General features: G+C 48.2%; 9 protein-coding genes and 3 long non-coding RNA genes across 27 annotated transcripts; 6 read left to right on the top strand and 6 right to left on the bottom strand.

The window, feature by feature from the left end:
* Positions 1-42,532: 42,532 nt before the first annotated feature.
* MLYCD (malonyl-CoA decarboxylase) lies at positions 42,533-58,309 on the top strand. Its single transcript, XM_019743709.3, has 5 exons — positions 42,533-43,321; positions 50,785-50,897; positions 51,900-52,056; positions 54,868-55,017; positions 57,082-58,309. Exons 1-5 carry the CDS (start codon positions 42,782-42,784, stop codon positions 57,613-57,615), a joined length of 1,494 nt encoding a protein of 497 aa, XP_019599268.2. The 5' UTR covers positions 42,533-42,781; the 3' UTR covers positions 57,616-58,309.
* A 5,383-nt stretch (positions 58,310-63,692) lies between these two features.
* On the bottom strand, positions 63,693-68,580 carry LOC141567479 (uncharacterized). The gene is made up of 2 exons (XR_012490119.2): positions 65,543-68,580; positions 63,693-63,993 (listed from the first exon to the last, which is right to left on the bottom strand). It is a non-coding gene; the product is annotated as an uncharacterized LOC141567479 (long non-coding RNA).
* An 11,216-nt stretch (positions 68,581-79,796) lies between these two features.
* Positions 79,797-83,251, bottom strand: LOC141567478 (uncharacterized). Its single transcript, XR_012490118.2, has 2 exons — positions 81,003-83,251; positions 79,797-80,453 (listed from the first exon to the last, which is right to left on the bottom strand). It is a non-coding gene; the product is annotated as an uncharacterized LOC141567478 (long non-coding RNA).
* Positions 83,252-83,458: 207 nt separating this feature from the next.
* Positions 83,459-96,337, top strand: OSGIN1 (oxidative stress induced growth inhibitor 1). Of its 2 annotated transcripts, none has more exons than XM_088800212.1 (6): positions 83,459-83,544; positions 89,806-89,913; positions 91,164-91,300; positions 92,173-92,364; positions 92,537-92,628; positions 95,013-96,337. In XM_088800212.1, the coding sequence occupies exons 2-6, from the start codon at positions 89,844-89,846 to the stop codon at positions 95,959-95,961; spliced, it is 1,440 nt and encodes a 479-aa protein (XP_088656338.1). In that variant the 5' UTR covers positions 83,459-83,544; positions 89,806-89,843; the 3' UTR covers positions 95,962-96,337. The 2 variants fall into 2 exon arrangements, with proteins under 2 accessions (XP_088656338.1, XP_019599269.3); XM_019743710.3 differs by lacking the exon at positions 83,459-83,544 and adding an exon at positions 85,553-85,706.
* Positions 96,338-97,259: 922 nt separating this feature from the next.
* NECAB2 (N-terminal EF-hand calcium binding protein 2) lies at positions 97,260-129,372 on the top strand. 5 transcript variants are annotated; one of them, XM_019743715.3, is made up of 13 exons: positions 97,260-97,403; positions 100,540-100,564; positions 106,553-106,661; positions 108,869-108,894; positions 109,035-109,132; positions 116,506-116,642; positions 119,146-119,264; positions 119,475-119,554; positions 123,280-123,333; positions 124,375-124,487; positions 127,280-127,357; positions 127,994-128,085; positions 128,790-129,372. In XM_019743715.3, the coding sequence occupies exons 1-13, from the start codon at positions 97,275-97,277 to the stop codon at positions 128,816-128,818; spliced, it is 1,089 nt and encodes a 362-aa protein (XP_019599274.2). In that variant the 5' UTR covers positions 97,260-97,274; the 3' UTR covers positions 128,819-129,372. The 5 variants fall into 5 exon arrangements, with proteins under 5 accessions (XP_019599274.2, XP_074170621.1, XP_074170620.1 ...); XM_074314520.2 differs by lacking the exon at positions 97,260-97,403 and adding an exon at positions 97,753-98,055; XM_074314519.2 differs by lacking the exon at positions 97,260-97,403 and adding an exon at positions 97,757-98,055 and having other exon boundaries at positions 119,484-119,554; positions 123,301-123,333; positions 128,790-128,951.
* A 5,101-nt stretch (positions 129,373-134,473) lies between these two features.
* Positions 134,474-154,099, bottom strand: SLC38A8 (solute carrier family 38 member 8). Its single transcript, XM_019743705.3, has 10 exons — positions 153,911-154,099; positions 150,069-150,267; positions 146,759-146,900; positions 145,988-146,089; positions 144,587-144,644; positions 140,429-140,543; positions 138,974-139,121; positions 138,361-138,569; positions 137,052-137,103; positions 134,474-135,563 (listed from the first exon to the last, which is right to left on the bottom strand). The coding sequence occupies exons 1-10, from the start codon at positions 154,091-154,093 to the stop codon at positions 135,470-135,472; spliced, it is 1,302 nt and encodes a 433-aa protein (XP_019599264.3). The 5' UTR covers positions 154,094-154,099; the 3' UTR covers positions 134,474-135,469.
* A 10,252-nt stretch (positions 154,100-164,351) lies between these two features.
* Positions 164,352-219,323, bottom strand: MBTPS1 (membrane bound transcription factor peptidase, site 1). 2 transcript variants are annotated; one of them, XM_019743717.3, is made up of 23 exons: positions 219,161-219,323; positions 204,362-204,847; positions 203,355-203,612; positions 200,252-200,455; positions 198,370-198,480; positions 197,802-197,911; positions 196,384-196,500; positions 195,840-195,907; positions 191,944-192,046; positions 190,042-190,193; positions 187,314-187,475; positions 183,052-183,196; positions 180,162-180,350; positions 179,419-179,591; positions 177,902-178,017; positions 177,033-177,189; positions 176,132-176,256; positions 175,366-175,443; positions 173,139-173,279; positions 171,067-171,198; positions 169,696-169,822; positions 166,613-166,743; positions 164,352-165,231 (listed from the first exon to the last, which is right to left on the bottom strand). In XM_019743717.3, exons 2-23 carry the CDS (start codon positions 204,528-204,530, stop codon positions 165,035-165,037), a joined length of 3,165 nt encoding a protein of 1,054 aa, XP_019599276.1. In that variant the 5' UTR covers positions 204,531-204,847; positions 219,161-219,323; the 3' UTR covers positions 164,352-165,034. The 2 variants fall into 2 exon arrangements, with proteins under 2 accessions (XP_019599276.1, XP_074170611.1); XM_074314510.2 differs by lacking the exon at positions 219,161-219,323 and adding an exon at positions 218,974-219,089.
* On the top strand, positions 169,755-172,203 carry LOC141567477 (uncharacterized). Its single transcript, XR_012490117.2, has 2 exons — positions 169,755-169,875; positions 170,237-172,203. It is a non-coding gene; the product is annotated as an uncharacterized LOC141567477 (long non-coding RNA).
* Positions 219,324-220,918: 1,595 nt separating the features above from the next.
* On the bottom strand, positions 220,919-242,113 carry HSDL1 (hydroxysteroid dehydrogenase like 1). Of its 5 annotated transcripts, none has more exons than XM_074314512.2 (7): positions 241,993-242,098; positions 237,780-237,899; positions 233,642-233,692; positions 230,533-230,758; positions 229,417-229,862; positions 228,978-229,205; positions 220,919-223,661 (listed from the first exon to the last, which is right to left on the bottom strand). In XM_074314512.2, the coding sequence occupies exons 4-7, from the start codon at positions 230,750-230,752 to the stop codon at positions 223,563-223,565; spliced, it is 993 nt and encodes a 330-aa protein (XP_074170613.1). In that variant the 5' UTR covers positions 230,753-230,758; positions 233,642-233,692; positions 237,780-237,899; positions 241,993-242,098; the 3' UTR covers positions 220,919-223,562. The 5 variants fall into 5 exon arrangements, with proteins under 5 accessions (XP_074170613.1, XP_074170614.1, XP_074170612.1 ...); XM_074314513.2 differs by lacking the exon at positions 241,993-242,098 and adding an exon at positions 238,447-238,539; XM_074314511.2 differs by lacking the exon at positions 237,780-237,899 and having other exon boundaries at positions 241,993-242,099.
* A 90-nt stretch (positions 242,114-242,203) lies between these two features.
* Positions 242,204-262,025, top strand: DNAAF1 (dynein axonemal assembly factor 1). The gene is made up of 12 exons (XM_019743734.3): positions 242,204-242,496; positions 244,350-244,485; positions 244,869-244,960; positions 246,561-246,782; positions 246,928-247,094; positions 249,836-249,957; positions 251,617-251,783; positions 255,010-255,273; positions 257,342-257,445; positions 259,550-259,606; positions 260,499-260,865; positions 261,686-262,025. The coding sequence occupies exons 1-12, from the start codon at positions 242,361-242,363 to the stop codon at positions 261,769-261,771; spliced, it is 1,920 nt and encodes a 639-aa protein (XP_019599293.3). The 5' UTR covers positions 242,204-242,360; the 3' UTR covers positions 261,772-262,025.
* Positions 262,026-262,305: 280 nt separating this feature from the next.
* Positions 262,306-271,806, bottom strand: TAF1C (TATA-box binding protein associated factor, RNA polymerase I subunit C). 6 transcript variants are annotated; one of them, XM_019743733.3, is made up of 15 exons: positions 271,651-271,806; positions 268,806-268,944; positions 267,602-267,683; positions 267,312-267,409; positions 267,142-267,231; positions 266,976-267,049; positions 266,093-266,331; positions 265,840-265,956; positions 265,645-265,762; positions 265,487-265,558; positions 265,221-265,356; positions 264,958-265,101; positions 264,179-264,353; positions 263,952-264,089; positions 262,306-263,872 (listed from the first exon to the last, which is right to left on the bottom strand). In XM_019743733.3, the coding sequence occupies exons 2-15, from the start codon at positions 268,941-268,943 to the stop codon at positions 262,881-262,883; spliced, it is 2,613 nt and encodes an 870-aa protein (XP_019599292.3). In that variant the 5' UTR covers position 268,944; positions 271,651-271,806; the 3' UTR covers positions 262,306-262,880. The 6 variants fall into 6 exon arrangements, with proteins under 6 accessions (XP_019599292.3, XP_088656336.1, XP_088656337.1 ...); XM_088800210.1 differs by lacking the exon at positions 271,651-271,806 and adding exons at positions 271,144-271,218; positions 271,333-271,498 and having other exon boundaries at positions 265,645-265,956; XM_088800211.1 differs by lacking the exon at positions 271,651-271,806 and adding an exon at positions 271,333-271,498 and having other exon boundaries at positions 265,645-265,956.
* A 4,454-nt stretch (positions 271,807-276,260) lies between these two features.
* Positions 276,261-282,261, top strand: ADAD2 (adenosine deaminase domain containing 2). The gene is made up of 10 exons (XM_019743706.3): positions 276,261-276,723; positions 279,663-279,803; positions 280,177-280,224; positions 280,318-280,443; positions 280,532-280,682; positions 280,769-280,936; positions 281,061-281,278; positions 281,382-281,625; positions 281,921-282,041; positions 282,129-282,261. The coding sequence occupies exons 1-10, from the start codon at positions 276,261-276,263 to the stop codon at positions 282,231-282,233; spliced, it is 1,785 nt and encodes a 594-aa protein (XP_019599265.3). The 3' UTR covers positions 282,234-282,261.
* The last annotated feature ends 1,266 nt before the right edge of the window (positions 282,262-283,527 follow it).

Raw genomic sequence — 283,527 nt, 5'->3', positions numbered from 1 at the left:
ATATTTTGCCTTTTAAAATAAATGTTTTAAATGCAAGGAAGCAGAATTCCTAAGCAAAAAGGTTGGAAGTGGAGAATTTGCATATGTTACTTCCTCCTGTGGGGCAGCCATTTGGCCTGCTCATTCATGCGGGCCACAAATATTCTCTGAGCAGTGACTGTGCTTGGCGTTGTTCTGGACCCTGGGGAAACAGTTAGCAAAGCTCCTGCCCTCATGGCCATTGCATTCTGGCAGCAGGAGAAGGACAACAAAGAAATGAGTCAGTATATAGGATGCAGGTGATAATGTGAGATAGAAAGGCAGGGAGGGGAGAGGGAGAGGGCATTGGTGGGGAGTTAGAATGCACCTTGCTTGTATTTTTTCACAGGGTTCTCAAGAAAGTCCCTAAGGAGACAGTGACATTTGAGCTGAGACCTCAAAGAGATGGGGGAGCCAGCCACGGAGATACCTGGGGCAGGGGGAAGTGTTTTAGGCAGAAGGAACTGTCAGTGCAAAGATCCTGTGGCAGAAGGGAAGCTGGTGTGCTCCAGGAGAGCAGGGAGGCCAGCAGGCTGGGGCCAAGTGACCAAGAAGGAAGATGGGAGGAGGTGAAGCCAGAGAGGCCATGCAGAGCCAAGCAGAGTAGGGCTCAGCGCACCGCTGTAAGGACAGGGTGAGGCCACCAAAGACCTGGCAGGGGGCCAAGAGCAGAATGTATGCTCTTCCCTACATAGCTGTTCGATTTGAATTTCAAATGCAAAGTGTCACTGTTAACGGAAAACTCCCTTTAACCACTATTTTTCCGGTCTTTATGGAAAAGGGACATTGAATCATTTTTAACTTTCTCTGCTTCGATTATTAATGCTTTTAAACGTTTCTCTTATTTAGTGATAAATTATATTAAGAACAAAACTAATTTGGTCTGGGTGACTTTTCTCTAATGAGTTGTTTTATGCTGGTTGGTAAAATTGTATCAAGGACTTATGCATCTATCATTACAGTGCTATTGATCTGTAATATTTTTCAGAAGTAGAATTTTTTCATGGCTCTAGAACATTCCATTATAAGAGGGTACTATAATCATTTACATTTCTGGAATTGAATATTAGAGAAAGGTTTGATTTAATGATTCCTTTCCTCCCTCCTCTTCCTCCTCCCTCTTCCTGTTCTGCCCCACCGCACACACACCCACCACACACACACACAGAAACACACACACACATATCTGTACTGTATCTTACTAACAGAGGTTTTCCAGAAGGGACATTTTTTTTTTTTTCAGAAGGGACATTTTCTGGGAAGGCAGAGGGCACGTGTGCTGGCATGCTCAAAGGAGAGTTCTGGAATTTTGATGAGGAGTTCTATATGTACTTATTCTGGAACACTGTCCTTGGTGTGGTGAAGAAAGCCATACGAGCGAAAGTCAACCAAGCCACCTTCTCTCCAAGCCACCTGGAAGAACCTGCCAGCCCTGAGCAGGTCCCACTATTTCCTACCCCATGCTTTCACCCCAGATGCGCCCTCCGTCTGGAATTGGCCCCCATTCTTGGGCCCCCAACCTTCCAGTTTGTAGCCCAGCTGAAGCAAGATCTCTCCCCTGCCCTTTCCCTGCCAGGCGTAGCCACTCACTCTGCTTTGCCCATTAGCGCTGGTGTCCATCCTTTCTAGGGCATTCCTCCTTCTAGGTTGGCAGTGGGCCCAGTGATCACAGCATGGGCTCTGGAGATACACAGTCAGGGTCAAATCCAGCTCTTGTTGTTATATACTTGGTTCACATTGAGAAAACACACACACACCACACAGTATGCCCACCGCACGTAAACACACACATATAACACACATAAACATGTACTATACACACACGCACAAAGGGAAGGAGGATGGTGAAGTTCAGTATTATTTTTAGTCCCTGCTGGGTCCTCTTCCCCAGGCGCAGCTCCCTTGGGCAGCCTGTCTATCCTGCTCCCTCCCCTTGCCCGTTCAGGCCTAGGTGTGCCATGGCTCCCTGCCCCTGTTGGCTTTAGGCCCTGCACTACCCCTCACTGCCTTCTCTAGGCCCCGCCCACATCTTCGCCAAGTTCTCAGATTGGAAGGGTTATCTGTTACCTGCTAGGAGCCTGCCGGATACTCAGAGCCTTTCCTTGTATTCTCACTGCAGCACCACCTTCACCCTGATACAGCCAGGACCACCTGAGATGCAGCCCCCCTCCAGATCCTAAACAGGAGCCAGGACAGAAGCCCTCTACCCTCAGGTGCCCAAAAGTCCCTAACAGGGGTCTCCTCTGAAGAACCTATGCCTCTGCTCCCTCCATGTGTCCTGTTTTCCTTGCAAACTTGCCGCGTCATCAGGAGAGGGCTGTCCTCAGGGAGGAGCTATACAGTGTCTTTGTGCAACTTAGAGGTGCCCCTTCCTCAGGAGATTTTACTTCCATCTGGCAGAAAAGCACTTTAATGCACTCATTTGGGATCTAGAAAACTGTCGGGATAAATATTCAAATCTACAGTGTCTCTGCCATGAATGGCAGGCTCCCCTTAGAGGATGTCTTTCTGCAGTGCGCAACCTGTACTCCCAGACCCTGCCTTCCTGGCTTTTCTATATATTATATCATCTATGTGTTCTCCCCAGTTCTGCTCTCATAACTAAGCTTTAGGCATCTCTGCATCTTGGGAGCAACCCTGGGGTCAAATGGTCAAAAACAACATCTCGCTAGAAAGGTCAAGTACTACCCACTCTGTCTTGTCATATCTTGTCCTCTCCGGAGGTGATAAATTCTTATTTAGCCGTAGCAGGTGGACTGTTTCAAGGGGAATACGTTAAAAGGGGAAAGTTAAAAAGTGTCAACCCAAATATTGGCAAATTGTTTTCTCCTCTACATGTGATGGAGACTTGGCCTACCTTATCTCAATCCTCACTAGCTTGTGAATTCATCCTTTCCCCCATTTCACAGATAGAGAAATTGAGGGTCCCCACAGCTAAGCAACCCTTCCAGGGTCACCTTGTGAAATGATCTACTGTGTGATTCTTCCCACCTTGAAATCCCTAACCGCTCAGTAAACTGGAATAAGAGACCAAAGAACTTGGGAGTTGTGTCCGCTAGGACTCGCTGCTCCCCACCCCTCCTGCTTTTCATGTGGCAGCTGGGCACTTGGGGCCACCCAAATAAGTCGAGTTGTGAGCTGGATGTCAGTTTTCACTTAAGGAAAATTTTTACCCTGCAGTCAAAAGCCATTTAAGAAATAAACGCCAGCAAGTTAGTAATGGAAGTGCTGGTAACCTTTAATGACAGCAGTGCTTGCAAAATGTACAGTTCAGGAAGGGCTGACGCTTGATCCAAAAAGCTCTTGTTAAAATGCAATCATCTTCAGCGATGAGCATTAGCAGGAAATGCCTTCGATGAACAAAAACACGGGAAAGGTTAATGGCCTTCTTTGCTAAAACGATTCGGGGTTTTATCTCACGTTCCAACTCATCCTCAGCGCTTGCATACGCTGAAGATTATTATTTTTTCCTTTCTGGTAATCAGGAGAAAAATTGATTACCAAAATTATAATTAAGAGCTGGGAAAATATGCAACAATTTGGCTGCTTCATTTAGCACATATTTCAGGTTAATTGCATGATTTTACTAATGAAGATATTTGCATGAATATTTGCAGTGGCTACATTCAACTTATTGTGTAATTAATACTCTGCCTGGCAGACCACTTCACTTTTTCTGGGATTTAGAACAGGACAAAAGCTGAAACTCTCAGACATCCAGAGAGACTCCCTCGCAGAATGTGTCAGGATGTTGATTAGTAATTCGTTAAACAACCCTGACAAAATGTATGCTGTCTGCATACACAACAGTCCTTTTCTAATTCTGAAAAAGGCTAGAAGTTTCCAAAGAAAGTGGAAAAACCGCTTTTATGACCACTTTCTGAAAAAATGTATTAAAAAGAAGTATTTCACCCGTTCCTATTCAATTCCGTTCCCCACAAGTAATCGCCACTTATTTCCATTTTGTAAAAGTAAATGTGATTCCTATAAAATTATAGAGAAATTAGAAAAAAAGCAAAAGCAGATAAAATTTATTCATACTTCTACAACTCACCGATAACTGCTGTTGAAGTTTAGGGGTGTACTATTCTAAATATTTTTTCCTTTGCATAAATGCATTTTTCATTTTTTACCAAAATGGATTATACAACTATAGATGCAGTTTTTTATTTAAACTATTTTTTCCACCAAACAAGAAAGTGTGAACACTTTTTATATCAGTAAACACTTTGTCTACCACTGTGTAAAGGCACGAAGTGTTTCACATAGTGTGGATGTGCATTAATTTATGTAAATGACCCCCTTTTGTTAGACATTTGGGTTGAATCCAGTTGGTCACTATTATAAGCCGCAGGCAGTGAACATTTGAAGCTTTTTCTGCGCTTCTATCATTATTTCCTTAAGATACATTAATAGGTAACTGAATCATTGGAAAGCCTTGATAGATGTTGCTACTTTGACCCTAAACTGATATAAATTTAAAATCCTACCAGCAGTAGGGGAAAAGGCACATTTCCCTGCAATACCGCCAACATTGGGGCCCAATGCTATAAAATGATAGCTAAAAATGTATCTCTTGATTTAAGGTACATTTCTTTAGTTACCAGTGGAACGCATGATTATTTATCTGCCATTGTATGGTTCCTTGTGAATTGGCAGCGTAAGGGCTTTGTCCATTTATTTAGCTCTTAAAAGTTGGGTTGTTAATTTTTCTTTGTTCTGTAAGATCTTTCTGTTTTAAGGATATGACCGTTAATCTGTGTCTATGGTAGAAAGCTTTTTCCGTGGACGAATATTTGTTTAATTAGTGCAAAAGATAACATGACTACATGTTGCTTAAAAACCACAGTCACTCTGTGTGAGAGATCCAGGCCCAGACGCTGGAGCCATTCCTGTAAGGACTGGCGGGTCAGTGTAGTAACGCCAGCTACTAGCGGGGTTGCCAGGCCCTCAGACACTGTCAAGGTCATTCCTGCATTAGTTCACTTAATTCTCATAAGATTATCTGCATTTTTATAGATAAGGAAATGGGGGCTCATACTACTTCAGTACTTGTCCCAGGTCACTTAGGGACAGAGCCAGGATTTGAACCCCAGCAGCCTGTCTCCAGGGCCAGAACCTGACTGCAAAGCGTTGCTAGTAGCAACAGATGATAGCATAAGCGCCCGCTGCTGTGAAATTCGGGCTCCAGCCAGCCGTACCTGTAGGAACTTGCATCAATTAGGAATGCTTGGCACATGTAACAAAAAATCCAACTATAGTTGCTTGAACAAATAGGGATTTTCATAAAGGGATTTTAATTATTGTTACACGTGACATGTCAATGGTGACTTGGGCATGAAGCATCTCTGATGGCATCTATGACCGTGAGTTTTATAGATGTTGGAGCATGTTTTGTGCTGCTTCTGGGTAAAAGCTTGCGAGAGAAGGCAGTAGCTGAGCTGAACAATCGTGAAGTCGAAGGCCTGGTTGATAGCAGAAGATGCCTAGGGCACCAGCTGATGGTGCAAGCTTGATACAAATGTCAGCGCCTTCAGCACTTGGTACCAGTTCCAGTGGGCATGCCAGGGACACCCTGTGGGGCTGGAAACAATGAGAGTAGCTACATGGATTTAGAAGCATCACTACCCAGCTCTGGTCAACCTAAGGTACACGTTCCTCCAACCCAGAAGCCCTACTCAGGTGCAAGTGGCTGGGAACCCCTGGTGAGGCCAGAACCTCACTTTCCTGCTTGCTGTGGAGAAACACAGCAAGGCTCTGGAGCCACAGGCCAAGGGACCCCCTCCGCCCCATCACCATTAGTGTCCCAGGGATGGTACAGACAGGAGAGTTAGATGGAGAGAGAGGTTTGGGCTTGGACCCTCCTACACTGGGTTAAGTTAAGGGAAGGAGGAAACAGCTTCTCTTTCCAAGCTGAGACTCCCCATGAGTTGAAGCTGGAGAATGTCAGGAAACCTCAAAACACAAACATTGTTCCTTTAAGACGCTATGTAGCATGACTCTCAGATACAATGAATGAGCCTAGATTGGAGCCTGGATTGGGGGGAAAGTTTCTGCCCGGCACAGTGTTGATAATGGGTTTCAATTATTATTTAGAGAATAGCGTTGGCTCAGTAGGAAGCTTCCTGAACTAGATCACTGTGCTCTGGTTGTAGAAAAGGAGGTCCTTGTTCCTGGGGAAACCTGCTGACGATGGACGGATCACGTGTCATGATGGCTCCAACTTCTTCTGCCTCAGAGGCTGCAGAAGGCTTCCTTCCGGAGAGAATACAGGAAGAGGACATGATGGGTTAAGGGGGTCCGTTAACAAGCGATGAGTCGAGGTAAGGGGCATAAGCTTGTGAGCATTCCTGGTTCTGTTCTTGCAACTTCTCTGTAGGTTTGAAGTTTTTCAGATTAAGTTTTTAAATGTTATTTAAAATTCTAGGTGTAGCTTTCATGTGTGCTCAAGGTGTTGAAAGAACCAAATCCAGATTCCCTGAGTCCTTCATGAGTCTGCCCCAAATGATCTGTGGTGACAGGTGACCTGTGGGGCTACCCAGACCCCCTCAATGAGGACATGCCCCAACCCCTGGTGGTGCTGTCAGCAGACGGCTCAGCGGTCACCCCTCAGGGTCAGCCACACACAGCGTCAGGCCCTTCCTGGGTGGCCTGCCCTCAGTGACCCATTGATGCTGGTGCATGGAGGCCCTGCCATCTTGGCCCCGCTGGGGACAACTTTGAGGGCCACTCCAGCTCCCGAACTCCCAGGGGGCTGGCCAAGGCTGCCTGGCCGCTTGATGCCCCCTGCCCAGCCTGCTTCCCTTCCCCACACAGTGCTGAGCCCAGGACACCCTCAACAAATGACCACATGTCAGCTTCCTCCCAAGTCAGTGTGCCAGGGGTTCCAACCTGCCACAGGCTCCCCCGTCCCCGTCACCTCCCCTCGCACACCCACACTTCCACCACCACCCCTTATCCTCCTCACACACATCACACACCACGGACATGTCTTCCTTTAAAGCAATTTTATCTGAAATATTTCCAACATACAGACAAAAAGAGAGAACAAGATGATGAATGGCTATGTGTCCCTACACAAGCTTTATCAAATCTTAGCTGAATGTCACATTTGTTCAAATCTCTCTCTGTTTCTTAAGGAATAAAACATCACCAATTCGGTGGAGGCCTCCCAAGTGCCCCCCCTCCAGGCCCTTTCCTTCCCCTCTCTCTCTCACGAGGTCTTTCCATCATCAGCTTGGGGTTTCTCCTTCATGCATGTTTTTATACTTTTAGTGCATATTTATGCATCCATAAACAATATGTGGTATTGGTTTTCAGGTTTTAATTTTATATAAACATTATCACCCAGACCACATCATTTCACAAGTTGCTGTTTTCAGCTCCTCCTTGTTTATGAAATGCATCCAGGTGGATATACATGGGTCTAGCGCACTCAATTTGCTTTATGTTTCATATTCTATTGAATTTTAATATACCTCATAGATGTTGTCCTTTCTCCTGTGGATGGACATTTAAGTTGTATCCTGTTGTTCCCTCTTTACAAACAGTTGCAATTACAGACCTCAGCCACGGCTCCATGAGCACCAGTGACAGTGTCACGGTGGTGTATTTACCTCCCCCTGAGAAACACACCTTGGATGGGGGCATTTAGCAGGCAGCTCCCATGGGCCCCATGGGGCAGATCCCCATTCTCACTCCTTTCTCCACTTCTTGCTTCCCATCCCCAGCTCCTGATACAGCTACTTGCCCGGTCAGAGGTTGGTGCACTAATGCTGTATAACAAACAGTCCCAGCTCCCAGGGCCTTCCCACAGGTATTTATTCCTCACTCATGTATCAGTGAGTGAGCTAGGCTCAGCTCTGTTCTAGCCATGGGCTGGGTTCCTGTCTGTTTCATGGGTCTTTTATTCCTGGAGGGCCAATGGCTTTCTGGGACATGTTCTTCTCAAAGCGAAAGTTGGGGGCACAAGAGGTCAAGCCAAATCACAAAAGCACATATAAATACTGCAGTGCAGTGTGGCATATATTACGTCTGCTCATAGTCCATTGGCCAAAGTAAGTCACGTGGCTAAGCCTTAAGTCAGAGGAGGGGAGTTGACTCCACCCACAGTGACATCTTGGCAAGGGCAAAGGGAAAGAAAAGTCACGTAGAAATAATTGGATCTACCACAGGTACTGACCTTCTTCCACTTCCTATGTTCTTCCTACCAAACACACATACTCGTGTACATACCACACACATGTGTGTGCACAAACACACACACACACACACACACAGTTTCAATCACAGTCTCTTCTCACCCTTCCTCCCCAGTTACCTCCCACCCACTCCCCCCATTCCTGCCAGTTGTTTCCAGGTCTGAATTGAGCCAGGTTCCTGATGCACTGATAAATAAGGGAAGCAGAGGCAGATCAGAATGTCAGGTATTAGTCAGAGTTCTCCAGAGAAGCACAACCAACAGCAGAGACAAATATATACATCGTTATCATGAGGACGTGGCTTGTGCAAGTCTGGAGGCTGAGAAGTTCTGTGAGCTATCGTCCACAAGCTGGAGACCCAGGACAGCCTGAGGTGTAATTCATTCTGAGTCCACAGGCCTAAGAACCAGGAGAGCCGATGGTATAAGTCCCAGAAGGAGGGCAGGAGAGGATGTGGGATGTCCCAGTTCAGTCAGGAATAAAAAGGGGGCAAATTTCTCTTTCCTCCTCCTTTTCTATTCAGGCCCTCAAGGGATCCCATGATGCCTCCCCACGTTGGGGAGGCCCATCTACTGCACCAAACTCACCAAGTCAAATTCTAACTTTATCTGGAAACACAAATCACAGACACACCCAGAAATAATGTGGAATCTGGGTACCCTGTGGCCAGTCCAATGGACCCCAAATTAATCATTCCATATTCTTCTTGCCCAGTGATACGGAGCAAAGGTTATTCACTGAGGATTTGAATGGAGTTGGTCTCCTGCAGGAAGTGGAACACGAGCTCTAAATTCCACTCACTGTCCAGGTACCACGGGCTCCCACGCACCCAGAGCTGTGACCAGCGTGTGATAGCTCATCTGTCGTCCCATTTAGCTTGTTAATAAGTAAGAGGCTGGGTGGCCAGCACACACTCAGGGACCGCGGTTCGTTTAATTAAACGATAAGAGAGTGGCATAGAAATCAATACTTAATTCCCGTCTCAAAAACCAGAGACCCAAACTCCGTGTAGGTCACTCGTGCTTTGGATTAACATGCTCCCAAATCATAAGCCAAGGAGCCATCTTTCATCATCCTCCCGCCTCTTCATCTAGCCCTGGCGGGGAAGACCGGGAGCCATTAGCTGAATTATTCAGGGTTAGGACATCGATGACAGGCCAATCATTGATAGACACACATGGCTAAGCAGCCTGGAAAAATTACACGAGGGCTGGAGGAGAACGATGGCAGTGCTCTTTAGAGCCATGGCCGTACAATGTGAGCTTTCCATTTCCTGTAACATAGTCACCAGGATTTATGAGGCTTTTGAAATATCTAATTGGGATTGGTAACAAGACACTCACTTTCACTCTGGAATGCTTTAAGCATTCATCCAATCGAGAGGAGAAGGAAAGAAGAGATAAAACAGCGCCCCATCTTAGAAATTAGAGGGCAGGACCTCAGAGTAATTGAAGGCCGACCTTGTCCTACACAGAAATTGTTTCCTTTCATCCTACCATAGTGTCATCGCCACCTCACAGGTGATGGAACTGAGGTTCAGAAAGGTGAACTGACTTGACCAATGTCACTCAGCTAAACAGCAGAGATTCAAAAAGACAACTGAATAGGAGGCTACTCCCCTGCCCCTGGGATTTATCCCAGGTTCTTTCAAAGCCCTGATACTTTAGTGTTGTCAATCAGATCCTCATACAGTGGGAGGAGCAGTGATAATGGGGAAGGTCAGGGGACTCAGTAATAGTAAGAGTAAGATTTGCAAGTCAGGAACAACTGCCTCTCCAGTATGACAATCCCCTCCCTGCCTCTGGGCCCAATACCTTTTCTAATAGAGCCAATGTAGCATTTACTTTATGGCCACCACATCCCATTGCTGGCGTGGAGATACCTAAACCTCCTAGGGATTCTTCTCTTAAGCTAGGTCTCCTTTATTCTATATTTGTAGGATTGGTGGGTATATAAGACTAATTCTTAGCATTCACACTCATTTGATTGATTCTAGTTGTTCTCCCACCATCCTTCCAACTTGTTAAGATTTTTTCAAATCTTAATTCTATTATTCAATAGAAAAGCTATCTCTTTTTGTTCTCATCTCCAAATCTGATGAATATGCCTTCTATTTCCACTGAGATGGGCAGACAGATGAGGATACACATGAACGTGACCTGTCAGGATTATCTCCTATGCAATACACCAACACTCTGGCAAGAGGTGCAAAGTCCTGCCAAAGTTCTAGAACTCCTCTCCCAGCACGTTCTAACTAGTAGTGGTGCAAAGCTTCTATCCATGTAAATATCCAAGACCCTCGCTACTGCCTGAGTTATCACCCTGGCAAGGATGCCCCACGAAAGCAGGGACTGGGTCAGGTTTTGCTCGCCCCTGGGTCCCCAACACCCAGCCCATGCAAGCATACACACAACTATTGACTGAATGCAGGGATGAAGCAATGACGCTGTACATCCCAGCAGGTCAGTCTCTTTGGATCTAGCCACTTCTGTTGGGTTTCTAGAGTGGTGGCTCTTGAATGGGGCCGTTTTCGCCCCCCCCAGGGGGTGCTCTGGAAGTTTGTGGGGTGTTTTTGGGTTGTCACAATGCCTGGTGTGGGCAGTGGCCTTCAAAGGGATGCTAGATATCCTGCAATGCATGGGACAGTCAGTCAAGAAAAGTCGTCCCCGTCCTTCAAGACCTTCTGTTCTCTCGATGGGCATTCACGATGGTGGGTGCTTCCGTTGACACATAAACACAAGGCATCTTTTACAGTTGTAAGATGCATAAAATATACTGTTTTCCATTCCTGTGCGGATGAGTACCAAGGTGAGCAGTAAAGATGCCACAGAGGCCATCGGCTTAACTTTCAGTCGGGTTAAGGAACTGAGTGTGTGACGACAGTGCATGAGAGGAACTGTGACCTCTGTCCTGGGGAAGGAAGTGAGGATGGAATAAGGAAGGATGAGTAGGAGTTTACTAGGTGAGAGCAGAAAGACAGAGTGAACCAGGCAGCGGAAACAGCACGTGTCAGGGCCCTGTGGCAAGTAGGACATGACGTTTAAAGGACACATTTTGTTTTCCGTCCTGTCTTACGTTGCTAATTTCATATCCGACTCCCATATTGGACTAAACATTTCTTGAAGGCCAAGACCAGGTCTTACCCATCATTCCATCCTGCAAACGCCTTACACCGAAGCCCAGTCCACACCTCCAAAAATGTTAGTTTCGTTGATGTGAAGTCAGTAGGTAGTATAAAGACCAGTCCATACTTTGAGAGTAGTTCCTGGGTCCCATTCCATAACTTACTGCCTCTCTGGTCTGATGAATCATTTCCTTTCTTTGGGCCTCAGTTTCCTCTCATTACATACCAGCATGAGATCAACTGATCAGGAAGGTCTTTCCTGCAGTGGCAAGTAGAACCTCAATGCCTACAGCTACCTGAAACATGCAAATCTGTGCCCTCATTAAGAGTAAACACAACTTTCAATGACAGATTTTAATGCAAATTAGAATACTCAACATGAGACACAGCACTCTGTTTTGAAATGGAACCAACCATCTGAGAGGTAGAGGCAGGGACAGGAGTTATAACCACTACTCAGGCCACTCTGCTGGAGGTTAGTTCTTGAGCTTTGGAGAAGAGGTCTTCATCCTGTTTCTTAGTCCCTTGTGGAAACTTAAGTGCTATTTCAGACTCAGAAAGAACCGCAAAGGGACCAAGAAAACGTTCTGGGGGTTCTTTGTGCCACCCCACAAGCTTTCCAATGATCGTCATAACCTAATCATAAAGAGAATGCTTTCCCGGAGATCTCTGCATTAATTACCATCACTGGAGAGACATTATCTATATTTACATAATAGCTTCCCAGGTTTTGCTGGTTCTGAGTCAAGCTAACAAATTTGTAGCTATTAAGGAACACAAATTGCTCTAGTATGTTTTAAATTCTACAAATGGAAGAAACTGTGTTTGGAGAGGTGGCTAGAACCCAGAGCAATTAGTGTCTAATAATTTGTTAATGTTTGAGATGTACAAAGATACTGTTTAAAATGTCTGCCTTAATGTCTTAAGCGAAAAGAAAAGGCATTTGAAGAAACCATAATCAGGTTAGGCATATTAATATAATAGCATATTTTTACAAAACGTAAAAGGCTCCTGTTATATCGTTAAAATGCACAACTAACACTGCATCCTTATTTTTACCGCTTAATCACCCTGTCTGGGATACTGATGATCAGAGGATCATGATTTAATTATGGAGGGATGGGGATGGAAAGGCTCTCTGGATTGGGGTCAAGGGTTGAAAGACACCTGGTTGGAAATGCACCTGGGGAAGGCTGACATCCGACCACACTGTCCTGGTGATACCGTCACACCCCAAGGCCTGGGCTCTTGCAAGCTCCCAGACATAATTTTATCAAAACATTGTGAAAACTCATGCTAACTGTTTTAGGGAGGCTGGTGTGGTGATGGGTAACAATTTACTGATTTCTGCCCAGAACCCTTCTCTTCCTCTAGAAAGAGCAGCTCCCTTTCATGTAGAGCAGTGGTCCTCACGGCTGAGCATGCGTCAGAATGGGGGGTGAGGGGGCTTGTTAAACTAGATTCCAATTCAGTGCCTCTGAGGCAACCCTTGAATTCCCTTAGGTGCTGCCACAGCCACCCCAAGGAGCACACTTTGGAGGACCAGTGATGTGGGGAATTGCTTCCCTGTGACCTAAGGCTTTCCTGAGGATTGTTCTCCCATCAGAGTAAAAGAAGACACACCCTCGTTTGCTCATGAGAAAAGGTGAGGCTGGGAGCTGGGAGCAGTATGGTCTCTTTCTGTAAGAGGTGGTGGAACAGTAACGTGGAAAGAGGACGAGTTTAGGATAGGGTTGCCAGATGAAATTCAGGAAGCACGGCTAAATTTGAATTTCAGCTAAATAATGAATGATTTTTAGGATAAGTATGTCCCAAATATTGTATGAGACATATCCTAAAAAAATAAAAAATCATTCGTTGTTTATCTGAAATTCAGTTATATGGCCTGTATTTTTATTCAGCAAACCTGGCAACCTGAACTTAGGAGCGAGGCAAACCTGGGTCACTGACCTTTTGACATTGGCAGTATCCGTATCTGACTCCTGCGGGCTGTATTTCTGGGCTCTTGTGCAAGCTGGTCTGGGCCATGGGACACGGGCAGTGATTGGAGGGCAGCAGGAAGCGAAAAGCCAGAGTGTTTCTGGACCCATCTCTGGCAGTGGCTGCCTTTCCTCCAGGGTCCCGGCTTCTGGCTACCGTGGATCTGGAGCTGCCCAGATACATGTCCATATTTTTACACCCTAGATCAGTTTGTCCAAGAAACCCTATATCTCAGTCATAACACGACACACTTGTTGGGCCTGGCCTCGTTCACTCAGCATAGTATTTTTGAGATTCGTCCATGTTGCTGTGTTTATCAGGAGTTCATTCCTTCCCCCTCCCCAGCCTCACTGAGATATAATTGACATATAACATTGTGTAAGTTTAAGGTACAGGAAGTATTGATTTGATACACTTACATATTGCAAAATGATTACCCCCATAGCTAACACCTGCATCACGTCACATAGTTACCATTCCTTTTTGGTGAGGAGAACATTTAAGATGTATTCTCTTAGTAACTTTCAAGTATATAATACAGTTTTGTTACCTACAGTCACCATGCTGTACCTTAGATCCCCAGAACTTACTCATTTTACAAGTAATCCCTAAACAACATCTCCCCTTTTCCTCCCGCCCCTGGTAACCACCATTCTAGTCTCTGTTTCTATGAGTTTAACTTTTTAAATTCCACATGTGAGATCATGCAGTTTTGTCTTTCTCTGACTGGCTTATTTCACTTAGCATAATATCCTCAAGTTCCATGCATGTTGTCACAAATGGCAGGATTTCCTTCTTCCTTATGGCCGAATGATATGCTATTGTATGTAATACATATACCACATCTTCTTTACCCATTCATCGATTGATGGAAACTTAGGTCGTTTTTATATCTTGGCTATTGTGAATAATGCTGCAGTGAACATGGGAGTGCAGGTATCTCTTTGAGATCCTGTTTTCATTTCCTTTGGATAAATATCTAGAAGTGGGATTGCTGGATCATATGTCTTTAATTTTTGAGGAACCTCCATACTGTTTTCCATAGAGGCTGCACCAATTTACATTCCTACCAACACTGCACCATGATTGCCTTTTCTCCACATGTTGCGGAAAAATGACAAGGACCGAGAGACTCAAGCGGCACGCAGCGATCAGGGAGAACACAGCTTTATTACGCCAGTGGGCTCAGCAGGATTGTTCCCAAAGAACTGAGCACTTACTAGGGTCGGGCACTTTGTTTTATAGGGTTAGGCCTCCGGGTTGGGGGGAAATCTGGCTGGGGTGCCGGGGAGGTCCGTCCCTAGCAGCTGTGATCGCTCAACATTGTTTTGACAGGGAGGCTTCTAACCATAGTGCCCGCGGAGACATCTCCGATAATAAGGTATCGGAGGAGGAGGGGGATGGAGCTCTGAGCGGGGCCTGCTGGACCTACTGGAGACAGTTCCGATAAGGGGATGGAGCTCTTAGCGGGGGCCTGCAGGAAAAAACCGTCCCGACACACAGCCTCACCAACACTTGTTATTTCTTGTCTTTTTGATAATAGCCATTCTAACAGGTGTTAGGTGATCTCTCATGGTGGTTTTGATTTGCATTTCCCTGATGATTAGTGATGTTGAACATCTTTTCATGTGCCTGTTGACCATTCGTATATCTTCTTTGGAAAAATGTCTTTTCAGTTCCTCTGCCCATTTTTTAATTGGATTGTTTGTTTAGTAGTTCATTCTTTTCAATTGCTGAGTGGTATTTCATTGTCTGAGTATATATCACTTAAAAAAAAATTCATTCTCCTGTTGGACATTTGGGTTGTTTCCAGTTTGGGACTATTATGAATAAAGCTATGGAGAACATTTGTATGCATGTCTTTGTGTAAACACGTGTTTTCATTTCTCTTGAGTAGAATTCTAGGAGTGGAATTGTGTGGTTGTAGGGTAGGCGAATGTTTTGTTTTAAAAGAAACTTCCAGACCTTTTTCTAAAGAGTTTTGCCATGAAATTCTAGGATGAGCACTGAATTTCTGTTAGGATGACACAAGTCCTCAGATCATAAGGCTGCAAATCAGAATCTCTAAGATCCTTTCCAGTCTGGGATTCAGTGCTGCTTTTGTAGTAATGCCTTGTCACTGTTTTCTAACACGAAATTCTCCCGGGTAATTAGGTACACAGAAGGTTGCTGATTTGGCACATCCTCCCTTTTTCCAAAACATCTGCAAAGATCAGAAATAAAAGGCAAAGACTTTCACCGCATGGTTACACATTTTTTTCAGCTTTCCTGAGGTATAACTGACACATAGAAAGTGTATATATAGGAGGTATACAACTTGACGTTTTGATCTATGTATACATTGTGAAATGGATCACCACAATCAAGTGAATTAGCATATCCGTCACCTCCCATAGTTACCATTTCCTTTCTTTATGTGTGTGGGGAGTAAGAACACAAGATCTACCCTCTTAGCAAATTTCAAGTGTGCAATACAATGTTGTTAACTATTAACACACTTAGTTAGCATAGTTTGGAGGTGGGCATGAAGCTGGGGAACTCCTGGTTGATGCCATCAGCTCAAGCTTAGAGAGTGGAATAAGGAGAAGGGCCTTTCCATTCAAGCCACCTGGAAGCCTACAAGTAACATAAGCCTCGAATGACACAGTCACTCTGCCCTGTGTCTCTTCGAGAGACTTTTATAAACAGGAAAATAGCCTTGAAGATAAAGAACAGGCATAGTGGTTCCATAGATTTTCTTTAGTTTGAAAATGACCATAAACAGCCCAAATAGCCATAAGCAAAACAACAGGGAGCATTTTTGGGCTCCCATCGTGGCGGGTTGGCAAGGCTGAAGAAGGGACTCAAGCTACACAATCAAGCCTCTTACATTTTCAGGCACCCTGTCTTCCCTGGTGGTGCAGGCTTACATCTCAAGTCTCGCAACCTCAGTGGAAAGGGAGCTAGCTTCTCTTTCCTAATATTCCAACAAAACCCTAGAATTGAATCTCATTGGCCTGGCTTGGGTCATGTGTCCATCTGTGAGCCAATCACGGCCAAAAGGATGGATGGAATAGGCTGATTGGCTGGGCCTGGGTCATGTGCCCACCTCTGGATCACATGTGTCAGTTGCACACACTCCACTGCTGAGAGTAAAAAGGGGTGATTACACCTACTCAAATCAAAGTGCTGATGATGGGAAGGAAGAGTGGACAGTGGACCAGGAAAGCACTCTCCTTTCTCAGCCTGCCCGATGTTATGCCAGTAGCTGTTAGCTAATGAGAGTCAGAACTGTCGAGATTAACAAGACCTTGAAAAACTAAACATCAGGACATGAAGACAAACCTCCACATTTTTCTTTCAGTCATATGTAAAATCAGACAATACTCAGTCTAGTACTTTATAACGTTTTACTGAATATAATTACAAATATACAAAAGTCTCTTTTGAGATTTCTTAATAAAAGGCAAAAGAGACACATGCCATTGGGGAAATGCTTGTTCTTCCCGCTACAGTAAAAAGGGGTAAAATAATACAAAGAAAAATGCAAAAAGTAAAACCCATCCCTTTGTCAGCATTGCCATTGGAAAAGGCACAGAAAACACTGAGGATTTGAACAAACTAGAATTAGAAGAAAGTGCGTTGTGTGGGAGTTGCTAGATTTTGTTTCAATAAAGGAATACACAAAAGGCCACTTTTTGTGAGCCATTAAATGAAAAATGTACCAGGGAATACATATTCTCAGTAGTATATTACTAGTTATAAAATAATATTTTATGGAGAAGCTAAGTATAACTCATGATGGAGTAAAACAGAGCTCATATCCATGTGTGTGTCAAAGAACTTAATATACAATAAAGGTAGCACCACAGATTAGTGGGGAAAAGGTAGATTGTTTAATAGATGGTATAAGAAAAACTCACTAAGACAAGGTCCCCACATAACATCTTACATAAAAGTGGCCTCCAGTGAATTAAGGAGTTAAAAGTGAGAGATGAAACTATAAAGCTAATAGGAGAAATTTAGGAAAATACCTTTGTGAGCCAGGGCAGAGGAAGAAATTCTCAAAACACATTTCGAAGAATCACCCATAAGGCAAATCAGTGAATTTGACTACATCAAAATTAAGGCTTTTTCCGAAATAAAGGACACCAGGAATAAAGTTGATAAAAAGGGGACAGAATGAGAGAAGACACTTGCAGTATCTAAAGTGGACAAAAGCTTAATATCTAGCCCCAGTACTTTTCACTAGAAATACAATGGGAGCCACTTAATGCAATTTAAAATTTCCTAGTAGCCGCAGTTAAAAAAAATAAACAAATGAATTTGATAATTTATTTAACCCGATATATCCAGAATATTACCATTTCAACATGCAATCCGCATAAAAAATTATCAACAAGAATTTTGCTTTCTCTTTTTCATACTGAGCCTTCCAAACCCTAAATGTATTTTACACTATTCAGCACATCTCAGCTCAGACCAGCCACACTTCAAGCACTCAGTAGCTGCCCAGGGTTAGAAGCCACCGTACTGGACAGCACACTGGACAGGAGACTAGTCACAGAAGTCCTGAAAATCAGTAAGGACAAGAGAGTAACCCCATTAGAACAATGGACAAAAGACACCAACAGGCAACTTATACAAGAGGAAAACCCAAAAAGCTCACAGGCATCTGTAAAGATGCTGAAATTCAGGAGTAATCATGGAAACTAAAACAATGACATCGCACTTTATACCTATTAGACTGACAACAATTAGAAAGCTGAGTAATGCCAAGTTTGGCAAGGATGTGGGTACGTGGGCTCCTCATGGCCCATGGGCAGGAGAATAGAATGGCAGAGCTCTTCTGGGGGCGAAAAACTGGCACTCAGTCAGGTAGAAGCAGCACATGCCCAGTAGTCCAGCAGTGCTACTCTTGGGTCTGTATTTCAAAGAAGGGCTCACACAGCGTTATAAAGGGGCAGGTACAAGGGTGTCCAGTGTATTATTTTTTTATGGTGTTAAGCAGTCAGAGGCAAGCCGGATGCCCCTCCCAGAAGAGAAAGAAATAAAATGGGGAGTTGCATGCCAATACAAGGAGTCAGAAGGAACGGTTTAGATGCACATGCCACAGTGTGAATGAGTTTAAAACAGATGCTCAGTGGAAAAAGTAGTGAGCTATAATACCATTTATATACGTTAAAAATACATCACACAAAACAGCAATATATATTTTTATGGGCACATACCCCCAAACCCCACATTAAATACAGGAGAAGACTTTCTTGGTGGACTAGACAAGTAGGAATGACCTATGGGGATACAAGGGAGTAAATTTATTTTTTTTTTTAATGAGAGATCTTGGGTGAAGCAATGATAATGGTCTGTTACCGTGTTTCCCTGAAAATAAGACCAGGTCTTACATTAATTTTTGCTCCAAAAGACGCATTAGGACATATTTTCAGGGATGTCTTAGTTTTTCATGTACAACAATCTGCATTTATTCAAATACAGTCATGTCATCTTCTTCTGGAACATTGTCATAACGTACTAAATGCGTCTGTCTGGCTGCCTATCTTAACTGGGTCTTATTTTCAGGGTAGGTCTTATTTTCAGGGTAGGTCTTATTTTCGGGGTAGGTCTTATTTTCGGGGCAACGGTAGGAACTGAGGGGTATGTTTAATCCACCAACTCTATCCAAGGTCAAAAAACGGAAAAGAGGAGGTGTGGCTGGTTAGCTCAGTTGGTTAGAGTTCAGTGCTCTTAACAACAAGGTTGCTGGTTCGATCCCCGCGTAGGCTACTGTGAGCTGTGCCCTCCACTAGATTGAGACAATTACTTGACTTGGAGCTGATGGGTCCTGGAAAAACACACTTAAATAAATAGGAAAGTTTTTTAAAAAGGAGAAGAGGAGAAGGAAGAAGAGAGGGCAAAGAAAAGGAAAGAAAAGTTGAAGTCAGAAGTACACCGTACACACATCTGCCACTAGATGTCCTCAGTGCAGTTACCCTAGGAAATCCAGAGCTCAATGAATGACACAGGAAGAAACCTCACAGACTATTGAGTACCTGAAGGCAGAGGCCACAGAAGAGTTTTTGAGCTTAAAGGTATTACATTTTTTTAAGACAAAATGACGAATGTTGAAATTTGCTGACATTTCCAGTAATGATAGATAGCTCTGAGGAATATATAACACAGCAAATACTTTCAAAAGAATAGATACATCAATCTGTCACATATAGATGTCATTCTTAATACAAATGAGAAAGGGGTTGCTTTTCTAAAGAAATTCATACTATGGAGAGAGCATTTTGGGGAAATTTTTCATTATGTCACTTTTTTCGCAAAAAAAAAAAAAATCCAAAAAAATCCCACGTAAATGTATCATCTATAAAAGTGCTCAGAGCTGCGTGCCTAAAATCTCTGAAATAAATCATTCTATTTACAAAAATCTCTCAAGACGTTTTAGTGGGTTTTGAACCCACTTGTTAAAAATATCGAGGGAAAAAAAGTACCTATCAGTTAGTTTTCAAGAACAACATCACGATCAAGAAACTTGGAAATTTACTAGCCCAATATCAACAAAAATCTTTGCATAATTGGCAGTTGATGTTGAAAAATAAGCATCAATATATCCTTACACATAGAGTCACAAATCTTTGTATGGAATATTTTTCAGTTATGAGAGTCTTTTAAACCCTGTGTTAAAAACTACTAAGAAAAACAGACACATAGACCAATGGAATAGAATTGAGAACCCAGAAATAAAACCACATAAATATGGACAGATAATTTTTGACAAAGAAGCTAAAAACATACAATGGAGGAAAGACAGCCTCTTCAATAAATGGTGCTGGGAGAATTGGATAGCTACATGCAAAAGAATGAAACTGGACTGCTATCTGTCACCATGTACCAAAATTAATTCAAAATGGATCAAAGACTTAAGCATAAGACCTGACACAATAAACTGCATAGAAGAAAACATAGGTACAAAACTTATGGACCTTGGGTTCAAAGAGCATTTTATGAATTTGACTCCAAAGGCAATGGAAGTAAAAGCTAAAATAAACAAATGGGACTATATGAAACTTAAAAGCTTCTGCACAGCGAAAGAAACCATCGACAAAATAAAGAGGCAGCCAACTGAATGGGAGAAGATTTTTGCAAACAGTGCCTCCGATAAGGGGCTAATATCCAAAATATACAAGGAACTCGTGAAACTCAACAACAAAAAAACAAACAACCCAATTGAAAAATGGGCAGAGGACCTGAAGAGACATTTCTCCAAAGAGGACATACAAATGGCAAATAGACATGAAAAAATGCTCAACATTACTAATCATCAGAGAAAAGCAAATAAAAACCACAATGAGATATCACCTCACCCCAGTCAGAATGTCGATCATCAACAAGACAAATAGTAACAAATGTTGGAGAGGCTGTGGAGATAAAGGAACCCTCATACACTGTTGGTGGGAATGCAGACTGGTGCAGCCGTTATGGAAGGCAGTGTGGAGGTTCCTCAAAAAATTACAAATAGAATTACCTTATGACCCAGCAATCCCTCTCCTGGGTATCTACCCCAAAAATCTGATAACATTTATACATAAAGACACGTGTGCTCCAATGTTCATTGCAGCTTTGTTTACTGTGGCCAAGACATGGACAACCAAAATGTCCTTCAATAGATGAATGGCTAAAGAAGTTGTGGTATATATACACAATAGAATACTATTCGGCGGTAAGAAAAGATGAAATAGGAACATTTGTGACAACATGGATGGATCTTGAGAGTGTAATGCTGAGCGAAATAAGTCAGATAGAAAAAACAGAGAACCATGTGATTTCACTGATATGTGGTATATAAACCAAAAACAACAAAAGAACAAGACAAACAAATGAGAAACAAAAACTCATAGACAGACAATAGTTTAGTTTAGTGGTTACCAGAAGGTAAGGGGGGTGGGGGATGGGAGATGAGGGTAAAGGAGATCAAATATACGGTGATGGAAGGAGAACTGACTCTGGGTGGTGAACACACAATGGGATTTATAGATGATGTAATACAGAATTGTACACCTGAAATCTATGTAATTTTACTAACAGTTGTCACCCCAATAAATTTAAAAAAAAAACTACTAAACCTTAAAATCAGGTCCTTAAATTGTGGTATCAAAAAGTGATATAGAGTTTTAAATGTCATGAAGCCTATTCAATCCTTCAATCTGATTAAAAATATCAATATTATAATAGAAATAATTTTAATGATAACCAAAAGAGTTTTTGTACTGTTTGTCCATTTAAATTTAAAAACGCATCTTGAAATATTTCTTATGTCCTCTTTATTTTATCCTTTTTAATGTCTGTGTTTTTGTTTGCCTAATATGTGATGTATCTGTGCAATACAATTTTTTTTTTTTACTACTGAGTATGTGTGATAAAAAACATTGGGAGGCTATGTCAGTTTCCCACGGCTGCTGTAACAAATTACGATAACCTTAGTGGCTTAAAACAACATATTGTTATTGTTTTATAATTCTGGAGCTCAGAAGTCCAATGGGTCTCACTGGGCTAAAATCAAAGTGTCAGCAGGGCTGTGTTCCTTCTGGAGGCTCCAGGGGAGAATTCCTTCCTTTCCCTTTTCAGCTTCTAGAGGTGCCTGCATCCTTGGCTCCTGACCCTGCTTCCATCATCACATCTCCTTTTCTGACTCTGACCCTCCTTCCTCGCTTGTACATGGACTCTGTGATGACATTGGACCCAGCCAGATAATCCAGAATAATCTCCCCCCTTTCAAGGTCCTTAATTCAACCACATCTGCAAAGTCCCCTTTGCCAAGTAAGGAAACAGTCACAGGTTCTGGGGATTAGCATGTGAACATCTTTAGAAGCCATCATACTGCCTGCCACAAAGACCTTGGATAGAAACGCTAACAGTGACCTAAGAAAGACAGAAACTGTGATGGTCAGGGACAGACTGGGTGTGAAAACTCCCCAGCAGGGCAGTCCCTGGAGCTTACTTTCTGGGATAGGCTTTGAAGGGGACTGGACCTCGTCTTCAGCTAATGCACGTACGTAGTATTTCTTTTGTCACATTTCCGTCCTTTTGGCTAAAAGTAATACACCCCCCTCTTGTTTAGGTAACAGGAAGTTGCAATGATGATTTCTTCTGCTTTCTACTGAGTTCGCTAGACCAAGGTTCACATCTTGATTCAGACACTTGCGCACTGCCCGAATGATCTGGACAGTATTCCTAGCCCCTTTGATTTTGGGCTACCCTCTTTAAAACTCAGAAACTAATCCAGGCTTTACAGAGCTTCTGGGAGGACTAAGCCTGTGATGTATAAATTGTAGGCCCAGGGCAGCTACTGCCAATATGTCAGTTTCTCTCCCTCCTCCAGTTAGAATTTCCATCTGTGCAATTGTTCATGCAGGGAGTAAGCCTCTCAGGTAAAGCTGCAGAAACATGAGCGCAATCTGAGTCCAAGAGTGAACACCACTTTGCAACGATCTCTCACTTGAATTTAAATTGATATAGGAATTTAAAAACATACAGCTTCATTCACAGCTTCCTGAAAACAGTGCCAGGCATGACAATGAAAGTCAACCAACTTAAAATGAAACGCACACGTGACATGGCAATGGTTGTCAAAATAATTGCCTTAAAAACAAAGATCTTACTAATTTAACAGCGGTGTGGTTTGACAATTTCCTGAATTCTCAGAACGTGAACAAAATCAGCAGTGTTTGTCCTACAAAGTGCCTCGGTTATCCTCTGAGATCTCTTAAGAGGGTGGGTGGTGGAGAAACCCATTCACAGGTGGACATCCCTTCAAAGGAAATGTCTTCATTTTCTTGCTCTGCAAAGTGGGACTTGTGAAATCCCATTTTCCTGCCAAAGACCTTTTCTTTCATGTAGTAACATCCCCCTCTGCTGGAACTTGTAGATTGTGCAACAATATTTATTAAAAAATAAAAATTGAATTCAGGATGAATTTTGCATCCAAACGGTGGTTCTTAAACTTTCACATAAGAATATTCCGAGGTGCTGTTTGTTTGTTTTTAATGGAGATTGTTATATCCTGTACCCATCTCCTAAGATTTAGAATGAGTAAATCTAAAGTGGGACCCAGATCTACCTTTAAAGCCCCCTCAGCCCTCACTGTTTCCCCCTACCCCCACGTGTTCCACAGTCCCTGGGAGTCTGATACCCACGGCCCCAGGAGAATTTCGCTGACTTCTAAACGAAGCAGGGTGGGTGGTGGGAAATGGAGGTGTGCAGGCATGGGAGTTCTCCCGTCTAAGAAGATTCAGCAGAAAAAGGGGGAGATTTTCAGGCTCAAGAAATCTGCATCTTCTTTTTTCCCCCCAGTTTTATTGAGGTATAATTGCTATATTTAAAAAACTACATATTGAATGCATACAAGCTGATGCGTTTCGACTTATGCATACACCAATGAAACCATCACTACAATCACGGCAGTAAATGTATCCATCGCCTCAAATGCTTCCTTGTGTCCGGTGTTTTTTTGGGGTTTTTTTTTTTTTGCTTGCTTGTTTTTGTTTTGTTTCTCATCATTTGCTTTTTGTGATAAGCAGAATTAACCTGAGGTCTACCCTCTTAAGAAATTTCAAAGTGCACGATCCAGCAGATCTCCACAACTTACTCTCTCGCAAGTCAGCTCCCCATTTCTACCTCCGCTCAGCCCCTGGTGACCATCAGGCTGTTATCTGCTTCTATGAGTTGGATGGTTTTAAATACTTCATATAGTGGAATCACGAAGTATTTGTTCTTCTGTGTGTCTGGTTTAACTTAGCATAATGTCATTCAGGCCCTTTCCTGTTGTCACACAGGGCAGGAATGCCTTCTCTTTTAAGGTGGAGAAATACTCCATTGTATGCATATACCACATTTTCTTTATCCATTCATCTGTCCATGGGCATTTGGGTTGGTTCCATCTCTTGGCTATTGTGAATAATGCTGCAATTAACGTAGGAGTGCAAATATCTCTTTGAGATCCTAATTTCAATTCTTTTGGAAATATACCCAGAATTGAAATCGTATGGTAGTTCTATTTTTTATTTTTTGAGGAAATTTCCATCCTGCTTTCCATAGTGGCTGCATTCCCACCAACAGTGCGAAAAGTTTCCAATTTCTCCACGTTCTCCCCAATGCTCATCTCGCGTCTTTTTGATCATAGGCATCCTAATTGATGTGAGGTGATATCTCATTGTGCTTTTGATTTGAATGTCCCTGATGATCAGTGATGTGAAGCACATTTTCATATATGTGTTGGCCTTTTGTATGACTTTGGAGAAATGTGTATTCAAGTCCTTTAACTATTTTTTAATCAGGTTATTTGGGATTTTTTTGTGCTATTGAGTTGTAGGAGTTTCTTATATATTTTGGATGTTAACCCCTTACCAGATATATGGTTTGCAAATATTTTCTCCCATTCGTATATAGGCTAAGTTTTCACACTATTGATTGTTCCTTTGCTGTGCAGCAGCTTTTTAGTTTGATGTAGTCCCATTTGTCCATTTTTGCTTTTGTTGCCTATGGTTTTGTTATATCCAAGAAATCATTGCCAAGATCAATGTCAAGAAGCTTTTCCCATATGTTTTTTTCTGGGAGATTACAGTTTCAGGTCTTACATTCAAGTGTTTAATCCATTTTTAGTTGATTTTTGTGTGCAGATATCTTCTTGAAGGCAGCCAGAAAAAAAGGGAAGGAAGAGATATGGAAAATAGTAACAGGAATAATCATAATAATCGTATTAGTTTCCTATGGCTGCTATAACAAATTACTACAAGCTTAGTGATTTAAAACAGCCGCAGTTTACTCTCTTATAGTTCCAGAAGTCATAAACCACAGGGAGTGTTTGGGGAGCTGAAAGTGACAGAATTGTGGAAGTAAAGGGGCCAGATCACACGGGGCTTTGTGACGAGCCACTGTTGTTTTCCTAGATTGAGGATTCCAACTGTTTAAAAGAGGGATGGACAGTATTTCCTTCGTTGAGAGCACAGCCTCCATGGACACTCCACTTGTGTGCAATTCCAAACACATTAAGTTCACCCCTCTTATCCCCCCAACAGTTTTTCACAATTCAGCTGAGTGTGATGTGATGGTTACCATGTGGATAACTTCAAACCCACTGTTTTTATGGGGCAACAGTGCACAAATCTTAAGGGTACAATTCTATGATTGTTACATAGACATACTTAGTAATCCACTCAGCTAAAAGTACAGAATTTTCCTGATACCCCAGGAGGGCCCCTTCCCAGTGAATGCACACAGCCCCCACAGATGTAACTCCTGTTCTGACTTTTGTTGCCGCTGATTGGTTTTCCCTGGTCTGTCATTTAATACATATGGAACATACAGTGCACAGTCATCGTGTCTGAGTTCCTTTGCTTTTTATTTATGAGATTCCTCCATGCTATCGTGTATCTCAGTAACTTGTTCATTTTTAAGGCTGAATAGTATTCCATTGTGTGACTATACCACAATTTATGAATCATTCTGTTGGTGTGGACATTTGGGCTGTTTACAGTTTATGCTATTATAAATATATATATGTCTAATTTAAAAAATTATAAGTCATCTGCAAGCAGCCACATTTTAACTTTTAAGAGTACCAAGTTATTTGGGACATAACTCACAATGGCTCCAAACCCAGAATGCTGTAGCTTCAAACCACCTGAAAAATCTGTTCTGGGTGACAGGGGGTGTTGACAAGCTCCCAGGAAGAGAGTGAGTGATATAGTGGTTTAGAATTTCAGAACGGTCTCTCCGGTGGCCGAACACCACCATTTGTGCGACTGACCTGATGCCCTTGTTTAAGGCCGCCCTGTGCTTGGCAGTTGAAAATGCAGAGGGTGTAATCAAGAAAACAGAATGCCCACTATGGTGCGTTTGCTTGTTTAGCTCTTTACTCCTGCCATTTCTCACTCCATTTTGGAAAAGCCTACAGCCTTCAGCTCAAGGAGCCCATCTGTTTCTCCCTACCCCGTGTCTGTCAGAAATGACATCGATTCAGCTGTCTATTATCTCGTCCTGTGGTGACAGCACTTCCCCTCCATCTTTACAGCCGGGCTCTGGAGAGAGCATGGAGCAGAGAGCTCTTGTGGCCTGCAGCCTGTGCAAAGGACTTGGGGACCGGCCACCTGTCACCGCCTCCTGGGAAGAAAATAACTACAGAACAGTGTTGGTTTCACCAAAGAAATGCAGCGTGAAGAGGTAGGCAAGGAGTTGGGTAGGCTGGCAGGATGAAGAAATGTGTAACAGGAACTTGTGGAGGATGTTACTGGAGTCATTTCTACAGCCCCTCCCACCGCGTTCAGGAGGAACTGCCTCCGAGCTCAGCTCCACTGGCCGTCGCTGGTCAGATCCGGGCTACACAGCTACTTCAGAATCTGAAAACGGTTCAGAGAGGCTTCTCAGCCCCCCGCTGGTCCCTCTGTTGCAGGACATGTGAACTGGGAGATGTAACAGGACAAGCTGTCCACCCAATGAATACCACGGGCGGGGCACTGCTGTAGACCCTGGGATAGGATGGAGAGCAAGGCACGTGGGGTCCCCGCTTTCCTGGAGCTTACACCTTAGTAGGGAAGAAAGAAGCCAATCAAATGTAAAGTAAATCAATAAAATAATTACTTATTTCTGATAGGTGCTATGATGGAAATGAAGGGCTTGGACAGAGGAAAGAAGGAACCAGCAAGGAAGTGGTTGGTGAGGGTAAGAGAGAGAGTTTGGGGAAGGCTTGACCTCTCTGAGAGGTAACAACGTGATGGAGCTGGCCAGCTGAAGAATGTGGTGAACACGTGTTCCAACCAGAGAGAGCAGCATGTGCAAATGCCCGAGGTGGAAAAGAGCCTGGCACACTAGAGGAACTGAAAGACGCCAGGTGTGACGGGGCCTCAGAGCAATAAGGGAGTAGCAGGAGACCAGATGGCGAAACTAGATGGGTTGGAACACAAAGGGCCATGTGGGCCATGGCTTGGAGTGCAAATTTAATTTTGAGTGCAGTGCAAAACTATCAGCTAGCGTTAAGCTGGGGGAAGAATTATGGGTCTCATGATGATTTTGGTAGAACTGAGTCATACACGTGTGTGACTCAGTCCAAGGTGCCCTTGGGGGGGGGGGGCGCGTACCATTACGGAACAGTCTTAGCTCCTTCATTATTTCAATGTCATCTATGGTTATTCAGGTTTCCCACTTCTTCTTGGTCCATTTTTTTTCAACTTTTGATGCATAACATACATACATACATACATACAGAGAAGTGAAGTTATCCTGATGAGTTTTTGGTAAATGAACACACCCCTCTAGCCAGCATCCAGATCAAGAAACACAACACGACTACCGCCCCTAAACCCCCCTCGGCTCTTATCCCCCATCCGAGTAACCACCAACCTGACTTCTAACAGCAGAGGTTGGTTTGGACAATTATTGAACTTGATGTAACGGAATCACACGGCATGAACTCGTTTGTGTCTGGCTTCGTTCACGTCCTACTGTTTGGAGATGCGACCATATTGTTGCCCAAGGTTGAGATTGCTCGTTCTCATTACTGCAGAGCAGTCCGCTGTGTGATACTCCACACCTCATTTATCCATTCCACTGTCGACGGGTGTGGTGGGCGGACGCTCAGGTGGCCGTGACGATGCCCACCTCCTGGTGATTATGCCTCTGTGTGGTCCCACCCTGTGACAGACAGTGTGCAGGTGTGTGACTTGATTCTAAATAACAGAATACAGCAAGGGGGATGGAATTCACTTCTGTGATTATGTTTTCAGAGGATGAAGACCTCCATCTTGCAAGCAGCTTTCCCCCTTGCTGGCTTTGAGGAGGTCCAGGTGACAAGGAACTGAGGGCAGCCCCTAGGAGCTGACAACACCTCCAGCTGACATCCAGCAAGCAACCGAGGCCCTGAGTGTTACAGCCGCAGAGATCTAAATTCTGCCAGCAACCACAGAGCTTGGAGGTGGAGCCTTCCCCAGGTGAGATTTGAAATGAGACCGCTGCCCGGCCGGCCGACACCTGGATTGCAGCTTTTGGAGATTCTGAAGCAAAGTCAATGCCCAAAGTCCCAGCTCACAGAAACTGGGATTAAAAATGTGTTGTTTGAAGCCGCTAACTTCGTGGCAATTTGTTGTGCAACAATAGAAAAACTGATGTAATGGACATTTAGGTACTATCCAGATCTGGGTTTTTAAACCCCTGGGCTGGTTTGAACATTCTAGTTCATGCCTTGTGACGAACATGTGTAAGCACTTCTGTTTGGTCTGTACCCAGGAGGGAACTGCTGGGTCTTGGGGAATGCATATATTCTGCTTTAATACATTCTGCCAGTAGTTTTTCCAACCAAGGTACATTTACCTTGGTAGAGATGGGATTCAAACCCAGGTACGCCCAGCTCAAACATTTTTGTTTCAATTATTATATTTACTTCCTAAGCTATACAATAAGTGACCCTTAACAATAAAAAAAGAAATGCTTCTTCTTAATCATTTTAAATTAGCAAAGCTTCCATGGGTAAAGTACCTTAAGGCAATAAAACTCTCTCATATACATAGCTCATTGAATTCCCACAACAATCCACTAAGGGGGGTGCTATCATTAGTATTCCCCATTTATAGATTAGAAAACTGAGCTCAGCAAAGAGACAACCCACAAGTGTCTGAGACTGGCTGCATATCAGGTCTCATTGCTGGGCCCCAAACTTTCTACTGCACCGTGCCTCTTTTTCTCTCTTCCTTTTTTTTCTCTTTCTTTTTGTCCCTTCCTTTTTAAGGACATCATAGCCTGTGTCAAGATTTGGGGTGGGCCAAGGAGATGAAAGGACAACTTTTCTTTCCTTACTACCAATTGCGTGCATCTTTCTAGCTATGTAAGACATTGATTAGGAGCCAATGCCTCATGATAGCCATTTCTACATATTTGACATTGGGAGTTTCATAATTTTGAGGTTCATAGCTCATAATGTTAATCCCATGTCTCAGAAGCACCTTCTGTTTCTCTAATCAACAAATATTTGAAGGGTATCTTAGAATGGCTCCTCATCAGAATGTAATGAAGAAATGTTTTTAATCGTACGCATTTATTTCTAGGCAGTTCCGAACTGGTCCCTATTTATAATCTTACTGAGCATACAAAGCAGTTATTGGACACCTACTATGTGCCAAGCTCTCAGAAAGCAGCAATGATGCTTTAACATTGTGAAGAATGACAGGCCCCAGGCTCATATGCTTCTCTGTCCACAGAGGAGCAGTGCTACGTATCTATTGCTGAGTAACACGGCAGCCCAAAACTGTGTGACTTGAAACAACCAACAAAAATTTGTCTCTCACAGTCTCAGTGAGGCAGGAATTGGGGCAGTTCTGGCTTAGGGTCCTTCACGTGGTTTCAGTCCAATGATGGCTGGAACTGGAGCAGCAAGGGATTGGAGTAGGTGGTGGCTGACCTAGCATCTCTCTCTCTCTCTCTCTCTCTCTCTCTCTCTCTCTCTCTCTCTCTTCCTCTTCCTCTTCCTCACTCCCTCCCTCCTCCCCCTCCTTTTATGTGGTCTCAGGACCTTTCCATGTGGGCTAGTTTGGGCTTCCTCACAACATGGCTGCCCCAGGGGTATTGATCTGTTTACCTGGCAGCTGAAGGCTTCAAGAGCAAGTATTCCAGTGAAAAATGTAGACGCTGCTTCACCTTTTATGCCCCAGCCTCGGAAGTCATGTAGTGACACTTCCACTTCGTTCTGTTGATTACAAGGCAGCAGTAGGCTGTGTCAGCTGAGTCCCTGGGAAGCAGATGCTGAAACAGAGTTAGGAGTACAAGAGGTTTATTAGGGGTAATACCTGAGAGAGGACAGTGGGAGGAAGCCGGATGGTGCAGGAAAAGCCTTCGACCACAATGTGGCTCTGACACCTGTGAAGGGAAAGGAGGGGGTGCAGGAAGGGGCAGAAAGAGCCTCAGATGGCAATGCAGGTTGGATAGTTGTGGCCAACCCAACCTCACCTTCTGGAACAAAGATTGTGCACTAGAGGATTCCCATATTGGACAGAAATAGCCCGGCCTTAGACCCCTGCCCTGCTGAGTTATTGGGGGGCTGCCCAGGAAGGGCATAGCCTTGGGCTTGAGAGCTGAGGTGCATGCCGCAGGTACTCACAGTTGCTGGCAGCAGCTAACCGCATTCCTTGCAGCTAACAGTTCTTTCTAGAAGGGAGATCTGAGCAGCAAACTCCCTGGCTGCTACACAAGCCCACTCAGATACAAGAGGAGGAGAATTAGGCTTTACTCCTTGATGGAGAATCAGTGAGATTCCACAAGAACATGGGGGACAGGAGTTATTGTAGCCATCTTTGGAACATACAGTCTGCTGCAGCCCATAAAACATGTCATGCACATAGGAAAGTGGTATGGTCTAGGGATGAGCATCCAATGCCTTGAAATCAGCCCGAAATGGGTTCAAATCTTGGCACTTTACTGACTGTGTGACCTTGGGCAGATTACATAGTCTTTCTGAGCCTCGGTTTTCTCATCTGTAAAGTGGGGATATAATAAAGACCCTCCTTTGTGGGGTTATCTGAGAATTAAGTGGTGCCAAACACGTGGAAGGCTTAGCACATTTCCTAGCATGTGGTCGGTGCTCAGAAGTTACAAATACCATCATTCTTATTACTGAGTGGCAAGAAAATCCTAACAGTCTAAGGCCACTTCGTCCAAAGAGTAAGTAACCCTTTGTGTTGCAGAAACCCCCAACAACGTGATGAAAATGCCATAAAACAAAATGAATCTATTCTCAAAAAGTATTTCACAATAACTTGCGTCTTGGTGAGAACACTGAATTATCAAGAAGAGATTGAATTATATTTATTATAGTTATTATGGCAGAAAACGTGAGCTATTTACCCACACCAGAAGTGATGGTTTGGGCACTCTGCATTTTCTGGAAGCAGGAGTTGTGCTTTCTTCGTCTTTGTCACGCCGTGGCCCAGAGCTGGCACAAAGTAGATGCTCTCCAAATGTTCACGGCATCGCATCGTATCAAGTAGGATGCAGCGTCGCTTTCTGGAGGAGGCACAGATTATGAAGCTAGATAAATATAGGTTCTCTTTTGCCATCCAAAATGGAAATGGGGGAAATACAGCTTTTTCTAATTATTAAAAGTCACGCATACTCATTTTAATTTAAAAAAATCAGACAACTCAAAAATATACCTAAAAGGCAGTTTTTTTAAAAAAATAAATACCATCACTCAGAAATAACTATTAACATTTTGGTGAACTTTTTTCCAGAATGCTTTTTAAAAAAATAAAACCAGAATCATGGCATAATAGTGTTTTGTACCTGGATATATTTCACACGGTAACATATGACCACCAGATGAGTGAGGGCTGCCATATGTACCCACAGGGAGTTGAAGCCGGGGGGACAGGACCAGAGAGGGGGCTCTGAGCAGGCACCCTTCTCTCACCCTTTGCACACCCACCACTGTGTAAGCCGTGCAAGGTCCTTGCAGGCTTGGCCGGAGCTCTGTCCTTAGAAATGCCTGGTTGGCTGGCCCCAGGCCCACCCCTGTCCCACCCAGCGCTTCCCTCTGGGTTCCTGTCAGCGTTGCTTCTCACAGGGTCTCTTTTTGCCCCTCCATACCTGCCAGCATCGCAGGCCTTTGTCCCTTCCTCAGCTGAAGGGTGCCTTCAAATTGGGGCTCCTCCTCCCTCCTCAGGCAAACAGAAGGACTGACACCCCCGAGTTCCTTGAGTCCCCAGCACTGTGCCAAGTACTTTGCACACAATATCCCAGTCTGCTCTATGAGGGACCTGTCACCACCACACCCGTTTTACAAATGGTGAAGTTGAGGCTGGAGAGGTTGTCACTTGCCTACCACAACAGTAAGCAAGTCGTGGCTCTAGGATTTGAACACAGGAACTAAGACTCAGTGTCTCTCTCTCTCTCTCAACCACTTACCTACCATCCTGCATTATAGCACCAGGTAGAGGCAAGAAATGGAAATACATTTATTCAGCGCTTTCTCATACTTTCCCTCATGTCACTGAAATGCCAACCCTTGAAAGTAGAGGCGTGTTGCTTTGTTTCCGGTGAGGAAACTAAAGCTCAGAGAAGTTAAGTCACTTTCCTGGAGTCTCGCAGCTAATAGGCCACAGAACCATCATTTGAACCCTCACTTGCCTGATGCAGAAAGTTGCTTGCTCCACGGTAAACACAAGCTTGCTCCTCTCAACACGGCTGCCCCACGGCTATGCTTCACCTCATAACTAGAAAGAAACTGACCTTTGGAGTAACCAGTCACAAGCATGCCCGTGTGTTATGTATGTGGACTCTGGAGCCAGATTGCCTCGGCAACCTTGGACAGTTTTTTTCTTAACCTTTCTGTGCCTCAGTTTACCTTACCAGTAAAAATGCCGATAAAAATAGAACCTGTTTTAAGGGTTAAATTGATGCGTTTATGTGACGTGTATAGGATAATGTCCGGTGCCTAACAAGTTCAATATCAAGCATTAGCTGTTGTTACTATTAACGGAGGTCAGAGGTTGATACAAAACATACTTTTCCCAGTGCATTTCCTTTTGGAGCAAGCAAAGCAAACCTTGGAAGGTATATAAGTGTCCTGTGGCTGCTGTAACAAATGACCACACATTTAGTGGCTTAAAACAACACAGATTTATTCTCTTATGCTCCAGAGGTAGAAGTCCACCCCAAGTCTCACTGGGCTAAAATCAGTGTCGACACTAAAGCTCCAAGGGAGAATCTGTTTCCTTGTGTTTTCCAGCATCTAGAGGTACCTGCATTCCTCAGCCTGTGGCCCCTTCCTCCACCTTCCTCAGCAGCACAGCATCTCAGTCTCTCTCTGATTCTCACTCTTCTGCCTCCCTGTTTCACCCAGATAATCCACGATGATCACCCCATCTAAAGGTCAGCCGACTGACAACCTTCATTCTTCCTGCAAACTTAACTCTACTTTGCCATGTAACCTAACATGTCACAGGTTCTGGGGATCACCCCAAATACATAGTGGGGGGACCTCATTCTGCCGTCCACAGAATGGTACCTAGGAGGCCCTTCACCCTGGTCTCTATTGGACTTCTCTTTGCTCGGGCCTCCCCATCACAGCCCCGACTCCTTTCTCCCAGCACTCCCATGGCCCCTCATTCCTGGCACCCCCTTCCGACAGCAGGGAGGCCCTTGATGGCTGTGTACAGTTCTTAGAGGCATCAGGATGAAGCATCTCTGAGTCCTCACACTTGCTGATATTGACACTTGTTAAAGACCGCATGGGGGTGCTGACCCCTACCTCTGGTCACTGTGATTCTCCGTCTCTTCCTACTGGCTCCAACAACAAGGAGTTTTTCAATTGCAGCAATATTATAACCCACTGCCAATCATTCCACAACAAATATACACTAGGCAGATACTACGTACTAACTACTGGGTTAGGCAACAGGAAACTCAAGATAAATGAAGCCGACCCTGGCTTCCTGGCGCTCAGTGTTGGAAGATGGATGGAAGAGGCAGGCAGACATGAGTGAAAGACAAAGTGATGGGGAACAGTTTGCCATTACTTAGTAAAGTGGAGCCCTGCAGCCCAGCAATTCTGCTCACAGGCAGTGACTACACATTAGACTCACCCAAGGCTTTGCTTTGAAAAATCCCAGTGCCCGGACCCCACTCCACATCAGTCATATCAGAACCTCTGTGTGTGTGGCCTGGACATCATTGTTTTTTTAAAGCTTCCAGGTGATTCCAATATGCAGGCAATGTGAGAACCAGTGCTACCGTGTTTCCCCGAAAATAAGACCTAACCAGAAAATAAGCCCTAGCATGATTTTTCAGGAGGACATCCCCTGAACATAAGCCCTAATGCGTCTTTTGGAGCAAAAATTAATGTGAGACCCGGTCTTATTTTCGGAGAAACACCGTAGCAGTGTGTGCCAGGGGCTCTGATTTAATTGGACTGGGTGTAGTCTGGGCATGGAATATTTTTAAAGCTCCCCCATGTGATTCTAAAGTGCAGCAAAGCTCAAGAAACACCAGTCTAGAGCAGTGGTTCTGAACAGTGGGAGGGCAGTTTTGTCCCCAGGACTTGGCAATGTCCAGAGACATTTTTGGTTGTTGCAAGTGGGATATGTTACTGGCATCTAGTGGGTCGGGGCCGGGGATGCTGCTAAACATCCCATGATGCACAGAACGGTCCCACCACAAACAGTGATCCACCCCAAAATGTCTAGTGTGTCAAGGTCGAGAAACTGGTCTAGAGAAACCCTTGCCTGTGTGCCCTAGGACTGGGAGGCATGTCTAAGGATGTTCCGAGGCGCGTTGTAACAGCCAAAACAAACCAACCTGGATGGGACCCTGCTGAAGAGAGAAATTCATATTCATATATATTCGTATATATTCATAGCACTTCAGGGAACTATTGGTGGGGAGCGAGGCATAAACACACCAGTGAGAATAGAGGCTTCCCTGAGGGGAGGAGAGAGTCTCCAGGACTTGTGACTGCATTCCCAGCTGGCTCAGTAAGTTTACAAGCCTCCTTTCTTGCTAGGCTTCTTGGTTAGTTTGACATTTCATGGGCAAATTTATCCTATTTGGTCTTTTTAAGTAATTGGGGCAACTGCAGTAAAGAAAAAGACTCAGCATACACGAAAGTATTTCCTGCACTATGATATATATATATATATATATATATATATATATATATATATCTCCAAAAAATTAGAAACCATGTAAATATCCAGATATGGCAAAGTGATTAAGAGATTATGGTACATCAGCTCAATTGAATGTTATGCAGCCATTAAAAAGGATAATTATGAAGGTGATTTAGAAACATGGGAAATGTTTGTGAGATGATGGGAAGTGAGGAAAACAGGAAATAAACAGCACAAACACAGTGATTACAACTTGGAAAAATAAGTTGGCCTGTGGACAAATACTAGAAAGATTTGCAGAAATAAAAATTGTCGTAATTAAGATGCTAGAATTATGGGTGATTTTTTTTCCCCCAAGATTTTCTTTAACGCTATTTTTTTATACTTAAAGTAGACATCTTTCGGAACAACTGCCCAGCCTATACCCCTTTCCTCTGAACATTATGTCCCCACCCAAAAGGGTGACTCCCCCTCAGCCCTGCGGGGTCCACATGACCCTGTACCCCATGCTGGCACCTGACCCAAGCTGAATCAATTGGATTTTCTCTACTGAATGGCTAGAGAGATGCTAATCCCTCTAGTGCAGTCTCTCTCTCTCTCTCTCTCTCTCTCTCTCTCTCTCTCTTTGAGATAATATTCACATAACATAAAATTCACCATTTAAAAGTGTGCAATTCAGCAGTTTTTAGCACATTCACAGTGGTGTGCAATCTTTACCACTATCTAATTCCAGAACATTTTTATCACTGAAAAGAAGCGCTATAGCCCATATCAGTCACTCCCAGTTCTCCTCTCCCCGGGTGGTAGGCAACCATTAATCTATTTTCTGTCTCTATAGATTTGCCTTTTATGGATATTGCATACAAATGGAATCGTACAGTATGTGGACTTTTGTATCTGGCTTATTTCACTTAGTATAATGTTTTCAAGGTTCATTCATGTTGTAACATGTATCAGTATTTCACTCTTTTTATGGCTGAGTAATATTCCATTGTATACATATGCAGCATTTGGTTTATCCCGTTCGTCAGTTCATGGACATTTGGGTCCATTCTTGGCTATTGTGAGTAATGCTGCTATGAAAATTCATGTACAAGTTTTTCTGTAAATACATGTTTACAGTTCTCTTGAGTATCTAGGAGTGGAATTGCTGGGCCTTATGGTAACTTTATACTTAACCTTTTGGGGTACAGCTAAACTGATTTCCAGAATGGCTGCACCATTTTACATGCCCACCAACAGTGTGTGAGAGTTACAATTTCTCAACATCCTTGCCCACATTTATTTATCCCTTTTCAGAAATTATTATTTTTTTATTATTATTGCCCTACTAGTAGATGTGAAGTGATATCTCAGTGTGGCCTTGGTTTGCATTTCCCTAATGATTAATGATGCTGAGAATCTTTTCATGTATTTATTGGTTATTTGCATATCTTCTTTGGAGATGTGTTTATTCAAATTACTTGGCCTATTTTTTAAGTGGGTAGTTTGTCTTTTTATTGTTGAGCTGTCGGAATTCCTTTTTTTTTTAAGATCTGTATTAAAATATAGCTAACATCAGAATTCTTTGTATATACTGGATACTATATCTTTATCAGGTATATGATTTGCAAATATTTCTCCCATTCTGTGAGTGGTCTTTTCACATTCTTAACAGTGTCCTTTGATACATGAAAGTTTTTAATTTTGATTTTTCTTTTGTTGTTTGTGCTTTTGATGTCATATTTGAGAAGCCATTGCCTAATCCAACCTAATCAGGAAGACTTACACCTATTTTCCCTCCTAAGAGTTTTATAATTCCGTATTTCCCTGAAAATAAGACCTAACCAGAAAATAAGCCCTAGCATGATTTTTCAGGATGACATCCCCTGAACATAAGCCCTCATGCGTCTTTTGGAGCAAAACTTAATATAAGACCCAGTCTTATTTTGGGGGAAACACGATCTTAGCTTTTACATTTGGGTTTTTTGATCCATTTTGAGTTCCTTTTTGCATATGGTGTGAGGTAGATGTCCAAATGCATTATTTTGCATGTGGCTATCCCATTGTTCCAGCACCATTTGTTGAAAAGTCTATTCTTTCCCCTATTGGATGATTTTAGAGCCCTTATTGACCATGGATGAAGGGGTTTATTACTAGATCTCAATTTTATTCCATTGATCTATATATCTACCTTTTTGCCAGTATCACATTGTTTTGTTTACTGTAGCTTTGTAGTAAGTTTGGGAGTCAGGAAGCGTTAGTCCTCCAAGTTTGTTCTTATTCTTAAAGACTGTTTTGCCTATTCAGGGCCCTGGCATTTCCATGTGAGTTTTAGGTTAAGCTTTCCCATTTCTGCAAATTGGAATTTTGATCGGGATTGTGTTGAATCTGTAGATTAATTTGGAGAAGTGTTGCCATTTTAATAATATTAGATCTTCCAATCTGTGAACGAGGGATGTCTTTCCATTTCCTTAGAGCTTCTTGAATGTCAGTGCTGAGTCGTTTTCAGTGTCCTAGTCTTAAACGTCCTTGATTAAATTTATTTCTAAGTATTGTTTTCATTTTGATACTATTGTAAGTGGAATTGTTTTCTTAATTTCATTTTTGGATTAGGGCAGTTGAACCAAGGGTGTGAGCAGGGAGAAGCAGAGAATAGCATTTGACACCTAGAGGAAAACGAATATGAACACACAGAAAAGGCAAGAACAGAAATTATGTGAGGGAGTTGGAACAGAGCTTGAGAACTGTCCTTGGAGCAAATGCTTAAGCAAAATAGGCAAGGTTCCTGCAGGAACGCAGGAGTACCCTGGGGTAGATAAGAGCAGGTGGGACAAGGAAAATGTGCACGACCACTAAAGGAGCCCGTCAGGACCAGACTGACTCCTTCCTCCAGCAGGCGATGAGTTTTCACTCCATCCTTAGTAGAGAGAAACTGGAGCTTGCTCAGAAGCCACTGTCAAGCCTTCAGAACGCTTTGGGTGTCTGTGTCTTTGCAGAATGAGCCAGATCTCGTTCCCTCATGCCCTGTGAGATCAGACATGCTCAACAAAGGCTGGCCTTGTCAAGAAATACCTCTCAGTATTTTCCTGCTGCAATACTCGGACCAGAGGGTTCTACCTATAGAAATTCTGGCCGCTAGAGATAGTCATCAGCCAGGTCCACACCCTTGAACTCTCACCCTTGAATACATGAAACCTACCATAGTTCCATCTGAGTGGCACAAAATCCCTCTGTGTTCCTAATGCCTCCTTCAGTTTTGCTCTGTGGGAGATCTGCTTGGTGTGTGATATTCTCTTCCACAAATGGAGTGGATTGGGGGAGAGGGGAAGGAGGGGGAAATGGAGGGGAGTTTAGAGCCTATCTTCCTAGAGGATAAAACAAATATTACTTGATAATTAACTATTTGAAAACCGTTTCAAACAAAAAATCTCTTTTTGTCATCCAGGCAATTGCTCCAGGATATGGCTTGCCATCAGAGTGCGTCTCCAGCACTAGCCCCTCTCTCCACTCTCTTTTCTCATCCGCAGCTGCCTCTTACCTCCCGGTTTCAGAACTCCAGGAAGACGCTGCACATGAATCACAGTGTCTCAGAGCAATGTGGAAATAATCCTGCCCGGGGTCAACAGGCTGCTTCGTTTTGGATGCTTACAAATATATGCACACCCCAAAATATTTCCATTTTATGACACAGTAATTTAGCTAAGATGTCATGAAATCTTTGCTCCTTGCCATGTGCTGTACGCAAACCATTTCATTTCATCCTCACAAGCCCGTGAGATAGATACTACCATCATTGACATTTCCCAGATGTGGAAACAGCCTTTAAAAAATGGTGAAACCTACTCAAGGTCATTGAACTGGTAAGTGGCAGGTCCAGGATGCATCCTTGGGGCCCTCTGCTGACTTTGGAGCCGAGGGCGTTTATTAGGATGCTATCCTGCCTCCCTGTGCTTGCCCCTGCAGATGTAGCTTGCCCAAGCAAGTCGCTTTCCCCTCCGTTTTCTGTTTCTTGTTGCCCGAGAGACTCCAAAGGATTTTTGAACCTGAGTCCTGGTCATCACCAAAGGTAGCTGTTCCACCCTCACCTGCATCTCCTTGTAAGGACCCTCCTGTTATCCTGCTCTCTGTGCCTGACTTCCGGTCCTCCTGATGGAGTGCCGTAGGTCTGATACAACCAGCCGTTAACCCACTCAGCAGATTGAGTATGTATCTGTAAAACTTGCTGGGCCAATGTGTAATCTTGACAGATTTTGCAAAAGCGTCCCGCATGGGGATTGTTCCAACTTATACTCCCACCAGCAATGTAAGAAGGTGCTTGTTTCCCTACAGACTCACACGCACAGGGTGTCATCCGACTTTTTGATCCTTACAACCCAATAAACGAAAACTGATAATTCCTTGGAGTTTTAATTTGCATTTTCTTACTATGAGTGAAGTGAAGCACTTTTCATATTTTTAAGAGCCATTTCGATTTCCTATTCTATGAACTCTCTGGTCATATCCTTTCTCTATTTTTCTTTGGAGTGACAGTCTTTTCCTATATTGCTTTGTAGTTCTTTATATACAGAGGGTGCCAAAAAAAAAATGTATACACATTTTAAGAAAGGAAAAAACTGTATTAAAATTGTAATACTCAATATATACTGATAACAAGATGAATACAAGTCATGTGTATACATTTTTTTTTGCCCTTTCCCCCCAGAATTAAGGAAATTAGCCATTTGGATGTGATATAATTTGCAAATATTTCCCCAAGGTAGTTTTGTCTCTCGATTTTTTATGTGCTTAAATTTACCAATCTTCTCTTTACGGATTCTGAGTTTGTGCTATACTTCAAAAGACCCGTCTTGCCCTGAGATCATTTTCTTTTGATATTTTTGATTCATTTTGTGTAAAAATTTAAATGCTTTAGCCATCTAGAATTTATTTTGTACAGTCTGAGGTTAGGACCCCCCCTTTGCTCTTTTTCCTGAGAACCTCTCTAAGTTAGCCATTGTTTCCCCAGGCAACAGGGAATGCTACATGTATCACATAGAAATTCCCAAGCACTTCTGTGGCCCTCTCAGGACTTCCTGTGATGTTTCATAGATGTTTCTTTAGTCATTCAGTTTTAATTATTGGTGCTTCATAAATTTTAGTATCTCTTAGGGCTGGCCTCCCTTTGAGTCCTGCCCTCCCCATAATAAAATAATTACCTGTTTGTTTCCATCATCACTGGGACTGAACTGGGGAGCAAATGGATGATTACTGTATGTCCTCTGAGGAAGGAAAACCTTTCTAGAAACCTAACTCAGAAGAGAACAAAAAGCAAAAAAAAGAAAGATTAATCCAAAAAAAAAAAAAAAGTAGGAAAAGGAAAAGCTTTGCAGTTGGTTGACAAGGGTCAAACCTGGGCTTTGCCTCTCACTAACAGGATGACCTTGGTAAGTCATGTGACCTCTCAAGCCTGGGACTTATCTGTAGTTGGGGACAACTAACTGACAGAGGGACATGAGGATTAACTATAGTAAACTACCTGCCATGTGGGAGGGATTTGGTATTGATTTCTGTCTCTTCTGTATTTTTCTCAACATTTCAGCACCAAAATAAACTCAACTGTAGATAACATAGGAATCCTCGTTTTAGCAAGGACAGGATGCTAGAGTAGAAAGAGCATAGACTTTGGAGTAAGGCCAGCCTGTGTCCAAATAGTTCTTGCACACTCCAGTCTCGGAGAGAGCTAGGAACCACCACTGCTATTTACTAGTTGCAAGGCTTTGTACAAGTCCCTATATCTTTCTGTGCCTCATGTCCACCTTTATGAAATGGGAATAATAGTTCTTGCCCTACAGGGTTATTATAAGGATTAAATGAGATAATGCATTTAAGGGCTAATAACAGTGGATGGCATTTTGTAAGTGCTAAATCAAGTGTTGGTAATGTTAGAGGTGGGTACAGGACTTAGCTAGTGCCTGCACACGTCTCTCTCCTCACAGTCCTGTCAGGGGGATGTCTGAGGGACTTGCATGGGAATCAGTTACCAGCATAAGATAAAGAAAGGGAGGGGTTCACCCTCCGGTACCCACTGATTGTCAGGTGCCCTGTACATCCCCAAATAAATAAGAAAGCCCCTGCCCCAGAGCCCACTTGGGCACACTGTCCACCATCTGTCCTCAGCAGACTCTTTGATCCTCTCTTTCATCCTTTGTATCTAGATGAGGCTTCTCTTTTTCAAATTGGGCTGCTGGCTGAGTTTTCTTTTGGACATCAAGCCCTGCCAACTCCCTCTGCTCTCTCACTAACCATGATAGAAATCTCACTCCTGTAAGGAGAGACTCTCTGAAACCGGTGTGTGTTTGGAGGCGACAGACTGAGTGCGATTCCAGCCACCGTTAACACCCACACCACCACCAACCACCACCTCTCTCTACTGCCGCCCAGTTCTGTTTCCGTCCTCCCAGTGTTTTAAAAATGGATCCCCAAATCTAAACGTCTGGGAATCACCAGGCCAAAGAGTAAGGGACATGAGGTGGGAAGAGACAGAAGACCAGGCTAGACATGGGAGCAGAGATCGTTGGTGCAGGGCTCTGCCTGTTATGCGAAAGCATTTGGTTGTTGAGCAAGTGAATGACATGGTTAGATGGATAATTTAGAAAGTTCACTTAGCTGATGCAGAATGGATTGGAAGGATCAAGCCTGGAGGCAAAGAGGTTACTGCAGTGGTGAGAAGTGACATGGGCCATTTGGAGCAGTAGGCCAGAGAGAAGAGATGAATTCAGGAGACCTTTTAAAGTAGAAATCAATAAAATTTAGATCTTAGGACAAAGGGCAGGGCAGAGGTTATAAAAACTGTGCTTTTGAACTTGGAAGAATGGATAGGTCAGTTTCTCCCCGCTTCCTCCCCCCATTCCCCAACCCCATGACTAGCTTCTGGTCTCAACTTCAGTGTCACTTCCTCAGATAGGCCTTCCCTGATGACCCTGCCCACAGTGAAAAGTCCAACCTGGCCCTGCTGTATTATAGCATTCCATCCTGTTTATTCCTTTTATGGCACTTGTCACAATTTGTAGTTGTGTTATCCTCTGCCTCCTGCATTAGACTGTAAATTCCATGGGGCAGGATCATGTCTGTCTGGTTCATTATCTTATCCCCGGACCTGGCACGTACTAGGCGGTTAGTAAACACTGTTGAATGAATGAATGAATGAATGAATGAATGAATGAATGAATGAATACCAACCAAGGAGGGACAGGTTGGGAACAAGGCGCTCAGGAGAGCCCTGTGTGCCCCATCCATGAAAAGCTCTCCAGCAGGCATCTGGAAGCTGGGTCTGGAGCTCAGGAGAGAGAAGGGCTGCAGCTCTGGGAGTCACGTGTATAATCAGACCCAGACAAGGAATTGAGAGCACTTAGGCTACTCGGCCAGAGAGTAACCACCACAAAACTTAGTAAGCACGCGGATTCCTTTGCTCCTCCCCAAACATACCGAGTCAGAATCTCTGGGAAAGGGGCCCAGGAATCTGCATGCGTAACACGTTCCCCAGGTGACTTTGAATCACCTTGAGCTTGGAGAGTTCGGCTCTAGGGATTAAGAGGCGCGTACGCGGTGGGGAGAGGGGCTGAGACGGTGACTTTGGGTGGCTAGGTGACAGGGCAGGGGCGGGCGTGACGCCACCGGCGGGGACCTTTGGCGCACTTGGCCTCAGGCCACGCTCCGCCCCGTCCCCACCCCGCACCAGTCCCGCGGCCGCGCCCTCCCATTGGCCTCCGCCCCGCCAGTCCCCCTGCCTCGGCCAATGGGGCGGGCGCACGCCGGAAGTCGGAAGCACAGCGGTGGTGGCGTTTTCTAGGCAGCTGTCCCCTGGCGCCATGCGAGGCCTCGGGCCGAGTCTGACGGTGCGGTGCTTCCTCCCGCTGCGGCTACTTCGGCGGCCGCAGCGGCCGCCCGGACCCCGGCTGTCGAGTGGGCCGGCAGCGGCGGGCGCCCTGGAGCGGGCCATGGACGAGCTGCTGCGCCGCTCCGTGCCCGCGATGCCGGCCTACGAGCTGCGCGAGAAGTCTCCGGCGGCGGTCGAGAGCCAGTGCGCGGACTTCGTGAGCTTCTACGGCGGCTTGGCCGAGGTGGCCGAGCGCGCCGAGCTGCTGGGTCGCCTGGCGGGGGGCTTCGGCGTGGACCACAGCCAGGTGGCGGAGCAGAGCGCTGGCGTGCTTCAGCTGCGCCAGGAGCCGCGGGAGACGGCCGTGCTGCTGCAGGCGGAGGACCGGCTGCGCTACGCCCTGGTGCCGCGCTACCGCGGCCTCTTCCACCACATCAGCAAGTTGGACGGCGGCGTGCGCTTCCTCGTGCAGCTGCGGGCCGACCTGCTCGAGGCGCAGGCCCTCAAGCTGGTGGAGGGGCCGCACGTCCGGGTAAGGCCCCGCCCGGGCCGCCCCTACCCCCTGGCAGGGGGGACAGTCCGGGTTGCGCCCCCGCCTCGCGCCCAGGTCCGCGGGCTCTTGGTAGTCGTCCCAGTGGAGTCCTCAGCTGCCGGTCAAGCCCCAAACACTCCGCCTTCCCTTCCTGAAGCGCTGCACACCTCGTCATGAGTTACAGACCCCTGAGCCCCGTCCCCTTCCCATACGTCCTGAGTCCTTAGCTCCCCCTAGGCATGTGTTGCTCCAGGCCTTACTAGGTAGCGCTTACCAGAAGTGACACTCGCCTACTTTTAAGGTGACTGTCAGGTCTCGTTCATGGTGAGTGCGCTCCATAACGTCTGGTTTTTTTTATTACTTTAGCTGACAGGTTTCATCTCTATGTAGGATACTTGAATGAGTACCAAACTGGGCATTAGGCAGCCTTTCTGAAAACCTGGATGGTGTCAGCAAAAATAAGCCATCGTCCTAAGAAGTCCTGTGAAACAGCACAAAGACGGCTAGAACTTGAGGTCGCCGCTGTCTAGGAGTGTGGGTGCCTTCTGGACTTCCCTTTGCTGCGTAACGTTGGGCAGGCTTTTCACCTCCCTGAGATGAGCCCTAACACACGAGTCAGGTTGACTGCTGGAGATAATCAGATGCTCAGCTCCGTGAGCTCATGGTAGATGCGAATAAATACTTTAAGATTTAAATAAGGATGAGTTGAAAGATGGCTGGTGGTTGAATGTAGTCCTTTTATACTATTGGTGTGAAATGTGGTGAGACCACTAACTTGCTCTTTGAGTAAACGAAGGATGTAAACGTTTCAGGAAGTTCTGACATTCAGAATTTTAGTAGGTCCAGTTGGCTCTAAAAACCTGAACAATTGAATGAATGATATGTCCTAATTCCTATAACAAGTCTTAACACTGGTGTGATAGTTGTAGTGTTTATTGCCTCACTCTAGAGAGGTGATAGGCCCGTCCACTTGCACAGTTTAGGGAACATACAGTGAGGTGATGTGACTTGACCAAGAATTGAGAGCACATAGATAATTCACATCTGAGGTTCTTTGTACTACACTTCATACCCTTATCATGAGTTACGGTGTTATCAAAAACTTTCTTGGCTCCTTAGCTTTAAATGTGCAAAAATTGGGTGTAGTTAAGGATGGGCTTAATCGCAGTGGTAATAATGACTATGATTTGATTTCTCAGGAAGCTGGTTGATTTACAGTATTGTTACGTAGGGCCACAAACCTTCACAGACAGAGAACCTACAGTTCATTGCACCAGCACCAAATCAGTCATGGAGTCCTGTCCTGAACTGACCATGTTCCTGGCTCAAGCCCAGTCTGATTCAGTTCCACTCACTGCATTTCCACCCGATTCCTCTTGAGGGAGGCGTGGGTATAGTCTGCCATCCAAGCAGGCTTTTTTTCTTGAAGCAGGGGCCAGTATTTTATGCTGATCCTTCTGGAACTTGATTCTTAACCACACAGGAGGCTAGAGAATTAGGTAGAATGTTATCTGTCTCAAAATGAAATCATCCATCCATCCATCCAACATGTAGCCATCTGGTATTTATCTTGTGTGAGACATGCTCTAGACTCCGTCGCTTGGTCCAGGAGCTTCCATTCTAGAATGGGAAGAGTTAGTAGGAGGCCTGGTGGGTGCTAAGTGCTTTTCATGAACTTGCTCGTTGCATCTTCAGCAAGCCATAGGGAGCTATGTTACGCTTGTCGAAGGCAAGTGCAGTGCCCAGAGCACAGAGCTGGTGGGAGTGGCAACTCAAGTCATCAACTTGCTCCTCCACAGTTGGGTACTTTGTCACACTACACGGTGACTCTCGGAGTTGACTATTTAACTAGATCTCAAATACATGTGTTCCCTGAGAATTTTGTCTTTTTTTTTTTTCCCTATGAAATGGGGGTCAAGATAAACCAACCCAGTTAATTGATGGCTTGGTTTTATTTAGTTTCACTGAATGAGTTCAGCATTCTCTAGTTGTGACTGTATTTACTTCTCCCAAGAATTTGTGCAAGCTTCCATCTTATCAGCAGTCCCAGTGCCCATCTTTCTCTAAAACCACAGGTCAGTCTTGACTCCCTTGTTGAAAAATCATTAAGCCTCACGTGCCAGAAGGATTGCATTTAGTCTTTCCTTTGCCATTTTTGATCTACACCAAACCATCCTGGACGACACGTCCAGCTTTACTCTCCATTCCTTGTTCCTCTCCATAGACTCTCCTCTCTCGCCAACCCGGCTCTTGGATGGAAAGTTCCCGAGCCCCTGTGTGATTCCTGCTTGGGAGGCCTGGTAGAATAAGGGCTTCCTCCACCTCCAGCTCATTCACTCAGCTTTGCCAACTACTCCGGCTCTAAGTGGTCTCACCCAGTTTTGAGCTTCATGGCATATATTATTATCTGCCCCCCTCACTTGCATTTTATACATTAACCACAGAATTTAGTGTTTGAAATGTATTCTTCCCCCCACCCCAACTAGATGATCAGCTCCTTAAAAACTGGGCAACTTGTCTTTAATTTCTTGCATAGCCAAGTGATGACTGAAGCGTTAAGGTAGACTCCTGGGTTCCTTGCTATAAGCAGAATCAGCGCAGTAATCATCCCCATCTGTCTTGATGTCAGACTGCTCCACTCACAGAGCTCTGAGCCTGAAAGGAAGCCGGGAGGGCTTGGAGGTTTCTGCACAACCAAGAGAGACACATCAGCCATTTGGACTGCCCCCGGCCCAGTTAATCATGCGTTGGCACTGGGTGATTTCTAGTATCCCATCCAGTGGTAAATTCTCTCATACTCTGACACATTACTGAATGTGCCCCCTTGCGCTTGCCCACACAAGAAAACTTGGTTATTGTGCAGTTGAGAAGGAACGTCGTGGCAGCTGAAAGCTGTGACATTGAACCCTGACTTGATAGGAGAGAGGAGCCGGCCCTGGGGAAATCCAGAGCTGCCAGCAACACCCCGTCCTCGGATGTTCAGGGTTCCCTTGGTTTTTAACCCGGTCCACACCCGTGAGGGAAAAAGATGTTGCGTACCACAAGCAAAAAGCCACACAGAATCAAGGTGTTTCTTAACAAAGGATAAATGTGATATGCTTGACCTGGGCCTCTGCACGGGGTCTGGACACATTGGGTGCAGAAGCCGCTTCCATTTCTTTACCTAGAAATTTCATCTTTCTCTTTAGTGCATCTGATTGTTATGGGCGAATCTGGTGAGCCCCTTCTTTGCTCTACATAGTTACATAAAACTTAAAAAAAAAATCCCTGCCATTGAAATCAAAGAGTAGTGGGTTTTTTTAGTCCATAGACATGGTCACTGCACTCTGATACTGTAATCTATCACGAGAACCACTTACTATCCATCTTGATTCCCTTCTACCTCATTCTGGATTTTACATCCCATGTTAAAGAGGCAATACAGCTCAAACTGTTTTTTTTTTTGGAATTCAGTGTTAGAAACCACCAGAAGCTTAGCACGTGAAGCTTTAGGGCAAGAGTGCCAGACCTCCAGGAGCCTGTGATGCCCGTGAGGCTGGGGGAGTGGCAGCTCCCTCCGCAGCTGCCCCAGATGTCAGCACCCCTTACTGTGTGCATACAGCAGGCACCCTGTCACGGGCATGCTGCTCACCTGGCCCTTGCTGATACTAGGACTTGCTAGGTAAGGTCAAGTGAACGCGTACTGGTTTACTTGAGAAGTGCTGTGGGCTTGGCCCCGAGCATTTATTGACCCTGGAATGGATTTGATCTACTGCGTGCCCGGCTTAGGTTGTTTACTCGATCCCATAGGGTGCGAAGGCACTTGAGAATAACCGGTGATGTGAGGCCAGAAAGAATGCTGATTTGGTGTCTCCTGCGGGAAGTGGGTTATAGTAGAAGAAGCATGATGTGTAGAGGGGAGAGGCCGGTTCCCAGTCCTGTCGTTGCCATCCACTGGTTAAGGGCATGATTTTAGGTGATCTTAGCCAAGTCACTTAACTCCCTGGGCTAGTTGGCTCTGCACGGAGGTGAGCGCCTCAGCTGGTGGGGGGTATGGTCAAGGTCAGCCTGCTGCTCGTCTAAGAAATGCCCTGCGGGTATGGTGGAGCTTTGGTAACTATCTGGCTTACAGACGAGGGCACAATTTGTCCAGACAGTGGTCTCTGACCAAGGGTTGTGATAACTGGAAATACAGGAAGAATCGCAAGACGGACACTTCCATTTGGAGAGTGTGAAGACCAATCTGGTCGTGAGGCCCGGTGGGGGTGTCTCTCCCAGGATATTTTATATCACCACGGTGTCTTTTCTCTCCCATGGGGAGTCTTAGTCCTTTTAGGTTTGAAGTTCAGATTCAGTTTCAAGTCTCTGCCTGGAAAGATATAAGTGCTATTTTAAAGAAAGTTTTTATAACCTGGCAAAGGTCAACTCTCTGTTGTGTTTTTATGAGAGAGCAGATCCGATAATGCGAATGCCGTGTCCTGGTGCCTCCTAAACAAAATGCCTGTGAACCTGTGGGTGTGTGTCCAGCTCCGCTTACAGGGTGTATGTACGGGAGGGTGATTGTGTGGGAGTGTGTGTGTGTTCTGTGTGCAGTTTACAGGCGTTTGTCTTTCTCCAAAGACATTCATTCCCAAAGGCCCACTTGGGTTGAAGAGTTAGGGTTCTTACAGACAAAATCCCAATGAAACCAAACCGAACCCCATTATAGCAGAAGGTCTGAGCAGCTGAGCACTGTGCAGTGATTTGTAGGCACTAGAGCGAAGTTGGCCTTTAAAAAATGGGAGGGGTTTTTCACGGGCAGTTTAAACATAGACACGGTGAAATGAGAGGTGTGTGGGCCTTAACAGAAGCAGAGGCGGACCCTAAGAGCAGGGATTAAACGTCTGTCAGACGTGGCGGCATCCCACCGCTGCCATGCCCAGCTGTGCTAGACGCTTGTGCACAACCTCTTCTGGTGGCTTGTCTTTTAAGGTAGTAGAGTGGTCTTTATTGGTCCTCCTAAACTCTGCGCTTAGCTAGACTAGAAAAGAACTTAGCAGTAGGTAGGAAAGCGTGCCCTAGCCACGTGGTGGGTAGCAGCTGGCATGAGTTGGAATTGTACCCAAAATGTTTTAGCTTCAGTTTATGTGACCCTCACCAATTGCTTTCAGCTCCCCTCCCCAGCTCAGGGCCTCTGAGCTATGGGTCTTCTTCACATACCCAAAATGCGAAGATCTTGATAGCCAAAAACTTCAGAAGAGAGTGTAGGAGACAGCTTTTTCTCTGCTGAAAGGGAGAGTTGACTGGCCTTCTACACGATGTCATCCAAGAAAACTGGAATTAGCAGTACAGAAAAAACGGAAACCTAGCACTGACTGTGGCATCGCCACAATATTCCTAGCAGGTGTACTTCTCAGTCTTGGATTGTTGATAAATGATTGCAGAATTAATGCGCAGAAAGTATAAGCGATTTCTTTCCCTCCTGTTCTCTGTGATCCAGTAACCTTGCTGCATGGGGTGATTAATTCCAGCCTGAACAGCTGTCCCCGTGTCAGAACTAAGCAGCAGAGACTTGTAACCTTTAGCATAGATTCCCAGTTCTCGTGTACCAGTGTCACATTTTGTAGTTGTCAGTAGCCCAAAATAGAATGAAGAAACTTTTAGGCAGGGAGCTTTCATCGGCCAAACCATTTCTTTCATAATTAATACTGAATTAATGCTGGAACTAGATATTTCTGGCTTTCTTTCTGTTATAAATGTAGTAGAGATGCCAGTATGTCTTACGTGGGACTCTGCTGATCCATTTCTAACCATACGATACAGAGGTTCCTAACCTGGGGTCCATGACCCCTGGGAATGATCCATCGATGGGTTTCAAAGGGTCCATGAACCCCAGGAGATTGTATGCAAAACTTAATATGTTTGCATTTTTCTGGGGCGAGGGTCCCTGGTTTTTACCCTGTTTCCCCGAAAATAAGTCCTAGCCGGACAATCAGCTCTAATGCGCCTTTTGGAGCAAAAATTAATATAAGACCTGGTTTTATATTATAGTAAAAGAAGACCAGGTCTTATATTAATTTTTGCTCCAAAAGGCGCATTAGAGCTGATTGTCCGGCTAGGACTTATTTTCGGGGAAACATGGTAGTACGTACTCAGGGAGATTAAGAAGCAGTGTAGTCCCACGCAGTAAGTGCAGGTGATGAGGAGCCGTTCTGTACTGCCCAGCAAATGGCATCGCATATCCTCCTTTCCTGCCGCTTCCTACTCACCGTTCTCCAGCTTTTCTTCTCTTTTTGGTTTGATATCATCTAAACAAGGGAATGCTTTGGGAACTAGAGGAATGAATCAGAAATGACCTCTGCCCTTACAGAGCTCAGAGCCCAGTAAAGGAGACTGGGTTATGGAATGAATGGAGAGGTCAAAGGAATTGCAGAGGGCATCTGGTCCAGCTGCCTGTGTGGTTCGTAAATCCTTTTAAAAACAGCCTCAGCAAGTTCTCGTCAACCCTGTGCTCTGTCACCTCCCATGGGGAGGTTCCCACTGTCCCAAGATGACATCTGTGGACGGCCCTAGCTTTTCCAAAGCTCGTCTTTACATTACATTCAGTCCTAGTCTGACTGTCTGTCTTCCCCCCAGTTAGCCCTAGATTTGCCCCCCTCTCCTCGTCACTCTAGCTGTTGGACCGCTCACCGCTGGTACTTGTGAAGTGGTGGTCACAGCAGGCTGAGCTGAGATGGTTCTGCCCCTCTCGCTTCTTCACGCACTTCTTGTTCTATTCTTGCTTGAAGGGTTTCCGTGCAAGTGTATCTTTTATGGGAAAGTTGACTCAAATAATTTTTGGAAATAGATCAGATATAAACAAGTGAAATTAGAATAATTTCATCAAACCGAAATGCACTGATTGCTAGATACTATTATTTTGTGTCCCACTAAGGGAGAAAAAAATGCTACCAGTTAAACTGTGGCCCTGCCATCATTTGAAAGATGCATCCTGACTTCAGAGGTGTTAAAATATGAAAATGCGCATCTCAGAGTTGACAAATTCTGGTCCCTGGGCCCAGTACTTGCTTCTCTTAGGAAAGAGGAATGCTGTTTTGGCGCATCACAAACTATTCCTGGGGATGAGGGTTTGAGCTCCATGCTGCCTGTGCTGGCATTTCCTTTATGATAAAAACACCAGTTTATTACATGAACTGTACATTTTCAGTGTGTTTGAGATGGTGAATGAGTTGGAATATATTATTTGATTTGGGAAACGTGGCTCAAATTGAAGACTCCCATTCAGGTATCTTCCAGCTTGAAGAAGTAAAGTCTAGCTTGGTTGAGATAAGGAGAGTGCAGCAGAGCTCCCTCAGAACAGGCCGTCTGGAGATGTCATCTTCTTGCACAGCCTCGTTTGGTATCACGTCTTGGTGTTTTAATTAATTCATTGTGCTGGCGGCGATGCAGAGATGGGCTTGATCTCGTCTCCTTGGAAGGCTGACGCTTTCGCTTCTCCTTTTCAGGAAATGAATGGAGTGCTGAAAGGCATGCTCTCAGAGTGGTTTTCGTCAGGGTTCCTGAACCTGGAACGGGTGACCTGGCATTCACCCTGCGAGGTGCTTCAGAAAGTCAGTGAGTAAGTATTCACATCTTCGTGTTTCTTACATTTTAGCTGAAAGCCAGTCTCCTTCCATGTGCACATTTTGTTCCAAGCCTAAGCAAACCCAAACCCAGCACTCACGATGTGTGGCTGTCCTAGCAGGTGATGTCGTGGGCGTGGAGGAGGAAAGGGCACGGATGGAACTGGTCCCTCTGCCAGCAAACTTCCCCGCAGGGTCTCACCTAAGTCCTCATATTTAAAGCACATGGGTCCCCTTCTCCCCAAGACCCTATTGTCAGAGCTGTATGAATTCCCTGGACCAGGTGTTTTCAGGTAGTACTCCAAACAGCATCTATTGCATCTAGTTGTTAAAATCTCTCCTTGGCTAAAATGTCTGAATTAACTCTATGGGTGCGTAATTCCAGCATGTCCCAGACACAGGGAAATGCAGGCTAGCGTGTCTTGGCTGTTCTTACAGACAGGAAAAGCTCCTCACGTTCCATGTTGTCTTACAGAATCTGAGGTTTGGAAAATGTTGTACTATGTGAAGTGTAACAGACTGGAGGGGCCGGTAGTGAGTGCCTGCTGCCGTTTCATGTGTTGAAAACAAAATAGGGGTTGGACCAGGTTGCTGGCCAAATGGAACCGAGAGCTGTGTGTGTGCAACATTGACTTCAAACTGCAGAGATTCAAAGGAAATAAAACATAAAATGTTCACCAAGAGAGCATCTGGTTAGGTTTCTGCGTTAAAATCTTCTGCATAACTGCTTCCCAATGGCCTCACAAACTAATCTTAAGACCAGGTATTAAAAATTAGAGCATAATTTTGTGTGTAAAAATGGTCGTTAATTATATAGTTCCTCTCAGTCAGTGCTGTTTCGCGTTAAAATTATTTTCTTTGAATATTCCTGAAGCGTCCATTGAAGCTGTATTTAAGGATTTATTTGACTTTAGTGACTAATGTGAATCAGAGTCAGGATTGGTTATTTAACTTGTAAATTGTACATTTGTCTTACGTCTTTACAATCTTCTCATCAGGTCTGAGGCTGTGCACCCTGTGAAAAACTGGATGGATATGAAGCGACGCGTGGGACCTTACAGGAGGTGTTGCTTCTTCTCTCACTGCACAACCCCAGGGGAGCCCCTGGTGGTTTTGCACGTGGCTCTGACCAGTGAGATCTCCAGCAACATTCAGGTACCTGGGGACAGGCGGTCAGCTGAGGGCAAAGCAGGCATCCCGCAGTCCCTGAAGCTTTGCTAAACTTGCTCTTAACCCCTTTGTAAAAAGAAACCGCTTTAGGCTTCTGTGGGTTTTTGAATAGGCTAGATAAACTCTCCAAGTTTGTAGCTCCAGAACATAGATATGTAGTTTATAGACAGGAAATGCAGAGAGCATTCATCCAGCTCTGCTGACTTTGAGTTAGACGTGGTTAAAGAATATTTTATTCTTATTATTTTTAAACCTTATTACAGAATATTTTTGTGAAGCACAAAAGAGTTGTGAAGGGAGAAGGGCGCATGGTTCAACTTTTCAGCGTTTGTAAAGTGCCAGTGGGCCGTTTTAAAAGACATGTGATTGAAAAGTAGTCCCCGTGCTCTGGGCCTGATGCAGCCCAGAGCCCTGCCCAGTGAGTAGAGGTGCTGGGGGCCGGGTTTGGTAGGTGCTGTCGGCGGCAGGCTGGGCTTCTCCTTATGGAGTCAGCGAGAATGTTTGAAACATTCCTGCAGGCGCATGGGGGCAGAAGGAGAACAGGTGCCGGGACTGGGAATAGGAGAGCAGATGTCAGTGAACGTAAAGACAGGTCAGGGGACACGGGACACCCAGGGCACCGCGGGTTTGCCAGACCAGGAGGCACGGTGGGCGAGGGGTTTGGGATGGGAATAGCCTGTGCAGAAGCTGGAGAGATGATAGCAGGCCGCAGGACAGGCACACAGGGCGGCATTCCTAGTATCGAAGGTAGAGAGATCGAGCGGGCCAAAGAGCAGAGATTCTTGATCGCAGGGAGAAATCCCTCACGGTTTCTGTTTGAAGGAGCCTGCACACTCTCGCACTAGAAGTATTACAAGCTCTCTGAGGACTGTTTGGTGATAGCTGTTAAAATATAAAACGTGCTTTCCTTGGACCTAAAAATTTCATTCAGGAATTTATCCTGGGGAGGTACTCAGACCTAAGCGTGCAGGCAGTTGCTGGAAATGATAACCTAACTGTCCATCAGTAGAGGACGCGTTAAAGGAATGGTGGCCTGTACGTCTGGTACATGCTCAGATGCGCTGGATTTCTATGAATATTTAAGTGTTGATTTAGTTTTATGTTTTTGACATGGAAAGCCAACCTTGACGAACTATTGCATAAAAAATCAGGTTACAGAATATCGTGAATAGTGTGACCTTATTTATAGTATCAATAATATCCATGGAGCATTTGTCCTGTGCCCGGCAGCCGCGAAGCACATGCCATGTGTTACTGCCCACAGAGCCCGGAGTGTGAGCTGTTAGTGGCAGTGGTATGATTGTCCTCATTTTAGACATAAGGAAACTGAGGCTTAGGGAGCGTCAGTGATTTACCCACGATGATAAGATGAGGTGAGACCTGGATGCCCACCCAGCCCACATCTTAGCCCTGAGGGCATCCGCCTTCCGGGTGTGGAGAACTGAGCATCTGGGCACGTGAGAGAATGTGTGCGCACACAGTGTGTGTGTGTGCATGTGCATACTCATTGCCAATGAGATGCCTGGAAAGGTGTGCATCAGACGGTTGGCAGCAGGACTCGGTGTTGGGGTTTGAAGTAATTTGTGATCCTTTTCTGTGCATTGACTTTCTGCCTCTCGGACGTTATGCACATCTCATTCGTGTAACCGAAGAATGATTTGTTTTTATTTTGAAAACTTTAAAATAAGATTTGCTGGAAATGTTTCAATAAGGAACCCCAAGGTAACCTACCGACTTCTTGAAAAACACAGGCAATAATTCCCCAAGACGGAGACTAGGAATGATTGGAGGTGAGCCCCGTTCTTTGAAGCATAGAGTTCCTCCGTCAGAGGAGAGGAGACAGGGCCCGGCGTTAGCCCAGGAGGCGCCACTGCCTCGTTTCACCATCTGCCCCACTTTGCTTCTGGGAATCACAGAAAAGTCCCTTTGAGTATCTGAGGGAATGACTTCAAGAACTAAACATAGCTGGTAGAAGATAGACTAGCGTAAATGTCCTCAGAAGCAAGATGGTGTGCCTGCGTAAAAGCAAACTAAAAGTAACCCCCTCTCTTCCACTGTTGTCACGTGATCCGCGGGAAGGATGAAAGTTCAAAAACCCTGCAGTCAAGCCTCAGAGCTGATAAAATCAGACTTGGCTAAGGGCCTTTCTGGTACAAGCCAGATCTTAGGCTGTTTCATGTATGTATCTGTGGATGTGTGTTTTCACTGAGCAAAAACAAGAACGGGGCACAAAATCAAAACAGTACATAGAAAAGTCAGGAAAAGGTAAATTTCCTAAAGGAAAAGTTACATGGGACTCACTGGCCTATTGAGAAATCTAAAACACTAGATAGAGTTCAGAGAGAAGGAATGAAAATAACTATAGGTTGGAGCAAACCGGCCTTTACAGAAAAGCTTCAGAAAGTGGAACCCCGTGGCCTAGACAGCAGATCGACGTGTTATGTCTGGGTGTTGAAGGGGAGCAGATTAACCAAGTTTCAGTTTGCACAAAGGTCTGAAAAAGACAAAAGGGACATAAATTGCTATTCAACAAAGTTTGCACGAGAATTTCAAACAGAAAGAAATAATACAGTATTGAGTAAACAACCCAGGGAAGTTGTGTAGTTGCCGCCTTCAGAGAGATTTCAGACTAGAACAGACGGTGTTTCATCTTCATAGCTGGCCCTTGAATAGAGGGGACACTGAGGTCTCTCTCAGCTCCCACCTTACGAGGATTTCTCATGCCCCAAAGTGAAAGGGTGAGAGGCGGGGTCTGAGAGCATCCAAGCCCTCACCACCTTCGTTCATGTTTTCCAGGGGATCGTGAAGGAGTGCCCTCCATCAGAAACAGAGGAGAAGAACAAAATCGCCGCCGCCATCTTTTATTCCATCAGTCTGACCCAGCAAGGACTGCAAGGGGTGGAGCTGGGGACCTTCCTCATAAAGCGAGTGGTGAAGGAGCTGCAGGTGAGTGAGGTGCTGTTTGTAGAACTCTTACCCTGCTGCAGTGCAGTGGCTTCCCAGGTGATGGGCACGGGCTGAATAGGAGCCCGGGGGAGGCCGGAGGGGGGAGAAAAGAGCCGGAGGAACTTCCAGGAGCCCTGAAACCACTGAGGGATGGAGATAGGGCTGAGGAAAAGGAATCTGGAGACGAGCTTCTCAGGACCTTACATTCTGATTTGCATGTGTTGTAGGATCATAGTTATGAGGAGTGCCACCTTCCGCTGTCACGTGTCCCAGTTTGAATGATACGTTTTCTGGTCGTTCTAGCCACACCTGGCCGTTCCCCACACACCCTCACCCACACTCTCCAGGCTTCTGGTCCCTGACACTTCATCACCTTGGGCTTTCTCATCGTTTGAGGGAGTGTGAAGGTTAGACCAGGCAGCTTAAAAAACACTGGCTTTTTGTTTCCATATATACATAAAAAACTTCCTTCTGTTTATTGCCCTGGGAAGAACACTCGCACCATCCTACCTGCAATCTTCAGGTTCACTCTGGTTGAGGCTTTTTAAAACTATGTCATAAGGGGCTTGGGTAAACTTGAATGAGTAGAATCTAATTATTAGGTAAAATAATTAGATTGTTAATAATTGGCTCTGAGAGTAGTGTTCTCTGCTTTGAGTGGTTTCAACACAGTAGCAGAAGTTCTTCCTTAGAGAATGACAGAATGGAATGAAAATATTTACGTGCTTCGTATTAAATTCATAATCAATTTCAAACCTGAGAACTCAGGGTTCAGTTGGATTCCAACTTTATTAGAATTACTCTCTGGCATTTTTCCCGAGGGGATAAGAAGCCACATCTAATTAATATCAGTGTCTTACTTCCTTCTTCTTTGCTGAAGGTGTAAATGAATAGGGTGGGAGAAGGGGGACCGTGGGAGGGCAGGAAAGGCAGTCGAAGGAGAGCAGCGTCCGGGGTCCTGGGTCGCTGTTTCTGAGTCAGTCAGAGTTGGCCCCTCAGCCCAGTAGCATCCTGACGGTGGGCGGCTCATCCCGCACTCAGCTGCGAGCCAGAAAGTCATCAGAGAATCCCGAAGGAAGCTTCGTCGTCTCCTGCACAAAAGTGTTCACGGGGCTTTGTGAAAACCATCACAAAGAACCAGTGTAAATGCCCGATGAAGAGAGTGTGGTTAGGAAAATCGTGGTGCAGTCTTGTCTTTTGCTAAGACTGTCGTTAAAATTAAGTTTTTGAATTTTGATGACAATGAGAAAATGCTCGTAAGTTCGCAGGATCCAAAATAAATGCCTCACCCATTTGAAAACTGCCTGGAGAAAGACCAGGAGTTGGCCTTTCCCAACTATTGAGGGTAGTTATCTCAGACTAGTAGAGAAGTGTTGTGCTTTTCTTTGCTTCTGACGGAAATTTTTTTTTTTAATTTCTATAGTGAGCATATGTTACATTTATAATCAGAAAATACGGGGTTTTTAAAAATGATCAGTGAGATCCCTGTGTAATTTGAACAATAATGATTGATCCATACTGTCTGATGTGGGAAGATCCCCACTGCCTCCCCTTTACCCCATGCCCTGCCTCCACTGGGGCACAGCTGGGCAATCATATCCATTCAGCCTCGTTGGGTACTTGTGTGCCAAGCACCAAACCAGAGTCTGTGGTTGCAAAGAAGTCCATGGGAGGGACGTGGTGTGGCAGGAAGGCAAGATCTGTAGTCGGAAGACCGCACACCGAGGCCTACTTCTGGGCAGCCGCCCGGCTCTGATTTCAGGCAAGTCACCCAACTTGCCACCATGATCAGTGGTGCAGACGGAGACGCCACCATAAAGGCGGGAGGACTGAAGCTGCCTCCAGGGCCTGGCACGCGTCCTAAGTCTTAATAAACGTTCCCTGAAAGAGGAAAAGGAATGCACGTCAGACACCACTTTGTAACCTATACAACAGCACACAGAGGCTAATGAAACCTAAATGTTAACTGCAGAGGGGTTTCTATATGTGACGCGCCTGCTGAACTTTCTTTATATGTGTATGTTTTCTCCACCTTCCTTTCTCCACCCCAACCATGCCGTACAGAGAGAGTTTCCTCACCTTGAGACGTTTTCAAGTCTGTCACCTATACCTGGTTTCACCAAATGGCTTCTGGGGCTCCTGAATTCACAAGCAAAGGAGCACGGGAGGAATGAACTATTTACAGATTCTGAATGTAAGGAAATCTCGGAGATCACCGGCGGTCCCATCACTGAGACCCTCAAGGTCTTTCTCAGCAGCAACGAATGGGTGAAGTCTGAAAAGCTGGTCAGGGCGCTCCAGGCCCCCCTGATGAGGCTCTGTGCCTGGTACCTGTACGGAGAGAAGCACCGGGGCTACGCCCTGAACCCCGTGGCCAACTTCCACCTGCAAAACGGGGCTGTGCTGTGGCGTATCAACTGGATGGCCGACGTCAGCCTCAAGGGCATCACCAGCTCGTGCGGCCTGATGGTCAACTACCGGTATTACCTGGAGGACACGGCCACCAACAGCATCGCCTACCTCAGCTCAAAGAACATCAAAGCTTCTGAGCAGGTCCTCAGCCTGGTGACCCAGTTCCAGAAGAACAGCAAACTCTAAACTTTCCTAAAGCAGACGTCCCGGCCCGGAAAAGGATAATGTTCTGGAAGGGTCAGGGGGGTTATGTATCTAAAAGGAGCTCTTGTAGTAAAGCGAAGTTACGCAGTGTTCTGTCACCCGCAGCAGGGTCCCTTGGGAGGCCGGGCCCTAACTTCCATTCACAATTAAAAGTGCAATACCTGATCACAAGCCGGTGATGGGTACCGGTGGATATGGTCTGGGTGGGGATGCTGTGCTCTCCAGAAGATTCCGTCGTTGCCTTTGGCCTGGCTCCCTGCCCCAGGGTCGGTGCTGTGGTAACTCATCTTCAGAAAGACCAAGAGTCTCTGCCAGCTGTTGTCCCAGGTGGATCAGTCAGCATCCCAAGGACCCGGGCAGACGGCCCAGGTGAGAACAGATTTTCCTTCCAGCTTAGAACATAATTCAGCCATGGTGGCTTTTGCCATGGCTCTCCGCTCATTGCAAAGGGATAGAGGGCTATGCTTTATTTCACTAGTTACATTTGGGAGATCACAAATATATGAAAAGGTTCATGACTTTGTACATTTACTAAGTCAAATCACTGAACAAAAAGCTGTTGCTTAGGGTTTAAATGTGATTATAGACTTTAAATTTTCAGTGATTCAAGTTCATAATGAACTTAATAGTATAGAACAAGTTTCTTCTGTGAAACATTAAAAACATGGTTATTTAAGATTGTGTGGTAGTTGTCTCTGAGATCCGAGACCACATACGCTGGAATTGGCCCTGAAATGTCAGCTGTGCCTCTGGGCCCCAGCCAGCCTGTTGGCATGTTTGGGTGCTCTGTGAAGAGGGCCTGGCGTGTGTGGCACGAGAACAGAGATGAAGGGAGAAGCAATGCCATGTTGTGGGAGGAGCAGGGTAGGTGTGTGTCTGTGCGTCTGTATGCACAGTGTTTGTGCTGTTCTCAGTCCGGCCAACAGCTTGCCTTGCTTGCCATCTTCCAGCCCCACTCCCCTGGTCCTTCTTTGTCGTCTTCTGCATGTGACTCGTTCCTTGATCACAGCTAGCACGGCGGTGTCACTGCCAGAATTTTGGCTTCTTCTGAATACGAGTGGAAGGGTCTCATGCTGCTTTGCGGGGCTTTGAGCTGCTTCTGAAAGCCCTCGGGCTCCAGAGTTACTTGCAGGCATCCTGGCATCCCGTTCGTCGCCCCTGTGTAGAGACAGAGTTCGTCATGGCGGGTGGTGGGGCCTGCCGATGCCCCAGGCCGTCGGGTGTCTGTTATAACCACTGCTAGGCCAGGGTCTCCACCCGTGCTAGTCACCTCCCAGGCTCCAAGATCAATTGCTTCTCTGTGGCCGGCGTGCCATGGAGAAGGTGTGTGGATGTACATGGTGCTGTGGTCTGAATGTTTGTGACTCCCCGAAACTCCCATGTTGAAATTCTAACCCCCAAAGGTAGTGGTATTAACAGGTGGTACTTTTAGGAGGTGATGTGGGCATGAGGGTGGAGCCCTCATAACTGGGATTAGTGCCCTTAGAAAAGGGGCCCCACAGAGCTCCCTCACCCTTTCCGTGAGGATACAGTGGGAAACCTGCAAACCCGGGACAGGGCCCTCACCAACCATGCTGGCACCTTGATCTCCGATTTCCAGCCTCCAGAACGATAAGCAATAAATTTCTGCTATTTATAAGCCACCCAGTCTGTGGTATTTGATTATAGCAGCTCAAGCACACCAAAACTGATGGATATGGATGGATGGATAAAGCGGGATGGGTCTCCATTCCTCATGCCTCAGTCCAAATCACTGAAGGGGAAGCGCTTAGGAGGCTTCCTTTATACGGCACCGAGCCGAAATTCCCCTCACGTCATGAATGTTGCAGGAAACCCCTCGTTGCTCCCTTCTCACACTTAACCTACTACACCTCCTAGGAGGCAGAAGGTGGCTGAAATGGCCTGGCTTCCCACTTCCTCAAGGGATGATCCGACTGCCCAGTCGTATGTATGTTGTCCTTCACACAAGGACCATGGCAGAGCAGGACGCAAAACCAGGCAGCAGCTGGGTTTAGAGGCGACAAAAGGTTACGGGATCCTAGCGTTGTGCACTTATATCCTCCAGGAGAGCACTCCCCACTGCCCAGGTGATGTCATCGCGAGGGGAACGCAGTAGCTTCGGGCTTAGGCACTGCCTCGCAGGCCTGGTTTCCATCCCACTTGCTCTTAGGGGACCCCGGCAGCCACTCTGACCACAGGATCCTCCTCTGGACAGTGCCCAGCAGAGTGGCAGGCTCACAGTAGGTGCTCAATAAATGGTCAGCAGTAGGCAATTTCCATACACTCCAGGTTCAAGGCTGAAGCCATCCCCACCTCCACCCCTTGGACCCTGCTCCTCCTCGGTGCCCCCCAGCCACCTCCACAACAGTCCTCGTCACACTGCGTGGCATAAATGGTTGGGGCTGCCAGCTTTGGCTCCAGCCAGTGTCCAGTTCACATCCCAGCCCTGCCACTTCCCAGCTGGGGAGCCTGGAGCAAGCCACCTCTCTGCCTCAGTTTTCCCTTCTGTACATGAGTGTAATCACAGCCCCTGCCTCCGTCCGCTGAGAGGCTCACAGGAGACAACGTATGTGAAGCACGTAAAGCGTACCAGTTACTGCCTGGATTACAAGTGTTCACGCATCTGGACTTTGACTAGACACCCCTGTTGAGCTCACCTTAATGTAGGTTCTGGAATCTGTCATCGCCTTGTTTGGCCATTAGAGTGTTTGGCAGTTTTCTGGCTTCTGTTCACAATTTCTACAAGGTAGCTAAGTGGGGTAACTCGTTCCCAGGAATTTCTGCTCTGAGCGCAGTATGAGTGTTTGAGTCATCCTCATCGTCCCTTGAAAACTAAGCAGCACCCCACTTTCAGTTGAGGGGCCCCAGGCTCAGCAGCATGGCCCAATCTCTCCCAGTTGGTCCCTCGTCCCACAAGCCTCTAACCAGCTCTGCCGTGCTGGCTGGAGTCCCTCTGACGCCTGCTTTCTCCTTTCCCTGCTCCCTTTCTTGCTGAGGGCTCAATCTCCAGATCTAGAGCTCCTAAAGATTGCATAGCTCTGCCCTCTTTTGGTCATCTGAGGACATAACACTCCAGCAAGAGGAGGCCACTTTTTCCTTGGTCTATATATGGCTTAAAAAGTGGGGGTGGAGGGTTGTCTTAACATTTTGCAAGGCATTAGCTTATTCTGGGCTTTGTTTGAAATTAAGCATAAGGTTCATTTAAGACTTAAATGGAGCAAACATCTCTCTGATTTTTAATTGGATTCTAAGACATTCATTGGAATATGAAATCCATTTTGATTGATTGTTAGATAGAAACAAAAGCAGCCCAATGGTTTCTATTCACCACAGAAAGTTTCTGCATCGTTTGCAATTTAGCAAAATCAACAGAGGTGAAATCAGGTCTCTTTCTCGACTTTGGTTTTATTTTTCTCTTTTTTCCCCCAAATTATATTTGCATTTCTCGAATAGCTAATAAATACTTAATCATGAAGGAAAGGAGAAAGAAACAGTATCTCTCTCTAGTCTGGGCCAGATGTTCTCCACACTGAAGCCTGATGAGACAGGCTCAGAAGGCTGAACACCTGGTGAGGGTGGAGCCAGAGTCGGCTTTTCCCGTGGTACTGACCTGCCTCCCACCAGGCAGCCCAACCAAGCTGCAGAGAAGAGGAGCCCAGAGGGCTTGGCTCAGGAGCTCTTGCTCTTACAGCATTGCTATGCGACCTAAGACCTCTCAGGGGGGAAGCTCCTTTGAAACCCAAAAAAAGGGAATTGGAAAAGCCACATTTCTCCTACCCCCACTTCCACCTCCCCTGAGCTAGACAGTGTCCCCTAGTCCCCCCAGTGGGGCTCTCCCCCTGGCTGTGAATGCAGATCCGTTTGTCACCACCCTACACGAAATGCTGGTGTTAGTGGCTCCCTCGCGGGGCTGTAGGTATTTGAGGAGAAAGGCAGGTTTTCAGTCCAGCACCGTACCCACGGCAAGGTATTAGAGGTGGTGGCTCCTTGGCTGGTGACAGTGCCGTGGCCGGAGAGGCAAGGAGCCCAGGAATCCTCTTGTTGCCTCAGGCAACTGTCACATGGGGTCAGGGACTCATTCTGATGCTAAAAAATAATTCTGAAACTGAAACAATCGGATCTGAATCAGAGGCCATGTTGGGCGCTGTTCACCCCATTTGCCACTAGGTGGCAGTATTGCCTCTTCCTTTCCTGAACTTGGAGCTTATCCTAAATTCTTAACGGGTAATAAACCAAACCCTGTACCCAGCTCCTGCCCATCAGGTTCCCCTCCCATCACTAAATAACAAAGGCTAAATAACAATTCTCGGAGCCGCTGCAGGGATCTGGGGCTGCCCAAGCCTGCTGCTCCCCTAGTTTCCCATAACTTCTCTGCAGGCTCTTGAGAGACCCCCCCACCCCCCAGCCAGAGCCCACAGACTCAAAAGGTCCTCAAAAGTCTTTCAAAAGAACAAGAATTGGAAAAGGATGAAATGAAATGATTGCTTTGTCCAAGAACCACCAGATTAGCACACATCTCACGTGGGAAACGCTTTGACGACTCCTGTCTCTGGACACACAAAGTGAACTTTTCCCTTGGGTTCCTAAGGCAGGCTCTTCAGAGATGTCCCCGGGAACTCCGCAGTGAGTACAAGGACCCAAATGAAAGCCACGTTCAGGCAGAACTCAGAACCCAGCTTCCTGGAGAGGAACTGCCTGCCCTATGTGGGCAAGAGATAGCGGCTCCTCGGTGACCTGGTGACAGCTGGGCTGTGACATGGGGGGACGGCCAGGCTCTGTGGGCCTTTTGGAGCGCCCCAAATCCTTCATTCAGTTTTCATTTATACATCGTATTTGTAATTATTTTTAATTGCAGCGAAAACAGCCTATTCATAAATGTGATGTGTCAGATATTGGTGCCACCAACCTGTCAGCTTGTGGTACAAACTCATCTCAACTTCCCTGAGCCCTCAGCACACCCCGGTTTCTCCCGCAGTCTGTTGAGTTGGTGCACACCCTGAGAGAACTATCTAACGCTGTGGTAATTGGCAGCTCTGTCTCAAACTTTGATCATTTGCGTGACTCAGAGCGCTCTGTCAGTACTGTGCAACCACAAGACAGATCCGCTTGTTGAAACAAGCACCAGACATGCCAAACCCCTCGTTTCCAATTTCCCCAAAACAGCCTTGTTGCAGAAAGTGAAGATTTTTACCCAATCATGCAGCCACTACCCTCCAAGGAGGTAGCTGAGAGCTGAACTTCTGAAGGGACTGTGGTATATTCAAAACAACAGTGATAATTGCACTGGCCTTAGACCTAGGCAGAAGGGGGCCTGCCAGGAGCCCACACTTTAGAGGGCCTCACACACCACACACACACACACACACACACACACACACACGAGACAGAGAGAGAGAGAGAGATTAACTGACACATGCCCATGGGGCCTCCCTCCCTCCAAACTAAACTCCACTCCTCTGCACTGACATCAGTGGAGCCCAGAGAAGCACTCTCTCCACATCTTTCACTTTCCATCCTTCAATCAAAGGTCAGTGTGCCTGAACGCAGGGGGAGGAGGTGGGTTATGCTGACGCCATCATACACCATCAGACAGGAACATGGCTGCAGAGCAGCGGGAGGAAGAGATTAGGTGAGAAGGAAGACACATCCATTCAGCTGTCAGGTCCTTCCTTTCTGAGAGCAGAAACCCAGACAGGTTCTTGCAGGACAAAGCATAGCTTCCCACGGAGCCCGTGCAGCTTATGAATTACGTATGAACTTTATTACTCGTCCAAACTCACCAGCCCATCCACAGAGCCCCCAGACATGTCTGTAGTCAGTGGTCTTTGTTATATTGATGACCTTCAGATATATAGGACCCATAGCTTTTACACAGTCGTCTTCCTTACACTTCTGTCATTACAGAGGACGACTCCTTGTGACGGACGATAGAGGTGAGGACATGTTTTATTTAAACCCACATACGGGTCTTAACCCTGGCATCATCACTTAGGAGCTGTGTGGCCGTTGCTGAATTTACAGTAAGTAAATGTATCCATTTTAATTGAGAAAACAGATAAACCAGTAAAATAATATTTTTTAATTTAGAATTTTTCATACTGGTATTCCAAATGAGATTTTGTTAGTTGTTGTTTACTACAAGCCTCTGTGGCTGTTGGGGGGAAAGTCTGGAAATGATGGACAAGACGATGTGCGGGTCCTTCTGAATGGCAGTGGCAACTCTGGAGTCTGGGTGGCCTCCACCCTGAGCCCCGTCCGTTCTCCCTTCTGCCCTTGGGAACAGCTGCTTGGTGGTGGCGATGCTTCCAGGTTCTGCTGGCTCCCGCCTCTTTCCGGAATGCACTGTGATCTTTTGCAGCTCTGTCCAGAAAGCTCCAGTTAATAGAGAAGGGTACCCACAGGTGTGGAGGGCTACCTGTCTGGGACACCCAGGATGCCACAGTCCTGGCATGCTGGGTGCGCGCCCACAGGACAGATGGGGAGACTGAGTCTTGCAGAGGTTCAAACCTTAGCCCCAGGCCACACCACATGCATGTAGGTAGTGGCTCTGGCTAACATGGTAGCACTTGCCCTAGAACCAGGGTTCTAAAGCATCCAATTACAGGGCTGTTCACCCAGCAACCTCTAGCCTCGGGCTCACCTGGGCAAGGTGTGGGGACAGAGTCCCAGAGAACAGTTTCCAGGCTCTTGGCCTCACGTGGAAAGGTGCTGGCTCGGTTATTAGATGGCCATGAGCTGTAATCAGATGGCCATTGCTGTGGCTGGGTGGCCATCAGCTGTTACCGGTTAGCCATTAGCCACTAATATAACAGCCATGACTGAGCTAGTAAGCGCGGATTGCAGTTAGCAAGGGCTTGGTTGGTCGGTTGGCAGAGAAGTGGCAGCAGATTGCAGATCGTGTGACTCCTGCTCCCTGTGTCTCCAACCCAGCCACCAGCGAGACTGTAGTGGTATGAATCCCCCATCTGTGGCTCCATTGGTGTTCCTTTTTGGCCTCGCCATATCCTGCATTCTTATGTGGGGAATAGGACCAGAGACCCCGCATGACACAAGGTGTGCCCATTTTCAGAGCGCCCCCACTGAGGCTGCGGGTGTTTGTGGTGGAGCCACTGCAGAGGGAGGGGGCTGGGCCTGGCCAGGCTCCTCAGGCAGAGCCTCTCTAACCCTCTCCCCAACTGAACCCCCAGCCAGCCCAGGGTAGGACTTTGTGATGCGACAAACAGGCCAGCCTAGCCTCTTATCACCCCCACTTTTCTGTTGCTACATCCAAGTGGGGAGGCAGGTCCTCCGGGGGAGGGCCAGCTGTACTGTGCCTGCCCCCCTCCACCTAGCACTGGTCACCTGTCAGCCCTGCAGCGCCCAGCCTGTTTGTCATCAGGTAAGGAAGGGGGCTGGAGGCTTGGAGGGGCAGGGCCTTCTCCAGGGAAGACATGGGTTCTGCTGTGTTTGCTTGACCACGCCAGAGAGGAGGAAGGTCTCCAAAGAGGAGGCCCTCTGGCTCTGGAGCAAGGAGGGTTCGGCACGTGGGCTGTGGTGTCAAGGGCCAGAGAAGTGGATGGCACCCCACTTGCCATCCTGAGATCTTGGGAAAGTGCCATGACCCCTAAGCCTCAGTCTCCCCATCAGTAAAATGGGCTAACTCTGGTCCCTCCCGTGCAGAGCTGCTGGGAAGGCAAAGGGAGCTCCTCTGTGGGCGGCCCAAGCACATACCCCACGTACAGAAGGTGCTCACACCGTGGGCCATTGTCATCAGGCCACGTGAATGGTGCCACTCACTCCCATCTCAGCTAAGAGTGGGGGCTTTCAGAGGACCAGGCCCAACACCACACCCCCTCAAGGAGCAGCCGTGTTACCTGTGTCCCCACCCACCTGCAACACTGAGGCCAGGCAGGGAAGGTGTGGTACTCACCTTGGCTGTGTGTCAGGCTGACCAAGACAGACCTTTGGTTGTCTGACTCGGAGTCTCTGGGAGTCAGGCCAGAGCCTGACATCCCAGTGAATGAGCCCCCATCCAAAACCATGTGCTTCACAGTGGTTTTGGCAAAGGAACCGCAGACCTGGCACAGACGCCCAAGGCCCCCATCCCTCTTCCCCACCCTGCCCCACAAGGGAAAACACTGCAGCCTTGCTGAGCTTCCTCCAGTTCTCGAAGGTTCGAAGGTTTGTGACTGACCTTCGCTCACAGTTTCCCCAGCCTGGGTTTCTCCGTCCAGCTCACCTCATTCCAGGCTTGACCCAGGCAGCGCCTCCCCCTCCTGCAGGGAAGACAGGGCTGTGGTTTGAGGCCGGATGTCTCTGGATTTACCACAAGCCTTGGCTGCCCTGAGAATCCCCTGGGGAGCGTTGTCAACCTAGTTCCACCCCAGAGAACACATCAATGGGCTGTGCAGTGTTCAGACCTGGATTAGCCTTGTCCCGGGTGGGGAGTTACGCCAGCCCCACTCCCGCCCCTCCTAACCTTTGACCTCTGCTCCCCCTGAGCCCCTGGCCTCTGATCTCCCTGAACCCTTGACCTCTGGCCCCCCACCCCGGGCCCTTGGCTTGGTCAGGAGCCCCTTTTATACCTTCTCAGCTGCTCTGCCAAGACTAGGCTCCCCTGGTTCTGAGCCCAGCCCTGCCAGTTGCTGGTGGGGTGATTTGGGGAAGGTTGGATTGCCTCAGTTTCCTCCCTGGGAGGGAAGCTGAGACGCCCCGTGATGTAATGTAGGTGACGTGCTAAGCTACGTGGGCAGGGTGAATGGTCCGTAAATGGTGCCCCTGATTTCCCATCGCTGGCCTTGCAGTGTCCTCCCACCACCTTCCTAGGGAGCAGCACGCCTCCTGTACGCTTGGATTCACGGGGAGCGGGGTGGGGGGAGCCTTGCCATGATTAGTAGACAGTCTGTTTTTGTGCTTTAAATGGCCTCGAGGTTGACAGCAAAGTTCCTGGGTCTTCCAGGCCACAGCTGCAGACAAATAAGGTCAGGCAGGACCAGGCTGTCCTGTGTCCCCAGGACTGCGTGACTCCACCTCGGGCAAACTCAAAGCCCAGACTCGGGGAGGGAAGAGGCGCCAGCTGCCACACCCCACGGAGCCACATTCTCTGCCTCCAACTCCCAGGACAGGGAGCGGGGTGCAGAGCTGGGCGGGAACTGCACCTAAAGCCCAAAACTGAAACTTGGAAGGACAGGTAATCCTAAACAAAATCACCTTTCAGTCAGGTTTTAATCCCGCTGCAGTCCTTCCTGCAGAGTTTCCTGGAGGCTGCTATAACAAAGGACCACAAACTGGGTGGCTTACAACAACCAAATGTATTCTCTCACGGTCTAAAGGCCCTAAATCAAGATGTGGGCAGGGCTGCGCTCCCTCCAGAGGCTCTAGGAGAGGTTCCTTCCTGCCTCTTCCAGCTCCTAATGGGGTTGGAAGAGGCAGGAAGAAAGCTTGGGCCCCAGGCTTCCTTGGCTTGTTAATGCATCACTCCAGGCCCTGCCTCCTTCCACACGTATCTCAAAGCTCCCTCTCTTATAAGGACCCTTAACTTGATTGTATCTGCAAAGACCCTTTGCACCAATAAGGTCGCATTCACAGGTTCCTGGGGTCAGGACTTCCACATAACTTTGGGGGCCACCATTCAGCCCACTACTCCCCCTCCTCTCTCTCTCTCTCTAAGAGCTGAGGGTGCATGGTGCAACTGGCAAGTGCACGGGGTCTACATTGTGACCAGTCACGTGGATAAGCTTACAGTCTTGACCTACAATTCCTATTACATGCCTCCACCACTCCCCCAACCACTTGATATTAGAAATGGGGAAGGGGTAGAAGAGCAGACTTCGGGGTACCTGAGCTAGAAAGTCCTGTGGGGAGGACCCAGGCCGGCTCTGCCATCACTGCCTCTCCCAGGAGCTTCCTGTGGCTAATGCCTTGCAGTCTTTACTCTTGCTTTTGCAGAAAGTCTACCAACTCTGCTCCTCAGGGTCAGAGCCTTCCTCGTGGGTTTTACCGCTGTCCCCTCCCCTAATCTATGAGCTCTCCAGGCTTGGCGCCGTGGTCTGACCCCCGGGCCCCTGCCTGCACAGAGCACCAGTACCAGGCTGGGGAATGAATGAAATAGGACCTGCCCCAATCCCGTGACCAGAAAGCAGCCCAGCTGTGGCCTCCTGGCTCCCACTCTCGCATTCTCCTGGGCCCCTGTTGGATGGAAAGCCGGCGGTTTGAAGGTGCCCTCAGACATTGTGTCACCAGGGACAAAAAGGTCAATCCCAGAGGAAGGAGCTCAGGTGATCGGCCTAGTGGTCTTTTGCTTAAGGAATGCTCAGTTGATGCAGGGATATTTAGTGAGCCCCTGCTTTGTGCCAGGCCCTATACGAGGCTTGAGATCGACCAGGTAACAGAACAGAAAACATCAGCCTGCCCTCTGGGAGCTTGCATCCCAGTGTGGGGATGCAGACAAGCAAATGAACAATTGAGCATGCAGTCTATAAAGTGGTGCTGAGGGTCATGTGAAAACACAGCTGGCTAAGGGGGTCGGAGTTACTGTTTTATACACGGTGCTCTAGCCACTGAGAAGACATTTCAGCAAAGACCTAAATGAATTGAGGGAATGAGTCACGTGGCCGTCTGAGGGAAGGCCAACTAGTCTCAGGGAACAGCACATGCAACAGCCCTATGGTGGACATGTGTGGGGGCAGCAAGGCGCCCCGGAGGGCCAAGGCGGAAGGGTCAGGTAGAATGGTTTACTCGCTGGATGAAAGGGAGGTCGCCCCTGGGCCAGGGACACCACCTCGCTTCATGTGGTGTAATTACCCCAGCTGCTGTGTGGCAGGTGGGCCACGGTTAGCAGGCTTTGCAGCAACCTGGGCCCATCATGGGGCAGCGGGCGTGGTGCCGAATGGTCACCTCTAAATACGTTTGCAGGTAAAATAGGTGGGGTCTGCTGACGGGCTGGGGTGTGAACGCTGAGCCGCTGGCAGGAAGGAAGAGCGATTTCAGGGTATGGGGGAGGGGACAGCTTTTTTGGCGCCCAGGCAGGAGCAGGCTTCCTGGTGCAGGAGTGGAGGCGCCAGGCGGGTCCTGCCTAGAAGTCGGCCCTTCTCCACCTGGCTGCACCTTCCCTCTGCCAGTCGCTGCCTGCCCTGAGCCAGCAGGTCAGGCCAAGGAGTCAGGCACCACCCAGAGCCCGGAGGGTCACGCACACAGGTGCCATGTCCCTGAGCACCTGGGCTCCCTCCCCACCGCCCAGACTCCCAGCCAGGCCTCCGGGGCCATCACCCCATCGCCGCACAGCTAGGGCCGCTCTCCAGCTCATTTCCACTCGGAGCAGGAAGCACAGGCCTGCCAGGGTACCCACCACTGAGCCTTCTTTCCAGGAATGTGGTCACAGTGTGAGACACACAGAAGCTCCTAATTAGAGGCCTGGGGAGGATCCAGACCCTGCCTGGGCCTCTGCCAGCTGCAGACTCTTCCAGGTTGGGGCGTGTGCAGGGAGAGGTGGGAGGGAGCAGGCTGAATGGAAAAGACCCAGAACCCCGAGCCAGTTGACTTGGTTTCTAGGCCTGGCTCTGCCTCCTGGGATCCTCCACTCCTAGTGGTAGCTGGCGGCAGCGCTTACCGTGTGCCAGGCACCGTTTCAGTGCGATGCCTCATTCATAATCCTGTGTGGTGGTTCCTATTTTCGTCTCCACTTCACCCATGAGCAAACGGAGGCCTAGACAGGGTAAGGCACTTGCCCCAAGTCACACAGCTGAGAAGTGGCCCCTGAGGGAAGTTCCTCCCCACGCTGCCCCGCAAAGCCCTGTGTCATTGGCCCTCTGCCCACATCTCCTGCATCCCACCTTTCTCACCCCAGAGTTGACAACCTTCGGTCCTGCTGCCATCCTCACTTACACCAGCCCTTCCAGCCCCAGGGCCTTTGCCCACACTGTCTGTCCTCTCTGCCTGGAATGCTCTTCCCATGGCTGACTCCTCACACATGCTTCAGGTCTCAGTGGCAATATCACTTCTCTAGGGAGGCCTTCCCTGACCACCCCAGACCCAAATCCAGGCGTCTTCCCGCTCCTCCTATACCCCGTTCATCCAGGAAAGCCCTTCTGCGGCCAGGAATGCAACAGTGACCGGAACAGGTCTCTCCCACACTGCCTGCCCAGGAAAGCAAATTCTACCCTTGACATCCCGTTTTCACACGTGATCATGGAGCACCTTTCACGTCATCACATAAAGAATGGCTGCAAAATAGTCCATTGTAAGAATGTGCCAGAACCGATTTAACAAGTCACTTAACGATTCTCCCTGGTTGCCTCCATTTCAGCTCTTTTAAACAACGCTGTAATGAATAACTTTACACAGACATCATCTCGCATGGGTGTGAGTCTGCCTCTAAGTCAAATATCTCACAAGGCATTGCCGGGTCCAAGGTCATGTGCATTGTCATGACAGGCAGCCACATTGCTTCCCAAGAGAGCATTCCAGCTGCCACACCCACCAGCCATGACTAAGAGATTTTCAGTCACTTACACTGAGTACCTTTCTGTCCTCGAGATCTCACCACGTCCCCATGGATTTCTGGTTTCTGGTCGTAGAATCATTTCTTCCAGTGACATCTTAACGCAGAAGGTTGATACATAAAAGCAATAGAGGTGGGGTTGGGGTTCAAGCAGGAGTTGGCATCTGCTCTGTTGTCTCCCACCCCCAGGACGCCACCTTTGGGGTACTCAACAAAGGAACAAGGAGAGCCATTGAGGCACCGTGGGATAGCAGAGCAGGAAGCCAGTTCTGCCCCAGGCAGAAGGGACAAGGGGCGAGCGTGTCACTGGAGCCAGGTGAGAGTCAGACCAGGAGTGGGCCACAGAGCTCCGCCCGACAGGCGTGACCGAGGGGGGCTGCCTGGCCCTGCGCACAGTGTGCTCACACAGGCTCAGGCCCGCTTGTGGAAGCTGACAAGGTTTCAGGAATTTTGTGAGCCAGTTGTTAAAAATTATGTAATACAATTAATAACATATTCAAAACAAAGATAATACATACTCAAAACTCAGCAGTGCCTAATGACTTTGCTACATTTTCCTACTAGCTATGGTCATGAGGTTCTCTGCATCTATGCATCTGGGCGTTAGAAATATTCCTGTATCTCTGCTTAGACCACAGAATGGGGCAAACACCCCAGACTGGGGGTTTCTACAACACCCTCCTAAAGCTGGTTGTTAACCGTTTGCCAGCACACGACTGCCCCGGTCACTCTGTCCCCCTGCCCTGTGACTTCCCACCACTGTCTACCATTGATCAAACCCAACCAGAAGCCAGCTGGCTAGGGCGCCAGCCTCCCTGGGCTCAGAGAAGGGCAGAGAAGGTAGGAGCAGATCTGGGAGAAGCCAGTGGAAGCTAATCAGCACGCCAGGCTTCTACTCTCGGGGACACAAGAGACAGACCCCTTGTGCTCCCCATCTCCCTCTGGTGGGACATTTGTGCCAGATCTAAACTCGCATCAGCATTGACCAGGCAGCCAGCTGGGAGCCAGCTGGTCCACGGAGGGGGCTCGGGCTGTGCTCTGGCTGGTCTCTGATGATGTATCAGGTCACATCGCCCCGTGTAACAGGATGCCTTTGCATTTCTTAGAAGCATACTTCTACTCAAAGAAAGTGACGTTTCTGTTTTGATTGATTCATTGCCAGCACATTCCCCTGCTATGAGTCAATGGTTCTCACACTGGAGCTACTTCAGAAACCCTGGGGGGTTTGTGGGAACACAGATGGCCGGGTCCCTGCCCCCGAGTTTCTGACTCAGTGAGTGTGATATTGTGATATAACAAGACCCATATGTTGTGGTCACCATCCCCTCCTCCTGGTCAGAGCTTGAGGAGCTTGGAACATAAAGCTCCAAAAATTGGTGCCTGGAACATTTCTTATTCTAACCGTTGGTCTTTGACCCCAGTTCCAGCTCCTAAACCCCTTAGACTTTCCTATGTGATAGGAGAGTCCTTTATTCTCATGACGTGACTGTTGGTGAGGTCCAGGACCGCTTCCAGATGGCGGCCGGTCACCAGAAAGACTGTGATCAGAAGCTTAGATGTTTCAGCCCCATCCCCCACCCTCCAGGGCAGGCAGAGGGACTGAGTAATAATCCATCATACCTACATGAAGAACCCTCCACAAAAATCCTTAAAGTATCGGGTTTGCAGAGCTTCCAGACTGAACACATGGAGGGACTGGGCAAGTGACGCAGCCCAACTCCATGGGGACAGAAGCTCCTGCAGTCAGGACGTGCTCAGACCTCATCCTGTGTATCTCTTCCTCTGGCTGTTCATTTCTATCTGTTAAACTATCCTTTGTAATGAATCAGCAATAGTTTGTGAATTCTTTTTCCTGGGTTCTGTGAGCTGCTCTAGCAAATCAGTGAACCTGAAGAGGGGGTTGTGGGAACCTTGGCTTGGAAGCCAAGTTGGACAGAAGAGGGGTAACCTGAGGAGCCACTGCTGTGATTGGCATCCACAGTGGGGGCCGTCTTGTGGGACTGAACCCTTAACCTGAGGGATCTGTGCCAACTCCAGTTAGTGTCAGAATTGAATTGCCTTGTAAGACACCCGGCTAGTGTCTGAGAATTGGTCGGTGTGGAAAAACACTCACAGACCTGCTGTCCGAAGTGCTGAGAGTGTGACAGTAAAGAGAAGAAACAGTGAGTTTTTCCTAGACAGTGAGTCTGGGGTGGAGCCCAAGCACTTGCATTTCTAAGTTCCTGGGTGGTACTGATGCTGCTGGTGGAGGACCCCACTTTGAGAATTCACTGCTGGGAGTGGGCTGGCCGATGAGATTCTCCTCTGACAAACACGAAGTGTCACTGTGTTATCATGCCAATAAGCCCGAGGTGTGGCCACGAGGACCCAGGTGACCTGTGGACCAGACTTTGCAGTGATTGAAAGGTCAGTGTTTGTAAAGAGGGCACGCAGCCAGGCCCAGGAAACGGAAGCCTGAACAACGTGCTGGAGAGTCCTCCGGGAGTGGGACCAGGGCAGCGTCGCAGCTCGGGTCCCCTGAATTTCAAGAACAAAAACAGGAAGAAGTGGCCTCCGCTGCTCAGGAACCAGGAACTTGCCTACAAAGCCTATACCCGGGCTGAGGACGGCTGAGGATAGAAACGAGAAGTGGGAAGAGAAATCATGGGAGAGAGGGGATAACGCTCATGTAGGGGTGACAGACATCGGCCATCAAGGCAGAAGGGGTTCGAGCAGGAGTCGGGAACAAGCAAAGGAAGGCAGGCCCACGAGAGACCATCTGTGTGAGGCCTTTTACATCAAGTTTACGAACAGGCAGCACTAATCTATGGGGGCAAAACTCAGAGAGCTGGGCGTGTGCCACGTCTGGACCTGGTCGTGGTCACACAGGTGTGCACACCCCCAAACATTCACCAGGCCGCACATGTCACATGCGTGTGCTTTACTGTATGGAAGTCACACCTCTACATGTGTCCACCCCGCCTCGGCCTCACCGATTCGTTTACTGCACATCTACCAACGTGACCTGTGTACCAGGCGTGCTGCCAGGTTGTGAGGATGTGGCTGGGAGAAAAAGCCCACCATTCCTTCTGTGCGGCTATGACATCTCCACACAGTGCAAACCTGCAAAGGTGGCTTAGAGGAGGGCGGTGGATGTGGGCCGAAGGATGCGGGCCAGGGCCCGAGAGACATCAGCAAGTCACCAAGACGCTCCAGTGATATCGTAGAGGACAAGCAGGCTGTCCCCTGGAGGGCATGGAGGGACCTGTGCACCAGGCAGAATGGACAGTTTGTGCAGAAGGACAGAAATGACGTGTGTGCGGTCGTGGGCCTTCAACATGGCTGGAATGTGAGGTTCAAGGTGGAAGGAAGCCAGAGATGTTTGGGAGATAATCAGGGCCGGCAGTGGACGGCCGTGCGTTGCTGCTGGCTTTCAACCTCTCCGCTAAACCCTAGAGGGGCCAGCCGGAAGAAGGCAGCTGCAGAAGCCCAGACAAGGGGTGCACCCCTCTGGAAAACCGTGCATAGTTTCTCGTAAACTCACAGACTTGCCTTCCCTGGGACCTGGCAGTCCTAGACATTTACCCCAAATAAATGATAGCAGATGTCCGCACAAAGCAACAAGCTGCAAACAGCCAAATGTGCAGGAAACATAAACAAGCTATGGTGCCAGCAGACAGTGGAACTCTGTTCAGTAAGAAGAGGGAGGGAACCACACCTCAGTGTGGGTGATCCCAGAGCCCACGGTGTCCAGCAAAAGATTCCGACATGAGAGGACATTCTGAGTGATTGCACTGACGTCGAGATCAAGAGCAGGCAACACGAATGTATAGGGACAAAAGTGAGAAAGGGGGGCCCTCCAGGGGCTGGCGCATTCCACATCTCCGCTTGGGTCCCACGGCAGGCACCTCTGCGAGCTTAAGAAGTGTGCGCTGTACTGGGCATAAGTTACAAGTTCTACCTCATTTATCAAACGCTGATGTTAATACAGGCAAGAGATGAAGGGACCGCAGGGAGGGGACAGATGGAGCAACATGAAGAGTGAGGAAACAGTAGGACTTCACGCCCTGTTGTGTGGGAGCCCCTTCCCAGGAACAACGTGTTCTGCCATCGAGCCCCAGGCCCTCCCGCCCGGCCCGTGCTAGGGAAGGTGCCCACAGAACACTCTGGGCTGGGTGGGTGTGGGGAGGCCAGGTGAGGAGGGGTCAGGGAAACCTGCGGTGTGGGTGCTGGTGCAAGGCCAGCACACGGGCAGGACTGGTGCATCTCTAATCTCCAGGCCTCAGGGGATCTCAGTGCCCAGCAGGAGCTCAGAACCTGATGCTGACATGAATGGATGAGCACATAAGCAAATGAATGAATGACAGAAGGAGGTCGGGGCCAGACTCCTAGAATATTCTTTTGCTGTGAGGCATTTCTCACCCTGAAAACAACTGGCTGGCGGCCCCACTCCTGGGTCTCTGAATGGATTCCAACCAGGGCGGCTTCGTGGTGTGAACCCTCAAATGGGCACCACGCTGGGTTTAACTCTCGCTGTCTCCGTCTTGACATTCTTAATCATTGTTGGCCCAGGGGTAACATGTTTTCATTTTGCACTGGGCCTGCATATTCTGTAGCCTGTCCTGGTTCTGGTCCAGGGAGAGGGGCCTCTGGGCAGCTTAGGGTAGAAAGCGCCAAGACTGAACCAGAACAGCCGTGGGCAGGGAGGTGGGGGGGATTGGGGGCTCCCCGACACACACGGGCAGTGGGGAGGTGCAGGGTATGCGTATGTTAGTAGCAGGGGGGCAGACCCAAAGGACCAGATTCTGCCAGGACCCAGTCTCCTCTCCTCCCCATGAGGTCTCCAAGGAAGTGACAGCACAGGGGTCAAAGGGACATTTGATATCAGTGGGCACTGTGGCCCACAGCTTCCTGCAGAGTGCGAGGCTGGAGCTCAGCCTGTTTCACCCCAGCCAGAGACCCAGACCTTACGCTCCTGAAGCCACACATACCAGTTCCAGAAGAAGGAAGAGGGAGCTTGTGGGGGTGGCTGCCCCTGCCCAGAACAGGCCACACAGACTCAGGGAAGAGAGAGAGACACTGGGCAGTTCTGGACCCTGGAGAAGGAGGAGAGACCACACCCATGGACCCTTGACTTTTATCCCCACAGCAAGCTCCACCCCCTGGCATTGTGACCTCCCCTGCCTGCCCCTCACACACACACACACACACACACACACACACAGACTCACACACACATGACCACAAACATACAGATATACACATACCCCACACACACACGCACACACACGCAGAGCAGCCTGGAATCTGACCTGTCCCAGATGGAGCATCTTCCTGGGGATAAGAAATGGCCGTGGCCTTGATGCTTTCTTGGGACAACTGCCACAGCCCCTAACCCATGCTTGCCCTTATCCTCTCCACCATCTTCTCAAACTGCAGGTCTGATCCTATCACCTTCCTCTGACGTCTTCCCTTAGCTCTTGGGAGAAAGACCAAAATCCTTCCGCAGCCATCAAAGCCCTACGTGATCTGGCTGCTGTCAGCTTCTCCAGCCGCAACTGATAGCTTCGCTCAGACACATGTCCCTTTCCATTTCTCAGGCTCCTTCCAACCTCAGGGCCTTTGCACCTGCTGTTGGTCTTGCCTGGAAGGCCTTTTCTAGGTGAGTCCATTCTTATCTACCCTCCATTCCCAGTCCAGTTGTCTCTCTCAGGGTGGCTTTTCCCAACATGGCCAGACTGGTGAGTTAGTGACAGTACATTCTTCATACGTTTGTTTGCTCATCTTCCCCCTGGATCATCATCTCCTTGAGGGCAAGACCTGTGTCTTTTCCCACCATCGTATGCCCACCGCTTAGCACAGTGCTCGGTACATAAATTCCTGCTGATTGAGTCACTGGCAGAGGAGCTGTGACCCCTCCCCAGAAGTCAAAGCCACTTCACAGGGAGAGCAGGAGGGGGCTGAATTCCAAGGCTTGTTCCTTTGCGTGACCCTGGATGAACCACTTCCTTTCGCTGGACCTCAGCTTCTCCACCTGAGAAATGGGACACTGGGCTCCTGGGTCAGCTCCCTCCTGGCCACTGAGGAAACATCTAGGCTCCCAGTGGGCCACAGAGATCCCAGGATGAGGAGGGCACAGGAGCAGGGGAAGATCTGATCCTGCCCCCTGACTGGGGAGACAGGGATTGCCCACCCTGATCAAATGGCGGGGGGAGATTGGCGTACCAGAAAGAGGAAGAAAACCACAGTGGCCTGGAGTCCTGGAACCCTTAACAGCCAGAGGTGGACAAGTCCATCCTTGCACCGACTCGTGAGGAGAATGGAGCAAGGCCCAGCCCGAGGATGTTTGGGCCTCGCATTCCATCATTCAAACGTCATTGCCTGTATTGCAGGAGGTGTCCTGAGATGGGGGTGGCTGGGGACCCCTGCTCGTGCAGCACACATCTCAACCACTCTTCTCTCCGTGCCCAGACAGCCAGGCTGCTCCTGCCCCAAACACGCAGAGCCTCCACGGCCCTGCCCGGGCCTGACCATGCCCGCTGGTGACGCCCCTGCAGAGAGCAGGCCCCAGTGAGGGTCAGATGGCAGGCGGCCCAGCATGCCAGAGAGAAGTCAGCCCCAGGGGCCCAGGGCCTGTCAGGTCCTGCTTGGTGCAGCCCTGGGAGCAAGGCGGCGCTCATGTCTATTCAGACAGGCGTCCCCCTGTCCCACTGCCTCCCTTGCCAGTGCTTATCATGGCATCTCAGTGCCACCATCAAACTGCCCCTCTCTACCAGCCAGTGGTGCTGTTGATGAAGATGATGGTAGTAATGATGATGAAGATGATGGTGATGGTGAAGATGACACGGGCGACTAACCAGAAGCCAATGTGGTTCCCTTTGGTCTCAACTCAGGGTGGTATCAAAGGGCACCAAGTAGGCCCTCATTTCCTCAGAAACCAAAAGAAAGAAGGCTCTGGGGAAGGGATTAGGCGAAATCAGGAAGATAGGCGCGTGGTGGGGGGTGGGGGAGGTGGGTGGGGGTGGGGGTTGCCATCGTGCTGCCTGGCTCTGCCCCTTGTCTTGTTGTCTCTTCGTTTGCTTGTCTGTAAATGTGCTAACAATACTACCTGCCTCAGAGGGTGATGTGAAGATTAATTGTATACAAAGCCCTGAGCACCGGCCTGGCACCTGGTTAGGATGTCACGGCTTTTATGGTTATCACTTTATGCCTGTCCCTCCGTTCTGTCTGGCTTGCCCTCTCTCTGCCAGCGGTCCCAGCCCTCCCTCCCTCCCTCCCTGGGTTGCTCTGTCACCTTGGCCCCCAGCCAGTGGGGCATCTAAGCTGCTTTGCAAGGTCCTCACGGGATCTGCCTGTGGTCTGGGCAGCTCCGGAGTCACAAGCAAAAGGGGGAAGTCAGCAGCCCTGTAAGACCCACCCAGTCAGCATTGCTGGGCTCCAAGGAGGAAACGCGGACCAGGACGGCTTCCACACAGGTCTGGGGGGCGGGGGAGGGGGGGTTGCAAGCACCTAAACAGGCTTCTGGGATGACGCCATTTCTCTTGGCTCCATCCTGGCTTCTTCCTGCTTTTCCTCCTCTTTCTCCTCCTCTTCCTCCTCTTATCCCCAGGCTTTCTACATCATCTCTTTACCAACAGCACCCACACGTACACCCCAGCCGACACTCCTTGGTCTTCAGTCTCCAACCTCTGTACCCAGCTGGAGAGCTCTGCAGGCATCTCAGCCTGGAAGGACAATGCTAGATCCCCACACCACACTCCCTCCCCCCCAGTCTACTCCACCCAGTAAATGCGCCCCCATCATCCACTGTACTGCTCAAACCAGAAAAATGGCTGGCGTTCTTGACCCCGCCCTCCCTCTTGCTCACCCCCGTGGTGGCTGCAGCAGGCTCACACAGTGCCAGCCAGCTGTGCCCATCTCTTTCCAACCCTGCACATCACATCAGTGGCTTGAAATCCCCCCGGGCAGGAAAATATACACCACAGGAATTGGCAGATGCTACAAACCAGGGCTCTTCTTTTTGGGGGAGTCGGCTGTTTCACATTTAGCAGGCCACCACTGCTCACTCTCCAATTTCAGTCACAGAGTCCCATTGACGCCTGCTCCAAAATGGGTCAAGAAGCCACCATTCTCCACCTAAACTGCCAGCTCTCGCTGAACAGCCACGGTGCCTGCCACCTGCTTTCTGCTTCACTCTGCCCAGTCCCAACCCTCCCCGGCTCATGTGCAGGGCTCCCCCTACAGCCTCTATAATGCCCACGGTTGTCTCTCGTCCTCCAGGCTCTGCATGGCCTGGCCTTGGCCAGCTCCTCAGGCTCCTCCGCACCCCTTCCCACCTTCCTCCAGTTCGTGAAGGAAGCAACCCCATTATCCTGGGGCTTCTGCACGTGAGGTCTCTGCCCTGTCTTCCCTCACCTCCCCAGCCCAAGTCTCCAGGGACCAAGCCCACCTCAGCTGAAGTGCCACCCTCCAGAGGGGTTTCCGTGACACCCACTGACCCTACTCCTCTCTTACGTTCTTCAGTCTAACTCGGGACCCTTGGGTGTCAAGCATTTGTTGGCTTGTCTTGTCTGGTTCATAGGGGCAGGCGTCCCATTGGTTCACTGAGCACTTCATTATAAAGCCCTTAGTATAAACCCTGCGCACAGTAGGACTCGGGAAATGCAAGCTCCAGGTACCCCCGCTTCATCTGAATAGCAGAGAATCAGAGATGGATCTAAAGAGGTCTGGCCAGAACCAGAGGAAAGCAAGGCAGGGCATCATGGGCAGAGCAGGGAGGCAGCAGGTGAGGATGGTGTTGTGTGCTCGGGTACCTGGAGGAGGCCGACGGCAAGCTGCAGGCTGACGGCCAGCTGCCGGTCCATGAGGCCTGGGGGGTGGGTGGGGGGGAGCCTGAGAGAAGCAGGGAGCCCCTGGAGGTGGTCTAGCAGGGCACGCAGGATCTACTTTGCAATTTGTAAGATACTCTGGAGGTGTGTGGGGCCTCAGGAGAAAGGAACAGAGTTCTGGAATCCTGCTGCCCACATTGAAGGGCCAGAAGCCCTTCCCAAGCCCTCGGGGGTCTTCCAGGACTTCACTGCTGCACACAAGTGCTCTTCCTGTCACTGGGGAAAGGGCTAGTTCACATGACACCAAATTAACTCACTGAGGCCTTGACCCCACCTGCCCGGAAAAGCGAGGCCTGGGGGTTTGTGAAACCTGATAATAATGGTAAACAGGGCTTTTTATAGCAGCATGTGGGGCAAAAGAAACAAAGAAATGCCTTTGCTCCCAGGGCAAAGGGGCAACAGCCATGATGCCAGAGAGAAAACAGGCCAGCAGCCCCAGAGCTGCTTCTGGCGGCTCTGTTGAGGGTAATGACCTTGGGACTAGAATGACCCCCATGCCTCTTAGGAGGTTCCTGGAAACAGGGGTTGATCAGACAGCCCCTGTCAGCCCAGAGTCTGCAGACCTTCTCATGCTATGAAACCACCTTTCAAAATGCTGGGGGGTCTGGCACAAGCCTTTACAGGTATCAGAAGTCCAGGAAAGGTCTCCAGGGCTATGCCACAGGGCTCTGTCTTCAACCTTGCTTAATTCAAAATGATCATGAAAGATGTAACATACGGAAGGCATGCTAATCAGTATGCGTGTGATTAAAACAAAGAGGGGGCCATTCATGCTCAAAAGTGTGTTACGAGTCTGTGAGGAAATCTGAAAGCAAAGAGTCATTCACTCACTCAGTGAATATTTATTGAACTACTACTATGTCCCCGGCCCTGGGGTAGGCATTTGCAATACATCAGTGAACACAACACAACACAGAAAATCCTTGTCTCAAATTGCTTTTACTTATGATTATTACTGTTTTCTATACAAGGATTTGAATTAGAATTTTAGAATTTTAGAAATTAGAATTTTAAAAAGCCATCTAAGGTTCCTTGACCCCGGCAATCATTCCAGCTTCCTTCCCCCACCCCCACCCCACCCCGATTGCTTTCTGGTCCCTGCCCACGGGCACAGCATCCCTATGATTTCGTAGCCTACTTCCCTCATTTCTGCCATAAAGAGTTTCCACACTGCCTCCCGGCTCTGTAACTGCCATTTCCAAAGGCTGCAGGAGCGTCCTCTCTGAGCATTCGCCACCACTCACTGCACAGTTCTCAGTAGTGGGCACGGAAGTGGCAGAGGTCATAGGACCAAGTCGCAGTGGATGAGCAAGGTGACCTCGAGGTTCGGCCAGTTGGTCCAGTCGATGGTTCTTTGGGCTTCTCAGAAGGCCCCTGCCATCCCGGTGCTCTGGCTCTTCTGCAGACGTATGTCTCTTGTAGCCCTCATGCCTGTTCCCGCAACAGCATCAAGATGTGGTTGACAAAAAGATGGGCTGGTAGGATAGAAGGGATTCTAATGTCCTGGCCGCCTCCACAGGCCACGTGGTTTCCACGCTGCGTCTCAGCTCATCCTCCAACAGTAGCAGGGACAGGGACGTCCAGCCCCACCGCACAACAGAATCTCCCGTGAAAATCCCTCCGTGTCCCCCAAACCCCAGCCCAGTGACGTCAGAACCTCTGAGACTGTATCCTCAAATTCTCTCCCAAGTGATTCTGATGTGCAGCGGGGATGAGAAGCACTGCTCTGCCATTATTTATACCTTGTGTACAAGAAAATGGAAGCTCAGAGAGGTTAAGTAGTTGCCCAGAGTCACACAGCTGAAGGGGATGATAGAGTTAAAATCCCAGTTTGTCTGATTTTAAAATAGAAGCCTTTTACACCCCCGGGCTGGACTCCCTGTCCACCCTGACTGTGGGACAGGCACATTCACTGTCAGCCAAAACTTCCCCCCTGGTTTTTAAGGAAAAGATGGGGAAATCCAAACAGAAAATGAACCCCACCCTCAGCTTCACCCCATGCAGCTGCTCCTCCCAGGGCCTACCCCACACTTCCGGTCTAACTTCCGAACTCCCTGGTTCTCTCCCTGAGGAGCAGCATTGACACTGATCCCAGAGGTCTCTGGTGACTCCCTGAGGCATGGACCCAGGCCGTGCCCTGCTGGCAGCTCCCATCATTATCCTGGAGCATGCCTGGGCTCTGAAGTCTGAGTCCCCTCTCCCACTTCACTGCCGTGTGACCTTGGACAAGTCCCTCAGGGTTTCTTCATCTGTAAACTAAACATGTTATTGAAAATATTTGCTCACCTCCCTGGTTGTCTGGAAGATCAATGAGATCAGGCGAATGGCCAGGCTCTGTAAACGGCGAGGCACCGAGCAAATATTGGTTTTCCTGTCATGCACTGGAAGGGCCTGATCTTACTTGTCATGCCAGGGCGCTGGGCAGAACTTGGTCACGGTCCCAGCTCAGGCACCTACCCTAACTTGGGGGCCTCTTGCATTCTCAGGGCCTCAGTTTGCTCATCTGTAGCATGGGACGATAGTAACGCCGTGCTGTCCTCACCAGACTGGTGTACGGATGCTGTGTACAGGTCCCTGAAACACTTTACAGTGAGTGCAGGCACCTCATAAAGAGGGTGGACACGGGGACAGGCGGGCCGTTCAGAAGAGTCCCGGACCATGCCTTTGCACCTAAGACAGGAAGGAGCTTTGTTCCTTCATTAGTTCCTTGTCTGCCTTTTTCTTGGAGGTTCCCAGACTCTGCAATAGCGGCCCTGGGTTTGAGCTCTAGCTCATGCTGAGTGACCTCGGGCTCAAGATGGGTCTCTCTGAGCCTTCGTTGTGTGTAAAGAATGTTCTGTCCATGGTGCCCAGCTCCCGGAGGTGACCAGCAAATGGCCGAGCTCTGAGAGCCGCCACAAAGGGGAAGGGATGAGGAGGAACAGAAGGGAGGGGGAGGAAGAGAAGCCAGGAGCGGGTCCTATGAATGCTTCCAGGATTTCTTGGGGAGAGAGGAGTGGTGGTTTTGATATGCGGGCAGAGGGGATCCATTCCAGTACCAGAACCCCCAAAGAAGCACCATGAGGCTACCCTACCCTCTCTTCTATGGGTTCCCCAGCTCTGGGGCACCTGTGGGAGGCCTGTGGGAGGCCTAGCGGGTGGGGATGGAGGGGGGCCCATAGGAAACAGAACGGAGTGCTGCGTTTGAGCTCCCCCATCACATGCCAGGCCCCTTCCCTCAGATGCACTGATCAGCTGTCATCACCCTGCAGGCCCCACATTGGCAACACCAGTGCACAGATGGGGAAACTGAGGCTCAGCAGGAAAGCATCTCTCCCCAGTCACACTGTCCAGCCCCTTGCAATGCTTCTGGGTGACCAACTGTCATGGCTTACTCAGGACTGAGGGGGTTCCTGAAACGCTGGGGGCCTTTCAGTGCTAGGCCTTGGAATGTGCCAGTTTGCAGGAGCAGCACGCAATGGGTGCCAAACTCCAGTAGAAACTGAATGAGAGTGGAATGTGTAAATAAATGTTCCAGTAGTCACGTTAAACAAATAAAAAGAAACAGGTGACATTAATTTTAGTAATAGATCTTATTTAACCCAAGATGTCCAAAATATTTTCATTTCAACATGTAATCCATGTAAAAATCGTTAGACATTTCACTTTTCTTTTGGTACTAACTTATAGAATCTAGTGTATATTTAATACTTAGAGCGACGTAGCTATGCCAAATAAAATATAGGCTGCCGAGGTAACCTGGAATTTCAGATAAACAATGAAAAAGAAATTTAGTGTAAGTGTATCCCAAATGTCGCATGGGACATACACTAAAAGTTTATTTCTTGTTTACCTGAAATTCCAAGTTACCTGGGCAGCCTGCACCTTTATTGGCTTCATCCGTTGCCCTACTTTCAGCTCATTTAAGCGCTGAGGCTCACGTGTCAGGTGCTTAATAGCCGCTTGAACTTGCAGAGGAGAGGGGAACAGGGCAGGTCTAGAGGAATCGGGGCTCCCAGTGGAGTCCAAAAGCACAGGTCCCCCAAAATCAACCTGCAAAGGATTCATCTTGCTCCTCCCCTCCCTGTGGCCCCCTCTAACCACTGCCCTCTGTCTGCCTGTGACATTGTCTGTCTGCATCTTAGTAGAGCTTTCTGGAAGCAACTCAACACATTCTATTTCCGATAATCTCCTGGCAGATAAACAGATGACAGGGAAGAAAGTCCACATCTCTCCCATAATTCTCTGCATCAGCATACTTTCAAAATCCGGAAAAGGGGTCAGGGCCAGTGGAGGCGGGGGTGGGGTGTGGGGTGGGGGAACAGGTTAGAGAGGAAGAACAGGCCAGACCCAGGAGATGGGGATCCCAGGAGCCCCCTCCTCCCTGGTTCTCCCCTCTGGGCCCCCATCCTCAGGCCTCCCTGAACCTCAGCCTTGCCCTCCAGATGGGCGTCTCTGACCTTGGGGTATTTCTCTCTTTCTCAGTTTACACATCGAAAGCACTGGGAAGTTGCAGACTAGAGCCCTGGGATGGGGAAGTGGAGCCAGCGAGGCAGCTGCTGAGGAAATATGCAGCCTGCACAAGAGGTATGTCCCTGGAAGCTGCACTCCCCGGCTCTCACAGGGCTCTCTGTGTGGTCAAAACCCCTGCTAGGTTCTGGTCTGTGAGTGGGGTGCAGGTTTACAGTGTCAAAGAATGTTGGTAAGAAGGCCACGTCTGAAGTAGACAGAGGCCCAGAGAGGTAGACCATCAACCCAAGGTCACACAGCACACCTGTAGCAGAGCTAAGACCTGGAGCATTGGGTGTCCCTCTAACCCCACCTCCCACATGCTATATGACCCCAGGGGTCACTGCTGCTGAAGACCCCAGGAGGAAAGGACTATGAGTGCCATTTTACCTGGGTAACAAGAGGCTCCAAGGGGGCAGTGCCTTGCCTGAGCTCACCCAGCCCGTAGTACTGAGCCCAGGGATCAGCTCTCACCCACCACACCCCAACACACGCCTGGTGCTGCCCATCCCAGACCCGTCATATGATTTGTGGGGCCCAGGACCAAATGAAAATGTGGGATCCCTTGTCCAAAAATGATTAAGAATTTTAAGGTGGTGACAACAGAGCAGTAAACCAAGTGCCAGGGCCCTTTTGATGGTGGTGTCCTGGGCACAAGGCACACACCCAGGAGCCCCCAGGGAACAGCGCAGGCCTGGCTCTGTCCCCAGCTCATCTCCCCAGCCCCCAAGACCGTTATCTGTGGACCCACCTGTGCCTGAAGAGCCCTGTGATCAGACCGGGTCCCCTGTGACCATCAGGGCCAGGACTAGGAGAGAAACCACCTCTGGCACAAAATACAAGATGGTGGTGGGGTGGGGCGCCAAAGCACTCCAATAATCAGGGCACACAGTGGGTTTGTGCAATGTTTTTAAAAATTGAAAGTAATGCCAAAATCCAGGCTGCATAAAATAGCATCAGTATTCTTATTTTTTGCATCACGCTTCATTCAGTATGGCTCAGCACGGCGCTGTTACCAATTCTGTCTTTATTTGAAATTTTAATATTTTGTTTATCCTGGATTTTTTTTCCATTCATTTAGATTTTTTAAAATTGCATTATGATATTGTCTTGATCTCTTAGTGTTTTGGGCACCCCCTTAAGTTTTCCGTGCACAGGGTGGGGCTGGCAAGGAAGTATCCAGGCAAGAGAGGACACACAACAGGGAACAACTGCATCAAAAACAAAAATAACAGCTAATACACACACTGAGGTCTATAGGCCAAATACGGTCCCAGCTCTATCCCTTCTTCCCTTCCTTCTGGAGCACCAACTATGCTCGGAGCACTATTTGAGACGGGATAAAGCAGACACAGTTAACACTGCCCTACCCACACAGAGCCCACAGCCTGGTTTGGGTAGAGTGACAATAAAATAATAAAATAAATAAGAACCAGCAAAATGTGAGGTGTGCGGCGCTCCATGCTAAGGAGAAATACTAACGAAGGAAAAAAGATAGGAATCAGGAGGCAGGCTTCGTGTTTTTGGCATGGTAACCAAGAATGAGGTCATTTAAATGCCACCCCCACCCCAAGAGGGAGAGTCTGTTACTTGGCCCCATTTTTCAGATGAGGAAACTGAGGCAGCTTATCCAGGAGGTGGCAGAGCTGGGTTCTCAGCCTGGGCAGGCTGGTGCCAGAGGACTTTTTATGGGGGAGTGGCAGAGGGGAGAGGGGCTATAGAGTGGAGACACCAAGTGGAACCAGGTGGAATGTGGGAACGGAACGGGATTCTTTCTCCACTTAAAGGGGCCACCTCTTATGCTGGGCAGAGCTGTCTCCTCCTCCCTAAGGGAAAAGACCAGGTTGGCTCAGACAGGGGTCCCAGTTCCTCTATTCACTGACTGAACCCCAGGGGTGGCCGCCAGCCTGGTTACCCCCAGTTCCTCTACCACAGTGACTGCCTTACAGTGGGGCCCCTTTAAGGCAGGCCCTGGGGCAAGCAGCATGACTGCCAAGTTCATTCATCCAGAGGTCCCTGCTGACTCACGCTTATGAAAGTGATTTTCCTGGCTCCGCCTGCCGCCCGCCCTTCTCTTCCCAACCCTTGAAATACCCTCGCTTGCCCTGGCCTCTCACAGCCTCTTGGATCCCCACGGGGTAATGGGTGCGCTGCTCCCTTGGCTGGCACTGTGATCTACTGGCCCTCATAGTGTGGGACGAGTCCAGACTCACGGTCTCCCTTGACCCCCTGCTGGTCAGGTGAGTGGCCTGGACAAGGCATGGGGGTTGGGGGGGACATCCTGGGCACATCCTGGGCAGGGGTGGCCAACAGGGCCTGGAGCCAGGCAGGGGGACCCCCACATGGTCCTGAGAGGAAGCCCACCATGGCTTCCCTGGGGCCAGCATGACTCTCCCCATACTTCCAGCTTCCCCCTCCACCCCTCCAGGCCATGCCCATCTCCAGGTGCCTGGCACCCTTAGCCCGACAGCTGCCCTGCTGCCTGCAGCCGGAGCTCACCCTGGTCATGTGACGCCATTCTTGGCAGGAAAGAAAGAGAGGTGTGGCCAGCCCTGACACACTCCCTGGAATCCCAAGGCCACTGGGTCCCACAGCCAGGCTGGTGCTTCCCTTAGGGTCCCTGCCGCTACTGTTCGAGTGGGGCAGAGCCCCCAGGGTCCCAGGGACTTATTTGGCTTCTCACAGAAGGCTGGGGGGCTGAGAATCAGGGATTCTGGGGAACCTCAGAGCTCTCAGGGGCTCCCGGTGGGGGAGATTCAGATGACAGAACACCTCTTCATCCTTGCCCTGCCACAGCCTCATGTCACTTTCTTGGTGGCACTGTTATCACGCTATTTTACTCAGAGGCGACTCACCCATCCTCAGACAGGGATCAAGGGGCAGGATTTGCGCTCATGGGCATCGTCTCAGACATTCCTGGGCTACCCCATCAAACCACCTCCTCCCTCCTCACCTCCGCCCTCCCTCCGTGCAAAGGGGATAAGCCACCTCCAGGGTTTGCTGCTGTCAGTCTAAGCCACTGAGCAAAGGGCCCCCCCAGAGGTGCTCAATAAATGCAGGTGTCCCAGAGACTTAGAGCTGTTTGAAGCTTAAAGCACCAATGCTGCAAATGGGAAAAGAACAGCATTTGAAGGTGTAATGATTTCTATTTTTATGCTTTAGTGAATTTGAATCTGTTTTTAGTGTTAACTTTTTTCAGCTGACATTTGCCTCTTCAACCACAGGGACACAAACAAAAAGTGAATGCGTTTCACCTCTAGGAAATTAAAAATAGCATAAAAGAAGTGGAAATCTTCAACTTTCAAATGATCTGTTGTTAAGTTGGCAGTGCGCGTTCTTCCCGAGAGCTTTAGGCTGCTCAGGACTTGGGGATGTCCGTATCGCTGCACAGGAAGTGACCTCTCTGGTCGGCCCTGGGTGGTGACCTCATGTGTGAGGCATTCAAAAGCTTCTGGGAGCAAGCACCAGACTTGGAGTCCAAAAGCTCTGGTGGTAAATGGGACCCCTGCACCTCCTGTGAAGCATTATAAGGGGCCATCAGTTCTGATTCCTCATCTTTCTTTCAGGGAGGGCTCCTGAAAGTACATTCCTACCAGGAAGTAGGAGGATTCAAAGGTGGTCACGCTGTGGGTGCTCGGAGCAAGTTTGCATTCTCATTTGGGGAAGGTTATGGGGTGTCTAGGTGGTCTCAACCCATGGGAATCACACTGTAGCTCCATCACCAACTAGTTCTGTGACCTTGGGGGCACGGCCACATCTCTCCAAGCCTCAGTTTTCCTGTCTGTAAGATGGGTTACCATGAGGATTAAAGGAGTTAATACATAGGGAGCATTTAGCAAGGACATCACATGTATCACCTTGGCTGTTGTTCCTGAGGACAGTGAAGATAAGGAGTGGGCACCCCTATTGGAAGGAACCAGGACAAAGTGGGAGAAACAGCTCTAGGAACTACAGGCCTATTCTCCAGGGCTGCCAAGCACACCCAGTGCCCGGTGTAATGAGAAAGCAGGCCCTCCCAGCTGGGAACATCGGCCCCCTGGCCTCCCTCCCTCACCAGCACTGGGACGAGCAGGAATGGATGTGTGGGCTACACTTTCAGCCAGGAAGGACCTCTGGCAGGAGCTAATAACTCTGTCCCACAGAGTTCTGGAGTAAGGTGGCCTGGGCTCAATCCAGCTCGGCCCGTGCAAGCTGGGGCAAACTCCTTGCACACTGTACGGGACTGTGAGAAGCTCGCTGGGCCTCATTTTCCCCACCTGTGATATGGGAGTGATTGTAAGAATACGTGTAACAACCCAATTAAATAAGGACTAAGTGACTTAATGTACACAAAGTATTTAGAATATGCTTGGCACCTAGCCAACTCCACAGAAGTGCAAAAATATTAGCCAGCTGTTGTTATGAGGGGGTAGTGGGGTCACCCCAAAATCCTCCCCGCAGGCAGACAGCACAGGCCCCGCTCCATGCAGGGAACCATGCATGGAGCACACAATGCACCCCGATGTCATCTGGATGTCAGTGTTTGTCTCCCCAGGGAGATGCCGGGGGACACGGGGCTCACCCAGACAGGAGCGGGAGGCTGTCCTGGGCCCCAGGCCCCAGCTGAGGCAAGGAGCCTCGGGTCTTACCTGGGAATAGGCCGTGTGGCACAGTCATAGGCAAAGCTTTGGCACCAGGGAGCCCTGGGTTTAAGAGTCTGTTGCATGACAATGAGCAACTTGTGTGGCCTCTCTGAGCCCCAGTTTACACATCTGTAAAATGGGAGACTCTCGCTGATAGTACTTTGTGCGTAGGGTCAGTGTGAGAAGGACGTGAGAAAAAGTATGTAAAATGCCCAGTAGAAAGCAAGGGCTAAATGCCCACCCACTCTGCAGGCACTCACATGGACGTGTCCCTCAGGGCGGCCGGGCTGCTGGACAGCGGGTGAGGCGGGGGTCCTGTTAGCAGGCTTGGGGGATATGGGAAGGTAGACTCTTTTATTAGACCAAAGATCTACTCAGGGCTGATGTTAATAAAATTAATATGTTTTACTGCTTCATCAAGAACACGCTAGTGAAACACTCTGGCGTTATCTTAACCTCAAGTCCTTGTCAATATACCAATATAATGACTGCTAGTGAAGTTCAGGGCAACTGCCTTGCTTGGTGCGAAGGTACCAGTACTTTTACCCACCACTGCTTTTACATGTTTAGTGCAAATGTCAACACAGTGAAAAAAGCAAATCATATCTTGGTGTCATATGAAAATAGTTTTGATCTCATGGATTTCTTGCATTTGTGAACCAGACTTGGAGAATTTCTAGGAGGAGTGGACACTCACACTGTTAAATTTCTGTGGCAGCTCTTCTTCCCCCTTCCCGGACTCCAGGAGAGGGAGAGGGAGAGGGGGAGAGTGAGAGAGAGAGAGAGAGAGAGAGAGGGAGGGAGGGAGGGAGGGAGGGAGGGAGAGAGAGAGAGAGAGAGAGAGAGAGAGAGAGAGAGAGAGAGAGAGAGAGAGAGAGAGAGAGAATCAAACCCTAAGAACTGGGGGTAGAGAGAATCAAACCCTAAGAACTGGGGGTTTGGGTCACTTCGAGTGATTTAGGCCTGTAGCCAGAAGGGGGTGCTGGTGCTCCAGAAATTAGCAGGTTTACAGGCATTTTCCCCAAATCAAATTACTCCAGGCTTCCCAAGTTTCCCCAAGTCCATGTGTTCCAGCCCAGCCCCTGGAGCAGGTAATGAGTTCTGGTTTTTTCCCAGTGACAGATTTGCTGCAGGCAGGTGCTTCACAGATATGACTGTGCTGTTCCCCATAGCCCTACCGGTTAGGGATATTATTCCCATTTTATAGATGAGGAAACTGAGACCCAGAGAGGTCCGGGACCATGCCATGGTCACCAGCTAGGAAGTACTTCCCTAGAGCCAGGTGATGGCTCCAAAGTCCACCAGACTCCACCCAATTCGTGAAGGTTGGATTTCAGGCTGGGGGCTGTGGCCGGCACAGAAATGCTGGGCAGGGCTTGCCTTTCAGGATGGACAAAAGAGCCTTATGAAAGATGGATAGCAGGTGTTGGGTCTCGTTACAGCCCCATTGGTGAGATGGGGACAGGGGAGGGAAGCTCAGAGAGATGGAGGTAACCAGGCTGGGGAAGGGACCCTGCATAACTAGGAGGAGAGAGAACCCAACTGGGATGGAAGTGCGAGGAGGGGAGAATGAAGAGCAGGGTGGCATTCTGATATGCCTCAGGGAAGACCTTGGATTCGACCCTGAGTGCCGCAGGAGGACACCCTACAAGTGGGAAGGGACCGACCACATGATACCCACGGCTCACACAGTGGCCTTCCTCCTCTGTGCCCCCAGATCAGCTGCCAGTCCCAAGCCCCCCACCAGCTGCAGCCATGAACAGCTGCAGGAAGGACCAGCAGCTCGGTGCCAGCAGCTCGGAGCCCCTCAAGGTCATCATCATCGGTGAGTGCCTCCCTGGGCAGGGGAGGGGCTGCACTGAGCCCTCCAGGGTGCCCCCAGCATCAGAGGTCAGGAACCAGGCGGAGCCAGGCCCGGCCTTTCTTTACAATTAATTGTTGTCTTTAACGTTGGCCACGGAGCATTCACTGTGTGCCCAGTGCTACGCTTGGCAATTTATGTGCCATCACTCCACGTAGTCCTTCTAAGAGCCTGCAAGGCGGGAGCAGCAAAGGCGTGGGGGCCCGGTCCTGTGCTCGCCCTGTCCCTGGCACTACGCTGGGTACCCACATGAGGGGGGACACAGCCCAGCACGTGGGCCTGTCCCCAGGTCTGCAAAAATGGGGGACAGATGGCCTTTCCCCCGTGCAAGCATGAAGTTGAACCATGTGAAATGGCCAATTGTGTTAAGTCGAAAATAGTTGAACATCTGCAGTTTCCTGTGGCTCCTCCTAATAGTAGTTTAGATCTGGGTAATGGTCTGAACAACAAAAGATAAAGAGTGGAAAGACAGATAAGGATAGAAGCGATGGCACCGGGTTAATTGCCCAAGAAATGCCACAGATATGTGGTGCGATTTGTTCAGACTTGGAGACAAGGGGGCCCCAAGTGGCCTAGCACCCCTTCTGAGTACCCAAGACCCCAAGCTCACCCCTCAGAGCACATAGCAATCTGTACTATAATATTTTACGTGTCCATCTGACCCACCAGACCTTAGCTCTGGGAGGACAGGACTAGTTCTTAGGGAACTCAGAATCTCGGTCATGTTGCTGTGTGACTACAGGTTAGTTATTTAACCTCTCTGTGCCCCAGCTTCCTTGAGTATAAAAGGAGGAAAGAGTAGCATGTACCTCGTTAAAGTCATTGGGAGAGCTCAGTGGGATAATGCAGGCACTTCAGGGCTTCGTATGGGGTCTGGTACAGCAGCAGCGTCTGTCAGTTTATTATTTGTTATTATCAAAATCCCTTGACACATAGTAAGCATTCAACAAACATCAGCAATTATTACCACAACTCTATTGTTGTCCAAGTAGTACAGTACCTAGCACCTAGTAGGTCCTCAACAATTGTTCATTACTTTGTTAGTGATTGTTATTTTGCACAGTGCCTGGCACCTACTAAGGACTTAATAAATGTTTTGTTTTTACGAATGAAGAGCAAATCAATGAATGAGTCAGATCAAGACCAAAGCCCTCAGTGGGGGTGGTCTCTTGAACACAAAAGTGCCGCCCTCTGACCCCACCCTCTCTCCCCAGGCAACGGTCCCTCGGGCATCTGCTTGTCCTACCTGCTCTCCGGCTACACCCCCTACGTGAAGCCAGATGCCGTCCACCCACACCCCCTGCTGCAGAGGAAGCTCGCAGAGGCACCAGGGGTCTCCATCCTAGACCAGGTGGGCAAGAGTTGTGGTTGGGAGTGGGGGGCTGGGATACACACCCCTCTGGGGAACACTCTCCCAGCTTTCCCAGGGCAAAAACCAAAGTATGTGTTTTTCAGACACAAGACCAAACCCAGAAAAAGAAAGGCCATGAATTCAGCCACAGAAACTGTGAGAGAGAAACCAGGGCTCTCTTTTGAGACCTGCAAATGCCCCAGCAGCTTGTCTCACCTCTCCTAGACCAGTGGCTCTAAACGGGGAGATGACTTTGCTCTCCAGGGCAATCCCTGGCGACAATGTCGGGTGTCACAATTAGAGGGGTAGTACTCCTGGCTTAGAGGGTTGAGGTCGGGGTTACTGATAAACATCCTGCAATGCACAGAATAGCGCCCGCCACAAAGACGTCCAGGCCAAATGTCAGGAGAGCAAAGTCGCAAACCCTGCCCTAGGTATCGCAGTGCCACTGCTTCCTGCCCACGAAGGCTTACAGATCTCTCCTCTATGCCTCTTCAGGCAATCAATATCCATCCTCCTAATCACCAGTCCCCCCACTCCCCCCACCCTCGAGTTGGTAGATGAGGAACTAAGTGGCGTTTGGTCTAGATCAGCGTTTTTCAAAATCCCTTCTACAGGACACTAGTTCCTCAGAACGATATGCAGAGAATATGTGCTTACTCCAGTAAGTCTGAGAGACACTGGGTTTGGCAAAATGAAACCTGTAAATAACAGCTGCAGGACTTGTCAGAGCCTTTAATATACCATTGGCCATTATCTCCTTCGGAGGGGCAGCATTTCCCAGCTTATCTGAGCACCCTGATATTAGGGTGGGAAGGCAAGAGCAGGCGGCCTTCCTCCGGTGGCCCCTCTGACCCGTGCTCCCCCTCCAGGACCTGGATTACCTCTCTGAAGGCCTCGAAGGCCGGTGCCAAAGCCCTGTGGCCTTGCTCTTCGATGCCCTCCTGCGCCCAGACACAGACTTTGGGGGAAACATGGAGTCTGTCCTCACCTGGAAGCACCAGAAGGAACGAGCCATCTCCCACGTGGTCCTGGGTCGGAACCTGCCTGGGGGAGCCTGGCATGTAAGTAGGGCCAGGAGGGGTGCATGAGGTCTTCGGGGTTAGTACTGTTCCATTTCCTACCCTTCCCTATTTGCCAGCCCCCCCTCGTCTCACTCCCCCTCCCCATCCCGGACCCTCTAGCCCGAATGAGTTAGAGCACAGGCCTGAACCAAAGGACCCTTTTTCCATGCAGTCAATTGAAGGCTCCATGGTGACCCTGAGCCAAGGCCAGTGGATGGGGCTCCCAGACCTGGAGGTCAAGGATTGGATGCGCAGGAAGAGAAGGTACGAGAGCCCTGGAAAGCCCAGGTGGGCGGGGAAGGCCCAGGCCCACCCCTGACACTGAGCCCAGGAGCCAGAGCTAAAGGGATCATCTGGTCTGCCTTCCTCTTCCTCAGGGTGGGGGTGGGGGTACAGGACTGAGCCTTAGATGGGGAAGGGACTCGCAGGACCACATAGGGCGTGAACGGCAGAGCTGGGCTCACCCCCGGCCTCCTTGCCCAGTGTCCCTCGCCCTGTCACGTGACAGACCCTCTCACTTGGCTTCCATAGCAACCCTGCCTCCAAGGAGGGGGTAACAGCTACCCCCTAGCCCCCACACCCTACCCCCGGCTCTGAAGTCCTCTGGCCTCCCTGCTGCCCCTCCCACAATTCTGAGCCTGGCCTGGAACAATCTCTGTCCTTCTAAGTCAGCTAAACAGGATGCACTTCCTTTATTTTTCCTTTTTAATGTTCTTGCATTAGAAAGACAACCACACTATAGAAAACTGAAAATTGAGAAAAGAAAGACAACTCACCCCAACCCCATACTTCTACCTATCGCTGTCACATCTTGGGGTATTTTCTCTCCATCTTGGTTTCTAGCACCTTCCTAAATGACCACACTGCACACCTCTGACCACCCTGGAAAAATAGGTAAATCACTGAATAAACAAATGCCAGTCCCTGCTCATCTGGGAGCTTGAGGCTAAAGTGGCCCAGTGCTCTAGGCAGGGGATAGGCCCTGTTTCCTCTGCCCTCAGGAGCTGTGACAGGGGCACGTCACTCCCACCCAGCAGGCACTCAGCCTCTCAGGGCAACTCAGTTTCCACCTCTCCAGGAATCACTGTCTATCTCTTTGACACAAAGACTTCTGTCCCTGCACATTTGGTAGGAAAACATCCAACACGTAGTGATGCGTTACCAGACAGACAGGAAATTAAATTTCACTTGTAGACATGCCCTTTCATATCCTACTTTTAATACGCAACATTATGTCATAGCATTTCACTTGGTGATTACGCAGGGTTTGCAACCATCCTTTTACACGGCCACGTAATATTCCCCAGGGAGGGTGAGCATCTGCATTGCAGGTCTTTGTGCTTAGATGTTGGAACCAAAAACTAGACAGATGTGCGCCCTGCCCCTAAGGGGCTGCCACAGTCCCTAAGCCTCTGCCCAGGCCTGGAGCTTTCATTCTTTCCAATGCACCGTTTCTAGGAGTAACCCCATGTGTAACATTTTAGGACAATCCTTTAAAACAATTTGTACTAAAACAAACAAGGTGACATGAGAAACCCACAGAAATAAATTCCAGAGTTACAGTTTCAGTAGCAGACTGAGTTGGGCAGGCTGGGGGATGCGATCTGAGCTCACCCTACCGTTGGCCAATGGGTCGTGCTGGCGTGTCACTTAGGATTCCCTTTCAGTGAGTTCAGCTCTAACAATATGTTCACCGTTAGGGAAAGTGACTCACCTAAGGTCACACAGGTAGATACAGGGAGGAGCTGGAAGGGGGCCACAGCTTGCACCTCCGTCATCAGCTGCACTCGCCCACAGTCACTGCCTCGGAAAGGGTGGTGAAAATATTAATATTAATAATAGTAATCATCATCAAATAGTTCCTGCTGTTACTGTGTGTGCTGGGACTGTGCTAAGTGCTTTACATGGGTTCTTTCTTATCAACTTGTTTACTGAAATATATCATACGTATGGATAAGTCATATGTGTACGGGTGGATGAAATTTCTCAAAGTGAACCCATCTGCCTCCAGCCACCCAGACTCAAGAAATCCATGACCTCTCCGCAGAAGCCCCTCAGACCCCTCCTAATCCCCACCCCCTTCTCCTCCCAAGAGGCAACCACTTTCTTGACCTCTAATTCCACAGATTAGTTTTGCCTGTTTCTGAACGTTATAAAAATACGATCCCACCATAGTGATGTATGTTATTATTGAATCCTTTGGGGTAATAGTGGCCGGGCCCATACGGCCTGTCAGGTCCTATTCTAAGCGTCATTTATATCATCACCTAAGTCTCTCAGCAACCACACAGTATAGGTACATCACCATCGTCATCCTCATTTTGCAAGTGAGGAAACTGAGGCAGAGAGTTTCAGGAAACAGCTCACCAGTGGCAGAGTCAGGATTTGAACCCAGGCCATCGGCCTCTGGAGGCCCCACTCTCAACACCCCCTCCCCCCTAAGATACCATGATCAGCTCCATTTTACAGCAGAGAAGACTTAACCTTCTGAGAAGGTTAAACCACTTGGCCAACTCTTACGGCTGCTGGGTGGCACAGTCATCGTGGGCTCTAGGGCCTGACTCTGGCCTGGTCATCCCCTGTCCCCCCTGATTGACCCGCCACCCCAGCCGCTATCTGACACCTGCCCTTTCGCATCCTTCCCCCAGAGGTCTCCGAAACAGCCGGGCCACAGCTGGAGACATCGCTCATTACTACAGGGATTATGTGACCAAGAAGGGCCTGGGCCACAACTTCGTGTCCGGCGCAGTGGTCACAGCCGTGGAATGGGGGACGCCCGAGCCCAGCAGCTCTGGGGCCCAGGACCCCAGGCCGCTCTTCCAGGTGAGCGGTTTCCTGACCACCGAGGACCAGTGCCAGCAGCCCTTTTCCCTGTATGCCCACAATGTGGTCCTGGCCACCGGCACATCCGACAGCCCGGCCCGGCTGGGCATCCCTGGGGAGACCCTGCCCTTCATCCACCATGAGCTGTCAGCCCTGGAGGCGGCCACAAGAGCAGGCACAGTGAGCCCGGCCTCGGACCCCGTCCTCATTATCGGCGCGGGGCTGTCAGCGGCAGATGCCGTCCTCTACGCCCGCCATTACAACATCCCCGTGATCCACGCCTTCCGCCGGACCGTGGATGACCCCGGCCTGGTCTTCAACCAGCTGCCCAAGATGCTGTACCCCGAGTACCACAAGGTCCACCAGATGATGCGGGAGCAGTCCATCCTGTCGCCCAGCCCCTACGAGGGCTACCGCAGCCTCCCGGAGCACCAGCCTGTCCTCTTCAAGGAGGACCGCCAGGTCATGTTCCGGGACCCCACGGGCCTCCAGAAGGTCTTTGGCGTCTCCCTGGTGCTAGTCCTCATCGGCTCCCACCCGGACCTCTCCTTCCTCCCGGGGGCAGGCGCTGACCTCGCCATGGACCCCAGCCAGCCACTGAGCGCCAAGAGGAACCCCATTGACGTAGAACCCTTCACCTACCAGAGCACACAGCAGGAGGACCTGTACGCAGTGGGGCCACTGGCTGGCGACAACTTTGTGCGGTTCGTGCAGGGCGGGGCCCTCGCTGTGGCCAGCTCCCTGCTGAGGAAGGAGGCTCGGAAGCCGCCCTAGCCCTTGGCCTGGCATCCTCGTACCCAGACCCTAAAGAGAGGGGGAGATCACCACAGCCCTGCTGGACACAAGATGCCCCAGTGAGGGAAGAGAGCCTCTCCTGGCAGGAGACAGGAGTGGCCGTGAGCCCATGCAACAGGCTTCTCGGATAAAGAGGAGTGGGGAACCAAGGCTACCCAGACTCAGACCAGTGCCCAGGGTGGGAACAGTGGCTGCAGGTCAGCAAAGGCCCAGACCTGCGATTTGGGGTGTAAGCTGCCAGTGTGAGCAGGGATGACCAGGGCCAGCTCAGCAGGACTGGAGGACTGAGCCAGGAGGACTCCAGGCCCCATTCCTTCTAGAATCAGGTCCCAAATAAAATCAGTGCCTGCCTCCACTCATGTGTCTGAGGATTCTGTGCTTGGGGAGGGGCCGACTGCCCAGGAGCCTATTCTGGGAGCCAGGCAGAAGCACAGGGCCAGGTGGGAAGAGGTCCTTGGGGTGGGGTTTGGGGGACAACCAATGATGCTCCACGTGTGGCTAATGAGAGGGCAGCTACCCTGTTTCCCTGAAAATAAGACCTAGCCAGACAATCAGCTCTAATGTGTCTTTTGGAGTAAAAATTAATATAAGATCCAGTATTATATTATTTATATTATATAAGAGCCGGTCTTATAGTAAAATAAGACCGGCTCTTATATTAATTTTTGCTCCACAAGACGCATTAGAGCTGATTGTCCAGCTAGGTCTTATTTTCCAGGAAACACGGTATGCTAGAGAGGTGAGGGAAGGGTATGTATGAGGCATGAAGTGCTGAGGGGGCTTCCCAAGCCCCCTCCCATTCTCCCTAGCAGCACATTGTCTTGGCCCCTCATGCTCATGCTTCACCTGCCACAGGGCCTTTGCACAATCAGGTCTCTGGCCCACTTTTCCCTCCTCTCTTTAACTCTTCCCCTTCCTTCCACTCTCTCAGCATAAGAGTTACATCCACCAGAAAGCATCTTCTGACACAAACCCCTCCTTAGGCACCACAGCAAGTTACCAGCTCATGGCCCAAGGTGTCACCTCTTCATAGCAGTTCGGTTTTAATGATTCATTTATTTGTGGAATCTGTGCAGTATCTAGCTCTACCCATTGGGCTGTAAGCTCCAGGAGGCCAAGGACCCTGTCTGTTCTGCCCATTATCGGGACCCAGAGCCCAGCACCTAACTGCGCTCCTTAACGAATCTGTTGGAGTGTGCGGGGAAGGGGGAGTTCTGGGGCGAAGACTGGTTCTGGGCGTTGTGTAATGGGAGGGAAGGTCTGAGGGGGCGTAACGCCCGCAGGAGGGAAGGATGGGTGCCCATGGGAATTGTGGTGGAAGCCCATCGCATGGGCACGGATCACCCGAGCTGGGCCTGCAGAGGGCGCTCCGAGCTCGCTGGACACTGCGCTCCGGCCCCTGCGGCGGTGCCGCGGGTCAGGTGGGGTGATTTTAGGTGGGGGCAGCGGGAGACTTTCGTGGGGGAAGCCCCCAGGGACGCCCCCTGGCAGCCAGACCCCCCCACCAACCCTGTGCCTACCGAGCAGCCCCTCCCTGGCCGGGGTCTAGACCCCAAATCTGCGCCCCCGCGGGCAGCCTCCTGCAGCCGCTCTCAGCCGCGGTAGGGGGCGGGGGAGGGGTGCGGTGGACACGGGGCACGTGGCTCGGGGTCCGGGCGGAGCGCACCCCCCCTCCCCCGCGACCGGTCCCCCGGCGCCGGCCCGTCTCCTCCGTGGCCGCGGCCGCGGGGGCAGAGGGAGGGAGGGCGGGGCGGCGCGGGCAGCGGCGCCGGGGAGGGGTCGCGCGGGGGCGGACGGGCGGGGGTCGGCGGGCTTCCGGGCGGCGGTGGCGGTGGCGGGTGCGGCGCGATGTGCGAGCGGGCGGCGCGCCTGTGCAGGGCCGGCGCGCACAGGCTGCTCCGGGAGCCGCCGCCGCAGGGCCGGGCGCTGGGCGGGCTGCTGCGCTGGGTAGGCGCCAGAATGGGGGAGCCCCGGGCGCCGCTGGCCCCCGACGTCCCCGCCGCCCCCGCCGTGGACCCCGGCCCCTGTCCCGGCCCCGCCTCGCTGCGCGGGGGCACTGCTGTTATCCTGGACGTGAGTACGCGCCCGCCGGGACCCCAAGCCCCCTCCTCCCACGGGGAACCCCGACGCCGCCCTACCTCGTTCCTGCCGGATCCAGTGAGGACCCCACCCACCCCGAGTAGGGGACCCCTGGCCCATCCCCCTTGGCAGCTCGGAGCTGGACCCGCACCCGGCTTCTCTTAAGTCTCAGAACGCGAGCCCCAAGCCTTCCCACGTCCCGGCCAGTCTCATTCCCGGACCAAGACGACCCCCACTCCTTCCGACCCCTCCCTCAACTTCCCGGGATCCTCCACCTTCTCGAAGCCGGGATTCTGGAGACCCCTAGGCCGGCCACTGCCCCCTACTTTTGTCCTGGTCAGACCCTCATCTTGCCCCAGCCCTGCACCTCACCCTTTTCCCCTCATCCCTTCCCAGGTCCCTGCCCGAGTTGCTACTTTTCCAAGACCACCGTTCTCTTCCTCGCTAGACTCTGAGCCCTTGTATTCTCATCCCTAATCAAAGACCCATTCTCCCTACCCCCCCTCTTTGAAAGTGAAGTCCCCTCCCCACCTCTGTCTTTCCTTCTCCTTTCCAGAGTGTTGGAACTACCCCCATCCGCCCTGAGCCTGGACCCCTCTAGGCTCCCCCATCACCACCCCCACTCCATTCTGAGCCCCCTCTGTGCTCCATTCCCTTCCCCACCTCCACCCTCTCTACTCACCCCCTCCCTCATCCTCTCTGGAAACCAAACTGCCCACCCCTGGGAAGCCCACCTCACCCTCCCACCCACTCCCCAAATGGGAGGGAGATTTCACTGGTGGATGGCAGGGTGTGGGGGACTCCTGTGGCGTGCTAGGAGGTGGAGGGGCTTTCTCTCCGCTCCCCTCCCCATGACAGCATGGTGGTGGGATGTGCGTGTCCCAGGGTGGTGGGTGGCAAGGAGATGGGGGTGCCTAGAATGTTCATGATGGGTTTCTGGGAGGGGTGTGTGTGTGTGTGTGTGCAGCACATACCTGTGAGTGTGGGGGAGCATGGATTACCTCTCTCTCCTTCCCTTCTCTCCTGGAACCCATAGCTGGCTTTGGGCAGAGAGCAATGGGTAGAGAAGGTGAAGCTGTGCTGGGTGTGTTTCAGGTTCTGGTGCCTCCAAACACAGACTCGTACATACACAGCCCAACACACAATGGACTCTCTCTCTCAAGACCCCAGCAGTTCACTGCTGAAAGCCCTGGGCCCATGGGGTCTGCAGACCTAGGCCTGCCCTTGTAGGGAACCCCTATCCAGACCCCTCCTGATTCTCTCCTCTAACAGTACAGGAGGTGGGCTTCAGGTTCCTAGCGTGCTGTGTGAGGCCTCTGAGCCTCCATTTCCTCATCTGTGAAATGGGGTGATGAGCCGAGATGGTGACTTGCAGTGCTCATGCAGACTCCTAGAGCCATACATGTGGTCATGTCATTCACAGGCCCAGAGTACACACCTGAGGGTGGGGTGCCTAGACGGGGGCTTTGAGGAGGTCCTAGGGTGCTCTGATAACTGCTCCCCTTTCTGCCCCAGCCACAGAGGCTCCTGCCTAGTACCCCAACCCCCGGGTTCAGCTAAGGAAGGGGGTGATGTCTAAGAAGGCCTCCTGAGCTGCTGCTTTGGTTTGTCACAGCCCCAGGTGCCTGATAATGGATGCCCGCACCATTGCTTGAAGGGATGGGGGGGGGGGTATCTGTCCTTTACCCCAGGGAAAGATCAAAGGTGGGATGGTCAGAGGTGGTGGTGTCTCCCCCTCCTCTCCTATCAGCAAGGCTTACAGAGTCCCAGAATACCAGGAGGGGGAGTTATCTGGTCTCTAAGCTCAGGATAGCGTTGGGGAGTAGGGGCAGTGGCTGTCCTTCCCCCATCCCTGCCTGGTTTTCTGAGCTCCTGGAGACCTGCTTCTTCCCATTCCCCCACCCCCTAAAAAATCTAATCCTGCCCCTGGCTGGTCCAGTTGCCAAACCTCCAGATTCCCTTAGCAGACACGTCCATTCAGACTTAACCCGATCTCCCTACAGAAAACCAGGGCCTTCAAGGGGTTCTGGGAGGGGTGCAGTGGTGTAAGGTATATGGCTGTGTCCATGGGACACAAATTCAGAGTGCGTAACTGAGCCGATGGCTCTGGGAGCGTGTGGAACCAATGATTCTGGGAGCAAGCGTGTGGATGGATGTGAGCGAGTGTCCACGCGTGTGCATGTGTCTGTCAGCGTGGCTGTGGGCAGGCTGGCGGCACAGAAGGGAGAGTGGGCGGCTGTTTCCGTGAGGATGGCTGTTTCCGTGAGGGTGGCTAGGAAGGCCTCTGCCTGAAACATCCCTTCCTCACCCCTGGATCCCAGCCAGATGGGGGTCTCCTCCCTGGGAAGGAAAAAAGAGGGAGCTCTGCTTCCCACGCCCCCCTGGGGAGGAGTGGGATCTCAGTATCAGGTCAGGAGCTGCTGGAGGGTGCCTGCTCCCTGGCCCAGGGCCGCCCTGACCGACTTCTCTTCTCTGCAGATTTTCCGTCGTGCGGACAAAAATGGTGAGTTTCCCTCCCACACTGTCCCCTGAATGAGAAGCTGGTTCTTTCTGTCCTGAGCCTTCAGGGGAACAGATCAGGGGTAGGGACTGGACAGCCTTGAACCTAAAGGTTTAGAGTGCAGATCTCTGAAGTCTGAAGGCCAAATCCTGGCTCTGCTCCATGCCTTAGTGTCCCCTCTGTACAATGGGACTCCCAGAGTTCCTACCTAGTGACAATGCCATGAGGATTCAGTGAGTTGATGTCTGTGATGCCAAGATGTCTTGCCCACGGTAAGTGCTTGGTGTGCTTTAATCCTTATGCAGCTGGGCTGGACCAGCCCCGCCTCACTCTAGGCCCTTCACAGGCCCTGGCACACTTGCTCACCGTAGCCACCTGATGCAGTCAACTCCGAAGTGGCCCAGAGAGGTTAACTGACTTGCCCAGGGTAGCCCAGCTGCGAGAAGGAAATTGAGGCTGTGCCTCAGACCCCAGCCCTTTTCCCCACGTCACGCAGCCTCCCCAACAACGTGAGCGGCACATTATTTTGCCATGAATTCATGACACTCCACTTCTCACTGCTTGGAAAGTCTCCGTCTTGCACAAGGAAGAACGGAGTCCTGCAGATAACCAAATTTACCGAGGCCCACCTGAGCCTTGCAAGTGTAACAGAGCAGTACAACTTCCTGTACATACCGTAGTCATTATCCTCGGGCCCAAAATGTCTCTACATGGCCTTTAACCAAGGCCCATTTCCTTTCCAGGCCTTGGTTTCCCTGTCTGTAAAGTGGGGCGATAACACTTAACCTGTCTACTTCCCTGGGTTGTTGGGAAAATACAGAGAGGAGATGTGGGGTTAGATGTTTTCAGAGAGAATTAAGCAGTGCTCAGTATTGATTTTCTCATTCATTGAAAAAATGCTCATTGTCCATCAAGGCCCATGCTGGGGGGGAAGTGGGAAACGATAGTGCCTGCCTTCCAGGCCCCTCACGTTCCCCGAAGCATCAGGTCCCAGCACCCCCTCCCTCCCTGTCCCTGGGAGTTACTGCTGAACTTCACCCCTATGGTGTTGGGGGGTGGAATGTAAGGCCTTGCGGGATGGGAGGGGATACACAGACCTGGGCTGAAAGTCAGTGCCCAGGGGTCTCTACCTCTTGACCCCCATTCTTGGAGATGACGATGGCCTCTCCCAGGCCTTTTGAGACAAAGGCCCATCAGAGCAATTGCATATGGAGCAAGGAGGAAGGAGATTGTGGGGGCGGGGGGGCGGGGACTTCAGTGAGAGGGAAGAAGTGGTGGTGATATCATGGCCTGAACAGTGTTAGAGATTAGAGAAGGGGTTACAGGGTTTGTCCCCTTTCTAGCATCTTCAGCATGCAGCCAGCCTGGGGTTGCATGGCTATCGCTGGGCCCCTCCAGCAGATTGTGAGGTCTTTACAGGTGGAAATCGGGGCTTGTCCCTATCATGGGCCCAATACCCAGCACACAGTAGGTCCTCGATAAATGCCTGTAGACTTCAGGTAATGGATTTATTCATGGATGAGAGTGGACTCTGCGGCACCGGGGTGCAGCCGTGCGCGTCTGGCTGTGGTCTTCATGCTGCAGGGAATGTGTGCACCCACAGAGGTGGTGTGTGAGGGTGTCGTGAGCCCACGCACACGCACATGTGCATGAATTTGTGGGTCTGAGTGATGTGTCTGTAACTGTTGCTGTACGTACCCAAGTCTGTGAGTGCGTATGTGTTTCTGATCGTGCACTCTGTAGGGACTTCTGCAGTGTGTGTGTGTTCGCACACGCCTGTGTGGGTGGTGGGTGGTGCCCTCGTCTCCATTCAGGCACAAATGGGCTTTTGTCTCCCTTCCTTGTTCCCTGTCAGAGGCCATGTTTCCACCCCCTGAGCACAGCTGCAGGACCCTCAACTTCACTCCTGCGGTCCCCACAAAGGCAGAGGCCAGTCCACCTCTTGGGGCCTTAAGTCTTACTGGCCACCGAATGGCTGTGGGGGGTTGGTCACCAGGGTTAATGTGTGTGTGGGATGCAGAGCCCTTGGAGGGAGGTGAGGCCCCTCCTCTATTGCAGAGACTGCCTGGGTTCAAGTCCTGGCTCAGCCACTTCCCAGCTTTGTGAGCTCAGGCCAGTCACCAGACTCTCGGACCTCAGTTTCCTCATCTGTAAGTGAGGATAACGAAACCAGTACCCAGCTCAGAGGGCTATCATGAGGATGGAAAGTGGAGCTCCAGGCTGGCATTCTGTGACAGATCAGTGAGTCCTGTAGCAGCTGATGAGTATCGAGCGCCTTGGAAATTGGCCTTGGTTTGTCAACAGATATTTGGTTCCCTCCCCATGCTGCACGGGGAGCCTGCCGGCTGGTGGAGGCTGCCGGTGGCCACTGGGCATCCATTAGGCACCAGGACTTTCATGGACCTTCTCACTTGGTCTTCAGTCTGCTCCTACTGGGATAGGAAACACCGTCCCCTTATTACAGACAACAAAAGCAAGGCTCAGAGACAGCAAGTGACAGACTGCAGATGTGCAGTTGAGGAGGGGCAGGTGGGCTCGGATTCAGCCTATCACAGTTTGGAAACATTGAATAGGAGGAGTATGGGCGAGCGATGAGTGTGGGTGTTACACATAGACACACACAAAGGCACACACATGCACAAGCACTTCTTGAGCACCAGCGGATGCTGGCCTTGCCCCAGGCTTCTGTGGGAGTGAGATGAGGGGGAGTGGAAGACGGGAGTGTGGTCTCAAGCAAGAGCCTGGGCTGAGAGTTCGCCCTCAGGAGTACAGGAGCAAGGGCTGGCCTGTCTGCGTGGCTCCTTAGAACCTTCACAGAGGTGGAGACAGGGCATGGCTCCCATGGGGCTGCCGAGGGAGGGGTCTGCCTGGCAGCCTGAGTTAGAAATCCACAGGGTGGTGGCTGGTGGAGGGGTGACAGACTGCATTTCTCTCTGGGGATGTAGACACTAGCAGACTTCTGGCATTTGAAAGGTCACTGCGACAGAGGTGAGCTCATGCTAATTAGAGAAGACACTTGCAAATGGCCCACTCAGGGTCCTTGAGGGAAGTGGAGGTACCATGCCCTCTGGTCTAATTGGGCAGGGGCCTGGGTGGAGCGGTTGCTTCCCTCATTAGCTGCTCTGGGTTCATTAGGTCTGTGGTGGGACAGTCAAGGTAAATGTCAGCCAGGAAGGCTTTGTGCTCAGGAAGCCTGGTGGGCGCCTCCCTGCCTGCTCTCCTGAGTGCAGACTGGACAGAGATACCCAAGCAGGTAGGAGGAAGTGGGAGCAGGGAGACTCCGTAGCCGTGCCCATGGTAGACATGACTAATCAATCAAGCACACTTCCACTGAGTCTGGACTTGGCCCCAGCTTTTCCTTGTAGCCCTGTGGCTGGCGGTCTCGACACATGGCCTTGCCCCAGGTTGGGTTGAGAGCATGGACAAGGGAGCCAGATGGCCTGAGTTCACGCGCCAGCTGTGGCACGTGGGCAAATCCTTTAACCACTCTGTGCCTCAGTTTACTGCTGTGTAAAATGTGGGTGAGGGTAATACCTGTACCATAGGGTGTGGTGAACTTGTGTCTGCCCTGATTCTGCACTGTGGTTCCTGGTTTTTATCACCAGTCTTGCCAAAGGGAACTTGGAAAGTCTCTTGCACAGAGTACAGAGCCACAACTTAAGAGTTGACGTATTTCACAGCTGGTATCACATACTTTTCAGGGTTTGTTTCTGGGTCTTTTGTGTGTATGTACTGGGAGGACTTTTGTTCTTGAAATTTATAAATTTATTCCCCATCTGTGACACTGAAATCTGGGCCAGGATGTTGGAGGCATCCTGGGATGTTGCCCCTAGCCCCCAGGTATATACCTGCACTTACAGGTCCGATTCTTCCTCTCTCCCAGCCTCTGGTACTTTATGCCTGAAGGGGCCCTATAGAAGACAGGTGGAGATGTGAGGGTCTCCCTCTCCTGAGCTTGTCCCTTTGCCCTCCTTTGAGTTCCCGCAGAGCTGCTGGGAGCAGAGATAGAAGCTCCAGGGCCTTTAAAATATGAGTGACTTTGACTCGGGGCTCCAGTAGATCCGCCATGAAAGGTTGGGCGAATTGTGCCCTGCACAAGGGCACCTACCTGAGGGAATGGAGAGCCTCAGATCCAGTGTGCACTCTGCTCCGAGCCCATGTGCACTAACACTGGGCGACACCCCCCACCACCACCACCACCAGGAAGGGGCATCTTTTTCTATTCCACGCAGAGGTGCCATGTGGGCTCACAGGGGTTTTGATTACAGACTGGCTGGAAGTAATGGAAGAGGGTCTGCGTAGAGAGGATGGGGGGCCCTGAAGTGTCCTGGGCTGGAGCTTCTCCCAGACCTCCACTGCCTCTTCCCTGCCTTTAAGGAGGAGCAGGAAACTAAGATCTTTGAGGGGGGCAGTGGCTGCAGGGGGTTGGAGATCAGCTTTCATGAGTTTGCTCCACAGGTGGGAGGAACTGAGTGTGGGAGCTTGAGAACTGAGCCCCTCCCTCAGGGCCCCTGTGCCCCCAGCCAGTGAGAGCTTTCTCCAGCAGTGCTGGTGCCAGGGCGACTGCAAGTAGAGGGAGAAGAGGCAAGACAAAGGGAGGGAAGGTGGGTGGGACAGGTGACATGCATCCGCTGTGGGGGCCCCTCTTCCAGAGCCACACCCCCTCCCCATCCCAGAACCATAGCCCCCAGACCTGAGGAGGGCTGGCCACTTTTGGCCCAGGACAGGCACCTCCTTTTCTCATGGTTTGGCATCTTGATGGCCACATCTGTGGCATGGTGAGAACTCTGTGCTAATGATTGGCAGCTGTCATGTCAGCCATGCAAAGGTTTGGGCCCAAAGTTTCCCAAGTGGATGGGACAGAGTAGAGAGGGGTCACTCCCTGTGGGGACAGAGTCCCAGAGAGCAGTTTCCAGGCTCTCAACCTCACGTGGAAAGGTGCTGGCTCGGGTAGAAGATGGCTGTCAACTGTAACCAGTTAGCCATTAGCCACTGATGTAACTGCCAGGGCTGTGTTGGAGGGTTGGTTGGTTGGCAGAGAAGCAGACAGTGGGTTGTGCATCGTGTGGAACCTGCCTCCTGTGTCTCCAACCCAGCCGCCAGGGGGAATATAGTGGTATGACTCTCCTATCCATGGCTCCGTGGGTGTTCCTGTTTGGCCTCACCATGTCCTGCGTTCTTATGTGGGGAGCGGGAGCTGAGACCCTGCATTACACTCCCTCTTCCAAAGTCGGGACCTGGGTACTGGCTTTGGAGATGATTCAAGAGTGAGGAGATGATCTGGGCATTTGGAAGCAAGAGAGAATGGTCACCAGACTGCCCTGCTTTGGCCCTACCTCTTAAAGGGGTGGTACCGTGTTTCCCTGAAAATAAGACCTAGCTGCACCATCAGCTCTAATGCGTCTTTTGGAGCAAAAATTAATATAAGACCTGGTTTTATTTCACTATAATATAAGACTGGGTCTTATTTTACTTTATAAGATCGGGTATAATATACCATAATTAATATAGTATAATTAATTTAATATAATTAATATAAAATAATACTCAGTCTTATATTAATTTTTGCTCCAAAAGACGCATTAGAGCTGATGGTCTGGCTAGGTCTTATTTTCGGGGAAACACGGTACTACCGTAAATAGTGCCTATCCCCAGGTGGTCAGGCAAATCAGATGGGAGAAGATAGCCTGGCGGGGCAGGTGCTCTCCGCTTGTTAACTGTATGCAGAGCGAGCCCCAGCAGACTAGCTACTTCTTGTATTTGTGGATTTGGGGATTATCTCTAAATAGGTATTTATATGTTGGTTTGGGAATTTGCTGGATGAGTTAGTGATTCTCTATGAACGGGAGTTTACTGGTTAATTTGGGAATTAGCGGAGCGGGCAGGGGTTAGATGACCGGACTTTATCTGTGAGTTTGGGCCCTGTCTGGTTTGGGGATGTCCTGTCGCTCAGACACCAGCTGCTCTCCCTCCTGCCTTCCTTCCTCGCAGATGATGGGAAGTTGTCCTTGGAGGAATTCCAGCTCTTCTTTGCAGATGGTGTCCTCAATGAGAAAGAACTGGAGGATCTCTTCCACACAATCGACTCGGACAACACCAAGTGAGCTGAGTCCTGCTTGCTCGAGCACCTGGGGCGCCCAGTGGGTGTGGGAGGAGGCACCTTCCTTCTCCCCCAGGCCAGTGTCTGTTGTCCACTGCCTTGGAGGGCAGGGGCCCTGAAATCCCCCAACTCGCTAATCTCAAAGTCAGAGGCCCACTGTCTGGGGTGATTCGGGAGTGGGTAGGTGGACACTGCATTGGCAAATTGGTCTTTTCTGCGCACACGTGGCTAAGCAGACCCTAGATTTTGCAGGGTATACATAGGAGAGTGAAAGGGGAAGTTGGCGGGGAGGTCACCCTTCTGCTCTTTCAGCCCAGTTCTGACCCAGCACGCTGTGCTTGTTCCTGGTCCCCACATGAACTCTGCCATCTTGGTCTTCACTGGCTCTCATCTAAAACTATAAACTGTAACCAAATACTAATCCCAGCTCTACCTCTTAACCTTAGCCCTTCTTCTAGCAATGTACCTAATTAAACCTTTTCTTCAACCCCATCATAACCCTAACCTGCCTCTCAGAATCAACCAGAAACTCTGGACCCAACTCATCCCTAAGTCAAGTGCAAATTCTACTCACACTTGCCCCAACCTTAACTCCACCCTCTCCCTTTCCCCAGGGTTCCCCAAGCAGGATGAGCCCCCTTCTCCAGCCCACTCCTGGTCACCTTCCTCAGGCCCGCTCTGGTGTTGAGGGGCACAGTTCCTGGGGGACTGCTTGGGGCAGGTTTGATAAGCTGGGGTCCCCTGAGACAGGCTAGAGATGGTCTAGATAAGGAGCTGCCACCAGGCCCATTTGCAAGGGACCCAGTGCCATGGCGGCCTGGACCAGAGGTCGGGGCTGAGAGTGTCCTAGGAGGTGTGGTCTGGGGACCAGGGTGGGGCAGGTGGAACAGGTCCCTGTCCCTGAAAGGCCACTTGAAAGAAACAGCTTCCTGCTGCAGACTCCAGTGAAGGGCTTTGTATCTGGAGTCAGATGGAGGTTTCTGAGAGGTCCCTGCAGCCCCGGGGGTTCTTTGAAAGGGCTGAGGCAGGTGCCCATTGATTATTCATTCTCTTTTGGTGCCTTTTGTGTCAGGCCAGCTGGGTGGAGGGAGAAGGAGGTGCTGGTTTGAGAGTTTAACCATGAGAGTATGTAAGTGGGGAGCAGGGTGGACCCACCATTGCAGAAAGTCAAAATTAAACTCTTTTAGAATTTTTTTCCTCCAACATTCCCCAGAATGGGAGCTATAAACGTTCACTCCTAGGTGTGCTAAAGAGGCTTTCTGCCCAAAACAATTCACACAAGTCAGAAAGACTGGTGAAAGGCTAGTTTAAGCTCAGTGAAACAGCTTCCTTTCTGCAAGACTTTTCAGAACTTTTACTGTGTGATGCAAGTTAGGGGAATCTCCAAGACAGCTTGCAAAGCCTCTGAACCCAGATTTAATCGGCCATGGCCACGGGAGTCTTTCCCCAGAAGCATGTTGTTGAACCTGGGTAGCACAGAGCACACTATCCCAGGCTAGTCTCCTCTCAGCGAGGGAACTGGGGCCCAGAAAGGGAAGGTTTCAGCACCTCACAAACGCTCAGGTCCCCTGGCACACCTCACCATTGCGTCTCTGTTCTGAGGCTGCTATGTCCACCTTCACCTTCATGGCTGGGATTCTCGGGCTCAGCCTCCTCCAAGGAAGGACGGGGTCCTTCTCCACCCATGCTGTAGGAATGGGGATGCAGACCTTTGGGCTGGGGTGAAAACGAGGAGGGCTGTCCCAGGGCCTGGGTCCCAGGACCCAATGGGCAAGAATGCCCCCGGGCAGCAGCCTGTCACCGTGAGTGTTTTGTTTCAGCCTGCAATAGCCCTGCCCCGGCCCCCAGCCCCCAGCCCTTTCCCCTCCCTTCTCCCGGGCCCTGCCTCAGCCCCGTATTTGGTCCCATCTGCTCATGCAGTCAGTAGACTTTGGACAAGGAAATGGAGCAGGTGCCGTGGTGATGGGATCAGACAGATGCAGACATGGATGCCTCCTTGGTTCTTCAGAGGGCACAGTGCCATTTACCTGTTGCAATCTCCCCTGTAAAGTGGGGCCATGGTGTCAGCATAGGATGAAGAGAGAAGGCATGGCAGGTGTTTTACCAGCTGCATGGCACGGTGCATGCTGTGGGAGGGCGGGCGGGCGGGAGTGGGGGGATGGCACAGGCTGGCTTCTGAGTCCCCCTCTCCCTCGTTCTCTCTGCAGCCATGTGGACACCAAGGAGCTGTGTGGTAGGTGCCCAGCTATGCAGGGACCAAGAGTGGGGTGTGGGGGGAGGGCGGAGATGGGACTGGGGAAAGGCAATGGGGGACATGGGTGGGAGGGCCCAGAATCCTCCTATGACCCTGACCTTTGCCTCCCTTCCCCCCAGATTACTTTGTGGATCACATGGGGGACTATGAGGACGTGTTGGCCTCCCTGGAAACCTTGAATCACTCTGTCCTGAAGGCGATGGGCTACACCAAGAAGGTCAGTGGGTGTAGGTGGCCCATGGGGGTGCGAGGCCTGAGTGCTGGTTTGGTTCCAGATGTTCTCCGGGGCGTCCTTCACCAAGGGTGCCTGGATTTGTGATGATGAGTGTTGGCTGTGCCTGGCTCTGGGGTGGGCTTTGCTTGGGGCTCTTACAGGGAGCTGAGGTAAACTGTGACATGAGTAAGCAGCTCCATGAATGGCCCTGCCACCCAGTGTCTGGTGCCTGGTTTGGAGGGTGCCCTTTCCCAGAACTGGGCATGGTCCTGGGATGGAGTCTTGGAAAGGGAGCGTCAGGCACCCCAAGGCCTCCGGGGTCCTTGGACCCATGTGTACCTGATGCTCTCATGCCCTTCGGCAGCAGGATTACGAAACAGGAAGGGATTACGAAACAGGAAGGGGAGAGTTCACACGTCTGACCTTGACCCGGGATTGGGTGGTGTCTGGTATGAGAACACGTGTCCAGGCAGGGAGCCCTGAGCTGGGCATCGGAACCATCAGGAATGCTGGGAGGGGCAGAGTACAGGGACTCACTTCATGTCCTGGAGAGAGGTCTCTGATGTGGCTCCAAAGTCTGCCTGCAGCCCTGTCACCATCTTGTTTGCATTTCTGGCCTGAAGGAGGACAGAAGGCAGGGAGACGGGGCCAGGTCGTGGGCTGGGTATCATTGTGCCTTCTCCACGATGGCTTGGATGGGCATAAGCAGCCCATCCCCGAAGCTTTGTTTCCTGCCTCTGAGTCTGTACTCCCACTGGGCTGGCAGAAAGGGTAGGCAGGGTGTGTTCCTTCTCTGCATCCATGGAGAAGAGACACAAGAAATTTCCTGAGGACCTATGATGGCTAGTTTCTCACAACAGTCCCATGGGTGGCTACTCTCAGTTCCCCCATTTCATAGATATGAAAACAGAGGCTCAAAAGGGTGAACCTGCAGAGTCATAGCCAGACAGCCATACCTGCTGGTTGAAATGAGAGGGGAAATTGAATCAGGGACCTGCCAGGAAGTAAGGAGCCCAGCGTGGGACTCCAAGCCTTCCCAGGGGTGACTGCAGTGTCTGTCAATCAGCGAGGAGTAGGGGCCGTTGCTTGGGCACAGTGACCAAGGCCCTCAGGGAGGGAGCTGGCAGCAGGCCACACTGTGAGGGGCACCTAGACATCCAAGGACTTACAGCCTACCAGCCACCTTGAGCAACCAGTGGGAGCTCAGAAAGGCCAGCCCCATCTGCTGGGTGTGAGGCCAGGAAGCTTAGCCAGTAAAGTCAGTCTGACCTGGCTGAAGGACCCCAAGCCTATCACTTCCCTTTCTTAGCCTCAGTTTCTCCGTCTGTGGAATGGGAGCATTCACCTTGCAGGGTGTTTATGAGGACTGAATGAAGTAAGGTCTCTAAACTGCTTAGCACAGGGCCTGGCACAGAGCAAACGTGACTACTAGTTCTTATCATTAAATTCTGTTGTATGCTCAGGCATAGGTAAGACCAATTCTGTACGTTTTTTCAAATGCTACTCAGTTACTGCAACGTGGTATATTAGAGCATCCCTTTCTTCCTATACCCAGAAATAGCTGGGCCTAACCCTGAGCCCCCACTGCCCACATTCCCATTTCTGTCCCAGCATCATGCTATTTTGAGTCTTGTTAGGTTAAAGTCTATTTTAATAACATATAAAACCAGCTCCCTTTCATGGTGCATCCTTGTAGACAATGTGATATTTGGAAGTATCAAGGCGGGTGGGGGATTAGAAGGGAGCATGGAAAGACCCCAGGCTCTAGAACTCCAGTCACCCAGACAAGGGTGTCAGCCCTGGCTCCGCTCCTGACAGGCTGTGTGAGGCTTACCATACGTCCACATGGGACTCCTCACGATTGAAACTCTCTCCATGAGCCTCAGTTTTCTCATCTGCGAATGGGGCCACTTCTCAGCAGTGTTGTCTTGAGCTGTTGATAACATCCATAGTGGCTCCTTGGTCTTTGGTTCTAACTGTTCAGAGATGTGACCTAATTCTCCATCCAGGAGAGGATTTTAACTTCTACCAGTTCTGGAGATTTTGCTCTCAGAAATCATGCACATGTGACGTTCAGTGAGTGCAGCCATTGGTGCATTTTTAGTGGTGGAGGTGATGGTAGGTTGCTGCAGACGGACATCTCTTTTTCTCGCGTATTTTCTAACCACCTTTGCTTTGTAGAAATGCAGCTCATTGATTATTTCAAATCTATCTCTTACATCCATTGCTACTAGTTGACTCGTTTGCTGTTGTTGACATTTAGTCATAGCATCAGTTGTGACTGACTGTAGTTCTCGTCTTTATTTCTGATATGTGATCCCTCTATTTCTCTGCTGTGTCCTCTTGCATCTCCCCCAAATCCTAAAACATTAAAATGGTGCTAAGTCAGGCATCTTTGCTTTGCTCCTGATTTTCAACTGTTTCTCTCTACTATTTTTCCACTAATTATAACATTAATACCAGCTCTTACTTTAGAATCCTCTTCAGCCTGTTAAAAAAATTATTTTTGCATTCCTGTTGTTCAATTTTGTCTTCGGAGGTGGTAGCGAATTTTTTTCAAATGCCTTTTTGGTCATTTAAAAATGATCATAAGATTCTTCTTAAGCTATTGATGGAGTCTATTATTAGCTTCCTGTGATAAACCCGAATTGGTGCATTTTTCTTGCACCGCATTGCTGAATCCTTGTCACTAGCTGAGCTTTTTACCTCTATCTTTATCAGGAGTTGAGAAGTAATGATAGTTTGGTAATGAATTATAGGTGGTTTTGAATATTTTCTGTGTGTGAACCACTGAGGCTTGGGTCAAGGTACTAAATAGATGGGGATTATCTTAATAGTTACTTTAAGGTCAATCCTAGTTTTACTTAAGTGTTTTACTTTTTGTGTCCATTTTTAATATAGTTTTAAATGTAACTATCATGGACATGGTCAGTTGTATGATCAATTATGCATAGTATGTTCTTACGATTTTTTAAAAAAATCTAAGACATTAACACAAACCAGGCACTTAATGCAGATTAAGTTCAAGAAAACATCTGCTTTATAGCTCAGTTCTTGTTTTAATTTTCATCCTGTTTTGCTACATTTTAAAAACTTATATTTGACTGAGTTGTACCCATTCCAATTAGATGTTTTTAATAACCCGCCCCGACACATTTATTTAAATTTCACAATTTTTTTTCAGTTTTTCACAATGTATTTATAATTTTTATCATTATTATTTTCTTCCTCCTATTTCCTTAGGTTTGTTGTTGCTATTCTTTTTCATATGTGAAATAGAATGCTCAGATGTTTTTGATCATACGTTTTGAAATTTTAAAACATTTACCTTTGAATGATATTTTCACTACAACCATAGATTTTAATATATAGTAGTTTCACTCTCGGTTTTTCTAATAGCCTATGTCCTCACTCATTTCTCATGTTGTGATGTTTGGATGAAACAGAATGACCAGTGAGGTTTCCACTGTATATTTTTGAATGTGTTGCAATTTCTTCATTACATATTATTTGATTTGTTTTTATACCTATCTCATGGATGCTTGAGAAGATGGCGATCTTACTTTCCAAGAGTAAAATTTTAAAATAGCTATCCTTTCTTTGTTATGAAATCTATGCTGTTGAAAGACAACTTTGTAAAACGGTAAAATCATGTCTTGTGTAGAAAAGTATAAAATGCACACATGTCAAAGGCCATACTTAACTCAATTCATTAATGTGAGAACAGGAAGATGTGACAACTGGAAAATTCAAAGAACACACTCCAGGTATAGGCAACCAGGAATTTTGAAATGAATTTGTGAGTAAATGCAAAATTGGTCACTGTCCATTGAATTCTGCCAGACAAAATTCATATGCATTTCTGTAGATGAGAATTATTTGCATTATTATCAGTTTTTGGGTTTTTTTTACAACTTAGAGTTTTAAAAGTAGCTCCAACACAAGGAAAGACATACCGTAGATGAACCAGAAGGGTATACTAGACAAATCCAGTAATCATTTTTGCCCATTTTAAAGACTTCCACACTTTTTCCTGACAGTGCCTGTTGTATCCCTGTGTGTACGTCCTGGTGCCCACTGCCCTATGGGGCAATGATGAGCTAATTTCTCACATTAAATTGTTTTGTCATTTTATCTTTGTATCTTAATGTTTTTTTCCTTTCTATATTTTTAACCATGTTGTTTGATACCTATAGAGCCTTTCTTATAATATTTTTATTATATAAATGGTACATGTTCACTATGTAAAATTTAGGAAGAGAAAAGTATAAAGAAAAATGTCAAATCGCTTCTAATTCACACTCTCCCTAACTACTATCAACATTTTAGTTTATTACCTTCGAACCTTTTTTATGTGTATTTCTTTACTATATTTAATATTGTGCTGTGTACAAAAATGTATTGTCTGCTTCACCCCCCCCTAAGATTTCAACAGATACCTTCCCCATGTTATTAAAACAGTTTGGAAGCATCAGTTTAAATATTCTTATTTAAATTTACTTACTATCTGTGTTCTGGGGGCATATTAGATTAGATTTCCAGGTTTTTGCTATTCTGAATAATATTGGGACATAAATATCTGTCCGCATTTTGCGTGATTTCTTAAGGATAGATTATCAAAAGTGGAGAATTACTGGGTCAAAGAATAAGAGCAGCGTGACGCTCATGATAGAAGGGGAAATTGCTTTCCGGGGTTGCTTGTATCCATCTGAATCCCTATAGCCGTGTTTCGTAATGTCTTCTCCCACTGCACGGAGATTTAATAATGTTATGTCCTTACGCATTATGCCTTTCGTCATTATGTTCTTCCCCTTCTTGTGTGATACTTTCACATTTATATTCTACCTTGATAGGGATATTGCAGTTTGTCCTTGATCAAATTTGGTTGCGGAATCTTTGCACAGACTTTTCTTTGTCAGTCCTTTGGCGCTGCCTTGGTTTAGATGTGCCTCCAGCTGGGTCTCCTTTAATCAAATCTGGGATTGCATCTTTACGTGGGGGAATATAGGCTGCTCTTCTTTATTGTTATGATCTATTTGGTCTGACTGCTGTCAGCATCTTTTATGCTCCCCGTCTTTTTACGCTTCTTCGTCTCTGACATTTTATCTTCTGATGGGTCTTTGTCTATAGCACTGAGAGTGATTTCAAAGGTGAACATTCTAATTTTCATTTCGCTAGTGACTTCTAAAACATATGCTGTTAACATTTGTAATCCTATTTTTAGACCTAGCTAATAAAAACACTTCCTAGTCCCTTCTGTGGAATTAAAGGAATTTTTAGATGTTGGGCCATTTCCCCCATACTTTCACACTCCTTAGGAACTTAATCCAATGTAATTAAATGTTGAGGATTAGTGGTTAATGTTTTTGTTTCCTGACTTCTGTAGCCTTAATGCTTAATTTTCAGGGTGATCACCAGCTCATTCACTACTTCCCTATTCAAGAAGTCTCTCTCTGATTCAGCCCTAGATGATTTGGGAGACATTCCTAGGCATTCTTTGCAAGAAAGGTGATCATCTGGTAAAATGTCGTAGATTTGCCGATTTCTGAGTGTCTCCCTGTTGTCCTGCAGATGAGTAATTTGTCCACGTGATGCAAAATTCCTAGACCTGAACCTCTTCCTCTGGAATCTGTGTAGCTGGTCTCTCAGCTAAAGCATTGACTCTGGCAGAGGAGAAATCTGTAAAAGCTGCATTCTCACTCCTTTGAAAATAACTTGTCTTTTTGGAATTCAAGTAATAAGTTACACTTATTGACCCGTGACCAGACACACCCTCAAATTACTGATCTGAGTGCTCTTTAACAAACTGACTTCAGCTCATTTTTCTGCTTGATGGCTTCTAGCAGCCTTTCTCTTTGTGTTTACATTTTTTACCAGGTTATGTCTTCTTGTTCATTTTTGGCCATTCATTTGTCCAGAGCCCATTGACCACCAGATTGTGTGTTAGTTTGGTTGTCTGCTAGGGAGGATAATCGATAATTACAGTACATTAGGCTACCAGAAACTCACATCCTCTCTGCCACAAATTCAATCTCTGTCGGGGCCGCTTTCCAGTGTGCCTGGTAGTCGGCACAGGATGGTGACACCTGCCCGTCTGTGTGTGCCTCTCCTTTTGGCCTCTCTTCACCCCTGTCCCTCTTTCCCTGCTCCCCACCCCTGCCTCCATTTCTCCGTCTGTCTCTAGCCATGTTTCCCATTGTGCAATTATTGTTAATTAATTCCCAGTCAGAAGTGATGGATGGTTTAATTTGCTTTCCTTGAGAGAGCCCTGTGTTCCCTTGCCTTGCCAGAAACTAGGCAGAATTCCAAGGTTCTCTGGGGCAGGTGGCTCTGGAAAGTCAGCTCTTGGCAGAAGAGGCCAGGAGACCAGCACAGGGTTTGCAGGACCTGCCTCTCCCAACACAGTGTCGTTTTGCTCTCATCCTCAAGTGACCTGGCCACACCAGAGCCTTCTCCCTTCCAATGTAAAGTTTTTTGCAACCAAAAGAAATTCAGTTGGATCCAGAAACCCTAAGAAATCTCTTTGCTGTGGTATCTTGACAAAAGGGGAAATTCTGTCTCACATCACAGAGCGAAACTCGTAGAAAACCCTCTTCATCCATCTTTTCTCTGGAGTTTCTCTCTTCATGGTCTGTAAGTCTCCCTCCCTCAGTTTCCCCCCAGATTCCCCTCTCGCCCTTTCCTCTGAGGCCTGAGTCTCAAGCACTCTCCTTGGGGAGCCGGTTTAAGCTCTCTGGCTGCTTTTGATTCTCTTTTATCATTTCTCTGAGTAGCAGCGTGAAGGCCCAGGGGCCCAAAGAATCCTCCTTGGAGGAGGAATGGGGCAAAAGAGGTGAACTCTTCTCCCCTAATACTTTATCCCTGTCAACAACAACACCAAGAACACCACCACTAATTACCATCATCACCACCATCGTATCACCACCATCATCGTCACTGTCACCATCACCACTGTCATCACCATCTTCACCATCACCTTCGTTATCGTCATCACCACCACCACCACCATCATCTTTATCATAACAGCTACTGTGTATTGAGTATTTGCTATGTGACAGGCACTGTGGGAGTGTTTTATATACATTTTGTCATTTAATCCTCACTATGACCTTATGCGATAGATACTGCAGTAACTCCTAGTATGGCCACAGAGATCATAGAGCTAGTAAGTGGTAAAGCCAGGCTTCGAACCTTGGGCTCTGAGTCCACAGCCCCTGCCTAGCCTCTAAGATACAGAAGGCAGTGGAGTGGGGTCCCCCTTCCCATAGCAAGGAAAAGACATCGACTCCAGTGTCCCCCCAAACCCTGTGCCAGACGCTACCCCAAGTTCCCTCCCCAACCCCTTCCCTCTTTGTGCCCTTCTCTTCTCTTCACAGGTCTATGAGGGCGGGAGCAACGTGGACCAGTTTGTGACCCGCTTCCTCCTGAAGGAGACAGCCAATCAGATCCAGTCACTGCTGAGCTCTGTGGAGAGTGCCGTGGAGGCCATTGAACAGCAGACCAGCCAGATCCGGTGTGTCTGGAGGACTTTGTAGGGTCACATGGGGGTATGCCACACACGCACATGTGCCAACTTACTGCTTGGTAGGGACGTTTGTGAACTTGAGAGCTGGGTGACCTAGGGCAAGTTGCTGCACCTCTCTGTGCCCCCGTTTCCTCAACTGCACAATGGGGACAATTATATACCTACCTCCTCAGTGATTGTGCAGATTGAATGAGATCATCTATGCCTAGAAGAATGCCCGGTGTGCGTGCACTACACACATACAATACATCCATCCATACAGTTACGATTGATTATCTCCTAGACGTTCATCAGTGTTGCCCCATCCCCATACTGCTCACTCATTTTTGGAAGCTGGAAGTAAATTTTGGAAGCTGCATGTGGTTACCACAATGGGAAAACAAGCCTCCTGTGCCATCATGAAGTAGCTGTAAAACTAAGCACCTGCGGTTGCCTGCAGGCTGCTCCCTCTTTGCTAGAAAGAGACTGGGAGATCGTAGAGAGGCATTGAAGACAGAGTAGCACCAAATCCGACTCCCTCGGGATTGAAAGAGAAGTGCAATGGAGTGATTGTCTCACAGGCTTAGTTAGTGTTATTTAACGCCTTGTTTGCGTGTCCTCAAAGCCATGGAAAAGCACCTCGGGTCCCCCACCCTTTGCTGGGGGGTGCTGTGTGGGGGCAGCAAGACTGGTGTCTAGAGGGGAGTACTTCTCTGGCTCAGTAGTGCCAGTTCTGGGGGGCCACGAGCCCTCGCATTTACTGCCCCAAGTTGAGACAAACTTCTCTTGGCCTGTTCTTTCCAGAACAGCCGATGTGCCTGGCATAAGGGGATATAAAGAAATACAGATAGATGGGAGCAAGATTCAGGTGTCTGGGCCCAAGCGTTACTGAGCCTTGAATTTCTGTGTGTGGCTGCGGGTTCCCCAGGCAGAGGTCTGGCATGTCATGATGTCGGTTGCTATGGGGGTGGGGGTTTGAGTGCATGTGATTTGGTTGAGGGGCTGGTCCCAGTTCGATGTGATTGCAAAGCTGCTCAATGATACTGTTCCCGGAATGTGTTTGCTCTGAGCACCTGCAGCCAAATCACCTGGGAAATGAAAAATATAGACCCCTGGACCCCAGGCCATGTCCACTGGGTTAGGGTCCCTGGGAGCTGAGCCTTGCATCCGTGACCAGTCTTGTAATTCTCAGCGTCCGCCAAGTTAACAGCCACAGTTCTAGAAGCGGACCCTGAGATTTCCTTCCTTTTTGTCACTATTTTAAGTAAAAACTTGCCATTCTTAGCCTGCCATAGACTAAGATAAGACAGAGATAAGACTGCTGCATGATTTTCGTAGCTGATTTCCTGCACTTGGCCCGTTCCATTACATGTTAGCTGTTACACCACCCACCCCCACCCCGGGACCTGACTTTGGAACATTGGTGGCAGGGGTGGCACGTCGCAGAGGAGAAACATGTCTGCTCCACACACACTCCCACCTCAAACCGCCTCAGACCTCAACTATGTTGGCTCCTGGCTTCGAGCCCCCTTAGGACATCCTGTTTCCTAGTCACAAGGATGTCGTGTTCCAGGCACCAACAGCTGGTTCAAACCCTGCTGCCCAAGGGACTCCTGTTGCTTCCCGCCAGGATTGACACCTCAGAGACTCTGACAGCCTTTCCAGTACGGTGGGGGCGTCGTGCTTGCCCTTCTGCACAGGGGGAAGGCTTATGAGCTTTCAGATGCACAAAAGCAGTGCTGCCCAAAGGGCTGGGCACAGGGCGTGCTGGCCATGCACACGGGAGCGTGCGTGTGCGGTATGTGGACACACGTGTTAGTTCACAGTGGAGTGCCTGTGGTGAGTTTTCCAGCATCCCTTTGTACTTGTGGTCACACATTCACCAAGCATTGGTAGAGTCCCTACTATGGTGCCAGGCACAGTGCTTGGTGACCTGTGAGTGCGTCTCAGGGCATGTCAGTATGCAGGGCAGGGGGGCAGTACGGGGACAGGAGATGGCACCTGGCCCCTCTCTCTAGGGCCTGGCTGAGGTCAGGATCACAGATTTCACTGTCCTGTTACATGCCTCCTCTCAACCATGTCTTAGGGATCCATTTTTCAGGGAGGGTACAAACCCAGCGCCCCCCACCCCGCAAACAGCAAACTGGCTCCTAGTGAGGCCGGCAGGGAGGGGGGAGGGGAGCTGTGAGCCATTGGGTTGGGGGCAGGGACCTGGACATGAACCTCCAGGGAACTGGCCCTGGGCTGCGGAGTTCTAGAATGCGGCTGAGTTCCCATCCTGACTCAGCCCCACTAGCTCCGTGGTCTTGGCCAAGTGGCCTGCCTGTGGGCCTTGTTTCCTACTCTGTGAAACAAAGGCCGTAAGGCTCCCTTCACAGGGATGGGCTCCACGGAGTTACCTGTGCACATTTCAGCCCACAGTCAGTGCTTAATGTTTGTCAAAGCTGCTGAAAGTAGTCAGGGTTCTACAGCCTCCCTCATAGTGTGTGGGTTTCCCCCACTCATGTTGTAGACAGAACCACAGCACACCCGGCCACGGCATGGTGGAGACCTGGTATGGAAGTCCCACTCCCCCCTACGCCCCCAACCACAAGCTCATGACCACAGAACAAGAGAAGAGCCTACCTTCTGGTGAGAGAGTGGGGTGGCCCAGGGTGAGGGGCAGGGGTGGGCACTGGGTTGGGGTCCTGGGAGGAATCTGACAGTGGCCCAGATGGGGCCTCTGAGTGGGACTGGAACTAGGAGGGCTGGGGGCAGATCTGGGCCCCTGGGGAGGTTGGGAGCTCCCCTCCCCCAGGCCTGGCCCTGCCCACCACAGGCATCTCTGTCGCTCTTTCCAAGTCATCTCAGACCCCAAGGAGGAGGGCCTGGAAGCCCAGATCAGCCGTTTGGCAGAGCTGATAGGACGGCTGGAAAACAAGGTAAGTTTACTGAGCCCTCACCTCTATCCCTCCACTCTCCCCAGATCCCCAGGGAGGGCAGAGTTAGGACAGGAGTTTGGGACAGAAGTCAGGGAGCCTTGGGAAGTCATCGCCCAGTGGATTGTGGAAATGCAGAACACGATACGGACAGACCCTGGAAATACGTCCATTGTTCATGCCCAAGGAGAGGTCCCTGGGGTAAGGAGGAGCTGTGGCGGGGTTAACGGGCAGCGAGGAGGGGCGTCTCAAGTAGATAGTAGTCAGCAGAGTCACGGATGGCAAGGGGACAGAGCTTCAAGGAGGCTTTAAGGCAGCTTGGGCAGGTGGAGCCAAGACAGCATGGAGGAGGGATGGTGACATCCCAGGAAAGGTCAGTAACAATCTGAGTGACCAGTGGTGTACAATCTTTTACATACAATATGGTGCCTCCACAGGTGATAGGAAGTGACTCAGCTTTTACAAAATCACATTGTCAGAGAACGTGTCATGACTCAGTAGGTACAGCACAGCTGTATCAGTCTCCCAGGGTTGCCATGACCACATACCACAGGCTCGGGGCTTAAACAACAGGTGTTTATTGTCTCACAGCTGAAGGCTACTGTGTTTCCCTGAAAATAAGACCTAGCTGTACCATCAGCTCTAATGCGTCTTTTGGAGCAAACATTAATATAAAGCCAGTCTTATTTTACTATAAGATTGGGTCTTATATAATGTTATATAATATAATATATAATATATAATACCGGGTCTTATATTAGTTTTTGCTCCCAAAGACTCATTAGAGCTGATGGTCCGGCTAGGTCTTATTTTCAGGGAAACAGAAGTCTAAAATCAGGACATGGGTGGTGCTGCTTTCTTCTGCGGCCTGTCTCCTTGGCTTGTAGGCTGTCTTCTCCCTGTGTCCTCATAGGGTGTTCCCTCTATGTCCTGATCGTCTCTTACAAGGACACCAGTCATTGGATCAGGGCCCACCTATGTGACCTTATTTTAACTCAAATATCTCTTCAAAGGCTCTACCCCCAAATATAGTCACATTCTGAGGTACTGGGGATTGGACCTTCCACTAAGGGTTAGTCCTTCAATTTGGGGAAGACACAGGTCAGCCCACAACAATGACCATTTCTTGGAAGAAATGCAGGTTGCCTTAAAGTTTGCCAATGGGCCCCGGTATCAGACTACCCTATTGGAATCCTGGCTGATCCACTTCACAGCAGTGTGACCTTGGGCCAGTAACTAACCGTCTCTGAGCCTCAGATTCCTCCTCTAACACAGAGAAAATAATCAGAATCACCCCTCACAGGGTTGTTGTGAGGAGTAAATAAAACGATGTCTTAATGGCTTAGCACAGAGTCTGCTACGTAGTTAGCATTTAATTAGCAATGTTAGCAATTAGTGTTAGACAGTCTGGTGCCCAGACCTACAGATGCGCACATCCTAGCCATCTCCCTGAGTAAACTAAGACAGCAGGTAGCACAGAGCCCTGAGTGGCAGCGATTTTGCATTTCCCCAACTTTTCTGAATTTCTTACATCTTTTGCTAAAGGGCAAAAGTAAAAAGTACTTTGTGATGGAGTTTTGGGGTTAGTTCTTAGGGATTCGTGGGGGCAGGGGAAGACCAAGGCAGCGAATTGGAGGGGAGTTACAGGGAGGCGACAGCAATCTCATCTGCAGGGCTGAGGCCAAGGTGGGTTTCCCCATGCCCCCACCCCCCACCCCTGTTTAGAGCCGGCTGCTGAGTAGGAGCGGCTCTCTGGACCCTGTGGCCCGGTTGTCATAACAACTCCACAGGCGCCTCCAGAGGGAGGCTCTTTGAAGTTTATTTTTAGTGCCCCAGTCGCCTTAACAACCAGCTGGCTAGAAACTGGAGTACCTGGGCGTCCTGGAAACAGGGCGGATCCCTTCTTGCCAGCCTCTGATTGGCCCAGGGCGCGAGCAGGGGCCAATCCAGGTCTAGCTCCGGGCCCTGCCCTCCGTGGGCCCACCTGAGCCCTTCCTGGGCCTAGAACCTGGAAAGCTGGGTCCGCCAGGCTGGGAGAGGGTAGAGCAGACATAGGTGCCACCGTGCCTCCCTTTCCCACCCGTCCCCTCATCCTCAAGTGTCCCTGCCAGCCAGGAGAAGATGGGAACCAGTTGCAGCCCCTGCCCTCCGGTAGCCTACCTACCCCTTGTAAAACAATGGAAACAGACTTGCCTCTAGCAGGCACACCTTGGCCACCTACAAAGCACGTTTATACCATGGGCACCTTGTATTCCCAAAATGTCAGTACCTTCCCTAAGATCGGCTGTTTAATGTACAGGGTCCCGCGCAAAATGAGCCTGCAGGGCCCCTTGTTTAAACATTAAGAATTTCAAGGTGGAGACAGCACAGGTCACCGATGCACACACCTGCTGCTGTTTTCCTTAAAAAACAGCTGATGTGCTCGCGTGAGGAAGACCTGGGTGTGCAATTTCGCCAGACACACAGGCTGTCCTCAGGGATGGTGGATGGGGGGGGGGGGGGGTGCCCAAGTTGAAGGAAGAACACTCATGATTCTGTGTGTCAGGAGGAGAGACGCCCCAGGTTCAAACCCAGGCTCAGCACTTAACCAGCTTTTGTGGCCTTTGGAGCCCAGGATCCTTTGCTATGAGTGTCGTGTGGGAGACCCTGCTCGCTGCGCCATTTGTCATGCAGGGCATCCGGCGGGGTCTCTGCTCCCGCTCCCCACAAGAGAACGCAGGATATGGTGAGGCCAAAAAGGGACACCCACGGAGCCATAAGTAGGGGAGTCATATCACTATATTCTCTCTGGCGGCATCTGCTTCTCTGCAATCCGCTCCTGTTAGCTCAGCCACCATCTTCTTGCTAGCCCCCATTTGCTGCTAGTGTAGCCACAGCAGTTATATTAGTGGCCAGTGGCTCACTGGTTACAGCTGACGGCCAACTAGCCACAGCTGATGGCCATCCAATCACAGTTGATGGCCATTTACTACCTGAGCCAGCACCTTTCTATGTGAGGCCAAGAGCCTGGAAACTGCTTTCTGGGGCTCTGTCCCCACAATGAGATGGTGACCACTGAGCATCTGTGAGATTCTGGGCCCTGTTCTAGTTACCAGCATGTGGTCGCAAGCAGCATGCACAGGGGTCCTGCTTTCCTGGAACTTAACAGTGGGGTAGCCTCCACCTCAGGTTTCTGGAAAGTTAATGTATTTGTAAAGCTTTAGCCCAGGGCCTATGGAAGGCCAGTGAGAACAGACCACCCTCTTCAAACCATTTGATTTATGGGCACCAGGGGTTGAGATTAGGGGTGATTTGTAAGTTGATGGGGAATCGCAGGGTTGTTAGCAGTTGTGGCAAAAAAATAGCATGCTGGATTCAGGATTCATGAGTCCTCATTGCTGCCTTTCCCCAAACCTCCAACCCCCAGCAACATGGAGCTTCCTTTATACCCTCTGCAGTAGGTTTGCTTGGTCTCTGTGGCTTCCAGTGCCCCCAGATGTCAGGGCCAGGAGGGATCTCTGCCACTTCCTATGGTTGGTCTCCCAGCCTGGCTTCCTGGGTCCCCTGGGAGCTAGCACTGGGCATGGAGGGTGGACTGAGCCCTGTCCAGGTAGGCCTGGCCTCTGGAAGCCCCCAGAGCCCCTGGGACCTTGGGATGGAGGGGCCGGAGCTCTGTGGCAGTCCCAGAGGTCTCCCTGGCAGAGGTAGCCTTTGTCCCCAGCATCACGTTGTGTGCCTTGCCGTTTCAGACCCTCTGGTTTGACTTGCAGCAACGCCTCTCAGATGAAGAAGGAACCAACGTGGTGAGGACCCCTCCCCTGAGGCCTCCTTTTCCCTCTTCTGCGGGCCCATCCCTGCCTGAGCCAGGCCTCGGGATGCAGGTGGCTCAGTGGCCCTGCGACCCTGCTCCCAGGGACCACCGGGAGGGGATATGCAGCCCCAGCACTCAGTCACCTGCCTCTCCCAGGGGTGTTCTTTGAGACGTCAGGGCTTTGATCACAAAGTTTGGCCTGGAGCAAAGTAATTAATAGGATGGTGACGTTAAAACACTGGTTTGATCAGAAACTAATGTTTGTTTTTTTATTTTTTTATTGGGGAATATTGGGGAACAGTGTGTTTCTCCAGGGCCCATCAGCTCCAAGTTGTTGTCCTTCAATCTAGTTGTGGAGGGCGCAGCTCAGCTCCAAGTCCAGTAGCCGTTTTCAATCTTTAGTTGGAGGGGGTGCAGCCCACCATCCCATGCAGGAATTGAACTGGCAACCTTGTTGTTGAGATTCGTGCTCTAACCACTGAGCCATCCGGCCGCCCCTCCAGCAGCTCAGCAGCAGCTCGTTGTCTTCAATCTAGTTGTGGAGGGCGCAGCTTACTGGCCCATGTGGGAATCGAACCGGCAACCCTGTTGTTCAGCGCTCACACTCTAACCAACTGAGCCATCCGGCCGCCCCATCAGAAACTAATTTTGCAGATCACTGTTTTGTTGTATCTTGAACCTGGAGGCCTTGCATACAGCTCCGGATGCCTGTAGAGCCTCTTTAAACACCCTTGTCTGTTTTTCAGCATTTGTGGGACTACTTCCTGCATTTGGCTTTTTAACTTTTAGTTCTTTTTTAGCCAGTTTTTATGTGTAAGAACAAAATGTTTTTGTGCATGTGGGCTTTTTGGGATTTTATTTTGACCAAATTATTGTGTCCTCTCTGAAGGGAGGTCTGGGGATGCTGGGTCTTGAGCTGTGCCCCTGGGGCTGAGTGGGGTCCTGCAGGAGGAGAAGGCTGTCAGGGCCCCCGAGGTGTGGCTGGATGCTAGGATTGCCGGCACCCCTGCTCACTCGCCCTGTGGCCCCACAGCATCTGCAGCTGGTCCGGCAGGAGATGGTTGTGTATCCTGAGCAGCTGAGTGAGTTTCTGGATTCTCTGCGACAGTACCTGCGGGGCACTGCCGGAGCCAGGAACTGCTTCCAGTGAGTAAGCTTCTGGGCTGGGTGGGGTGGTGGCAGGGAGCTCTGTCTGGGGGTGGAGGACAGGGTAGGACCAATCTCACCCCTGAGCACGACCTACACCCCAGGGAAGCACCTAGAAAGACAATTAGGAGAGTGGGGTTCCAGTCCTAGCTCAGGCTCTTCTCCACTGTGCAAATAGGGCGAGTGACTTCCTGTCTCCGACCTCAGCTTACTCATCTGTAGAGTGGGACCACGGACTGGACCCATTCCCTGGGGTTGTTGGAGGCATAGACAGAATAATGAATGTGAATGGCTTACTTAGGCCAGTGCCTGGTGCTTAGTCAGTGCTTGCTCAGTGTCAGCCACCACTCTTACTGTGTGGCTGCCCCTGGGGGCCTCACCCCTGGTCCGTGCTGCACAGGTCCCTTGGCAGAGCTGAGCCAGATGGCCATGGCCACGTCTGAGTGAGCCACAAAAAATGACAGCCCTCACCCTGCTGGGGTGGCACCAGAGGCCTGATGGCACAAGCAGCCAGACCCTCTCCCCTCCCCGTTTCAGGCCCGCCCATCCATGCCCAGGACAGTAGCTACAGCCTCTGGCTCACTTTTTCCCCCTTGAGAGCACTGTGCCGTCACCCTGTTCCCAGGGCCTGCTGGGGGCCAGGCCCCAGGGATACAGCCATGAATTAGGTGGCTGTTCTTGCTGGACGTTTATTCTAGGTGGCTTAGACAGGTAGCCAAAGAAGGGGGATTCTGAATGGTGATGGGTGCTGTGGAGGCCAGGAAGCAGGGTCCTCCACGGATGGGGCTTTGGGGAGGGGCTCCATGTGCACTGAGGCCTGAGTGCTGAGCCCCTAGACTGCAGAGTCTGAGCAAGGGCAGTCTGGGTGGGGATCAGCTGGTGCCGAGACCTGGGGTGGTAGCCAGGGTGCCATGTTTGAGAAAAAGCACGTTGCTGGTGTGTCTGGACAAAGTGACCAGGGAGGCGAGGGCCAGGGGTGGCAGGCAGGACCCACTCACCTCTGCCCTGCTCATTTGGAGTACGATGGACTGTGTTAGAGATGTATAAGCAGGCGGAGACACGGTGTGGTCTCCTTTGTGTGCAGAAGGGTGACCAGGGAGAGGCCCTGCAGTCACCCGGGGGGGGGGGGGGGGGTGTGGCTTTGGTGCAACCTGGGCAGAGCTGGGAGCCGTTCTGGAGTACAGTTGATGGAATTTGCCAGTGTTTGGGAGAAGGGGTGTGGAAAGGGGAGGCAAGGCAGAATCTGAGATTCTCTGGCTTCAGAAACTTGCTAGAAGCTAGAGGAGTCAGGGAGGTCAGGTGTTTTGGTATGGCGGAGTCACGCAGGCCATTTGGGTCACATGAAATTTGAGATGCCCGTTGAAGTGCCATTGTAGGAGTGAGGAGATGCTGGGAGAGGGCGGGCTGGGAGTGGTGGGCATGCAGATGGCACCTCAAGCCTCAGAAGCAGCGTGCTCACTGCAGAAGGGAAGGTGGCAGGAGAAGGCGGCCCAGGGCTGGGTAGGGCGGAGTGGGGTAGAGCAGTGAGGCCCAACCGCCCCTCCTGTGCACACAGGTGGCACATAGTAGGGCCTGACACTCTGTGTCCTCCCTATACCCCCAGCCTGCCTGCCTGCATCTTCCTGCCCATCCAGAGGCACCCCTCCAAATAAAACCATCAGTGCATCGTCAGCTAAACACATGCAATCACCATGATTGCTCTCATCTTGCTGCAGTAGCCAAACTTAGATGCACCAAATTGCTCTCATGACCTCTGTAACAGAGAGGAAGGCCCAGAGGCAGCACCTCTGAATCTGATGAAGGGCCGTGGTTCTCTCTGATTAGTGGGCCACCCGTGTCCCCAGTCCTCTCTTCGAATTACAGACCTATAGCTCCACGTGTAATTTTAGCTGGAGCATAATGAACTAATGATACTATTAGCAGCCTTGTTTCCCTACTTCTATCCTGGGTGGCAAAACCTGGAATTGCCTGTAATTATACAGCAGATGCCACCCATGACAGAATTCTCCTCCTCGAAGAATGTTCGGGGATTCTGTTCTGCTGAACATCTGAAAAAGAGAAGCAGCCAGGAGATCAGGCAGGAGGCCAGAACGGGCAGTGTTAGAAATAATGTAATCTTGGAGGTCAGCCCGCCGTCCGCCCAGGCCGGCCACATGCTTGGAAGCCTCCCCTTGCATCCTCCCCATCCAGGTAGCACTAGTCCTATTTAAAACGAGGTGAGTGGTCTGCCGCTGTCACACAGGTAATGCAGGAGTGACGTGGTACCTGGCCTGCAGGACCACTGACCCAGGGCAGGGCCCTCCCTCAGCCTCGGTTGGGCTAATTCTGACTCACAGGATTGTTTTAAGGGTTAAATGAGGTGATGGTCATGAAAGAGAGTGTGGCCGGAAGAAATAAATATTAAGCCTTCAAAATGACATTTCATTATAATTCATTCAACAAACACGTTTTGGCCACTCTGTGGGGCCAGGTCTTACTCTGGGTGGTGGGAATCAATCAGACTAGATGGCTGGTCCTGAAGGCTCTGGGTTGTTCCAGTCAGAAAGGCAGCAGCATTATGGAGAGCGGCCTCAGGGTGGTGACAAGCTGGCTGCCTGTCTTGGAACACCCCTCGATGCCCCAGCTTCTGCCAGTCTCGCATTTCCAGAGTCTTAGGGTATCCTGTAGCCTAGCTCTGGGGACACCCAGTCCGGGCTCGTTTGAGGGCAAGGGGAGGACATGGTTCCAGAGGGGCCAGGCCCGTGGAGGCCCAGGCAAGTCCACTGACTCTGGCTTCTCCTCACGCCTTGCAGCATCGCCGCCGTGAGGCTGTCGGATGGCTTCACCTTCGTGGTCTACGAGTTCTGGGAGACGGAGGAGGCATGGAAGAGGTAAGCATGACCATGCCCTCTGGCAGCAGGCCCGCAGCAGTTGGTTAGGTGAGGGGATGCGGAGAGGTAGAGCCGCCCTGGCCCCCCAGCACGTGTCCCAGATATCCTGGGAAGGGGGGCTGAAGGGGAAAGACAGGGGAAGGTAATAATGAGCCCAGTTTCCAGCAGCATCCACCCCCCAGAATGCGGGTCTCATTGGCTGATGCGTGCCCGTAAGCCAGTGGGAGACAGCATTTCTCAGCGTGGGGTGTGACCCCCTTATCCCACTCAGCTGGGCTCTGAATCCAGGTTCCTGGCCCTGAGAGCTGAGGCCAAGGCCCCTTCTGTTTGAAAACTGCTGTCCCGAGGGATAAAAATCCAGAAAGTAAGTTACTTCATTAAGGACGCTCCCTGGGAGGCAAGAAACAGGCGGTTCTGCCCCCAAACCTGCCATTCACTCTCCAGAGCCCCCGCTTTCTTACGTTCAAGTGGTGGCTCTGAGCCCCAAGGTTGGCTGGCTGGTGTTTAAGCCTCCCCCCGACTCCCCATTCCCGGGCAGAGCCGGAATTAGAATTGGACCACAGCCCGAGCTCCTGTCCCAAAGGTTCCCGTTACTCCCCGGCCCCAAGGACTCACCGGTGTCCCCCTGGGTTGCAGGCACCTGCAGAGCCCCGTGTGCAAGGCGTTCCGGCACGTCAAGGTGGACACGTTGAGCCAGCCTGAGGCCCTCTCCAGGATCTCGGTGCCAGGTAGAGGGCAGGGCAGGCAGAGGGCCTGGCACAGCAGTGGGGGATGGCATGGGCCCCTGGTTCCCACGGGAGCAGCACCCGTCTCCAGCAGAGGTGGCTGAGTCGAAGGAAGGGCAAGACCCAGATCTTCCAACGACCTTTTATTCTGCTCCCTTAGCTGCCAGGAATTACAGTTCACAAATGAGTGCCCCATGGTGATGCCAGGTGTGCAAAGAGGGTCCTGGAAGTGGGGAGACCAAAGGCAAGAGTATCAGGCTTGCCCCAAGATAGAAGGACAGGGCCAGAGATAGAAGGTAGCCATACAACCTTAGAACAACCGGAGAGGCCGCAGGTACAGGGCCTCAGATGAACTGGTGGGCCTGTACCAGAGGCCTAGAAAATGCCCCCAGGGCAGGCCTGCCATGGGTGCCCCTACCCACATTCACAGCCTACTGACATCACCTCCACACCCCTCAAAAGGGCCCAAAGCCTTCCTTCATGCCCCTTCACCCCTCTACCACTTGCAGGCTAGCCCCCAGCCTGGCAGCCACAGAGTTGGCACCGGATGAACGAGGGGGTGTGCTTGCAGGTGGTGCTGTCCTGCCCTGAGCAGATGTGTCCAAGGGTGCAGGAGCGGGAAGCCTCCCTTGGCCACAGGGAAGGGGCGGCCCATCCCCAACAATCTCGTCTGCTTAACGTGTCTCTCTCCCCCACCCCCTCACTAGCTGCCTGGTGCACTGTGGGCCGAGACTGACAGCTCCCCGATGCCCTGTGGATGAGCCTGGCACCCTGCCCTCTCCTTATAAAGGACGTCCTCTCTTTTCTAGAAACTTTGGTATATGAGCTGTCTTTTCAATATAGTTCCAGACAAGAATGTATGTTCCCGCTGTTTGAAGTGAAGGTGAACCCCCTTCCCTGGCATTCCCCCCCTCCTACCCACCCCTACCACCCTGTGTTGGTAGAGCAGCATCTGAGCTGCTGGGACCCTGCTGAAACCAGAGGCCTGTGGTGACGGGGAGGCTTCCTGGAGCCAGCACCCCTACCCCTCACCCCAACCAAATGGCCACGCATGCCCAGTGCCCCACCACATGGCCTACTCTGGCCTCAGCAAGACTCACCTCTCCGCCAGCCACCACTTCACCCACCCTCTCTTCCACTCCTGGCCGACATTGCTCTACCTGGTAGGAGCCTGTAGTACCCGACCTAGGCCTGTGCCGAGTCTGCACGCGGCAGTAGAGCCCACGTAGCCAGTGCCATATTAGGCAGCCGCCGCTGGGACAGGCACCAAATAAACTCCGGTTGGAAATAGCTGTGTGTTGTATTCATTTCCCACTTTCTAGTTGGTAACAGCTGGAGGAATAAAGCCGGCAGGATGCATGGGGCCCTGAACCCCTTATTAGCCATGAAACCTGGACCCCGACACCCAGAACCTCCATTTTCTCATCTGGAAAATGGAGGTGCTAACCATGAGATACATATTTTGACAAATAAGTTTATGCCCATTGCAGAGTTCGCGGATCCCCAAGACCAGCCTCAGGTTCAGTAATTCACTAGACGGCTTCACAGAACTCAGCAAAGCCTTTATACGCACGGTCACAGATTATGGCAGCAAAAGGATCCAGACTAAAAGCAAAAGAAAGAGATGCGTGGGGCAGGCGAGACCAAACGCAGCACTTACACTGTCTCCTCCCAGTGGAGGCATGTAGACAGCACCCATTTCTCCTGGCACTAATGGGTGACATTATGCAGAGTATTGCCACCCAGGGACGCTTACCAGAGCCTCGGTGATCAGAGTTTTCACGGGGGGTCAGTGGTGTAGACATGGCTACCTTGACCTTCAGCCCCTCTGAAGGTCAGGCTGATGCTATGTGGCCCAAGGCCCCAGGTAAACAGACACTCATATTAGGACATCCTAAGGTCCTAGAGGTCACCTTCCGAGAGGTGAGTGCAAAGGCCGGACCTCAGGGCATAGTTCATCCTTTCCTGCACACCTGTCCATGAGGTCTGCCTGTAAGACAGGAGACGGAGACCCTGGACTGGACATAATGTTTAAATCCTGTTCTAGAACCTTTGTGACATCCCTGCTTCCATTTCCCTGTTCTGGTTAACAGGAAAGACACTGTACACAAAAATCTCAAGGGACAAAGAAGGAAAGAGCCATGGGTCCCTCACTTAAGGCAGTAAGGCAGATGGGGGACAGTTTCCAGGAGCAGCCAAGGCCTAGGGAGGAGGGAAGGAGAAAGGGAGGGAGGAGACATGCCCTAAAACGGCAGCAGTGGGTGGGGCCAGTGGGAGCCCTGGGGAGGCAGGACCAAGGATGTACATCTCTTTCCCCTTGCTCTGAGCCTGGAGCAGCCAGCCTGTGGAATGGGGTTTGTTACTAAAGCATCACATTGGCCGAGGTCTCTGCCCACACTGTCCTGCCTCCTGCGGGTGCCTGGAACCTTGACACCCCTGTTCCCCAAGGCAGGTCCCACCCTCCTGCCTTGGGTCCTGCCACCTCCCAGCCACCTCCTCACTGGGTTTGATTCCGGCTGCTCATGCAAAACCAGTGAAACACAACGTGGGCTTGTAGGAGAGTAAAACACAGATTCAAGTTCCAGCTGTGTATCTCTGAGCTGAATCTCCTTGCAACCACCCTCTCAGAGACTATTTCTCATCTGTAAAGTGGGCAGAAGACCCCTACTTTGAAGATCAGGAACTGTTTGGCTCCTGAGAATGCCACTGAACTGGGTCCTGCTGGCGGCAGCAGCAAGCATAAGAGCTGCCCCCGCCTCACCCCACCCCACACCACTGCTGGTACTGTTCCAATCAGTTCAGCGACTTAAAAATAATATTCTCAGGGGGCTGAGGCTCTTTGGGGTGCAACTGAAGAACCCCATCAGCTGGGCATGTTACATTTCTGCCACACCTCACACCCAAGCTCTCCCCACGCTGTAACATCTCTGCTGATGGCGGCCCACGAACACTTAGAGCCTGTTAGATTCTGAGTGGGTGGAAGCAGGCTCTGAAGCGAACGAATTTCAACCCTAAAAGGTATGAGAGCTCCCATTTAATTTACACTTCAGTGCCAGGCACTTGGCAGGCACCATCTCCCTCAATGCAACCTGTGCCATACTATGATCAGCAGGTGGGGCGATGGAGACACAGAGAGGGCAAGTAACTCACCAGAGGTCACACAGCAAGTGGTACCACTTATATCCAAGCCCAGAGCTACCTGCCCCCAATCCTGTGCCCTAACCACCACACCACACAGCATAGACACATGAGGAAGAGCAGCTCCACATTAATACGTTAAGATCCCAGTGAGGTTCCTCAAACAGTTAAAGACAGAATTAATGTGTGGCCCATCAATTCCACTCCTGGGTCTCTCCATGTGTAGTATGCCCCGAAGAACTGAAAAGATGCATTTAAGCAAATACTTATGCACAAATGTTCGTAGCAGCACTATTCACAACAGCCAAACTCTGGAAACCAACCCAAATGTCCATCAGTGGATGAATGGACAAATAAAACGTGTTCTGTCTATACAAGGGAATATTTATTCAGCCATAGAAAGGAATGAAGCCCTGACACATGCTATAACATAGGTGACCCTTGAAAACACTATTCTAAGTGAAAAGTTAGTCACAAAGGACCACATGAGTGATTCCATTCATACAAAATGTCTCGAATAGTTTGTAGAAACAGAAAGCAGATTCTTGGTTGCCAGGGGCTGGCGGGGAGAGGGAGTGACAGCTAATGGGCACGTGGCTCCTTTGTGGGGTGATGAAAATGTTTTGGAACTAGATGAAGGTGGTGGCTACATACACTGCGAATGTACTAGATGCCACTGAATGGTACACCTCTAAGTGGATAATTTTAATGTTACATGAATTTCACCTCAATTAACAACAAGAAATAATCTCAACTCACCTGCATTCAACAGTCTGCATCCTTGCCATGTCCAGGTCCAAACCCAAACCATCCCCGGGAGGCATTCAGAGGCAGTCCTGTGTGGGAGGTGGGCAGCTCCTTAGGCACTGGGGGCCGGCAGCACCCTGGGCTGGTGTCCGGGAGCAGTAACTTGGGGGCACCGGAGCCAGCAGGAAGGTGCTTCCCCAGGATACACAAAGCCCCCTGCAGCCCATGCCACTCAGAGCAGAAGAGGTCACTGATAATACAAAGTGACACTTGGCCACATTTGCAGCTGTTACATGAGACGTACAGGTCTCTATCCTCAAGCACAATTGTCGTCACTGACGAGGAACGTGCGACAGGCCAGCTCATCCTTGTGGCTATCTTAGGAAGGAGGGGCCGTCCTTAGCTTTGTGCTAGAGGAGCATGTAGAGGACCTAAACCAGGTTCCAGAAGGAGGAAGGGAAGAGGGTGGCTCAGACCTAGGACTGAGAAAAGATACCAAGATTCAGAAAAGCACTGAGTTTTTCCTGTGTTAGCAACCTGAGGACCATGAGATGTGCAGGTGTCACACAGCTGGTAAGTGGCAGGCAGAGTCAGCTCAGACCCAGGGCCCGCGCTTGAAGTTCAAGGATGCCACTTCAGCCCTCCTTTGATTTAGCTGCTGTCAAAAACTTGAGGGAGCTACTTAGGACTGAAGCAGGACAGTCCAAGGGACAGCTCCAAAGGATACCTTCCTTTACTAGGTCACACACCAGAGGGTGACATCCCAGCCTGCATTTCTTTGACTGCATTATGTCCTTGCATTATGTCCATGGTTGCTTTGAGGCTCAGTTCTATGCAGATCACATCTGTACCTGTCACAGATCACGAGGGAAACTACTGTCCCCAGGGGTGATATTTGTCACTCCTTAAAGAGCCCCACCCTCATCTCTCCTTAGCATTTAGTGCTATTCTACTTCCTTCCTGATGTGCTTTCCTGCTTTGGGGTGGGCCCTAGCATCTTATTTCTCTTTTTCCCTTGGCTTCCAGGAAGCTCAGTATACCCCTGCTAATGTCAACCTAGGTATTCTGGAAACAAAACCATTGCTTGGGTCCTCCACTGGCTGCTACAGATACATGATCACCTTTAAGCCTCACAGTTAGCCCACATCGCATCATACACAATAAGCCTGCTGCATTTTTCTGGTAGAGAAACCAATTCTTAGAAGAGGTTCATAAACTTCCCAAACCTTGAGATAGCAAATGTCAGAGCCAGTGTTCAAAAGTAATAATCTGACTCCAAAGCCAATTCATACACTGCCTGTTTCTTCGCACCCCACTTACCCCATCATGCTTTGTTCTTACCCATGACTCTCTGTGAATGGTCCCAGCACAGCCCCAACCTTCCTGGCCAGTGCCCCAACACTTTTAGGAAACACACAGGGTACAGCTAATAAACAACTGACTAGCCATTCTCGCTGCTGGCTCTGGGGTGATAAATGCTCCATTAAAGCAGTTCTGCCCCAGCACATGTCCTTGCCTGGGAGGACACGTGACCACTGCACACAGAGTGTGGCAGGTCGAGATGGGGGCTGGTCAGAACACTTGGAGAAGGGTCCTATGTCCCCCTCACTGGGCCAGAGTCTATACTTGCAGCCATAACTTCCTGACTCCACCAGCAGCCAGGAGGAGGGCAGAGGGCCCATCCCTGCCCTCAAGGTTGGGCACCCCAGTTCCCACACCCTGGGCCACGTAAGGACTGGAGTGTAGAGTAGAAAGGAAATAAGATGAGAGAATTTAACCCAAAATCAGTCCTTACCTCAACTCTGAACCTCTCAGGACAGGCATTCTTGATTTTCCAAGCCTCAGTTGCCTCACCTGTAAAATGCACAAGTTTGAAAACATGCTAAGTTGTGTGAACTGTTAAGAAGAGGCAAATCCGTAGAGACAGACAGTAGATTTGGGGCGGGGGGGGGGGGGCGACGGGGGAAAGAGGAGTGACTGCCAATGAGCACAGGGTTTCTTTGGGGGTGATGGACTGGAATTAGATATGAGTGATGTCTACACAAACCTGTACATCGACTAACACCACTGAATTATACACTTTAAAAGGGTGAATTTTATGGTATGTGAATTATATCTCAAAAAAAAAAAAAAATGCAGGTGGACAGGCTAGGAAAAACAAGCAAACAAACAAAAACAGTTGTATCACCACCGACCTCACACAGTCATGTACACATTACACGACATGACAAATAGAACCTACCCGGAAGGAGTTGTCCTTGAATGTCAGCCCATGGCTCTGGCGCCGTTGGCTTCTATCAGATGTCCCAAGGCAGAGAAGAGTGGCCTGAATCCAGCAACGTCCACGACGTCCACTGGCCTGAGTGGGGTCGGTCCCGGCGAGCACAGCCACTTGGAGGAGCAACTGGCCCCTGTCTGCCTCCCCCATCTCCTCCCCACCTCTCCCCACCCCCACCTCATCTCCTTTCCCTACCCCGGCCCCAATGCAGACCCTCGGTCCCTCACCCTCAGCTGCAGGTACCGCTCCTCACCCCAACATTGGAGGGGGTTGGGAGGGAAACACAGAGCAAACATTCCACTTGGCTCCCAGGCTCTTCGGGTCCAGCCAGTAGAAGGGGAAGGGGGCTCTCTTTGGGGGTCCCTCCCTTGGAAGTGGGCCAAGTACAAGGTTGTGGGTCTGGTTCTGGGCATCTCTTTGGCCATCTGGTCAAGGGCAGGATTTTGGCCCAAGGACCAGCCTGAATCCACCTCCATCCCCAATGGACGCCACCTGAAATCCCCTTTTGGGGTCTCATCCACTGCCCTCACCCCATTTCTTTGATCCCAGTGCCCCAAAACAGGGTTCTCTGGGCTTCAGCCCGTACTTTTCTCTTAAGTGGAACTGTGTCCCTAAGAAATAGTAAGTTGAAGGTCTAACCCCTGGAACCTGTGAATGTGACCTTATTTGGAAACGGATCTTTGCCAACCCTAATTAAGTAATTTAAGATGAGGTCATACTGAATGAAGGTGGGCCCTAATCCAGTGACTGACATCCTTTTAAGAGGGAAATGTGGACACAGACACACAGAGAAGAGGGCCATGCAGAGAGGAAAGCAGAGATGGGAGTGATGGGTCTACAAGCCAGGGAGCGCCAACGATTGCCAGCAACCGCAGGAGCTTGAAGAGGCAGGAAGAAGCCTCCCCGAGAGGCTTCAGAGTGAGCGTGGCCCTGCTCACACCGCGACCTCTGACTCCTAGCCTCCAGGACTGTGAGAGAATAAATTTCTGCTGGTTGAAACCACCAGTCTGTGGTTGTTTCTTAGGGCAGCCCCAGGACACGAATGTACTCGCCTCCCCATTGCACCAGAAACCCTTTGAAGCGGCAGATGCCCCAATGAGCAGCCTGAGAAGGCAGAAGGTATCAGTTTCTCCAGCATCTTTATGATGGAATTACACTGGTCTCACAGCTCGACCCAAGCAGCCGCACCGCACCAGGGTGGCCTATGGAGGCCCCACCTGCGCCTCAGAAGAGCTCGAAGATGGCCGCCACCGTGCTCTGCCCGAAGATGAAGGTGCCGATGAGCACAGACACCACTCCCCAGACCTCCAGGCAGCACCTGCCAAGTCAGCAAATCCACATCAGCACGTGCTTCTCTGGGGTTTTGCACAGACAAGCCAAGCACAGGCAGAAAACTTATTATTAGGTTGGTATAAAAGTAATTGCTGTTTAAAAGGTTAAAAATAATTGCAAAAACCACATTACTTTTGCACCAACCTAATCGTTGATGTCCAGTTGTGGCATCAATTTGGAAAAAATTCTGAATATTCTCCCCAACCTGTAGGGATGGGTTTCTGAGACAACAGGAAATAAAGTATTCAAGGCAATTTAAAAAAACCTTTCACTCCATCTATTTCATAACCTCATTCCTCCCCAATATTTTATCAAAGCCCAAAAAAAGGGGGGAGCGAGACCCTAGTTTCAAACCCCCTTCCTCTTCACTCCTCTCCCTTTTTGGGGGTGGGAGGATGAAGCCCCCTGAACATGAGAAAGGAGAAGAAAGCTCTAAGTCACACACAATCGGGATAGCGAGGAGGGGAGGAGCTCGCAGGAGGCAGAGGTGGCAGGAACTGGCGGCCCCCCAGGCCATGTCTGCGAGCTTCATAATGTAACTAGAAAAGAGAGCGTAGACAGTGAGATGAGAGTGACGATAATAAAATTCCCACAAAAAGGCAGGGCCGCCAGAGATATTTCCGGCCCCATTAATAAGGGCAACACGGATCCGTTGTCATAGAAAGACCATCTCTAGCCAAGCTGCATCTCAGAGCGGCAACTCGGTGCCATAAACATCCGCCCATCTGAAGCGGGAGAGAGCGGTGACTATGACCAGGGGCTGAAGGGCTCCTCAGAGCAGCTCTGATGGATCAGAAGGCCCTAAGGTGGTTTTAGAATTAATATCTTGAAAGCCCATCACTAAAACTGTTGTGAGTGTGGACCAATGCACAAAACAAAAACAGCAGGACTTCAAAGAGTGCTAGAGAGATTGAACCAGGTTGGGGGTCCCCAATCGGGGGCCAGATCTAAGCCCAAGGCAGGTGTAGAGACATCCAGAAAAACCCAGCAGGGAACCAAGCCCAGGCTGCTGCTTTGGGAAAACCCAGCTTGGTCTTGATGTGACCAAGAGGAAAGGGGAGACAGGCACAGGCTTGCAGGTGGGACCCATGGCTGCTATAGCTTAAGAGCATCTGTCCTGGGCTGAATGATGATGCCCAGAATTCATGTCCACCCCAAAACTGTGAACGTGACCTTATTTGGAAATAGCGTCTTTGCCAGGAAGACCCCAAATCTCCCTAGAGCTCTAACCACAAAACACAACCGTCAGAGTGGAAGGGAGGGCCGTGCTTGAAATGAAAGGTCTCAGGCCCTAGTGTCACTGGCCGGAGTTCACGTCCTGCCTCAGACACCCTCTCCTTGTGTGGACATGGCCCTGACCCCACGGCCAGCAGTTTTCTCATCTGTAGGATGACAGGACCTCCACGGGCCGCTGCAGCATTCACATTCTCCTCACTCTGAGCCCAAGTTGCCACCCTCATTTGGAGACACTTACTTAACCCGTGGTCCTATGGGCTCAGCATTGATGGCACAGATGAGACACAGACCTGCAAAGGAGACAGGGGGTCGCCCCAGCTCTTCATCATCAAACCCAAAGCAGCCCTGAGCTTGAGAGAGCTTAGTCAACACTCAGTAGTTCCCAGGGACCCAAGAGGCCAGCAAGACCTTTGCCTAAAATGGTCCCGTGGCTCACCCTGCTTATGGCAAGGAGGCATAGTGTGGTGACAAAGGATCCTGCAGTGGGGTCCCAGCTCAACATCCCCCTAACGCCTTGGCCTCTCTGAGCCTCAGTCTTTCAGATGACAATGACACCACACCTCCCCACCAGGGTCTCTGTGATGAGATGTGCAGGGCCAGACTCGGGCCTGCATGCAACAACGGGCAAATGCCGTTGTTCTCTTCTCCTTTCTTTCCATCTTTCTTCTTTCAATCTTTCTTCTTTCTCTATTTTTTAATAGTTCTGCCAGACAGCTTTGCCTAAAACCGCATGGCATTTCCCCCATTCCAAACCTGTCCCAGGACATGGGCACTGAGCCCAACTTACTGTATGTTTGTTTCAGACCCCAAGAAGCATGACTGAACCAGCAGCCCTGGACCGGGAGGCCCAGGGAGGAGGTCATCTGACCTTGGTGCTGTCATCTGAAAGCTCATCACAGCCAGGGGCAGCGTGGAGCTGTGGTGTCTGCCCTAAGCACCAGTGGCCCCTCCAATGCTCCTGCTCCAGAAGCACCCTCTAACCTTGGCCTGTGGGTTTCCCAGTCTGGGACGATCCTCAGAATGCTGGTACTGGAACATCTCATCGCTCATTAACATTGAGAAGGTTTCCTAACAAACCACCCATCAGAGGACCGTGTTTGCCTCCCAGGCCAGGGAATAAAGCGGGAGGAAGACCCTCATGAGGCGCCTCTGAACGATATGAATTTCATGGAATTGAACATGTTTTTTAAGAAACAAAACAAAATCTTGCAGCGAGCAGCAGCAGAGGAAAGTGGGCAATGCTGTGAAGTTGGTTCTGCACTTGCTGTGCCAGCCGGGAGGCCACTGGGCCTCGGTCTTCTCATCTGCAGGATGGGATGCCAATGGTGCTCCCATCGGGTACGTCCATCAAGGGCCGCTGAGCTGCTTAATCAGGGAAGGTCTAGAAAGGCCCCAGTCCATGCCTGGCTCATTCACAGGGTTGGGAGCCATCCTACCTACACAGGGGCTCCCACCCTCCAGACTCTTGCCCCCCAGTACAGGTACTCCCCAAAGAGAGGGTGGGGGAAAGATGAGCAGGCAGGAGGCCCAGAAAGCGAGAGCCTCACCTGGGAAGGTGAAGATGAAGAAGGAACTGATGCCGCCGATAATGCCGATGATCTCGCTGAGGTCTGGCAGGAACAGGGCCATGGCAAGTGTCACAGTGACCCACAGGATGGTCATTGGCAAGCGGACCCCCAGCCCAGATGGGTCAGCCAGGGCCCTGCGCCCGCACACCTGGCAGCAGGTTCTCCTCCAGAAATCCTGCATCACCGACCTGGAGGCACACACAGGCTCTCAGAGGCTCCAGCCCTGAGCTCACCTGCCTGCCACTGGACTCCCTCGAGTCTCCTCCCTGCACACCTGGCAGGGCTCCCATTCCACACCAGGGGCTTATCCCCAGGGATCGAGCCAGCGCTTGGGGGAGTCAGTCCACATCAGGCAGCTGACAGCGAGGGGCCACTTGGTGAGAAGTCAAGGACAGCTTGGGACTAAGCTCCAGTCCTAACACTACCAGGTGATGCTGGGCCAATTACCTAATTCTCTGCCCCGTTTCCTCTTCTACGAAACAGAGATGATGGCAGTCCCTACAATACACCAGCTGGCAGTGCCTGTATGTGCTAAATCTCAGTACAGGGCAGTGCCCTGTGCTGAATGCTGTCCCCATTGAGCCAGGCTCACCTCCCCAGGAAGAGCACGATGGGATAGACAGTCACGATAGAGACAGCAAAGAGGACTCGGGCGACAATGATGACCCCATCGTTGCCTGGGTAGGACATCAGGATGTCAGCAGAAACTTCTGTCTGGAAAGTCAGGAAGCCATACACACCTGGGAGGTAGGAAGGATGGAAGCCGGGAGAGCTGATTAGAAAATGCTGTGTCCCACCCCCAACTCCCACACACCAACAGTAACCGGCTTCTACCATCTGTACGGTTTCCCTAGGAGTTGGTGGAAGGTTCTAGAAGAGTTCCCCATTCTGCCATTTCCCAAGGCTTTCCTGTCCTCAGTCTACATGATACTGTATTCTTCTGACTCAAAAAAACTCCTGCTGGGCAAAATTATTGTTTATCCTTTCAAATAGCTCACTGTGCTGGCGGAGGGGGCCTGTTCACAGAGTGCACATTCACTGGAAGCACGCAGCACTCTGAAAACTATATCAAATTCTTCCATGCCCTGGCCATCCCACACCTATAGAACCAAAGAAAGCAGCTGGCAGTGCACCCATCTTCCTGATGGGGAAAACAAAGGCCCAGGGCATCAACAATTGCCAGAACCACCCAGACAGCTAGTTACCACAGAACCAGGTCCAGTGCGCCTGGCCGCTTCCCTACCACCCAATGCTCTCTCGGCATCCTGGTCACCTGCTCTGTCCTGAGACACCCACCTCTGGCCAAGAACTGTGGCTCATTTTGGTCCCATGATACTGCTGGCCCTGGACCTCAGCCGTCTGGAGGTAAATCTCAATCACCAGGTCGCTCTCCGATCCAGGGGCCACAAACTGACAGGGACCTCCCCTGTCACCCAACAAGTTTCTTAGGTAACCATGGCACCTGACACATTCACTGTAGCCCAAGGGCTTCCGGACTCAGAGGCTCCAATGGGCAGACAACAGAGTGAGGGGGCCATGAAAGTGGGTGGTCAAGGGCATGCTGTGTGACCTTAGGCATGTCACAGCCCCCCGCTGAGCCACACTTCCACCACCTTTGAGGACCCTTCTGCCTACAGCACAGGGTTGTGAACACCCGAATCCACTGAATCCACAAGAGTATTTTGTAAACGGCTACTCAAATGTAACGCTACGATGACCATCATTATTGCCGTCCCATCAGAGAGTGGCAGGCAGGGGGCACAATGTGTAAGCGTGGGGGCTTCAGACACAGCCGGGCCAGGGTTGGGGTCTCAGCTTTGCCATGTCTAGTTGGGAGACCTTCAACAAGCAATGGAAGCCCTCTGAGCCTCAGTTTCCTCATCTGTGAAATGGGGGCTTTCCCATGGGGTGTTAAGGATTAAACAAGAGAAGGCACTCTATGCAGCACTGCACCTAGCGTACCTTAAGCTCTCTATAAACACCTGAGTATTCACGTTTCTCCTGCCACTCCCTACCCAGCTCCTGGGTGCCCTAGGCAGGGCCTTACCCGTCAGTGAGTAGACGAGGCAGCAGGCCAGCAAGGATAGCACGGAGACCAGGACCCAATGGGACAGGTTCTGGTTGCGCATGCTGCAGTAGATGGAGACCGCAGCTTCGTGACACTGCAAGACAGAGGTGGCACGCTGTGGGGCTCGGGCCAGCTAGGCTTTAGAAGCACTTGGAGCAATCTAAAAAGTATCACTGTCCCAAAATACAGGCAAAAATCCATAGGTCCTCTCATCGTAGAAGGCATAAACACATCACCAGATAGTATTCGCATGGTGGAATATTACGTGGCACTGAAAAAAGATGCGTACACTATACACCCCAACACAGAAGAACCTCGTAGCTCTAATGCTGAACAAAAGAAGCCAGACACAAAAGAATGCTTCCATGCATGTGAAGTTCAAGTTACAGCCAAACAAGCCAGAACGGGGTTCTCAATCACAGCCTTCCTGGTAGTTGGGGGCTGTCCTGTGCATTGTAGGATGCTGAGCAGTGTCTTGGGCTTGACCCACTAGATGTCAGGAATACCTGGCCCCAGTTGTCACAACCGAAAATGTCTCCAGACATTGCCCAGTGTCCCCTGGGGGGCAAAGTCACCACCCAGCTGAGAACCACCATTTATGGTGCCAGAAGGTAAAATAGTGGTGTAGGTGGGGTGCATGCCACTCAGTGGAAAATAGCATGAGGGGGCTGATGATGTTCTATATCTTAACTGGGGTGATGGTTACATGGAGGTACATACACTTATGATTTATATACAATATAAGCATTTATTATATTGCCATAAAACTTTTAAATATAAAGTATATCTCGCCACCTGTGATGGGACCTGTACCTATCAGGGGCGGGCCCTGGGTAGTGATGTTTTACAAGTGGCCCAGGAGAGGCTGATGCCCATGTTCAGAGATGCTGCTGCATCTGAAAGGTACCCTGTGGGTTCTGGGATCTTCCCAGGCCCCTGGGCTGGGTTCCCACCATCATGTCCACTTACTCACTTCTGATCAGAAACCGAACGTGCTGATCTACCCCTACCCACTCTCCAGGTTCCCCAAACGTCACAGTCCCTTCACTCACGGAACTCAGTCTCCGTCTGTCCCTCTGTGCTGCCTCGGGGCCTTTGCTCGAGCTGTTTCCTCTACCTGGGATTCTCTCCTGGTCTGGCCAGCTCCTACTCATCCTTTAGGAAAGGCTTCCACAACTGGGCCAAGCTCCTCTCTCATGTGTGTCCATGTCCCCCCATGTGAGCAAGTTGGGGTTTGCTTGTTCAGCATCTGACCATCAGCTACGTCACGGCAAGGACCACATCTGCCTCACTTATGCCAAGCACAGAGCCTGGCCCACAGCTAAAGAACACTCTGGGGGTTAGTCATTTACCCATCTCTTTAACCCACCCGGCAGCCACAGGGTACCCTCCACCCAACCCCAGCTCTCTGGCACTCAAATGCTTACCGGTCCAACTCAGCGCAAGTCTGGGATCCCACATACGCTAGCCCAGCATGGCTCCCACCCTCATGGAGTACACGTTCTCCTGATGCCAGCTGCCATGGTGGCAGCAGCCAGCCCAGGGGGAGAGGACAGACCAGCCTCGGGGCACCAGTGCACCTTCGAACTTCCTCCCCGAGACTTCTCTGACCTCACAGGGGCCCGCTGGTCTGCAGGCCGGCTCAGCCAGGCAGTGAGGGCCTAGTGCCCCTAGGGACCCTCAAGCACTGGGCAGTGCAACTTCACAGATCGATGCCCCTGCCTCCCAAATTCAGAAATGGAAAAAATGCTTGGCGGCGGCTGGATGGAGCCCTGCCCTTCGCCCTCAGTTGGTCCTAAGACTCCTGGGTCATGTTTCTCTTGGTTTCATAGGGGAAATAAAGCACATCTCCGGAGGCCAGGGCTCCCCTGCTGGGAGAGCATCTGTGAGGGTGGCTGGCTGTAGGCAGGCTCACTACTCAGGCAGGGACGGAATGCAGGGCAGAGGTGCACATCCTGGCTGAGAAGTGGAAAGAGCCCGATGTCCACCAGCTAAGGAATTGGATCAACTGTGATCCATCCACGCAGTGGACTATGATTCGGCCATGAAAAGGAACAAAGCCCTGACACATGCAACAGTATGGGTGAAGCTCAGAAACCTGATGCTGCGTGAAAGACACCCGACAGAAAGCACCACGTATTGTGGGATTCCATTTATAGGAAATGTCCAGAACAGGCAAATCCTCAGAGACAGAAAGAAGATTCGTGTTTGCCAGGCGCTAGGGAAAGGCTGAGGGGGGCGGGGAGTGACTGGTAATAGGTACAGGTTTCTAAATGTTCTAAATATTCTAAAATGTTCTAAAATTGACTGTGGTGCCGGTTGCATAACTCTGTGAACATACTAAACACCACTGAATTAGACCCCTCCAATGGGTGGAACGTGTGCTATGAGTTATACGTCAATAACGCTGTTTAACGCACCAACCACAGAGAAGTCCCGAGTGTGGCCAGGGCTGGAAGCAGAGCTCAACCCCTCTCTGCTCCCCGCAGACCCCTTTTAGCAACTCTGCAGGCTGGAGGGGGTGCCCAGGTGCTGAATGTGGTGGGAGGGGGAGTTTGAACCCCAGCTCCTGAGGACAGCAGGTAACCTCTTGCCCCCGCACAGCCCCTCCAGCCTGTCCCACTGCCCACTCAACTTATCATCTTCATCTGTATCTGCTCTGCCCCGACTCCCAGACCCTGAGATCCCTGACGCTCCAAGCCGGATCCTGGCAGCCCCTGCTCTGACCTCAGTGCCTCCTGCACCCCACCATTCACATCTTTTTCCAACTCCCCATCGTTGCATCCCATGTCTCTGGAAACGGCAGCCCAGGCCTCGGTTGCTAGGAGAATCAAATGAGGCAGCTGAGGCAAAGGTGAGGGGGGTACCTCCTTGTAAGCATCTGGAAAGCAGCACCCCCTTCCCGCGTGAGCCTGTCACACCATCTGGTGCTCAGGCACAGAAGAGAGGGATGGTTAAATGACATCCGAACAGTAGACAGCAAAATCATTGCTTTACATCTTCCAAAATATTGGGTGTGCAAGAAGAAATGTGAGAAATGTCCTGTAAGCGACGTGGCAAGCCCCAGAAGTGATAATCATCGACTCATTTATAAGGAAGAAAAATGGAAGCATTTCAGAGTTTTTTTCAAAGGTGTTTCTCCAAGAAAACGCAAGATGAAGAACAGAATCTGGAGCTACTTGATGAACACGGGAAGACACAACTCAGGCTAGGAAGCTGAGCGATTGTCAATCCTGAACCACTTTCCCCTGCACACTTGATTTTGCTTTGGGGTGGTTTTGTGGTTTTTGTGATGGGTGGGTTTTTTAAGAGAGGCAAATCTTTCCTAAAATAAACAATGAAAGAATGAAGTCAGCTGCCATCTGCTAGGAACCTGGAAAAGCCCAAGAAAGATGGAGGTACCACTCCATGGAGCGCCCACTTAGCCGAGACCTTTATGGCTCTCCAGCCCACCTGGGACCTCCCCCCCTTTGTGGCCTACCGGTGCTGTCCTCTCTGGCTGGAATGCCCTCCCCTTCACCTGCCCGCCTCCCACCGTCTTCAAGATGAAAGGCATCAGTGCCTGAAAAAGGGTGTCTCTGCATCTGCCCCACCCACAGCTATGTCAGAAGCCCCTCTGCTGGATTGCACATACAAAACCTACTCTCATTCCATGACACTTTGTCAGAAATTCTGTGTATTCTGCCCTGTACCCCTGCCCTGCAGCCACCTGCACACCTTCCAGCCCTCCTAGTCTGCCAGCCTCCCAAGGCAGGCTCTTTCCTCTCCCAGGGCCCTGGGGCAGAACCCACCTGGCATTCTGTATGAGGAAGTGGGTGGCGCTAGGTCGCCAGGTGTGGTGACAGTCTGTGAGGATTTTGCAGAGTAAGGGACAGGTGCCACATCCCCACCCTCCACCCTGGACCCAACAAATGTGCTGCGGCTGTTGGCTCTCAGTGGGGGCTGGGCTCCCAAGTTCAGTGGCAATACCAGCTTCCCTGAGCCCACAGGTCAAGCCCCATAGACAGTCCTAGATAGACAGTCCTAGAACAAGTTTTCAAACTTCTCTCCTGGTGGGGAGGCCACACTCTCCCAAGGCAGCTGCGAGTCACCACAGCCTGCAAATGCCACACTCGTCAACACAGATATTAAGCTTACCTGAAATCCAAAGCAGATGGTTGGGAAGACGCTAAATACAGAGGTCCAGGAGGAAGGACTGCAAAGAGATGTATTGATTACAAAAAGTTAAACTCAAAACCACTTTCAACTTGAAGATGAGTTTTAAACAATACCAGGAAGGTGTAAGTAAGCATGACTGCAAAATATATTTTTAATGACCGCATCTACTAGTCGGTTTGGGGAAATGGAAAAGGATTCATGTTCAATGCCGCACTTTCGAAATACATCTGTCTCCCATTTGGTAACTTCATGTGCTCTGCGCAGGCAGAGCTCGGGTAGGGCATGGCCAGCACGGACTCCCAACCTCCCTCTGAGGCTGCCTGTGCCCAGTGAGCACAGGCGGCACCCATCAAACAGACCCCCAACAGTGCAAGGATAGTTTGACCTCTGTGCAAGCTTCCTGAAAGGACTGAGGTGAGCACAGGGCAGAATTTTCAGAATGGTGGCGCTCCAGCTTCCTTTGACAAGCAGTTCTAGGCGCCACCCTCTGGCCCCTTTGGGGATATAGAATGGAGTGGGGAATAAACCACACTCTCTATAGAATCAGGGTTTCCTGGTTATACCAGAATAATGCCCCCCAAAGACGTCCACATCCTAATCCCAGGAACCTGTGAACATGTGGCCTGACATGACAAAAGGGACTCTGCAGATGTGATTAAGGGTCAGAATTTTCAGATGAGGAGATCACCCTGGATTATCTAGGCCCAACATATCACATGCATCCTTGAAATCAGAGAACCTTTCCTGGCTGTGGTCAGAGGGAGCTGTGGCTACAGAGGAAGCGTCAGAGAGAAGGAATGTTGCCGACTTGGAAGATGGAGGAAGGGGCCATGAGTCAATGAATGTGGGTGTCCTCTAGCAACTGGAATAGGCAAGGAAATGGATTCTCCCCTCAAGCTTCCAAAAGGAATCATCCCTGCCGATGCCTGGATTTTGTCCCAGGGAGACTTATTTTGGACTTCCGACCCCCAGAAGTGTCGGACAATCAGTGTGTGTTGTGTTAGGCCGCCAAGTTGGTGGTCATTTGTTACAGCAGCCATCGGACACTAACCCAGAGCTGTCTCCTGCGCTGTGCTATGTATTTGCTGATTCTTAACTCTTAATTCTTAACTTCTGCAACAGCCTAGGAGCCCTCGGCTGGTGTGGCATTGACTGCTTTTGTGTCCTTGGCCGATCCCTGGTCCTCACTAGTAACAACGGTGCCCATTGTGAAGAAGAAAAGGGGCCCTCACTGGGCCCTGTGGCATCAGAAACACAAAGGTTTTCACAGAGAGAAGCCAGGGCTCTGTGCAAACCATGGGGGGAGGAGACGTGCCCTTCCTTCCAGGGTCCCCTTGCAGTATCCCAGGAAGCCAGGAAAGGTCCTCCCCTCCGACTCACCTCAATGCAGGGCGGGGCTCACGAATGAGGCCCTGGGGCCCGAGGTAATACTGCACCATGACGACCAGGGCCAGGTAGCAGGCGGCCAGCGTGCCTAGGATGCTAACACAGACGGTGAGTGACCACAAATGCACGGGGCTACCAGCCCTGCCAGGTAGGGCCTGGAAGCCACACAGAGTGGGGTCTGAACGTCAGCTCTGCGCACACTAGCAAGGTGTCAAGCAAAGGTCTCCTGCTCAGAGCCTCGGTTTCCTTATCTGCACAGTGGGGACAATGGGAAGACCACTTCTCCTGCTCCCTATGTCTCTATTTCCAAAGTGAAAAGTCCATTGTTGCTCTCAACACAACAGGGAAAGGCGGGTTGCAAACATGTAGGAATACTTTGGTCAGGCTTTCTTTTTTTCAAAAGGATACGTAAAGCCACAGACCACAAAATGAAAAACAGTATGTGTAGGTCTGTGTGTGTGTCTCTGTCTGTCGGTCTCTGTGCCTGTGTGGGCATGTGAGTGTGTGCATCTAAAATCTGTAATAATTCAATAACAACATGTCATCAGCAGGCTATGTCATTACGGTATTTCCTTGCTTATCTCTATTTCCTATCATACATGTATATTGCTTGTGTAATTTTTCATCTTTTTCCGCTTCTCCACATGGGAAGGCCTTGCTGGCAGCTCCTCTATTCCAGGCAAACAGAAACCCTGCTACAAACGCCGGCCCGTGGGGACCCAGTCTGAGCTGCTTCCCTCCCAGGAAATGTCCGCAGCCCTGTACCTTGTGTATTTCTGGAACCCGATCTCCCTCGGGGCAGACAGGGGAAGGATGACCAACACGGAGAGCAGGGTCAGGGAGAAGCGCTGGTCGGTGTACCAGGGCTGCAGGGCGGGTGGAGCACTGGGCAGGAGGAAGTCACACACTGGCGGGAAGGAGGGAAGCCGGGAAGAGCTACAGTGAGCCCTTCACCACCCTCACCCACCGCCAGTGCCCAGCCACGGTTCCCGGCTCTCCATCCCTGGGTGGGGTTCACCACCGGCACTAAGTCAGTCTAAAGTGAGTCAGACTGAGTCTAAAGGGACAAGATGAAAGAGTGATGGGGACCCTGTCATGGGCCACCAGGAAGCAAGGAATCCGAATCCCACCGCAGGAATTCATTCAATAGGTGTTCAAATTCCTCCAGGCACTGCTCCAAGTGCTGGAATCCAACAACAAGAGAAAAAACAGAAATGAAAACAAAAAAACCCGACCTACCCTTGAGGTATCTGGGCCTTTCTGTTCTTACAAAAGATCCGTTTTGTTTCTGCTCAGGAGTTCTGTGGGTGTTGGAGGTTGAGCTGGGGCCTGGAGTAGCTGTTTAGTGCTGGTGCTAGGGAGAGCCAAGCTGCCACCATTCGCTGCACACAAACTACCCAAAACAGTGGCCTAGAGCAACGATTTTATTTTCTGCCTCCAATGGGAAGGTGACAAATTGGGGCAGGGCTGTGCTGGTCACTTCTGCTCCCCACATAGCCGGCTCACGTCACTTTGAGGGTATTTGGCTGGGGGGGAGGCTGGTCTGGAGGGTCCTCGATGTTTTCACCCACAGCAGGTGCCTGGTGAGGACACCTGGGCTCAGGGGGGCCTTCCCTGCCGTCTCAGAGCCTCCCCACATGGACTGCCCCTCCCCCGCCCGCCCCCCAGGCTAGTCCATGGCAGTTGGGGGCTCCCAGAGATGAAGGCCAGGCCTGGAACTGGCACAGTGTCACATCTGCCATATTCTGCTGGGCCAAGTCATCACAGAGTCCACCCTGATTCAGGGGAGGGGAAACAGACCCCACCAACCTCTCAGTGAAAGGAACACCAAGGAACTGGGACCGTTTTTATTCCTCCACAGTAAGATGGAGAATTTAGAGTTCATATCAGAGGTAAGGCAGATGGGGGAGGGGAGAGCAAGGGGGAGACAGCAAGATGGTTTGAGGCTGGAACCCGTGGGGTGAGATGGCCCCTACAACCTCACTGTGGGGTGGCTGAGAGCTGGGTCGTGGCCCATTTGAGGGTATCTGTACTGCCCTTCCTTTGTTCTCACCAAATGTTCCATAAAGCCAGCCATGCAAAGAAATAAATGCCTTATGAGAATAGCGTGCTTCTACTGAAATGATGCAGGGGGCAGTTCCACATCACGGTCATTGTATGGAGGCACCCAGGCAGGAAGGTGAAGCAAGCATTCTGGACCAGAGATGCCAAGAGAGCGTACGCACCAAAGGTGTACAGAGATCTCAGTGAGTGTCAGACCCCATGTGGCATGGGATGGGGTACAAACCCTTCTTATCCTTCTGGATCTTCTGTAGCCAGGAAAGCCCAGCTCTGACGTCAGGGCTACACCTGCTCCTTCCTGAACCCGTACATTCTCGGACATTCCTTGCTGTCCTCAGTACAAGTCACCTGTACCCCAATACATGTAGTGACTTCCCCAGCCTCTGTTTAGCCCTCCTCCCAAGAAGCCTGGACTTGCCAACAGAAAGACACATCCCCAAATACTTAACCAGAAACACACAAGCAATGCTTTCTCCACCCCAGTCAATCCACCCAGAGGTGACCTGTATCCTAGTCAGTGTTCTAACCCCTCCAGGCGCTCTACTGCTGAGTCTGAAAGCAGCCTCGGAATCTTTCTCAACACAGCAACACCACCACATGACCAGAGTTGAAAATTACGTGACCCTTACTTGCCACTGGAAAGCAGGGCCTTTTTGAACCAATTTACACACTGCAAGGTTCAGATCTACCAATGCTTTTTGGGATAAGAATGCTGCCCAAAATATGGAAGCCTTTAATTTCAATATCCCAGACCCAGGGGACTTTTCATTCATGGTTCAAGTGACAGAGAGAACAAACAAAAGAAATAGCAAAATGGTAGACCGCAATCTAACCATGTCAATAATTACATTCCAATTACACGTCTGAGATCATCAAAATGATAAAAAAGCAAGACCATATGCTGTCTACAAGAAACGCATTTTAAAATCCCAAGCCACAGCTAGATTCACGCTGAAAGACTGGGAAGAGAAATACTGCACAAACACTAATCTTAAGGCAGCTAGAGTGGCTTATATTCATAGCAAAGAAGGTTAATTTAATGACAAAGTATTACCAGAAACAAAAAGGAATATTTCACAATAACAAAAGGGTAATTCATGGGTGTGCACCTAACAATAGAGCTTCAAAAACCACGAGGCAAAAATGAACAGCATTAAAGAGAGAAATAGATAACTCTGCAATCACAGTTGGAGATTTTAACATCCTCTCTCTCAGACTGCTAGAATAACTAGACCAGAAAACATCAGCAAGACTATGGAAGATATAATCTCCCAAAGCTGTGGACCACCCGGAGCTGATGGAGAATTCTAGAACACTGTAGCCAACAACTGCAGCAGACACATCCTTTAAGAGCATGTGGAATGCTCACCAAGACAGAACATGTCGGGGGGGGCCATAGAACAAATCTCAAACGCCAAAAATGAAATCACACAGCCTGTGTTCTCTGACCATGATGTAATTAAGGTAGAAACCAAAAAAGGATCTAGAAAATGCCCATGTAATTAGAAATCAAACCGCACAATGCTAAACATCCTGGGAGTCAAAGAAGAAATCACAGAAAAAATTTGGCAAATGTTTGAATGCAACAAAAATGAAATTAGAACATATCAAAACTGGCGGGATGCAGCCAAAGCAGTGCTTAGAGGGAAATTGTTAGTGGGAGACTAGAGGTCAAGGTGCTTGAGGTTAGTGGGGTTGAGTCTTCAACAGCCCAAAATTCAAGATGTTACCTCTCATAGGTGTTTTTTTGCAGTTGGCTCCACTTCGTCATTTGTAAAAAGGTTAACCCCACTAGACATCCCAGCCATAGCCTCCCTCTCCCTCCATGATTCTCACTGTGCTGGTAATTACTAATTCCAAATCTCCCTCCCCCATGATGTTGGGAGCTCAGGGATGGTCTTGGTCTCTGCTGTCCCAAGGCCCAGCCCAGTATCCATGTCCTGCTCACCAACCAGGAGCCCCAGGTGGCATAATGGGCTCCTGGGGCTACCCCCACTCCAGTACAGGTACTTACACTTCTCCAGCTGGTCCCCGATCACCCTGAGGAAGGCCACAGATATCATGAGCAGGTTGACGATGAAGCAAGCCTCGCACAGCTTTCCGATGGTGGGGCCACACAGCCCTCCAACCACACCCTGGTAGGTGTCCTGGCCGCTGATGGAGGCGGCATAGCCCAGGATGACCAGCCCACTGACCAGGAAGACCAAGGAGACCTGCAGAGCAGGACCGTGGGCCAGGGCGTGCCCAGGACCCAAGCCAGCCGCCCCCTGAATTCCGATATGGTTCCCTCCATTGGGCCTCTCACCTGCAGACAGCATGGCTGCTGACCACCTGGGGGCCCCTCCCCTGCCCTGAAACCAGAGCTGCAAAGCAGGTGGATTGTCCAGGCCTCACTTTCTGTCCCTCTGTGACTCTGGGATGATTCATACCATTCTGCCCAGATGAGCTATCAGAAACCCAGAGTCTAAATGACTCTTCTGAAATTGCGTGCACTGTGGGTTACATGGATAAGAATGACCATTGGACGAGGCACAACAAATGTACCTCTATCAAGACACCAAACATACTACCACATCCCTGACATTCCCTCCCGTTCCTTCCCGGTCATTTTGTGCCCCACTCCTGTCCCCAGAAGAAACCTCAGATCTAACATTTTCCCACTTTTACATGTTTTGTATCTGGCTTCTTCCACTCAGTGTAACGTCTGTGAGATCCAGCCACACTGGATGCCTCAGTCCTGTATTCCTTTTTTCTTGCCGAGTGCCATTCCATTATATGGGTATCATCACAATTGCTTCATCCAGTCCTCTGTTGACAGACACCTGGCTTGTTCTTAGTTTTTGGCTACTGTGAACAAAGTGTGGAGCAACCTAGAACAAGTCACTTAGAGGATGTACATTTCGCCCTGTCGGACACATCCAGGAGTCGGACGGCTGGGTCACAAGGTAGACATGTGTATAACGCTCTAAGAAGTTGCCAAACTGCTTCCCAAAGTGTCAGTGCCGCTAGACACCCCCATCGATTCATGGGAGCCCCACTTGCTGCACAGAGTTAAGTGATTTTGATCCACTCCAGGGCCGAAGGCTACCTGTCCCCAAGCTGAACTTGGTCCCCGGGCCCAGTGCCCCTCCCGCGTTTGTGGGAAGGAGAACAATGCAGAGCTGGGAGACGCTCAGCCAGAAGCCTGGGGGAAGCTAGGATGGCTGGTCTGCAGACACAGTTCATGCCACCGGACAAGCAGATTGGTTCTGTGTTAGTCCAGAAGCCACAACGAGAGCTGCTGAGGAGAAACGTCTAACTGAACTGTGTCAGAGGAACTTAAACTTCATGCTCCCTCTGGCCACCGGACCTTTGCTCATGCTAGTTCCTCGCCCTCCCTGCCTCCCTCACTTCCCTCCACCTGGGGAACTCTTCCTCCTCTTCCTCCTCCTCTCTGAGGTTACTTCCTCTAGAAAGTCTCCTCGACCCGTCTCAGGCTCTGATACAACCACAGTGGGCCGAACGGGGGTCCCCCAGAAGGTTACGTCCACACCCTCACCTCCAGAACCCATGGAAGTGACTTACTGGGCACAGGCTTTGCAGAAGTACATGATGAAGATGGAATTACATTTTTTAAAAAGGGTCTTTACAGGGATAATTAAGGATTTTGAGATAAGGTCCTCCTGGCCCATCTAGGGGGGCCTAAGATCCAATGGCAAATGACCTTGGAAGAGACAGAAGAGAAGACAGAGAGGAGAAGGTAGTGTGATGATGGAACAGAGGTGAGAGAGATGTGGCCGTGAGCCAAGGGATGCCTGGAGCCCCCAGGAGCTAGAAGAGGCAGGAAGGACCCTCTCCTAGAGCCTCTGGAGGGAGCCTGGCCCTGCCGACACTTTGATTTCAGACTTCTACTGTCCAGGACTCTGAGAGGTTACATTTCTGTTGTTTTAAGTCCCCCAGTTTGTGGTGCTTTGGTCTAGCAGCCCAAGGACACGTGCTTACAACTATCCATGGATTGCAGGGCTCTCCAGCGTCTCTCACAGACTCTAAGCTCCATGCAGACTGGGATCGTGTCTTTTATTGCTCACCATTTCACTCCCACAGAAGTACCTGGCACACAGCAGGCACTAGGCAGATATTTGTGGATGAAGTGGGGGGAACAGAGGTGTGGTCAGAACACCTCTGCCAGTGAGAGGTTCGCTAGAGGGACCCTGAACCTTTGCGCAGCACGACAGCCGTTACCACCCCGTGCCCAGGCCCCGCCTCTCTGCAGCTCCTAGAGAGGGTTTGGGTTCATTAAATTTCAGGAATCTTCCAGTCCTAACGGGGGAGTCATTAGAGACTTACAACCTCACGCTGCTGACCTCCCAGTGGTGGGGACGTTTAAACGTTTCTCCTGCCCAAACTGGGGCCTTGTAAAGGGGACAGGGGCAGAAGTCTCCCTGGCTAAGAGGGGAGAGGCAGAAGTGGGGGTGCCCATTGCCAGCCTAATTCCTTCCCTTGTCCTGAATGTCCATCTATTCATGTCTAGGTCCCGTCTCCGCCAGTCTGCTCAAGACGGGGATCTTTAGACCATGCTGCACAATGGACAAGCCACCTCAGCAGCAGCCGTGCCCCCCCCAGAGCGCGTCAGAAATGCACAGTCTCAGGCCCCCCCAGCCCCCCTGAATCAGCATCTGCACTTCAGCAAGGTGCCCAGGAGATGCTGCAAGGGTGAGGAGTGGGGACCCTGGGCCCTGCCTGCCACCCTGGGACTGGCCACATGTGTGCCTGACCACACCCCTTCCCCCTCCCCGCCCCCCCCCCGCAGCCCCACCTGCTTCATCTTTAACCCTTTGTGGCTGGAGACAAAGCTTCTTCCTCGTGGTTCTAGAAGGGTGGCCTTTCTGCTCTACACGTCCAAACACAGGTATGTGTGCCCCTCACATGCACCTGGACAAGTTCTTCCATTTCCGCTGGGGCTCAGCTCAATGTCACCTCCTCCAAGAGGCCTTCTCTGACTACTCACCTCACGTCACTCCTCCCCTCTCTCACAGGACCTCCGAGCACTACCCACCATCTAAAGCTATCTTATTTGACTTCTTACATCTTGTCCAAGCTCCCATTAGAACAAGCCTCCTGAGGCCCGAGCCCACACAGCCAGTCATCTAACGCCATAGCAGGTTACAGCAGACACTGCACAGCCCGGGATTCCATAGTTTCCAAAAGGGCCCAAAGGCCCACACACAGTTACCACATGCCTGTTAGCCGCTGGCTGCCATAAAAAAAGTCATCTGAGATAAGCTCTTAGGCAGGCATTGCCACAACACACAGCGGCTTCTAGCAGCCAGGGAAAAGAATCTTTGCAAAATAAAATGAGGCTTTGCTCAGCGGTGGTTCTTCTCCACGAAGGACACTCGGCCGCTGGATCTTCTGGAAAGGGAATGCAGGCTCGAATGTAGCCAGCGGAAGTGGTTGAAGGCCTGACACTGGTGGCTGGGCCCAGCTCAGTGTGGGGGTGTCACAGACAGTCTGCACATGGACTGAAGCTCCGGTTAGTGGAGCTGAGACAGGCAGGCAAGAGAAGTCAATTGACCAGGCGGTTGCTCAGAGACCACGTCTTCTCAGGGCCTTCCCGGCTGAAATGCCAGGATCATTCGATCTACGTGTCGTGCCCACATCTTCCCAGCCCCGGGTTGGCGGCAGACCTCTGCCAACAGAAAATGTTCTCTGCCCTGGCCTGACCTGCACTGGGTTGTCTTCTCCCCTCATGAGCTGAGCAGGACAGAAAAATCAAAACCCACCGGTGTGGTTGCTAAGACAGGCAGCTCTGCAGAAGCACTGCTGAGGGGAATCCTGCCCCAGGAGACACCCCCCAAACACTTCCTAGGGGCTTACCAGCTCCACCAGGAAGGCGGGGCCTACCCCACCTGCCTTGTAGAAAGCCCAGGGGAAGTTGAGCAGGCCAGCCCCCAAGGCGGATTTCAGGAGAATGAAGACAGCGCCCAGGGAGGAGAGACTGGGGCTGGCGGCTGCGGGCTTTTCCGAAAGGCCTCTGCTTCCGGGGGTCTGTCCCTCCATGGTTAGAAGCAACTGAGAGGCAGAGAGAGGGGACGCTCTTTGCAGTTTCTCCCTGGTTCATGGTGTCATTCTCAACCTGTGACAGGCCACTGTCCCCAGTTCAGCCACAGCCACCTCATGTGCCTCCGTATCCCCAGGCCACCATCTCCCTCTTCCCGTGCCTCTGCTCCCCCTCCCCTTTACATTACACGCTCATTGGCCCCCAACTTACAGTCCTCACTGCTTTCCAGCTCAAGAAATGTCATCCCCTTCACCTCCCCCTCGTGCTTTCTAACCGTGTTTAGTGTCACTGCTGCTCTCCCACCCAACCCCACCCTTTTCGTCCTCCCAGCTTCTCTTCCAAACCTGCATCTCCTTCCTGCTGCCCATCACTGCCCTCACCCCTCCACCTCTCTGCCCCCAGCCAGACTCCTGCTCCGACTGTGCTGCAGCCTGCAGGCCTTACCACCAAATGCGAACTGCAAGGCAAGGGACACTCCTTGGCCACCACAGACGGGGACTCCGGGGACTCAGGCTTGCTCCAGGTGGTTCAGCTGCATTTCTTGGGCCAGAAGGGGTGGAAGAAGGAAGATTCTAGCTCTGCTAGGGGGATAACGAATCATGAAGGGACTTGCTCTCTCTAAGGGAGCCCTAGAGAGGTGTTGGGGTCATGTCCCCAAACCTGGAGGGACAGGCACAGGAGATCAGCGCCATCTGTCCCAAGAACTAACAGCGTCTGAGACGTCAGGCCTGAGAACGGGCATCTTAAAGACTCCCTCCCCTCCCCCACCCTAGACCCCTCCCTGGGGGCGGGGCTTCCCCTACAGCCTGAGGGTTAGAGGGAGCTTAGCTGGGAGAGATCAAGGGGGCACACCTGATCTCAGGCAGGGACCTGGGTCAGTTTCCCCCATGCCTCCTCCTTCGGATGCTTCTCTGAGGCCCCCAGTCTGAGGGATGGGGCATGGAAAGAGCTTGGAGCTCAGTGTCTGTCACCTGCTAGCAGTGTGTGATCTCTGCAAGCCTCATTTCCCGTATACCCGCCTCACAGGGGGATGTGGGAAGCCATGGACTGAGGCACACGAAGGCCCAGGCAGGCAGCGGGTACTTCATGGAGACGCTTCCCAATCACAAGAATGCACACAGGAATCAGCTGGGGGTCTTGTGCGATGCAGATTCCGATTCACTGTGCCGTGCCTGGGAGCTGGGCTTCCACCTCTCACAAGCATGTCCCGTTTAAGAGTAGAGATCACCTCTGAGACCCTACGCATTGTCAGTTAAGATGGCAAAGTATCCAAAACGATCCCGTTCCAGAAAATGTAGGCCTGTGGAGGTCAGAGCTTGAATTCAGATGTGACCCTGTTTATCCCAGGCTCAAAGCCCCTCGAGGGTGTGTTACCACACAGATTGCAGAGCCTCACCCCCAGCGTTTCTCATTCAGTGGGTCTGGGGTAGGTCTGAGAATCTGCTGTTCTAACCTGCTCCTACCGTGTGTCCCCGAAAATGAGACCTAGCCGGAAAGTCAGCTCTACTGTGTCTTTTGGAGCAAAAATTAATATAAGACCCGGTCTTGTATTATATATTATATTATATTAATCATATTATTTTATTTTATTATGTTATATTATAATATTATATTTATATTATATTATGTTAAAGACCAAGTCTTACAGTAAAATAAGACCGGGTCTTATATAAATTTTTGCTCCAAAAGACACATTATCGCTGATGGTCCGGCTGGGTCTTATTTTCGGGGAAACTCGGTAGGTGGTGCCGATGCCGCTTGCCAGGGACCTCACTTTGAGAATAGCTGCTGTCAGTTAAACACCTTCAGTGCCGAGTGCCTCACCCAATTAGCCCTTATCTGTGGGGCATCAGATTGGCCCCACACTTTTCTTCCCATGTGTTTTCTAACGGTCTTCACCCCCTGACTGTGTCATGTTTTTGCCACAGACTGTTTGTACCTTTGCAGGCTCCACACAACAGGTGGTCAATAAGTGCTGGGCCTGCGGTGTGGACAGCATCCCAGCATGCACCGGTGAGAAGAGAGCGGGACTGGCCAGGAGCTCCGAGCTGGACCACACCTCCGGCAGCATGGTTGCTGCCACCACGGGAGCCGGGCTCAGTGTGACCGTGCACTCCCAGCAAGTGCTAGATGTCCTCACACTGAATCCCGAGAGGGGTGTCACCATCGCCACACTGCACTGAGCAGGAACTGGGCTCAGACAGGTGAAGCCAGTGGCTCACAAGGGCTGGGATTTAGCCCCGCGTGTGTGTCATCTCAAAGCCTGTGATGTTATGCTGTCTCCCACACCCCTCCCCCTCCCTCACTCTAATGGTACCCTGGACAGGAAGTGCTGAATGAGTGAATGAATGAATGAATGGTGAGATAAATACACAGACTGCAGAAAACACAGAAGAAAGGAAAGTGGCATGGTTTCTCCCCATGTATTAATCTCCTGAATCTGCTGTCACAAATTGCCACAAGCTGAGGGGCTCAACACAGCAGAAATGTATCTGCTCACCGTTCTGGAGGCCAGAGTCTGAAGCAAGGTGTGAGCAGGGCTGCTCCCTCCAAAGGCTCCAAGGGAGGATGCTTCCTGCCTCTTCCAGCTCCTGGAGGCTCCAGGTAATGCCTGGCTTGTGGCCGCCTCACTCCAATCTCTGCCTCCCTGTGTCTGTGTCCTCTCCTTTTCTTATAGGGACACTGATCACTGGATTTAGGCCCTCTCAGATATTCCAGGCTGATCTCATCTTGAGATCCTTAATTTAATGAAGGATTAATTAATTACCTACTTGCAAAGACTCTTTTTCTAAAGAAGGTCACATCTACAGGCTCTGGGGCACAGACATCTTTCAGGGGCCACCATACACTACTCCTTATGTATCTGGGGCCTGATCGTATTCTCAATCATAGATAGTCATTTGACAAACACGGATTGACTGAGCACCTACTGCATGCCAGGCCCTGGGGATTCAGAGGCGGAAGAGAAGGTCTCTGTTCTGGAGGAGGGGATAGACCCTGGGGAGAGGACTAGATAACCACACGGTCCAATGGGAGAGGGAGTGGACCATGAGTTTCTGGGAGGGAGGGGAACCCGGAGGAGCTTCCTGGAGGAGGTGCAGGAGCTGATAAGTCTGTGCACCTATGGTGAAAGGTTGGGGAGAGGGGAGATATTCGGGGGAGCGGGGAGTCCCTGTGTGAAGGTTCAGCCGGGGAGACGAGCCAATGCTCCCAGGAAGGCCTAGATTTTCTGGGGTTGGAGTCTCCTGGGTGGAGACTCAGGTCAGGGCACCAGAGAAAGGCCTTTCTTGCTGCACCACGGGCTGAGGCTGGCATGGGCACGGTGGGGAGGGGCTGGAATAGGGGGGCGTGCAGTGCAGCAGCTGGCAGATGTAGGCTCTCAGGCCTTCCAGTGCAGCCCGACCATCTACTTTCTTCCCCAAAGCCGCCCCTGAGGCAGGGAGACCAGCGGGCTGTGGCTTTGTACTCCTTAATCTCAGCTCCCTGTCCCTGCCCGGGTCCCTCATTAGCTGCCCATTAGTGTGCATGACTTAGAAATTGGCCACCAGGCTGTGAAATTCCACTCACTAGGAAAACCTCTTAATTCTGAGGGGCTTTGATATGCTCTCTCTGCAGGCATCCCAGGGCTGGGTGACCTTTCTTGGCAGCAGACAGGCACCCTGTGGGGCCCCATCTGTGTGGGCGGCGGGCGCTCTGCTGCACAGGAAAGCCTGAGGTGGCACATCAGCACCCTTGAGGACGAGGCAGGCGGAGGCTTAGCCCGCTGCCTGCACTTGGGAGCCGTCTCCCTTCTCCCTTCTCCCACCAGGTGAGCGACCATCATCAAGGGTTGTTCCTGGGGGTCCCTCCTTTCCTTTTCCACAGAGTATGGGTCCCATGACAGGTGAGGAACTTCCAGGAGACGGTGACCTTGGCTTGTTTTCCTGGAGGTGTGATAGAAAGTTCTGGAAGACAGATGAGGGCAGGTCTCAGGAGCCAGTGTGGGACTGAATGGCGACCTGGTCACTCATGGGCTTTCATCGGGGCCTCGCTGGGGCACCTGAGAAATGGGGTTACAACATCCGTATTGTGTCGGGCTGTCACGAGGGTTCTGTGAGAATGTGCTCACAGAAGTAAGCAGTGCTTGTTACCTGTTGTTGAAACAAGTCCACATCAAACCCCATGACCGGCATTTATGTGTTTTTTCCCTCTGCCTGATGCTGAGCGTTCCGAACCTTGGCCAGACAAGAACACCCAATGCCAGACCCCCACCCCCACCCCCAGGGCTGCAGATGAAGTTGATCCGGGATAGCCAGGCTTTGGGATTTCTGTAAAGCTCCCCAGGAGATGCCAGCGTGTCCATCAAGTGGAAAACAGCAGTTCTGAGCGGGTAGGGACCCTGTCTGACCTGTGTCCCTGAGCCCACAGCCCCCTCTTTTCTCTGTAGTTTTCTGCCCCGGGGGCCTTAGGAAATGCTGGGTGGAGTGAGCCAGACTCCTGATGGTGCAAAGTCTCAAGGTCTTCAGATGACTGGAACGGTGGACTTTTTAAGGCAGCTCCACCTGTGGCAGTTACCCAGGGACCTAAGTCCTCCTGCAGGAAACGCATGTCAGCCCAGGGAGAGAGAAATCCAGCATGGTCAGCTGAATGATGGCCCCTACAGATGTCCCCATCCTAATCCCAGAACCTGTGAATACGAGGTCTGACAATTAAGTTCGTGAACTTGTTGCAATGATGTTGCTCACATTTTTTTTTTAATATCAGCGGGATTATTCATTATGAATTTGTACCAACTGGACAAACAGTGAACCAAGTTTACTATTTGGAAGTGCTGAAAAGGCTGCGTGAAAATGTTAGACGACCTGAACTTTTCGCCAACAATTCATGGCTCTTGCATCATGACAATGCACCAGCTCACACGGCCCTGTCTGTGAGGGAGTTTTTAGCCAGTAAACAAATAACTGTATTGGAACACCCTCCCTACTCACCTGATCTGGCCCCCAGTGACTTCTTTCTTTACCCGAAGATACAGGAAATATTGAAAGGAAGACATTTTGATGACATTCAGGACATCAAGGGTAATACGATGACAGCTCTGATGGCCATTCCAGAAAAAGAGTTCCAAAATTGCTTTGAAGGGTGGACTAGGTTCTGGCGTCGGTGCAGAGCTCCCCAAGGGGAGAACTTCAAAGGTGACTGTAGTGATATTCAGCAAGGAGGTATGTAGCACTTTTTCTAGGATGAGTTCACGAACTTAATTTTCAGAACTTTGTATGTGAACTGGCATTGCAAAAAGGACTTTGCAGGTGAAAGTAAGAAGGATCTTAAGATGGGGTGAGGATCCTGGAAGATCTGAGTGGCCCTAAATGTGATCATAGTATCCTCAAAACAGGGACACAGAAGGTGTCAGAGGTCAGAGAGGTGATGTGATGACAGAGGCAGAGGTTGGAGCAAGGCATACACTGAAGATGGGGGAAGGGGCCATGGGCCGAGGAATTTGGGAAACCTCTAGAAACTGGACAAGGCAGGAAAGTGGATCTCCCCTGGGGCCTCCAGCGGGAACCAGCTCTGCTGACACCTGATTTTTGCCCAGTGAGACTGATTTTGGACTTCCAACCTCTAGAACTGTAGGAGAATAAATGTGTTGTTTTAAGCCACACATTTGTGGTAACCTGTCTCAGCAGCAACAGGAAACCGATACACCAGCAGCCTGAGTTCTGATCGCTGGAGGCCCCCGTGCACCCCACTCCTCATGCTGGAGCTTCCAGGGGAGACGGCCCAAGGCCACTGGCCGTGCCAAGTTCTGCTGTCCCCTTCCCGCTGATGGGAGGCTGGAGCCAGAGTTCTGATGGAGTCCTACTCTGGGTGAAGAAGAGGGAAGGGTACCTGGAAGGGAAAGGAAGCGTCTTCCTACAGTCTGAACGCTCACCTCTCTGCTACCCCTGCGTCCTAAGGACACTCCATGGCGGTCGGAGCAGCCGGACCGGACGCTGAGGGCCAGCTCGGGGGCACGGAGCCCCTGCGGGCGCCTCATTCATCACCTGGTCCTGACCCCCAGAACCTCTCCCACTCTTCAAGCCAGGGGCTCCCACCTGGCCTATTTACAAGAATCCCCTGGGGGGATTGGGTGGTAAAATTCATAGAACATAGAATTCACCATTTTGAAGCGGACAGTTCAGTGGCATCAAGCACGTTCGCAGTGTTTTGCAACCATCACCTCTATCTAGTTCCAGAACATTTTCATCGCCCCCAAAGGAAACCCCGTCCCCATTAGCTCTCACTCCTCGTCTCCCCTCCCCAGCCCTCCGGAAGCACGAATCTGCTGTCCCTGGATTTGCCTGGACTCACACAGACGGACTCATATATTGTGTGGTCTTTAGTGTCTGGCTCCTCTGACTTAGTGTGATGTTTCCAGACTCGTCCATTTCACAGGTGGGCGCTCAGCAGACGCAGTGTGGCAGGTTCACCAACTGTAGGGCCATTCCTGTGTGTTCCTCAGGGTCATCGGGCACGGGGCCTGCTCCTGTAGGAGCACGAGATGGACAAGTGCACAGGCAGGGGGCCCGTGGGTAACACAGGGTGGGGCGGGGTACCCAGCGGTCCCCATTTCTGGCTCATCTCCACGCAGCACCTTCAAGCTCCCTTCCGTCAGGGCCCCACCTGACTCTTGGGGGAGAGCATGGTGAGGGAGGGGTCCTGGGCCCGACCTTCATGCCGGCCTCTTCCCGGTCCCCCAGGGCCCTGTGGACCCCCAAGTCTATCTGCAGTGGTGGTGGGTTGGTTGCTTATTTTCTCTGGTTCTTAAAAAAGATGTAACTGTTCCCTAGGACAATGAGAGTCCACACCAGAAGAAATGGTCCCCTCAAAGCAGAAAGCTGGCCTGACGCGGGCCTACAGCCTTCAGGTGCATCTGTCTCTGTGAGGGGCCACCTGACATAACTGGGCACGGGCTCTGTCAGGCACACGGCTGTATGACGGCACATGGCTCCATGCGTTGTTCAGTTAAACCCCATGAGCAGGAAGTGGCCGGGCTGGAAGGAGACCCCAGGTTGTCTGAGTCTAGGGCCAGGGCGGGAGTTCCATACCTGTGCCCTGGCTGGTGACATCCTCTCTGGAACATTCCTCCCAGGGGGCCCGGGTATCCCATGGCCACCCCCCGACAAGGTCTCTCTCCTTGGACAGTGCATTGCACGCCGGACCCCATCGATCGGGTCTTCCCACAGATTTACTCCCCTGTCTGTGGAAGCTCTCCCCACCTGAGACTTCTCTCTCCCACTAATCTCATCTGCTCCTTCCTCCCATGACTCTGTCCCAAGGCCCCCTTGTCCAGTCATCCTCCCAAGTGTGTCTCTGTCCCTGAAGTGAGGCAGACGTAGGATATCATGTGGACGCTGGCAGGAAGGACAGAGCTTAGGCACTGAGGCTTCGTTCCAATCCTGCCTGCACTGCTAGTTGCGTGATTCTGGCAGGTACTGAGCCCATCTCTCTGGGCTGCCATTTCCTCCGGGAAATGGGGCCAGCGATGCCTCCCCTCCAGTGTTTGTGCACAGATGCAAAGAATTCCGTGTTATGCTGAGCACGGTGGGCCTGGCACCCAGCTCCTAACAGTGCAATCCTGGCTGCAGACAGGAAGGGATCCACCTTCCTTTTCTGTGTTGCAGCCTAGTACCGCAGCGCCTTTAGCAGGCACGTCACACGGTTCCCAGCACCCCTGCCCATATGCCAGGGCTTCAGGACTGCACAAAGCTGCCCTTTAGTCAAAGACCAACCACAGTCTTTCAGGGCTGCTACTGAACTTCACCTTGCTATTTTATCCCTCATGCAGCTTCCCTTCTTGGAGCCACAGTAACCACAGGTCCCTAAAAATCTTGGTACCTTAACAACCCTCTTCTGCTCTGGACTTAATGTCTCAGTGTCCGTGCTTGTCCCTCTCTAGCCTCTCCTGTCCCAACTATGTGACCCTTCAGATGCCCAAATCCAAAGGAGCACCCTAAAACTGCCCTTAGTGTGCTTGGTCCTGAGCTGGCAGGGCCACCCCATCTAAATGGACAGAGCACACAGGGCAGCAAGCAACCCTGGCACAGGAAGAGGTGGGGGGCAGGAGAGTGGGTCCCGAAGGCAAGTGACACGTGTAGACGCAGACCTTAGGTAGGAACAGGGGACAGCCCAGGTCCGAGCTCCATCTTTCAGAGGTGAGGTATCCAAGTCCCCAGAGGGACAAGTGAACCTGCGACTGCAGCCAGCGTGGGGACTCAATGCCCAGCTCACAGCATGGGCTCTACAATGTGATTCCACAATCACCAGCCTACAGTGTTTGGACAACGACATCGGAGATGAAGCCTTGTGTAGTTTATACAAAGCTTTCTCTAGTTCAGTCATTTGCCAACATCAACACGAGGAGATGTCACATACTCTAGATTTCCGGTTTCTCTAGTGAAATCAAGACGTGCTGTCCCTGGGAAAGGGCCCTGCAGCGTGTCCCAGTCCCGGGACCTGCTGCCTTAGGCTGGAGCCACGTCCTCCTTCTCTGCGGAGACAAGGATGGGCCGTGACCCTGGCCTTCACAGACATGGTCCGCTGTCCGCACCTGCAGGGTAGGCAGGGGGATAAGAAGGCCCTGTGACAACCAGTGCACGGGCCCCTCATTCTGACACGTGGAAGCTACACGCAGATCCATGACCCACCTCTGAGGACAGCACGCGACTGTGAGCCTCAATGCCTGTTCTCACGCTGCTTTGTGGGGCCCTCAGCAGATTCTCCAAAGCTGCAAAGCAGCAGCAGCCACGGAGTGCATTTCAAAGTACAAGGTCACCAACGTGACCTGCCAAGGAAAGCCCGTCACAGGAGAGTTGGGCCTGAGTGGCTCCTCCCTCGTCCCTTCTCCTGGGCCTTTTTCTTTCCAGAATCTCATCAGCGCCCCGACCTCACGTGGCCTCTGCCTGCGTCCTTTCCATTCAGTTCATTCTCACCTGTGACGTGAAGGCTGATACTCGGACAGCATAGGGAAAAGGCTGGTCAAGCAGGGGTTAAAAATTAACAGGCTGCCTTAGATCAGTTACTTAGAAATGACACCTAGTAGGCAAAATAGACGTCATCGAAATGAAAAAATTTTATGCTTCAAAGAATACCATCAGGAAAGTGAAAAAGACAACAGAATAAGAGAAAATACCGGGGGTGCCAAAAAAATGTACACACATGTTCATCTTTTGTTACCAGTGTATATTAATACCGTTGTTTTCTGTCTTAAAATGTGCATACATTTTTTTGGCACCCTCTGTATTTGCAAGTCATGTATCTGATGAAGGACTTGTACCTAGAAAATACAAAGAATGCTTATAAGTCAATAATAAAAAGACAACCCAATTAAAAAATGGGCAAAGGCTCCGAACAGGCATTTCTGCAAAGAACACGCACACACACGGCCAACAAGCACATGAAAACACGCTCCATGTCCTTAGTCTCTAGGGAAACGCAAACCAAAGCCACGTGGCACTTCGCAGCCACTGAGACGGCCAGAATCAAAAAGACGGACAGTCACAAGTGTTGGTGAGGACGTGGAGAAGCCGGAGCCCTCAAACAGGGTTGGCAGGAACGTGAAACGGGGCAGCCACTTGGGAAACAAAAGTTTGGCAGCAACTCAAACAGTTATACAAGAGCCGTATGATTTTACTCCTAGGTGTCTGCCCAACAGAAATGAAAACTTACGTCCACACGAACACTTGTACACACACACTCACAGCAGCATCATTCACAGCAGCCGAACACTGGAAACAACTCAAATGTCTATCAACTGAGAAATGGATAAACGAAACAAGGTCTATCCATTCAATGGAATCTTATCCCGCCATAAAAAGGAACGAAGTACCGACCTGCTACAACATGGGGTGAGTCTTGAAAACATGCTGAGTGAAAGAAGCCAGTCACAAAAGACCATATACTATATGGTTCCATTTACATTTTGAAATGTTCAGAATAGGCAAATCCATAGAGACAGCAAATTAGTGGCTGCCATGGGTTTTCAGGAAAGGGAACAGAGACAATGACTTGCTAACAGGTACAGGGTTTCTTTTGGGGGTGAAGAGGTTCTGGATTTCTGGGGGTGATGGCTGTACAACCTATGAATATACTAAAAACCACTGCATTGTACACTTTAAAAGGGAGGTGTTTATAGTACGTGAATTACATCTCCACAAAAACAAACAGGCTGCCTCAGAACCCATTCCAGGTTGTCATCAAAGAGAAATGGGACAGGTGGAAAAAGAGCCAGTGACACAATTCTTTTCAGCTTCATACAGGTAATGCATATTTATTGAAAATTTTCTTCACCGACAATGGTGAAATCAAGACCCCAAATTACAAAACATGATGGCAGTTGAGACTTATAAAAATAAAGCGAAGGTCTATGTTTCACAGATCTGTGCAATTTGCCTTCAAATCTCAGTCTGTCCTTTCATCAAAAAGGAGATCACAGAATCTGTGTTATTCCTCATGATGGAATAGTAAAAAACTGCATTCCATTGACAAAAAAAATAGCTTTGCTTCCAAATAGCACGAGTTTTTAAAGTGACTTTTTCCCAACAATAAATATAGAAAATAGCCTTAATGAGCACATCTTAGCTTGGTCAGAGTGTGTCGTTGTTTAGAAGTACATCCTCCTGCTCGGGTCAGGAGGCCGCAGACAGCCTTAGTTCTCCAGGCCTCTGGTGCAGCAGTGGCTGCCGTCGCTCTGGAGGCTGAGCGTCGGAGCCCCTCTAGCAGGCCCGTCGAGACAGACACTTGCGGATGTACGCGAACCGCCGTGCACCACAGGGGAGGCCCGTTTAGAACAGACTCTCAGACCCCTGAAGATGAAGACCCAGGCCCTCTAAGCGGGCGGCCCCTCTGGAGACTCCACAGCAATGCCTGCCCACCAGGGCCGTCAGGAAAGGCTCTCTCTGGCTCTCACGGTCAGCGGTCTGACGTCACACGGAAGGGGTCTTCGGTGGGTGGACCTGCTGCATGAGCTGTGGGCGCTTCACCCTGGGTTTCCTCCGCTTCGGCCTGCTTTTGGCCTTGTTGATTTGTACCACAAAGAAGGCCAGGACCACCATGGCCCCCAGGAAGGCGAACACGGGGATGGTCTGGCCCACCTCCTGATTGTAGCGGCCAGGCATGATTCCTGCAAGGGGACAGCAGGGGACCATCAGGAATGCCACAGCCCCTTCTCCTATGAGAGGCAGGCTCATTGGCAACAAAAGGCTGGCTAATTTCATTAGCCGGGCTTGCAGAGCAAACATAATTTCTAAACCTTAGCTGAAGTAACCCAGGCATTAGCAGAGAATGAATGAGAGCGACCTACAGCTGCATCCTCAGATTAGCAGCTCTGTGCGTATGGCGCGGTGAGGGTGGGGGGCGTGCAGTGAGGTCTTTGCTCCTCACCTCAGACAGAGACCAGGACTGGCCTTTGTTCTGTCGCAGACAATCTACAACAGGGCTGCCCAGAGCTGCTTTTTGTTTAGAAACAATGGAAGATGGATGAGTCTGGATGTGGGGAGGAGAGGAACTGCTGGTGTTATACTAGCTGAGCGGGAAGAAGAGGGAGAAGGCCAGGCAGGGAGGTAAGGACAGCTGGCCATGCGCCACCCTCCTGGGAAAGCCTTCCACAGATGGGACACTGGTCAGGAACTAAGAGTGGCCAATGGAGACCCCTGGATCTAGTCAGCATGACTCTGTAACAGGACTGCTGGGATTCCAGGATTAATTGTCTTCAGTGCACCCCATGACCTGCAGGCAGGCCCTCAGGAGCTTGGCATCCCCTCGCAAAGTTCCCAGGGTTGGACTGCATGGGGTGGAGTACCCTTTTCTGATCCCCAGAGTTTCTGTCCAATTCCTGGAATCAGAAGAAACCCCCGTTGGGAGTCATAAACTCTTGGAAGAGCACAGGGGTTTCCAGAGTGAGAGCTGCCCACACTCTGTTGGAATGACTGGTAACAGCGCTCCCAGGTCAGGGAAAACCTGTCCCAGACAGGCTGGTCAGGCCAAAAGCCAGTATCTGTAGAGGGTACATTTGATGTCACTTGGGGTGAGGGAACAGAATCAGATCACCTGAATCTAACTGAGATCCCAGCCCCTTGAAGTCCCACCCAGGGAGGGCAGACTTGGTGGAGACCTCTGGGCTCAGGGTTCAGGCCACAGCCCCCGGCTGGGCCCCACGACAGCTGATGACAGGCAACCCCTGGGGTGTATAATACATGTTTGCAGAACTTAAATAAGAATGTGTAAGTTACTCTGTTGGAAAATTTTAAGTGTAGTAACAGGCCATCATAAAAGAAATTCAAATTTGAAAATCATGGTAGAATTTTCTGAGAGGGGCGACGGAGCGTTAATTTCTTCAGCCTGCTTATGGCCTTGGTGAGTCACACCCCGAGGAAAGCCAGGACCACTGTGGCTCTCAAGGCAAAGACGGAACCATCTGGCCCACTGCCTGGGGGAGGGAGGGAGACCACTTTGAACAAACTACAGTATGACTTCGCACAATAATAAAGCACCTAAGGACTGACCTCCAGGAATGTCCCAGGCACCACTTTCTCCAGGAGACAGGGGTCTCACTTGGGGACGATTCGATCGAAAGTTGGGTAACACCACTTTGTCCAGGTCGATGGAGAGTAACTTCTGATGTTTCCAAAGATTACTTCAGGAAAATGGATAAAAACAAAATAAAAATGAGTAACAGTACCAGCCTAGGAAGCTCAGCCAACACCTAAGACACAAAGTGATTTAAAGAGAAATGTCAAATGACATCCCATCTGCATCTCCCTACATACAACCGCCTAACAACCACAGTGACAACTTCCAGGTCCTGAGACAGAAACGTCAAAATCAAGTCCACACCCATGAGATTTTAGTGTCCTGAGCAGGGATCAGTTCTACTGGGTTTATCACATTGTCACCTGGGAAACGTTACCAAACACTGGGAGAAGACCACACATGAAACCTCAGAAAGGAGCTCGCGGACGGCAGGGGCTGACGGCGGGGGCTGTGGGCAGGGCATGGCCACAGGCCAGGCTGAAGGCGCACGGAGGTCTGTCCTGGAGACACTGGAGCTGGCAGAGCCTGCTTTCTGACGAATGCAAACCAGTGCAGCAAAGGTGCAGCCAGGATGGTGAAGAAAGAAAACACACGTGCTCTGTGAAATGTGCTGGGCCTGTTACGGCAGCACCGTTATTACTAATTCTGAGATCTGAGGAACTTGTTCAGGCCAATACAACTTACACCCAAAGAACAGAGAGGCTGATGTGCTGCAAAGGGCAGCAGACAGACACCTAGATAAGAGCAAAGAATGCCAACGGAAAATCTGAAGGTGGTTCTGGCTCAAGTGAGGGAATGGAATTAAATATGTTTGCAAATGATGAGTTCCCCATTTTTCTGCTTCTCGTTCATTTGGAAACAGTTGGCCTATCTCTGCGTTTGGCCAAGTGACAGCAAAGCTGCTCAGGTGTGTCGGCCATTGGGGTGAAGGCCAGCAGGCAGCGGGGCGGCGCCAGGTCTGTGAGGAGGATTTCTGTGTAGGAAAGAGAAACTACATCGCGCACTTCTGCCTGGGTGAACGCCTGGAAAATGCCAGCGAGTATTACAAGCTATTCTACTTTATATGATTTAACTTTCCAGTTCAGGTTTAATCAGTCTGAAAATTAAACTGACAATGTTAAATTGTGAAATCAACGACATTTAAGCTTTATAGTTCTAGTTGAATATATATGGGGCTATGTTTTAATTCTAATGGGTGATATCCTGTTCTGGAATTTAATTATCTGGTGACGGTACTGTCTTGTTAGGCAATCATGGGAACGGCATGCTACACGATCATTTGAGAACTTCACAATGCTCTGATGGAAGGACAGAAGGGGTTCCCAGGGGGCACAACACCCCTGCAAAGCTTTAAGGACACCTGATGCTCAACAAAGACACCAGGCAAATGAGCCTTCACTTCAGAGATGGACCGGAAACTTGCACTCAGCACTGGGCTGCCGGACACCCTGGGCCTTTCAAGGGCTGTCGGAAGCTGCCTGACACGGTCTCACAATCTCTTCAGAGATTCAGAACGTAGACCTAGATCTCGGCCTCTGAGGACTGAGGATAATATTCAACAAGACGTGAAATGTGAGGTAAAGGTGAAGCCTGGTGGGTGGGTGTATCAGGAAGGAAAATCAGATTCTATGAGCTGTACATGATCAGCACCCTTGATGGGCCAGGTGGACATTTAATGGATTGTCTGATGTGGACGCGCAGAGACTAAGGACACTGTTATCTGTTTCTCAGAGGCCTGAGCCGCATCGTGGAGAATAACTGGGTTTCAGGAACTCGAGCCAACAACGGTTGTCCAATGAGTATGAATTGCTGATCGCGGCTAGAATTGAAGTCTGGTTTGAATGCTCGGATAATAGTGGGTTATAAATAGATAGGATGTAAAAATAGAATCTTCTCAGAAATTTTTAAATGACAGGTTGTTAACTGGAATGGAAAAGTACTCAGTAATTAAAGTTTCAGGAAGAACACTGCTGATGAGAAGACAATGTCACAAGGCTACAATTCCACTGTTTTCTACTGAGCACGTTCTAAAGCAGGCCATCTGGTCAGTGAGCGGAGTCTGACAACAGGAAAGCACAGGAGGCTTCTAGGCCGTCACAGGCATCCTCGTTTTGGTGGTGCCCTGTCCCTGCCACACGCCCCCTGGCCACACCAACACCTGTACACACTGAGACCCGAGCAAAGTGGGCAGCCTGGTGGGGGAGGGAGGGTAGGAGCTTCCCAGAGGGGAGCCTGCTGCCCCGGCACTGTGGGGGAGCCCTGGCCACCAGTGTGTGTGCGGTGTGCTGCCTGTGAGAGGAAGACCGTTTCCACAGCATCGCTCAAAGGAGAGGGAGTGGGGGACGGCCCCATCACTGTCTCGGAGACACGAGCAGCTGCTTCATCCTGCCAGGACCCCGAGTCAGGAAAAGCCCCCATTCTCCTGAGAGAGCAGGATGTTGTCCACGGAACTCAAGTTTTAGCTTCCGAAAGGAAACGACACACATTAGGAGGTCGAGTTAGACAGTGAGAAGGAGAGGCAGGCAGACCCACAACGTGTGGGCAGCACATACAGACGCATCGACCCAGTCGTGGTGGGCGGTCACGCTCCAGGCACAGCACTCAGCACGGCGAGGGCACAGACGCACATCCCGGGCAGGGCGACGCCCGAGAACCAGACCTACTCTGAGCTGTCCCAGCCCTTTGTGCATGATGCACAAAGGACCTGTCTATGTTTCAGAATCAACATCGCAAACAGGGTGCACTCAGTTCCTGAACCCCAAATCCAAGGAGTCAGAGCTTCTGTTCAAGTGATACCACTGTCAGAGCACAGCTTTGTAAGCAAGAATCGACCAAACCTAACGAAATGCTAATTATGCAGAACACCACCAGAGAGCACAATTCTAAAGGTCAATACGGGGGCTCACTAATTTAAATAACCACCACAAAATGACACGCTAGAAGACTTCATTTTTCAATAATAATGTCAGTAAAATTCCATTCTCTTTTATGAAAAAAAAAAGTAATGAATCATAAACCCTGCAGAAGGAGTAGAAAAGCACAGGAAGACACCAACCTGGGTGCCGTCTCATTTAAAGGCTGTGGCTTGGCCCACGACAGGTGCGGACAGGCGGGCAGCGCCCGAGGCTCGGGACCTCCCAGACGGGCCTCCAGGACCTTGGAATACCGGTGCAGGTGGTTCCCTGCGGCGGCGGCAACACAGACAGCAGGCAACGATCGTTATGAAGATGCAAAGGTAAAAAACGAAGCTTCGTCAATTTGTCTGTTTTCTGCCAATGGGCCCACCACACGCCCCATGAACCTGCCTCCAGGTGCTTCATTAGTGAGACGTGACCGGGGCCGCCCCGGGGACGTGTGCTCACTGCCAAAATGGAGTGAGCAGAACAGCCATTCCACTGAAGGTGGCCACGCTATACGCACGGCTGTGGCTGGGTGCCCTTTACTGACCATGGTTACATGCACCAGGCTGTACTGAGGAATCCAACCTGTAGAAATGCTTCATGGAAAAATCTTTCTCTTTTGAAATTATTGAATTCCCACGCAAAAAAAAAAAATAATCTGCATTTCCAAACTTGCAAATTTCTTTTATTTCGCAGATCTGTGCTGTCCAATACTGCTGCCACTGGCCATGTGGCTAGTGAGCAGCGGAAATGGGGTGAGTGTCGCGTATTTAAATAATGATACTGTGATGTACTGGTCTAAAGTATTTTATTCAAGTGAATTTCACCTCTTTCCTTTTACTTTGTAATGTGGCTACTGGGAAATGTAGAATCACATCTATGGCTCCCACTATACTTCTGTGGACAGTGCTGGGAGGATCGGGACACTCGGTCCACGAGAGCACGCAGACCAGCCTGCCGTGCAGCAAGCAGGTGGGGCCACAGGCCCCACGGAACCCTCTCTCCACGTTCCACCTCATAACCACCCGTGGCCCCAAGGAATTCCTTAACTTCCCTCAGTTCCTGTTTCTTCACTGGTGAACTAGAAAGAATACTATCTATTTTCACAGGGTTCTGAGAGGACTCAGCGAGGGAGTCTATGTAAAGCAACCCTTACCCAGTGGCTAGTACATAGTGAGAGCTCAAAAATGTCGGCTATTCTCACCAAAGACCCCCTGGAGCCAGGGTCTTCGTCTGTGAAAGGGGGACATTAAATTTTAACTCAGAGCAGTGTGGGGACCTAGGAGTGAGCATGGGAAAGCACATGGCACCCAAGAGGCCCTCAGCACATATCCATCCTGTTCACAGGAGAACGGCCCTTTCTGTAGGTTAGAGCTACTGGCCACCATTCCGCCTGAGGTCACAAGGAAAAACATCAGTGGCCCTGCTGACTGGCTCCATTCTCTGGCAGGCACGACCATTTCCTGAAGCAGCCTGAGCCAGGCTTCACCCAATTCTCCCCATGGAGTGCCTGTGTGCCCACTCACCTTCCATCCTCTCTGGAGTGACTGAGCCTGCCCCGCTGGGAGGGCGCTGTCGGTTCCCAGAATGACTGAGGCTGGGAGGTGTCACCCCGTACGACGTGTACTGAAGGAGCGCATCCAGGAGCCAAAAGCAGTCTGTTGGTACAACAAGCAGGCTGCTTAGGAATTCGATTGTTTTTTAATGGAGAATAGAAGTTAGCCCCCCAAATGAGGGGGGAAATGGGTCCAAGTAAGATTAGGTCCAAGTAAACTCCTGTTCTTGAGAAACACACATTCTCCTCGGTCAGCATCAGACACAGAGCCCAGCAACAGAGACGACCTGGCCGTGGGCTGCGGCGCTCGGGAAGGTCAGCAGCACTGTGCCCTGGCTGGACCAGCTGCCCCAGTGCCACTCAGCTCTGGGTCCCTCATGATGAGGACAGAACAGGGCTCATTCAGGGACAGCGACACCACGTGACACCCACTGAGAAAGGAACCATCCAGAGACGGGGCTCCAGGCAACGGGAGAGGAGAACAGGGCACCAAAGCTTCTGCCAATGCCCAAAGGCTGTCCTGAGGAAAGGATCTAGATTTACATTGTGAAGGCAGAGCCAGGACTACCACCTGCGCTCCACACGGAGGTGGACGCAAGGTCAACACAAATGCAGAATCCAGCAATTTGGGGGGCCCTGTAGGACAGTGGGCCCCACCCCCAAAGCATGGAAGCAGAAAGCCCTCGGTTACTCTGGGAGACATCACAGGGAATGGAGGTGCTGGAATGTGAGCACAGCTCCCCTCACAGAGCCACATGGATGGACCCTTTCTCTCAGGGGATGGAGATGCTGCACGGTCGTTAATCCTGGAATCACCACATGCGTGCAGTTTCTCCCCATATATGCCACTCCAAGTCCCATCAACACCAGCCTGGACCAGACGAGACTCACGAGCTACAACACCAGGAAGCACTTCTTGCAGGAAAGAGCACTTTCTGGGGAGGTGCCCGAAGCCTCTGAAAGGTCCTCAATGCTGCCATTTGAAGTTTAAGGACCAGGACAGTCCCCTCGGGCATTTAAAATGTTAATAAAGACTCTTAGCGGGAGGCTCCAGGTCTTAAAAGAAAATCTCTGTGGAAATAAAACATTAATCTTCTTTGAACTGTGACTTTCACCCTCACTTTTGATTTTTAAAAAGAGCAACCCTACTCTGAGGATTTACATAAAATGCTAGGAATGTGGTCAGCTTCAACTTCCACTCAGAGAGACTTGACCACACAACTCCCAGCTCACGCTCTCGTGGCCGCTTTCTTTCCAGTTAACCCTGTTCACTGTTCGCAAATATGAGGACATAACCCACTACCCTCCCCTCTGCTCTAGTTAGAAGACTAGGTTTTGGTCCTGGTTTTGTCATCGTCTGGCCAGGCATAAACATGTAACACTCTCACCATTCCATCTCCTCCTTTACAAAATGAGAAAAAGAAACGACGTCCAAGATCAAAATTTCCAAATTTAGAGGCAGCATCAAGAGATGCTGAAAAAGAGGAGGTGTGCTAAGGACTATTCCCCATCTCTGACACCCCCCCACCCCACTGATGAAACCAAACACTCCTCACTTGTGAAGGCTCACAACAGCCAGAATAAATAACCACGTCTGGGAGGAAAGCCAAGTGCTGGTCCTGCAGGAAAGAGTGTGTCCGACTTGAGAGGGGCACCACGTGGCAGGGCTAGCGACATACAGACTCCAGAGGGGAAAGCTGAGGAGGGCAGACAAGGGAAACCCGCAGAGGGTCTCTCCACGGAAACTCAGTGGTGCTGGCACCCACTGGCCAGGACAACAAACATGGAGGGGAAGGCAGAGGAGGCAGTAACTGCAGTTTTGTTTTGCTTCTTAAATGTGCCCAGATTTATATATACCTATCAAAATATTCCAAGCAATCAAAGCAGCGGCAACCTCCCCAGCGGCGCCTGGCTCTCATGAGCAGGTTTCTGTTAATTTACCAGCATCTCACCAGTGCCTTTTCAGGGAAAAGGGGGAGAAAGGATTTGAATGTCCAAGTCGTGAGGCACAATCTACTTTTCAGCCACAGCACCAGTTCTCACCCTTCTGTCGGTGACTGTCGTCCAAGCAATTGGAGTCCCCGTACAGCACGATCCGGCCTCCACCTTCAGCAGGAATCTGATAAAGTCCCAAAATGGGGACATTTTCAACAACTGCTGTTTCCTGCTTTAAAACCTCCAATCCTGAAACAACACAACAAAAACAGCAATGAGAATTTTTGTCGAGGAATAAATGATTTTCCAGTTGCCACTGAACTTGACATTTAGTCAATGTCACAATTAAAGAAAACACAGCAAAATCTACTCTTCAATCACAACAGTGCAAACTTTTAGGGTAAGAAAACAATGCCTTAAGTGCCATTAATTTCGGTTTTAGCCAAATTCACGTCCACGATATATTTCCACATCTTCTTTCATTGCTACTTAAAATGGTGATGCATCATATTTATAATTTTAAAGGTGCCACTTTTTCTTTTTATACTAAAACCCACAAGCTTTTGTCCCTTCTTATTATGCTAAAAGGTTTATGTCCTTGGACTGCATTCACTAGGTGCAGCCAGCCAGGCAGCTATTGCTCAACACATGGGCAGGAACCTCTATGGATATCATCACAGATACTGATACCCAGTTTTGTGTCTTATTATTCAAAGTGAGGACAAACATAACTAAGTTTTAAAATATTTGGCCACATATTTTAAATTTAGATTTAAGATAGTTTTACATTAATCTCACAAATATAAATGTTCCAAGAGCCTTCTTATCTCTGCCCAAACAGATGGCACAATTTTAATGTCTAGTGAATCAAGAACTCAAAGATGCATAAATGCCATGGGCAGCACCTGCCAGTGACGTCATCATATAATCTAAGAGTTGCTACCCTGAAGCAAATGCATTCCTCGGCACTAGATGACACACATCTTCGTCAAAATCCAGTATTTACCATGTTGGGAACATCTGAAATGTCTGTGGCTATAAAAAGGCAGCATTTCCTGCTCTGTGTATAATTCCAATAGAAACTGAGTGCAAGAGAAAGCAAGATTCTTTCTGGTGGGGAGGGAAAGAGCAGTAAAACAGGTGAAATGGGGCAAGTACACACTGCATTGCCACTTGGCCTCCTGGTTTGACAGGATTTTGTTTCTGACAATAAGGTCCTTTTTGATCCCATATAACCCAGATTTTCAAATTCCTATTTTGTACCCAAAAGGTTATTCATAAAAGCCTGTGTGGAGATAAAAAAAAAAAAAAATCTTAAAAAAAATTTCAAGGTGATGAATTTTATTTTCAGACTAGCAGAACCCCAAAATAAAGTACACATCCTTAAATCTACTTTCGATTCCTCTCCCTCAACAAAATGAGAAGCTACCACAAGTCACAAGCCAAGGGAACCACTGCTGTCATCCCTGTGTAGACCTGTACCAGAAATGACACTGCCCTGTGAGAAACCGATTTCAGAAAGTCACGAACCCATGGTAAACTGTGCCAAATGACTAGGAAGACATGATTATTTATTTATGTGCTTGAAGTTAAAATATAGCCCTATGAACACTGATCTATTGACTGACCTTGTCTTGATGAAAGGAAAAAGCAACCCTTTCTAGATAATTAAAAATAAATTCTACCTTGCAGTTGTAAAATCTGGCAACCATGAAAGCAGAACGATTCACAAACAGTAACAAAAATTGAAGCAACTTTAAAAGTAATTTTAAAAAAAATCTACAAATATTCATCAGCAAGAGGCTGTCTTATCTATCTCTGCATCTCCCAGAGCCACGACCCAAAAGTCTTGCCTAAAGTAGGTACCATACATAGTATGGAAATAAATTATAAAAGAAAAACAAAACAAAAATGCTAAGGGGTATAGGGATTTCTTTTTGAGGGTAATGAAACTGTTTGGGGGCGGCCAGTTGGCTCACTGGTTAGAGTGCAGTGCCCATAATACCAAGGTCGCCGGTTCGATTCCCATATGGGCCAGTGAGCTGCGCCCTCCACAACCAGATTGAAAACGACTTGACATGGAGCTTATGGGTCCTGGAAAAAACACACTGTTCCCCAATATTCCCCACCCATGAAAAAAAAAAAGAAAAGGAAATGTTTTAGAAGTAGCTAGTGGTGATGAATGCACAACTGTGTGAATACGCTAAAAATCACTGAATTGTATACTTTAAAAGGGTGAATATGTTATGGTACATGAATTATATGCAATAAAACCATTACTGAAAAGAAAAAAAGAAAGGAAGAAAACAGAAGCGTATGAATAGCAATGCCTCACCTTGGTCTTTAAAAGTCTGTGTTATCACTATGCCATCTTCTGGAAATTTCGCGATGCTGCACCCGGATGCATAATACACTAGAAAAGAGTCGTTCAAAGTTATGAGACCATAGAACCACGGAACATTTTCTCAATAGCTACTCGTTTACCTAAAATGCATTCTTTAGACATTATATGTTTTCTAAGGTTATTGTAAATCTTAAGAGGAGCTGCTATTATTGCCTGGTCACACTTAAACTACAGGGAATTACCTCAAACTTCAAGTTAAAAAATGCTATTAATATAAGGCTTCTGAATAGGTTTCAGAAGTCAGAGTTGTCACAGACTTGAAACAACTAAGTCAGGACGAGCAGAACCAGCAGTAACCACAGCGCTCAAGATGTTGTTCTAGAAACTATCTCCCAAAACTACTCTGTGGGGAAATTACTTAAATGAGATTTGCAAAGTTATTTCATAAACACAATTGTATAAATAATCAGGAATCTATGAGGAGTGTGTTATTTGGGAACATACAGGATACAGAGCACCTTACAGATGGCACTAAAACTAGACATGCTTGCATACAGTATTTCCATTTGAAAAATTTGGACTGGACTAGAATGGTTAACACCCAGCCTTCCGGTCCACTGTGAAGACATGGAATTGTCTCTCCATGGACCCCAGCCTCTTCCAGAATCACACCATTCTCTGAAACTTAGACTTTAAAGACACACTGCATCTGCTCTTGCATTGCCTGGAATACAAAAACACAAACACAAAACCTTACTGTCATGGCTCGCCAAGGTAAAATCCCCTTCGTACAGGCCATCGCTGAACCCCATATTCCAGACAGACAGAAGTTCATTCAGAGCTGGGATATTGGCTCCTCCAGTGTCTGGCATCCACCACTGCCTGGGAACGTGATAAGGAGGCACAAAGAAGGAAGGAATTAAAACACTCCACATACGCTTACTCTCTGCATAACGAAACTGAATTTCCTCTGCCAGAATCCAGTCCATCCACACTCAGGTTTCAGCTGAAACTAACTGAGTGGGTGTGAGCAGTACTATAACGTAAATGCTTCAGCAGTTGTGCAGAGGACATCAAAGCCAAATTTATGAAATGCACCCTATGTAATATAAATGCACTGCATTTAGAGCCTAGACCTCGAGACGGTCAGTGAAGGAAAAGACATGAGACAGAAAACAAAAGAGAGATGAGAAAGAAGCTTCTGAAGTTCGTCAAAGACCCTAAAGAAAAAAATCTAAAATCTATTATAGGGGTGACATATTCATAATACATTGGGAATCCTTGGTTAGTAACTAATTTACTGGAAGGTTTCTTTAAATAACAGTTCCTCTGGTGTATTTACATTTGTATAGATTCAGTAATAGAGCAATGGGAGAATAGAAAAGAACTAAACAAATTTAAAGCTCAAGTAGCTAAGATGAACGAGGAAAGCCAACAAACCCTTTAACTTAGTACTTGGACTCAATGAGCATTTTGCTCCCTTTCGAGAACATCTCTACTACATGAAGAGAAACCTTGCGCTAACCAAGCATCTGAACATGTCACTCACAGCTGAAAAGACCACCAATGGCCCACACGGTCACGTTACGTGTTTCCCAGGTAGAATTTAATTCCCCAAAAGGCAAACTTCTTATCCAAGTACCAACTCCTATCAGTACCTCGTGTTTTCATCGTAGAACTTGACTTTCCTCATAACGGATGTGTTGTACCAGTCACTGAAGACAATGAGGGAAAGGCCGTTGTCCACGTCCCGCCTCAGCTTGGCGACCTCCTCAGGGAAATACTCCTCTTCACTGTCCACCATGAGCAGCGTTCCTGGGGGACAAAGTGCCAGGCTGGGGGCAAAGTGCCAGGCTGGGAGAGACTTCACCTCTGAACAGCGGGCCTCACTGTTTCACAAAAATGGTCTTTTACTGGCATCCACACCTCAAGTTCCTGGCTTCTAACGCTTTGGTTTGTGTCCCTGAACCACTTTAGAAGGGAGTGAAAAAGAAAAGATCAGGGCCCCACAGTACAGACACCAGCTGGCTGCGGCCTTGTTTCGTTTGTGACGCCCAATGTAAAGACGTCTCACTTGCTTGGGAAGAAGTAAAATACAGCGAGTGCTGGAGTTTCTTTTAATGAAAAATAAATAAAACTGTGCAGACGTCCTTGTCCCCCATCATCCTGACAGTGTCACATTTTAGCTGAACGTTCCCACCGTCACCACTACCATGTTCTCCCGAAAATCAGACCGGGTCTTATATTAATGTTTCCTCCAAAAGACGCATTAGGGCTTATGTTCAGGGGACGCCCTCCTGAAAAACCATCCTAGGGCTTATTTTCTGGTTGGGTCTTATTTTGGGGGAAACACGGTAAGTAGGGCTGTTCTGCGTGGCGCCTCGTTCCGGCCTCCACTAGGACCAGGAGACCCCACGCATGCTCCTTTTGCTGGCCTCTCATTTAAACTGCGATTCGCCTTTCCAGCTTCCCACAAAACACCCAAGCGAGCAGGAAGACCCCTGGCCAGCACCTGCGTCCTGCTCACCATACTGATTAGCGTCAAAGCACGTGAAGGGGGAGCCGAGGACTTCGACAAAGTAGCCCATGCTTCTCAAGTGCTGGTACATGTCCCTGAAGTTGGTATGGATGTGGTCACCATTCCTGAAAAACAGCAAGTGCCGGCGCTGAAGGACCAATCGCTCCTCATAACAAAGGCTACCTCACCAGTTAATTCCTGAAAGCTGGTCGCCTCTGCAGGGCACGGCTCCATCCCAGCAGAGGCCTGGGGAGGCCGGCCCACTGGCACAGAAGCAGCAGTCGGCCTTTCAGACCAGCTTTCTCTGGGCTAGCATGTAAAATGGGTGATAAGAAGAAATCGTGCACATGGCACGAGCATGGAGATAAAATGACAAGAAATGGCCCAAGAAATACACTGAAGCGTCACTTTAGTGGTGGCATACGTGTAAATGGCTAGCAACCACCCGCAGTTGACAGAATCAGCATGGAAACGCAGATGTGCTGAAACAAGCCCCAAGGGGCAAGCGCACTAAGACGGCAACGTACACTTCACCTCGCATCACTGCTACTTGTCACCTTGCTACCCCTCTTCCTCCTAAATGCGCTCATTCCCCTACTGTACATTCTGTGTAAGCTGCCTACCCCACTGCCCCATGGAAAGACCCAGCGGTCCTTCCATCTGCCTCCCCTCACCTCTCGGCCCCTCAGAGCCTCCTCAGTGGGCTGAACCCAGGCGCTCCTCTCCAGGCCCATGGCCATTACCTTGGTCTATCAACTTCTGCCTGTCTCTGGTCTGAGCCCCTCTAATCTGACTTCCAGAGACATCTTTATAAAGAACAGATATGACTTTGCAAGTGTCCTGCTCAAATCTTCAAGGCTCTTTCTCCCCCTCACCTTCAGGGTCAAGTCTCAACTCCTTGACTTACACTAAGGCAGAAATGAACTTGGCACATGGGTTAGGAGACTCAGCCCAGCTGCCCTGGAGGGGCTGTGAGAGGGCAGGGTCTGGAGGCTTGAGGAGGACACAGCAGGAAGTCTGGCACACAAACAAGTCTAGACAGGCAGCCACTGGAGTTATAAGCAAATCGTGACACAATCTGTTTTTAGGTGACTGCTGCACGGACAATGGGATTTAAGAGAGCAAGAATGGCAGCAGTGACTCATCAGGAGGCCACCATCACCGTCCAGGCAAGAGATGACAATGGCCTGAATGAGAATGGGAACAGAGGCGGGAGCCAGATAGGGCAGGAGTCAGGACATGTTCTAGAAGGAGAACTGAAAGGATCTGCTGGCTGATTCTACAGAAGTAAGGGAAAGAGAGCAATTAAGGATAAATTCAAGGGTTTTTACTGCACAATTATGCAAGTCTGAAAGGAGAACTGCAGGGTGCCTTAAAAGCATAACAAGGACCTAAGAAGTCTGGGGGGTCGTGGCAGCCCAGGCTCAGTGAGGAGCAACGTCTGCTCCCCAAAGGGACAACAAGCCCGTCCTGCTGCGGATGGACTGGGTGTTGCTGAGTGTCGCGTCTGGCAGTTGGCTGCTCACCAGTCCAAAGGGTCATTCTTCATTCTCAGGTTATCCCTGGGGAAGTAGCCGGGTGGATAGCGGAGGTTGTGGTACTGGTCCCAGAGAACGCGCTTGCTTCGAGGAGGAGCTGGAATTATCTTCACCTTAATAGGGAGCTTCACTGTTGAAGTCTGTTCTGCACCATTTTTTGACTAAAAATTCAATAAAATAAACTTGAAACCGCCCCCTCATGCTCAGAAGAAACTTTCAGGTTCTTGGGTTTAAAAAGTCATTTCTATTTATTTAAAAAGTCATTTCTATTATGTAACCCTAAAAATTTGAAAACAAGAATTTCTAAAACAACAAACATAGGACAGAACCTTCATGTATCACAATTAATTTCATTCGGAATCTTCTTTTAAGAGTTTGAGACTTAAAATTCAAAGCACTTTGTTCCTGAAACACTAGTGCTACATAGGATTCACCCTACATTCCCTGAGAGAACACCCATTTTGTGCCATCATTTTGAGCTTGAACTTGGGCACAGAGTAGTCCTATCTGCTGCTGCTCAGCTACAGAATCGGAGGCACTATCATTACTGAGCGGGCGTTTCAAATCCAGCTGCTCTACAGGCCCTGGAATCATCGCTCAGGGCCTTCAAGCCTAATGGTGTCTGCCAACTGTGCCTCAAATCCGAGACCCGAGGCCTTCAGCCTGTCCCTCCCTTCTAGCAGGCTAGGGTGAAGGTCAAGAGAAACCAGCCCGTCCCTGCATGCACTTACTTCCACCTCTGCTGGGGAAGCTACGGTGATCATGACGTGCCCCTGCGCAATGCCTTCCCAGGAAGCCGCTTTCTTGGTGACAGAAATGGAAATGGCCAGGTAGCCTGACCAAGGCCATAACACCGAGGAGTAAGAGAATGCTACTTCGATGTTGTCTCCGTTCTGCGGTAAATAGGGCTGCCAGTCAGGCTGCAGGAGAAAAACAAGCAAAGGCGAAGGTGAAATGCTCAGTTCCTCAATGACCTGCAGTGGTTTTTGAGAAATGCTTCGCATCTTAAATAAGGCAAAATGAAATTTAGACACAGATACTAAGCAACATATACCCAAAGTAGCCTATGGAATGTCTAGAACATTGTCCACTAGAAAACTCTAGAATCCCACTATTTCGGACAGACTCCAATTTTAAAGAGAATTTTTTCCCTAAGCTAAAAAAAAACAAAAGAAAAACAAAAAAACAAAAAGGGACACGTTTTGATGGAAAACTTTTATCTGATAGAGAACTTAAATAACTGAAAACACTCAGATTTGAGGTGATATCCCAATTAGTCGAATGCTTCAAGCATCACATGAATTGAAAGGAATCATGGATGCAAAACTGTCACCAAATTCTGAAGCCAGTAATTGGGCAGGTAGATCGAGGTTTATGGCACTGCCAGAGGAAGAGCAGGCTCGACTGTCAAGATGACTGCCCTTTCAGTTTCCTCCTGGTTTGAGGAAAGCGAAAAGGGAAGCATGAGAGGAGACCATCTGGAAGAAACATAAATGAGCTCTTATAATAGTTCAATAACCAGTATTTCAAACTAATCTAAACTACTCATTTCCCTCACAAGCCAGATAGCAACAATATACTCCCCAAGTGAGTCAGCATATTAAAAACAAATCAGAAAAAGAAGACAAAATATTTGTAGGATACATTATCACAAACAATGAGGAAGGAAAGGGATTTTTAATAAACACTCTTGAGATCACTGGTTAGCAATTGAGAAAAAAGTTAATTTTCATCCATCTCTTATACCACATATCAAATTAACTCAACACACGAAAAAATTACATATTTAACAAGCATAAAAGGAAAGTCAGGTAGAAAATAAAATTGAGATTTTTATTATGTCTTTGGAAGGATAAGTTTCTAATTTTTGAAACAAAGAAATCACAAAAGATCAAAATTCAACTAGATGAAAATGTGAAATTTTTACAGAACTTCCCCCTTAAAATAAAACCTACTAATACATTAAAGAGAAAACTAAACAATAAATCTGTGGGAACTTTTTGCACAAAACACAGTGGTTCATTTGTCTATGATATGAAGATCTTGTTCAGATGGATAGAGAAAACCTAAATTCTAGTACAAGAATTGGCCAAGACAATGAAAAGCTACTTCACACAAGAGAAAATGCAATTAGTAAACAAACCTGGACAGCCACCTCACAAATAACTGCACAAGTGCACATTAAACAAGGTACCCCATTTTACCCTCTCTGAATTTAAAGTTAAAAGATGAACTACCCAGAAATAAACCAAATGTCCATCGACTGGTGAATAAACAAAATGGTCTATTCATACAATGGAATATTATTCAGCCATAAAAGGAACAAAGCACTGACACATGCTAGGACACGAGTGACCTTTAAAAGACATGCCCCTGAGTGAAGGAGGCCAGTCACAAAAGACCACATGTCACAGAACTCCATGTATATACACTGTTCAGAACAGGTAAACCCAAAGGGCAGCAAGTATCGGAGAGATTGCCAGGGGCTGTGGGAAAAAGAATGGGGAGTGACTGAAAATAAGGGTTTCTTTTTGGGGTGATGAAAATATTCTAGAATTACATAGTAGTGATGGTTGCATCACTACTCACTACTAAAAACTACTGAACTGCACAATTTAAAAGGGTACATTTTATGGTATGTGAACTTTATCTCTCTTTTTTAAAAACCTCATAAAAAAAAAAAATGTTCCATCCAGGGCAGGCACAGTGGAAACACTGCCCCTCTGTATGCCACTGGCCGCAGTGTGAGATGGTGTAACTTGTCTTGGAGAGAATTTTGTAGTATGCAGCAAAGAGCCGTAATAATGTCCACACCCTCTGATTCACGATTCCAATCCAGGGAGTTTATGTTAAGGAAATAATTCAGAAGAAAAGAAAACTGTATATGCAAAGATATTCAGTGAAATGTTTATATTTGAAAACTATCTATTTGTAAGCAAATTATGGAAATAGTAAGCAAATTATGATTTGACAGTTTTATGTATTATTAAACAACCATGAAAAAGTACATTGGTGCTACTTTTAAATGTATGTGTAGTTCCATTTTTAAATGTTTACGAGATTGAGAACTAAAAAAACACTAAATTTTTACCTGCTGCACAAAGATAAAAATGTGTATTTCAGATAAGAGTTGGAAAAGAATATTTAAAAAATAGTGGCTGTGTTAGTGCGCTGGGGCTGGAAGTGATTTTTCTGTTCTCTTTCCCTAGCCTTTACTGTTCTGACGTTTATGCAGTAAGTATAAAAAAAATTATAAAAACAAAATGCAAAAAAGACCATACCTTCTAAATGCTAACGCCCATTTGTGCTCATTAAGCAATAAAATAATTACAAGTGGGTCTTTAATTATAGGTGGGAAATAATCAAGATGAGGAATAAAATGCAATTAGTTGATTTAGAAGCCAAACTCAAAATGCCAAAGTGGAAAAAAAAAGCAATTGGTTGCATTAATTTATCCCTGACTTACGTGGAAAGGACTTGGGGGAAAACAAATCACTGCTTCCAATCCCCCAGCACCCCACACAGGAGAGAACCATCCGTGTTTTAACTTCAGGGGAAAGAGCTAAGGCACAAAGGTCTGGGCCAGGTCTCAGTTCACCTCTAGCCAGAGTGCAATTTCACCTTGTCTACAATTCTTCCTGTGACGCCCATGCCATTGAGGATCGTGACATTGACGATTGTCGGCATTCCTCCATAGTAGATGGGCTGGGAGCAGTAGGGCCACATGTAGGGACACTCGGTCAGATCTATGTAGCTGGGGCTCAAACTGAAACAAAGAACATAGCGTTAGAAAACAACACCAACGTGTACAGGGAGAGTCAGCAGGGCAGGCCTGAGCCTTAGAAGGGCCTGCCTGCAGGGCTGCCCTCAGCAGGCATCTGGGAACTTGGCTTTGAAATGCTTCCTGCGCTAAGACCACTGGGCCAGTCTGCCTCAACTGTCTGTACAAACAACGGGATGTGTGGGCAGCACCTCCTTCCTTCTGCAAGTCTGGAACTTTGGTGGTTGTGGCTGGCAGAGAATGAGGACGTGACCAGCCCCAGTGAATGCCTTGGACTCAAAGTCTCAAATCATGAAATCACTGGGGCAAAGATGGATTTTTTTAATAAATGCAGCTGTGACAAATTGGTGGTCATTTGGCAAAAGATAAAATTAGACCCATATCTCACACCACACCTAAGAATAAACCCTAAATGGATCAGGAGTCTCAAGCACATAAAAGGAAGTAAACAAGAATTAGAAGAATTTCTCTTTCACCTCAGCGTAGAGCAAGTCTTTCTGCGACTCAAAATCCAGCGGCAACAATAACAAAAGACTAACAAAGTTAGTTATTAAAAAAAAAATCGCATTGGCAAAAATCAAAGGACAACTGACAAACTGAGAAAAAGATCTGCAATGTGTATCACCAACAAAGGGTTACTAACTCTAAATTATCAAGAACTCTGAACAACCGAGGGACGAACAAAACCCCAGAGCAAAATGGGAAAAAGAAATGAACAGACACTTCACAAGAAAGGTATAAAAATGGCCTTGAACCACAAAGTGCTCAAACTCACTCATAATTAGAGAAATGCAAATTATAACACTACTGAGCAACCATTTCTCACCTATCGGATTGGCAGAAAGTGACCAGCGTGACACAACACTTTGCTGGTGAGGCTGTGGGGAGGCAGTGCTCTCACACATCACTGTGGGATGCAGATGGACACAGAGGGCAAAGGAGTGATACGTAACACAGCTCCTATGCTCTTCACTTGGACCCAGCAAATCCCACTTCTAGGAATTTTTCCAGAAGACACACCTCCAACAAAACTAAAACACGAGGCCCAAGATGATTTAGAGCAATAGCTTATCATTGCAAAATATTGGAAACACAATATAAATACCCAAATATAGATAAGTGGTTGAATAAACAATGGTACATCTACACTGTGCAGCTGTAAAAAGGAGGAAGATCTCTATGAATTGATATAGAGCAATTCCCAGGGTACTGTCAAGTAAAAAAAAAATCAAAGTACCAAAGAATATTTGTAGTAATGCTACCCTTCGTGTTAGAAAGGGGATTTAAGAAAATATGTATTTGCTCATTTGGGCAAAAAGAAACACAAGAAAGATAAACCACCAACGAATGAGGTTGTTACCTACAAGGTGGGTGAAGCCAGTGTGGAGAGAATAGAAGGGCGGAAATGGGGACAGAAGGATGCGGGAAAGTGACACTCCTCCAGGTGTACTTTTGTGTGCGGTTCTGCCTTTCCAGCCGTGGTCATGCTTCTCATACCCAGTATGTAAGCAGCTGAAATGAACCAGGATGTGGAGGGAATCCAGAAAGAGATCCAAACACTAACAAATGAACTCGACTGTATGAAAACTGAACAGCAACACCACACTGATGGAATGGAGGGAGACTTAACCAAAGTAAGGTTCCTAATGGGAAACAACGTGACTGTATTCTGTAAAGCTAAAGATAAAAAGCACTATTCATAATTACTGTAAGCAAATTTGCTAGTGTATTTATTTTTTGCAAGGGCGCGTGTTTGCAACTCTAAAACTACTCAGTATGCATATACTAGGACTGAGCAATCAGTGAACATGTCGTGGATGAGAGCCAGGTTACTCGCTGTTAGAGAAGAGTTACAAACAAGGAGAGGGAAGACCAGACTGAGAACCGTGGTGTTGGGTGGGATCGGAGAGAGATGAACTCATGTTTTTTGGCATATCTACAGATGGACACATAGAGCAATAGGTACAATGTGTGCACGCGCGTGCGCACATACAGACATTTCCTAGCTCTGTCTGATAAAAAGGCCTAGAAAAAACTATAAGCACAGCTGCCAGGAGCAAAACTAGTGCCCAGGTCTGGCTTCTAAATACCTCTCTCCAGTTAAAGGACCCAGGCTGTTTGGAGAAAGAACTGACACCACGCCTGGGGCATGGAAATGCTGTGCTGCCAAAAAGTGAGAAAGTGCTCAAAAAATGATGGAGACATGCTGAAAAGACACAAGAGCCAACTAGAAGGGGCCCCAATAGCCAAATCTGAGACAATGTGAGCAACAATATAAACAATGATATTATTAGCTTATAACCCAGAATCAAATAAATGTCCACATGTCTGCACTGATAAAAATAAATTGAATAAATAAATAAATGAGCGAGAAGGGACAGCTCTTCCTTACAGCAGATTGCCAATTAATAAATGAAGCAAGAATGAGACAAATAGAGAATCACCATGGGGCAATCTCTATCGTAATAATCACTGTAGGCGACAACCATCAACGGACGCTAAAATTAGTGAGTGAAAGTATGTTAAGAAACAAGAGGATCTGCAAGTGCACCCGTACACGTGACATTTAGTAGCCGCAAAGGGACAAACAGTAACTGCAATGAAGAAACCTGGCAGAGCCACCACAGGCAGGCACCGTGAGCCATGCTGCTCAGATCTCCTGCTACAGAAGCACAGCTACGGACGCCGCCAGCTGCTGACCCTCTGGACCCTCCACCACGTCTGTGCCAAGGCCATGTTCCCCCAGGCTGCTCCCAGCCAATGACTGAGTATGGAGGGGTACGAGGGTAGGCCCATCCTGAGGGACACAGGCTCCTCTAACAGGTGACTCTGGTTCAAGGACTTCTCCCCACCAGTAGAAACACTTAGACCTGTGCTATGGTCGGAGGGTCTTCCTCCGCAATCCTCCTTCCTCCCTCCTCTGTTCACAGGCATCCGATCAGCACAGCAGTCCTAAGACCATTCCTGCCTCCTTCTGTTTATCCTTCATCTCCCCCTTCCCCAACAGATCTCTTGGACAGCTAACCCCATCTTGGCATCTGATTCCTGGATGGAGGGCCTGGACTGACACATCAACTGAACTAAATGATGCAAATGAACTCCACCAGTAACAAGAGGAAGGAAACCAGTGAAGTGTTCCCCGATTGGAGGAGACCATGGAGACAACAAAATAGAACATGGGATGCTGGACTGGCTCCTGGTCCAGGGAAAGGACAGGGGTGGGACAATGGGTGAAATCTGAATACAACCTATAGATTAATCAATGGTAATGTATCCTCATTAATTTCTAGACTCTGAGCCTTATACTATGGTTATGTGAGATGTTAACATTAGGGAAAGCTGGGTGAAGGATTTATGGATCCCTGTGCACTATTTCTGGAACTATGCTATAAATCTAAAATCATTTCAAAATAAAAAATGAAAAAACTTCCTATCAAAAATATATAACCTCAAAATAATCATGAGAAAGCATCAGAAGATAAACCCACATCAAGAGACAGTCTACAAAACAGTCACCAGCACTCCCAAAAGAGTCAGAGTCACGAATGACACCAAAAGACATGAACTGTCAAAGGCTGGAGGAGACCAAGACGACACAACAACTAAATGCAATGTGGGGCCTGGGTTCTGGACGGGACAAAGAACACGGGGGGAAACTGGCAAACTGGGAATAAAGTCTGCAGATTAATTACAGTACAGTATCAGTGTTCATCTGTTAGTTTTAACAGTTGAATTATGCTCATCTAAGATACTGCCCTTAGAGGAAGCCCAGGAAAGGGTAGACGAGAACTCTGCTATTTTTGCAAATTTCTGTACGCCCGAGATTACATCAAAACAAAGTTTTAAAAAGTGAAAAAGAAAATAGGAAATCATTATTTTAAACCATTCATATGAAAAATAATAGAACATCAGGCAGTGGAAAGCAGTTCAAGCTCAGCCAGCCGGCACCCTGGTACAAGCGGCAGCATGAAGCTCTCCCTGGGGGCCCTGAGTGTCGCATGATCAGGGCCTGGTTCCGTTTGGAGGCCGGTATTCTGTGCAGAGGGAAACCCGCCTCAGGACGCAGTGCAGAGAAAGCCCCGCAGGAGGAGAGCACACTGACCTTGCCTGTGGCTTGTAGCTGTTGAGGACCTGATAGGCTCTGAGGAGATCCAGCTTGCCGTGGCCTTGCTCGAACATATTGACCCCAGGAAGCCTCCGGGCTGATGCAATCAGGGCCTGCTTCATACTGGCCGGATTTACCAGTTCACGTTTCTGGACTGTGCTGGGGGAAAATCATGTATTTGCTCATTTTCTCATTAAAAAAATGAAAATCAGATTATTCCTAACCTGCAAAAGTGCAAACATGTACCTCCAATCTTGTTTAGTCTCTACGAAAGCTTCTTTGGTCAGGCCTGTGCAAGATAAGAATGAACATGTGTTCATTTCCGCACCTGCCTCGGAAGTGACGAGTTATCAGCCTTCCACATGGCTTGTGAGAACAGTGCCTCAAAGAGCTACTGCTTTTTATACTAAATTTATCAGAAAAACATATTTTCCCAGTAACGCAACTAAATCGACCCTACAGGCTGCAAGAGGCAAGAAGAGGTAAGAGGTACTGGCTCCTCAGGGAAAGCCAGGAGGAGGAAACAAGCTGGGACATGACCCAGCTGGGAAAAGGAAAGGAAAACAGATGGATCCTGTAGAGGTAAGTTGATGCAGGCTGGGCAAGGGGCACCGCACCTGAGTGAAGCCCACCTGCTCCACAGCCAAAACTGCCTTTTCTGTTCTGGAGGCCTGTGTGTGATGCATCACTGCTGCATAAAGCCTGACAGAACCGTGCACATCTGAGGCCACCTTGAGAGTTTCCTTATTGGAATGCATCTCGACAAACCTGAACAGTCAGCTCTCCTGGGCTAGGAACTTCGTGATACCTAGGCAGTATCAACTGTTTAAGAAAGCTAGTGTTAAAACGTTCACTTCTGTATGTCAATGCATTGTAAACACAAGTAAATTTTAGCCTCTCAATGCAGGGAAGAAAAATCCAGTAAGCAAAAAAGAAAAACTTACTCTCTGAAGTACCTAAATATTTCTCTATAATGGTGGTTGGTCTTGGGGTGTAGGCAGGTTTTTCTAACAGGTCTAGATGGGAAATCTGACATAAGGGGAAGTAACAAGACGTAAACCGTGGGACCGATTTTCAGTGACAATAAAAGAACTACTAAGGGCTCAGCTATGGTCACCAATCTTCCCCTCTTCCTGCCGATAAAGCAAGACCAAAGGTCAGGTTCTAGCTCCTTACGGAGCTCTGGGAGGCTGGCGGCTGAGGAAGCACTCCCTTGTTGCTCAGCATCCATTAGGAGCTATTTGTCACGCCGTAAAACTGTTTCTGAACTATCACAGTGGCGTTCATTTTTATCTGCTGCAGGGAGAGAGGGAAGTAAAAGGATTCCTCGACACTGAAAGTATCTGAACTTAGAGATGCCCCTGAGAATGGAACGTCACAGCCTCCTCATCTCCCCACTCACTTGACAAGACAGAGTTCTGACAGGCTCAACAGTGAAGCCTGGAGACTGAACCAGTATTTTCTGTTTCACAATCAACAAGAGTGAGAAAAGGAGCCCTAGCTGAATTCTCTCCTTCTGGAGAATACAGAAGCCTGTGAGCCAGGTGACTCCCCGTCTGCATTCCCTCCCCTCTTTTGTCACTACATGTAACACGGGGGTGAAGAAAACAACTAGAACAGAAAGACAATGTTTCTAACAGCCACGTAGTTATTCTCCAAAGACTACTCTGGCCAATGCCAACAATTTCAAGAATTTGGCTCTGAACTGCAAGGGAAGGATGGGAAAAGGAGGAAAGAGGTAAATATCTACCTTTATGAAAGATTATTTAAAAAAGTCTCTGGCATTAGAAGCTAAAATCAACATAAATTTAAGAGAATTTTAAATATAAAAACATTTACTATCATTTGACGGTTTTAATTTTAAAATTAATATAGAGTATAATAACTTTTAAATATGCAGTTTTGTGTTATTGCAACACAAAAGCTCAACTAAAGCCTCCCCTAGACAGAAAGAGGATTTCTGGGGAGGTAAGACAGGAAGAGTTTTTTGGGAGATAAGATATAAAATAAGTGCTAGCTCCAAAGACATCTTTTCCTGACGGCAAGTACGGCACCACGGCCCATCTAAGAGCACCCGAGCATCGATTCCGGTGCACTGTCTTTGAGAACTTTCTTCCAGTTTAATTAACTGCAAAATTAAGGGTCGATCACTAAGCTCCATTCCGACTGTGGATAGGATTCAATAAGACAATGACGATAAGTAAATCGCACTGTCTTTTATGAAGGAGTGGTGACTGCTGGTTTGACAGCTCCTAGCCAACAGAGAACATTAAAAGGTGAATCCCCAAGGAAATGAAGGCTATGGCAGGGAAAGAGCTTACTTTTTGTTCCCTGCCTGCTAAACACACTTGCTTGGATATAACATACAGCTGTAGCACAAACACGGTGCGAAAACAAACAAAATGGGGGCACAGGGGACATGGGGGACTCTCTGTACTTTCCTCTCAATTTTGCTGTGACCCTAAAACTGCTTTAAAAAAGTCTTAAAAACAAATCTCCAAAACAAAACTTTATGGTTTAGTTTACATAGTGTGTTACCACATATGCCCTTAACTGTCAGAAAAATCCTCTATCAAAGAACAGACTCGGACTTCTGTAGAGATGGAGAAACAGAGCCGGAGCAAGGTCCCATGATGTGCTCCTAAACTCTAACCCCAGCTGGTGACGAGCGAGATTCAACTCCTGGTTGGCTGGCACCACCTTCTCTCTGCTCAGCAACACTTACCTTACTAGCAACGTGACAGCGCCGGCAACCACTGGAGAAGCTACGCTGGTCCCCGACAGGGCCCGGCACCCTCCTTTCACACCAGAGCCCCTCACTCCAGCACCATAGGTGACAATATCAGGTTTCACACGGCCATAGCCTCCTGGTAGCTCCTATGAATAAAAGCAGGAACACACATGGGCTCACAGGTTACGTGTGGTTATCAGTGAATAAAACCAGAACAGAAATATGGGTTATTTAAACAGTGTCATTGCAGTAAGTTTCTGGTTTTAGTCTGAAATTCACTGCAGTACAGAAAACAAGCTTAAATGATAATGTAGAAAATAAAATTATTTAGGGTGTGTTTTATGATAACCAGTGTAACAGTAACGCCATCAAGCAACTACAAATGAATATTTTTAATTTTGCTAACACGCAAGACTAGAAACTGGAAACTGATTTATCTCCAGATAACTTAAAAATTAGAGGTATCTTAGAAAAATCAGAAAATTAAAAGTTAGGATAAAAAGAAATTATTTTCTTTATAAGGAAAAAAGTACATAATACAACTGAAGATTTCAATCTGTCACTAGAAGAGAGTGAAGCATTCAGAATGATAAATGTAACTGTAAGAGTAACTTGGGAAAATATTTTTAACTGAGTACTCTGAAATTTCGTGGAAACTGAGGCAAAAATGAGAATTACAACAAGGGTCTATGTTCTGTAGAAAGAAGTACTCCAATTTAAAGTGAAAAAAATCTCATGGCAATCAAACATAAATGGACTTTGCACCCATCTATGTGGGACACTGAGTAAAGATATCTTGAACTGCAGCTCTGTAGATGATTCAGGAACATTTCTCAAAATGTCATTAAAAAACAAGGCCAGCACAAAGGCCAAGGCCAAGACATTACAGTTCTGTGAAAGCATTTACGAGGGAGCAAGACAGACATCAACTGGTACAGGCATCCTTTCCAAGTATTTGGCAGTAAAAAGAAAGTGCTGAGGGAGTGTGGATGAACGGGTAGAAAACACATCCCTGAGACTGACTTCCTCGGAGTGGGGTCCCCGCCTGTGGCAACAATTCAGTGAACATCATTCCGGGAGGCATCTGAGTGCACAGGAGGCAGGGACCCACGGTGGCATCGCCTGAAGGGGCGCCAGGAGCGGGGATACTGTCATGGTGGCAAGCTATCCCGTAAAGTGTTGCCAGCGTAGACAAGGCCACAATGTTCTCAGGAGGCTGTGACTCTCTTCTGGGACTTCCCCAGACCTCCAAGCTTGGCACCCTTGAGTTAGAGCACCCAGGAGGTGATCTGACCCTGAAGATCGCGAGGGGCAGGCAAGAGTGCCCAGTGCTGCCTGAGGGAGCGTCTAACACTGAATCCAACTCTGTTCTCACGGGTAGAGGAGGATGAATTAGCAGCACAATTAAGCCCCGAGCAGCTGAATCACTTAACTTGCTGGATTATTTTGATTTCGTCCAGCTGTATACAATTATCTCTGTGTTGGCAGAGTCCATAGTAAGTTCTTCTCAGTGGTTTCTCTTGTTTCTTAAGGCCAAAAAAATCATCTCACCCAGCCCCAAGGAAGACTGCTCACCTTTCTACTAGTTAGGACAAGCGGGTACAAACCTAGTTGAGACCTAAAAAGTGAGTCACTCAGGAAGAAGTTCAAAAGTGGGACGGGGAAGAAGTGGAACAGGGAAACACCCTTGCCCAGAGCTCCAGGGAAGCGGCAGACGTCACAGGGGCCAGATCGCATCTTCATGGCCGGGCAAGTACCCGCAGCCCTGACTATGCCACCTGTGCATGTGAGTTGGGCTGACAAGCCGCTTTTCTGTCTATGCGCTTATAAATACACCCCCAGGCTTTTCGACAAATGGTTCCTTTAGGCACATTTGACGAATGAAGAAAAGCCTACCCAGGTAGTCATTCCCCTCGAAGAGAAGCGGGCGATGTTATCCTCAAAGTCAATGCCACCTACTCCAATCACATCCATCTGATCGGCAGGGTTATTCAGAGTGCTGCATTGAGGCACAAAAACACAAAGGGAGAGAAAGAATTTTAAATGAACTAATTGAAACAAGGGCAATTACTCCCCGAGAAATCAAAGCCCGGCTGGGGTGGACGGCTGCTCCTCACCACTGTCCTGTGAAAGGCCAGGCTCACGGCCACCTTCATGCTGGGCTCAAATCATTCCCTTGTACCTGGAACACTTTCTTACCTCCCTTCCCCGTCAACTTAGCATACGACAGCCCAGGACTTCCTTTTTCCAACACGACTTCTAGGCTTGAAGGAACCCCGCCACCCTGAACTTCACAAGACTTAACACTACGACGATTCATCACCTATGCACACATTCTCGCACTGCTTTCAGATCATCCCAAGTGTATTCATCTTGCCTCCCCAACTAGAGTCCACATTTCTCTGGGAAGGAACTATTGTCCCACATTTGCATCTGCCATGACCAGGAAGTTATAAAGTTTTCCACAGATCTTTGTAGGGCATTCCACTTTCCTCCCAGGGAACCGTGGAAATGACTATCATTATTCCAGAATCTTGGGCTCCTCAGAGAGAACACTTGATGTAAGGGGAAATAACGTGTAATTCTCTTCAATACTTCAAGAATACTAGATCTGCAAGGAAATTATAGTGAAATAAATAATGACAAACACATTTAAATTATAAAGTCAAGACATAAATCAAGATGCAGCTGAACTATTAGAAAGTGTAAAACAACCAGTTATGAAACTGCATTTGTGAGCTTTATCTAGTACGGCTCTGCTACCAAAAAAATAAACTCTTTGACAATTCAATAACCCAAACTGATTCCAAGTGGCTTAAGGGATATTAGTAGCAAAATTATAGAGTATCTGCTTTTAACCAACTATTTTAAACCACAGTGAGTCAACCTTGGCACTGCCTTCTTAGTTCAATGGCCACCAACATGCTACCAGGTGGCTGTTCAGAGGTACAACAGTGCTATTTTACAGGCTGATGCTAAAAATGTAAATTTCTATGAAATCAAGGAGCAGAGATTAGTATAGAAATCACTGATAAAACTTCCCACTATAGCTGACACACAAAAAAAGCCACCTTCCCACCCCCTTCTACCTGTCAATCCCTGTAATACTTAGTGTGCTTTAAACCTTTACAACGTAAGGGAAAGCATCAAGAAATCTTTGTTGGTGCTCAAAAGGGGGAAGCTGCAGCTGCAAACTCCCTGCACCATGAAGTCTAAGTATCAAGGGTGTGGGACCCCAAGACAGCTCACAGCAAGGGGTACCTCGGGATGAGAGCATTAGCTGCAGAGTAGCTGGCAGTACAATACCTGCGATCAGCGAAGCAGCTCTTTAGGCACATTACGGCTACGTGACCAGCCCTACCCAACGCCCAGCAGTAAGCGATGCCTCGGTGCTTACATGCCATTCTCAGCACTACAAAGCAGGTGGCAGATGCCAGATCTCTGTGCAGCTCTATGAGCAGATGAGTCTGACACCAGGCCCTCCTCTCCAGAGCTAATACACTGAAAATGGACAACTCTTTAATTAGGAGCCACTGAATGTGACTGCCAAGAGATTTCAGAAAAGTGACTAGTGTGTGGCAAAGTGGTCGGAACGGCATGTGGCAGAGCTGGCAGTCGAGCGGTATGAACAGAAGAAACGCCAGCTAGGAGGGTCAGCAGCAGGAACATAGGTGACTGAGACTGGCACCAACGTGCTTTCCTCAGGGAGACCCAGGAGGAGACTGATCTGGGGAAGACGTGCACGCAGGGTGGAAAATAAAGCTGAGCCAACAGCTTCAGGCTACAGTTAGGGAACTAGGCTTTGGCTCACAACAGGCCCACCACCTGTTTTTGTAAATAAAGTTTTACTGGAACACAGCCCATTCGTTCACACATTCCAAGGCTGCCTTCACTCGCCTAGAGCAGTTGAGTAGCTGTAACACCACATGGCCTGCAAAGCCTAAGCATTTACTATCTGATCCTTTACAGAAAAAGTTTGCAGACTCCAGGCTAGAATACTGATGACCCTGAAAACTAAGAAGAAAAATTTCTATTTCATTAGGTGATAATCATCCACGGCAGATTCTGGGGTAACAAAACTGCCAGAACACGTGTTTTAACAGGAGGAACACAGGAAAAGAACAGCCCCACTTATAGAGGCTTGGTATTTCTGGTGCTTTCCCTTTGTTCTCTAATTTCACCCTCAAAACCACTCATCAGAGTGGGTCTCAGGCCTGCCTGTGACAGGGAAGGAGTCTGAGGCTCAAAGAATGAAGGCCCCCCAGCCTGCAGTGGGCAAGTCAGGGTCACCCAGCTCCACACCGGTGCTCTTTCCACAAGCCCACGTTGCCCATGAAGGGAAGAGCTGGGGAGGGAAAAGACTGAAGGCAGAACGACCAAGTGATGACCTGGTGACCCTGATCTGATGAGGGCTGGCCTTGAGTAGGGACACCAGAAACAGGACAAGTGCGAAAAGGAGAAACAGTTGGAAGGGAAAACAAGAACACTTGATAAAATTACTTAACAATTGGTGTTTTTCATGGTAGAGCTACAGTAGTTAGAATGTTTATGTCACCTATGAGTCACAACATATGTTACTGATGACAGAAAAATCCAGAACCTTGGACCCCTTACAAGGAGACAGCATCAGTGACTAAACAACTATTAGCCTGGAACCATGACTGCCAATATGCATGGTCTTTGAACCATAAAAACATTCATTTCATACATTCAGCCTAACCCTATGCCCTATACCCTTTGCATAAGCTCAGCCAGTCCTCAAGGCGGCTTGCTCTCCCCAGCAGGATCTCCTACGGATGTCACTGCGAGACGCAATGAGGGAGTGTTTCTGAAGGCACACGCACACGTCCTTGCCATGTACACGGTAGACACACACGCATGCGGGAGGGAACACATACATTCATCTCTCCCTCTGCTACTGGGTTATGGCGCACTGAGGGCAGACTCGGTATTTTTTCTTTTTCCTTTGTGGTGACCTCAAATCCTCTGTCACAGCACCGAACTGCCCATATCCTGGGTTCCCAATAAAGGAGGATGACAAACATCTTACTGCGAAAGCATTTCAGCATGAGAGATTATTTACATACGTTACCTACAGAGTAAAAATCAGAGCTGTAGGCAGAAAGAAAACTGGGATCTCTCTAACCAAAGTGTATTGTGTGTGATTCAGTGACTAATGTTTCGCATCTCACGCTGCTTCAGTTCACCATGACAGCACAGCACAAAGGAACGTTTCCATGACACCATTCTCTCTGCCTCCCCCACCTGATCCCTCTCGTCAATCCCCAAAGCACCATCTGTATCTGTTATGTAGCTTTCTCCCATTTCGTTCCCTGGTATCTGTACTGCATCTTTCCTAACGAGGCAGTTCCCTCTTCTTATCTACCTTTCACCCCTGTGCTTCATATAGAGTACGTCTCAATAAATATTGCAGAATCTATTTATTTCTAATCGATTGACCTTCCTCACTGATTGTGGGGGGGAAAAAGGAGAATAAAACATGAGGCCTTCAAATTACTATTTATAGCAAAGTAAAAAAATAATAAAATAAAAATTAAACAGAAACAAAATTGGCCTTGAGTTGATAGCTGCTGAAGCAAGTGGTGGGGACCTGTGGTTTATTATACAGTCTATTTTTTGGTATGTTGAAAATTTCCACATACAGGATGTCAAATATATATAAACAGGTATAGGTAAAATACAGAAACAGACAGACAACAGATAGTTTTTTCAGTTATTTCAGGGGAAAAAGAAAAACACCTCTGAGTTCATCCCTATACGGGGATACTTACCCATAAAGAGGCCCATCGTTGCCAATGGCAGAAACCATGATTACGTTGTTAGCCGTTAACTCCCACACCTACAAAATCAGCAAGCATTTATTGATGACAGTACACCACTTTTGAACAATCAACATATAATTGTTAAAAAATAACCACGACTTTGAAAAACAGTCCTAAAAAAAGAAGGGTTCGCCCTGAAAATAGAACACTAGACCCTTCCAGGCATGAATGTGTTTGTAACAAGTATGCTTAGATAACAAAAGCCCGGGTGTAGGATTATACAGTGCACAGAGCAGACACCGCCTTTCCAGGCATGTTCAAAACACAGGTTATGTGTTTAGATAAGAAGGAATCAACAAAGTGCCGTGGGCTACTTCCGATGCAAGCCACTAAAGCTCATGTCATCACCCATCTGTCCTCACAGCGGGGTCACCTCAGGGGTGACAAACCACCAGCACACTAGAGATGAAGCCCTCGAAAGTCGGGGCATGGAAAAGAGCAGGGGCCATCACCAAAGGAGGCAAGCGTCCTTCTGTGCGGTGACAGGACCGACCTTGTCGACAAAGGGATGGTCCATGAAGTCGGGGCCGCCGATGCTGAGGTTGAGCACGTCGATCTTCTTCAAGATGGCGTAGTTGAAGGCGTCCAAGAACCAGGATGTGTAGGACACCTGGGTAATGACAACACAGGCCTTCAGGGCTTTTAGGGAATGTTTCTAAGTGCCACAACGGAGTTTTTCATTTTACGAGTAAAGTATAGAATTTTAGCTGCATGAAGTATTAACTTAAATCTCAGAAGTAAACCCCAAGAACAAAGAAGGCTCTGAAATGTGAACTACTCCACCCAGAAACTCTAAGTCCCTCAAGGGAGCTGGGATCGAACGAGCGCGCGTGTACTGAGGGCGCTTATCTCCCCAGGTCTAAGGTACAGCTCCGTACCTTAAAGTAAACCCTCTGAGGCAAAATCCCAAACTTCTAACTGCCACTCTTATAAAAGGGTTTATCCCAAGACTCTTCTATTAAGTTGAGAGTTAATAAATAGTTTAATATATTTGTCTAATCATCTTTATTCCTAAATAGACTGAAGGATACGTAGCACCAATAAATGTTATCTCATAGAAGTATTTCTCTGATGTTCAATTACTCCTAGTTTTCTGACAGAAGTTACATTATTTGTGTATCACCATTTAGGGGTTTCTATAAAATACAAAATTAAACTTATAGTGGAAAACAAAAGTAAGACTAAATATTTATATTTGCTTGTGTATGCTAAAGAAATTCTAGGAGAGCGTATAAGAAAGTAAACTCTCCCACGGGAGACAGAGGGGAAGTAAGGTAAGCACCTGCGAGACGGGGACAGGGTTGGGACAATTAATTATCCCTGTGTTGCCTTTTACATGAATACATAAAACTACACAAAAATTAAACTTTAAAAATAAAGACTAGGACCCTCCCCCTTTTCTATGAATAAGTTTCCAAATGAAGAGTAAGGGAGCACGCTTGTATGTCCACGTTACCCAACACGATCCTAGGTGCTGGGCTACAGAGGTGACCCTCGAGGTGGTCCTAGTACAGTAGGGGTAACACACACACAAACATGGAATTATTCTCTCATGTAGAAAGCACAAGAAATGTGCCTGAGACGTGTGACACAGGAGCCCGAGGCAGGCCCAAAGCAGAGGGAGAAATGGCGGTAAGGAATCCCTGCATGCAGCTGCTTCTGAAGGGCAGGGTCTTCAGAGTTCAAGTGAGGTCGATGAAAGGGGTGGTGGGAGAAGGGCAAAGCCACACAGAAGGGACGGTGAAGAGATGGTGGAGAGACAGCACGACACACGTGGGACGCCAGCAGCAGCTCTCAGCTCAATGGCGTGTGCTGCATTTAAACCAGTAGGCATTTTCTAGAATTTTCCCTTTTTACATTTCAATATCAATTCTTTATTTACTTAAGTTTCAGGGCCCTCAAAACACCTACCTGGTTGTTGGTGAAGACCCTGAAAATATGAAGTTCGGCATCCGGAGCAAATCCTTGGCATTCCCTCATGCTGGCTATCACACCCGCCACGAAGGTGCCATGGCCCAGCCCTGTTGCCCATAAGGGAAGAAGTCATAAAACCGCTGAGACATGTGCCAACATGCAACATTTCAACCCACCAATTCAAACAGGCTCCTTCTCCAAGTCCTCGCTACCGAACGTGGCCTCTGCACTTCCTCCACTCAGAGCCTACGCCGCACCTGCCCCCCTCCTGGGCCTACCACCCCTGCTCTCTCCCAAACAGGGAGCTGCTCCTGAACCAGGCATCCCTCTCGCCTCAAACACTATGTCCTCACATCCTCTAAGACGTTCAGCAAAGTCTCTGCCAAAAGACACAATGACAACTTGGGTTCATCTGAATAACGATGGCACACGAACTGTTTAATCATTAACACAGAGAAACAAAATACTCCTAACTGATAAAATGGAGGACGGGAGTCACGCACGAAGCCCGGTATGAAACCAGAAAATGCCTCACTCCCGGTCTCACCATAACACTGCCACCTACCGTCATCCAGCGTTCGCTCGTTGGTCCAGTTGGTTCTCTCCTTCACATTTTTGAAGTGGGGATGCTTCTCACTCAGCCCAGTGTCAAAAACAGCAACCCGCACATTAGCACCTTATTCCAAAAAGAAAACAAGTACAGTCAAGTTTGGAGAAATGATCTTTTTGGATTTTTGTCTATAAAACACATCCCTCCTTGGAACCCATAGAGAACGACATGTCATCGAGGGCCAAAGCCTGCCCAGAGTGCACAAATTAAGTCAGAAGCCCCAGGGAGCCTGGCTGAGCCGAGACTAAGAAAAAGGGACAGCTGGGGAACGCTATCAGTTGCTGCTAAGTAAGACTTGAGGACAAACAGAAAATCTCTCTGGATACCCTTCAACTATCACCAATGCTCAGAAATGAACCACCTCTCCCCACACCTCCATGATGACAGATTTCCCCTTCTGGTAATTTCCTACAGGCCTCCATCCCCTCATCTCCTTAGAGAGGCGCTACAGGCAAAGGGCACCCACAAAGCACACACCTCTAGGAGACGGGGGAACATCCCTATTCCTGACAAGGACAGCGCCTTACTGCTGCTAAATCGTGACAACACTCTCCAGAGAGGACTTGTCAAACACATGCAGGGATAATCACATTTTAAGGAAAACTATTATATTAGGCACTTTTCTACAATGAGTCTATTTCAGATACTGGCCAAAAGGCACCCGCATCAATGCAAAACAACTGATGCTGTCAGATCAAGAAATTCTAGAAAACAATGAAGAAAAAAATCCAAGATACTTCTGTTATTTAACAGCTACCAGTTGTAATGAAGGTAGTGTCTTCCGGTAACGAGAGTTGTGTTTACGTATCTATACATTAAATAATCAATTACACTGAGATAACCATCAAAATGTACTGCTGACTTTTAAAAATGCACATATAAAACTGGAAACTGTTTGGGGGGGAATAAAAAATGCTTTTCTGATGATTAGAGAATTTCTGTTTTGTGAAGGACTTTTCACTCTAAAAAGGGTAAAACCAAGAGGAGACAATCATTTTAATAAAATGTCCATAAATGTCTAACTAGTATGTTGCTTTGTACACCTGAAACTAATTAATAAAAAAAAAAGTCAGTCCACCAGTGTTAAAAGTTTAAGTATCTCAGGCTTTCTGAAAGGCAGGAGGCTGAGGAAATCAAAGGAGAGCTGGGGGGTGGGGAGGGGTTCTAGGTCTAGACAAACTGTGGTGTGCTTGGGGACAGGGAAATGGGCTTACATTTAAAAAAATGTCAGGGTCTAAATCACATTAGTTAAAAAAGGAATTTTCTGCCATGATGAAGCAGTAAGAAAAAAAAATCTTATTGGTTGTTTTATTTCATAGGATATGGTAATTTTCTGTTCTGAAACAAAAGATCAACCAAGTGTGATAGTCAGTTACTTAGCCATTCTGCACACCGGGCATCACACAGGACTGAGAAACTCATTTTCATAAAACTGCCCAAGTCAAGGTAACCATCTTTGACAATTAAAATCTCTTTCCTGAGAAACTACAGAACTTTGCTGGACTGCCAGTCAGCTCTGGCTGTGGGCAGTGCTGTCTGTTCACATATGTGTATGTGTCAAGAGGAAAGAAATGCTTTACGATCTACCCCTTCTAACCTCAGACACAGTACAGAAAACTGAAATACCAAAAGTGGATAGGATTCAACAATTGAAAAAGTCACAGAAACAGATGCCTAGCACAACAGAGGTCAAAGACCGGGACAGCTGGCTGTGTCCAGCTCAGTAAAGAATAACGAGGACAGATGCCTGAGGTCGCCGGGTTTCAGCGCTTGGCATCCGAGAGGGCGACCTCCGGGACACCAGATCCTGTGCTGCTTCCGGATGCACAGCACACACCTGTGTATCCCATCTGCCAAAGCACGTCTGCCTGGAGGGTCTGGGCAACCTGGCGCGGGATGGCTCTCAGCAACCGTCGACTCGAGTGCCTTCCTGTCGCGTGCCAGAAACCAGAGCCCAGGGAGAGACTGGCTCTTCGCAGGGGACGGGACGACTGCCACTTCTGGCTCCATCGAGTGTCATTACAAGGCACTATGGGGTCAGCTAGAGCCAAAGAAGAGAAACATCAGACGAGAAAAAACACCGAAACGACATGATACCTGTCAGGGAAAACAGTCATTCTAATAGTGCAATGGTTACCTTTTCAAATCCTGTTTGAAGGAAAATAGGCTTCTCTCCCTTTGCTAAAAAGATTTTCTCAATGCACCTGTACTTATAGGATATTATTTAGCCTATATGATTCCCAAATAGTTTTTTACCTGAAATTTTCTAACCAATGTAAGGCAGAAAAAGAATGATAAAATAATCATTTTTAAAGAAATAATGTAAATTGTGATACTAAACCTGAAGGAATGCCTGATTTTTCATTACCAACTTGTTCTCACTGAACCAGAAAAAGGGGGGAGAGGGGAGAATTGAAGAGAATGGCTACTACCCATTCGTGAAGTTTTATGGCACTGGATTTCTAGGACAGCAAAAATACATGTTATCCCATTACACGTGTCTCCAATCAAACATCAATACCTTTTTTCAACTGTATATTGCTCGGTATTCTCAATATACTTCTCTATCAGAAAGTCATCTTTCAAACAGCAAAAGAACTACAAAGGAGTCAGGAGTATTTCTGAGAGTGATGGAACTATATCCTATCTTGATTTTGTTGCTGGGTAACTGACTGTACCCTTTTATCAAAACGTACTGTACACTAAAAAGCATGCATTTCACTATCTGTAAATACCTTACTTTTTTTCAAATGGAGGAGAAAGCAAGAGAAATACAACAAGCGCTGTCCCTTTACCTTTCAAAGACCATGCTATAATGAAGACAAAACTGCATTTCAAATCAGTTTTAAGAAGAGCAAATCCGTAACGATACAGAAGTTCTGTTTCTAAAGCAAATTATCATCATTTTAATTCCAGTCTTACCAGACTACACCCATGAAAGTACAGAGAACTGGAACAATATATAGTCATGTCAATTCCATTAAGTAATTATTTGCTCAGTCCACCTGAAATTATTCTACACTGAACTTCCTGTGTTGTTAAGTCAACAGCATGGATACTGGAGGTACTAACTGAAGAATAATGTATAGGACAAGGGAGGAATCTGTTCTGCTTTACCTTAAGTACGGAATTTAATTCTGGCTTCACTGTTTAAGAGCAATTTAGAAAAACTGAACAATATTCAAAGGAAAGCAACTAAAATGGTAAGGGGACTTGAAACCACGTCATAGGAATAAAATGGTGAAGGGATTTGAAAACATGTCATACAAGTAACTTGAATAAAGAGATTTTTATTATCCTGGTGAGAAGAAATTCTCAAGGGGGGATACCACGGATATCTTCAAAATAAATCTTTTAAGTACCACCTTGTGGAAAACAGGGTAGCTCCATCTTTGGCCTGTGGGACAGAGCCAGGGATGGGATCCAGAGTGAGACAGGTTTCAGCCCAAAATGAAGCAAAGCCTTCTAAACACAGAGCCACAGAAATAATTAAAATTTAACATCTACTTACAACACCCTAAATCTCGGCTAAGCTCTCTTCAGAGGCACGATTTCATTTTATCTTTACAAGAACCCTATGAGGTAGGTCATACTATCTTCACTCTTTGGATGAGACAAGTTGGGACTTCGAGAACAGTTGCTTATCATCCAAGGTCACAAGTAACAGGAGACTGGGCCCATCAGGCAGTAAACTATCTCCTTAGTCAAACATAGCATGAGACAGCCATGGTGGAGAGTGCATCAGGGAAGCCCCACCGTGAGGGTCTATGATTACCGTGCTAAAATCAGGCATCTCCATATTTCCTAAAATATTCTGGAGCTCTTTAAGATTAAAAATAATAATAATAAGGAATAATATATAATATTTGGTTAATAGTACAAGGCTTGATTTGTTTTTAATCTTCCTGGATTGCTTTGAGGTTACTGCTTTTTAAAGAGCAAAAGCACTACAAAATATCTGGACTAGTAGAAAGAGCTCTGAAGAAGTGAGACACCTGAGTTAGAGAGCTGGCGCCAGAACTGGCTGGTCATACCATGCAAACAACTTAGCCTTTTCCCCTGTGTGTTTTGTAAACCTCAGAGGCTCTCAGGCCTAGTATAAGACAAAGGAAGAAAAGCGAAAAAAATTTTTTTTCCCTTCCGATGAAAGAAATGATAGTAAATGATAAGGGAACCGGCAATTTGTTGCCCTAGTTTATGACAAGTAGGAAAAAAACAAAAAACCTTTCCTTTGGTAATCCATATGCTTCGGGAAATATTATGTAATAAGTATGCAATTCATTTTTGAGGATAGGCTTTATCTTGACAAGCCCAAGTTGTAAAGCAGGAGGAAAGAATAAGCCCTCGTGCTGAAAAGGCAATCGTCAAATTCTTTCCATCCGGACACCCGCTTGGCACAGCCCAGCCAAGGTGTGATCGTGCATGGTCGGGAGAAGCTCTGAGCAAACAAAATGAAACCCAAGGAAAAGACGTTTTGCAAGACGCCATAAAAAATGAAAACACACAGTGATAGAAGCAAAATTCAAGTAAAGAGGAGACTCAAAGACACGGTTTTTTATGTCAGTGTGAAGGGGCTGCAGGGCCTCAGAGTCTGAAGGCTGGGAGACCAACGTGGGCGAAAAATCACTCCCGACAGAAACAAAGCTCACGCTCATCCTCTATGTAAAATCTGATTGTTTTCCTACCAGAAGAGCATGATGCCTCTTTTTTGTTTTTAAGTTCCTGCCAAGAAAACATTCACTACTAATGAAATTAGATGAAAGGTCACAGGTATTCATTCACTGTACTATTTTTCAACTGTTCTGCCAGTTTGAAATTTTTCAAAATAAAGTGGGTGGAAGGGGTGGGGGGGTAGTTTGTCATGAGTAAATATGTACATTCTCGCTCTAAATCCAAGTGAAACACACAGACACAGATTAGCCTGAGGTCTCAGTACTCACACTCAGCATACTTGAGGGAACGAAAGACTTTCCGTTGGGGTGTTACCCGTTTGATGTTTGGGTGATCTTCAAGTGTTAGCAGCCCCGCTTTCTGTTTTTCTTTTATCTGAATCACTTCAAAATCACTAGGGTAGTCACTGGATGGATTATTTCGAGGAATAATTCTCCAATTGTCTATTTCACTGCTCTTCAGGGCACTTGAAATAAATGAATTCCTAGCTTTGGCTGTAAAGTATCCATTGAAAGCCACAATATATTCTGAAATCAATGACCACAAATAAAAATCAGAATTTACATACATATGTAACGTAAGATTATACCTAATCTAAAATTTCGCTGGCAAAAGAAAACTTACATATCTTAAAACCCACAAGAGCAGTAAACAAAGAGACTGGTTTATATGCTCTGGACAGCAGTTTCCAGAGCTTTAAGTTATAACGATTGGCATGAATCCCCTGATCACAGGACACATCACTCAAAATCAGATACTTGTGCTATTTTTTCAAAAGCAAATAGCACCAGAAGTTGGAACGTACAGCAAAGTGCATGCTAAGCTTTTCAAATAGGCAAAAGGAATCCACAGAAGTGAAGGCTTAATTTTATTTCACTGAAAACAATAACAAAATGTGGAGATTATATACGCATGTGCTAGTTATTCACATCTGGTCACTGGGACTTCAGAACGTAACAGCCAATTCCTCCAAGCCCCCCGCCCTCACTAGCTACAGTGGCATCTGTTCCATGGACTCAGATTTTAGGGAAACAATTCAGAATGTTGATTTCCTTGCTTCATATTAGCTAACTACACTAGGAACACAAATTTTAGCAGAGATAACACCAAGCGCAATACACTCACTCCATTTGAAATGTATTGTAAATAGGAGGGAAATATTTGCTGGCAAAAGATAATGTTTAAAATAAGTTTGAAACAAAAATATGGGGGTGGGGAGAGTCCCTAACATTTAAAATAATATCGTTACAAAAAAAAAAAAAAATAATATCGTTACCATATTCCACCACTGTTGAAGAGAATTCCACCTTCAAAGTCAGGTGGGAACAGCCAGGGCACGGGGCCTTTTCAAAAGATCTCTTTTCCAGTCTGTCACCCAGATGTTTCTTCCCACAGAGCAAAACCATTAGCAGGAGCAGCCAGATGTTGACAAGCTTCATGGTCATAAGTGAATATGGTCATAAAATTGCATAAATTCAAATCACACTTTTTTCTTCCTTGATTATAAGTTAATTTTTGTTTCAGCTAAAAGCCGAAACATTGCTGATCAGCCATTTTACAGTCCTGTCCAATGTAAATAAAAGTTAAATTTCATGGCCTTTTGTGGTTTGGCCTGAAAAGAGGCTTTCATTTCTTTCTTCGTTTCTTCTCCATCTTGGACATGAGGCTTCTGTCACTCCAGTCCAGACAACTGAGTCCTACACTCCATTTGCACCACAGAACCAAAGTTCAACAGGGATGAGCAATCACTCTGTGAGCCAATCTACAAAACAAAACAAGCACAGAGGCATGAGTAGCACACTGACTGGAACCAGGTAGGATTTAGTAGTTACCAGCACAATTTAGATAAGAGTCTCAAAAAGATACTCCAGTTATAAGACAAAAGGAATGCATAACACAACCATGAAAACACCTTATTATTTCACTTTTAGTTACTCCTCACCTCTTTCAGGGAAAACAATAAAGTTTGAAGGCAGCTTCAAAACTGAGAAAGGAAACAATGAATGAGAAAACTAAGAATAACAAATAACCAGGAATATGACGCACATTGGTCCTGAGAATCCTGGCAGCCAAACAGAAGGAAGAATCAGGATCTTTTGCTTATTTTCCTTTACTTTGTTTCTAATTCAGATTCTGTATTTTCCTATCATTTGTAACTCTTCATCTCCAGGGCATTTCCCCAATCAGCACTTTAAGTCTCCATAAATTTCACTAATTTTTCAGGCAAAAGCTTGGTATATACACCCTTACTCTCTAGTGTAAAATTAATACCTAAGAACAAACTAATTTCTATTCAAGTCTTGTACGTAACACCTTCTTTAAGAGATACTGTGCTTTAAAATTATTCAAACTACACCTTTTTATTTTGAAATATTTTCTGCCAATTCTATGAAAAGACCATAGAAGGGTTTTTACTATCATTAATGTTACATTACCTGATGCCTCAACTTAAAGGAATTTAACGTACTACATGTTATAAAACCAAATCATCTTTTTGCTGGAAATAGTATGAGAAGACAGTTCGTGAGGTAAGCTGTTGCCTAAGAAAAATGTTATTTGAGTGTTAAATTACACATGGACACAAACACATTTCAAAATATCTGAGTGGTAGGAAAAATGATCATTCTTCACAGTGAAAATTATAGTAGCAGTAAAAACAAAAAAACAAAACAAAACAAAACAAAAAAAACAATGTTGGCTGTAGTATTCCCAGAAAAATCAGTTGCATAGATCATACCAGAAACGTAAATAATCCAGCAAGGGGAAGATAGATGAATCAGACAAGTCATCCTTATATTACCACTTGTCTCTAAAATGAAAACGTTTAGGAAAAGAGTTAGCCCCCTTTCCAGAGGGGAATGCCAAGCTGTTAAACCCGTCTTCGAGCAGAAACTGGTGCTTTAGAGGAACAAGGAATTGGTGGTTTCTGGGGTTATTCATAGGCACTTCTATAAACAAGAAAACACTGATAAAGTAAGGGGTGAGTGTCTAAAGAATTCTGAAAAAGTTTAACAATTAGGACTTTCACTGCTGTAATAACAAATGATTCTGAAAAGCAGGCCTTTCTCTAGAACCAAAGACTAAGGTTGGTGAAACGGAGCTCATCCTATAGAAATGAAATTTTAAAAGTTATTTCTGCATCAACACAATGAACAACGAGAATGCTAACCACAAGAACAAAGAAATGAAAACCAAAGTCCAGAACAGAAAGACCAAAGGAGAGGAACAGGCGACACCAAAGCCACTCCACACACAACGTGCTGTGTAGTAATCCACCTGGGAGAGAGGCCCAGTTTCTTCTGTTTATACTTCCTACGTGCAGCAATGGAGTATCACAGAATGAACTTCACGAGGCATGTGCCTCACCTAATTCTAGTCTTTACTGGTCAAAGAAGACTGAAGCTCATCACTGATGGTAAGTGCTCATGTGACATTAAATGAGCTTCCAATTAAAAGATTTAAATAGGTCTCTCACTCAAAGCAACCTTTTAAAGAAATAAACAAATCTCTTAAAACTCTTTTGCCTCAAGCGAAAGAATCTATGTCATATTCGCACTACATATAACACAAATATTAGTGCGTGATCCTAGGGAGCAAATCTTAGACCGAAATGTGTCAGATCAACTTTTATTAAACCTGTTCCAAAAAAATTCACACAGGTAAAGACAGCGGACTTACAATGCAGCCTACGTAGAAGAAATGGCAGATGTTCTCTTACAACTGAGGCAGAAACTTAACTTTAAAAGAAAGAGAAACAGAAAGAAAAAGTTAGTGGGGGGAGGGTATTAAATTTAAAATGCCTAAAGTAATCCATTCTCTCTAAAATAGAAAAATAAAACTTTTTAGGCTTTTGGAAACCAGGACACTGCAGTATCATAAGACACACTATCTTAATTTACTCACTGAATCACGTGAATTTACAGAGTGCTAACCAAGTCTAAGACGCCACCAGGTACTGCAGAAGAAACACGTATTGTTAGTAAGTGAGGGACACAGGCCTCCACGTGTGACCCAGCAGAGGCCAACCATAACGGCAAGCAGCTAACCAAGGTGCAGGAAAACTGCCAGACAGTGCCAGGGTCACTGGATTGAGGGTGTAGAGGGGAGCCTTCTGTTGATGACGTGAATGGCCACTGGCTCTGGCGGAATCGGAGCTGGTAGGGCTGGAAGGAGGGACATAAGGAGAGGAAAAGGGCATTCTGAGCAGAGCTCCATCACAGAAGAGGAAAACACGCGCCGTGCACAGGCTCAGCAGACCAACTGCATGAGGAGGGAGGCAACGAGATGCCAGCCTGGAGAGGCTGAAGATGGGGGATGAGGAGCTCAAGCAGGTATGAAGTCTGAGCGGAACGGCCAGCAAACATCTGGAAATACAGACCCTCTCCATCCAATGGGAGTGAACTTCACAGAGATAAAACAGCCTTGTGGGACCGCTGAGCAATTTCGTTCACTCATCTGACTCATTTACCGAGCAACTCCGAAGAGCCAGGCATTGTTCCTGACGGTAGAAACAGAGCAGCAAACAAAATACAACAGAAATCTCCGACCTCACAGAGCTGACCTTCTAGTGTGGGGAGACAGGTCACACACACGACAAGTAAAACATACGGTACTCTTAGCCAGTGACAAGTACTATATTTTGAAGGAAAAAAGAAAGAAGGGGAACATGACATGTCAGGGGGAGGGCTGAATTTTTAGACAGAGTGCTGCAGAAGCCCGTGAGCCTCTGATGGAAGCCGGAAGCCTGCCAAGCCATCTGGAGAAAGAGTATAGCAGGCACTGGGGAGAAGCAAGTACAAAAGCCCCGAGGCAAGAACTATACCTGGCTTGTGTAAGGAAAGGCAAAGAGACCAGTGTGGCTGGAGCAGAGTGAAGGGCAATCAGAAAACTAGAGAGAGCTGAATGGGAGGCAGACGAGGAAATCCTTGTGGGTCAGAGACAGGTGTCCACTTTCCCTCTGAATGGGAAGGGAAAGCACAAGCAGAGCAGCGACACGGGCTGGCTGGCTCAGTAACTGGCTTGCTCTGGCTTCTGCGTGGAAGGGGGAACAGGCAGGAGCAGGGACCAACAGGAAAGCTCCTCTAAAGATGGTGGCTTTATAGGGCCACGGTGGGGCAGGAGAGGTGATGGGATGGGCACATTACAGATCTGAAGGCAGAATGGATAGAATCTGCAGATAACCAGATGTGTAATGTGTGCAAATGAGGAGCCAAGGACACACCAAGGCCTCTTGTGCAAACACCATCGGTGTTTGCCCCTAACTGAAACTGAGATGGAAAGGCTGCAAGAAAGCTGGTTTGGGCAATACTAGCAGGAGCTGAGTTCTCAACATGTGAAATATAGGAGCATTAGAGTTGGGAGTGCATGGCTCAGGGCAGAAGGAAACAGGATGATAAAAAATTTTTAAAAATAACCACCCCAAACAAGCGAAAACGACTTTCCATAATGAAAGGTGGTCACTTGAAAGAGACCACTGGCGTAGTAATTAAAGGTCACTGATCCACTTCACAAAAGGGCCATACCAGTGAAGGCCAACCTGCTCTAGTCTCCAACCCCCCAGGGACTGGAAGGAAGACACACTCAAGTAGAAAACCGCACGAGGTTGGGAATGACAGAGATGAGGTTTTGTGAGGAACTGGCTGCACTACTTATGCATTTTAAAGATGAACTGAAATCTGGGTTCTAAGAAGACACTCTTTTCAAGACCTATAGAGCATAAAAACTAGGACAACAGATACTGAGGTTTCTATGATTTCCCAATCCAAGAAGAGGGCTTCAAAATATAAATATGCTTTATGGAAAACAAAACCGCCACCTCGGGACTAGAGGCACGGGCTCTGGCGTCGCAACACTGGCCACTTACTATTGACCTCTGTGCCTCTGGCCTGTTCGTTTTAAAGAGGCCAGTCCCCACCGGCTCCTCTACGGGGCCTCTGAAGGCACAGACTGCACTTTCCCACGTCTAAAACATCTATTCACCTGTGTTGACGACAGAGCCTTCCGGGCTCACTATGTAATGCAAACCTGGTGAGCATTCGCCCCAAGACAGGCTCACCATCTAGTGGGAAGCAGGTAAATAGCAACAAGCATAAGATAAGCACAGAGCATGTAAACCCAGACACATACATATACACACATGAAAAGAAAAACACCTTTTTAAAAAGAGTTCTAATTTTCCTTTTCTTCTTCCCTTATCTGAAGAATTCAGCTGAGGACAAGGTAGGCGCATGGGGGAGCCACAGTGGCCCCGTGTGGGGTGATGGAGTCTGTGAGGGTGAGGAAGGTGTGTGTATGTGGGGGTGTCACAGCCTGAATGGGGTGAAGGCAGTGACACCCCTCAGTGACAAAGGGAAATCAATTTGATCAAATAAATACGTTACAGATAATGGGAGGCAGCTTTTTCATCATCAGAATGAAGTCACAGATATACAAAGGGAAAAATCTTGAACCATGCAGGACCAGACTAAAATTGAAAAGTACTGGTGTGAAGTTTTCACTGTATACACAGACAGATGTAGAAATAAATATATGTAATTGTCTGTATGAATGTGTATACACATACATACATTTCCTAGCTCTGTCTACTGAAAAGTAACATCCCAAAAGGAGGGTGTCCACCTACTGCCCAGAACAGGTTTTTTGTTTGTTTGTTACATTGGCTTTTTATTTTTAATTTCACACTTTTCATTTTCTAATTAATGCATATTATACAAAGAACTAAAGTTACCATTGTTTCATATGACCCAATAAGAGCCAGGACTTAGACAAACTCGTCCAGAAACAATCCCCATCAAAAGGAGACACTCAGAGTAAAGCCTGAGTGGTTCTTCCCAGTTAAATTCCTTTATTCTGAAAGATCCCTTTCAGATTTTACCAGTGCTCCATGCCCACTTATTAAAAGGGGCTTAGGAATAAGAGGCATTACCCCCACTTCACAGTTCAGGGAACTGAGGCTCTGAGATGTCAGCAAGTTTCCCAAGACCACAAAGAGAGTTTATGGCAGGACTGATGGCCACCCGAGGCTGCCAGCTCCAAGGTTAGTGCTCTTTCATCATCATCCTGTACCAGGGCTTCTGGGAAATGGTGGCGGTTGGCTCCTTCCTCACAATGGCCTCAAGAAGCACCCAGCGGACACCTGTGTTTGCAGCAGGTGCTGGGGACCGAGAGAGAAACCAGACCCAGCCCCTCTCAAGGACCTCCTCCTGGTCTGATTGCAGAGGGGGCGGGTCCTTAAACAGACTCTTAGAATCTTGTGTGATACGTGATGGCAGAGTTGTACACGCACACACCGAACAGGCAACCAACACTTCAAGGTGTGCGACATACAATTTTAGATTCCTTCCAAACTCTAGTATTCCATCCGGAATAGGAGGAGGGGTTGGAGCGTCGGGGCTGAGTTCAAACCTTAGACAAAGGACACTGATGTTTATATTTGATGTGAAGTAGTACGGCTAAGATTATAGGCTCTGAGATCAGAAAGCATTAGTTCTTTTCTCGTGGAAGGCAAGTTACGATCTCCATTTTTCATGTGAGAAACTGAGGCTCACAAAGTCCAGTCCAAGATTAGCAGGCCAGCAGGTGGCAGAGCAAGACTGGAGCACAGGTCTCCAACGTCAAGGCAGGTCTCCCACTCACCTTGCTTTGCTTGGGTGGCTCTCCAGACCACCCCTCTCCTGACCCCTGGCTCGGTCTGCAAGGCCAGACCTGGCCCACCACCTCGGTTTTATTTTGAGGCTAGAAACCTGAGTGCCTGGGAAAAGCTGTCAGAAACATGTCCCTTCACCTGGAAAGAGGAAATCTCGCTGAGGGAAAGACCTACCTTGTGAAGCTTGTAATGCTGACTCTATTAGACTCCACTACGTGGAGCCAATACTCTGAAACTCTGGGTGGACGGAGGCATTAGACTGTCCTTTTCCTTCCCTGCAGGAATTATCTCTGGCAGTTTACTCACTTCTTCTGTAGAGCTCTTGGCAGCCCTGCATTCTTTTTTTTTTTTTTTTCACTTATGTTGACATTCAGTATTATTTTATATTAGTTTCAGGTGTACAGCATAGTGGTTAGACATTTGTATAATTTATGCAGTGATCCCCCCGCCCCCCCCCCCCGCCGATTAGTCTAGTACTCACTTGTCACTATACACAGTTGCAACGTTATTGATCACATTTTCTATGCTGTACTTTACATCCCGGTGACTATTCGGTAACTACCGATTTGTATTTCTTAATCCCATCACTTTTTTCAACCAGCTCCCCAAGCCCTCTCTCCTCTGGCAACCATCAGTTTGTTCTCTGTATCTGTGAGTCTGTTTCTGTTTTGTTTGTTAGTTTATTTTGTTCTTTACATTCCACATATAAGTGAGGTCATGTGTTATTTGGCTTTCTCTATTTGACTTATTTCTTAACATAATACCTTCCAGGTCTATCCATATTGTTGCAAATGTTAAGGTTTCATTCTTTTTTACAGCTGAGTAATATTCCCTTGTATAAATGTACAATTTCTTTATCCAATTGTCTACTGATGGGCACGTACGTTGCTTCCGTAGCTTGGCTATTGTAACCAGTGCTGCAATGAACATAGGGGTGCATATAGCTTTTCGAATAAATGTTTGGATTTTTTTGGATAAATAACCAGAAGTGGAACTACTGGGTCATAAGGTAGTCCTATTTTTAATTCTTTAAGGAATCTCCAAACCGTTTTCCATAGTGGCTGCACCAATTTGCAATCCCACCAACAGTGCACAAGGGTTCCCTTTTTCCCACATCCTTGCCAACACTTGTTGTTTGTTGATTTATTGATGACAGCCATCCTGACAGGTGTGAGGTGGTATCTCATAGTGGTTTTAATTTGCATTTCTCTGATGATTAGTGACATTGAGCATCTTTTCATGTCTATTGGCCATGTGTATATCCACTTTGGAGAAATGTCTACTCAGATCTTCTGCCCATTTTTTAATTGAATTTTTTTTTTGGTGTTAAGTTGTATGAGTTCTTTACAAATTTTGGATATTAACCCCTTATCAGATACATCATCGCTGAATATCTTCACCCATTCAGTAGGCTATCTTTTTGTTTTGTTGATGATTCCCTTTGCTGTGCAAAAACTTTTTAGTTTGATATCATCCCATTTATTTTTTGTTTGTTTCCCCTGCCCGAGGAGATAGATCAGAAAAAAAATATCACTCAGGGCAATGTGTGAGAGTTTACTACCTATGTTTTCTTCTAGGATTTTTTGTGGTTTCGGGTCTTACATGTAAGTCTTTAATCCATTTTGAGTTCATTCTTGTACATGGTATAAGTAGGTGATCCAGTTTCATTTTGCTGCATGTATCTGTCCAGTTTTCCCAACACCATTTATTGAAATAGACTGTCTTTACCCCATTGTAAATTCTTGCCTCCTTTGTCATATATTAATTAACCATATAGGTGTGGGTTTATTTCTGGGCTCTCTATTCTGTTCCATTGATCTATGTGTCTGTTTTTATGCCAGCACCACATTATTTTGATTCCTATAGCCTTGTAGTATACAGTTTGATATCAGGTAGCATGGTACCTCCAATTTTGTTCTTCTTTCACAATTTTGTTCTTCTTTCTCAAGACTGGCTACTTGGGGTCTTTTATGGTCCCACATAAATTTTAAGATTATTTGTTCTAGTTCTTTGAAAAATGGTACTTTGATAAGGATTGCACTGAATCTATACATTGCTTTGGGCAGCATGGACATTTTAATGATGTTAATTCTTCCTATCCATGAGCACAGGATATGCTTCTATTTACGTATTTGTATCTTCTTCAATTTCTTTTTTCAGTGTCTTATAGTTTTCCAAGTACAGGTTTGTTACCTCCTTCGTTAAACTTATTCCTAGGTGTTTGGGGGTTTTTTGATGCAATTATAAATGGGATTGTTTTCTTCATTTCCCTTTCTGACAGCAGAACTGGTTTGCTAAATACCATTCTCTACTAAAAGAAGACAGGCTCCCTGGAGCAGCTAGTTGCAGGCTAGGCAGGGTAAGAACAGATGAGTATGGGACGTCTTCTTGTGCCAGAAAGTGAGGAAGTGCTCAAAGAATGATGGGGGTGTGTCAAAGGGGCACAGAGGCCAGCTTAGGACATTCTGGATATCAAAATAAATAATGAAAGTAACAGATCCGAACCCACTGAGTAAAACGGAAACACGAGTCCACAATGACATATATAAATAAACTGAAAGTTTTAAGAAGAATTAGATATTTACATAGTTTCAGAATGCCTCCCAACAAAATGCTGATTTACAAAGGGGAAAAAAGTAACTTTACGTGCGAAAATTCATTAAGTTAATCAGCAATGGGACACATGGAAACGGGGCCACAGAGCAGATGCACTGGAAGAGCCCGGCACCCACCGTGGGGTTCCTGCCAAAGATGCACAACCTGAATCGGGTCACGAGGAAACACCAGAACCCAAACCAAGGGAGTCTTCAAAATAACTGGCCTAGAATTTTCCTAAGTACAGAGGTAACAAAAGCCAAGGAATGATTGAGATACAGCTCCAGACTGAGATTCAAGAGACATGACCACTAACTGCAACTCAAGATTCGGAATCGGGTCCCTTTGCTGTAAGGACAATCCTGGAACAAACGGCAATACCTGAATGGGGCCTCCCTGTGATTAGATAACAGTGCTGTGTCAACACTAATTTCCTGATTTTGAAGGCTTTGCTATCATTATGTACTAAGGTCTCTGCTTGCAGGAAATACCCACTAAAGTATCTGGGGATAATGGGCAACTTAATTTCAAATGGTTCAGATTTAAAAAAAAAAGTTTTATACTGTTCTTGGAACATTTCTGGCAGGTTGAACTTGTTTCCAAAATATGCAATATATATATGCACTGAGAAGGGTGGGAGTACTAAATTTTAAAAAGTAATGAAAGGAACACACATATAAACCTCTTATATTAGACTCACTGGGTCATAACCGGACCATACACCACGTCAAAGAGATTTACACGCATCAACTATTACACAGAATGACATCCTAACATCCAGTCAGATGGGACAGCTCGTCAAAATGAAATTAAAAACATTTCACATTCTACAGAATTGAGAGAAATGAAAAGATTCATGGTGAAATAACTTTCTGTTAAAATTAACCCCAGTGTTTCCATAATTTATATTATAAAAACCAAGTAACATTTTGACAGACATAAATTGACACTCAGTATAAAATACAAATCATGTTTAAGAATTCAACCCAATAGGGAGCATTTTAGATCTTGCTTCCTGGCAATTGTCATCAGTTTGCCTCAAATAAAATCTTATGAAAAATCTTTGCAGGTTTGGACATTTCTTATGCCAAAAAAACAATAAATTACCCTGTTTCTCTTAATCTTAAAAAAAAAACCAACCCAATAAAATGAGTGATCTCATATGTTGCTAGTGAATGTAAAAAAAAAAATTCTTGTAACCTTTTAGAATGGCAATTTGCCAATATGTATTAAAAGCCTTAAAAATGGATGTAGTAAGTCCAGTATTAACAAAAACACTTACAGAGGTTGACACTATTCTAAGTAATTTGCATGTATTAACTCATTTAATTCGCACAACAACCTGTTACTACCCCCATATTCAGATGAGAAAACTGAGGCCCAGGTAGCTCAGAACCTTGCCTGGAGCCACATGGCTAGTTAGTGGAAACGCTGGTCTGAGAACTTGGGAGTCTAGCTCCACAGACCACACTTTTAAGAGGTAGGCTACCCTGCTTTTCTAAAACCTCTCCTAGAAATTCATTCCATGTAAGTGTGACTCTGAAAGCATACAATGACTTATGTCCAAGGATTATAACTGGGCTAGATTAGGGACCATCGAAAAGTACAACAGGGAACTAGCTAACTAATTATGGTTCAGCCATAATTATGGAATGCTATGCAGCAATTCTAAATTATGTTCCTTTGGAAAGTTGACTAATGGTCCCCAAAAGATGTCCCCAGCCCCAGAACCGATAAATGTTACTTCATATGACCAAGGGGAGTTTGCAGGTATAATGAAACTAAGGACCTCGAGATGGGGAGATTATCCTGGACCATCCACGTGGGTCCAATGATAAGGGTCTTCGTAAGAGGGAGGCAGGACCACCGAGCTGGTAGTAGTAGATACGATGATGGATGCACAAGACTGAAGTAATCAGAGAAAGAGGTCAGGAGCCAAGGAATGCAGGTGCCTCCGGAAACTGAAACAGGGAAGGAAACAGTATCTCCCCTGGAGCCTCCAGAAGGAATGAAGCTCTGCTGCCACCTTGACTTTAGCCCCACGAGACTGACTTTGGACTACTGACCTCCAGAATACTAAGATAATAAACTCGTACTGTTTTAAGACACAAAGTAGAAATGTGTTACAGTAGCAATAGGAAACTAAAATATTTCCCAAAGAATATGGGGAAATACTAATGAAATATTAAGTAAAACAGTTCATGTACAGTGTGATCCAAACTCTGAATTTAATTATGTATCTACTATATGCACAGGAAAAAAGGAACATGAAAAGATGTCTACCAAAGTGGTAACAGCGGTTCTACATTTCAGTGGTATAATTACTAGTAATTATTTTCTTAATTCTATTTGTTTACATTTTCTACAAAGAGTGTATCTTACGCTTTTATAATTAGACAAAACATATAAGGTAAACACCTATAAACCTTTTAAAATTTTCTGGTAAGAGAGTGATACAAAGATTCAAAATATGTTAAAGATTTAATTTTATTTGTACATATAGTAGAGCTTAAAAGGGATCTATTTCCTAGGAATTGTTTACAAAAATCTATCTGTGTCTACCATCTAAGGTAAGGCTAACTTTTGGCTAGTTCATTCTGAATGAACAGGCTTATCATCGGTAATATCACGTACTCATAGGGTCTAATTAGGACTATTATTGGAGCCACTAAGTGTTTATTGGATTTAATATCTATAAATTCTCTATATAGAGACCTGGTTATCTTTACATACAAAGGTACACTCTAAAAGATGGTATATCCATAATTATGGGTTTTCCATAATTAGGTATAATTATGCCTCTAATACAGATTTAATCAAAAAATAGACACCAAATACTGAAGAAAAACAGTTCAAATAATACATGCCAAGACTAACATTTGATTATTCTTGGAGCTGTATGTGAAAAGGGGAGATGAAGTAGAGGAAACATATTACTTGGGCCAGCAACTGGTCTGACATTTAACATTCTTTGCAACTCTGAGATTCCTCTACTTTGCATTATAAAAGAGTATCACTAAGAATATAATTCTAGGTATAACTAAAGTACATCTGAAATTATTTCTTTGCCAATAATTAAAGAACACAATTCAGGTGAGAGGAAATTACTTGTACTACCGATAGTTATCTAATTATGCAGATATACCTTGCTTTTTAATGAACCTTTACTGAAATAGCTCCGGAGAAAACTGAATTGTGTTTAGGCCATGCAAGGGTACCATTCAGCTTAATTAAAATTTGGCTGTAAAAATACCACTTTCATAACTAATTGCATACTTGGCTATATTATCATTGTTTAATAAGCTAACATTTAAGAGATGTCAAACCACACTATCTTAAAAAAAAGGTGTATTCTTATGCCTGAATTGAACCATTCTTTCTGGCACATTCTGTCCATTAGGTTTTATAAGGGGAAAAACACACAAATAATTCAGCCCAAAGAATCAATAGTGCCAAAGTTAAAAAAAGTCTTGGTCTGCAGTGTCTTCCATTGCCTGCCTAGCCTTTCACCCATGTTGCACCTGTCTAACTTATTTTCTTTATCCTTCAGTCCTCTGGTACCGGTTAGCCACAGAAGAGGCTCCTTCAAACTCAGCCCTTTTCCCATTTTACTTTAAACTCATTTCCTTAAGCAAAAAGACATTGTCCAGATTAATAAATCTAGCTAACAGATTTCTGCAACAGTCAAAACTCATGAGGAAAACAGAATGAAAAATCAACTTAAGTGTTTTTTAACCACCTCCTAACCTGTCTCAGGCAAAACACTGGAAAAGACCACAGTCCTCTACCCAAATGCCAAATACAAGGTCTAGCCTCCAGTTCTTCATAGTTCAAATCACCAAGGGTTGGAGTTGTCAAGTTTTTCCAATAAAATATAACCAATATCTCTACTCTCTCCTGGTACAAAGAGGCAGTTGTAAATCTCCCCCGGAAAACCCCACTTAAAACACCAATAGGAGCCTTTACCTAAGTCTTCAGCCTTCCTAGCTTTTGTTACTCTAATTATTTGTGGGACTTACTGTGGCTGCCACAAAAATAAAGAGGCATTGGGCAAGAACTATCTACCACCAGAATTACAGAAAATGGAATCAAAGAACATGTAAATTTGAAGGAAATGCTAAAAATCTCTTGACTATAAGAGATCCAGCTAGATCTCATGGGTACTTCAAAGGTTCTGCAAGCACTTAATTAGAATTTCTTTTTTCATAGGAACAACCAACTCTTGATTATAAGGGATGGTTGGGGAATGCAATAGAGAGAACTAATGGACAAATGTCCCACTCAGGCGACACCCCCCACTACCTCTAATAAAGGGCATTATACATGGGAACATAAAATTTCACTTGCAAAAAGTGTACAAAATGAATGAATAAACAAAATGTGTTACATCCATAAAATGGAATATTATTGGGCCAGAAAAAGGAATGAAGGGTTGATACATGCTACAACTTGGATGAACCTTGAAAACATGCTAATTTAATAAATTAAAGTAGCCAGACACAAAAGGCCACATATGACTCCACCTGAATATGTTAAATATTCGGAAAAGACAAATCTAGGGAGACAGAGAGAAGATTAGTGGTGGCTGGGGTCGGGGTTAGAAATAGGCAGTGACTACACAGATGGGCACCAGAGATCTTCCTGGGGTGGCAGAAATGTTCTAAAAGTGGACTGTGGTGATGATTGCACAACTCTGTAAATTTGCTTTAAAAACTCACTGAGCGCACTCACTATGTTGCACACCTGAAACCGATATAACACTGTATGTCAACTATAATTAGAAAATTTATTAAAATTATTTTAAATCACTTAAATACCTTAGTACACGTGAATAAGTACCTTAAAACAGGTGACTTCTATGATATGTGAATTTCACCTTAAAGCTCTTCAGTTTTAAAAAAGTATATATGTAAAACGGGTGCTGGGGACAACAAAGTTGGGAAGACTCTGTTCTCCAAGCCCCTCATTTTTAGACATATGCTAACTAAGACCCTGAGGTCAGAGAGCTACTTACTAGCACAGCCAGCCATAGGAAACTAAATTCTCCAGAAAGTTCAACTCAGATCTCACGCCACTCTCTCTCACTTGGAAGCGTCTTCAAATAAATGTAAGTATTTCATTAATTTGCCTAAACAAACTGGCCAACATTCTCAGGGGCGCTAACCCAAACAAGGGGTAACATCTTCCGAAAAATGACGGTCTACAACAGCCTTGAGAAGCACCCCATGACAGCGCAAGGCAAGCTCTGAAGACCCTACAGGTCTGCAAGGAATTCCGGCTCTGACAGTAAAGCAAAGAGTCTTCGGGGCCCAACTGGATGTCGAGCTTCTTACGCTGCAGTTTTGAAAATCAGCGGAGCAGTGTGTACAGACTGAGCGAGCTCAGAGAACCGAGTCGTTAAAAACCTGATACCAGCACGGCTGTGGGAGCAGAGCTAGCACTACGGGCATGTTCGGAGCTTGAGGGCCAGAGCCTGAATATTGTTTCATTCCGCTTATGTCACATAAAGAAAAGGAAACTGTACCAGCTACCACACCGTGTAAACAGCAGAAAGGGCCAGGCGGGGACGCCAGCCGTGAGTCTGGGACCGCTCGTTTCCTACCGCCGTGCACGTCGCGTTAGCCGGTGCGTCCGAAAGCCTCGCTTACCGCACGCCCCCTTCGCCGCCGGCACGGCGCCCTGGTCCGCGCCCTGCGGGTCCAGGGTCGCACGGAGGGCCCAGCCACCGCACGCTAGTCCTCCACCCTCGGGGCCTCGGGCCCGGCGACCACAGGTGAACGCGCGGGCGGTCGGGAGGCGGGGAGGCGGCTCCGGGGATCCGGCCGCCTGACGTACCTGCGGCTGCCTCAAGCTCGGGTCCGGTGGGCCCGGGATAACGGCGCCTCAGCGGCGAACACACCTCGGGTCTCCATTCGGGGCTGTTTACTCCCAACTCTCGCGATACCGCGCGATCGCGGCGGAGAGACCGACAGCTGCAAGAGCCAGCCCCGCCGGTCGTGCGTGCCTTGCGTGGGGCCTGCGTGCGCGCTCTGGACACCGAGGGCCGCAGGGCCTAGTCCTGGAGGGCGGGCGATGGTCTCGCGACATTTGCGGCCCGGGGGCGGGGGCGGGAGGCAGTGGAGAGTGGTCCTCCCGCTCGAGGGGAACGTACAGTAGGGGTGACTCGGAGTGGGGTGCGCTGGGCTTTGGGGCCAGGAGCTTGGAGAACGGGCACAGGCCCGAAAGCGGCCGCGCCGCGCAAGGTCCGATGGAGGACGACGCAGACTGAACGCCCCCCATGGCCAGCATTTGCTATAAACGCCTGAAGCTTGTACCCCAGCGCTCTCTTCCTGGGGCCTTTAAGGTGTCCCTATGCAGAGCCAGGCTCAGGCGGCACCCCACGCACCCACTCTACAAACCTCTACCCATTTCACCGACATGGCAGCTGAGACGCGGGCAGGTGCATCAGTCACCTGTGAACCAGTCACCTGTCTGACTCCCACTCTGACAGGAGAAACCCCTGCTCCAAATCCCGTCAGCTCCACTCCTAATCCCTCTCCACCTCGCTTGGACCACTAATGCCAGCCAAGTGGTTGCCCTTTTGAGGAAATAAGGATCAATGTGTTAAACTCTGAAAAGTTTGTTGCCCAAAAAATATCTGGGTGATTGAGATATTAGGATCACAGGCTGTTTTCTGTCTAAATGCTGAACTGGCCCACACTTGGCATTCGGCACAATTGGGGGACTGAAAACATGTTTTAGGTTATGCTAATGAAAAGTGATGTGCTATATAATATATAGATAAAACTGCTTATATCTTGTTTGAACTTTCCACTGCACCATGATAATGCAGAATGGTACCAATATGACAAAAAAAAAAAAATCTCAGCATTTCACTTTCTCTAACATTTAACAAAACTGATTTAATATGGTGGATAAATACAGAATCACCTGTGAGCTTTGTGATCCTGGGCAAGTTGTACCTCAATTCTTTGTACCTCACCTTCCTCACCCCAAAAAGAAATATTACCTACGTCATAGAATGAGGGTTAAAAAAAAACCCATACACATACAGAGCTTGAGTCATACATATTTAATAAATGGTGGTTATATCTAGATCAACCCACATCTGATTAAATTCTCCTCCCTACCCCCCCCCCCCCATTTTGAGATTGTGTCAGGAACTTGCAGAGAGAGAATTCCATTTGTAAATCCTCAAGAGTTAAGCACTCCCTGCTGCCACCATCAATTTACTTGATCTTAAACTTAAGTGTGTTGTTCCAATTTGGGGTAAACTGGTCTTGGCCAGGGTTCTTTTAACACCCCTTTAAGTCACCAGGCCATTGAATACACAACCCAATTATTAGGGACTGAGACAGGCTAGTGAATTGCAAATATCCCTGTAAGGTGATAGTGAAGCCCAAAAAAATGGGAAAGGGGAGAAAGGCTGCCAGCTTCTGAGAACCCTATATACTGAAGGGAGTCAGGATATGAGACAGAGATGGTTGAAATCTACCAAGAAAAAGCTGACAGCCACAGGTCCCACCACTCCAGGCTCTAAAATAACTTCCTAAATCCATGCTTCATGTGTGTAATAAAACATTCACAACACCATGGAAGGTAAATCTTTATTCAAACTAAACGGTATTTTAAAGAGTAACAGCCTAGCCAATACTGAGACAGAGAAACACGGAGAGACTGGACTTGGTTTCGGAGGGCACAAAATGTCAAGGTGGAGGACACTATCTAACCCTCTGGTTCCCAAACGTGGTAAGATTTTAAGTCACAGGTTAAAACAAAACAAAAAGACTCCTCAGCAGAGCTCTCTATCCTTGCTGTCTCCCTTGTATTTCCCACTCTTTCTTAAATCCTCTACAATCGACCTTTCATCCTCACCACTCAAGGAAATGGCTTGTGGCAAAACTGCCAGTGATCTCGTTGCTGAAGTCAATGATCAGGAGAATGAGATCAAGAAATCGACTTAGTACTTTTCAAAAAACATGGTTGTGTACAATTTTCTTGCTGAATTACCAGCTCTTAATGAATTACTACCACGGGTGTTCACAGATTAAGGTTTTCTAATTTTTAAGTAAGTGTTTCTATGGGGGGAAAATGTATCTTTCATTCCAGACAACGAATTTACAAACACACAGAGCAAAACCTCTTCCAAAGAAAGAAGCAACAGCTGTCATTGTTAAATTTTCAGTTCACAGATTGTTTCAAAGGTTCTTATTTTCCACATTCTTAATAAGAAACCCCATCGACAGTGGTCCAATTATGACTCTCAAATGAGCTCTGGGAAAACGCATTTTATGTAAGACAAACCCTAAGGAAGATTCTTGGTTTTGATCTTTCACTAACTGCACCAATCAGCTTATTTACATACGTCCTGCCAAGTAGAGAATTTTAAAACATCACTGACATGGTTTACTTATTTTCATCATGTAACAATGATTCAATACCTAATCTATAAATGTAAGACATTGCTGTACTACATAACACCTTAGAAATAAATATGGTATTTTTTACATAAAGTTACTACTTCTTATTACACATCAGATTTCAGGTCAATGTGGCACGAAGTCAATTTATTTTCTAGTCTTAATGACCATAAATTAATTGTTGGGTGAGGAAAAATGCCAAATGTGACCAAATAAAGGCTTCCAAGCTAACTCCATCAAACCCTTCAGTGTTACGTAGTGTTGCTAGTGTGTCAGTTTTCACATCTGCATGTCTTCCTCTTATGTGATGAGAGCCTGACCAGTTAAGTGGAGGAGCTTCTGCATTGAGCTGAAGTCACATCTGGAAACACTGAGCCAATGTCACTGGCAAAATTGTGGGTATAGCATAAAAGCATGCTTAAGCCTACTCATGATAGAACATCACCTCAGGAGAAAACAATTCAATGAAAGTCCTGATTTCAATCTATTTACTAGTTTCTGCATCAGTGTCCCATTAAACTCCAAATTTTCAAATTGCACATACTGCCATATTCATATCGTGATTTGCAACTGTCAAAGCACTAGGCAGGCATGTGGTCCTCAAAAATGTTTGCCTTTATAGGACCTGAACCAAAAACATTTCAAAGTAGATTTCAATGCTAACCCGTATTATGGGTTATGGGGGGTTGTGCACAATTATCTTCACACCAATAAAAGTATTCACTATAATATATAAATTAATTACAAGAACCAAGAATGAGTTTCTAACTTATTTCAACAGATACAATCATTATATCACACACATAAGTTGTCCCTATTTTAACTACTATTCCATAAATACTCGGTTTACACACCAATAATGCTACGGGAATGGAATAATATTACATGGAAAAGTGTATGAAAACCAAATTAACAAGAATCTAAAGGACTAAATTCAGTTATAAAATGGGTCATAGCCTTAGAAATCACTACTTAGCCACAATAATTATAAATCAAGACATGACTGAGGGTCAGTCATTACACGTCCAAATATAGGAATGCATTAATTCCATAGATTTTTAAAACACAGAATATTGAAGTAATATTATACACGGCAAACCTATAGCACAAAATTGGGTAGGCTTGTTTAGTACAAAAAAGAATAACCTAGAATTTTAGTACCCATGTTAAGCCATCTTGACAAAAAAATCTTTTTGAAAGGTAGATCAAGTTGCCCAGATACACACAACATACACACATATATGGTTCACTAATGAAGTATCAGTCGAAGAACAGTATTTTCTTACACAGAAAGTCAAATAATTAGAGCTATACAATAGTAATACACAGATTTCTACTGCTAATCACACCGGCAATCTTATTTATAAAATAATACTTTTAAATAGCCTTTCCTGATGAACATTTGAAAACCAATACTAGAATCCACCTACTGAAATAGATAATTTCCTTTAAAAAAACAACATCTGGTAAGAAGAGACAAGTCATGTTATAAGTATACTTCAATGTCAGATTGCTGTAGCAACATATATCACCCAACTTTTGAACAGCTTAGAAAAAAAAAAGAATCGAAATTTCGGTTTCCTCTATCAGTTCTTGTACCTCAGTCACTATTCATGCTGTGCCACCCACGTGGCCCTCGAGGTTTTTTCCAGAGCATTCTCTGAAAGTATGTTTGATTTGCAAACGATGTGTCAACAGTGTGCTAAATAACCAGTAATGAAAGAAAATACAGAAGATAAATTAGACGTGTTCTTCCAAATGTCAAAATACTGCAGGTTCCCGTGAGTTGGCAACACTTCCCAAACTATCTTCCAGTTTCATGCTTTGCAGGATAAGGCCTCCTTACGTAACGAACGATTGAGAATATTTGCTCCCCACACCCAGAGCCATTCAGGCATATACTGTGCAAAAAGAAACTAAAAATGAAAAGAGAAAAAGGTTGTAAGATTAGAATCCGAAGCCACTGACACTGAAACGCACAGGTCAGCATATGATCTAATCCAACATATATCACCAATCACTTTAAACACAAAAAAGAAATAAGCCCTTAGGCGCTGCTGTACTGCGCACCTACTTTTGCATAAGACCCCGTGCTAGACTCAGTAGGAACAGAAACACGATCAGCACCCACCCACCCCCTTTCTCCGTGAGGCCGGACAGACCTACATGCAGTAATATGATTCCATCTTTACTTAACATGATAGTAATAGTATGTTCATTTGGTTAAGAATTACAAAATCATTTCAGGAATAAAAGGCAGTTGAAACAGATAAATGCACACGTGCTCAGTACTGTGTCAGAAAATGCGTTTGAGGGGCTGAACGGAGCTAAGCGGAACGAGAACTGAGTCAAAAACACCAGGACCCTGGTTCACTGTCTTGAGACGTGATAAAGATGACTTGGGGATCCAGGCAGGGAGCCCTGCTGACGTCCTTCTGCTCTAGGGGCTCTCCGCCAGGGCCATTTTGACCCCCAATGGACATACGGCAACCAGAAGTATTACTGGTTGTCGCAACTGGGGTGGTGGTGCTACTGGCCCCAAGTGGGTAGGGGTCAGGGACAGGCTGAACAACAAGCAATTATCCAACCCCCAATACCAGTAGTGCTGCGGTGGGAAAATCCTGCGTGATACTGACAGATTTGTTAGAACCCAGATTTGTCAGCATAGTGAAAGCTACACTGAGAGAAAGTTCTAACACCTTGTGTGTTAAGAAAGGGAGATGAACAGGCCCCTGGAAAGTGCCGAAATTATAGCCTTGAACAGAAGTATAATAATAGAGGTTACCCCACCATCTCCTTAATAAACAGACTCAGGTTACTCTGCAACTCCAAGCGCCCACACTGAGTAAGGAGGGGGTCGCAGTACCATGAACTGCAGGACGACAGTCCCAGAACTGAAACTGTTCACAGCACGCTTCCCAGCTGGGAGACAGGAGCCCAGTGTCTGGCTTCGAGTCATGGGTAACTTTCTGGGAAAAAGACCCTCTGTGGACCTCTTTAAAGAACCAGGATTTCATGGAGGGGAAAAAACAAACAAACAAACAAACAAACAAACAAACAAAAACCCAAAAAACACAAAACCCGGATATCCCTCCTTGGAGCTGCTGTCCTAAAGCAAAAGGTTCTAAATCCACGGCGATAAAAGTCAGCTTATGATCCCTAAGGAGGACCCTGTAAGGACTGTCATGCTCAAACACACAGGTGCACCTGACACAGATGACATAATTGGTTCCCCCTTCAAAGTCCATTTTTTTTCGGTACTGATTTAGTGGAGAAAGAATCAGCAGCTGAAAACCTGTTTGTTTTTCCTGACCACTGTGTATGACGCACCGGGACTAGTACCAAGGTGAACTCTGCCTGTTTCCTCAGGTGCTGCATGTGGAGACTGCCCTGGAACACCCTGCCTGCCTCATCCCAATGAGGTTTCAGCACCCTGAGCAGCAGGGTGGAAAGAGCTAATAGGAGAGGAGAGACTAACATCCCCTGGGTATCTAGATAAACTGAAGGGGCTGACTCCTGGACCTGTGTAGGTAACAACAGAAGGAAGGAATGCCAAGTCTCTGGGCACTCGCAACTGCAGGAGAGTACCCCAAGTGAGGAGATGTGAGCGTGAGTGTGTGGATAAGAAAGAGAGGAGGGGTGGGTTTCGGGTTCTGGAAGGCTTTGCGCATGCTCAGGGCTCCCGACCAGTCTGTCCAGGCCTAAGAAAGGAGCTGGTCCTCCCCTGCAAAAAAAACTGACAGAAGGGCTTTCATCTCCCACAGTTGTCAGCCTGCCCCCCTTAACCCCTCCCCCACACCACAATATGCAGTCCCAGGGCCTTTTCATTTCCTCCAAGCTCCACCTCTCACCAAAGCCACGTTTTCTCTTTCCAATAGCAAGACACACACACAGAATATGTGTGAACCAATACATCAAAAGTAGGTAGGAATTCAGAAAAGACGTCAAGCCAATCCGAGAGCTCAGATTCTCCCACTCTGCTCCCCATTCCCCGAAGCTTTCTCTAGGGATCCTATCACCTGGAACACAGTCTCCATATTCATAAGCAAGAGATTTATTGGTCAAGTTTTCAAGTTAATTGTTTTTTCAACCAAACACATAGCAGCATGTTTCTGGCCCTTTTGTCAAGTATCAGAGATAGAAAGCTACAACAGAAAGGCTCTTCTTTTTCTGTCAAACTTACTGTGTGTTCTGAAGCTCACAATTTAATATTGCCTGATGCCACTTCTGAAAATGATAAGAAATGCTCCCAAATCAATACTGACAACTAGTTAAAATTAAAGCAAATACATTTAACTCCTTTCTAGCTGTTTTTTAAGTCCAAATCTTTTTTTTCCTATTTTTCGCTTGCAAATCTTTATTAAGACAGCTAGCATACTACATAAAGATGTAATCGTTAAATTATATGAATAGTTGTGGAGAAAGCAAAGAAGTTACGGTTGTGAGTCAGTCTGACACTGCTCCTGTTCAGAACTGCTGTTTTGCAGACATGTGTAAGGGAGGCTGAGGCACGAGGCACGGGCCAGGAGTGAGGAAACCTGCTCCCTAATTTCTTTTCATACAAATTTAGAAATGTTCCCAGTAAAATGTGGTGAAACTGCCTTAGGTGCCATCTTCCAAGTGGCTTCAAGAAAGGTAACTCAGACATACGAAAAGTGCTGAGTCCTGCTGAAGGAAAGCCGCACAGACTGCAGCCACCATCACTTCTGAGTCCCCATCCTCACTCGGGCCTCCTCTCTGCTCAGTGATCCCCTGGTGTTTCCCCGGGCACCTCACTCTCCCTTCTTCACAGTGATTATTTCAGAGCTCCCCCACGCTCAGGCCTCCAACACCCTCCGCCTCACCGTCAGTGAGATGACCCAACCGCAGGAGCGATCAGACAGGAGTGCCGCCGCTTCCACGGGGGCTCCCAGCCTCTCCTCTCGCCTGTCGCTGTCTAGTTGTTTCCTAAGTCCACACCACTGCCCTGTGCTATCAGTCCTATCCCCCCAGCTTCCTGGAACCATGCCTTCTTTCTCCTGCCTTTCAGCTTTTCTTTGACACCTAACTTGCTAACTTGCATAAAGTAACTAACAAGCAGAACTCCTCCCTTCGACCTAGTCCGTCCACCAACACCTACACAGCCTTACTTCTGGAGCATGTCCCCCTCTTGTCCACACACATCTACTCACTGCAATCCCGCTGCTGCCTAAAATGCCTCTAAAATCTGCTTTCATCAAGGTCACCAAGGAGTTCCAAGATTCTAAACCCAACACGTGTGTTGGTCTTTATGATTTGGGACAGATGGCATCACGTGACACTGATGGCTGTCCCCTCCTCCACCTGAAAACCATGTCTCCTCTTGGCGCCTGTGTTCCACTCTCCTCCTCTCCTACTGATCCTGCTGACTGCCCTTCACAGTCCACCATCCCCTGGAAGGTGGGAGTTCCTTGAGTCTCTGACCAAGCTGTCTTGTCTCTCTACACACTCTCCTTAGATGAATGTCACCCACCCCCCATCTTCTCATCCAGCTAAACGCTGGTGACCAGTAAGCCTTTACACCCATATAAACCTCTCATCTGAGGTTCCACCTATGCAGCTGCCAAGTCCACTTCTCTTAACAATTTCCCAGAACCTTCAAATCCAGCACGTGTAAAACTCTTAATGTTTCTCCAAAACTCGGTCTCTTCCTCCCATGCTACCTATTTGAGTAAATGGAACCACCAGGTTCTAAAGCCCAAAACTTGACAATGTTTTGCTGCTTCCTTTCCTTCCACCACTCATGTTCAATCTATCACCTTTCTTGTTAAGAAATAAATACAGTCTAATATTCTTATTTAACTCATAATGTAGAAAACTAACCAAAATAAACACCACAAAACAAAGCTTTACACAATATGTTGACATGTCAAACTTCATACAGTAAATTTCTTATTAGCTGAAGATTGACAGAGGATTAAAATCTTAACAAAATTTAGATCTTTGCAATCTGAGTAAACTACATTCAGAAAATACAACAATTACAAAATAAAAGTCATAATGGCAAAAGCTATCAGAGAAATCTGCTATGGGCAAAAGAGCAATCGATGGGTCAAATCTTGTTGTAAAATTGAAAAAATACTGATGATGCTAAAAATAATTTGAGTAAAATAAAAATGAAAATAGAAAAAAATGGAAACTTTTAATAGCTTTGTATAGAAAACTACTCTAGGAATTATATTAGCTTAACAGAATTTTTGGCAGAAAACCACACATTTTCAAGAAACATTCATCAATGTGAACAAAGTTTAATTGTAATTAAAAAGTTGGTGTTTTATAACTGCAGTCAAAATATTTGCTGCATCTAAACCCCGTGCTCATTATATCTTCACTTCTCAGGGAACTTCATGGTCAGTGGCTTCTAAAACTATTTTAGGTTTCTCTGCTTTTCTCCAGTAATTAAAGACCTAGAAATAACCACCTAAATAAAACTGCTTCTTATTAGCCAAACCTTTTGATAAAAGTAAAAGTTCACTGCTGATTTACTTATCTATTTATTCAGTAAAGGTAAATTTAATAATCTTTATACAAAGAGTCTCAAAAATATCTGTTTGGTAATTTAAGAAAACTCTACATATTAAAGAAAAAAGACGTCTAAACTAGGGCGTATCTACTTACTATGCCAGATAAAGAAACACAACTGCATTATAACAAATCATTATGAGTTCTCTATGTAATACTTAGAATGAAATTTTCAAATATTTAACAAAGTTACTCTTTAAAATACTAAAGACCCAAACTTTGTCATGCCTAAACAATAAACGTAAAAAAGAAAAAGCTGTGATTCTTGAACAAGTAAGTCTAAGAATATACTGAGATATTATCTGACATAATGGTTACATGAACTACAGACCTATTCTGTGGTTTTATGTTTTGGGATTACGTTGTTAACTTAGAGGTACCCCCTTAAGCATTACTAGAATCTTTTTTGAAATTCCCATATAAATCCTTAGTATTTTTATACTATTACTATCTACTAATATTACAAAAGCATATTTTATCTCTCAGGTGTCAAGTAGAATGTTCTTAAAATAATAATCGCACAAAAAAGAATTTAGTGACTTAACCAGAACCACTAAGAGTGTCAGTTTAAGAATCAGAATTTGCAATTCTCATCTGTCAGCATTAGGCTTCAATCAGATTCCCATGTGTCATTTAGAAAAGTTTAGGGCGCATTAACCCAATTATTACAAGAGCTGAGTGCATACTGTTACCTGGATAGAATGGGACCAGTATCCTGTGGTCCTTTTTGAAATGCCAAGAGTAGAAACAGCATGATGTGCGTATACTTTTGGTGAAGGTACCAACCACGAGCACTTGTGCAGAAAGCTGCCAGGTGCGGTCATGTTGGTAGCCACGTAGAACGGGATTAGACTCTGTACAAAGATTCCTTTGGAAGCATATTCATACTGCAACGCTCTGCTGAAGTGGTCTAAGTAAGCCTGTTAAAATGGAGCAGGGGAAAAGACTTTTAATTTTCTGGAACTTGGAAGAAAATTCAGGAGATAAAAGGCTTGCTTATTATCATTTCAGGAAAAAACAACAGCATTAGCAAACATGAGCTGCTGACAAAGAGCTCCACAAATGGGACCAAACCATGGTAATAAATGCCCTATTGCATCATGATTTCATTTTCAACCAAGAACACATTACCTTGGAAGCAGAGAAGGCAGCCAGCTGGGGCGTTGGTTTGCAGCAGGAGCCGGAAGAGATAGTGACGACAGCGCCTTTCTTTCTCTCCACCATCCCCGGTAACACTATGTGGACCATCAAACTAGCCGCAGCAATGTTGACATTTATGATGTCCCAGAGTTTGTCCTCGGAGACCTGAGTAAAATACTGGGGGTAGGGATAAAACACGCCTACATTATTTACCAAGATGCCAATGTCTTTATCTTTCAAGGCTTCTCGAATTGGGTGGTAGATCTCACGGCCGTTGCTGAAGTCCGCCACTATAATATCGGTTTCCACTTTGTAGGTGTCAGCGATGTCTTTAGCAACCATCTGTAACTTCTCTTGGTTCCGACTAATCAGGATGATATTGAGACCACGGCTCGCTAACTCTTCTGCATAGGCTCTTCCAATCCCATCTGTTGCACCTACAGTACAACCAGGAAAAGTGAGCATGCTCTTTTCATGGTGAGATCTTCAAAATTGAACCTTAAATACCCCATTTCCCATTCCTGCTTTCATCAGAGAAAGAATCACACTAGAAGTCAAGTGAGCTCTAATACTGGTCAGTCAAGCACAACAGCATAAGATACATGCCAGTCAAACGCTCTCCTAGACACCCTGACGGGTACAGGAAGAGCTGTTTTATATTCACCAAGTTGACTGTGAGATACAGTAGGAAGCTGTTTCCAAACTTATTTCTCTGGCTTGAATGAGTGCCAGGAGGTACTTTCCTGGGCAATAATGACAAATTAAAATGACATTTAAAATAAGGAAAGCATTTCTGAAAGTGAAGAGAGTCCATGAGGACAATTTCAAAACACCGCAAAAAGGAAAAGGTGTAGGAAGGTGGGGCTGGAACACGACTGGGAACAGGAGAGGGAAGAATAAGGATAAAAACCATAGGAAAATTCTTCCAAGATGGGGGCAGTAAGGAAATGTGAACAGAATATGTTTTTTATTATCCGCAAGTTCCCACGAAAACATCACATTAAATTCAGTGACGCCTAGAATCACGCATCCAACTTAAAACACAACTTAAACAGGAACAATCATTTCGATTTTAAATTAGGCAAGAATTGAAATCTCATTTCTTACCACTCACAACTGCCCATCTTCCATACTGCTTGATCAGATCTGCTCTGCTCACCAGGCGAGGGACAAAGTGCAGCCTGATGAGGCTATAAAAGTCACAGATGACAGTGATGCTTTTTCTGGCCGTATACCAGGCCCCAACCAAGGCTAGAGCTTCCACGTAGCAATTGCACGACCTGGCGATTTCCCTATACAAGAGGTAGAAGCTGTCAACGGCAGCCATGGCAGCCTGCAGGGAAGTGGAAAGAGAGGTGTTCGTTGTTTAGTAAGTTAAAGGAACGCACACAGTCTGAGTGAAGAAAGACATCTGAGGACATCAGAGCTTAACAATTTGCATTCCGACCACAGTAACAGTTCCAATGCATGTAGCCCGTGGATCCAGGCAATTTATGCTCTCACTAATACTTGTAGTTTATAAAGTTCTTTTCTTCCAAGGAGATTAGTTGTGTTGACAGCTACCAAGAGATACCAAATTCCTACTAAAATGCAGGCGCTGTGCTACATGTTGTGGATACAGAGATAAACACAACATGCTCTGTGCCCTAAAAAAAAGCTCCTAGCCCAGTGTAATGACAGGCACAGACTTTTTAATTCATCTAACTGCTGAAAAGGATGTTTGTTTCTTTCTTTTATTCATAATCAGCAAGTGCAGAGGGCCTACTACCCAGGTAGAGACAAAGTAGAAGAAATAGAAGTAATATTAAGACCTGACCTTGGCCACAAAGGGCTTACAGTCCATTTGAGACAAAGCTAAGCTTTAATAACCTTTCACATAAATTAAGCACATATTACATATACATAATATACACAAATGTGTATTAGAAAAGACATACTCCACAAACTTACAAGAAATGGTTTTCTCAAATGACAATGGAGTAAGCACTCCTCCATCCTACTAGCTTAATTTGTACACCATTATGATCTTTGTCCCTTTATGTTTGAGGAAATACAACTCAAATAAAAGTCCAATACAACTCTTTTAAGTATCCACACAGCAAGAATTTACAAAGCACCTACTATGTTCATGCACTGTGACAGATGCTAAGGATTCAAAGATGAATTAAATTACTGTGTGGAGAAGAGACAGACATTTAACAGAATCATTTTCAATGCCCTATGAACTGCTGCATGCAGGCCTGCAATCAGAGATAACCCTGCAGAGTAGACAAGGGCCGGGCATGACCATGGATGACGAACTTCATCCTAGATGGGACCTGGGGAGCCACCGACCCAACTGTGCACTATCGATGAGGGACAAAGTATCAAACAGACCAGAACAGACTACAATTAAATTACGGGGAGATCAGATTTACACAAACACAAGGACACAGCATTTATTATATAAAAGAAAACTGATGTTAAGCCAAAATATATGTATATAAAACTTCTGGGATTAGTCCCTGTTATAGAAATCCCATTAAAATGGTGGGGGGCAGGGGGAGAATCATGAAACTAAGAAAACACCCAACAATAGCAGCAAAAATTGACATAAGCTTAAGGAAGAATGAGTGAATTTCCTCCCACTCGGCTACAAAATAAGCTCAACCAGGCTGCAGAGCGAAAAATGAAATAAACAGCAGAAAATAAATTAACCACAAATGGAATGTTTATATAAAAATGACACCATATTGTGATAAAAGGCACATAAAATAATCAAAACTGTTGAATATATGAATATATGTGTTGAATATATATATATATATATGAATGTGTAGCCCAAATTAAAAACAACACATACAAAAGAAATATGATAGAAAACTGAAGAAATGGATAGGCAGTAGGATTCTTAAATGCCCCCCAATAAGGATATATACTCTCTCATCAAACAGAAAGTTGCATATTGCTGCCCTATTACTAATTAAGTTGATGTGGCGTTAAGTAAGTTAAAGAATGTTTTTCTCAAATGACAATATAGAAAATGACTGAAGTTGGGCCCCCTTATTTCCTATGGGTAAAATGCTATAGACTGTTGTTCTGTTCATAGAAACTTACCTCCTAAATAAGAATGTCAAGATTGATTATGAAAAGAAAATATTATAAACCTTATTAGCTGCACAAACCAAATACTTAATAAATACAATTAAATGCTCTTTTGGGGTAATTATCTTTCATGGACCCCACTGGCTAAGATTTCCTAAAGTATGACGTACCAAGACCAACAAAGTTTGGACTGAAGATGCCTTTCTTTTCCTGCTCCATCTGCCAGACCACAGGCCATAACACACTCCTTGTCTGCCCCCAAATCATTCAAAGTTAGGATCATTTGTCTCAAAACTGTTCATTCTTTTTCTGCTGTGCATGAATGCCTCTCAAAGGTCACCCACACTAGAGAAGAGGGAACGACATCCCACCCCCTTTCAAGGGTCTCTTGCTCTGCCGTCTCGATATATAATTAAGTCCCTGCTGAGGCAGGCAGCTGACAGGATGTGCCCCTGACCTGGCATTGTATCAGTGTTCACAATGGTTACAGTCCCTGAATAGTATTAGCTGCTAGATTCCCAAAGAAACGACCAAAACAGTAACTTCTTATCAGAAAGAATATAAAAACTAAAAGTCCATGTTAAACCATCTGAAATTGGGAGATTCTGAAACTATGTTTTAAAGTACACACGTGCCTTTTGTCATAACTAATCAAAGACTAGGCCATGAGAAAGTAAATGCAAAAAATAATCACTTGCATGCACTAGTACTTTTCAAACAAAAATAAAAGTAGAAATAACAAAACTATGACAAAAAAACTACACACTTGTAATATTGAATATATTCTTCTAAATAACAGGTGCATGTTTATCTAAGATGTTAAAACAATGTTTTCAATGAAAAATTAAATACCACACATCAAGATCTAGTGGGTTGTAGCCAAAGCAACACCTGTGGGAAAGGTAACTGCATGAAGTGTCTATAATGAGGTTCTAGCTACACAGGAGGTCGGATATGCCTCATGGAATGATCTCACTAATGGGAAACTCAACTTCCTCCCCCCATCCCAGACAATTTGTTTCAAGAATTTGAATATTTGTGAAGGAAAAAATTCTTAGCAAAAGATGCCTGACTATAAAGGAGTTTACCGATCTTTCTACTCTAGTCATTAACTGTCATGGTTTCCTCTTACCTTGTCTCTTGGTCTTCAGGAATATGCTGTTCTAACTCTCTTAAGGCCAATCTGTAAACAAAAACCAACACAAAATAAATTCCTTTCCTTTGCCCTCGTAGCTCAGCTGGGAAAACTGTATATGAAACTGAGATAAAAGTTTTTGAAAATTAAGAAAACGCAAAAATTCTTATGCCATGAATTCCTGTCTACCGGGGGGTGCCAAAAAATGTATACGAGTGGACACTTTGGTCAGCGTTACTCAAGCAGTAGTTCGCCATAATCAGAAGTGTCTGGATGCTGATGGTAACCACTTTGAGCACCTCTTATAATTGCGGAAGTCAAATATGACTTGTATTCATCTCTTGTTACTGGTATATATTGAGTATTACAATTGTAATACAGTTTTCCTTTCTTAAAATGTGTATACATTTTTTTGGCACCCTCTGTATATAGGCAGCAAAGCATTTCCTCATCCCAGAATAAGGAAGGGAACAACAGCGTCTGTCTGGTGAAAGGCTCAGCGGAAATGGGCCCCTTTTCCTGCACCTTTTTGCTTCAGGAACATTTCATCAAATGGGACAAAACCTGTTCAAATAGCCTAGAGCGAGATGGCGCTCTGCACAGACATGGGGAGCTCAGGACACATGCGCAGGAAGAAGCTGGCCTGGCAGGGGAGGCAGACACAAGCATCCTTTCTCCCTGGTGTCCTCCTGGGCTTTCCCCTGGGTCTCCTCTTTCCCTCTGCAAACCACCTTCCTGCACTCTACCTGAAGGGCACTTGAACCTCCACACTCCTGCAGCCACCTGGCATCTCTATTCCAAATTCCTGGCAGAGATTCTCACTAGCCCTGGAGCTCAGGTATCCAGCAGCTGTCTGATCAGCTGGCGGAGGTGGCGGGGAGGAAGTGTCCTGCGGTATCTTGAACAGCCCGTTCTAGCCTGTGAGTGGGGCGGGTGCTACAAGAATGAGGAAATGAAAAGAAACTCTGGTACACCTTTCCCCTCTCCTTCCACCCTAGACACTGTGTTATAACTGTTTTGTTTTTGACCCAGCCCCACGCGGCTGAGTTCTCTAAGGCTGAGGCCCAATCTGACTCCTCTGTTTCTCCAGCACCTTCACAACCCCTGGCACAGAGCAGGAGCTCAACAGATGTTTGTTGCATTAAACTGTACTACCCAGTCTCTGCTCAGCTCCGAGGCTGTTTTTCCTGTCTAGCTCTCAGTCTCCACATACCATCTTGTCTCCCACTCCAGAGGGGACCACCAAGCAAACTCCTTTGATTCTTTACAGAAAGAAAAACATCATGTGCAAAACCCACCAGGGACCTCCAGCTCAGCTCCAGCAGGAAACACACCGACTTCAGGGGTGAGTTGAGAACAGTGGTATCCAGGGCCTTCACCCCCAAGTTGGCCCCGCTTCTCGACTCTACCCACTCAATTCCCCTTCACCATATTGTTGGGGGGAATACCATTACCATATTTTAACATACAATTCCACCACAAGTACCTTAAACGTGTATTATCACTGCTATATTTTTTAAAAGTCACAGAGAGTCAGAGGGCTGATGGCATTCAACCTTGAGGTACAGAAAGGCAACTTGATCATTCCCCAGACACAACTCCAATGGGCGAGGTTTGACTCACATCAACCAAACTCACAGAAGACTGACAAATTCAAACACCAACTTATTTATGAATAATAGACAATATAGCCAAGAAGCCTAAACATGCATGGTCATTTGTCTGTAGGAAAGTCTACGACGACATTCAAACTATGAAAACAACAGCAATGAGGAAAGCTCCAGGTCGGACACTGAGGACCCATTCTGAGTTAAGCCAGGAGCCCCTGCCACGCCGTGGACACAGAAAGCACTGAAAGATGAATAGAGCAATTCAATGTAATGTGGTGAGGGCACTGCTGACGAAGGTGTAAGACCATTCTGGGCGGAGAGGAGGCAAGGCCCAGCCTGCCAGGTCCGTGAAAGGTCCGGCCTGCCAGGAAACGGACAAATTCAGTGTGCTTCCAGCACAGGATGGGCACCTAAGGACGGAAAGGGGGTGGAGGGGAGGCCAGATCATGACACACCTTTAGGCCAAATGGAAGCTCGGGCCTCACTCTCAGTAAGTCCCTTATGACAAAGGAAGAAGCTTTTGGGTTTGTTGTGGAAGGTGCGGCTGCAGTAGTGCAGGCAGAATGTGAGGAGTCCTGAAACCTGGTCGGTCCAGATGGGGATGAAGCAAGGCTGGACTAAGAACACATGGCTTTGTGACTGAATGCTTGCTGCTCCTCAGACACACCATTTCCACACATTTGTTCATACCCCGATGGGACCATAAATGAAAAATAACAGGAAATTGTCAATTCCTTTCATCCTCTCAATCCTCTTCCCCACCCTAAAGTACAAGATGGAAAATAATTTCTAATGAAAGAAGAAATCAGGACTCCCTCCAAAGCCACTAAATTCCAGGAAAGCTCATGGAAACAGAGTTTTAAAGGCGTTTACTACACATTTAAGTCTAGGAGCCAACCAAGATATGAATAGATATCGAGCTGCATTTAACTTGCTTGGGGGTTTGACTTTTTAATTTCTCTGTGGATAGGTATTAGTCTAAAACTTAGAGAAATCCATTATTTAAAAAGCAACAATAAAACACAGTAAAATTCTGGTTCCTATACAACCTTCCTATAAAAGTTATTATAAATCTTTGTTTTCTTGCCTCTACAGAAAATACTATCAAAACAAGACAAACAGGGGCAGGAAGAAAAGCAACTCCCTGCTGTCTGTTGGGCATCTTCTACGTTGATAAGGCCATACCCATCAGGGCTAATTCTTCAAACACTTAAAAGTCTCTTAGGTGGGGCGGCCGGATGGCTCAGGTGGTTAGAGCGTGAGCTCTGAACAGGGTTACTGGTTCGATTCCCACATGGGCCAGTGAGCTGCGCCCTCCACTAGATTGAAGACAACGAGCTGCCGCTCAGCTTCCAGGGAGCAGCCGGATGGCTCAATTGCTTAGAGCACAAGCTCGCAACAACTTGCCGGTTCAATTCCCACATTGGATGGTGGGCTGTGCCCCCTACAACTAAAGATTGAAAATGCTGACTGGACTTGGAGCTGAGCTGCACTCTCCGCAGCTAGATTGAAGGACAATGACTTGGAGCTGATGGGCCCTGGAGAAAAAGACTGCTCTCCAATATTTCCCAATTAAAAAAAAAGTCTCTTAGGTAAATTATGGCCTTTGGGTGATGATGTGTCAATGCAGGTTCATCCTTGGTAGAAAAAAAAAAAAAGGTACCCTTCTGGTTAGTGATGTGCAGCTGACAGTGGGAGAGGCTCTGCAGGTGTGGGAGAAGGGAGCAGATGGGAAATCTCTGTACCTTCGTCTCATTTTTATCATAAACCTAAAACTGCTCAAAAAAAAAACACACTTAAAATAAAAAAACCTTCGGAAAAAAACCTTAAAGGTAACATTACAACTATAAAAATATCATGGGAAAATTATGGTCAAAAGTGCAAGGAGCCAAGTCACTTCCTCAAAGCACAACTGCTGTGGCCTATAACACTGCCCTGACCTACAACTGAGATGGCTCAATTCGCGGTGAAAAGGGCACCTGAATCTAATACAGGCAGACCTCAGCAACACGGAGGGTCCGGCTCCACTACATGCCTATCCAAAACCTTCAAGAACCAAGAGTTCTGGGAAAAGCGTCTTGGCTGAAACATAGACATCACTGAGCTATCCAAATGGATGGTAAAAGAACCCAAGACAGATTAGCAAAAATGTTTTCAGAGAAAATAAAGCAAGTATCATGGGAAGAAGACAATGCACCACCAAACGAAAGGCAGTGTGGTCGTCTGGGTAATGGGCCTTCAAGATGTCCACACCTTAGTCCTCAAACCTTGTAAATATGTCACCTTCTGTGACTTTGCAAGTTGATTAAATTAAAGATTTTAAGATGGGGAGATTATCCTGAATTATCTAGGATGGGTCTAATGTCATCACATGCATTTTTATGAAAGGGAGGCAGAAGGGTCAGGGTCAGAGAAGATGAGACCAAGAAGCAGAGGTTAGAGGGGGGAGGGGAGATATTCAAAGACGCTAGGCTGCTAGATTTGAAGAAGGAGAGAGGGGGTCACAGTTTAAGGAATGCAGGCACCTCTAGAATCTGGCAACAGCAAGGAAACACATTCTCCTCTGGAGCCTCCAAGGTGACATATCCTTGCTGACACCTTGACTTTAGCCCAGGGAGACAATTTCAGACTTCTGACCTCCAGAACTGTAAGAGAACAAATTTGCAAATTAGGATGGATGGACGGACGGATAATCTGTCAGTCTAGTTTCTAGGACCGTAAAGAGACAAGTTGCAAATCCTGCAACATCCCTTACACCAAAACCTTCAAGTGTATACAGGAACAAGAAAGCCTCTGGTTTCTATGATCTCTCATAGCTGGGATAGACCTGAGGTGGTCCTCACCATCCTCATCAAAAGCTGGTACTGTCCAACTTTTCAGGAAGGCTCCAGGGCCGTGGACTTTATTTTCATTAACATTTTTTCCCCCATAGGAATCTTACTTCTTTCACACAGTCTAGATCTGCCTTGCTCTCAGTACGCAAATCCAATCTCAAATCCTACTAAGAACAGCTCAAGTCCCATTCCTTCTCTTCCATTCAATGCCAGCACTCACTGACGGGCACTGATGACACACCAGGCCCTGAGGATAAACTGGAGACCCACATACCTCTTCCTTTTCTCTCCTAGGTCATTGCACCAACCCCCACCTCTGAGTTCCCCTCTGTCTCTCTTACCCAGTGTGGCACTTAACCAAACTGCTCTGCATTCTACTTAAGTGTCTAATTGGTTCTCTATCTTGGTTCCCCAAGTAAAGCACAGGGCTCTTGAGGACAGGAAATGTCACCTAAAACTAACTTTTCTGTAATTAAAGAAAAAAAAAGAAAAATACATGTGGAAGTTGTAAAACCTATTATGCACTGTTCAAAGAATAATAAAACAAAACACCCACGCAGCCACCCTACTTCACAAACAAAACCCATCTTAGAAACCCATCCACTTCTTCCCTGATCATATCCCCTTCCACCACCCTGGGGCAACCACCTGCCTAAACTCTGACAGAATTAGTCCTTTGCCTTTTTTTTTTATTATTATTAGTTTCAGGTGTACAAAACGTCATAGACATGTATCATTTATATCCCTGACACAGTGAAAACCCCCCTCCCCCCATCTACTACCCCTCTGATACCGCATACAGCCATTACATTGCCTTTTTTTTTTTAATAGCTGTACTAGGTGTTACCGCAGCATGGATTCTGAAATACCTAATAGTATTCAGTTTGCCTGGTTGTGAACCTTATATAAAGGAATCGTACTTCGTGTATTCTTTGGTGACTTGTTTCTTTCACTCAATATTGTTTTTGAGACTCATCTGTGCTCCTGGAGCAGTAGGTCACACTTTCACTGCTGCACATTATTTCATGGTCCGAATACACCATATTCATATATCCCTTCTATTGCTGATGGGCATTTGGTTGTTTGTGTTGGTTTTTATTCTACAGCTTTGATCAGTGATGCCATGAACATTCTTACGCACGTCTCCTGGGCACATGTATGAGAGTTCCTCAGAGGGATATGCCCGAGTCACACGGCGAGGCCACCAGGCATCCATGCCTTCAAGCAGACGCTGCCCAAGTGGCTGAACCCCTTGGCATGCCCACCGACAGTGAGTGTGAGTTCACACTGCCTCTTTCTCAATGGCTGGCAACGTCCAACAGTTCACCTTCTACCCACAGGGTGTTGTGAAATGGGATGTCATTACGGTTTTAATATGCATTTCCTGATGACTAATAAGGTTGATTGGCATTCTTCTGATATGTGCTGTGTTCTCCCATCTATAAAATGCCTGTTCCTAGTTTTTGCCTTATTTTCTTCTATTGTGTTGTCTTTTTCTTTCAGAATTCCAAGAATTCTTTCTATGTGCTAGATACTAGTCCTCTGTATGTTTTGTCTCCAGTGCTTTCAATGACTGAATGTCTTCATTTTAATGGAGTCCAATTTGTCAGTCTTTTCCTGTATGGTTTGTGCTTATGTTTTATTTCAGAAATCCTGCCTTAGCCTCCACTTATAAAGATGTTTTTCTATGTTATTGTCTGCAAGTTTTACAGTTTTGCTTTTTCAGATTTACGTGTTTAATCCTCCTGCAGCTTTGTGAAGCTGTGAGGCTGGGCTTGCATCCACCTTTAATATTCCTCCTCAGGACCTGGCGGGGCACTGTGGACACAATATTTATTTAATAAATAGAAGCAAATACTGCTTTGCATTCAAAGCTCAAATTTCACTCTTGAGGATAAAAAGCTTAAGAAGCTTCTCAAACTTCGTGTCAGCACTTTGACAAAGTTATTATTGGTGTATCATGACTTTTTGGATTTTCCTTACCTTCCTTTGCCAATGTATAATAAAACACTAAACTGAATCCATGGGAAGCTGAGTGGAAAGAGCAGAACATGGGATCACTCATCCAGGATCCAGTACTCCTGTTTCATGTCTCCATTTGTGTAGTAGGAATTAAGATATTCATAGCATCTACTCCTAGGTATACACCCAAGATAACTGAAAACTCATGCTCACACAAAAACTTGTATAGCCATGTTCACAGAAGCAGTATTCACAACATCTGAAAAGTGGAAAAGACCCAAATGTCAATCAACAGATGAATGGATAAACAAACTGTGGTCTATCAACATAATGGAATATTATTCAGCAATAAAAAGAATGAAGTATGGATACATGCTACATGGACAAACCTTGTAAACATTATGCTGAGTGAAAGAAGCCAGATACAAAATCATGATTCCAAATATCAGGATTCCCATGATATGAAATGTCCAGAAAAGGCAGATCCGCAGAGACAGAAAGTAGATTATGGTTGCCAGGGGACAGGGAGAGTGGGAAATGGGGAGTGAACTGCTAATGTGATTTCTTTTTGGAATGGGAATGTTCTGGAGTTGAATAGTGGTGAGGGCTGTACACTGTGAATATACTGCTATGAAAAGTATATTTTTAAATGGCTAAAATGTGAATTTTATGTAAATTTTATCTCAATTTTTTAAAAAATCAACAAAAAATACCATGGCCCTGGACTACTACTGTAGTAATTAAAAACACAGACTCTGAAGAGCCTTCCTGGGGTCAAATCCATGTAAGAGTTGTGTATCTTGGGTGAAGGTGAGGTTACTTCACCTCTAAACATGAGATAATAGCTCCTACGTAAGATTATAATGAAAATTAAGTGAGGTCAGACACATAGAGCACTTAAGAACAGTGCCTGGGATGTAAGTAAGTGCTCAACAAATCTTAGCTAGTAGCCACTATAATTCAGTGTTGAATGTCAGCTATCGGCTCTCTGTGGTGGTCAGGGTTAAAACTGAGAGCTGGCTTTCTGCGAAAGACTCTTAAGTGCTTTATTCCTATCGCCTCACTTATTCTCGCATCAACCTTATGACGCAGAGTTATAATCATCCCCAGTTTACAGATAGGAATGCTGAGGCTTATAAAGGTAGCGTGACATACACGAGCCCCACAGCAAAGTGGGCAGTGGGAATTCATTTCAAGGTCTATTAAAGTCCAGAACCCTGGATGGTGGCCCCAAAGTGCGCCCCCTGCCTCCACCCCTATTCCCCCGCGGGCATCCCGCTGGCATCACAGAGAGGGCCTCAGGGTTTGGTTGGCTGAAGTGTCTGGGCTGCACGCTCCTTTGAACAGGAGCAGCCACACTGGTCTCCAGAACCCTTCCCCTCCAGCACCTGGCAGCGCCCAGCAAGCCTGAGCAAACGACCGCCGCTTCGGGAACTGGCGGTGCCCTTTCTTCAAGCGCTCCTTTATTCTAAATTACTTCTAATTCGGAACAAAAGACGACAACAAATTCCACTCATACCAAGTCCTTAGGAAATGAGAATAAAGAAGCATGGACAAAAGGCAGTGATTTTCAGAGCGTTGTAAGGAGCACCCCGGTTAAGGGTCTGGGGGTAACGGAAACCTGGCACTCGCAGTGGGTGGGGCCCCAGATCTGCCGGGTCCTAGGGGGAGGAGACAGGCCCAGAAGAGAGTCCTCTGGGATGCAACGCAGGGATGGAGTTAGGGGAGAGCGCTCTGGGGTTGGGGACGCGGGTCTAAAGGGAGAGGTGCTGGGGGTGGGTGTCCGAGGGAAGGGAGAAACGAAGGGGTCCAGTGTCCCGATGGCGCGAAGGGGCACTGGTCCGGGGGGGCGTGGTGGGGTCCAGAGAGACGGGCGCGCCCAGGGGAACGAGGAGGACCAGGCGGGCCTAGGGCCCGGGGCCGCACGCTGGGAGTACGGTACCTGCAAAAGCAACGCAGTATCGGAGCTGGTCCCGCCGGACCCGCGCGTCTGCCACCCCCGTCGCCGCCGCCGCCGCTGCCGCGGGCCGCACCCCCACGTGACCCGCGCACGCGCCGGAGGCGGAGCCGTTGTAAGGCCCGCCCTCCTGCATCCGGACGGGCGGACCTGCCTATGTGCGCCTGCGCGGCGGTTGCCGTGGAGACCAGGGAAGCGTTGGGCTACTAACGTCCTGGGCTCCAGGGGCGGGCAGGGAAGAAAAGCCGGTCCTCCCTGGCGCGGCTGAAAGCCACAGCGACTCCGCTCAGCGAGGCTCCCCAGGGCTACGGGGTGTTCGGTTTTTCCAGAACCCTTCGGTGTTCGGAATAAACATGCACCCCGAGACTTTGGAGCCCGCGGCGGAGGGGCCGGAGGAGCAGGACTGCGTGCAGCAGCCCGGCGTGGAGCAGGGCGTGGAGGAGTCTGCGGGTGACCACGGGAACGCAGGCCAAGGAGACCGCAAAGAAGGTGCCGACCGCCGCTCCAGGGAGGCGAGGGGGGCGACGGGCTGACCTCAACACCACCTACCTGCTTCACAGCCAGCAATAACGATAATAATAGTAATAGCAGTAGCGGCCCACACTTATTAAAGGACGCCTGTCAAGCTCTCACCGCATTGGAGCCATACACCTGCCCTCTGCGGTAGGCACTCCTCTCCCTGTTTCATACAGATGAGCAAACTGACACTTAAAGAGGTTATAGGACTTGCTCCAATCAGATTACCCTCAGCCAGTCAATGACCACAGAGACTCCCACCTGGATAGTCGGACTGCGGAGCCGAATCCTTAGCCCACACACCATTCTTTCAGAGCCCAACTTTTTTTGTGTTTTGAATGTATCCCCTTATGGCTATGCCTATGTAAGACCAAAAGATATCTCGGCAGGACATCCTGAGTGAATTTGCAGCATCCAGTCCAATCAATGCCTGACCCACGGTAGAGAGAGTGAATGAAGAGCTGGTGGTTGTGGGGTCAGCCAGTGAGGCCCTGGCACTGTTTCCCAGAATGAGCATAGAAAACAGGCTTCAGCCTCTGTTCCCACTTAGCTTGGGTCCCTAAAGGAAACATTTTAGTGACTAAAGGAACTAATTGATTTGTGTTTCGTTTTTGGAACACAGTCAACAAAAATATATCTTGAGCATGGACTGTCCAGACAAGGCCTGTATGAGGAGCTGTAGGGAAAGCATGTTGCTCTGTGGAAAGCCACTCACGCTGGGTTCAAATTGCGGCTCTGCAACTGGCCAGCTTTGTGGCTGTTGGCCCAGCGCTTAACCTCTTTGTGGTGCAGTCTCCGCATCTGCAAGCAGGAATAATTATACGTAGAGTTTCTGGCCCACTGTGGGCCATTAATAAATGGTAGCATTTGTTATTAATGTAATCAATTGTTATATACATTGAGCACCTATTCTTTATTTCACAAACCTTTATCTAGTGTTTCCTGTGGCTGAGCATTGTAGGCAGTGGGAAATGGGGAAGTGTAAGACAGTCCCACACACCCAGGGTGTAGTAGACCACACAAACACGCTGACAGCAGAAGCCAGTGGCCCTTAAGACTAAGTGCATTTGAATTGGCCGATTTTGGTTGACCTTTAAAAAAATTAAGTGCATTTGAATGTGCTCATTTCCACCATTTTTGTTTCTTTTTTTTCCTTTTGAGAACTTTTAAGAAGAACAGAGAACATTATAACAATCACGCATGTATCGCCAACCAAACTGAAAATGATTAATATTTCTATCCTGTTTATTTGAAGTATTTTTTTACTTGAAGTCTTTTTTAATTAAAGAAATAAAACATTTCAGATAAACTTAACATTCCTTCCCCTCCCCACTCCATTCCTAGTCTCATTCCCTTCTCCCCAATGCATAACATTGGTTTGTGTGTTTTTAATTAATATATAGTAACTTATGCTTATTATGAAACTTCTTGCTTTTTTCACTCCATGTATGTTTCTTAGAATTAACCATACTGGTGATGTAGCTCCAGTGCATTCTTTTCAAAGGCAGAATAATAATCCATTGTTTTATTTAACCAGTTCCTATGGATGGACATCTGCCTTGTGAGGAGTTTTTGGCTGTTACAAATAATGTAACAGAAATGAATAACTTTGTGCACATCTCCTTGTTCACCTGTACAAGAACTTTTATAGAGGACCTACTTAGAAGTGAAATTTCCATAGTCCTTACGAGGCTTTAAAAACTGTTATACATTTAAAGAGAACTGGTGTTCCCTACTAAAAGCAGACAGTAACCAATCAAGTTGAAATGGGGGGAATTTTTAAATACTTTTCTTGATCTCCACAGACCCAATCTCTTATTTTACAGAAATTAATGATCCTAAGGAAACATGTGCAGGTCCTTCTGACGCATCCTACCAAAGCGAGCAGAAACAGAGTGGTGACAGCAGGTCACATGGTTGCTTAGAACACCAGAGAGATGACAAGGAAAATTATGGCCCCAGGTATGTGGGAATGATCCTGCCAATTATAGCACATATTTGCCCAGTAAGGGAGATGGTGTAATCACCCCTTTGACAGATAAGGAAATTGAGGTTCATGGAGATTAAATAGCCCACTGTCTGTAGTAGTGGAGTCAGGACGGCTGATTACACTATTAAAAGTATTCTTATTAGAAAGTATGTTGCAATTTTTACAAATGCTGAAAGTAATATTAGATGAGGCCCTGAAAGCTATACAAAAAAAAAAAAAAAAAGAACTTAAAATAGTTATCAAGTACATAACATATTGTGGAATTTGGGGAAGGAATGGATGTAGTAAAGAATTTCTGGAATATATTTTAGAGCTGACAAACTCAAATTTCTCGTTCATGTTTTTCATTTAACAGAATGACTAAAAGTTTCCTGCAAAAACTCTGCAAGCAACACAAGCTTTATATTACCCCAGCATTGAATGATACACTGTACTTACATTATAAAGGTAGGGATCTGATAGAGGAGATGGTCTCATGTCAGGCAGAAAGACTGATGTTATAAAAAATTACTTGTGGGGCAGGGAATCATCTGGAATTCTCACATTATATTGAAGTAGAAATTTCAGAGTTTAGTGGAGGTTTACAGAAAAGCAATAATATTTCTCTGAGCAAAGAGTCTTACCCGACTAGAATTTATGAAGGGGTCACTGGCTCTATGCATATGAGGGAAACACATTGTTATCTTTTGTTTAAGATTTCCATAAACTTAATAATTTTTCGAGCCAGAAGCTAGTTGTAAATTCTTTGGGCTTCCGAGGGATGTGTTGTAAGGGATTCAAAACTGGCATAGAAAACAAAGGATGAAGGTCATGGGGTGCCTCTCAAAATGGAGAAGTATGAAGAGTGGCATCCCCGAGGGCTCACGTTTGGTGTCCAGTATCACATATAAAAGTTCAGGTTCATAGACAGAGCTATTTCTCCCAATGCTAAAGAAGAGTGATAGCGCCCAGTCTGGGCTGAATGGGGGATGCTCCACTTGCCTCCTAAGTCGTCTATGTGTTCATTTGTTTACTCAGTAAGTGTTTACTGAGGGCCTTCTGTGTGCCTGGCACTGTCCTGGTGCTGGAGACACAGAGATGGATGCCGTGAAGATGGCTTCTTGGTGTCCCAGGGGACCAGGCAGCCCCTGGGAGGCGCCCCGGCCAGGGAGGCCCAGCAGCACAAATACCTTACCAGTTCGGAACGACTCCCAGATGGTCTCCTTACCTCCACGTTGTCTCCTCCAAAATGCTCCATCCATTTTCTAGGGGTAGCGGTGATAAGATGACGTAGAAGGGGGATCAATATTTAATAGGTGAGAAGACGACGAAGGGGACCCACTGGGTTGGACCAAGTAGAAGGATTCGGGGAGGTAGAACAAGGAGAGAGGTGGCCCATATTATCTACCACTGTGTAACAACTTAGCAACTTAAAACAAATTTTTATCTCACACTGTTCCTGGGGGCCATGAACCTGGGAATGACTTCTGCTGGGTGGTTCTGGCTCAGTCTCTCATGACGTTGCAATCAAGCTGTCAACTGTTTCTTTTCCTAACTTTCCATTGGGATCCCCAAACTGAAAAATAAGAGCCACAGTTTGCATTAGCGTCAGGCATAACTCGATCCCGGTATTCGTAGTGCTTCTTCACGAGGCTGCGCTCTCCTTTTCTTGGCCCCACTTTCCTCTGATTCATTTCCAGCAGGTCACCCCTCACCTCCACCCACACCCAGCCAGGAAGGGAAGGCAGCTGCTGCAGAGCTCGGCTCCCCCTAGCCAGGCTGGCCACTCCAGCAGAACGACCAGCTTTTTTCCAGTGGAGCCAACCATACGCCCCAGGATTCACCAAGTGGGCCCCCACTAGGCTAAGCGTGACCAACCCCGAATAAATCACTGTGACTCTGAGAGCCACGGGGGTAGTTATCAGAGAGGATGTTCCTCGAAGAAAAGTGGCAATGGTGTCCCTAGAGGAAGAAGGCGTGGATATTAGGCAGGGAGGCAAAAACCACGGTGACCCCTACATTTCTTATCTGCAGGGAGTTTAATCGACACCCCGTTCCTTCTCGCTAGGTTTCAATCGCATTGAGAACTTGGAAGAGTACACGGGACTGCGCTGTCTCTGGCTGGAGTGCAACGGAATACAGAAAATTGAGAACCTGGAGGCCCAAACAGAATTGCGTTGCCTCTTCTTGCAAGTGAACTTGCTTCATAAAATCGAGAACGTAGAACCTCTGCAGAAACTGGATGCTCTTAACCTCAGCAACAATTACATCAAGACCATTGAAAACCTCTGTGAGAATGCCCCACAAGGGGTCTTTCTAATCGCCATTATGTCCACCACGTTCCCCTGGGGGAGGTTCTACAATGTTATGTGATAGTATGGGCAAGAAACAGTTTGATACCTTTGTTGCTTACTTCTGCCGACTTCCCCTTCCAGCCTGTCTGCCTGTCCTGAACACGCTCCAGATAGCGCACAATCACTTAGAGACGGTGGAAGATATTCAGCATCTAAAGGAGTGTTTGAAACTTTGCGTCCTTGATCTTTCCCACAATAGGCTGAATGATCCCAAGATCCTGGGCATTCTGGAGAGCATGCCCGATTTGGTAAAACACACCCCCAAAACATGCATTTTTAAAGTGTTCTTTCCATAGCAAATCTCTCTTCTTTCTTCTGCTTCATTCCGCCCTCCCAACCTCTCTCCTTCCTTTCTTCCTGCCGTCTTTCCTTCGTTCACACTCTTTTCCTCTTTGTATTTTTAGCTGGAATATATTAAATGCCAGATGCCCTATCATTGCACCCACAGATCTTTCAGTGTGTATCTCTGACAGATAAGGACCCTTGTTTAGCAAAATAAAAATACTATTATTCTATCTAACATGTTATAATAACTACATCTAATATGCAGACCATGTTCCGTTTTCCCCCTTTGTCTCAAAAGGGCATTTTGACCATTGGCTTGTTTAACTCCAAACCAGATCCGCATATGGTACTTGGGTTATCTGTCTCTCGAGTCTCTTGATCTCTCACTGTTCCCCTTCCCGGTCCCCCACCCCCATTTACCCCATTAATCTGTTGAAGAGGCTAGGTCCCTTCTCTGGCAGTGTGCCACGTTCTGGAGTCGGTTGACTGCATTCTCATGGTGTCATTTAACAGGTTCTGCTGTACCCAGTATTCCTTGTAAAATGGTAACGGAGCCAGGTGCTTCATAAGATCCAGGCTCAGTCTTTAACTTTGGGGTGTGGTGTTGCGTCACATCCTGCGGCCTGTCATAGCTGGTGGCCTCTCTTTTCCTAACTTTGAGATTGATTAGTGGACTCAGGTGTTGTCAGCCTGATCCAGCCATTATGTCCCCCATCGAGCTTCCTCCCAGTTGTGTTAGCAGCCACTGAGAACATTGCCGAGATGCCTTATTTCATTAGGGCACACGATGATCATTTTCGAATTCTCTTCTTCCCTCTGCATTTATTGGTTGGAATGTTTCTACAAAGAAGAGTTTTCCCTCATCTACTAATGGTTCCCTAATATCTGGTTCATACAGAAAAGACCGGGATAAATATCTAGTTCTTTCTTTTTATTTATCAGTTTTCAGAGAAATGAGTCAAGAACCTAGTAACAATCAATAGTGACAATGACGGGTTTTTCTTTGTCGGTGTCATTATGAACTCACGGATTTATATACATACAGTAATTGAGGTGATTTAACCCTTGCTTTCACTTTAATATTGGATGTTCAAATGGTCCCATCTTCGGGCCTGTGACAACTCTCCAGGTGGCACCCATGTCCTTTTCACTCAACCCCAGTGGCCTTTGATGGCTGCCTTGCCTTTTAGGGTATATGCATTACCATTTGTACTAGTAAAAAATATTTAAAATAGCACATAAAACCCTTGAGTTCACTGTTGACTGCTTAGAGCATGGGTAAGTAAGGAAAAAGTGAGTCAATTAAAAGAAAAATAGTTTAAGTATACTCTGCAGAGCAGACTGTTAAGGACTGTTTAGCATTGCCAGCACGTGGTGATAAAATAAAGCTGTATTATAATATGTACTTTTTTTTCCTCACTTGGCTGCCATAACAAATTACCACAGGCTGGGGGGCTTAAACAACAGGAATTTGTTTTCTCATAATTCTAGAGGTTAGAAGTCCAGAATCAAGGGGTCGGCAGAGGTGGTTTCATCCTGAGGCCTCTCTCCTTGGCTTGTAGACAGCCATCTTTTCCCCATGTCCTCACAGTCTTTCCTCCGTGTCTGTCTGTATCCTGATCTCTTCTTTTGGAAAGGATGCCCCTCACACTGGATCAGAGCTCACCATTTGTGACCTCATTAATCTTAACCACCTCTTTAAAGGCCCTCTCTCCAAATACAGTCATATTCTGAGGTGCTGGGGGCTAGGACTTCATCATATGACCTTTGGAGGGACACAATTTAGACCACAACAAAAGCAGTCTGCCTTAGAGTTTGTTTTATGATTGCTTTTCGTCTCCACACCCCCTGTACCCCTTTAGTGCCTGCACGTGGAGTACCGGCTCCTACCACCCCAGGCCCCACAGGACAGGGCACTGGACAATATGACAATAATGGTGAAAGCAGTACAAGAATGAAGTTAGGGAAATGCTAAACTAACTAGTTCACAATATATGTATTTTCTCCAACAACAAAAACCACTTTAGATGTGAAAAATATTTCATCAGCGTAACTGATTTTAAATGGTTTGCCCACATGTCTTCTTAACTGTTCGCCTTCTTTGAGTTTCATAAGCAGGAGAGGAGGTGACAGTATTTAAAAATTGGGTGGGGGGCAGGGGGTGGCATGCCGTCACTGCTGTATCCCTGTCTCTTTCCTGGCCACCACATGACATCTAGGAGATCTGTAGGCCTGGTGAGAAAGGCCCTCGCACTAGATAAGCAGGCACTTTGCATCCTTTCCCCTTAGTCACTGCTTCTTCTCTGTCTAGCCGTTGTGTGTGTTTTCTTAAAATGGGTCCTGGCTGGGGAGGAGAAAAAACAATTAGACTGAGATTAATTTCAGTAGGAGAGATTGGGTGAGCAAAACTCCTGTAATCGCTGCCCTTGGAAAAGGCCTCAGGAAGTGTTTTTCCAGTATTGTTCTGCAAGGCCAAGGAGACTGCCATCCGAAGCTCAGAAAAGAAAGGGCTGCCCAGTTATCAGGAAAGTTCTGATGACACAAAAACAATGATACCCTCCTCGCTTCACTAATAAAGTCCTCGGGACACGATGAGGTTGGCTCTTCCTCTTGATTGATTTATTCTGAGAGCACAGCACATATGAAAGATTTAAATCACATCCACTGTTTAGTAATTAATTTGGTTCTGCCCGTCTGCTTACAGCGTGTCCTGAATTTGATGGGAAACCCGGTTATCAGGCTCATCCCTAACTATCGAAGGACAGTCACTGTTCGACTAAAACACTTAACATTCCTGGACGACAGACCAGTTTTCCCAAAGGACAGGTAAGGAAAAGAAAAGCCTTTTGATCACATTTTAATATACAGCAGTGAAGCGTGCTTATTTAATGTTCTTTTTAAAACACTATGCTCTTTGGAACATTTTCACACGTTGTTAAATGTTCTTTAGAAATAGGTGTAGGGCTACCTAATTGGTCATAGTAGGAAATTTCTCTATTGTTGAGCCCTTATTCATAGGTTTTGTTTTTGTATTTTTTTAAATAATCTTTTGATAAACATCTTTGTGTATAAGTCTCTGACCTCATTGCTGATTGTTTCCTTCGGATGGAATTCAACAAGTTGTATTATCGGACTAAAAAGTATGGTTTGAGCGCTTTTTGAAGGTGCTTATAAATACTTTTTAATCGTTTTCTAGAAAGTTTGTAACAGTTTATAACTTCACCAGATTTTTCCATGAAAAAAAAAAAAGGAACCCTTATCCATTAGCAGTCCCTCCCCATTTCCCCCCCTCTCCCAGCTCCTGGCAATCACAAATCTGCTTTTCTATCTCTGTAGATTTGCCTATTCGGGACATGTCATATAAATGGAATCATACAGTCTGTGGTCTTCTGTGACTGGCATCTTTCACTTAGCATGATGTTTTCAAGGTTCATCCACCTTGTCCGTACTTCATTCCAAAATAATGTTGCAAAATAATATTCTATTTGGATGTGCCACTTTTTATTTATTCATCAGTTGATGGACACTTGGGTCATTTCCACTTTTTGACTCTTGTAAATAGTACTGCTGTGAATATTTGTGTGCAGGTTTTCGTGTGGGCTTTTTTTTTATCGACTCATTTGGGTAAATACTTAGGAGGAAGATTGCTGGATTATATGGTACGGCTATATTTCTAATTGCCAAACTGTCTTCCCAAGTGGCTGCACCATCTTGCTTTCCCACCAGTAATGAACACGAGTTCTTTGTTGTTCCACATCCTCACCAACAGTTGGTCTTGACAGTGTTTTGGATTTCAGCCATTCTAATAGGTGTGTTGTAGGATCTTGTTTTAATTTGTATTTCTCTAATGTCATATGATGTTGAACATCTTTTCATATGCTTATTTGCCATCTGTATGTCATTTTCGGCGAGGGGTGTCCAGATCTTTTGTCCACTTTTTTTATTGTTTTATTTTTGAATTTTATTAGTTCTTTGGATACAAGCCATATTCAGTTACCTTTCCGCATATATTTCCCCCCAGTCTATGGCTTGTCTTCTCATGCTTTTAAGCTTTGCACATTTTTAAATCGTGTTGTCTTTGTATTATTGAGTCGGGAAAGTTCTTTATATATTCTAAATACAAGTCCTTTGTTAGGGATATGATTTGCAAATACCTTCTTACATTCTGTCTTGTCTTTTTACTTTATTTATGGTATTCTTTGTGTTACAAACATTTTTAATGTTGATGGAGTCCAATTTCTCTATTTTTTTCTTTCGTCACAGGTGCTTTTAGCATTACATCTAGAAGGCTTTGCAAACCAATTGACTTTAGAGATTAAAATATACGTATGTTAACTTCCGTCCTTGCAGCCACATGTCCTATGTGCCTTTGGTTTGATTTGGGGGGAAAATGAACGAGTTTGGTCAGATAGTATGTTTTGCATTTACCTTTACCTGTGACCATTCAAACCTCCCTGGTTTCTGTTTATTTATCCTTCTACACAGAGCTTGTGCAGAGGCCTGGGCTAGAGGGGGGTATGAAGCTGAGAAAGAGGAGAGATGTCAGTGGGAGAGCAGAGAGCAGAAGAGGATCACGGACAGCTTGGAGGCCTTGGCAATGATCAAGCGGCGGGCTACAGAGAGAAAGCGGCAGAAAGAGAGCCAAGAGAAAGGTACATGCTCGAGACCAAGATGCTACCCAGAGCTCTGTGTAGATTAGAAATCCAGGCTGTTGACCTCAGTCTTTCATCTCTGGGTTTTGGTTGGGGGCCGGGGGTTGGACCATTTACTCACATACCTGCAGATCCAGTAGCACTGGGCGTCTCCAAACTGCCGGGCAGTGAAAAACCCAGACAAGTATGTGTAGTTTCAAACCACTTCCAGTGATTAAAACACAATTTGTTAAAATAACCTCAGTTTTCCAAAATAAATGACATATTAGTTTTCTATGACTGCCATAACAAGTTACCATAACTGTAGGGGCCTAAACAACACAAATTTATTATCTTACCACAGTTCTGGAGCTCAGAAGTCTGACACGGGTCTCCCTGGGCTAAAATCAAGGTGTCAGCAGGGCCGGGTTCCTTCTGGAGGTCCCAGGGGACTTTCTGATTCCTTGTCATTAAGGAAGACAGTTTGTTTTCCCCATTCCTTGGCTCATAGCCCCTTCCTCCATCTTCAAAGCTAGCAACACAGCATCTTCAAATCTTTCTCTAGCTCTGACCTCCTGCCTCTCTCTTTTGAGGTCCCTTGTGATGACATTGGGCCCACCAGCATAGTCCAGGATAATCTTCCCATCTCAAGGTTCTTAATCTTAATCACAGCTGCAAAGTCCCTTTTGCCACGTGAGATCACATAGTCACAGCTTCTAGGATTAGGACAAGACAGCTTTGCAGGGCCATTGTTCTGTCCACCGCAAATGAATATTCTGACCTCCTATCAAGGCAGCATGGTATTGTACAATACCATAAATAAAATAAAATCACCAGCATGTGTACTGGGGGCTCCGTCAGTGCTCTTTATGCCTCATTTGAATCAGAGGGTTATGGTAATCTTGATTTTTTTTTAATTGCTATTAAGGTTTTTCATGACTACTATTGCCCCTTTAATCTCACATTTTTCTGCACACAGAAAGGTCTCACCATCCATTTAGTTGGGGGGGCACTCATAAATAAATAGGTTTCTGTACATAAACCTCAGGCCCAGATACACACACTTAGATACACGTGGAATGAGCAGGCAGACACTGTCAGAAATCCCACCAGAGGGAGAAGATATGATTCTGCCTCCTCCAAGGAGCCCAGTTTCCCTGGGGAGGCAAAGAGGAGTGCCAGATACCCGGATGTAGAATTAGGTTGTCAATTGGGAAATCAGACAAGGTTAGCTGGGCTGGGTGGGAGCATATCAAGAAGGGCCTTGGAAACCAGCTTTGACATGGCAGGTGACAGTAAGTCGTGGGCTATGAAGGCTAGACAGCGGTCAGGAAACAGTGTTAGTGGCATGAGCTTGGTGGCGGGGTTGGTTGGATGAATAAGGGGTGGGGGATAAGGTGGTCCTGCACGTGGGGGAGCCAGGAAGGGAGCTGCAGCCCCAGGGCTGGGAAGAGACCTTCTGTGCAAATCACAATGGCAGGACCAGGGCAAGCCTGGGAAACATTCTTGTCCCCATGGATCCTCCGTGCTATTCTAGGATCTTGGAGTCTCTCTCTTGCCTTCCTTCCTTACCCCTCACCCTCACCATTTCAAGACGGTCTGTTAGTTTTCTATGACTGCCGTAACAAGTTACCATAAATTTAGGGGCCTAAACAACAAAAATTTATTATCTTACCACAGTTCTGGAGCTCGGAAGTCCGACACGGGTCTCACTAGGCTAAAGTCAAGGTGTCAGCAGGGCTTGGTTCCTTCTGGAACCTTCAGGGTGATGGGGCAGAACCAAGTATGGCTGCTTGCTGCCCAAAAGCCAATACCTGAGAGACAAGTGTTGGGTGGAAAGGAAAGTTTATTTTATTCAGGAAGCCAGCAGCCTGGGACGATGGTGAATTAATGTTCAAAGACCATCTTCAAAGTCTGGGACCAAGCAGAAGAGTTTTAAAGGGGAGGGGGAGTTCCAGGGAACTGAGCGAGGTCTGTGTTTCTTTAGTCACAGATAACACTTTTTCACATCAGACTCCTGGGGGGTGTCAGCAGCTGGTCACAGCTACCTTGTGGAAACATTCTTTCCTTCTGCAAAACAAACTCAAATTCTCCTTGAGACCCTGAAGTTATCTCCTGCTTGACAACGAAACAGCACATCAGCAACACAAAATTATACTATGAGACCAAAGGAGTTGAGCTAGAAGAGCTGTTAACATGTGAACAAAGGCCTAATTAAGAATTAAATTATTTAATTCTAGCTGCCAAAATACCAGGGGCACTAAAATTACAAGGAGCTAGGCTACATGTCTACTTTCAGGTTTGGCGTAAATGAACCCCTCCCTGCCCCACCCAATCTACTGCCCTGAGTCTGCTCACTCCCAGTGCCCCTGGCCAGCATTTGGTGGATCGAGGGAGGGAGTGAGTCCTGATCCAACCCCAAAGAGAGCCTGTGGGATCCTGGGGATGGTGCTCAGGGCTCCTTCACAAATAAGAGCCCCATTCCCCATTCTATACCCAGAAGAGCCAGAGTCCCCATATGTGTCTTTAAATGACACATTGTTTTTCACCTGATTACAAAATGTGAATACACTCACTACACATAGGAAACATAGACAAGCGTAACATAATTGCAGCAAAGCCACTCATTATTTCTGTGTGGGTATTTCCTGGAGTTTCCTCATACATGTAACATATATTTTTTTTTAAATAGAAAAAAGGCATAATTATGTTTGCCTACTCTTTTGCATTAACATACTATATTTTCCATAAAATAGTCATTCAACACATAAAATTGTCATTCAAAACATGTTTTTCCCCAGCTTTTCATTTTGATAGTTTTCAAATTTTCTGAAAAGCTTAAAGCATAGGAAAATGAAAAGCTGTTGTGTCTAGATCAGATGGTTTTTAACACTTACACACACACCTACACACACTTTCCACTTCTGTTGAACCATTAGAAAGTGAAGGCAGACAGTGTGGCTCTTAAACCCAAATACTTCCAAGTCCATCTCCTAAGAGCCTCCTGCATTTTCTTAATGGCTGTGTCCAGATTCCTCTCCTGGACATTTAGCTCCGTTTACTTAGCAATCATAAACAATGGTTTGATGCACACCCCCGTGGGCAATTCTTTACTGGTCCCTGACAGTTCCCCATGGTCACTCTCAGCAGTTTGCTGAGTGTCCCCAAGACACAAGACATGAGATGTGGAGATACCCTCGTCTTCCCAGAATGCTTCCCTGTTCACCTTTGGACTTCTCTTATTCAGGGGCGGTGCCAGCGCCAGACAAGACGGAGAACGTGGATGTTGATGTGCAAGGGAAGGAAGAGCCTTGTGAGGATGAAGAAAGGCAGCAGAAAATGGAGCTGTTTGTCAAGGAAAGCTTCCAGGCCAAGGATGAGCTCTTCCCGGAAACGCCAAGTCTCTTAGAGGATCTGCCTGCAGAAGTCAATGCAGAGGTTGAAGACCAGGAACCAGGGGCTCTCCCACCTGAGGCCCCCAGGGCAGTGACCCCGGGAGCTGCCTGGGAAGGTACTGTGATCTAGAACACAGGTGCTGGCCCAGGGCCGCACTCCCAGAATCACAGCCTCGGGATCATGCATTTGTGGGACCTGGGCTGGTTTCCCCTTCTGGTTGCTGTTTCTGTACGATAAAGTACACACATCATCTCATTAGCTAGAGCAGCGTGGCCATAGAAATATAGCCATGACTACATTTTCTAATAGTCTCATGAAACAAAGTACAAAGAAATGGGTGAAACACTAACAATATATTTTATTTAACCCAATATAGCTTAAATATAATAATTTAAATCAGTATAAAATTATTAATGAGATACTTTACTTTTAGGGGGCACTAAGTCTTCCAATCCAGTATGTATTTGATACTTAAATAGCACATGGCAATTTAGATGATAACTTGTCAACGGTTAAAGTGAAATGTAGTCCTACCAAAAGAAGCAAGTTGTTTTATACTGCTTCCGCTTTTAAATTTACTTCATTAAAAATGAAAACAAATACAATTAAAAATTCAGTTCCTCAGGAGTACTGGCCACATTTCAAGTGCTCAGTAGCCCTACGTGGTTCTGCCTACCATAGCGGATAATGCAGATCTAGGAAAAGGAACCCGTCAAGTTCTAGCCAAGGTCCTTGGGTCCTGCCAACTGACAGATAACTGCAGGACTCACCTGGGATGCTGTCCTGTTGCTATGGTGTTAGTGAGGATGAGGCAGGCCTGGCACCTGCCCAGGCCACAGGCCCTTGGGAAACGGGATCATTCTGTCCCCAGCCTGAGCAACATGAGAGGTATGCTTGGGGAGTTTAGCTGGTCTGGCCCAGTGTAGTTCTCCCAGAATGGAGGTTCCCCATTGTCTGGGAGAGACTTAGAACTGCTGATTTAGGTGTTGTCATACCTACGATTCTTGCATGATCACTCCGTCCCTGTGAGTTCTTGCTTTGAGATCACACCTGGTCTAGCAGTCGAGTTTTCCATGAGTGAAAATGGCCTTCGCCTCACTGAACAAAGGGCACATTTCAAAAGGAGTGGCTTAATTGCAGCATCTGAGGTCGGGAGACGGAGACAAAATCCAGATCTCTGTTTCCAACATGCATGGGTACACAGTGAAGGCCACGGCTTCACAGGCTGTCTTGTTTAGGCTTCTCAACTTTACAAGCCAGGTGCTATCATCATTGCCCCATTTTATGGAATTGGAAACGGAGGCTCAGAGAGGTGAAGTAACTTGTTCCAAGTTGCAGAGCAAGTAAATGGTAGAGCTGTGTTGTGGGGCTGGGGTCATCCAAATCACCCACAGAAGCCCTGTCTGCATCCTTCCTTGTTTCATCCTAAACTGCTGCCCCACTGTGGCTCTCTGAGTCAGGCTGGCTATGGTCATTACTCAGGTGGCACACTCTGGCCCTATGTATAATGAGAAAAGTTGGGCCGTTACTCTCTAATGTAATAACTGAAGCCATGAGACTGAAGAGAAAGCAGAGAGCAGGACCCAAGGATACAGCCTTGGGAAGCTTGAAAAGTGGGGGCCTGGAGGAGGAAGAGGAACCCGATCTTGATTCCATATTTATTCCCAAGTTAAGCTTGCGATCGTTTAACAGGCCTCCCTGACACTTGTGCAGTGCTCCCAGGCATGTGCCCTGAGGGACAGGCAGTCCAAGAGGGTGGTGGGTTCTGCCCTTCCCGACAGGGCTATGTCACTTGACTCTCCAGCTTGCCTCTTCTCCAGCTTCCAAGCTGGCCTTTGACATTATCACGTTTCTCAGTGTCCTTGCCCATCCATCAGGCCTTTTCCAAGGCTCCTGTGTATTCTGCCTTAATTCCTGGCTGGCACTTCCCTCTTGTCTCCGGGTCCCAGAAGGGAGAAGCTCTCTCCTTTTCCCTTCCCTTCCCTTCCCTTCCCTTTCTTTTCTTTTTAGACATAACCCCATCCTAATCTGGGGATTCTCACAGCTCCTATCACAGGGGCTGGCCTTTCAGGCCAAGGAAAGTGTTGTCCTTCCACCGCGCTTGGAATCCATGACCTTGGCCTCGTGAACCTGACTGCTGCGTATAAAACTAACCCCAAGGTTAATTCTTTGTTGTTCCTTAGAATCGACTCCTCAGACGGTGGCCAATGAAGGTGCATCAGGAGCAGAACGTGATGAAGATCTGGAAACCATTACGCTGGACACACAGGAGAAGCTCTTCATCGATGTATGTAGATAGTTCCTTCATTGATGTATGTAAACACCGTGTTTCCCAGAAAACAAGACCTGGTCTTATATTAAGTTTTGCTCCAAAAGACGCATTAGGGCTTATGTTCCGGGATGTCCTCCTGAAAAATCATGCTAGGGCTTATTTTCCAGTCAGGTCTTATTTTCGGGGAAACACGGCAGTTCCATGAGGAGATAACTATCTGCTTCACAGCTGATAAAACAGGTGATCAGATGCAAACCTTCAAAATCCTCACTCCCCTAAGTGTGGTCCTTGGACCAGCGGGCGTGGCATCCCCCGGAGCCAGTTAGAATACAGACCACCCCCTTTACCCTCTGGTAACCACTAAACTATTGTCTGTGTCTATGGGGTGGGGGGTGGTAGATGAGGGTAAAGGGGGTTCAAATATATGGTGATGGAAGGAGAACTGACTCTGGGTGGTGAACACACAATGAGATTTATAGATGATGTAATACAGAATTGTACACGTGAAATCTATGTAATTTTACTAACAATTGTCACCCCATTAAAAAAAAAAAAAAAAAGAATACGGACTACCAAGCCCCACACGGACCTACTGATCCAAATCTGCATTTTATAAGATCTCCCCAAGTGGTTCACACATGTGCACATTCAAGACTGAAAAGCGCTGCCCACATGACTCCCCTTGAACTACGTGGTCTACAAAACTCTTGTTTTCCCAGAAAGAAACATTACTAAGCAATTCTGTCCAGCGAGCCTTACGCGTATACACAATGGTTGAGGAAATTCTGTCATCATCAGAGCCTCCAATCCTCTACGGACAGCTGCCCAGCAAGCAGTTGCTGCCATCGTCCTGGCCTGTCACTTCTTCAGCGGCTTGATGTGACTGCCCAGTTCAGCCAGGGGGTGCCCTGCCTTACGACTGATCACAGCCTCACGAACCCTCACCTTCCTGACGCTGTTCCCATTTTGGTAACAGCCTTATATGCTTGGGCCCAAGGAACGAGCACCTTTTATCACCACCACCCCCAGGAACTAGCGTTTGGTGGGGCAAGGAGTGGGAGGCGTTTCCTTGCACCTTTAGCCTCCTCAGACCTAGTGGACAGCTGGTATTCACGCTGTCCTCCTGGAAGGACGGCCCTGCCCCTCTGCCCGTGAGTGAGCTCGTCAGTTTAAACCCATGGGTGCAACTTTGCCCCCTGCCCACTTCCTTGATAAATTTCTAAACTGTGCTTCATTTCTAACTTCACAATTTCACGTGGCTCAGTAAGACTTAAACTGAGCACGGTCAATTTTCAGAATGGCTTTCTAGCTTTCTGGGCGTACGTACTAAGAAACAGAACTGGGCAATTAATCTTTAACGTTGAGAACCAGCTACATAGAGGACAACTAAGAGCTAATACCTACTGTTCTTACTCTTTGCCTGGCACTGTTCTAAATACATCTTGCATTGACTGATTCAACCTTCCAGTAACTCTGAGAGGTAGGTACTATTCTCATTCCTATTTTACAGATGAGGAAATTGAGAAACAGGTAGGTTAAGCAACTTGCCTAAGGCTACACAGCTAGGTGTCGGTGGAGCAAGAATACCAACCTACACAGTCTGGCTCCAGAGTTCATACAACTAACCACGCATTGGGTTGTCAGCCTCCATGCTGGACCAGTTGTTAGACATAAAGATACCAAAAAAACAACACAAAATCCTTCTAGTTTTGTGGCGGTCCAAAATATACTTATTTTATACCACAGAGTCCTGAGACTTATTTGTATATAAAAGGTGCATTGGTTTGGGCCCCATCATGTCCCCCCAGGTCACCTGGCTATATCTCCAATGACAAAGTCGAGTGGAGAAAAATGTGGAAATTCTTCAAACACGTCACGCCTTCCAAATCTCATTCAGTGATGAGATCCAGATACTTGAAATGGCAACGTGTATGTGTGTGCGCGTGCGTGCTGAGCGTGTGTGGGGCTGCCTGAGGGGTTTGCATCATTCCTCAGTTCCCCTCCACGCTTTGCTTGCATAGAGTTCAGGCTTCCTGGGCTATGAATGCGTCTGTTGCGTCCCTCCAATGTTCAGAGTGTGAGTGCCCTCCTGGTGACAAGGGCTCCTTTGATCTTTCAGGACCTACCTGACCTGGAAGATGTTGATACAGGCGAATCTCTGCAAGGCCAGGACAAGGTAATAACACAAGCTTTCCCACAACCAGCATCATTCCACTTTCACTTCCAGTCTTCCCACTTACAAAGTGTATCTCCTTACCTTCCAAAGTGCTCTTTGTGCTGAAAGCATTGCGCACCCCTTATATTTTCACTTTTCAAAAGGAAATGTAGCTGTTGGCTGTTGCTCACTTCTTCCGGGTTTTATGATTAACCACTTGGGTTTTCTTGAACATATTTTATCTCTGATTTTTAATAACTAGGCACTTACATCATTACCTGACATTTTTCTGCCCTTCCGATGTATTTATATGTTCATCCTATGACTGTCTACACTAAAGCAACACAGAGAGAGGGAAGGACAGATGTGGGGAGGAAGGAGGCGTATAAGAGGCACAGTGGGGAGTTCTCCCAACGTGACCTGACCCTCCTGCCCACAGCGTTACTGAGTATCCCTGTCTGCCAGACCCAGGCCCTTAGGGAGAGGAAGTGTAAGACAACCTGTGCTCATCACTGAGGAATGGCACAGACACGAGCCACAGTTCCCATGGGGCCTGACCTCCAAGGGGACTAAGTCCAGGTGGCAGGATGAGGCTTATGCCAGCCCGAGGCCAAGCCTCAGAGAGGAGCCCATTCAGGGACCCGGGAAGGGTGCAGGTGTTGGAGACCCAACAGAGAGTGGGAAAGAAGTGCAGACATGGCTATAGAGCTCACCACGACTTTGGGGCTCAGAAACAGCTGGCCAAGGGTGTCCATCCCCCCGCCTAACTTTCCAAGGACAGAATGTGCTACTCCCTCGGGCCTTTCTTCTATGTGGCAACAGAGTATCTTGTGCTAGATGAAGGTGGAATTAACATTGTGCATTTTAGTGACTTGTGAAAACAGAAATGTTCAAATACATCTTTTTTTAACAGACAACGTGCTCTCCAAAGATTACAGCCATCTCGAGCTTAAGTGATGACAGTGACCCTGAGCTGGACTACACCTCAGGCTCAGGACTGGGAAACACGTCCACAGACACCCTGTCAAATATATTCGCAATCTCCAAGGACACCTCCAGGAAGGCTGAGACTCCCTTTACACACATATTTAAAGAAGCAGCAAAGAGGGACTTGGAAACCCAAAGCAAAGAAACCAAGTGCCCAGGCCCGCTGATTCAGGAGCTCAATGACGACGAGCCTCCAGGCCACCTACCAATGTCCCCAACCTGCAAAAGGGACGCCGCACCACCCCTCTCCAGGGAGGATGGGGACAGTGATCTACTTTCGGCCTCTCCTCCAGGTAATGCCACCCCACTCTCAAGAACACAGGGGCTGAAAGCTTTGCCAGTGAGGAAATGAGGGTAGGCAACGGGACATTCACCCTAAGAACCCCATGTTCTTGGACTGACCCGAGATGGCTGTGATCACCTTCCGAAGTTCACGCCTCTTCGAAACAGCCACTTGCTGGCCTGAGCCGATCCATTCCGGGGCGGGTGGCCTCTCTGGGCTACTTAGGGCCGTGCAGACCTCAGCAATCTTGTTCACCGGGTGTAGATGGGGGGCTGGGAGCCTGCATTTTTCAGCCTTTTGGCCTTTCCAGAGCAAGGTTTCTGAGGCAGGGAGGGGACCGGTGACACCACAGCTGGGAATGTGGGACAGAACGAGGGTGGCTGCAGGCTTGAGGGAATAGCCCCTCCATAGTGAAAGGCCAGAATCTGGATGGGTAACATGCAAGATGGTGCTGGCAGGGAAGGGAGGTTCACCAGGCAGGGACAGCGTCCAGAGCAACTGGCTGGGTGGACAAATGAAGCCACAAACTGACATATCAGCCCGGCCTGGTGCTGGGGGCCTGAGCACGTGACCAGGGAGATGCATTTGTGGGGGAAGCTGGCTAGTGCTTACTGATAACTAAGCAAACTGTGGCTATTTGTTCAGCAACTGCCTTGGGGACCCAAGTCAGGGCATCTGCTGAACCTGGACAATTACTGCTCTTACCCGACACTCCTCGGTAGCCAGCTTTGTCTCTGAACACAAGCTTTCGTGGTTCACTCAAGGCCTGCACATGGGAATAAGGGGGTGACCACACTTCCCAATACTGAGTCACCTTCGTTCCTCTTTAGGAAACCACACTGGAAAGGATGGAGTGCCATCTGTGATGGAGCCCAAAGCAGAGGAGCAGGAGGATATTGAATATGGCTTAGACTGAACCCCCCCGGCGGCCCCTCTGCCCTTGGCCGAACAGGAAGCCACTGCTGGTGCAGGGGGCTGGGCTCCCCTGCCTTCCCACAGTTCCTGGGAGTGCTCTGGGGCCGTGGCTGGGATGCGTGCCCGCCGCTCATCTCTGCTATGCTCTCAGCCTCTGCAAGCATTCCCCGTTCTCAGCATAGCCCATTTCCCCTGGTCATTTGTGCTGTAAACCGTGTAAGCGTAAATGTCTCATTTGATTATAAACATTTCAGTATCCACACGAGATGTGTTACTAGATTATTTAATATCCGCGCGGGTCATGTGCTACATATCATCAGGTACCGAGACAAGAGCCTTCTTCTCTTCACGGGCGAGTAGAAATCTAGATCAGATCCTGGTGTCCTGTGAAATTTCAAGTGGGTGTTTTCCTCACGGGAGAGCAGAATCCCCCACCTGAGCTGCAGAACTTTGCAGAAGCGAACTTCACGCCTTAGACATCAAATCTACATGTGTACACCTCCCAGGCTAAGACATTTTATCATTCAAAACCATGCTCAGGTGACAAGTTTATTCAATCCTAAAACGTGGGTCCAAAGCCTCTCCCTCTACGAAACATGAGATCATGGTAGAACATTAGTTCATTGCTTCATACATACAAACCAGCCCACAGCACTTGCTGATGCCCCCCAAGGACCGCTAGGCACTAGCAGCTCCTCAGTGTCTCATTTCACTGTCACCTACCACAGAGAGGAGCTGGCACTGTTACCCCAAAGTCCACGGCTCACAAGGTAGAGCCCACAGCCCGAAGGGAGCTTGTGCTTCAAGCACAGCACTGCCTCCTGGGGGGAATCTGACGACAGACCTTCAGGCCAGGGCGGCTGGGGTCTTCACTACCTGCCTTTGGAAGCATCTTCAGGCAAAAGGACGAACTACTGTCTTGTTGTTCCTATTCGTCCGACCTGGCTCCAAATCTTTTTTGGGTGTCTCCCAGTCAGTGGCCTTCAGGAGGCAGAAAGGTCTGCACCCTGAGACTGTTCCGTCTTTATTTCCTAAGTATCAGTTACAGAAGGCACAGCGGGAGCAGGACCGAGGGCTCCCCAGAGGTGGGGGAGCAGCTTCCCTCGGCCCTCAGAAGCCCATGCGGGGCTTCTTCCGGTGTGGCTGAGAGCCAGAGAGGGCAGGCCCCTGCTGCCTGGAGCGGGTGGCCCGGGTGCTGGAGGTCTGGGAAGAGAGCACAGCGGCGCCTCCCAGGGTGTCCCTTTGGAGTGAGAGCTTGGCAGTGCAGTCTGGGAGGGTCCGCTGCCTGGAGGGGGTGGCTCGGATGCTAGAGGTCTGGGAGGGGGGTGCAGAGGCACTTCCTGGGGTGTCCCCTTGAAGCGGTAGCTCGGCCATATAGTCCCGGAGGGTCTGCCGCCGCTCTGAGGGGACGCACTGGGCCCACAGCTCCTGGGTCAACTCCTGGGAGGGTGGGGTCACCGGGGGCCGAGGCCTGGACACAGGGGATGTCCTGTCTGGGCTGTGAGGGGGGCTGGTGGCATCTGAGAGGTCCAGGCGGCCGCTGAGAGAGGAGAAGGTACTGGATAGCTGCATCCGGCGCTTGTGCCGCTTGGGCTGTTTCCTGGGCCCCGAGCCCCTGGCCTGCTGCTGCTCCCACCAGGCAGCAGCTGGGCCTTCCCAGGCTGCCTCCAACCGCTCGCTGAGCTCATCCTCGGGGCCTGGCTCGGGGGCAGGAGGTGGCTCTGCCGTGGGGAGCGAGCCCAGGTCCCTCTGCTGCACTAGCCGCCCTTTGGCCATGGCCGCCCGAAGACCCTCTGGCACTTTCCCCTCAACCTTCTGCTGCTCCTTGAAGCCCAGCAGACGGCGGTGGGAAAAGGTGGGTGTGGCCCACACAGGGGGAGCCGGGGGCACCTCCAGCAGGGCCTTCAGCCACCTGCGACAGCAAGCAGTGGCCTGGGGGCTCCAGGAAGCTGTGGGGGTGTGGGAGTTGGGCCCAGGATCACGGGGGGGCCCAGAGTCTTCCTGGAGGTGGAGGCGCTGCTGGAAGACATCTCCAGCTGCTGAGAGCTGGAAGAGCGACAGGGTTGTTGTGGAGGCAGAAGGTAGGAGGGTGGCGGCCAGACCTAGAGACAGGAATAACAGTGACCCCAAGGCCTGGTGGGGGTGCAGCCCCCCCAGACTCACTCCCTCACCCAAGCACACCTATGGTTGGTGCTTGCAGACGCTCCTGCAGCCGCCACTGACTCTTGGGCTCCAGCAGGGGGAATGAGGAGAGGGAGTCGCTCCTGGAAGGGAGAGACTGGGGGGGCCCTGCCAGCCGGGGCGTGGAAGCCCCCTCCCCTGGAAGAAGGGCAGACAACTGAGGCCGTGTCCAGGCGCCAGCCCTGCCCATCCTCCCACGTCCCTCCTGCCCTCGCCCGGACCCTCACCTGCGATGTGCAGCAGTTGCAGCTGCCCGCCCTGGCCGCCCAGGAGCAGCGGCCTCGGGTAGCCGGGACGGGGTGCAGGCAGCAGCCGGGCCAGCAGGGGTGCGGAGGGGAGGCTGTGGTCCCATTTCAGCATGGGCACCAAGGGGAGACGCTCATCCATCAGATAGAGCGAGAACTAGCGGACCAAGAAGAAATGAGAGTGAGGTGCGGGAAACATCTGCTAAGTCTCAGGATGAGTGTAAACCTACTCCGCGACCAGCCCTGCCCGCCTTTCCACCTTCGCCTGCCCAGCCCCGCACAGGAGGCATTTCCGAGTGGGCGGCGGCATCTCTCATCCTGACGGCCACAACCAGGAGAAGGGCTCTCGTCACATCGAAGCCCACCTGGCTTTCACCAGCCTTCCCCTAACTCACCACACTCTGGAACCTATGCATGAGACACACCTACTAACACCCTGGAGCCCTGAGCGGGTGGGGTGGGGAGCAGACCCCCGGGGACCCTCAGACCTCCTTCCCTTTCCTGAGCACACGGTAAATTGTCCAGCTTGGCAAAGACTGCTCCCCTGCCCCCTGCCTTTCCTCTTCACCTGGCCCATTGCCAGCGGCACCTTTCAAGCCCTGCTCAGATGTCACCCCTCCATGAAGTTGTTCCCACCCGCTAGCTAGCATGTTTCAGCCACAGACTCATCAGGGTTTTGTGATTCTTATTTCACCTGCATTTGTCCCAGAACCATCTCTAGTAACCATGCACAAGGGACAGGAGGGGGAAGTGTTACTCACCTGGGTACAGATGAGATGGAGTGTGGGCTGCAGAGAGTCGGGGCCACACTCCCCCAGGTACTGGGTTAGCATGACACGTTCCCCTTTCTGGCACGATGCTTCCGCCCCGCCACGAAAAAGCAGCAAACCACAGCCTGGCGGGCCCTGGAGGGAAAAGCCAGGTGGGTCCTCCCACAGTCCGAGGTCTGGGGCACCACCCTGGCCCCCACCCGGTGTATCTGCTCTGACCCAATGCTGGGCCCTGACAGTCCCCACTCCCTCACCTGAGTGTCGATAATTTTCACTCCAGTGCGGTCACCCACAGTCAGCGCCCGAGGATGGGATGTGAAGTCTGCCCAACGCCAGGGGGAGGGGTCCCGGAACACAAGGGTCTCAGGATCCTTATAGATTTGCCGAAGCCTTGGAGAAACAGGCCAGCCATGGGCGGGGAGATAAGCTGATGGACGGGAAGTGGGGGTGGGGAGGGCATGCCGGAGTTCAAGGGGAGCCATTTGTGAGGATGGAGTGTTTCTTGGAAAAGGGGCATTACCCATCCTGGGGGGTCCACAGACAGATGGCTCCCGAACGGCTGCAGATGGCCAGCTCCCCGGGCAGGTGCGGGCTACAGGGCACAGGTGTGATTAATGTTGAGCCATTCCCTTCCCCCATGCCTAGCCCTTGCCCCCCAGCCCGATTCAGCCCCCTCACCTGAGGTTGATCCCTGTGGCCCCCTTCTTGACCTGTAGTACTTGGAGTGGAGCTGGGTGCCCCTGCTTACTGACCTTCCAGAGGGCACAGTGGTAGTCAGAGCGGACAGCCAGCAGAGCTGACGAGGGGATGGAGAGGGTCAGGCTCAGGCAGCAGGTCAGGCAGCAAGGGAAGGAGGTGTCTAAGGGCCCTTACATTCTCCCTGCACGGTGCGGGTCACCACCTGCCGGACAGGTCCCCGGAGCTGGATGTGGCCAGGATCCCCAAAGATCCGGGGGTCACCACCTGGGGTCAGACGGACCTGTTGGAAATCTGAGCCTCTTGCTAAGGAGAAGTGCATGATCGCTACAAGCCCCCCGCAACTTCCTGCCTTTCCCCTGGACCATGCCAAGAGCATCTCCTCCACCAGAGGGAGCCAACGGGGATCCTGCCCAGTGAGAAAGGATACACAGCCTGTCCAGGGCGACTCCTGCAGGGTAGACCAGCTGCCCTACCCGGGGCATCCTTCCGGGCAGCCAGGCCAGTGCACCTCCGGTGAAGGCATCGTCTAGGAGCAGCTGCTCCCATCGCATTGCCAGCTCCTCATGAAGCAGCTCTCCCAGGAGGTTCGCCACTGACTTGCCCAGGATCGGGCCCCCAAGGATGGAGAAGCGGCGCTGTCGGTTGCTGAGGTAAGCCCAGGGACACCTGGGGGGGGACAAGAGGATGGCAGGGGGGTCAGGCTGTGGCAGTGCCAGTGAGGAAGACTGGGTACCCTTCCTAGGAAGGCCAGGTGCAGTACACACATCTTTCATCTACCTAGAATTTGTTCCTTTCGGAAACCACCCTACCCTATTCCCATGCCCTGGGGATAGTCACATGACCCAAGCCCGGCCACTCAGAGTATTCCATCACCTCTGGCCACAGTGATTGGCTCACAGATGGGCACGACACCCAAGCCAAGCCAATGACACCCTTCCCAGGGCTTCTGTGAGTGCCCCAGGAAAAGACACTGGCTCTTTCCTTGGAATCATAAACCATCTTGCTGCACTTGGAAACCACCTAGGAATTAAGCCAGGCAGAGGCAAGTGGATGAGAAAATAAAAAGAAACAGAGCTCGATTTCAAACATTTGAAAACCTGGATATAGCCTTGCCTGCAGCCCATGAATTTAAATTCCCTTTTCCCCTTAGGCTATTGGAGTTGCGAATTTTGTATGAGGAAATACGGCTCGTGACGCCTGAGGTACAGAGCAACTGTGATGGAAACTTGGATCCATTCCCAGCAACGTCCACATCTCCCTCCCACACCAGCTAGGCCTACCCACCCCATCCTTTGTCACTAGCCACTTGCCCCCAGGGCTGGTGTCCACCGAGGTCCTGGAGTAGCCTCTTCACACTGACCACTGTCTTCTTCTTAGAGCGGCTCTGTGTGGAAAGGCCTCGTCAAGCTCATACACCCTAGGGCTCACCCCGACATAAAGTGGGAGCCCCTCTCCTAGCCGGCCAGGGTTACTCACCCTTGCTCCCTCCAGCTTGAAATTCTCCAGCATCAGCTTCCCCAGGGGTGCAAAGGCTACGTCCCCATGGTCCCAGAGGAACTGGCTGAGCTGCAGGAGGAGAGGAGGCCAGGTCACTAAGCAAGGCCCCAGCCACACAGCACTGTCCGTTCCCTCGTGGGGCCACTCACCTGTTCAGTAACATCCAGCACAGGTCGGGGCTGCCTCCGGAACTTGGGACTTCCCCGGAAAAGCAGGTCCTGGGCAGTCAGGCCAGGGTCCCAGGGATCTGGGGCAGAGTGAGGTTGAGGAAGGGGTCTGTCCCAGGGACTGGGAAGGGCCCAGGCGACTGGACATACCCAAGGAGCCTGGGGGTGGAGGGCATTAGCAGGAGGCGGGAAGGTCTCAGGATGGGTGGATTGGGGGAGAGAAGCGATGGGGCAGCAGGTTGGGAGGGGGCCCTGAGGATCAAGACCCTTACCAGGACCAGGTGGCAGCAAAGGAAGGGGCCCAGGGGTGTCTGGCTCCCAGAACAGGCCCTTGGCCAAGGGCAGCACCCTATTCTGTGGAAAACACAACCATGACAACAATGCTTCTGGGACAGGTGTCGTCGCCAGCACTTGTCTTTTATTAACTCATTCAACCCTCACAAGGAGCCCGCCGAGTTGATACAACAGTCATCGTCACTTTACTGATGAAGAAATGGAGACACAGGGAAGCTGTCACTGGCCCTAGGTGACACCCAGTAAAGAGAAGGGCTGGGTCTGAACCCAGGCAGTCTGATTCCAGTGCGTGCTTTTGACCTCCAGGCTGCACGGCTCTCGAAGGAGCCCTCGCGCTCCCCGCACCATTACTGGCTGACCCAAATCCTACCTGATTCTTATTTCCACTCAGGACACCCTTTGGTCACTTATTCGGGGCACCCACAGGCTACTCCACTCCCTACTGCAGGGCCGGGGATGGCTCAGCTCAAACACCAGGGGATGGAAGAAAGAACCCGCAGGCCAGGCTTCCAGAGGGGAATGATTTGACTTAAGCCCTCCCTTGTCAAGGAAACCACACTGTTCCCCTCCCCAGCGCCTCACTGGCTCTTTTAATTTTCTCGCCCACCTGCCACTGCCTGCCATAATCCTCAGCCAACCTGCCTCCAAGTAGCAGCTTTAGGCTTAGGCTTCCAGGCTTCCCTCCTGTCCCAGGAGCTCTCCGCCCCCCTCCCTCCCTCGCAGCCTTGTGCTGTTTCAGCATATTTTTGGTTTCTGCTCAAAGCTATTAGCATTACTTTGTAATGATTTTGTCCTTTGGTCTGTTTACTTGTCTATTCTCACTCAACCTAACTCTAAGCTCCATGGGGGTGGAGATTGTACCCAACCGATTCATGCTGGATTCCCAGGGACTCCTGAAGTATCTGGCAGGGTGGTAGGAGCTGTTCAATTGAGTATTCAATGAGCTGAATACAAAGAGGAAGGAAAGGCTGGGGGAGAGGGAGGTAGGGAAGAGCGAGCCAACGCTTTACTCAGCCCCCACTCAGTAAACCCTGTGGATGGAAGGTTGTCCCATGGACCCCAAAGGAGGTGCATTCTGGCTCAGCCTGGTCTTAGCAGACACGTCACCTTGTATTCCTACCAACTGGTGTGACTGCTAGAAACGGGGGCCAAGTGAAGGCTCTCTCTCCCTGCCATCCGTACCTCGGAGTTCTGGGGCAGGGACTCTGGCAGGGTCAGTGCATCTCTCCAGCTGCACATGAAGGACGTGTCAGGGACATCGCTCAGACCCAGGGGGCCGGTCATAAACAACGTGGGGCGGAGGGAGCTGGGGAAATCCATCCTAGAAAATAAGAACCACATGTCACACTGGCATTCTCAAAGGCCTCAATCTGACCAATAGCCTCCAGAGTGAAAAGTGCCCTCAGAGGAGTATACTTCTTTGAAGAAGCAGATAATAAAGAACAAATGAGTATGTAGCCAACTGCCAGAGAGTAGGAAGTGTTGTATTAAAACCAACCAACCAACCATGAGGGAGGGGATGGCGATAGGCCGAGGGTGTGGTTTTAGCAATGGAAGCCAGGGAAAGCCTAACTGAGAAGGTGGCTTTGGCATGGCTGGAGCCTAACGAGGAGAGAAGCACAGACAACAGGGAAGAGGGTTTCTGGCAGAATGAACAGCAAGTACAAGAGTCCTAGGGCAGGAAGTGTTTGGGAAACAAGTAGGAGGCCATCCAATGAACAAGAAGAGTGGCCAGTGGCAAAGGATGAAGACAGGCGGCAAGGGGTCAGCTTCCATCATAGCTCTTAGGTATTATAATCACGTGTCTGTAAGCTACGCACCCTACACTCCAGGCTACATTCCCAGGAGTAACTCAAGTTCCCCCAAGCCAGGCACTGAGTCTTATTTTTCTGTCTTAACCACTGTCAAGTATAGTATCTTCCAGAAAATACATTATGTGTTGAATAAAAATAAGTTCAGTGAAAGGGCTTTGCTACATACACAGTGCTCCAGAAGTACAAGTAGCCACATCATCCCTCTTTTTTTTTTACTAACAGCACAAATCACAGCGGTGCTCACTTACTGAGTGTAAACATCTGCCAAACACAGTACGACATGTGTTAGTCTTCTAGTCTCCCTATTTTGGAGTTTAGGAAATTGCGGCTCAGGAAGGAGCCACTGGTCCAAGGCCAACAGCTTCCCCCATCTAATTCACAGTCCAACTTCTGCACCGCCCCTCTCCTGTGCATCCCAAAGCAAACACCAGCATTCGGGTCTTCGTATGCACAAATCGTTTCCCTTGGAACTGCTGCATTTTATCAGCTGATTCTGTAAGCTCCGTGCATCCATGTATCCTCAGGACCACGCAAAATGTCCATCACACAGTAACTACTTGTCAAATGAATAAATACGTTTCTCCAGCAAGTCAGCCTCATTCCAGCGGTGGCTTGTATGTATAGTCTTATCTCTTCCGCTAGACTGCAAGCCCTCTGAGGGCAGGGACTGTATCTCATACATTCCTGGGGTATTGGTGCCTGGCTGCTGCTTTCATTCTCTTTAACGTAACCAGAGAGAACAGTGGAAGGAATCAAGAAGATGCTCAGTGAGTCCTTGTGAAAAACACTGGCTTCCACAGGACTGACTGTACCAATGGCAGTGAAGAAGCCCCCTCTCAGAGGCGGCTGCATCCCTGGTACATCAGTGTGCGCATGTCTCTGGGTTGTCTGTTGTGCCTGGGCTCCAATCACACTGACCTCCTCTAGGTTCTTCCTCACCAGGCTTTTCACCACAGGGTCTCTGCACACTGTCGCTCTGCTTGAAGCGATTGCCAGGGTCCTTCCTATCCATCGACAAAATCCTACTCATCCTTCAGATTTCCAGTCAGGAAGCCTCTCCCAGTTCCCTCACAACCCCATTCTCTCACAATACTCTGCATGCTTTCTCCAGAGCACGCACTGCAATGTGTAATTACATAATTAAAGAGCTGTTTGATTAAAAAGTGGGAGAGGGATTTTATCCCCAGGGCCTTGGTATTTGCTACACGGTAACAATCAGCCCCAGTATGATGAAGGAACAAATCCAGGGATGAATGAACAACAGTGTAGTCAGGGGTTCACAAAGCCGGAGCCTGTACCTGGGGAGAACAACCTTGAGCCCCATCCCCTGGCCAATAAGCCACAATGAGCAAACAGAACCATAATCACAGGAGAGCTAAGCAGGCTCAGGAAAAGTGTCTAAAGTTGTGCATGCACATTAGTGAAAAGAGCTGTCCTACAGTTAACTTTTCCTCATTAGAATAATAAAAAGCACTCTCCTAGGCAGAGTCTTAAGATGCTAGCATGAAGTAGCACGTGGGTACACTGCACAGGTGCATGTAGGACCCACTTCAACATACTTTGGGGAGGGAGCCGAGAAAGAGGAAGCAGTGGCCTCCAACGCCAAGAGGCTATGAAAACCGCCGTAACTGTAAACCTCCGGGAGCCACATCTATTCCCTATTGGAGTGTGCTCCCATGGTGCATCAAACTCTCGCTTTAATATACCTTTCTCTCTGCAACACTTTCGCCCACTCTCTTGATTTCTATTCCGAGAAGGGCAAGGACCCGTGCGCCGGTCACCTGAGAAAAAGCAATCCAACAGCGTCAAACAAACCCAGGCAGTCCGAGGGTGTTGGTGGAGCCCGCGACCTCAGGAAGCCTCTAGACAAGGCAGCCTCAACTTCCCAACCTCACCTGGGGCTCTCGGGCCTCTTCAGACCTCCAAGGCTGCGTTACCGCCACGCGGGACACGCAGAAAGCGCGCCTGTAGCAGAAGACGGGTGAAGGGATCCGGACGGTCCCTCCCCTCATACATCTACTTGGCCACGTCTTCCCTACTCATCTCTTCCAACTCCACCTCCAGGCCCTAGAATTTCAACAGCACAGGACTCTCATCAAACGCTGTATACCAGACAGCTCGGGGACCGTGGACTCGCGCGGAGAGCAGACCCGAGCTTTCTTCTCGGCCCCGGGACCCCTCTTCCGGCCGTCCAGCAGGGAGCGCGCACTTACGTGGCCCGGGCCTCGCGGAGCTTGTCTGAGAAATGGACCTCCGCGTGACGCTCGCCTGACCCTCGTGACACGAGGGAGCCCAAAGCGACACGCTAGCTCCAGCAAACACCGATGAATCAACCTCACAACGGTAATTAACGGTCTTCCGGACCTAGCCGGAAGTGCTCCCTCGAAGCAGGAAGTCCCGCCTCCCAGCCTGGCCTTACGGGCGCCCCAGAGCGCCACCTGCCGGGAGGAGGGGGAATGGGAGTGGAAGTGGTGCTGTGGGCTGTAGAAATAAAACCTCAAGTCCTGATAAGGCCACGTTGAGGAGAGTTCGAATTCCACCTCTATTTAATTAACGTCCTATTTTGCAGGATTGTTTTAAGTATTAAATTTATTCACTCAGCAAACACTTTCTGAGCACTCACTATGAGGCACTGTATTAGTCAGTAGGAATTCTAATGATTGTCCTTATATCCTATGAAGTAGGCTTAGGTAACTCTGGGGATGCATGAGGTTTCCCCAATGGTCAGGCAAGTATAGCTTTAGGCATTGATTCTCAAATTATGGCGTGCATCAACATCACCTGGAGGACATGTTAAAACATAGTTCCTGATTCAGGGAGGCTGGGGTAGGACCTGATAATTTGAATTCCTAACTTCCCAGATGATGATTCTGCTTGCTTAGGGGCCAAGCTTTAAGTATTGTTTAATTATCTTAACCTACCGTGTTTCCCTGAAAATGGGATCTAGCTGGACAATCAGCTCTAATGCATCTTTTGGAACAAAAATTAATATAAGACCCGGTATTATACTATATTATATTATACCCAGTATTATATTATATTATACCTGGTCTTATATTATATAAGACCCGGTCTTATTTTACTATAAGACCGGGTCTTATATTAATTTTTGCTCCAAAAGACGCGTTAGAGCTGATTGTCCAGCTAGGTCTTATTTTCGGGGAAGCACAGTAGTAGCTCTCAAACTTGATCGTGTATCAGAATCCCCTGGAGGCCTTGTTAAAACAGCTTGCTGGGCCCTACCCCAGAGTTTCCAGTTTTGTAGATCTGGGATGGATCCAAGAATTTGCATTTCTAATGAGTTCCCAGGTGATGTTCACGCTTCTGGTCCAAGCACCACACTTTGAGAACCATTTAAAGAATCAATTTCCAGAATCTTGGCTTACATCTATAGTATATTAATAGTTTTTATCTGGGAGATGCTTGGAATCGGATGGTTCCCTTTTTGCATCTCCCCTTTCACGATTGCTTTTTTCCCCAGTTTGTAGTATTGCCCAAGATGGGCACTGAACAAGGAGGGCGATTCCAAAAAGTTGCATTCCTGCAAGAGAGTCCCTGTGAGACTAAGAAAAGCAGGTTCAGTAAGAACTAATGATGGACGGGTGCAGGAAGGAGAATTTTGGGGGCTGACAATATTCTGTTTGTTCATCTGAATACTGGTTACATGGATATGTTCAGTGTGTGAAAATTCATCAAAAGATTTACACACTTTTCTGTACATACTATGTTATACTTCACTAAAGAGTCTTTTAAAAACAGAAGAAAAGAAGAAAATATTGCTGGCTGTGACTCTATCTCATTGAGACTTTAACTTCTTGGTAAGGCTAAGGGCTTTCCCAGCTATAGAATTTAGAAGTCACCCTAGGAGGGTGGGAATTCTTCTGTCTCTGCTGGTCACCAGTGTATCCCAAACAACTAGAAGAGCAGATGCCTGATAAATATTTGAATCAATAAAATGAGATGGTTCTTCTGAGAAAATATCAACACATTTATTTAAGTTGAATAAACGAAGTCAGACTGTTTCTGATAAAAAGTAAGTCTGATTTAGGTGAGTGGTTTGACTATGAGGGTAGGCTTTGCCAGTTAGATCATTTGGAGAGCGTTTTTCATAAATGAAATAGGCTCAGTCTGCATCTCTATGGTTTTGATAAAATATATTGGAAGGATTATTATAATAAATAATAAGTTAAAAATTGCTCCTTTTGTAATTATTTAAACTTGTGACTAAAATATTTGGGATAGTTTTTAAAAACTATTTTATGGGTATGCATGCAAAAAAAATTGAAGACTATATTAGTTTCCTTTTGCTGCTGTAACAAATTACCACAAATTGAGTGGCTTAAAACAACCCAATATCATACAGTTCTGGAGGTCAAAAGCCTGAAATGGGTCTCACTGGGCTAAAATCAAGGTGTTAACAGGGCTGTGTTCCTTTCTGAAGGCTCTAAGAGAGAACCAGTTTTTTTGTTTGTTTGTTTGTCTGTTTGCCTTTTCCAGCTTCTGAAAGCTGCCTGAATTCCTTGATTCATGGCCCCCTTCCCTCTATAAAGCCAGCAATGGCCAGTTGAGGCTTTCTGGTGATGCCATTTCTGATTTTGACTCTCTGTCTGCCTCTTCCCCATTAAAGGATGCTTGTGATTACACGGACCTATCCAGATAATCCAGGATAATTGCCCTATCTTAAATTCAGATGATTAGAAACTTTAATTCCATCTGCAACCTTAATTCCCCTTTGTCATGTGATGCAACATATTAATAGACCGTGGGGATCAGGCCCTGGACATCTTTGAGGAACTATTCTTTCACTTTCCACTCTTACGAGCCATCCATCCAGCTTCTGCACTGGGAGGTCAATTCAATTTCTTCTTTCTTTCCTTTCTCTAAACAAGCTGTTATGTCTCCTTTTGTTACTGCGTATTACTTAACATGCAGTAAAGTGCACAAGTCTTAAGTATACAGCTCATTGAGTTTTTACATACGTGTAAACTTAAGACAACCACTACCTAGGTCAAGACAGAGAATATTTCCATCTCTCCAGAAAATTCCTTGGTGCCACTTTCCAGTCAATATCCCCTTCAAGAAGTAACCACGATTCTGACTCTTAGCACCATAAATTAATTTTGCCGGTTCAAGAACTTTATATAAATAAGATCATGCACATCGTACTCCTTTTAGTCTGGCTTCTTTCATTTGTCAACTGAAAAATAATATGACTAGGTGTCTCATCACCAAAAAAAGATTTGGGAAAAACAAGGGTTGTAACCCAGGGCATGTGAATATGGCAAGTCATGAGCACACTCTGGCCTGCATGCCAAGATGGAGGAGTATTTAGAGACGGGAAAAAGAAGTTAATGGAAGGGGAAGTTATGGAGCTTTACCATAAACATAGACTTCTTCCTGTAGGGTTCTGAGGTGTAGGATTCTTGCAATTACATAGAGTGCAAGAAGTTCCATAAGGCCTAGCTCCTCCCATAGCTCCTCTTCACTGATTATGTTGGCTTAAAGTTCCACTTCGTCTTTTATCACATTTTACATGCCCATGAGATTTACCCATGTTGTGCAGTAGTTTCTTTTTTTATTTTTTTTCATTACTGAGTAATAGTCCATTGTATGACTATATCACCATTTGTTCATGCAATTTCCTGTGGGTGACCTCTCTGGGTTTCGCAACTCTGTTCAGGTCTCTTTGTGGATATGGGTCGCCATCATTCCATTTCTGAACACTGCTGTGCTGGGCCTAATTCTGCTCTTTGAACTATACCCCAAAACCAGAATTGTTCTTCCTGGTGCCAATCCTTGAAATGTTTGGGAGGTTGAATCTACTCTTCCTCCCACATCTACTCTTTCCAAGTTAAACATTCCTGGTTCCACCACCTGCTTGGTATATGCCCCAGATTACACACAGCAGCGATCCTGGTTAGCAATGTCAGACCCAAAGGTAGCGTCTACAGCAACAATGGGACAGGTCTTAGAGACTGTGAACTGAGTAACTGGTCATGTTTTCCCCAGCACTGGCTTCTATAAGACTCGGTTAAATTTGTGGCCCCCTTCCTGCTATGGTGTTCTGTATCATAGCAGCCCATGTGTAAATTGCCTTTATCCCTAATTTCATCTTAATTTTGTTATTTCTCCTTCATTCCTAATCCCTCATCTTAAAGAATGGCTGTCTTGTGGTATTTTTATGAGCCAACTCAAAATCCCTTCTGAAGAACAAAAGGGAAAGGTGCCAAATATTTAATTTTGGCCAAGGAGCACTTCCAGTTGGCTTCAGGAAGGCGTACAGTTTACAGTTTTTAAATGTAAATCCTGAATATGCCGTGGGATTGTTTCAATTGAGAACACCTTTATTTATTGGCTGAGAAGCCCCAAGCTCAGCTAAGCGGCTAGGGGCGGGCTGCTGTGATGGCTGTGGCTTGGGGGCATCCTTGTGTGGAAGCCATATAAGACGCTGGACTTGGGTCCCCAGACATCTTCCCTAGTCTTTGCTTCCCCAGGACCACCTAAGGGCGAAGAGGCTGCTAGGAGAGGCCCCACGCCGCTCCAATCACCGCACCCGAAGCCCTGCACCTGAAGTGGGATGTCCACTCTATCCACATCCAGGCTTCAGCTGTCCAGGAGACTGGCCTTCCCATTGGTTGCGAGCACTGTCTGCCACACGTCTGCGGACTCTCATTGCCCTCAGCGAAGAGGGGGCGGAGCTCGCAACGTGCTGTAGGGTGCACCGCGTGATCCCCACGCGGAAGCCCGCTGGCGCGTGTAAAACGGCGCGGGCGGCGCAAGATTAAGATCGGCCCACTGTCCCCTCAGGTCCTCACCTCCAGCCATGGCTTCAGCGGCTAGCACGGCCCCAAGCGCTGACGAAAGTGGCCGCAGGAGACACCGTCTGGCCGCTTCATTGCAGATCAGCCCCCGGCCCAGGCCCTGGCGTCCTTCTGCCAGCCTGGGCCAAGACCCCTTGGAGCCAGCCCCTGCCCCCAGCTCGGTGGACAATGAGGGGGGTGGGCAGCCCCTGGCCTCTGCTGCTGCGGGAGACAGTGGGCCCCGGGCGGGGGCTGGAGTCAGGGTACTGGGGGCAGCTCAAGCACAGGAAGACTTGGGGGAACAGACGGGGCAGTCCCCGAGGGTCTCTGTCGGGCCTGCAGGGCCTGCTGGGGACTTCTGGAAGGCGGCCAGACATCTGGGCCTACAGCTCAAAGACCCGCCTCCCGGCCAGGCCGTAGCCTTGCTCACGAAGTACGCGGCCAGTCTAGGCGTCTCCCTGATCTTCCGAGAGGACCAGACTGCAGGTGAGGCCCTGTGGCCTGGGACGGCAGCATGTCCCCGGCTAACCCCAGATGAAGCAGTGGGGACCGTGAGGTGGGCCTGAGCCTGGGGTCCTGAGGCAGCCCCCTGCTGTGAGCAGTGTGATGTTAGGACTGCTGGCTACAGCGGACATCTAACTGGCTGGTCACCACAGGGTGAACAGTATCCCCATCTGAAGCGCCTGGAGGTTTAAGGACGTGCCCCCAGCTACCCATCCTTTCAGCATGCTTTGTTTTGAAGACCAATGACAGGTAGTTACAGTTGCCTTTCCAGTATTGGAGATGAGATACCTGAGTGAGGGCCAGCCCCAGACTTAAATACGTGATCAAACACAGTTTGATAATGAGAGCACTACATGGAGATGTAATCATACTATGTCCTTTCCTCTTCCTCAATGTGTGTCCTCTGCCCCACACTCCTGGCTCAGACACAGACACGCACAGCAATACACCAGGTCCCAAATTCAGGTTCCCAACCCGAAGCCAGTGCATTCCTAGTTTCTAAGGAGATAGCAAGAAAATCATTCCTTAAGCTGTTGGGACCTTTTGTAAAACTACCTAAGAGAACCCTGAATGAACAGCTTAAAAAGAAATAATGTATTAAATATGGATTGGGATTTGCTTTAATTAGGTGGGGTAGGACAGCAGACATGGAAATGATTATCATGAAGGAGTAAGTCAATAGTCACAGATCCCTAAAAACTGAAGGCACAACTCGCCATGCAGGGCGACGTGGGAAGGGACTAGGGTGGGTCAGGAGGCAGAAGAGGGAGGGGGAGAGCAGGGCCCAGAGCCTTTATTGGGTTTTCTTGGGAAGGAATGGTCGAGGCAATGCAGGTAGGCTGAGTAAACTCAGGAGTGAGGAAGGCATGACATTGAGTAAGTTTAGGGGGCCCAGGGGGTGGTCCCTAGTTGTCTACTACCTGGCCCTGGGGTGATTTAGGGTATGAGGAATATTGGCTTGAGTGAGAGTTTGATGATTAGGGTGTGAGCTCTAGATTGGCTGGTTTCTATATCAAAGGATGCTTGCAGGGGAGTCATTTGCTACTTCCAGGAATTAGGTAGACCTGGGGGGGGGGGGTCTCTACAGGATCAAGGGCACAAATGCCAGAGCATCGGGAATACAGAAAATGAGAAAATAGATTCAATACAGATGATAATAGCTCACATTCAATAGTTCTGGATGATGGGCCAGGCATTCTCTGAAGGGCTTCGGGCACGTTAACTCATTGAGTCCTCACAACTATTCCTTACAAGAAATACAATACTGTTAACACCATTCTGCAGATGGGAAGACAGGCCACAGAGGTTGTAGCTGCCTGCATGGTACAGTATAACCCCATGCAGTCTTTTTTCAGAGCCTGAGCTGAACCACAAGATTATAGTGACACGCCGTTTGCCTTACAGTATCCTTCCCACTGTTTACGTGAGTAGGTGCCGTTCTTAGTCATTTTTATTTTCTATGTTGACACAATTTCAAAGAGCAGCATCAAAGAACTCCCATAAACTCTTCATCCATATTCTCCATTTAATATTTGCCACCTTTGCTTTGTGTATCTCTCTCTCTCTCTCTCTTCCTTCTATATATGTATTTACATAAAAATATCCACATTAATCTTTTCTGAACAATCTGAAAGTCCATTTACCCCTTAAGTGTGTATTTCCTAAGAACGAGGACATTTTCTTTATGACTACAGTGCAATTATCAAATTCTAAAAGTTTAACATTGATATAACACCATTGCCTGATTGCCATTCACATTCAAGTTTTGCCAGTTGTCCCAATAATGGCCTTTATTTTTTCTAATCCCACATGAACTGTTACATTTAGCGGTCATACCTCTTTAATCTCCTTTTTTTCTGAAACAGTTTCTCAGTCTGTTTTTGTCTTCAGGACATGATGTTTTTGAAGAGTTAGGTGTTTTGTAGAATGTCCTTACACTGGGGTCTGTCTGCTTCTTCGGGTGTGGGTTCAAGCTATGCATTATTGGCAGGAGGGCTGTGGTCTGTATGTCCTACCACTGCTGATGTTAGCTGGGAGGGCCTGACAAGGGTGGCATCCAACAGGTGTCTTCACTTTCCCCCTTGTGTGTAATCACTCATGTGGGGAGGGGGTATCTGGAGACGGTGTGAATATTCTGTTCCCCATAACACAGTCACCTCGGGGTTTTAGTGTCTTTTGATGATGGTTACCAGGTTCGGTTATTATTGTGCTGGCTGTCGCATGCTGGTTTTCTGATGCCAGCATTCCTTCTGCATCTACCAGTTGGCATTCTTGATGCCTTTTTAAAGTGGGTGAACCTGAGTGCTAGTGAGCCGCGCTGAGATGTGGCTTCTCTTCTAAAAGGGCAGTCCTTTTGGGAAACAATTTAGCAGCAAGTACCAGCAACTACCGTGAACTAAGGTTATGCCCTTTCATCAAGTGAACCCAGTTCTAGGATTTTCATCTATCTGTTTTGTGTCATAAGTGACCCCTGAAATGATAGTGTTTGGTAGACAAACCTTTCAAATGTAGAAGAGAAATAGAGCCGTGTGTCTGGAGAAAGCCCGAGGGGGTGCTGTGTGCTCAGGGTCATCATCCTGAGAACAGAACGACCCTGGATTTGGGTCCTGGCACTGCCTGGGTACACTGCCTGTCCTTTGTGTGCCCTTTGTAAAATGGGGTCTGACCGACTCCTTTTCAGAGGGGCTTCTGAGGATTGTCTGAGAGATGCTGGGCCTGGAGCAGCAAAGCAACTGCTGTGCCTGGTGCAGGAGTCAGCCGTCTGTCACCTGTCATCCTGGCCACCCTCAGTGTCAGATGTCAGGAGGAAGCTGTGGGCTGCTGCGGCTCAACGGGGGCAGATGTCACTGTGGTCGTCTCAGAAAGGGCCCATGATGGGCATGAAGTGCAGGGCGCCACTTCACGCTCCTCTCCTTCTCTAGACCCCTGCTTCCCCTTCTCTGTGCGTGTGGAACTGGACGGGGTGGCCTGCCCTGCCGGCACTGCCAACAGCAAGAAGGAAGCCAAACAGCAGGCAGCTCTCTCTGCCCTTAGCTACATCCAGAGTCAGCTGGAGAGCCCAGGTAAGGCGGCAAGTAACTCAAGTGGCCCAGCCCCAGCTGGGAGTGGGGGGCTGAAACACTGCACGTGCGCATGTGTGTGGGCAGGTGAATTGCTGCAGAGACCACCTGGGCTTCAGGACTGGGCCTGCAGAGAGCTCAGGAGGCGGACATGAGCTGACCCTTGCCCTAATGTCCTTTGAAGCCTGTCAACCCTGGGGACAGGGACTGCTAGCGGGCTAGCCAGAGACTAGTTTCTGGATGATGAATTCCGCCCACCCCCCGTACCCTCTGCCCCCACACACACAATGGAACGTCTTGGCTTCCTGAAGGACAAAGGATAGGAGAACAGAATGCAGCATCCGTGGTGACCCACCTCCCCTTGTCTCTCTTCCAGAGCCCCCAAAGACCCCCAGCAAGCCTCCACTGGGCTCCGTGAATGTAGGTAGGTGGGCCCCTGTTGACCCAACCCCCATAGCGAAGGGAGGGACATAGCCTGTGGGGCTCCCACCTCTGCCCCTCTCTCCCCCATGTGCAGAGAACATCCTGACCCACGAACAGCGCTGCGCAGCTGTGGTCAGCGCTGGCTTTGACCGCCTGGTGGACATGACCTCGCCATACTGGGCCTGTAAGGGGACTGTTGCTGCCGTCATCTTGGAGAGAGGTAAGAGATGCCCTGCCTCCCCCCACCTCAGAAGGCCGCCATGGGCCCCTTGCCTTAAGCCGGGCTGTCTCTGTCTTCTCCCTTGCAGAGGTCCCAGGTGCCAGGGGCCATGCCAAGGAGATCTACGAGCTGGTGGCACTGGGCACAGGCAGCAGCAGCTGTGCTGGCTGGCTGGAATTCTCGGGCCGGCAGCTCCATGACTGCCATGGTGTGGTCATCGCTCGACGGGCCCTGCTGAGGTGAAGGGTGGGTGGGGTGGATACTCTGTGGCAGCCCTGGGCAGGACGTGGCATCCCCCAGCTGCTCCTCTCCCTGTCTCTCCCAGGTTCTTGTTCCGGCAGCTCTTGCTGGCGACACAGGGTGGCCCCAAGGGCAGGGAACGGTCTGTGCTGGCCCCCCAGCCAGGGCCCGGGCCCCCCTTTGCCCTCAAGCCCCGGACCTTCCTACACTTCTACATCAGCAACACCCCCAAAGGAGCTGCCCACGACATCTAGTATGTGGGGAACTCTCATGGGGTCCCTGGGTGTGGCTGGGTGGGGAAGGGCAGTGTCGTGCGGGGTCAGAAGATCGGCCGTGGCTCTCATAGCCACGTCCTGTTTCTTGCCCGGCCTCTGCAGCCTCCCACAGTCCTCCGAGGGCAGCACCCCCTTCCGCCTGCAGGCCCACATCCGAGGGGAGCTAAAGCCCGTGTGTTACTTGGCACCCATACTCCGGGACACCCACGTGGGCTGCCTCTCGGCCAGTGACAAGCTGGCACGCTGGGCCGTGCTGGGACTGGGCAGCGCCCTGCTGGCCCACTTCTTGCCTCCCCTCTATGCCACCAGCCTTGTCCTGGGTGAGGACCCTGAGAGGCATGAGGGTGGAAGGTGGGATCTGGCTGGTGTATGGGAAAGGGTGTTGGTGACTCAAGTCATGTCTTGTGCCTTCTGCCCCCACAGCCGACCCCTGCCATGACCCCCCAACTTTAAACAGTGCCATCCACACCCGGCCCACCCTAGACAGGGATTTGGGGTCATGCCTGCCACCTCCCTATACCCGAAACACACTGCACCTGTTTTCGGGGCCCCCCGTGGCCCCCTCCGACCCCAGTCCCAACACCTGCCATGAACTGAGCCTCAACTGGAGCCTGGGGGACCCTGACGTGGAGGTTGTGGATGTGAGCACCGGGCGTGTGAAGGCCGAGTAAGAAGGGCCCATGGATGGGCTGGAGAAGGGGTGCATGGTGAGGGGTCCGCATCTCCCTGCCCTGGGATAAGAGTGTCCAGCTAGTCACCGGCTTGGGTTCTAATCCCAGCTCAGCCTCCTACAACTCTGAATGTGGCCAGTGCTTCTGTCACCCACGCGGTGACAGCCCACGACACCCTCGGCGATTGTCATGGCATGAAATGAGATGGTGTAAGGGGTGTGGTGCAGGCCTTTTAGTTGAGTCCATCTTTTCCCTCCTCTAATTTTCATGTCTCTTTTTCTTCATCTCTAGTGCTGCCCTCGGGCCTCCCTCCCGCCTCTGTAAGGCAGCTTTCCTCCGGGCCTTCCGCCAGGCTGCCCAAGCTCTCGGGAAATCCCACCTACTGGCCTTGAAGACCTACGAGGAGGCCAAGGTCAGCCCCTTCCCTCCCCTCCGACCCTCTTTCTCCTGCAGCCCCAGGAAGTACCCTTTTTTCACTCCGTCTCATCTCCTGCCCTAGGCTGGGCCCTACCAGGAGGCTCGCCAGCAGCTATCTCTCCTCCTGGACCAGCAGGGCCTGGGGGCTTGGCCCTCGAAACCATTGGTGGGCAAATTCAGAAACTGAAGCATCTTTAGGAGCTCGAAGTCCCTGAGCGGAGCTGGATCCTGCGGGAGGAGTGTTCCTGGCAAGGGGTGGGGCCGGGGTGGGGAGGATGGGGGCTACACAGGGTGAAGTTGGGATGAGGGAGTGGTAGAGGGATGGCGGTGACTGCAGATTTGGGCTTGAATAAAGAAAGTTTCTGGTGCTCCAATGTGTTGTTGGCTGTTTGAGGACGGCGTGGCCTGGAGCCCTTTTGTTTGTGAAGAGAGAAGCCCCTGCAGTGGCAGGGCTCTCAGCTGGATCCCCTCCTCACAGAATAACATTATTGCTGCACCAGCGCTGGCTCCTCCCTGCCTTCCAGCCTGCGTGCTCCAGGGGAGGCTGAGGCTGTGTTGTTTTGGAGCCAGGCTGTTGGCAGCAGGAGTGGGAACACTTCCTCTTCAGGTGTGATGGAGGCTCCAGCCTCTCTTCTTTTCCCAGGGCTTGACCTGGGAGGAGTGGTAGAGAAGGGCGGTGCCTGCTCCTGAGTCTCCTCCACCTCCCGTTGAGCTAACTCCGTGGGTCTGAGCATCCCCTTGTTGAAGGGTGCCTGGAAGGTGTAGGCACGGGTAGTCCCCAGCCAGGAGGGGAGGAGAGTCCTGCAGACCGCAGCTCCAGTCTCTGCTCTGAGGTCCTCTAGGTTTCTGCAAGTGGCTAGGCCCTGGAGCCCTGTAGGTGTACTGGGGTGAATAGTGTTCCCCCAAATTCACGTTTACTTGGAACCTATAAAAGTGACCATACTTAGAAATAAGGTCTTTACAGATGTAATCAAATTAAGATGAGATCATACTGGATTAAGTGGGCCTTGAATCCAATGATTGGCGTCCCTAGAAGAGGAGGTACGCAGGTTGACACGTAGAGGGGAGGAGGCCGTGTGAAGATGGAGGCAGAGATTGGAGTGATGCTGCCACAAGCCAAGGAAGGCCTGGAACTGCCCGGAGCCAGGAGAGAGGCGTGGACTGGTATTTTCCTTCTCCAGAAGTAGCCAGCCCTGCCAGCATCTTGATTTCAGACTTCCAGCCTCCAGAGCTATGAGAGAACAAATGTCTGTTGTTTGAAGGCTCCCAGTCTGTGGTACCTTGTGTGGCTGCCCTGGGAAGCTAAGCCTCCCACCAACTCTGCACGCTAGCTGCATTTTACAGGTGAGGAAACTCACAAGGTGAAGTCAGGTCCAGAAGAGCATATGTGGCCAAGGTGGGGCTGCGGTTTCCATGCAGGCATCTACTTCTGAGCCCTTCAATGCGTCACTGCCTCAGCTACTGCTCGATTTACTTCTGTG

This window comes from Rhinolophus sinicus, chromosome 8, assembly GCF_057876585.1.
Source record: "Rhinolophus sinicus isolate RSI-liver-muscle chromosome 8, RSI-T2T, whole genome shotgun sequence".
Classification (NCBI taxonomy): Eukaryota; Metazoa; Chordata; class Mammalia; order Chiroptera; family Rhinolophidae; genus Rhinolophus; species Rhinolophus sinicus.
This window is presented reverse-complemented; position numbering and strand designations above follow the sequence as displayed.

Coding starts and splice junctions, on each gene's coding strand:
- MLYCD (XM_019743709.3), top strand. CDS start 42,782: ATGCGAGGCCTCGGGCCGAGTCTGACGGTGCGGTGCTTCCTCCCGCTG. Junction 52,057..54,867: donor AGATCTCCAGCAACATTCAG/GTACCTGGGGAC, acceptor CATGTTTTCCAG/GGGATCGTGAAGGAGTGCCC. Junction 55,018..57,081: donor GAGTGGTGAAGGAGCTGCAG/GTGAGTGAGGTG, acceptor CATGCCGTACAG/AGAGAGTTTCCTCACCTTGA.
- OSGIN1 (XM_088800212.1), top strand. CDS start 89,844: ATGAACAGCTGCAGGAAGGACCAGCAGCTCGGTGCCAGCAGCTCGGAG. Junction 89,914..91,163: donor CCTCAAGGTCATCATCATCG/GTGAGTGCCTCC, acceptor CTCTCTCCCCAG/GCAACGGTCCCTCGGGCATC. Junction 91,301..92,172: donor GGGTCTCCATCCTAGACCAG/GTGGGCAAGAGT, acceptor CTCCCCCTCCAG/GACCTGGATTACCTCTCTGA.
- NECAB2 (XM_074314520.2), top strand. CDS start 97,831: ATGTGCGAGCGGGCGGCGCGCCTGTGCAGGGCCGGCGCGCACAGGCTG. Junction 100,565..106,552: donor CCGTCGTGCGGACAAAAATG/GTGAGTTTCCCT, acceptor CCTTCCTCGCAG/ATGATGGGAAGTTGTCCTTG. Junction 128,086..128,789: donor CTCCAGGATCTCGGTGCCAG/GTAGAGGGCAGG, acceptor CCCCCTCACTAG/CTGCCTGGTGCACTGTGGGC.
- SLC38A8 (XM_019743705.3), bottom strand. CDS start 154,093: ATGGAGGGACAGACCCCCGGAAGCAGAGGCCTTTCGGAAAAGCCCGCA. Junction 144,645..145,987: donor GAGCCCCGCCCTGCATTGAG/GTGAGTCGGAGG, acceptor ATCTCTTTGCAG/TCCTTCCTCCTGGACCTCTG. Junction 135,564..137,051: donor CCCATAGGACCACGGGTTAA/GTAAGTGTCTCC, acceptor CTGACTTGGCAG/GTGCTGCCTGGAGGTCTGGG.
- MBTPS1 (XM_019743717.3), bottom strand. CDS start 204,530: ATGACCATGAAGCTTGTCAACATCTGGCTGCTCCTGCTAATGGTTTTG. Junction 183,197..187,313: donor AGCTACAAGCCACAGGCAAG/GTCAGTGTGCTC, acceptor TCTTTGTTTCAG/TTTGAGCCCCAGCTACATAG. Junction 165,232..166,612: donor TGCCTGGGACATTCCTGGAG/GTCAGTCCTTAG, acceptor GTCCCCTTGCAG/GAATCATGCCTGGCCGCTAC.
- HSDL1 (XM_074314515.2), bottom strand. CDS start 230,752: ATGGCTGCCGTTGACAGCTTCTACCTCTTGTATAGGGAAATCGCCAGG. Junction 229,863..230,532: donor AAGATGGGCAGTTGTGAGTG/GTAAGAAATGAG, acceptor GTTGTACTGTAG/GTGCAACAGATGGGATTGGA. Junction 229,206..229,416: donor CTGCCTTCTCTGCTTCCAAG/GTAATGTGTTCT, acceptor CCATTTTAACAG/GCTTACTTAGACCACTTCAG.
- DNAAF1 (XM_019743734.3), top strand. CDS start 242,361: ATGCACCCCGAGACTTTGGAGCCCGCGGCGGAGGGGCCGGAGGAGCAG. Junction 244,486..244,868: donor AAGGAAAATTATGGCCCCAG/GTATGTGGGAAT, acceptor TTCATTTAACAG/AATGACTAAAAGTTTCCTGC. Junction 249,958..251,616: donor CCAGTTTTCCCAAAGGACAG/GTAAGGAAAAGA, acceptor CCTTCTACACAG/AGCTTGTGCAGAGGCCTGGG.
- TAF1C (XM_019743733.3), bottom strand. CDS start 268,943: ATGGATTTCCCCAGCTCCCTCCGCCCCACGTTGTTTATGACCGGCCCC. Junction 264,090..264,178: donor GCAACTGCTGCACATCGCAG/GTGAGGGTCCGG, acceptor CCCTTCTTCCAG/GGGAGGGGGCTTCCACGCCC. Junction 263,873..263,951: donor TCTGCAAGCACCAACCATAG/GTGTGCTTGGGT, acceptor TCCTGTCTCTAG/GTCTGGCCGCCACCCTCCTA.
- ADAD2 (XM_019743706.3), top strand. CDS start 276,261: ATGGCTTCAGCGGCTAGCACGGCCCCAAGCGCTGACGAAAGTGGCCGC. Junction 280,444..280,531: donor TGCCGTCATCTTGGAGAGAG/GTAAGAGATGCC, acceptor TCTCCCTTGCAG/AGGTCCCAGGTGCCAGGGGC. Junction 282,042..282,128: donor AGACCTACGAGGAGGCCAAG/GTCAGCCCCTTC, acceptor CTCCTGCCCTAG/GCTGGGCCCTACCAGGAGGC.